The sequence below is a fragment of the Metopolophium dirhodum genome, chromosome 4, assembly GCF_019925205.1.
Source record: "Metopolophium dirhodum isolate CAU chromosome 4, ASM1992520v1, whole genome shotgun sequence".
NCBI lineage: Eukaryota > Metazoa > Arthropoda > Insecta > Hemiptera > Aphididae > Metopolophium > Metopolophium dirhodum.
Window position 1 is genome coordinate 17578015 of NC_083563.1, and position 288358 is coordinate 17866372.

A 288358-nucleotide genomic window follows, 5' to 3' on the forward strand; every position below is an offset into this window, starting at 1 on the left:
TGTTATATTATTAATATTTAAATATTATAATAGTATTTAATTATACCATACATTAATATATTATAATATATATTTATACCGTTATATGCTTTTGACGTTTGAGTCAATGTCGACTAACCGTTGAACGGTGTGAATATAGGTTGATAGTATCATTGATTATAAAATATACTATACTACCTAACTATATTTTATAATCACTGCCCACTGGCCGGTAGTATTAAAAATAAATAGGTATATACCTAGCTTAAATTGATATAAATATTTTAAAAATGTCATTGTGTATATAAAATATAATAATTTATAATAATTATACGTAAAAATTTTAATTCTCCACAAAAAATATTTTTTAATTACAACAAATAAATAACTAAAATCGTTTTTCTTCGTTTAAATATTTAATTTCGTCCAAATATGAAAATTAAATGTCCATAAAAAAAAAGTCGTGCATATGTATCGTAAATATTTTAAATAACTATAATAACAACTTATTATTATGATATTTATAGAAAAGATGATTACACAAAATACAAATGTGGGTAAATGGGTACCACCTCTCTGTTGTACATTTAATGGTTTCGTGCGACTATAATGGATATTGTGTTAAATTACCTAAATTTTAATTCAATGATATAAAATCCTGGTATACAAAAAAGTTGATTCTAAGCGACGACGGTCTGCCAGCCTATTATATTACTAAATATCATTAAAGTTAATTTATTTTACTATTGAAAATGTTATGCATTGATAAAACTAGATCATATTTGTGATTTTGATTTAACTTGATTTCAATTTTAAACGCTGATACAAAATAGTTGCAGGTACTCATGTACTTTCAATTTTTTTAATTACAGAATGAACAACTTAAATGATTGTACTACATTTTTAAGCTTTTTCATAAAAAAACTCGATAATTTAAACCTCTATAAATACTACAAAAAGATACATAATATTTTGAAAATTGTATCATGTATTCATTTAATTTTTACATTTTTTTAAATATTTGGGGAAATTTAGTTATCTATATAATATGGTTATTCATTCTGGAATTACAACAAATGATTTATTGTTGAAATTATTAATTTTCTCAGTGGAGAACTTAGATATTTTCAATGGCAGAGTTTATATTAAAAAGGGTGGACAAGTGGGTACTTAGCACTTTTTTTATGATTTTGTAACTAAAAAATAATTTTAAAATATTCTAGATTTTAATGCATTTTGTCAAAACTTTAAAATCCATATAAAAAAAAATCGTGCGTATGTATCTTTAGTATTTTTGAACTTCCGTTAAACTTATGTGGAATCTTGCATTAAAAATTTAAGGTTTTTTACTTTTTTTTTACTTTAATATATTTAAGAAACAGCATACTACATAGGTAATCACTCATAATAAATTCCTATCATAACTATTTGAATTCCATAGTTGAATAACTACAAATATAACTTATACATTCTGTTTAGAACAAAACATGCGTAGTATTAAAAAATGTTATAATTATTATTTTTTCTTACCAGTTTTCATTTAAATTTCAAGTTAATTACTTTATTGTATAATAATATACAATTTTGTTGCTAATAAACTAAAAATTCATTATTTACAGTAATTTATTTAACGTAGCGCCTTTAATCGATACTATAATTATTAAGTATTTAGCCATTTAGGTAGGTACACTCTATTATAGATACACTAATAAGTAAAAAGTTACAAATAACTATCATACTATTGTCTGTCCGTTTTGCGAGAAAAGACATAAATACGTATAGATTAGGTATACGGCTGTAGATAGTATTATCCACAGTCGTGATTATAGAACATTAGATCTAATTGATCTGACTTGAAAGAGTAGACCGCGGTATCGTAGCATCGTATATAACTATATAAGACTGTGGAGTAGACTATTATAAATTGTTATAAACGAAAGTATTATGATTTCATATGAATAAATGATGTTATGTGCTGCCATCTCTTGGAAAGTTCTAGAACTAAATGTTTGAAAAAAGCACAGTATTGTATAATAGCATTGATTATAAATACTATAAAAAAAAAAAATAGTATTTATAATTAATGATAATAGTTAAACTTCTTTAATTTACGTTTGAGATGATTTTATGATAATTATTTATAGTGAAAAAGTAGCAGTATTTAGAATACTTTATCTACTTTTAATATTGGATATTATAATTTATTAGTCATTTATAATGATTTTATATAAAATATAAAAAACATGTAATATTCAGTTAGATATTATAAATTATAATAGGTACCTAAATGTTTAAAGTTCAATAAAAAAATAAGTGTGAGCAATAAGCATAATTAGTAAATTACCCTGTACCACCATGTGCGGTATATTATACGCAAAAATATTCAATCTGTCAGTTCATTCACGATGTTTTTTTATACAAATTTAACACAAGGTCATACGTTTTTCAATAGCAATTTAAAAATTAGGTAATAACAATAATATAATATGATAGAAATCTACACTATTCTAATAGTTGAATATTACCTAATTAATATCATAAATTCAATTTTTTTGGCAATACCTACTGCAATAATAATAATAAAATAAGATAAGTTACTAGTAATATCAAAAAACAAATCATGATATTATAAACCGTCTCCGATCAGAATCGATTTTTGTATACAACGACCAACAACACAATCTAACACTGCCATTAAAGTGACCCACTTGACACCTACTGTACAGCAGCTGCAGTGGTACCCACTATTACTTACCTTTTTCATATCTACACCAGGTAAATGAACTTGACCAGTCTACTTATAATTTCCTATACAGCTTTATACTCTATAGCAGTATAGCAGTGGCATCATTTCAGTTTTTGAGGGGGGGGGGGGGGCAATATTTTTCACCAGCCCATAATAAAACTGAAAAAAAAAATCGCTCACTAACAATTAACTTAAATTACATTACAATTGCATTTTTATCTCGAATAGCCTTCTTACATAATTATATACTTACTAGTTACTATCATAGGCATAAATAACCCATGTTTTTGAGAGATAACAATGACTAAATAATAAATATATATTTATAGATTATAGACCTCCTACCTAAATATTTTACCTATTAGCCACTCTATGAAGGCCGAAAACTAGCACATAACCGACCCTGTATGATACAGTATGATATAGGTAGAGTGTAGACATATATTTATAATTCACTTATCTTAATAAAAAAAAGATTACATAACAAAAATTATATTTTAGAATAAAAAAGACGGTGCTTCGTTAGCCAATTATTTCAACATTCGGGTGATAGGACGATTCAACATATAATTGGAGGAACAAAAAGGGATAGAGATCGGATAATATACTGAGCGGTAATTAAAGACAGGGACATGAAAATTAACAGTCTGCAGAAAGTAAGGTGTACCAAGGCTTCCACTAATGAGTTTACACAGAAAAAGCAAGTGTGCTTGATCCCTTAGAGAGGTTTAATCTACGAAGCACCTGAGGATAATCATGAGGCGGGCAATCATTGTGTGGAGACAATCAATAGAGATGAAAACACTTTTAATCCAAGGTGGGTGAGGTGCAGGCTTTAAGATTTTTTGGGTGTTGGACGTTGCTGGCGATTTCCATTTTTTGAGTTGGAAGTAACTGGTATAATCTTTGGAATTCCATTGTGATATCGGATCGAGATATTGAAGTCTCTTCTTTCTCGCCTGGTATTAAGTTCTTGATAGACCTCACGAATTGATTGACGTTCAGATTGCGTACGATCACGGGTGATGGAGACTGGACGGAAATTATCAGGTGAATTGACTTGAAGTTTAGGGAAAGTCGTGGCTTATTATCGACAGTTTTACTGATTCTGTAGGCTTTGAGTATGGATTCAACCGGAACCGGAGGATTAAGTTTATCCAAAATATCCGAAACAAATTTTTTATTCTGGGAGATTCTTTCAGATATAGATGTATTGAGAGATTCTGGTACACCCCGAATGATTAGGTTCACAGCAAGCAGTGACCTTAGTTGTAATTCTCTAGCAATGTAATTAAGGAATGGTGTAATTTCGGTAGTGGGTGGGGACGCAGCGATATTCGATAAAGTCTTTTCAATGGCTAACATTCGGGTTTCAAGTCCACCAATGAGTTGGCCATGAGATTTAACATCATTCTCAACTGTGTTGAGTTGCTTGATGAGTGAATTGACCGAATGGAAAATCAAAGACCGATCATTAGAAGAAGGGTCAACGCTTTGAGGTAGGTGAACACAGATGGAGTGAAAAAGATTTTTGCAACTATAACACGAAATCGATAGTTGTTCACGTTGAACTGGTTCCGAACACAGTCCACAGTTTGGGCGAACCATAATAAATTATAACACTTGCCCCTTAATATGGGAGTCACGCAACCAAATCAACAGTAATGGAATTTGGAGGTAGTTGGTGGATCTGTATTGATGAACGAATAAATTACGATCGTTAAACTCTCCAGGATGTAGTACGATAGTATCTCGGCAGATAACAGCTGTTTTTAATAGGTGATTGTATACTGGAGAAGCGTTTCGACCACGCGGCTGAACAAAACTAAAACACAGTAACTACAGTTTGTGAAATTGTTCAGGAGAGCCAATATTCTAAACATTAACAGGCTTATCATATAATAAACTCTTGTAGTTACTTGGCTGTAAATTGATAAATAATCATCCGAATCCAAAGAAAATAATATCGTTTAATTCAGCGTAACAAGATGACAATGAGGATACAAAAAAGTCGATTTTGATAAGAACGTTAGTTACTGTGTTTTAGTTTTGTTCAGCCGCACGGACTAAGATATAATAATAATTATTATTATTATTATTATTGACTATTATATCTTAGTCCGTGGTTTCGACTATCACTAAATGATAAGAGAGTACTACTCACATGAAAAGCAGTATCAACGATGACAATTTGAAGGTCCCAAAAAAGTGGAAAGATTTTGAACAGGCACTCTGAAACGATTCGTGACTTATTCACGGAATGTTATATTAAAGAAAAACCACACACGACTTTATAATAGAGAGGCAGAGACATTTATTAGTATAATAACAAATCAGAGCGTATTGGATGTTAACTGTTGTCTGTTATCACTATCATAATGGGACAAGGACATATCTAGATGATTTCGTATTAAAGTTGAGAGGCAATAGGTAATAATTATCTTTATATGGTCAAATGGTCTCCACAACTTCACATACAAGTGAAGTCTACTTCTCAAGCTCAACCAACAGACTAATAAATTATAACCATGTTGCATGAAACTATAAATACAAAGAAGTAACAAGAGATTATGTACCTAATAAAAACCAATTAATTTAGTCGTTAATGATTAAGAAGTATTTAAAAGTTCAAAATAGTATTTAACGGAGGGTGTCTGGACCTGAAACCCCCTCTCTAGACTATGTCTATACTCTATAGGGTCTTTAATGTGTAAAAGCATATCATAATATTAAATATTAAAACAATTGAAAAAAAGCTTTTTACTTTTCTTAGAAGTAAATGGTCAATATTTAAAGTAGGAATTATAACAATAATTTATGTTTGGAACAGTTCAAAAATTAATAACCATACCATTTGTATAATTGTACCATTAATGCCTGACCACTTGTAATATTTATTTTCTTTGATAATATTTCGATATTAGTATGTATAGTAAATATACTATACATAATTAAAGGGTATGAATAGCATTGAAAAATTCTATGAAAATGTACTTTTGTATTTCCAATAATATGGTTTATTGAGCGGTTTGAAAATAAATACATCTATTATCAATATTGTAGAAGAGAAGTTAATTTATGCTTGTACAAAAGTCAATTTTAAATATTTTAATTACTAAACTCAATAATTCAAATTGAAAAAGTAAAATATCACAAGTTTTTAGAGTTAAATATTGGACTTTGAAAATAAAATATCGAAAATCGACTACTATACAAGCCTAAATAAACTTCTTCTCTTCAATTTGTATAATAAGTGTTCATACTGTAATGTCACTCAGTAAGCTATATTATTGGAAATACGAAACTAAGTTTCAGTGTTTCACTAATATTCACATTTGTAATATAGCATGTAAAATACTGTGTTACTGACATGTGCGTGCACGTGCGGATGAAATTCGCTATTTATTTACACACAGTCACTCACACTAATGATCACTTACTACGCACACATTTACACGACCTGCATGCAAACAAATAGAAAATTGCCTATATTGAACTCCTTAGAAACGGTCAGTATGCATACCTCTTAAAAGCAATTTATTAGATTATTAAACTTATAAATATTTTTTTAAGTAAATATTTCTACTTATTTTGATTTTACATAAATGTTTGAAATATTTAAACCCACTTCAATTTAAGTATTTGTTCGAAGAAAAAATTCATCTCTAAGTACTTACATTTAAGAAAAACAACTAATTCTATTGTCTCATAATAAAGCTTACAATTATGTTCTATGTAACGTTGGTTGGTCAACTTATTATTTAAATATATTTTTAATTGATACAGCATAATGAACATTACTCATTTGCTAAACATTTTCAATTGGTGTTTTATTTTAACCGGTAATGGCTGTGTAAAATTGATTCAAAGAACATGGATGTTGTTAATGAGTTATGTTTGGCGAATTGCCTTAACCTCTATATTTCTAATCAATGTATATAATGGAAATAAATGGGTATATAATTGAAAAATACTACGCGGTTATAATGCAATTAGTGTATTATTAATAATTATTAAAAACAACTATATTGAATCTCGTATTAAGTTTTAAATGTTTAATATTTACTGGAATTTAAAAATTAGATTCAATATAAATTGAGGTGTAACATAGAAAAAAAATTATATTTTATTATTATTTCCAGGCAGTAAATAATGTGTTGGATATTTTGGAGCCTATATCAATTGTATTGATTGCAAGTGTAGAATTGAAGTTATTGGCACCACTCATCTCCATTACATGGCGAATTTATTTCGATAATGAATTATCAAATATTTTGGAGAAATTACTAAATACACTTGATATATTAAAACAGTTTAACAGTAAAGTTATTCTTAAAACGAATTTTTTTTGGATATGCATTGCTGGTATTCTAGCGCATTTTATGCTGTACATCTTATCAGTAATAGGTTTTTTACACATCACCGACTATCCTGTTTTTAATTGGGTGAGTAATTTTTTTTTAGATTGTAATGAATAAAATGTAAGCCATTAGTAGTTATATACGTCACATTATATTTTAAAACCATAAACTGATAATCACACTATTATTTTAGGTTTTATGGTCGTGGACTTTTATATACGACCGCTGCATGTTTTACGAGTACATGTTTTTAATCATGTTTGTCCAAATAATCGTGTACAAATTAAATGATGAATTATCGAAGGGCATCATTCGCATTAGCGATTTGACTAGTATGTATACTAGTACTATGGAGAGCCTGGATGTCATAAACAGATCCATCTTCGGACCACCAGTGCTCATTAATATTGTATTGAGAAACCTGTCTTCTATCATCTATACGTTATATCACTATATTCTATTCAAAGGCATGTTTGTCAAAGTCGATGTGCACCGTTTTTTCCCGATCCTTGATGTGTTGATGAGATTGTTGGACATCGCCACATTGTATTATCTTTGTCAGACCACTGAAAATGAGGTTTATTGTGATTATTGTTATTATTATTTCTTTACGAGCATACGTCATATTTAAATGTATATTGGGAAACCTTAACAGGTTATGTCTAATTCCATTTTGATAATATTTAGTTTGTTTTTGCCATTGTTCATAGATAAGACTGACAACTTTTATTTTAAACAAAAAATCCATAACTTCGGACCACACACTTCGCCGAAAGGTAAGTTGCTATATAATTTATTAATGGACCGATAACCTACCGACAATTGTCGTTCTATACATTTTTCAGATTGCTTTTTTTTCATTGCGAAGATTGCATGCAGACTTCCATTTTGAGCTGTGTGGATTTTGTAAAATTAACTTAAGGCAACTGTTAACATTATTATTTAAGACAACAATATTTCTAGCTATTCAAATTCAGTTTAACATAAATACTATTTCTCAAGCATTTAAAGATTAAAATCAATTTATAAATATAATAGAATAATAAATCTTTTTGATGGTAATATATTTACAAATATGGTTAGGTTAGATTTATATTTAACTTACAATATTAATATTTGTATTTTACAATTATTCATACACAATATTATAACTTTTGTTATTATTATTCACATCGTTTGTTTGTGTATACGAATCTATAATTTGTCACTTTAAAATGTATACAATAAATATCTAAAAATACAACAAATAATTGTGCATAGTGTAGAGACTACATAAGCACCAGTTTCTCATTAATTTCTATAGATACGACTCTAAAAAATAGTCAAAGTTCATTATTTTATATTTAGCGTGACTTGAACAATTTAAAAAAATATATTATTATATTAATTATATTACGTTTAAAAATAATGTATTCATATTTTAAGCATCATCTTTTACTTGCTAGAAGACTGCGATTAACTTTGTTTGTAAGAACCTATAAAGTTATCAATTTCATATATTTTATTATATAATATATTATATTGCATTTTGCAGATGGTCCGGAAGTGCTATTATTTTGATCGATAACGGCTGCGCACGGAGTTAGTCAGTGACAAGGCACATTTATTGTTAACATTGTAGGTATACTCGATTTAAAATAATATGATGTTATATTATAATAAACTATTTTTTAATAGAATATTTTAATAGTAAATCATGAATATATTAGGTAATATTATACTTTGGAATAATTAACTAGCTGAATATTACACGTCGTTGCAGGGTTTAAGTATAAAAATAAAAAATGTATGTATTGTTATTATATTGTTTAATCTATTTAAATGTAATTATTATCATAACTAATAGTTTTATTATCTACAAATCTTCTTTGTAGACAATATTTTTCACTTATCTATTAGTAGGGGCCAAAATCACCAATTACTCGTGAGCAAGCTATGTAGAATTGGCCATGTGAAAAACAGTTTTCTCTTAAGTCTATTCCCGCAAATTTGATAGCCAAGCCAAGGTAAATTATTTGTTTTAAATTATCTACCACTTCATCAAAAACAAACAATTATAAACAATTTCTGTACTAATAAATTTAAGAAATTACTTAGCCCCTTTTCGATATCACAACTTAACTACCTAACTTGAGTTTTTTTTTCTTAGCTAGGTTTTTTACACGTAGTGTTTTTGTTGAGATAACTTATTTAAACCCATTTATTGTTTTCACAAATTGTTGTACCAGCTAATATGAGTCGTTGACTACATATACAAATAGGTACCTATGCTTATATACGAATTTAATCACACTACTGTATTAACTAATTATTTAGGTTTACACGAGACATAAATCACGAGTGAATCACGAGAGTGAACCACGCTTACGGCCCCACGACCCAAACGTGATAGAATCAAACAATGTTTGATTTTCAGTCGTGAGATACGAACGAAGGTGGCGTGGCGTGATCCACTCTCAAATTCACGCCCCATGTAAACGCAGCTTTACACTAGTATCAATAATTTATATATGTACGACAATCATTTTCTATTATTTATTTGCTAAACATTTTCAACTTATGTTTTATTTTAACCGGTAGTGGCAGTGTAAAATTGATTCAAAGAACATGGATGCTAATGAGTCATGCTTGGTGAATTGCCTTTAACCTCTATATTTCTAATCAAAGTGTATAATGGAAATAAATGGTTATATAATTGAAAAATACCACGCGATTATAATGCAATTGGTGCATAACAATAAATAAAAAAACTATATTAAATCTCATATTCAGTTTTCAATTTTTAATATCTACTGGAATTTAAAATTAGATTTAATAATAATGGTGGTAACATAAAAATTAATAATTCGATGATAACTCTTCCATTATTTACATATTTTTGACAAGATGGGTATTGGCTTTTGACATGGTTTCACTCTTTCTTTATCTATAGATATAGCAGTTGATTAATATTAAATTTCATCGAAAAAGTTTAATTTTTTATCTTGTGTTCCTCAAGGTGGGCATCTGTCTCTGGTACTATTTAATACTTTTATACTTATACATATTATCAACAATATCTGTATATTACTTTTGGCTGATGACACTTAACTTTTCCCACATGTATTATAGTTTGTATTAAATTTGCATTCAATAGCCTTGTTGACTGGTGCTACGCAGTAAGCTTTAATGTCAACATTGATAAGTGTTATAATTTCTTAGTTTCCTAGATCACGGGTTCTCGTTGATTGAAATTATTTCTTAAGTACCTAAATCATCTTTTAATCGAGCTTTCGAGGTAAAGGATTAAGGAATTATATATTCTATATTACTATCCTTCGGATCTCATATAGATTACCTATACCTATAATTTATTTTATTTGGCCATACGTTTAGTCGGATTCATACGACGGCACATTAGTAACTTCAATTCTGTACCATGTTTAAAAATCCTTCACTCAGCTTATGTCTGATATATTTTTGATTATGGGACGTTAATTTGGGAGCATTATCTCCAGGTTGAAATGAAGTTAATTTAACAGGCTCAAAAATGGTTTCTAATTAGTGCACGTTTTTCCTAAAAATGCATCACTCTCCGAATTTATTTGAACCTGCCATGGAAGCTCTAAATCCCAGTTCTTCCGATAACAAGGAGGCTTGGGTACTTAAAAAATCAGAATTTGAATAACTTTATTATTTAAGAAAAGGGTGAGCATGCTTAGTGGATCACTCTGTATAATAAATATACAATACATGTATATCTTATCTTATCTTAACATATTATAAAACAAAGTCCCTTTTTCTGTCTGTATGCTTAGACTTTTAAAACTATGCAACGGATTTAGATGCGGGTTTTTTAACTAATAGAGTGATTCAAGAAGAAGATTTATATGTATATAACATGTATAATAAAGTAGAGAAACACTGCCCCTTTTTTTGTGTGTACGAGCATATCTCGAAAAGAACTCTACTTATTTTAATACGGTTTTCACTTATAAATCGGTCGAGTCACGGGGAAGGTTTTAATGTATAATAATTTTCCTTGGTGAAATTAATTAGGTGGCCGAAAATAATAACAATCTATGTCTATATATATATAAAAAAAAAAATTTTAAAAACACACTTTTCCATAAAAACATTTAAAAAAAAATTTTAAAAATTGCACTAAAAAGACAAAAATAATTCTCTGTACTTAAAAATAATGAAAAATTTATTGATGAAAAATTTAAAAGTGTGTGGTGCTCATACACTTGACATATATTCCCAGTCACTATCTTATAAACATGATTGAACAAAGAAGTGTATGTGAGACTTTCCTTGGCTTTTAAATTTTTCATCAGTAAATTTTTCATTATTTTGCTCTTATACTTGACATATACTGCCAGTCACTATCTTATAAACAGGATTGAACAAAGAAGTGTATGTGAGACTTAGCTCGGCTTTTAATGTTTTGTATGATGCACCACACACTTTTAAATTTTTCATCAATAAATTTTTCATTATTTTTAAGTACAGAGAATTATTTTTGTCTTTTTAGTGCAATTTTTAAAATTTTTTTTTAAATGTTTTTATGGAAAAGTGTGTTTTTAAAATTTTTTTTTTTATTTTTTATTTTCTACTTTTTAGTTGAAAGTAAATATTTTTATTAAACGTTTAAGAAATATGTTATCCGGTGTTTTCGGTACCTATATCAGAATACCGGTATAATGTTATTTGGTAATAATTACCGTTGTTACCATAGATATTATAATAATGGATAGGACACGCCTATACTTGCTTCGTAAGAGGTTGCGGTTTTTTTTTGGGGAAGAGAGAAAGTTCAATATCTGCGAGAGATATTACGGCGACGTCGTGGGGACAATCCTTTTTTTTTTTTTTGGTCCATGTCCCAAAATGACAACGGATTATTGTATTGTCATCCAAGACCAAGGTCTATACCAATTTTCAGAATTTTTCATCTTCAAAAAGTGCCTCAAATCGAGCGCGCAAGATTTGATCACAGACAGACGTGAAACCAAACTTAAGAAAAGTGTTAAAAATACATGTTTGTCTGTATGTCATTGAATTCCTCCTAAACCACTGGCATTTTTTGTATGTTTTTGAGCGAGTCCCTGAATGGTTTAGATTCACAATTAGACCTAGTTGGTTCAACCCGGAGAGGTGCTCAAACAAGTATTTTGAGATTTACGATAGAAATTGTTGCTTATAAATGGTTGCTATTGGTTATAGGCGAGATGGGGTAAAAACATCCATCAAATCGTCGTACGCTTATGGTTTCGAATAAAGAAATTATATCTTAAAACAAATATAAAAGTTTAATATATATTTGTAGCTATTATATAGGTTCTCAAAAATTACTTGACCGATTTTGTGAAAATTTCTAATTGTTCTTGGAGATATCAGGAATGTTTAAAGAGTAGTTTGAACCACGTTCGGTTTATACCAAGTGTTGAACCCAATCCATCACAAATAAATTTTTCACCTTGGTCGATTTAGTTCGCAAAGCTACCCAAATTTATCTATGAAGTGACGTAGTTGACGTACCTAGGTATAAGTACACTAAACCCAAGATACACTAAAGTCTTATATAATCGCGGGACAGCTAGTATTATATATTTTATAGGTGTATATATTTATAGGCCATTAGATTATTAAATAGGTAAACATTTTTTAAGTAAATATGCCTTGGTTTTACATAAATAATTAAATTGTTTGTTGACCTACTTCACATCAAGTATTCATTTGCAGAAAATATTTTTTTCAATTCCAGTTAATAAGAAAATACAAAGCTATTGTTTCATACCAAAATTTACAAACGTTATAATAATATATAACATCAGTTGGTCAACATATTATTTAATATTTTTAATTTATATAACACAATGAACATTATTTATTTGCCAAAAGTTTTCAATCGGAGTTTTATTTTTACAGGTAACGGTAGTATAGAGTTTATCGAAAATAAATCGAAGTGGCTGAGTTATGCTTGGCGATTTGCATTAACCACTATATTTATAATCAATGTATACAATGGAAATAAATGGGTAGGTATAAAATAGAACTAATTATATTTGAATTAACAGTACGCTTATTAGTTATTAAGTGTTTTTAAGATATATAACAAAAAACAGTTAGACATTGTTCAAGTTTTATTTCTCTTTCTATAATAGTTGTTATATATTTATTCATAATTAAAATGATATATTTTTTTCGTAATCTATAACGTTTTGTTAATAACCGTACATTATAATATATTAATATGTAAAGTACGGATTATAATATAATTATAGGTAAAAGACTAAAAACGATTCATGAATCATGAGTGAGTCTGAAATTCAGAAATAAATACATTACCATTTATGAAATATTTTTTTACCTTTGAGAGTATTACAAAGCAAAATATTTTATTTATATAAAGTGGGTAGGTACTGGACAAAAAGCAAAAGATTAGGATAACATTATACCGCGAAATTATATTGAAATTAATGTACTATTAATGATACATAATTTAATAATAGTATTGCAAACAATATTGCATCTCATACTATTTGGTTTTTAATATTAACTGAAATTCACAATTAGATTTACTAATTATACTAAAATATTGAAATAATAATAATTATTATTGTAATCATTGTAATATTTTTCATAATTAATACTATAACTAATTTTACTGTCTCATAACAAAGCTTACAATTAATGTTCTATGTAACATCGGTTGACGGTTGGTCAACTTATTATTTAAATATATTTTTAATTGAAACAACAATACAACGTAATAAACACTATTTATTTGTTGAACATTTTCAACTTATGTTTTATTTTAACCGGTAGTGGCAGTGTAAAATTGATTCAAAGAACGTGGATGCTATAATGAGTCATGCTTGGTGAATTGCCTCTGTATTTCTAACCAATGTGTATAATGAAAATAAATGGGTATATAATTGAAAAATACCACGCGATTATAATGCAATTAGTGTATAACAATAAATAAAAAAACTATATTAAATCTCATATTCGGTTTTCAATTTTTAATATTTACTGGAATTTAAAATTAGATTTAATAATAATGGTGGTAACATAAAAATTAATAATTCGATTTTTATGATTATTGCCAGGCAGTAAATAATGTGTTGGATATTTTGGAGCCTATATCAATTGTATTGATTGCAAGTGTTGAATTGAGGTTATTGGGACCACTCATCTCTATTACATGGAGACTTTACTTCGATAATGAATTATCTAATATGTTGAAGACATTTATGGGGACACTCGATGAATTGAAAAACTTAAGCAATTATTATGTTACACTTAAAACGAAATTATTTTGGATATGCGTTATTGGTTTCGTAATGCATTTTTTGCTGTACATCATATCAGTAATAGGTTTTATGACCATCACTCCCGACTATCCTATTTTTAATTGGGTGAGTAATTTTTTTTTAGATTGTAATGAATAAAATGTAAGCCATTAGTAGTTATACGTCACATTATATTTTAAAACCATAAACTGATAATCACACTATTATTTTAGGTTTTATGGTCGTGGACTTTTATATACGACCGCTGCATGTTTTACGAGTACATGTTTTTAATCATGTTTGTCCAAATAATCGTGTACAAATTAAATGATGAATTATCGAAGGGCATCATTCGCATTAGCGATTTGACTAGTATGTATACTAGTACTATGGAGAGCCTGGATGTCATAAACAGATCCATCTTCGGACCACCAGTGCTCATTAATATTGTATTGAGAAACCTGTCTTCTATCATCTATACGTTATATCACTATATTCTATTCAAAGGCATGTTTGTCAAAGTCGATGTGCACCGTTTTTTTCCAATCCTTGATGTGTTGATGAGATTGTTGGACATTATCATATTGTATTATCTTTGCCAGACCACTGAAAATGAGGTTTATAATTATTATTATTTTTGATTTTAAATATAAATATTTAACTGTCAATGGAGAATTATATTATATTATATTAGTTGACAAACATTAAAAATACATAGGCACATTTTATATTTTATAAACTCATCCTACCGTATTAATGTATTATTAATAACAATATAAATATAATATAAAATATCCTATAGGATGACAAAGTGGAAATTAGCTAAACTAGACCGGTTTAAAGTTATCCATCATTTACCCGTATTGGTATAATGAACCATGTAAATGATATGGTCTAAACATCCCGCCGCGTTATTTTTCACACTGGTTTCGCCTAGCGAGTTTCTAGAAACCGTCTCCGCTCAGAACTGTTTTTCGTATACAATGATATTATATCATTGAATTCAAATCTAACCCCATCCATTACAGTCACCCACTTGCAACCTTCTGTACAGCAGAACGACTTGCACTTAACCGATTTTTTATCATTGTATATAGATAAGACGGACAACTTTGATTTTAAACAGACGATCTATGACAGCAGACCTCACACTTCGGCGAAAGGTAAAATGTAAACTGATATAATGTTGATTAATGATTCGATAACTAACACCGAACAGTTATCATTGTTCTATGCATTTTCAGATTGCTTTTTTTTCATTACGAAGATTGCATGCTGACTTTCATTTTGAGCTGTGTGGATTTTGTAAAATTAACTTAAGGCAACTGTTAACATTATTATTTAAGACAACAATATTTCTAACTATTCAAATTCAGTTTAACATAAACACTATTTATCAATCATTTGAATAAATTTAATCTGATTTTGAAAACAGTCTTCAAGTTAATGCTATCATTACTTAAATGTTTAGATAATTTAGACTCCGATGATCACTCCTCCATTATTTACATATTTTTGACAAGATGGGTATTGGATTTTGACATGGTTTCACTCTTTCTTTATCTATAGATATAGCAGTTGATTGATATTAAATTTCATCGAAAAAGTTTAATTTTTTATCTTGTGTTCCTCAAGGTGGGCATCTGTCTCTGGTACTATTTAATACTTTTATACTTATACATATTATTAAATATATTATATATATAATTTATTTAATATATTACTAACAATATCTGTATATTACTTTTGGCTGATGACACTTAACTTTTCCCATATGAATTATAGTTTGTATTCAATTTGCATTCAATAGCCTTGTTGACTGGTGCTACGCAGTAAGCTTTAATGTCAACATTGATAAGTTATATCCTTTCTTAGTTTCCTAGATCACGGGTTCTCGTTGATTGAAATTATTTCTTAAGTACCTAACTCATCTTTAAATCGAGTTTTCGAGGTAAAGGATTAAAGAATTATATATTCTATATTACTATCCTTCGGATCTCATATAGATTACCTATACCTATAATTTATTTTATTTTGCCATACGTTTAGTCGGATTCATACGACGGCACATTAGTAATTTCAATTCTGTACCATGTTTAAAAATCCTTCACTCAGCTTATGTCTGATATATTTTTGATTATGGGACGTTAATTTGGGAGCCTTATCTTCAGGTTGAAATTAAGTTAATTTAACAGGTTCAAAAACGGTTTCAATCTTTTTTCAGAACATTGCATTCTTCAAAAGATATTAATGTAGTATATTATATTATATTACACTTAACTTTTTAAACTTGTTAATTACTGTTATTTCACGTCTTATTTTATTAATATTAATTATAAACTATCTTTAATCTTAATATTATTATTATCTACTTTCTTTATTTGTATAACTTTTTTAGTATATATCAACGTGTGAAGAGGAATTATTGGTATCTTATTAGATTTAAACATAAAATGTAACGATGTATACGGTATACACATTACCCTTTAAGTATTTTGATATTATATCATAAATTCATAACTATGATACTACTTATAACCTACTTGGCTACTTATTGTATATTTTTCTAGGATATAAACTGTACCTAGTAAAAATAAACCAATAACTTGAATGTTTTACTTGTAACTTATAAGAAAAGTAATACCTAAGTCGTAGATTTCGTTGCGTATACGTTACTTGGTTACTATTATATAGGTTATTAGTTATTAGTTAATACTTTAAAAGATTGTAATATACTAATAAATTACTATTAATAAAGAAATATGGTCTCGTGGTGATAAAGACGTCTATATTATAATTTCTGAGAGGCAAAATTAATATAAATGTATTGCGGTAAAAAATTGGCTATAGTCAAAAAACTTCGTCAAACTCCATGTAAAAAATGACAAAATAAAAAAAAAAATCAGTCATTTATAAGATGTTTAAGAACTATAAATATTTGATGTCAAGAATAAATGCTAAGTTAATTGAATTAAAGTACACTTATTTTGACAAGTGTAGAAATATCCATTATAATATTATAATGAATAGTTCTAATGCCTTTTATTTATTTTGTTCACGTTATTTTGTGTAATATAAAGTATATTGTTTCTCGCCAAGTAAATAAATTATTGAAACAAATTAAGTATACTTTATTTAATTAAATTGACTTAGCATTTATTCATGATATCATATATATATAGTGATTGAAATATATCTTGTACATTTCTTAGCCATTTTTACACGGAGTTCGACTAAGTGTTTTCGTTGTGATATGCATAATAAAATAAATGTACCTATTGAGTATTAGTTACTTTATGTTCACGTTGGTAAAAAGTAAATATCTATGTTATTAAAATATACCATATTATCTAGACAAAAGTTAGATTATCTTTATCTAACCTAGATAAATGTAAAATGTATTTATTTTTATCTGTATTTAGATAAATTTATATAAAATTATCTGCATCTTATCTAGATGAAATTTTCGCTATCTATTCTCAACACTAGTCCCAACTGGCTTGCACATAACGTTATAGAATACTAGCTGAATAACCCGGCGTTGCCCGGAAAAAAATTTGTGATTAATTAACTCCTTTTGGGTGTAATTTGCTCTGAAAAGGTATGAAAGCAAAATCATATTATATTTTAATATTTAGCCATCCCGCGTGGCATTGCCCGTGAGTTTCGCTTATGGTTATGCGAACAGTATATTATCAAGTAGGCAATCTACTTCGGTAAATTGCTGACACAGTGAGGAGGGAGATAAAATATAGCCTATATTAGTACAGCTTTGTAGTTGAAAAAAATTTGTATACAGTGTACCTAAAATAGTATTGTCATAGTTGATCATCCCGGATTTTTAGGAGTACCTATTTAATATTTATATATATGTTTATATATTTTGGGGGGTTATTTTATTTATTTTTATGGACAAACCGGCGTAATTGTGCCTAGCTTTGTGAAATAATTCGCATATTATATAACTTGCAACCAAAGGCAACCATTAATAAACAAAAAAAAGGTTCGATTTCCACCGTGAATCTTAAGATCCCTGTTTTACCACCTCTTTAAAAAGCGAATATCCTTTCTTATTGCGTATCTAGATCATTAGAGGAAACCACTAAGTTATTACAAATAAAGTAACTATGTTACTTTTTTTATGCTCCATGAGAGTTCATAATATGGAGGTTTCACTGTATATCTACGATTTTTTATCTTGAAAAGTATTTTGTGACCCAGGATAGAGAAATATTTTTTTACTGTATTTTGTTATATATAATATATATCTTGTCACGAATAAAATAATTTTATTGTCATATTTTGTTGGTGCCTTGTAAATTGTAAGGCTGTGTGATTTACTTTCAATTTTAGAACTCTCGATGGTACCCCATTTTATAAATCTAACATATCAAATAGTAATTATTCTTGTAACGTTCAAAATATATTATTATTATATCTGAATATATTACTATATTTCAGATGTCACATTCTTTATTAATATATATCAATAGTAAGCATTCAAAGTTATATTGGAGTTTTGAGGAATATTATAACGCCCTTATAATAATATATTATTTTTTATCGTTGTGTAAAGCCATTAATTCTAAATCTTAATCATTGTTAAAAATACTATTTTTGAAAATGTAGAATACAATTATTATATTACTTATTTACTTTATAGTTTATATTATAGTAAAATTTTATATTATTAACATTTGAAAACGGAATTTAAATACCTAATGTTGTAAAGCAGAAAAAAGATGCTAGACTTATAGTTCTGAAAAATGTGATATAGTTTATTAGTTATATTATGCTGTTACAAGTCTTCATAAATACAAAAAGTACGTCAATGTTATAACTTATAACTTCACTTAAAAAATACTTTATTTTCATAGGGTCTAAAATAAAATGTTTTAGTTCTTAGATACATATATTATAGAATTTTTATTTTCAAAGTGTTTTCTGAAAAATGATTCCACATCAAATTAAAAGTTAATATGTTGCGGTTTTGATCCAATTGCAAGGTAATTGCTAGAAGAAAATATATACAGTGTTCAAAAAGTTTGGAAACAGTCATTAGACTAATTTGATTTATAAACGATAATATGATATAATTAATGAAGTTTTTTTAAAATAATTAATTCATTAGAAAATATTTTACCTAGGTAATAAATTTACAGCAGTGTTATAATATGTTATTGCTATATATTAATATATATATTGGTATAAAAATATGCAAACAGCAATTACAAAGTTTCAAATTTGTTGAACCCTTTGCACAGGTATAATTATTATACTGATGTATTCAAGAATACCAATTGTTAAATTCACACAGTTAGATAAACTATTTTAATATGGTACATTATGATTATATTGGAATATTAAACCGTTTTAAGTATAGCGATAGAAGGATGATATTTTTGCGACAATCGAGTAGGTAGATCATTGTTTTTCTGTTAAGGACGCAAGTGTGTGATTAAATAAAAAGATAGAAAAATACGGTGTGTATAATAAAAATCGTTTTGATAAAATAGTATCACAATTAAAGTTAAAGTAAAATAAAAACAAAATATTGTTAACCATAAGAAATAGCCATAACCCTTAAAGACATTATCGTTGTATATACACGTGTTTTTTTTATAATATAATATAACTATAATGATATTTGTACAATAATAAATAAAATAAAACAACGGAATATCTATATGAATTGTTCAACATAAACATAAATCCTATAAGACTTTAAATAATAATATAAGCTAATAAGTGACGTTAAAAAATGTAAGACTCGTTTAATACAATGTATAATATTATTATGAACAATAACGCTAAAAGTATTAATATACGTACGAAAAGAAAGTGATAACATAATTTATCTCGAATATAATTCATTCCTCGACGAGGCATAATAATAATAATAATAATATTTCACCACTTAAATCTTTAAATGTGTGCGCATTATTCACCGTAAATTCAACGTATACAATCAAATATAATATTATAATGTTTACAATAATAATAATACAAATAGAACACGCCACGTAATACGTGTTACGTGTACTATTTACCGCTAATAATAAAAATAATAATAATAATAATAATATGTAACAATAATACGAATTTACTTATTAAAAACAATATAGGCTAATATCATGCGTATCATATTTTGCGCGTGTGTATAACAATAATAATAATAAACAATAATCGTAATAATAATATAACTGTATTCTCTCGAATCATCATAATCATGTCGGTGAAATATAATAATATATTATAAAAAACAATTTAGGGGAGGTTCGTGACAATCGAGGTTACACGTCTACATCGATTATCGAGGCGATTTTTCTCTTTGAAAATAACAACAAAAAGATTTAGGCCCGGTTGTCGAATCCTATTAATCCTGAGCCTCAGTCCCTGAGCATTGACGACCCCCCGTCAACGCATGTCCGCCTCTTCTTCGTCTGCACCTGACTTCGCCTCGCCGCGGTTGTTCTCTCCCACGTCGATCATCTCTTCGTCCTCGTCGTCTTTTTCACGCCGTTCTGTTTTCACGCTCACCTCGTCCTCGTCCTCCACTTTGATCGGGTTCTCGGACCGTTCGCATCCGTCCAAAGGCCGCGTTTCGTCCGCGTTACCGTTAACCGCGCATCCGCTCATTTCCTGTTTGACGTTTTTAGTTTCCGGTCCCGTTGGCGGTGCGTCCTTCTGTTGTCGATGGTGGTCGTACACGTGACATTGCAAGTCGGTTTGTGTCAAGAAGCTCTGATAGCACTCGGCGCACTTGAACGACAGCTTTTCGCAGATGGACATCAGCTTGTTTTGGTACTTGTAGAAGTTCATCTGAAAGTATAAACGTCGCGACTGTTCAATTTTTTAATAAGTGTACCGTATACATAACATTATTATTATGCACCGCACATCATGCCTAATAATAAATAAAAATATTATTTCAACTCATAAGTATTACAGAGGATAGTTTGCGTTGTATTACAGATCATATCGACATAATATCGAAAAAATCATTTTATAAATTTTGATTGTAAAAATGTTTGTTGTGTATGGAATTTTCTTTTATTAAGTGTTCAAGAAATTTAATAACAGTTATCTTTTAATTTAACACCGCATATGTGTCATTCATTAGTTAATATCAGCAGTACATGCCGTACATGGTTAGTGATACCTAGTTATTATAATTAATATTATAATTTATGCATCTTGATGGAATTGCTAGTCAAATGGGCGAGAATGTTTGTGAATGGACATTTTTCTCTAATGAAAATTCTTTTTTCCTTGAAATATTAAAATTATTTATTTTATCTGCTTTATGTATGAAATTATGACACAAATTAGTTGATTTATATTCATATATTAATTATAAGAGTTAATAAGTTTATGACACTCCTATAATATTAAAATATAGGTAAAGTTAAACAATTTACAATAATTTTGTATATCATATAAATTTATAATATTAATTGTTTGATGTTAATTTAATTCTAAATTTAATCACGATGATTTTATATTTAAACTTATTTCATATTAAATATGAATAAATCAAATTTTGATCTTTACCTTTGCATAAAAATATTATTGAAATATACTGTAGGTTAGAAAATTATAGGCATTCAGAGTATTAAACTCTACATATTTCAATTAATGGATATAATATGTCTATTTCTTATTTTCATAATTTCGGAAAACGGACCGCGTGGAGAACGCAAACTGTGGAAAAATTTGGTATTTCATTTATGGAGGAAAAACGCAGCTAACATCCCTATCTATACGCAATGCAGTCCGCGACCTCATAGGTAACAGCGTGCATTGCTCTGGTATATATGGTATCAACAACTCACGTTGGCCAGCACGTCCTGTCCCTGGTGCTCGAGCGTGTGCCTGTCCAGCTCGGCGGTGAAGAAGAACTTGGCCTGGCAACCGGGCCTGGGACAGTCGTACGGCGGCGTTTCGGCCGAATGGTCGACGGTCATGTGCGCCTGGAGTCCGGTGGGTGCAGTGAATATGGCCGAGCACAGGTAGCACGTGAACGCCTTGCAGCCGGCGAACGTGTGCTCGATCAGGTGGGTCTGGAGGCTGTTGGCCGTGGGCAGCACGCACGGGCACAGGCCGCACTCGATGCCGTCCACGGAACCGTTGAGCGTGGCCAGGTGGGTGCCCAAGTGGATCGTGGCTTCCTGCTGCGATTCGAACCCGATCTGTGCAAAACACATTTTATGATGATGAGTATACGAGTTAGGTATTGCGTTTTATAATAATATATTTAATTATGATTTATATTAATATTATGTGCGGCACACAGGGTGTCACGAGATATTTCAAACAAGTTCAAGACTCGCATCAAAGCCCTTCGAAATCACGATATTTTAATAGCGGATACGCCCTCCAGCTATCACTTATCAGCTATGATATCTACTATAATTACGACTGTCTGCCATAATATTTTGAATGAACATCGTTCAGACATTTTAAAGTCGCTGACGGCTGGGCATTGAAAATTTGTTTTTATGGTTCTCTTCAATTTAGATTATGTGTGGCATTCTCCAGGGTCATTATATATCACGAATAAACTATAGATGTAGAATATACATTTTCCATGAACATCACACACGTGACCAGGTGTGGTTAACGCGTTAATCTGCTTAGTGTGTCAGCTTGTAAATAATACGAGACACGGGTGATATTTAAATAGTGCCTAATTTGGTCTTCACTCTACTCTTGGTGTCATAATTAATATGGTTAATATGATAATATTATGTCCGTTTAGTGACTATTTGATACGTGTATAATACGGTAGTTAAATGTATGCTATTCCATTATAGATCGATACCTGTATTTTCAAATTCAGGAAATTTCCATAAGATCGGTACCTAACGTTTACACGTTTACGTCTCATTATTTCAACTATTATTCAGGAATGATTAGATTTAAAAAATTGCATGTTGTAACCGTGAATCCCGTATTGGAGATTTAACACGTAACACGTCATAACGATAACAATTTATCGTTAAAAATAAATTATGTGCAAAAAATACCAAAAACAATATCCGGCTCATACGACAATTGTGATATTTTATAATTATCCGGGTTTTTTGTTTGAAAGACGAGGTCCATTATACGAAGTGATTCACCAAGCATGCTCACCCTAAATTTATTCAAATTCAATTTTTTTGTATTTTTAAACGTTTACATATTTTTTTAGATTTTTTGTATAACTAAAGCAGTGTCTTAAGTCAATCCAAATTTTCGTTTTTCAAATGAGAACCCCATTTTTCTACTGTCAATTATTTAGCGGATATTTTTCTGAAAATGTTGATGCACCTATATTAAAATCAAAATTTGAACGAGTAGTTTCTTGGTTGTTTAAACGTTTATACTAAGGATAATAATACTTAAAAAAGTTTTACAGAAATATAAAATCGATCTAGTATCTATCATACTTGTACCATTTTTACGAATATTAGTTACCTACTAAGTTATTCAAATCACCATAGTCTCTATAATATGTATCTTCCAAATCCATTATCACGAGGACTTATTATTCTTAGTTCACAAAGTTAAATAATTCAAAGACTACTAGTTCGTATTTATTGATTTTAATACGTCATAGTTTTAGAAATCCACTAAATAATTTACAGTACCTAGAAAAAAAAGTGGTTATCGCTTGAGAAACAGAAATTTGTATATCCACGGGGCACGGACACTCCTCGAATAGTACAAACAAATCACGAGAATTTGAAAACATGGTCTTCGTGTAGGTAGGTATAATATTTAAAAATTCTAAAAATCAGGTTTTGGATAACAGTGATATTGAAGAAAAATGGGGGGGGGGGGGGGGGTGAACACGCCCGGCGAATCACCCTAACTGTTGTACACGCCGTAGGTTAATGTCACGCTTACCTTGCACTTGAAACAGTGAAACGGTTTCCTGTGGACGGTGGTCAGGTGGTGTTGCAGCGCGCCGAAAGCGTCGAACGCCGCACCGCAATCCGGACACCGTTCCGCGGCGCTGTTCCTGGCCGGGTTGCAGCCGGCGCACGGCGACGACGCCGACCGCTTGTACCGGTTGCAGTTGCCGCACACGGCCGCAGGTTCCTTGAGCCGGGACAGGTGATAGTGCACGTGCACCTTCACCTCGATGTCCGACACGAGCGTTTGCCTGCATATGATGCACGACGTGGGAAATGCCACTTGGCCGCCGTTCGCGTTCGCCGGGTTGCAGTGCTTCTGGAGGTGTTGGTGGAACTGATCCTCGTTGTCTATTGTCATCTTGCAGTGACTGCACACGGTACTCGTGGCCACCTGATCGACAGATCGATAGTAGAACAATGAGATAGAGCAAAATAATCGAAATGGTATTACGACGGAGGGGCTGACATTATCTTAATTACATTGGTAAAATATCTTATTATTATGTTTATTATATTAAAATATGATTATAGGAAACATATATGACAGTATGGAAGGTACATTATAGTATTATACACATTACACGAGTTGACCATTCGTCGCGTTTTAAACGAAATTGCCTCTTTTTTTATCATCATGTCCCGGCAAACTTCAAACGGGACGCTTTTTGTCCGGTTTTTAGAACATGCTCCCATTTCAAAAGGGACAATCTACGCATCTATCGTATTAGCTATACGATACAAATAATGTGCCAAATCTAATTCTTTACGCGTATTGATTGATTATGATAAATATGATAAATTATGATAAATATGAAAATATTCTATTATTCACACCGGGATAATCTGATGAAAATTATATCATACGTAATGTCGTATACGTTGATCGCATCCGACGTTAATCACACACAATTAAAATAGAACACTTTATTACTGTTTTGTGGTGTTATAGTGACCGCATCAAGTTATTACCGCTGAAGCACCCACATTTGTCTACTCCTATCAATTTTATATTGTCGCTCAATCTATAGTTTCTGTTTTGCTATATCGAGGCACTAAAACTTACTAACTACGACTTAATACTAAATACTAAATTTTGTTGTGCGTTACATACATTATACAATGTTTACTTAACCTAGTTTTGGTTACTTTTAATGGTTTTAATATTAATATTGTTTATGTTTAATTACTGTGAAACTTTCATATTACAAAGTCTAATGGGCAACAAATGAAATTTGTATTATCTATAGAGAATATTTTCGTTAAGTAGAATTAAATAAATTTGGTTCTAATCTTGTATGGTTCATAAAAAAATTTCGTCAAACAGACTATTTTGTTAAATGGAAGTTCGTTATATTATGGAAGTTTCACTGAATTATGCATAATACAACAATATAAAGAATATATTACTGTTTGTAACTAAAATTCACAATTACACGAAATCGCTGATTACGAAAACATAATGACAGGTGGATAAAGTTCGAGGGCGCAATTAGAATATGTAAATCTAACGGTAAAATATTATATAATATTGGTGATAGAAGAGAGGGGAAAGAGAGAGATATTATCATGTTGTTTTATTACAAAAAAAGATATTCAATAAAATAAAAGCATATAATATATGGGAATTCAATTATATATCATTTGTTTTAAATCAATCCTTTATAATTTTACAACTATATATAAATGTATTAGTTTTTGAACATCCAACTCGTATTTAATAAGTTTATCACATGATCAACAAAATAAAAGTATTATATACTCAACTCGATTGTTTTTTTTTAACTTTATTTATCTTAATATTATTTACCTTTTATTATATTGTTAGCATTCGATTTTACCGGTGATAATTTATAATTCAATGGTGCTAAAACCGTCATACCGGTGACCATCCCTCCCACAAATCATAATTTCGTTAAACATAAACTATTGCGAACTGACACACCTTGTTTTAATATATATTTTAATAATATAATAATAATTAAGATTTTTCGATAATTATTATGTGCCTAAAAGTAGTAACCTAGTAGTACTAACTAATCTTCACAGTCAGTAAAATAATATGGTATAATCGGGTATGCTCACCTTGCAATGAGTGAGTTTGTGTTCGGCCAAGCTGATCGCGGACTGATAGATTTCGTCACAAATGTTGCACTTGTGTTTTCCGACATTCGAACCGTGTTGCGAATGCGTCTTCATGTGGTTCTCCAGCTCTGTTCTTGATTTACAGTTTTCGTTGCAATACGCGCAATGTAAGCTCACCTATTCCGGGCGTTTGAAAATACAAACGTTTAAAATCGGCGAATTTTTTTCATTTTTATTACAAGTAAGTGGAGGATTATTATAAATACTCACTTTTGTCGAAAGATTCGTAGGTTTCACCTGGTGCATCGTCCTCTTGTGGGCCACCAGGTCCAGTTCGTTTCGAAAATCGTTTTTCTCACATATATCACAAGCGTTCGCCCCGTTTTCCGTCGGATGCTTACTACCGTCCGCCGTCCGGGAAATGTACGTGGGCGACGTGCACATGGAATTCGGTGATTCCCTGTGGTTCCGGTTGAGGTGACTCAAAATCTGTAAACATTGACAATATATTATTATATAAATATTAAATTGTCGTGAACCATTAATGGTGGTAGTGGCGAGCCAACGGTGCGACTTACGCTCGAACTGTGATGCGTTTGTATGTGTCTGTCCAACAAAAACTCGATATGGAATGCTTCTGAACAGAATTGACATTGGAACTGTTTGGAATGACTAGCTAAATGTTGTTCCATGTCGGACTGTGTGTTGAACGTGGCGTGGCACACCAAACACCTCAACATCTGAAAATCGCGCAAAGGGACGAGGAACGTTTTAATAAAATCGAAACACAGATTAATATACGGGAAAATACTGGTTGATCCATTCCGGGTGATTCAGTAACATAAGACTAATGAAAACTTTAATATTTCTTATACATAACCTCAATCGTTGTAACGTATATTTGATGTTTTTACTTTTTATAATGAAAATATTCATTTTAATTCCATATTCCGGTGCAGAATATATTTTAGAATACTTTGAATTTTGCTCTTGTAATCTATGAGTTATAAGTATTTAATGTTTTGACAAGTGGGATGGATCCATACAGGGATACCCCGCAAAATGTTGATCCACTACTCCACTCATAAAATCTTTAAATATACCCATTTACAATGTTATAAGTTATAACTAATAATAAGCCACTTGTCCGAATTTTTATTTTTATCGATCAAAATACTCCGAATAATATTTTGCTTCGAGATGAGGAATTAAAAATGTATGTTGTCATTCAAAAGAGTAAAAAAACTTGTAAAATAATATTGATAAAAAGAAAAAGTATAATTTTTTTTCCAAAAATGTTGTTTAGTAACAACTTAAAATTACGTAAAAAAACATAACGTTTGTGCTTTCTGAAATAAAAGGTGTCTTGCATTAAATGAATCACCTCGTCAGCTCATATTTTCATTTTCATAACTCACCAGGTTCGCTTGGACCGGTGGTGGCGATCTCGCTGAGTAATGGGCATTGCGAAGATGATCGATGAACTCGATTTCCGTCTGGAACAGCGGCCGGGACAGTCCCGTGCAGTTGTTGCAACGGAACATGCGGTGTTCGCTGCCGTGATTCATGCTGAAGTGCACTTTCAACGCCGACTTGGTGGGGAACACTTCTTTGCACAGCATGCACCGGTAAAAGTTCTGCGCGTGCGTTTCCATAAGATGTTTCTGGACGTGTTCGGACGTCGTGAACGAAGTGGAACACTCCTGGCACGAGTATTCGGCTGCGGCCATCAGGAAGTGTCCGATGACGTGCTGCTGGTAGTCTTCGAAGTGCACGAACGTCAGATGACAGTGCGGACATGGCAATTGGATCTTGTTGTTGTCGGCGTGAATGATGTTGTTGTTGTTGTTGATGTTATTGTTATTGTTGTGGTTGGAGACGCCTAACTGCGAGGACGGACGAGCCACGACTGGCCGCGGCAGCTGCAGGTGTTTGCCGTCGTACACGTTGTGGCCGGTGACGCTTTCTTGTTTTATGTGACGCTGTTGGTCGGCCGCCGGTGGATCGCGGCCGGGCGACGAACGGGACTTTTTGCTGGTCGCGTGGTTCCGCTGGTCGTCCGCCGACTTGTGCTTGCCCGACGACGTGTGATGGTGTTTGCCGCCACCGTGCTTGGACGACGACAGCGACAAGTCTGTGGGACCCGTCTGAACGGTTTCCTCGGGCAAGTAACCACCACTGCCACCTGACGTCGAGTGGCGGTGGTGGTGTTGATGGTATCCATTCGCACCAGCCATTGCCGGCCAGTTGAACATCGGCACCACACCACCGCCACTTTTGCAGCCGTTGGTGTTGTTGTTGTTGCTGTTGCTGTTGTTGTTATTGTTGTTCTGTATGTTATTGTTGAGGACGGAATTCAGATAGTGGGCGGTCGTAAAGTGCTTTTGTAACGAAGTGACGGACGGGAATTGGCTCATGCACAACCGGCACGAGTACGGAGGCAGGGCAAGGGCCGGCGAGTCGGCAAAGTTGAGCCATGGGAACGCGGCCGCCGGTGGTACGGCCGAGAAGATATCCTCTTGCGGCTTGCCGTTGACGATCGCAGCTGTGAACGGGCAAAATCCAACGATTAGATCGAACTATATTATATTATTATTATGTCATATACAGTGCTTGACTTGGAAAATAAATTGTAGAGGTGTCTACTCTGAAGACACGTACAAATTGTGCGTCCCTACCTAAATTGAATACCGAATACAACCGTGGGAAACTTCACCTCACACGCTCCCCTTATTACACTCCCAACATTTTACCTCAAACCAACAAACATTTCCTAACTTAATATACTCACTTTCAAGGTTTCAACTATAACCTCAATATTATAATATATTTATAACAATATTTTTTATCTAAATTCTCTCTTTTCTGTCAAATCATGATTTGGTTGGTACCTTTTTTCGTCATATGAAAAAAACTTATAAAATATAGTTTTAATAATAACTATTGAATGATTGTAGCAATTAAAAGGGCGGAAAAATTATAAATCAGACAAATAAATAGATTAAATTAAATAGACAAATTTTCGATAAATATCTAGTAGCACACTACTTAAACACACACAAATTATAAAAAAAAATGTATTATTTACATGGGTAGAAGTATACAGTATATTATTAAATATAAGCATTATTTTTTTTTTTGATTATTACCACGAACTAAAATACCATCTTAGTACACATCATTACATAATGTTATTATCGCCATGGATATAATCGGATTAATGTCAATGACTATCACGTCGTACGCTGTATCACAGGTACCAATACTTACATGCGTTTTGTAAGCAGTCAAAAAAAAAAATTACTTTGTAAAATAACCTTACAGAGTACCATCCCGTGTGTCCTGAATATTGTAAAAAAAAGTAGAGTACGTACGCTAGAATATCGGAAAATACATTTATTTGGGGAATCTGACCTCCTGAGACCCCCCCCCCCCCCAAAAAAAAAAAAATACAGACAAGCACTCGTGTGCTTATCGCGTGGGTGGTTTTTGAGTAGACTCGGGGTGCGGGGACACCGATATGATGGACTTACAATGCTTGGTCTGGAAGTGTTGTTGCAGCGCGTCCATGCTGGACACTTCTTTGGTACAGTACATGCAAATGTATTGGTTCGGCGTTTTCGGCGGTGTCGAACGTTTCGAGCTCCGGGAGTTGGACGAAAGTTGCTCGCCGAGATGATGCGTCGCAGTGTGATTCTGTGTATAGAATAATAATTATTATTATTACAGTGGTTGTTGGAAAATAACAATGTCATTAAGCAATTATAGGTATTTCGAGTGTATAACAGTTAAGACAACGGAACAACGGTAGGAATTGTATGTTGACTGAACGTCGGGCTAAAACGTTATTGTTCGTTTCTGCAATTATTGAACATCCATTATACTTTCATCGGGTTTCAACACAATATATTAATTTTTAAGAAAGTACGCTGCATAGAAGTCGTCGGTATTGTGTCATTTTGTAATCCTCGCGTATCATTACCACTTTTTACCATTAAAATATTTTCAAAAATAAACTTTCTCAGTTACGATTTCATTACGATATAGACACGACAGTATATAAAATTAAAATTAATTTACCAATTTAGTTGATAGCTTGTGGGTACTTACCGCAATCACGGTTTGTTTCTTGTCTCTTAATTAAAATATTTGGTACATGAATAATAGTTGTTATCATGCGTATGATATTGATATAATTTATCATCTTAATATACCTACCTATATATTTTAAGAAAAATAACCCTCAAACAATTCTACATTTGGATGGTGTAAAAATATATTTTATATTTCTATAGTACCATCTAGCGGTGATCACATCAAACAAATAAAATATTCAGAAACACTAAACGTAACATTTTAGTGTTTACAACTTTCATTCATTCTGATAAGGTTTTGTTTTTTTATTATAAAATACCGTAGTTAGTCATAATATTATTATAATAAGAAATGAGGTGTGATCGCTGTGATGCTGTTTACTATAATATATTATGTAAGTACTCAAAATTGTCTCCCATGCATTCTTATTTTTATAAAGATTACTTGAATTGTCCTAACTGGATTTTAAAAATATAATTTGTTTGAATTGCCTCCTACTTTAGATAGCGACCATCTTGTACTGGAGTCTGGTATCGTCTTCGATAGATACATTTAATTAAATTCTAGTTGAAATTTCAAACATTAATTTTTTAATTAAATATATATACATAATAATGTATTGTGTAAAGCTGCAGGATTATCAAAGTTAGATAACCTATTGTTGTACCTATAGTGTCCTGCACGTATCGGCAACACCTGAGCATCAATATTTCATTTTTTTTTCTATTTTGGATTTAAGTCAACCGTTAATTTACATTATATTATGCTAATTTTAAAATAATTGTATTCTTAGTAAGACAGTCAGTCATACGTACATATATTGTTCTCATTACGTATTTGCAGTTGCACCAAAAATCGTTATTAGATATAGGTACGTTGTGACTCGTAGGTAGTAGGTACCTATCAGCAATAATTGTGGTCCACGGGGTAATGTACTTTTTTATTCGTAACTAAATTGTATACGGTCCGAAAATAGTCGAAATAAAAAGTCCAATAACCTGGAAAACCTTCGGGATGACGGGTATAATATTCTAACCTAACTATAATATCATTTACGAATTACTGCGAGACTGTTACAATACGAGGGTATAGATATAATGGAAAACCTATTTCGAAAATCGCATACGGGTATAAACGGGTTTACCGACCTCGTGTTGTGTTCCGCGATTTATCTGCAGTAGTCGCGGAGAGGGATATTTGACGTCGGGGTGGATATGGCGTGGGGGTGTGTGGACACGTCATGAGGGTGGAAAACGGGCGGGAAGAGTAAGTACATTTCACGGGTACCGACCTGAAGCTCGTCGGGTTTGCGGAATATCTGCGTGCACTGGAGGCACTTGTAGGAGGGGCCGGATATCTGTGGCGAGTTGGCCCGTTCCGCCGCCCGTTTATGATGGTTCTGCATGTGCGACGTGAGCGCGGCCGCCGTACTGTAACCTCTGTTGCAAACCGTACACTGGAACGGTTTTTGATTGTCGTGCGTTTTCATGTGGATCTTCAAGTGATCGCTATGGATTCACAAAAATAAATCCGGTAAAAAAATTAATAATGATCAATTACAATGTGCATAAAATATAAATTGTTGTATTATAATAAGTCGCGCAGTGATAATGTATTATATTTTGGTCTAGCCGATGTATAGCCGTATAGGTAGTATATTATTTTCTAGATATTTTACGAATTGTTTATCGAATTAGTGTTGGTGTTTATAACTTTATTGGTACTACGGTTTGCTAGGATTTGAAAAAAAAAATTGTATTTCGAGTGTTCGTGCGTGCGTCCGTGTGAGGACACACGTCTTCTTCTTCTTCTTCTTCTTCTTCTTCTTAGTTCAATGTACTTGCGGCCACACGTCCACTCGGCGGTGGCTGCACACAATAGTTTGTTAGCACATACATATACCTATATACACAATATATACGCGAGCGCCGACGATAATATTCTTTAGCATTGTATTCGGGAGCACGTCTGCATGACATTTTTTGGGTGGGCGTGCTTATATGTACCTATTTATATACATATATGTGTGTGCAGGTATGACGTATTATAATACGTGTATACATATATATGTATTATACGCGTGTGCATTTTGTCCGTCTATTTGACAAGTTCACGACCGTATATATACACATGTACTTATACCTATGATGTGTGTGTGTGTGTGTGTGTGTGTGTGTGTGTGTGTGTGTTATACGTGTGTCTCTCCCCGTGGATAATTGTCGGACGCGTGGCCATCGGTAATTACGTGAAAAAAAATAAAAAAATAAAGAAAATAACCTATTGAATTCGGCGCGTATATTATAAGTCAACTAGGTACCAAATATCTTTATACGACGTACGTGACTATGAATTCACAATGGAAAACCGTGCGTCGCAGTCGCCGCGTGTACATATAGTATTGTGTGTTATATATATGTGTGTGTGTGTGTGTGTGTGTGTGTGTGTATGTGTGTGTGTGTGTATGTGTGTTATTATGTGGTCGCAGGCCGATACGGACAAGTCTCCGATAAATATAATAATATGATATATGATATAGTCATTACGTTCGGAACACATATATAATATTATATTATACACCTATAATACGCACGCGCACGTCTCGCAGGTAGTACATATATAGGTACAACTCACCTCCTTGAAAAAGCATGGTCACATTGAGTACACTTGTACTTCTTGTCCCCCGTGTGTAATTTCACGTGCCGGTCTCGGCTGCGCTTGTGTTTGAACAGCCTCCGGCAGAATTGACACTTGAACGGCATTGATTCTCCATGAGTCTGGAATCAAACGACGAAAAATAAAACCATCACTAAACAACTATAATATTATTGTTGGTATCATCATCGTCCTCGCCATAACCATCATCGTTACGATTATGTTATACACGCGGCGACTGTGCGACTGTTGCACCGGACCGGATTCTCGTAACCCGACGACGATCAGCTCCGGCCGGATAAGCGATCGATTTTTATCTGACTAATATTCGGGTATTTATCGATAATTATTATGCTGATATCAAATAAGATATCGAAATTGTAGGTTTCAGTAAATACTTATACCATTAGCCGAAATTCATTTTGATTTACATTTAACATAATATTAGTGGAGGTCATGATTATAGGTATTATATTGTTGCCGACTGTCGAGGCACCCAATCCAAGTTATTGGACTGTTTTACAGGCTATTATAATTATAGTCGATGAATGAACAAACTTTGTGATTGACTACTTTTGATATAAATTAAAAAAATCATATAATGTTTTGCTCAAACTATTTTCTTATTGCTCTATAAATACAATGTGTATAATAGAAGGCCATATTATAAAGTGACCAAAACTCCCTGGAAATGGACACGGGATAATAAAATATTTTTCCGATTTTTTTTCACAGTGTTATTCCGAAAATGTCTTGAACGTTACCATTTTGCATCGCTTTTATTACTATTTTGCAGCCTAATTCTGGGCTTTTATTGACACATGATGTGTTAAAATAATTGAAGTGGTTTCCAAACAACAGAATTAGCAACCGGTTCACAGAAACGTGATGACTGATGAGATATAAAATAATAGCGTAACAGGTCATAAGTCATAATTTAAATAAATAATAACTAATATAAGTACTAGTGTAATCTAGGGTGAGAAAACCTGGCATCTGAATAAAATAAAACTATTAATGAGATTTATAGTGACATTTTAAAATGATATAAAGACATAAATGTTTACAAATTTTGTAAATATAACGTTCATTGAATAAAATAGTAAATATTAAAAATAAGTAGGTTAATATTATATAATAAAATAATAATTATATCACTATAATGAAGCCGGGTTAATCAGCTATAGTAATATATAAATTAACGAAATTGTATAATTAGGTGCCATCATTTTTTCTATAACATAGAATTACTAATAATTAGTCAAGAGCGACGAGGATGAGCCGATAGAAATGTTGGGTATCAACACCTTGCTAAACGGTCAGCCGATGCCATAATATTTATCGTTGTAATGATTCGTGTACTTCTATCTGTAGCAGTGGCACTATTCCCTCCCCCCTCCCATCGGCTATACTTATATATATATTTCACCTCAATTACTATAATTATTTAATCCATACGCTGCTTATAAATATGGATAGGTACCAGTTACTACCTACCATGTTACTAACAAAAACATATACATTGTTAAATAAAATGTGTACATTTTTATACGGTGATTACGACTATATCTACTTGTTTTGTTTGTTTTCAAGCCCCCTTCCCATCGTTTGTTTCTAAATACGTCCCTGGTCTGTAGGTACAATAATATCCTATCGTCTGGACGTCTTATTATTGTACGCGGTGATAAGTGACAACATTAGGACGACGATGCACGTACCATGTCCAGTCACCACTATATGCAGATAATAATATATAATAATAATACATAACGCGTGTAATTGGTGAGTATAGCGTAGTTCATAGTGTTATTGTCATGCATTTACGGAGAAGTTTTTAAAATTCATACTGCGATTTCATAACGAAGTTTACGCGCAAAAGTTGTTCATTCTTCGTCGACGTCCCGCACCGGTGACCTTACAACGTCCGCGCCGCGTGCGAATTTGGCTGATATTATGGATGCAGATTTAAGATTTGGATCGCGGACGCCGCCACGTCAGTGATGATAACTCAAACATTATTATGCGCACTATATGACTGACGCATTTGACGGCGGGTTGGGAACGAAAATCGAGCGTAATGGGTATATACCACAAAAACGTTTTTTCTCTTGCGAATTTTTCCATAATATGTACACTGGGCATTGTACACAATACGTTTGGGTGAGATATTATAGTGCATATTTTATAATTTTGCGAATATTATTATCGGCATACTTGAAGTACATATCTATTTTTCAACATGTGGGGGGAATATAAAAGGCACTGTTCTTACAATAATATGATCGTTTTAATACCATTCCCAAACTGTACGGTTATGAATTAAAAATTAAAAATACATGAGGTATTTTATAATTTTTAATCGTTGGGAATTTTAAAAGAAATTTAAGAAAATATAAGTTTTATTAAATTCTATACAATGTAGAATGCTTATTTTCGTTTCTCTTAATATTTTAAAACACGCATGTGGATTATTGCCTTTTAAAACGGGTTCACTAAAAATAAGGTTCGAGAATTATTTAATTGTATTTTAAATCATATTCGTTTTTAATTATTTTATATTCAATTAACTTAGGATTATTGCTTGTTTTATTAGTATTGTAAGGCTATAATATAATCTGGTGGCTGAACAGTATATACGCTCGAAGGAAGTTTCAACGGAATCCTAAAAATGAAATCTTCAGAATACTATTGACAATAATCCATCTATGGATGGTACAACACAAAACTTGAGCACTCTTCCCACCAGATATGGAAAAATTTGAGTATAATGTCACGAAAAGCAATATACACTGCTCGCTTAGCAGAGGATCGAAAAAAGAACAAAACAGGTGAAACAGTGATGACTGATGACGACGTGACGATTGGGTTTTTATTTTAAGATTAATCGATAATATTATTATTATTCTACGCGCGCGCCGGATTTGGGTCGCCGCGGTGAAAAGCGCGATGACGAGAGCACCTGTTGTTGTCGACGCCGCAGCTGCAGGTGCGACGCGGTCCACGACGTCGCACGTCGGCAGCTAGCGCGTATAGTATACCTAAACATAAATAATAATACGATATATTATATACTTAACTATTATTATTATTTTGTTAGACCACGACGACGGTGACCGCCTGCACCGCCGCGGATTCTGGGCACGCGCCCATCCGGTGAACCACGTCCGGCGAGGATGGGGGGGGGGAACGACTTTAAACTCGATTACACACACACGCACACAAAATCACACGCGCGCACTTTGTACAAGACATCGCAACCGCGTTTCGAGGTCCACCACCACCACCTGTCGGCAGATGGGTTATCTACAGTTGTTATTAGTGGAGCTGAAGGTGTCTTTGACGGCGTCGGCGTCGTGTTTTATTTCGGTTCCGTATAGCAGATATGACCCTTGTATACATTTTATACGATTATGTTATTATAATATAACGCGTCGTAGATGACGGCTGTAATATATAATATCGTGTACATTATTATGTATCTAATATCAAATATGTCGTCGTGGCTATATACGTGCAGCGTAGGCGCTTGTTTTCCCGACCGTGTGACCCAAACTGTTTTTACGTGTCTTACACCGTACACGTAGGTATATTATTATATATTACGAATTTTATTATTTTATTTCTTCATCTCTAGCCGGCTTGTGATCGCACAGGGAATATAATAGTCCGCGCGCGCGAGTCATGTAAAAAAAAAAACGTGACGGCTTTCGGAAACCAACGACGGCGATCCGCGGTCTACACCGAGGCAGGACGACGGACCTTAGGCCTTAGCACGTCTACGATTAAAAAAAACCATCTCTCGCCGATCGCATTTACGGGCCCGTTTCATTCGGTTCCTACTCGGCCCCCACCCTTTGAGAAGACGTTTGTTGGAAAAAAAACCGAGTGACAAAGACGTCTTACAGGCATAGTATTTACGTTATCATTGCGAGATAGTCGAAACCACAGTGCCCACACCGCACTCTGCACGTGCAACAGCAGTGTTATGCGTATGAATAATGTGTTGTATGATACGTCCACGATTAAAAAGCTAAAAGTATAGTCGTGATTTATTTTTTTTTCGACATATTATTATATTATAGGTACTACATGAAGGCAGATAAACGTATTTACCTTTATTATGGGGTATTCGGCCAATTGCCACCCGACAAATATAGACAATTTGCCACCAGGTAGTAGGACATATAAACAAATTTAGACATTCACCTATCAAAATTTCACTTTAAAAAGAGATAAATAAATGGAAAAGTTGTTCGTTTTGAAGCAAATCTGTTTTGAATACCAAAATATTTTATTTTAATAGGTACCTAAGGCTTGAAACTTTAATATAATATGATTCCTCATAAGTTGATCTTCTGGAATTAAAAAAAAAAATTTGCGACATGCTCATCATAATAAATTATGGGTGGGAATTGTTCGAATTCACAGGTAGCAAATGTCTCCTATCCTATAATACGAACGATTCAAAAATAGTACATTAACCTATATTTCCTTGAGAGTCTGAATCACATCATCTGTAATATTGGTTTTATATCTTGTTAATATTGGCGCGAATATTAGTGCCGGAGCTTCTAAGCGTCTAAGCGGTCAACAATCATTGCTAAACTAATATTTTTAGTTAAACACTTTCAAAGCAACCTTCCGTCCAAAATCATTTTTCATTATTGCGAATATAATATGTGTAACAGTTTTTTTCAATTTATTCCTCGAAATTGCTTTCCCGCTAAGTATAACGTATAATATCATAATGCTTGTATAGTGCGTAATATAAGCACCGACATAACCGCGAGAAACTAAAATTATTACCGAGATTTAACAGTTGACTAACAAGTCTTACCATCCAAGTTATGACTCGCTGACTATACAGTATTAAAGCTCGCTGCTCGGGGAGAACTTTAATGAATAATTATACAGTAGGTACATATTATATGGTTTAAGCGCGAAGTCTTGTAAACGACGACGGACTGCAGCGAATTTATCATTGAATTCTCTCGTCGGTCTGATACAGTTTTTACGGTTTTGTCGACGACTAAAATATCTATGTGATTTATCGCGAACTGAAAACCATAATAATACAAACACGGTAACTCTTTTCGTGTACAGTGTGTTTTATAAGCGTAGAAACTGTATTGCCGTATAAATTATATTTTACAATCACGTTTGGCTTTCACAGTTTTTCGTCGGCCCGCTTTCCACGAAAAAGAGGAAAAATTGGAGCATGATAATATTATTCGAGCGACGTCTTTTGCGTGCCGTTGGTGCAATGATATTAATATTACGATTTGACAATCGTTTTCCGGATGGCTCGCGATAATATTATGCAAACGGCGTGACAGTGTTAAACACACGACAATTAGGTAGGTATACGTCAAAGAGATTCACAGTGACTCGTTTTTTATTCACCGACGAACTGACATTATATCGTAATAATATACTTATATCATATTCTATTAATATATTATTATCTTATTATAAGCGCCAACATGTTTACATAACTACCTACCTATTTACTTATTAATTTTTTTTTTTTTTTTTTATTGATCTTAAAAAAACAACTCGGCAGCATAGGCCATTAGTTCACGAGTCTTAATTACTATTTAAAATATATACATTAAGATCTTATATTAACAATATTACTTATTAATTATTATACATTATAATAAGGTCGAAGAAATATCAGTATGCAATTATCATGGTTATAGTCTTAAGAGTGTTGTGTGCTCCTCAGAATTTTGTTCTGATAATGTTTATCCGTATTTCATAAATCATACATATAATCAGAAATATTTTTCGTCTCGTATATTGTAGAAATGCGTAATGACTAATGATCAATTGAATGTGTAGTGTGTTATCAATCAAGTGAATAGATATTAAAAACTGAACTAAAAAAGGCTATGTTATTCAGAATATTTTCAAGTGGTAGTGCCTTGCATAGCATTATTTGCGAGTTCTAAACAAGTTCGTATTTAGCTGATTACTTTTTCTATTTGAAATATTTACTATTTCTAAATATCTCATAATCTTATTTAAGTAAAATCTGAATACGCCATTGTTATTCACTAATACACGGTGCGTACAGTGATGTACTATAATACCTATATGGCGCCTATATAATGTATAATAATTATGTAAATGCGTGTTTGATAAGACACAAATATTATCCAAGTTCGGAGTGCATAAACACTATAATATAATGTATTACTCATTTGATATGTTATGTTTATGGTTTGTTTTATTAGCACGATTTCGATTTAATTTATATATAATGCATTAGAACAGTTCGATGCTGGATTTCACCGAGGTCGCGAGTAAAAAAATGAATACGGACCACGTCACTGTTTTTTTATGGTGTACAATATGTGATTGAACCAAGTAATTTTTATATGGTGGTTGTGGTTATTTCTCATCGTTTTAATTTAATTTTCAACTTGATATATTAAATAATATACCTTACCTATATAATATATATTATGTATGGGTGTTATAATAAATAGCATATAATGTATAAAGATGATCTCTTGTGCGCATCATCTATTGTCTTCGTATACACATCGTATCATAACATTATGTATATATATAGGTACGTAATACCGTAGGTATAAAATGTTATATGCTGGTGGAACCGTAGTATCTCGTCGCTTGTCCTCGCGATCGCATAATAAAATAATAGTGCCTACCTATCTGCTATAATCGTAATGTGTACGTTTAGTGTGTGTGTGGCGGCAAAACGGACGCAAGAACAGAAATTCGTGTGAACCACTCGGCTCTGCAAGTGGGGGCGGCGAGGAGAACGCGGACGTGATGGCATCGGGTCCGGCAATAATATGTCACCGCGGCGATCGTGTCGACGGGTCGCTTTTTTTTTCCCCCTTCGTCCCCTTCTGTGTGCGAGTGTGTACCACGATGATAGTAATAATAATATATGTAAGCACGCGTATAAAAATAAAAGTAGGCCCCGGGCGATAAATAAAAATGTGTACCTATATAATATACACGTGAAACCAGTTTTCGAGCCCATTTACAAACAAACAAGGACACCGCGCTCGCTCGAGAGCACCAACCACCCAGGGGCGACGGCAGTGGCGGCGGCGGCGGCGGCGACGATGACGAGTGACGGACGTGCTCCTTCGTCTCGGCGGCGGCGGCGAGAGAAAGAGAGTGCGCGCGAGTGACGAGGAGACAATAATATAATATATTATTGTGTTATTTGTTGCCGTTTCCGTCCGCAGATGCTGCACATTGCTGCAACTTTGGGACCTGTCGTTCTCCTCGTGCGCATTAGAAACGCATTACAGGTCTATATAGGTATATTATACCTGCAGTACATGTGCAGCGTATGACGTCGTTATGTGCACCGCCGTCGCGCTACAGACTGTTCTTGTGCGATTTTTTTTTTGTTTTTTGTTTTTGACATTCAATCGGTTCGAGATATAGGTATACTGCAATTTCTATTGTCTGTCATAATATTATTATATAGATCAATCGTGTCTGCGCCAATATTATATATTATATATATGTACGGAGTCATAAAATGCAAACACGTTTCGTAAATAAAATCACCCATGCCCTCGTATATTATATTGGGTACAATATATATAATAATATACAATATGAGTAAATAATATATTATGTAATACCGATAATCGAATAATAAAATATACTTCCTTGAGTTCCGATCGAAGACAAATAATACGTTTAAGAGTGATTCGTGCTATATGGTACATTTTGTTTGTTTCAAACGAAAATAAAAAAATACACTCGCGGAATAGAAGTGTTTGAGCAATGACAAAATAGTCTATGTGTTTCGCATCTCTCGAACACAATATTTTTATGTAGTGTTGTGATAAACGGTGACAATACGAATGTATATTATTATTCTCTTTAAACGAAAATATTATTATTATATTTTTGACGACTGTCGTACCAACCCGTGACCCACTCGAGTTACCTTCCGTAGCACCCGCATTTGACTCCCATTCTTGTATCAAAAAAGGTACACACAATATATATTATACACTGGTTGCCTTCCATCTTTCTCGGGTAGTAATAACATTAAAAATAATTCAGTGGTTCTAAACGATTGAGAACAGATGCTGACACATTGATTTTAAAATGTGTTGTTTTGAAGCCACGTGTATTAGTTTATTATTTTAGTGACCATAATATTAATTTTTTTTCAAACAGAGACCTACCCCATTATAAATTATAATTAGTTACAATACGAATTATGGTATAATTGTTTATAGTTCACATTGTACATCAATTTTTTATTATTATATTAATATATTTTTATTTTCATAACATGGTTTTTTAAGTGTATGAAAAACATAATTTATTTAAATATTTATGAAACCATTATCATTACTCTAAAATGGTACAATAAACGAATTTTCACTTAATAACGTGGGTATAATGACTAGTAAGTTTAGTAAATATCACACAACAACGATTTTTGAGTGTCGATAACTTTAGTAGGTACACCTCAACAGGGGCGGAGTGGGAACCAAATCCAGGCCGGGAGTTTAAAATTTATCCAGGCCACCCACCAAAAATTTTTTTCTCGCTACGCTCGAATTTTGTTTTTCTATTCACCTATTTCATAACTATTATATAAGTAGATTTAATTCTAGTGCAATTTATAACTTGAAAAAAAAATTAATTTTTTTCAATGAGTTAAGTTAATTTTTTTTTTTGTTAACTTTTAAATTTAACTGAAGCCTGAAAGCAATTTAATTGAATTAACTTAACTAGCCAGACTTAATTATTTTCATTAAATTGCACACCTTTTATTAATATACTACTAATACCTGAATGTCTGAAAAATAAAATTTGTAGGCATAGTTTAATAGTTGAAACCAACGAAATATTAATAATTAATAATTATATATTGTGTTTTCATGGTTTAGGTATAGTAGGTATAAGGTAATAAGTAATAAATAAATACATAAATTATAAACAATATAATAAAAATTAAAAATGGTTTATACATTTATAATAATAATTTAAATAATAGTTTAGATTTCTCACCAACTGCATTTATGATAATATTATTATCAATTTCCATGAGAATTTTATTTTCAATGGCCATTAGCATAAAAGACTCAAGATGTTCATTGGTCATTGAATTTCTCAGCCGGTTTTTTAAATATTTCAATGTTGAGAATGACCTTTCACAAGAAACTTGCGTAACAGGGAGGGTTAAAATATATTGATATGCTATAGTTAATGTCGGGTAAGCATTTGCAAATAAATTATATTTAATTAAAACATTATAACATCATATTACACAGTTCTTAGGTATGTGTACCTTTTAGAAAAAATGAATCTAATTGATTACATTTTTCAGCACATTTTGCAAGTAATTTTTTGTTTTTTTCGCGATCTCTTCCTGCCACCCCTTTCCTTTTTTTTATTCATAATTACAATATAATATCGTACGATCAATAATATAAAACTTAAATTTTCATTAGAGAGCAAACAAATTAACATGTTAACAGCTGGATTAATAAAAGGAAAAACGTGGATAAACGACACTGTCGACACACTCAACAACAAGTGAACAGTGTACAAATATCAAACACTAATGAGTAATGACTAATTTGTTTGGGCTTATTATAGATATTATTTATAAAAATAACGATGACCAAAGTAAAGGGACCAATAATACAAAATTAATATGTATTATCATTAATATTGATTATATTATTATAAATACTAATATTTTAGACATTATTAGTATTATTAGTTATTATTAGCCATTAGGCATTGGCGCATTGCTATATTCGTCGCCACTCTGCAGTCCTACTACAGTCTACAGATAAAGGGTACAGATAAACAACTTGTCGGTTCAACAGGTGGAAATACGTCGAATCTGGGTGTCATGTTATACAAATAACCAGCCTATATCAATATAATATTGCTTTAATTTTATTTAATGTCTATATTTATGTACCAAATATTTTGTAATTTTATTTCCAAAGCTTTCTCATACGAGTATACGATTGTACGAGGCTATTACAATGTTCTATTATTACATTAATAATATTTGTAATACAATAGTTTAATAGACACACATTTTTGACACATTTAGCATTTAGCATTAACTAATATTTTGTAAATTAAATTAAATTAAAAAAAAAAAATCTAACAAAATGGCCAGGCCACCAGGCCATAGTATGGTCCAGGCCATCTGGAAAATTCCCATTTCCAGACCGGCCACTCCGCCCCTGCACCTCAAATATATTGTATGTTTGGCACTTATAGGATTAGTTGCAAAAATTGATTTCTTAATGTTGTTTCGATTATAGAAAGTAAACAAATAATAGGTATGTCACAGGCACTCGAAGCAATATTTTAAAGGTGAGCGGGCAACTCCTGAATGGAATGGTAGTTCATTAAATAAATTACGTCAAAAGAATTTAATGTTTTTCTTTTCTTTTAAACGGGTTTAAGTGACTTCCCAAAGCCAGAACCTAATCTTACTTATCAACAAAACGGTGTCAGTTTTAGTCGTTACGTGTAGTGGAAGACGAGTTGTGTATTAATATTAAATACTCGACGACGAGTTTATCGATGTCGAAATACCTATCTGCATTTTTATCCCGATATCTGACAACCATTATGCAGCCTTCGAAAATTTTTTTTTTTCTCTCAATCGATTAATAATATTATAATTACCCTATAGTATTTTAACCATTAGTTGCTATAATATTACTATCAAAATGTCATTAACATTTTAAATTTAATAAAATCATAAATTATAATAGGTACTACATTGGGTACATGTTACTGGTTAACTTGCCGACTTGCGAATATTAGCTTTGGTTTGCTAGAAATTCCAAACGAAGCTTTCTTTAGATTTAAAGAAGTTCTTATAATACAATATAAAATACCTACATTTGCTGTCTTAGTAACAATAATTCGATATTTTTGAACACTACGCGCTCGACGTGTAGTGAGTATAATTTTTTTAATATTGTATATCGTATGTATATATAAATTCCTCTACAACGCAATAAGGGTTTTAAACGTAAATCACATAATTCACAGTATCATCAACTCCTTTTTTTTTATCTCGCGTGGTCCCCGCGTGGTCTTGAGAAATCTTTAAACTGCGATGTAAGATACGTAACTATATACACTATATATACACACACACACACATATTATATAAAACGAAACACAATTTTTTTTTTTAATACATAATATATGTGTTCATAAATCGGTCGAGCATTTTTTTATTTTTATTTTTTTTGTGGGCACACGTATACCGCAGTTGTAGTATAGTAATTTATATACGTATATAATATTAATACGAATGATAACGTGTGAACCGAAAGAGTCGGGGAAAAAAACAGAAATCTACTCCTAACCGCTATACGCCACTAGGGGATCCCATTGGTGATCGCGTAGCAGATGCTGCACAGACGGTGGTAAACATAATAATAACATAGGCGATTTTTCGAAGCACATGCGACCGCACCGTCGTACGGAGGTCGGGCGTACGACGTATACGACACACACGCACTGCACTTGGTGTTTTAGGTCACACGCAAAGCCGCGTGTTAAACGCGAATAATAATAATAATAATAATAAATACACACACGTTGAAAACAATAATATTAATATAATACGACGACTTTGCGTGTGTATAGAGTATGCTTATACATGATACTCTATATAATGTTACACGTACCTTAATATAATACAATATAATATTATATAGGTACCGCGGACATCTTCGGGAGAGTTGAGCGCCTTCACACCTTATCGGACGAGGCCGGGGCCGATCTCGGGCCTCGGTCTGCTATATATATCGCCCGTTTGCCTTCTTCTTCTTCTTATCGTATTCAATACAGTAATGAACGGTTTAATAATATGTACCTACATATGTACATAACTTGTAATCGCCACGCCATTTTGTGCTCGCCTCGCGAATAGTTTATGTTAGTTAACTTTATTAAGTTATATATATTATAACTTATTACCTATCTATACTTAGTATTTGTGTTATACCTATAGCGATGTCGTTGACATTGTTACATATGTTGAATAATTATGTTATTGCACTTCGCTATTTTACAAGGACTACCTATATAATATATTTTTTATTGTTGTTATGATATAATATAACCATGTACGTAATATATCAGCCACGGCTCAGGGTGCCCGGTTATCTTCCCCTCCCTTTCCTAGTCCAACAGACGATGCAATTCTTCATATTAATATAATATTATGTACACAATACGTTTAAGAAATCATACTTAAATTATAACAATACCATCTGGTGATAATACAAAGTATAATAGTATATTGAATAATAATTTAACTCGCCAGATCATATTAATTTATATTTGACAACGACAAAAAATATTCGCAATGCGATGACGATGAATTCTGTCAAATTATATAAAATAAGTGCCACCTTTAAATGCGTGGGTTTACTGTTATTAGTTCATCTGTTTAACAGAGATATGATTTAAAACCCATTGAAATTTTGGATTGTTCATATTATTTTGTGTTTTTGACTTGAGATTTTCCCGCAGAAAGCACGTTTATTAGTAAAATGTTGGGACACTCACAGTCCACGTACCTTCTGTAATAGGTATATATTATAGAGCAAGAATTGTTTGAGTCAAAAATGTCTAATTTTCTATATATTAAAATATGAGTAATGTGGTATAGATTTAAATAATAATAATAATAAAATTATGTGAACACACAAGTGTAAAAGCAAAATAAAAACAAAACTCTTCTGTTCCCAAAAAAAGGTCGTTTATATTGTTGTGATTGTACTCGCATACATGGAGTATTAAAAGAATTATATAAAACCAAACAAAAAACAAAACAAAAATCTCATCGTGGGTAAACCTACTTTCATACATAGGTAAACAATATTATTTGAATAACACCCCAGCTGCACACTAAATTACACGCACCGAGTGCATTGTAATGCAATAATAATATTATATCGTCATTACATAATGTATATTATAATATAATAATATACGTGTTTACACGTTGCACCGATCCCTCGAGGAGTGGTTTTCCCGCACCACGTCTGAATAAAACGATAAATTTCGTCAAGCTGGCCGACAGCACCCTACCAGTATAATAATATAATATGTAAAATTATACGATAATAATCTAAGTATATCAGGTGTACCTGTGTGAATCAGGTATAAGGATAAATATCCGTGGAGTAACAATCCTTATGTTTAGAAAAAAATGTCAGAGGTAAACATTTTCTAAAACTCCATACGTGTTGCGTATTGTTGTCCCATGCATACAATTTTCATATCGCATGTCCCATTTTTTATATATGGTTTGATTTTTTAATTTTTGTATCTCTGATTGGGAAGAAGGAGCTATCCGATCGCCTTATGGTTACCTGGTTTCCGATTGGAAATTCGTAAGAAAAAAACAGCATTAGACACGACAGTTATTCATAAATCGATCGTATCTTTTTTGTTGTACCTTATTTAAATTAATCAATGCTATTGAGACTGAATCAATCTCGGATATTCCTCTTAATATATAGAAACATAATGAAATAGGATTGTATTTTCGGTTCCATGCGTAATTTCAAAATTGTTGAAATATTGAAATGTTTTCTCGTCGACTTTTCATCCACGGAGTTCACTCAGAATCTTAATTTATTATTATTTAAAAAAAATTGTGACTTATTTTATTCGTAATAGGTAGGTAATATTATATATATCATATATTTTTAAAATGTTCAATTTATTTACTATACAGAACTAATAAATCGATAGTTTTTCAAAATTGTATTTTGTCTTAATCTGAAATTCTGACGCCCATACTCTATAATATTTTACTGTTATTGTTATGCTTAGAGCTATACCTGGTAGGCTCAGGAAAAGGCAAAAAGCTAAATAATAGCGAAAACGAAACCCACCTGTTCGTGTTTTTTCAGGTAGCTTCCCCGGGGAAACGTCTTGTCGCAGTATTGGCATGCGTACGGGTTGGCGTCAGTGGCGTTCGCTGCGGCTGTAACAGCGGCGACGGCAGCAGCGGCAGCGGCGCCGGCCGTGGCGTACGACGGCGGACGGCTGTGGCGATCGCGTCGGTGGTCGACCGTGGAACCGGGCCGGCTGTTGCTCGTGGCGCAGCTGTCCGGCGACGTGTGGTCCTCCGACACGGCCGAGCTCCACGACGAAGCTGCCTCTTCGGTGCTCGCCTCGCCCGCGCCACTCAGTGCCTCTGTGGAAAATCGTGACGACAGTAGCATATAGTATGATATTAAATTAACCGTTATGGATTTGGTTTGGTGAGTATTTAATATTAGGTATAGCACTGTATGGATGGGTATATCGGTTCACCTACGAAAACGACGAAACGATCTCGCGTGACACATGTACACGAATACACGATCGTGTATCGCGTCTCTACCTGTGTATAAAGTGCCTCTCACTGCATTTGTTTACGCCACGTTTTCACAAAATAAGAAAATTACGATTAGTGTCCTCGTGTTTCTTTTAACCGGGACGGTCAATTTATGTATGTATTCTAAAAGTTTAATCACTTATTCCCATTAAGTATTAAAATAAACAAGTAAGTTTGTGAAAGTTTAGGCAGAAATCTAAGGACGAACATGACTAGACATCCTGCATATTATTAAGAAAGTATGTGTGCAGGTTATCGAGTGCACAAAATATACCATATTGAGTACTAAACAAGACGTAGAGACGACACTAACGATATGGCGACGTTATAATAATATGATTATACTAACGCAATATAGTCTCGACTCCCAAGTGGCCAGTTTATGCAGCCTCTATATGTGTATATACAACGTGCATTTCGTTCGAGGATCATGATATTATTATATTATTGTTATTATAGCTACATCGTCTCATCGATGATAAGCCGTATCGTCTCGTTGTGTGGGAATATGAGTTATATGTATTCAATATATTATATAGAATATGAAAAATAACGAAAAAATATTGGTACGTGATCTATTACATAATAATATCGAAGTTATTATCGCGATAGACTGACTGGTTAATTAGTTATCATTTCATCACTTATCCATAATATTATGCTACCTATTCAAAGATTACGACTATTATGGGTACAAGTAATATATCCATGAACCATCAAATTCCGTCTAAGTGACAAATAGTAAGTCATAGTCCATAGGTATTATTATTGCAATTATTGTAATGCGAAATTCACGAGTACCTATCCACCGCAATATAATTTCAACAGAACGCGTCATATTATTATTATTGTTATTTCAACTGCAATACTATTCACCAACGCAATGTACCAACTACCAATTAAGTTTTTAAGTTATATCCAAAGAACTTGATATTTCGATTTAAGTATTTTCATATAAACAAGAAACATTTTTTTCTACATGGTACACAACTAACATGCCTACAATTATAACATTTTTATTTTCATTGTTCAGAATTTATTAAAGATTTAGGTACTTAACATATTATTAATAATACTAAATATAAATAAAGTAGAACATTACCTTCCAGGCAAAGGATAAGCGTTTTAGATTCGTCAAAAAGAATATAGCGAGGAATATTATGAGTTATGATGGCTATTACCCATGACATTTATTTTTATTTATACGAAAGATCATTCTGACTAGACGGAATATTACAACTGAGCATTTAATGCATTTGGCTAATGTTTTATTGTTAACTTTCTCTACAGTCAAATTATTCGAAATGGTAAACCTACCACCTACGTCTTCCTTGTTTCAGTATCACTGGCTACTGAAGTACAATATTATTTCAGACGTTGATATTAAAAACTGAATTTTATGAGAACTATAAATTTAATATAGAAATAAAGAATGCACGATGAATTATATATTATTCAGGCGTATCGGTTTTAATATTCTATGCTACATATTTACAGTTACCAGTTCATCACTTAACTAATGACCAATAGTAAAATCTTAGTGAGTTATTAAAACAAAAGACAATATAGGTACCTGTTATCTGCAGATCACATACCAGACGAAAAATGATAACAATTGAAACGAAAATATAATATGACGGTCAGTTGTTAGTAACCATATTATTTTACGAAAAAAAAAATGTATCAAAATTGTTCTCGGCACTGATAATTGTTTTTAAACGTCGGTTTGGCGATCTGTTTTAATCGTTGAAAACACGTGCTTAAAACAAAACGTCTGCAACCCTTAACGCAAACGCTTAGCGACGCCTTAGAAAGTTAGAACACAGCTGCAGCAGTAATAGGCATCGATTGGATTCTAAAAAATAAAAAACGTTTTCACCACGTCTTGGGAATCGTTGTGGCGCGCTGTAATGTAAATGAGTATGACACCACACAAGTACGACGGAGACGACTGCGCACGACTATAACAATATAATAATATAATATATTATTATAATTCCGCCTCGGCGCCGCGTCGTAACAATATCTCACATGTCTGCGCGTAAATATTAACCGTGTTGATACCTACGACTTTATGCGATAATCTCGAACGTTAGATTATTAAAATATAATATCAGCTATTATAGACGATTTATATATAACTGCGTAACGGCGCGGCGAAAGGGGAGCGTGCGATATTGTTACAGTTACTGTCTGGCCGGCGACAAACGTACCGACGGCGGCAGCAACGCCACCACTGCATCTCTGCGTGGTGCAGTAGGCGTCAATTATTATTATATTATTATTATTATTATTATTATTTTGATCGTTATACGTGAGACGGGTCGCCGCATCCGCACAACGCGGCGGCGGCCGTGTGTGGTAGATGGTCGTTGCCTACGCGTGCCTCACGCACGCCTACTCGGTCCGGTCGTCGTCGTCATCGTCGTTTTCCGCGTTCGTCGTGCGTGCGTTTTGTAGGAATATCGTAGGTACGTCATAATATAATATTATATATCGTTAAATTACATGTAATGAATATAATATATTATTTATCATAAATATATACCCATGTATAGGTATATGGTACATTAGAATGTTATGATGTGTATACCTCTACCTACTGCAGTTATACGAGTAGTATTCGTAGTATTCGTTATTATTACTTATTGTTATAATCTAGCAGCCGTCGCACGGCGTTTTAGTCTCTTTAATATAATCACCGTAGTTCCGTAGATTATTAATCGCGTTTAATGACCGGACGCTATTTGTAAAACAGATATAATATTCCGTTTCAAAACGAATAATATCCCTCCGACCGTTTTTCACCCTTCCCTCGCCGCCCGTTCTGAATATGTATAAACACACGACGTCTCCTCAATCATCTTTCATTGCACAATTGCATACATGTCCAACGTCCACCGGTTCATTATTATTTAATATATTAAAATATAAGAACGCATTTTATTCTGTCTATAAAATGTATAACAGTGGCCTGTCGTGGCGCGGTGGTTTGCCTCAGTCACTAATGTGTTCAGTCTGAGGTCGAGCATCAGCCGGTGTCGCTATAGTTCCCGGATGACTGACCAGGGTTTTAGTGACAAATCCTCTGCACATATAAATTATACACGTGTTCCGAACCAACCAACCCTCCACAGTAAAAACAGGCTAACAACGGTGCAGTTGACACATTAAAAAAAAATTTTAAACATTGTAACTTGTATAGATTACCATACGCGTCAGCGCGTCGCAATGCACGAATCGGAGGAAAAGTAGAAATATGACAAAAAAATGTTTGCGTTTCTGAAGATTTAAACGTTATTAAATGATTATGAAGACCACTGTTGCAGTTGTTGTTTATTGTCAGTTTTTAGTGTTGTACGCACCAATAAATTATCAGAACAAGCCGCTACCAGCGAGTCAATATATTATAATGACGGAAATTATTGTACATTAACACCTGAGTACTTAACCCATAATGATTGCATCGCGCGTAGTTAAGGTTCGACGCAACTCGATTATTAATAATTATTGACATTGTACTCACGACACCCGAACTCGCTCGAATAAAAGTCTGTTTAAATTGAATTATGCTCGTTGTATATGACGTTGGCGATTTAATTTTATTACAGAATCGACCGGGACGCGGGATGATGGTACGTGGAGGGTTGGTGGAGATCGTTGTTATTGGCCCTAAGGTGTTTCTCGCCGTGTGCCGCAATAAGGGGACAGTGGACCATTATAGGAACGAAATTGGTTGACTAGATTATCGCGCTACGATAGGTGGGTGTAGAAGGGTGAGGATATGTTTTAGAGTAAAGTTCGTGTAAGCATTAGCTTTTGAGACCTTGGGGATAGAAAAGTCATTTAGTATAACGCGTCCCGTTGGGCAACCTATGCCAGACACAGTTTTATTTATTTTAGAGTACATAAAAATACGACTTTTTTTTACCCGATAGCTGATAGGTAACTCCAGAATCTAGATACCTAAGCAGAGTTGGATACTTGGATACGCACAATAGTAAGATCATATCGTTTACCATTGGCAAAAGTTTACTAAGAAATAACAGCAATAACTTAAGATTGTACTTATATTTATAGAACCTACAACAACTGCCCTGATTATCTTACCAAACACGAGAACAAAACGCTTTATACTAAATTTCATACCTATAGGTAGTAAGTCTTACTGTTCGTATCTTGGACAGTATTTTTTTATAATAAATTGTACTTCGATTATATATCATAGCACCCGTAAATAAAATATAGACTTTAGGGTGTAAGTCGTATTATTATTAATTAACCTAGTTAACTACTTAGTCGTGGTATTTTTTATTTATACAATTTTTTTTTTTTTTTTTTATTGAACTTAAGCCCGGCGACTGGCCATTAGCTGTTGTAGGGGTTATGAACTATGGTAGGGATAAGGTTGATACGGTAGGTTGATTTTACGGTTGTTACGGTAGGAAGCAAACACGTGTATGTGTGGCAAGGTTTTTAACTACTATGAATCCGGGTGGTCACCCATCCGGGAGCTAGTAGCTGTGGCCGTTACTTACTCCCAGTCGCATTCCGCGACTGGTTGCAGCCAACGCGCCACGCCAAGCTACCAATTTAGTTTTATAACTTGTTACGAATATTAAATTGTTATTTTGGTAATTGATGACACCGATCATTGGATTATATGAAAATTTGAACTAGAATTTGTAATGAATAAAATTTCAAAATATTTAATATACCAGTAAACTATATTAGGGAACTAATAGGGACCCCAATTAGTTACCCAATTATACCCCATACAGTTACTGATTAGAAAAAATATAAAACATTTTATGACATCAATAAATCATAAAAATGTACTTATTCGTCGAACTTAGAATTTAAATATTAAATTTATTGATGTATTGTAAAGAAAATATAACTTTACAAGCGTCGTTTTATTTTAAAAAAACCTTTTTTTAATTAAATATGTTACTACGTATACTTAACAGAAACTGCACGATAACAATATTAACATATTTTACAACTTGATAAAAATATAAATGCATGGAAAAAAGGTAACCGAATAATAAGTATCAAATAATTAGACCCTAATTGCATAATATTATATACCTGTTGGCTGTTTATTCTGTATACAAAACACTGTAATATTGTATAGTTAATAGTTTAACTAAAGTCCGGTTGCTATTAACTTTGATTCATATTGTTAATATTGCAATAATATATTGTTTATTTATTTAACTAATGTTAAATTGTTAGTCTCAACTCTTTAATATGGTTAGTATATAATATAATATATAATATATCATACTATTATCAGTATTATGCATAACAAGTAAAGTAGTATTAGCATAATTTATTTTGTATAGGTAATTAATATTATAATATAGTAGGTATTCAATTATTATTACAGGTTAGTTTTGCAAGATGAAACAAATAATATTTTAACCCTGTTATCAAACTACAAATATTATCGACGAAAAAGATTTTGCCTGTGTCAATATAATAAATAATTTATGTAATCAATATAATAAAGATAAATATTAAAATTCGATATTAGTTAACACTAAATAACAGCCTTTGGTCTTTGCTTAAGGAGACAATATAATAATATTAATAAAGACAAATAGCTTCTTAATATTAAATAATATAGGTAACATGAATAATAATTATCATATAGTTCATATAATTAACATATATTTTAATGGTTATTTTTAATTATATTCTAATTGTAGTATATTATGTAAATTACGTATAAAACATTATAGAATACAGAATATTTAGAATATGTTTTCAATTTATATTATATTATTAAAATGCATTAAATTTCATTCTGATTTGTCAAAAATAACACAATATTTGTCTAAGTCTTTCCAAAACTACATTTAAAGATACTATAGTTAGGTATTCTAAATATTGTCTATTATTGTATTCTGGATAATTATAATTACTATTGATAATTTAATGGCATATCATTACATTGAGTATGTACAACAACATAATAATAATATAATATTAAATATATTAAATTAAATCCGTTATTTTTTTATTTTCTATATTTTATCAATATTCTTATTCTATTACCCTATTATCGTCAATACTTTATTATACTACTAGTGTAATATTAACACATTTGCATAATATATTAATATTGGTACATGCTTTTAAATATTGATAATATTTATGTTTTATGGTTTTATACATGCATTTTGCATTGATTTATTACTTATAATAATTGTCCTTAATAGAAATTATGTTATAATATTTTGCTAAGAAAGTCGTAATATTAAAAAGTACCTGAATGTGTATAAAATGATTTAAACATTAATGACAGAAACAAAACTAAATATTAACGACTTTAGTAAATTCCAAAAGTTTAATACATATTTAAGACATTATTTTTGGCATAGCATCGTATAAAACACCCAGCGTGTTATTTTTTTACATCTCTATTAAATTTCTGTCATAATATATTAATTTATATATTGAGTATTGTTTTAATGTATTTTAAATTGTCATAAAAAATCATTAGAATTGGAATAATAGATATATAAAGTATAAAAAAGAAGTGCTTCTAATATAATTCAAAATTTAAGCAACTATTTTATTATTATTTGTTCTTTTTTTATTAAATATTTAAATGACATAATTTTATTCTTAGTATACCTTGTTTATGAAATAAACAACACTAAAGCCTCAGCAAAAGATGTATTTAAAAAATAAAAAGGTGGACAAGTTGATACCGCTCTGTTGTACATTAATTGTAGTTGTAGAGTAGGTATGTCATTGTAATGGATGTGTTAAACTTGAACTCAATGGTAAACTATTGCATACGAAAAACAATTCTGAGCGGGGACGTAGTTAGGGCGTAATTTGGGGGGAGGGGCGTCCCCCCTTCTCATTAGCAGGCTGTTGTCGGGCCGGGTATGGGCTAGTTTTGGGCCTTCATATAGTAGCTAAAAGGTAATATGTTTAAGTATCCCTCTCAGGGCCGACTCAAATGAGAATAGTGAAATAGGCAAAATCAAATTTTGCCACCCCTAATATTATTATATTATCAGTGTTTTTAAAATCCCGCCCTCTTATTAAAGTGCTGCGTAAGTGCCGCCCTAAGCATGGGCCTATGTTGCCTACCCCTTGAGCCAGGCCTAAATTCCCTCTACATATGTATTAATTATTTATTTATTGTTATCTCTCAAAAATATGGGTTACTTATGCTTATAATAGTAACCTTTGATACTACCTAGTAAGTATAAAATTATGTAAGAAGGATATTTCTATTGAGATAAAAATGCAATTGTAGTATAATGTAATGTAATTAATTGTTAGCGAGCGGTTTTTTTTCAGTTTTATTTTGAGCCGGTCAAAAATGTTGTCCCCCCCTTTCAAAAAATGAAATGATGCCACTGGACGTTGTGCATTGGTACTTGTATAAATAATCAATTTTAAAAGTTAAAAAAAAATAATAAAAATCGAAAATATCTCATGGCTATCATAGCGTAACTTTCCGGTAAAAATAATCGTGCCTCTGTATTTTTAATATTTTTGAATTTTCATTAAAGAAACTTATGAGGAACATTGCATTAAATGTTCAAGCTTTTATCGAGAGTATTTTATAAAAAAATTTGATAAATTTCTCAAGGCTATAAATAGCTCAAAAAGATTAAACGTTTTTTTTTATTTATTTAAAATAGAAAATTTACAATCTGTAACATATATAGTATATAGAAATCGGATAATTACAGAAAATATTTACATGTATTAGTCAAAATATTTTGAAAATGTATGGAAATTATATTATAAATATTTAGTAAAAACTTCAAGTGTCTACGGTTATTAGATTTTGAGTCGCACCAAAAAATAAAATCGATTTTTTCAAAACATATAAGGTCAAAATAAAATAATCATACATTTTATAATGATAGTTTAAATTATAATGATATATATTATGGTTTTGACTACGTACACCTAAAAGCTGAAAGCTATACAGCTTATACCTATTTAATGCTTGTAGTCTATAATTTTTATTTTTGCAGATATCTTCATTTTTAAAATTGAGACATAATAATATAACATCCGTCAAAATTGATATTTCCTTTGTCTGGATAATTGATCATTATTATAATGTAACAAAACTATAAAAATAAATTAGGTACCTATAACCTATCTAGCTACCTGTTAAATATTTTAATTTTATTTAATATAGGTACTGAGTCGCCAATATTACATACCTACCCACCCATCGATATTTATATTATATTATATATTCTTCATCATTCAAATATTACTAGTTAAATTTAATTTTATACAAGAGTTGAAGAGTATACTTAATACTGTACAATAAACTATAAAAGTTCATACAATATTATTACAAGAAAAAAACTATTAAATATAAATAGATAGGATCTCATGAGAAATATAATCATGCATCATCCCAAAGGAATTAATTTCGATTTAAAAAATGATAGGTTAGATTTTATTAATAATATTACTGTGATTATAGGGTTAGAAAATTGTATAAAATCGGAAATATTATTGCTCTTACAAGGCTTTAAATCTAATAGATAGTTCTTTTTTAATAAAGTCCTGTGTTTATACTTGTTCAACAAATATTTGGACACGCTAAAGAATGCAAGAGTTAACCCGCACTATCCATTCTTAATTTATTTTTAATAGTTATTAAATTGGTTTGAAAAATATTTCTAATTGTGAAGCGACACGCATATAGCAGTATAAGTTTCTGCACCTGATTTATAAATTTAAGCTCGGTAAATGTATTATTTACCGGTCAATTTATTTTGTTTCTAACAAAAAATAATAAAGAGACTCTCTAAAATATTTAACATCATTATATGAGGCTAATATTTTTAACATTACAAAGAATGGTTAAGATAAAACCTAAAGTTTTTAATAAATTAATGATATAAATGTCTATTATCAGGTATGTATATAGATAGATCCTAGACCATCTAATCATAACAGTAAAATATGGTCTTTTTTAATTTTCATACCAAATTTACTTATATATAACTCTTAATTATTAAGGTATCAATAGGTAAAATCAATATCAATTATTAACTCTTTCACTGGCAAACTGATTTTCACGCTGCAACTGAGTACATGTCTCTGCCGTACATGGTCTATAATTGCATTATTATAACTTACGAGCTAGATATAATATCTGGGCATCTAGCAAGAAATAATAAACCAACACATAATGTTAAAAACATTCGAACTTCATGATTGAACTAGATATTAAAGTTTTATTTTTAATGCATGTCATACTTTTCCAAAATATGGTATTTATATACCGTAAACCGTAGTTATACATTTATTTCAGGGGGAGGGGGAGTGGTGTTTCTGTGGTTTTTGAGTGTCTTTATGGCTATACGTTACCGAAAATATCAATATTTTCGTAAATTGTACGTCTTTACAGTCGGATTAAGTATTCGTGCTTAGAGCTGCGAATATCTGCAGTATATCTGCGCTCCAATAATCTGTGCACGTGTCGAATTTCCCGCGCTAAAATCCCCATTGAATCAATTCCCAAAAATGTATCAATAAAGATACATTTAGACATTTAGTATTGCAAATTTAAATTACGTCGGAATTTACTATACACGATAGCCGTCAGTCACCAACATCATCGTATAATATTGTCATTGATCAATGATCATCGATGTCTGTATTTTTCAACAATATAACAGGGTAAAAGGAAGTTTACTATGTTCCGAGTAAAAACTACCCCGAACCATTAATGCATATCATTAAGAAAAAAATACTGATTTTTACGTTTCAATAATATTTACAAACAAAAACCCACCCAAGCATATGATTTGGCGCCACAGGTGTTGATATTGAAACAAATCGTGTACAGGGTGCACGCCGCACATTAGATACTCGGAAAATGCTTCATGCGTGTATGCGTGGTAGATTGGTAGGTTACATGTTACATGTTATATGTTTGAACAATATAAACATTAATATTATTATTTTAAATTTACTAATTACGAGACCCTTCGTTTGATTGTCAATAAATCGTTACCCGTGCATAATACACCTATACACACACGTAACAATAACAATAAAAGAAAAGCATATAAATCGCCTAAGACCTATAACCCTGAAACCTCGACGGTTTTATTATCCGCGAGAGAACGGGCCTTGTGATATAGCGGTTACAACAATATAGTATATATAATAATATAATACTGTATATACCTTCTATGTCTTGTTCGTCGTTGTTGTCCTTGTTGTTGGACTGTATCTTTTCAATGAGCAACTGTAGGCGACTACTGTTACCTTTGAACAGCATCACACTGGTGAACGCGCAAAATTCGAATCGAAACGTATATATAATAATATATAGTAATGTACTATTATAATAACTGTTATTATTACAATCGCAACGTGCAGTGATCACAGACGGACGGTCGCGGTGAAAAAAAAAATCGGTCGACGTTATAAAACGCGCGTCGGGGTGGGCGCGCACGAGGAGAGACGCATGTAGGTACACCACGCAGACTCGCTGTCGGCGGCGGTGTGTGAGCGAACGACGTCTCCGCGAGAAACGCGCGTACGACGCGGCGGCGGCACCCTCGTCGGCGGCGGCGACGGCCGAGATAGAGGGAGAGACGGACGGACGGACGTACGCGCGACGGTAAATGCCGTGCGATGTTTTAACATCGGTCGTCGCGGTCGTCGTCCGCTGTGGATCTCGTGGTGTGCGCACACCGGTCGAGGTGGACCGGAGGATTGGATGCTGGTCGGGCCCCGGGTCCAGCCGATTGGACGGTCACCCAGCGGCCCGGGCGGGGCGTGCTGCCCCCACCGCCGCCGCGTACACGTCTCGCACGGCGGACCGGTTCGGTTGTACGCGCACGCCGCCTCGCCCGCCTGCACAGGTACCCGGTATATGATATTATTCTATGTTATTCTATATAATAATATATCGTGTCATGTGCGCGTACCGACTGATACACCCGCCGCTTGGACAGAATATTGTCCGCAATATTATTTTATTATATTCCTCTTCTATATTATTATTATTATTATAGGGCTATTGCAGCAGCATCCGGGTAGAGGCGTAGAGAGCAGCGTATCATAGGTATACGTCTTGTATAATATGTTGTCCTCATAGTCGTGGTCTATTGTATACCTCCTCCCCGTTCGCCACCTCCTTCCGCCCCGCTCTTCCAGTCCCGCTATATAAGTATATTATAATGATGATAATAATAATAACATATAACAATATTATTATACCAATTATCGTTGCTATAGATTACACGCGAGTCATATTTGTCCGTCGCTATACGACTGTATACGGCACGTGCACGTATATTATATATAATTGTATCCAATTCCAATATATAATACACCTCCTATGTAGTCAGGTTCACGGTCGTAGCGGAACTTTTCGCCTGCACGCATATATAGTGCGTATTATAAACACACGTGTATGCACAGCAAGTACATGTACGAAGGTATATAAGGCTTACCGGATAGTGTCAGGTATATGTCCTTATATACGCCTGATCGCAGAACACCTGGCGGTATGATATAAAAGTGCTAGTGTCACTATATATAATAATATAATATATAAATATCCATATAATATATATATACATATACCACTTATATAGTTATATATATACCTACGTGCTTTGTCGAGGCGCGCGCGGAATGCGCCGCGAAAATCTATTATTCGCGCGAATATAATATATATATAATAGTAAACGAACATATAATAAATAAGTAATAATAATAATATTACGCTTGCAAGTCGTCGTTTATGTTCTTCCGCAACCCAAAGACGAATATGCTATATTCGTTTACCTTATACATGCGTACATGACACGTCGCGCGTCAAGGCCTTTGAGAAAAATCGCGTTTACCTATATACTGCAGTGAAATACCGCACATATCGTCGTTTTCTCTCTATATATACATAAAATAATGCTGTACCGCAAAATACTCGTCATGCCATAAAAACTGTCCTTTTTGCCTTTTTGTCGTCTCGCGTACATCATAGGTGTGTGTGTGTGTACGTCTTAGGGTACGACGAGGGTCGATGAGGTATATGGTCGTATTATACATATGTCTATAACGACACGTGACACTGCACGGACTATATATGTTGGTATACATAATATACAACAATAAATATATAACACGTCTACATTATATACGTTGTATTATCATTATGCCGTGTTGTGTGCGCGGTTCTTTTCGGGAAAATATCGGTCTGAGTGTCTGTTCTCGTTGACAAGATGGGTCCCGGCGAACGGCTCCATAAATTATTACAATATATAGGACCGCGACGGGGTGAACATCGCGACCGTCCGTCCGTCAGCGCATATAAAGGCAAATCGTAGGTAGCTATTATTGCCAAAATAAAAAGTAAATATAAAATACGTACATTATATACGTGTGTGTATACTTAGGGGAATACTGCGCGCCCATTGTCCACTGCTATTGTCACAATATTTCACCTCCCACAAAGTACCTACTACCTAAACCATATAATAATATGTATTATAGTATAATATGTCTCCTCATCCGATCACTGTGCGTCGGGTCCGAATCCGATTGAAAAAACAAGTCGAATTGTAGATATAGAATATAAAGATAATCAACATTTCGATTTATCGTGTGCAGGTACCTACGTGCGGTTGTAATAAATTATATTGTCGAAAATATGTGTGTAAAGTAGAAGTTTCTGTACAGTACAATTATAATATATGATTTTAATCCATTGAAAAAAATCGATCCATTTTAGATGATTAATTCGAGATAGTTTCTAAAGAGATGCTACCGAAAAAAGGACCAAAGGTTAAGGACAATAGACAATGTGACTATAAACGAATACACACATAAATATTATTTAAGTTTGTTTCTATTTGTAAACTGTAAAATAGGTATTAAATAACACGGACACGTCTTAGCTACTTATAGTTAAAGGTATATATTTATATAACAGATTACTAACGCATAAGTACACCAGGATCGCGTTTAAGACAATTTTATTTCGATTTATATTATATGGATCTCGACGCTTGTTGCCAAGGCTGAAATAATACGCGGAATCAAATTATATATATATATTACTATTATTATCTTCGATAATCGCCTTCAGGGTCGAAGGGTAATTTTTTTCTACAATTTTATTACGACCTGGTAAGTACAATACGAACCAGTATAATATACTCGCTACATAGACGTGACGCGCGTATTAAATCAATATACTCGTCTGACGACGTTAATTCACAATATTGTTTTTCCATTGACGTAGAGTAAAAAAACGCGTTCTACATCGTAAAAATTATTTAATAAAAAAAAATAGTACCTAATAATAATAAAAACTACGACGACAACTAAAGGCTATAGACGACAAAATGTGTTTTAATAATGATAGGTCTATATAATGTGATATCTACGGACGGAAAACGTTGACTGTAACGGATTTTATTATTGGAAACTGCAGTATACATTATGTACTATATCTATATATTATAATATTATACACAATGCACCTAATAGCTATTCAGAACAATATTATTATTGTACAGCTTTTTCGGTGGTTTTTTCGTACACAGTTTCGGTGAACATTGTTGTTTTTTTTTCTCTCGTGAAGTTATGACTATTCACAGGTTCACGGCGATCCCAATCAGCTCATCATCTGCACACCACCGCAGCAAACAAATAAAAAAAAAAAATATATACATTCCGTTATACGCGCAGACACATCCATAAATAATATTATGCGATGTATTATGTATGTATAGCCAGTGTATAATAACACGGTGTATCGTCAATATAAACAATAATAATGCGATGATGATGACGACGTTCGCATCATCGTGGACCGACACCGAATCGCGCATTACTGTTTCGTGTGGTAAATTAATTTGTTGCGTTCCGATAATTATGCAATGTATATATATGTATAATATTATATACGCGCACAGAGCCAATTCTTTATATACTTTCAGGATAACCATAATATAGCGGTATATATTACAATTTATAATATATGTATATAATATATTATACTGAGATGATCAAACCAAGGCGTCGGTGGTCTGCAGAATAATAATAACATATTATCTACTTCCAATTTCCAAACGTGTCCTATACGCACGATGCGGCGCAGCGTGGCGTAGTTCATCGTCAAACAACCGTTGGCCGTCGCGCACCGAATATAATGCGCAATTTTTTTCTACTTATAAATAGGTATATATATATATATATATATATATATTATATTATATTGTTTTCGCGCCACTCTGTACATTTCCATTTTCCACAGTCGTTCGTGCGTGCGGTGTTTTTCGCACCGGAAAACACAGTCTCTTCGTGGAAAACGGTGGCAGACTCGCGCAGTATGGCGGCGATGAGAAAAAAAACCGAACCGTATCGCACTATTCTCTTAGGTGGTATATATTCTATAGCTCCGTAGTAAATTAAAAATATACTTACGTACACTTCTTCCCCTCGCGATTTAAGAACAAACACGCACACACGATCATTCTTCAAATCACTTCGTAATGGCGTCCGTTCGCGGCGGCGGCGGTGTGTTCGAGCGATCTCATCTCCGGCTATTTACACGACCGTTCGCCACTCGTCTTTTCGTTGTTATTATTTTTATTTTAGTTATTTCTTCGATTACCGTGTCGTGGCCGTCGACTTAGATCAATCGCTATACACATTACTGAGTACTGACTTACTGTTATGTCTATATTTATTAAAATACATTTCAACATGAACGGTTTAAGACGTTTGTAGATCCTGCACATTATAACACGTATTATACCTGCAGAGTGCAGATATATATTATGTTATTGAGTGAGACAGTTTATACTTCATTATTATATTATTGTTGTTGTATGTATAAATTCGTTGGTCACGGACGGGTGACCGCGACTGCCGCCGAGACATATATGGCTGCCGATAACATATTCGTTATAATAACATTATGTAGGTGTATAATAAATTCTCGTTTACAGAAATCGTTCAAATCACTTGACATGCATTTTACATTTCGTATTTAGAGTGATTTTTCGTTATATTAGTCCCGTAATTATGTAACCTCCATTAGATGCGGACGTTGATTAAGAAAAAGAAAATATGCACCCAAGTACACACAGGGCCAGCTTAAAGGTTCGAGTTGTGTAGTGGCACAGAGTCCCGCGCATTAAAAGGCCTTGTGGCATTTGAAAAATTAAGATATCGGGTTCATAAGTCATATATTCATCTAACGAATTAGATTTATCGATAAGCTTACAATCTTGTCTGCACCCACTTAATAGGCCCCGCAAAAACATTTCGCACATAGGCCTGATATATTCACAATCCCGATATTCCCTAGGTATAAAAATTGTTAACTCCGCAGTCCGCAACGTTTGTTGTAGAATATAATATGACGTAAAATAATATTATAAAGTAAATGTAATTTATGTATCTATAAACGTAAAAATATATTCTAGGTACTACGAGCCCGCCTACAATATGAAATCAACAGCCTATTTAAACTGCAGCATTTAAACTAGTACTCTTTTCAAATTGCTACTCGTTTTAATTCTGACGTTCGAAACAATTAAAATGATACCTACCTGCAAGTGCAATATTGGCTAATGCTCAAACAACCTTTTTTATATTGTGACGATGATTTCGTGGAGGTAGGAAGTGTCTGGCCCAAGCCTTTATTATATTCTGTATATGTTAGTCGTTTGTATACTGTCTATACACGCAAGAACTAGCACAGACAAAATATTCATTTGTTGACCTGTATTGTAAAGGATAGTTTGTTATAAGTAACAATATATACAATAAACCCAGTATACAAATTACTTATGGGTACCAATGTACCACCCTCTAATATATACAAACACACTTTTTAATCTCATTAAAAACACAAGTCTCTTGAGTGTTGAAATTACAATAAAAATATTATTTTTATCACTTTGACGAGGTTTTGGAAAATGGTGAAAAATATGGTTAGGTATACCTCTGAAGAATTAAAATTAATACGGTTTGTTAGTGTTTTGTTTTTAATAGATGCGATTTATATAAATAATGTTATTTCATTAATGTTATAATAACTAATTTTTTTTGGTGATGGAAAATAAAAATTGAAAATTAAATAAAAATGGTTCACAAAAATTTGTCATTTCTGTCAATTGCTTGTACTTCTATAATATTATATTATAATTATATAGGTGCAATATTACAATATATAGGAATATTGTTCTCATAGGATGTATGTTTACTGCGGACTTATCAGAAACATTTGGGTTTTTTTTTCCAACACGCAAATTACCTTGAAACGTACGTTATATCTCGTGACTCCTGAAAAATTTTACTTCCCCAGTAAACGGGTTGAGTAAGAATTACAAAAACGAATTTACAAGAATTGAGTATACTAAATATTTACCCAAAAAACAAATCGCAAATTGAAGAGGACCGGGGTAGCATGCGCGTAAATTGCAGTGTAGGTTATTTTGAAAATATTAGCACGAATAATGGCAAAATCTATTTATTTTTACAGCGATATTTTATGTATATCTATAAATCTATAAATAGTATCGTATTTGAATAGGTGCATTCGTATACGGAAAATGGACATTTAACACACGATTTTAGGTGTTAGGTTTATGTACTGAGTCACAGCAATATTTAACACATTTAACACTCTGTCTAGTGAGAAAACGGCCTGACAAAAATCGGTTCTTCTGCATACCCCCACGTGACATCCACGTTGACTATTAATGTTCAAATTGTATATTCATTTCAATATAAATTGGTACTTTATTTCATGATACTTTATTAATTTACTATTATTTAGTACTATAGGTAGTTAATTACAGCTACTAAATACTCATTCCTATAACTAGTAACGATATTATAACAAAGATTTAGAAATTATATTGTTTACACGGAACATGTAGAAAATGATATCGATGGATATGGATAATAATTTGTCCTTGCTATACGAATCTATATAATATATCCATATAGGTACCTACTATACGATAATAATAATTGTAGGTTGCGCCAAAAAGGGAATCGGAGAATAATTATGTCCCATTATTATAGTTCATAACTTCTTTGCTACTCTAACTAATTTAATTCGTTTCTACTACTCATGTTACTCGTGTATAGGTAAGCATACCCGTTTAAAAATTCCGCAATAAGTCTGAATTTGAATAAGTTTATTAATAAATTGAAAAATGGTGGTGAGAATGCTCAGTGAATCAGCTTGTGTATTCTGGTTTAACGCAGATTACAATCTTTACACACGCTTACCTATATGCATTATATACGTAGGTATATCTACTATTAGGGTGAACGGGAGATAATGAATAATTTTTCAAATTCATAAGTTATAGACGTGCCTACCTATACTTATAATTTTAGCTAGACAATTATCGTTGAGCTGAATAAAAATTAAATAAAAACACCTCAACAGTCGTATAATAAACAATATTATATTTGTATAATTGAATATACAAATTATATTATTATTGTAATACCTACCCACCTGCTATACATTCTGTGGGATGGGCTAGCTCATAGCTGCGTTATGGTAACAGCGAAACACGACGGTCGCGGTTCGTCTGTCCGCCGATGACCGCCGCCACCGCCGTCGGGTACATCGTACATAGGTATTATATATAAAACGTTATGAGGTATACTGCGCAGATAAATAAAATATACCGTATTACCGTATAGGTATCTGCGTGGTAACGGGATTTTCGCGGACGCGTTCCTGTGCACCGGCGTGATGACTCCAAATTACGCTTGTCACAATATATAATATTATAACGTCGTCGTCGTCGCAGTTGTCGTGGCAGTAGTCGTTTTTATGTAATAATTTTGATCGCACATCTCACGCGTGTGCCGTTACAAACGAATAAATCGGTTCAACCGCTCGGCAAGAACGAAACGAAAAATCATTCTGTTATTATAATAATTATTTTTTATTAATATTTTTATCGCACATAATATTTTATACACCTCGTCGTGATTTATGCGTCAGTGGGCATAAATCCACCGCTCTCTTCGTATATTTTACGTAATATTATAATATATATGTACCTACCTACCTAGGTACCTACAGCGTCGGCGCAATCAATCCGCGTCGTTGTCCGCGACCGAATAATAATATCATTATAACAATATATAAGTTACAACTAGTATTCTGTTCGGACGACAAAACACGAACGCATTTTGAATCGTTTTATATAATATATTATTGTCGTTGACGTATTGTTGTTCTGCAACAGTCACAGATACCGCTGCGGTTTCATTACTATTTTATTATTATTATTATTATTATTATATAGACTAGTCGAACGTCGTTTTACGGTAAAAATCGGTACGTACACGACTGGACAAATTCGAATTTATATACGGTACTGTGATGTTATATATTATATTATGTATTATATAAAAACTTCGGTATAGTATATATAATATTGTGATATTTATGAAGAAGCACGTTAAGAGATAATAGCGTTTTTAATACGGTTCGCGAAGAAGTCACCGATTTGTTTTCCGTAATCATTATTTACGATACGTTGAACATGTCAACGACTAGTTTGTGTACGACAATGACGAACGCGACGACGGATCTACGGCTGTTTTGTACGCAGCTAAACATTTGTTTTGCACACTGCTACTATTACATATGGTTAGATAAAGTAAACGATGGGTTAAAATGCAATCGTATGATGTATATACAATATTATTATAGTGACTGATGTCCGACATAGTATATAAAATCATCTAAGCGATTTTAGAGAGTAGAAATACCTGCAGGTACGATGTTTAGGCTCCTGTATATGCAAGGTGAGTCGGCAGCCTAAACGTCAAACATTTCACGATGCTTTAAGAGAAAACAATTCGAATGACTTTAAAACGAAGCAAGTACTTTATAAACAATTTCGGCCTAGATGATATTGCGTGTTACTACCCTCCCACAGTTGCAGGCACCCTATTTGTTTCTGCCGAAAGCCAAATTCACGGATCTTCTTCGGTATAAACTATAAATACAGCGTGAAAAATAATATTATATGATTTAGTTTATAATGTATTAATTGTCACTTGCCCTCCGATGAATTGTTTTGAGTACCCGCAGAGACGGATTTAGGCTTAAACATTCAATAGAATGTCTACATTAATATACCATACTTTTTTGTCATAGTTCCATACAATCATATATTTTTCAAATAAAAACACCAGTTTAATATGCCCTGTTACTATGTTGTTGTATACACAAATAATTTGACGCAATATAATGATAACTTATAATTAAAAAACGATTAAATTAAACTTGAATATTTGTACTTATGGCTATTTTAAATATTAATAACCTACATTATTTTTCTTCATTAATGTAATTTTGTTTATTTTTATTAATCATCCCTCAGTTTTGATATGAAATAATAATAATATAATCATGAAGTACTTAAATTATTTTGGGCCTTAGGCAATTACCTATTTTTTATAAGCGACTGTTACACGGGCTTAATGTTTGATTTTAACCAAATTTTAAATATTTAATGTTTCCGACCAAAAACTGTGTTAAGATTTTATTTTAATCGTTTGACGTTCTCACAATTTAGATGGAATAGTGACGGAATATACGTCCTTCGGTCGAGAAAGTTTTAAACTGAAATGCACTGTGGTAAATGAAATCTCAAGTCATTCTGCTTTAAAAGGGACGAGTATCAACCAATAACCATCGTATCTCAGTGTTAGTCCAATTGATTTTGGAGAGAGTCATGGGCACAGGGCGTACAAAGGTTAGACGGCTGTAGGTTTAGCGTATGTCACTCGAAAAAATGTGTTTTAAAGAAATAAAAAAATCAGAATTTGATTAAATAGATTATTAAAAAATACAAGAAGAATAAGCGTACTTGGTGAATCACCCTGTTTATTATATATATAATGTATATTGTACGTAATAGAACTTTGAGTAAGTTCGTACGTTATAGTTATATGCAAAAGCATATAATAATAATAAATCATCATTCTTTCTACTTACTTAGTGTAAGCAAACAATATTAAATATTTTAAAGCAAAAAAATGGACGTTATAAATAAATACAAATACAAATATTAGTAATAAAAAACTAAAACACAATATCAAACTATGCTAACTATCTATTTATTATAATAGGTACGTCAAAAATAGACAATTATTAAAATATTTACAAAATCTTAATACATAATTTTATAATAAAAATGTTGTATACTTAACACATTCACGGACAGTGAGAATTATTAAAATTATAAAAATCATGCCTAAATATTAGTCTATGTTTATTATTATAACTGTTATTTTATACTTGTAATCTAAACGTTGATTTCATAGTTGCATACGTTCTAATATAGATTTAAAAATGTTGGTACGATATATAGGTGTTAAGATATTACAGCTTATAACCATAAATATAAATAATGACATAATATTATCTATAACATTTGAAAATAAAAACATTTACTTATAGTAAAATAATTGTACGTAAATTAAATTAGATATCTGTTTTTATTTTGACAGTGCAGTGTGGGGACAGAAAGGTATGGTATTTAATTTAGTACCTACCATTGAAAATACCTCTGCTATAGAAAGAGTTCAATATGTCCATTTTCGGTCGAATTGGTCGGTCTTTCGATTACTGCTATAGCAGTATTATTCAAAAGTGTCCCGTGGCGTCACCAACCAACAATACTGCTATGGCAATTGGCAGTACCTACTTAAAATACTTATTCGTGAATGTCCGTGAATGTGATAATATGAAGTTTTAGTTCTGGTTTACATATATTATATTATAAACCAATGATATGTGCATAATATAACCAAAGGTACCTTATCGTACCTTATCTTTTATTAGTATACATTACGTATATAAATACGTATATAGATACCATATTTTACAAAATATATATTTATATATAACAACAGGTTATATATTATAATATAGGTGCCAGGTGGTACTTATATTGTTTATTACAATCGTTTATATTACACTTAATCGCAACACAGTGATACGCTACAGAACACACATATAAATGTATTACAATAATCGTGTTAGTTATGTAAACATTGTGAAAAGTTCCTTTAATTGGCTCGAATTTTGACGTTGAAATATTTTTGATTGGTGGTTTTTTGTACTTATTTGATGCTTAGATGACGGTTAAAACGTTTTTGGTAGTGTAGATACAAAATAAAATTCGAACTTTGTGTGCACACTGCAATACTGCATACTGATAAAACCGATAATAATTATAATTACTCATAAGTGTATAATCATACTCGCAACTAAAATTAAAGCAAATGTCGCTATATATATAATAAATAGATAGCACTTTTAGATTCTGAGCAGAGCGATTAATGTATTGATTTTACAATGATGTGTATTGTTTTTTTTTGTGTGTGTATACACGATAAGTAGTCAAAATAAAGCTTTGATTTTCAACTTCAGTATCTTGTTCGATGGGAAAGTGAATCTAATTGGTGCAGTGGAGAGGTCATCATTTAAAATTCCCAGTAGTTTTCATAAGCGCCGGGCAAAAAAACAAAAAATTTAAGGAAAAACGGGAATTTTTACGTAAATTCGGTTTTCTATATAATCTATTTACATACACTACAGAACTTTCAAAATATTTCGACTTGTTTTGAGCTGTTTACAAACATATTCAGCTTCCAATTTGCTTATTATTTTTTTCTATAAATGACAATAACATTTTGTTTGGTGGTCAAAAAGCTTGAAAATTTAATACAAGGCTTATAATATATTATTACAATGACCGTTGAAAAATATTAAAAATACATACTCACAATTTATAAGCATTTAAAGTTCAAATTTTGACAATAGGCGTAAAAATCACGAAAATGTGCAAATTATTTTAAGTCAGAAATTCATAAAAATTATTCTTTTTAAAACTAATGTTTACTACGTTTTTGTTTATATATTTGCATCGAAATTTTAAGCTGCCATTTCTGAGTTATTAGACATTCTACTATGTACTATTTCTTTTATACTAAGGATGGAAGTCCTTTGTAGTGGATTTAGTAACATCAAATATAAAATATATGTAATATATTTCGTATTATACAAACTCTTAAATGGTATCAAATTTCTATTAATTACTATAATTTTTTAATCATCATCCGTTCACCTATTTTCCAAACCTGTTACCATGGACATCATATCCTTATAAAAGTTCAATAACTCGAAAACCAGATATTCAAATTTTGTCTAAAATATATCAAACATTTAAAAAATACAATATGTTTAACTATTCACAGTAAAGATTCTAATTTGAAAAAGATACTTTCATTTCCCCTTAGATGACAAAAAACGAGATTCGATTAAATGCATAAAATGTATGCATTATGCAATAATGGGGCGGCAGCCTTAAAAAGGTTGAAAACCACTGGCATGAATAAAAAGAAAATGGGGGCTGAGCATTCTTGGGGAATCACCCTGTATGGCTGAATATAATATATAATATAGGAAAATGAGTTATTTTAAATTGACTCTAATGTAATTTATCCATGATGTAATTTAATAAGAGTATTTCAACAATCGATTTGATTATTCCTGTGAAATGTCAGTTATACGGAGTGGAAGATATTATCGTTACAAATATACTGAGTTATAAAAGGAAAACATATTATACAAAGGTACAAATAATTTTCTTTCATCCACATTATTTGTTATAGTCGAAAGAATAATGATCTAGTTTGCTAGCTTTTGAGTTAATGTAATTTAGATATCAATCTAATATAGACAATTCAGTGAGTAGGTACATCTTGTTATACATGCTTTATTTGACAGTAATAATTAATAATATATAGTTATTATAATTTATACATGTACATTTTAATATTGATTAATGGTCTTTTAGTACTAAAGTATATTAAAAGTACACTTGTATCTACAGTACCTAGGTATACCTACCTATACTACAGTATGTATAATTAAGTAGTGTGTTGTATGTGTGATTGTGATATTATTTTTCTAATATGCAAAAAATAAATCCTTATCTACGCTATATTAAATGTTTTGAAAATTAATTTTTCCAAGTATATACCCAGTGGCTAGTGAATATTGGTAATTATAACGTTATATCTAATATTCTAATATGATAGATAAAAATATAAAACCGGTTATATTTTCGTACAATATATTGAAGTATACTTCAATGGTATACCAGCTATTTGTTACGTATTGGTACCTATGTATGAAAGTATGGATTTTGAAAATAATATTTACGAAAATGGTAAGAATAACTATACCAGAATGCGTAAAAACTAACCATACAATGACAAATATAATAATATAAATAGGTACATAAAACAAAATTATAACTTTGATATCGTAATTGAACAAAAACATTTAAATTGGAGAAAAACAAATTGTTTGGTTAAACATTTTAGAACACATTATATTACATATAAGATATACCTATATTTTTTATTTTTATTTTCTGAATAAATAATAAAGTAATTGTATTTAGACAAAAATATAATATGACCTATGGCTATGTGTGACACTGATAAAATACAAGTTAAACGGAGACGTATTTTATGAGTACTATAGTTAACACTTTCATTATTTTTTCTGCATGAGAAATGTATCTACGTATACATTATTACTTGTTCTTTGTTCTTTTCCTATGTATATAAAAAAAAAATACTGCATTGCCAATATAATTGATACAGGTCTACTGACTAGTTTTATTAAAAAATTCTCATTTCAGGTTTTATTTAACAAACAATATCATACTACTTACACCTAAAACGTAAAAAAATTAGATTATTATCTGTAAAAGACAAATGCAATAATGAGTAATAACTATTACGATATTACGAATATAAGTTTATTTTTAAATGACAGTTAAATTTTCAATAAATCTTGTTTGATATAATATGAAAAAAAAATATGAAGACATTCCAAAGTGTATTGTGTAACTTTAATAGTACAACAACAATGAACAACTATAATATAGAACTTGATCCTGGACTTTAAAATTGTTATCGCATCAAAGTATAGTAGCTAGTATTCGTATAAAATATATATTGATAGTAGGTACCAACGTGCTATCACAATATATTCACTCGAAAGTTCTAAAAAGCATGCGAACTTTACGAAACACACAACAAAATAAAGAAGAAGAGTTATAATACATTCACTTTGATGAAGTTTCGAAAAGTTCAAAATGATACGGTTTTATAACTTATGAAGTTGATTAAATGCAATAAGTTTTAAGACCATCATGATGTTCTATACATAACATATCTACCTAAATTTATGTGTTTATATTAAGAGTTCAAAATCAAATAATTTTTACATTTTTTGTCATGAATCATAATTTATAAATCTTAATTAATAAGTTATCAGATTTAAGAAAAAATGTTTAATACTCACAATATTAAAAATATTTGTACATGTCAATTCACCGTTCTATTTCAATAACTCTCTATTTTTTTTTTAATGATAAAATTAACTTTGTTGATTTATAATATTATTATGTAAATTATAAATAAATTTCAATTCAAACATGGTTGTTCGTCACCTCCTTGTCTTCATTGTTTTGTACATAACGTATTTAATAAGCTCGTTTGATACATTAAAATGTTCTGTTCAAAAATCGAATGTCAGAGATTTCTATAAATATTTAATCATTTTGATTGTGCGGAAGTGAAACAATAATTAAATTTAACTTTGTGATCACAAGTAACTTTGAATCACCCAAAAGAGTTTAAAACCAGTTAACCATGAATATATGAACTCAATACATTTCCAGTTTATAAATATAATGAAATTTCATAAATGTAGATGGATAAATAATTAAAAATATGGCGTTACACAAACTTGACTTCATATCGACATATTTGTGTATCGTATTAATTTTCATATAAATTAAATACTATATCTATACTCTAAAGTCTTATATTACTAGGGCTAGAACCATGCCGAATCAACCTTTTTCTATTTTTTATATCTAGTGGTTTTGATAATTTTTAAATTACTAAATCATGGTAAATTATTAAAATTCAAGAATAAAACATTTTGTTTTCTTCGTCTGTATCTTCTCGTGATTAAAGTGTTAAATTAAAATTTACACAATTTTAATCTAAATAATACTGATAACGAAGTACAGACATGGCAGACATTGTATCTGTAATTAAATTGTGTTTGTATAAAAACAACACATTTCAATTTTGAATAGGCACTTACATAAAAATATAAATTATTTGTTTTTTTTTCAGACTTAGTTTGAAAGTTTGAAATGTTTAAATGTGATGGAAAATCATTGCTTAAGTAATTAACAATCGCAAATGGTTAAATTATAATATAATTATATAATAATAATATGTCGAATACACGTGTAAAAGCCGTTCGCAAAAAATGTAATAAATTAACTAATTCTGTACCCTACACGACAATAGCTAGAATCTATATTATGTACATAATAATATTATAATACTATCTAACTATGTAATATAATTAATAATTCGATAACTTTAAGAAGGTCGAATAATATAATTAATAAGCAGTGGATATAATAACGGTATACCTATAGCAGTAATCAGATATCTTTCAGACACAGCTTTATCTAAAAGTTTCCGTCGTTTCGGGTAATCATTTGCATTATTAATTAGTTGATAAATAACCGATGTCACGATTACCAGAACGTCTGACCACGTAAATATCTTTACCGGAACACGTTTAATTAATCAGCGTCGTGGAGAGTCAAATTTTTGTTTGGGAAAAAGTTTTACGGGCTTACCATTATAATAATATATAGAACGTATATGAAGAATGTAAAATTCTGTATAGGATCAGTATGACTTGGGGCAGACAACCTGCAGTGGGCTATACAGGACAATAACCTAGAAACGGGCTATGTCCAAAAATATTTCACAAAATATAATATTATCTTCGTGTTTTTCTGGACTTAATGTTGACTGATGGCTGGGTACTCCCCTCGTACTTGTCGCACTGGACTCTATCTCGTAAAAATTTTAATGTTTTTTGTAGTGGGGGAACTTGTCCTCCTGGCATTTTAGGGTGGGGGAGGAAATTATATCCTTGCCCCCCGGATAAATCTTTAAATCTTCTTAAATAAATAAAAAAATAAAGAATAGGTAACACAATAGGTACATTTAACATCCAATTATAAAATAAAAATATTATTTTTCTCAAACGATTGCAAATGAAAACATTATTTTTGAACGTTTCTATGTCAATATGTTGACGTATTATCAACGTTATCGCATTATCCAGATCACGAAAATAACTCAATAATATTATTGCGTGAATTATGATCACAGGATTATCGTCACATTATTTTTTTCAAACATGTCCTCGCACTTTTCTATAATTTCTTATTTGGGTACCTTATATTATTTAACGATATAGGTACCTACGATTTATTTCAAAGCCATAAAATGGGTTTAAAGACTCGTGTAAAAACAAACAATGAGACAATTTGTTTCGATTTTGGTGAATAAATTATTTTGCCCCCCCTAGTTTTTTACCCAGTTACGCCGCTGGGCATATGTACTTTGTAGATTTTCGGGCAGGTCGTGGTGGCACGGCGACAGTGGCGTATCGCCGCCGTCGCTCAGTGCAGGCGACGCGCGTTACACGGACGTGCACTTTTTACAGCTATTTTCCCGGTACAAACGAGGGCAACTCGGCGGTGGCTATACCGTATTTATACCGAGAACCAGCCGCCGCCCGGTGCGTGAACATATATATATATATATACGGATAATACGCGTGTCGCATTCCTCTGCGAGCGCGCGCGTGGTATAGTGTATAGTCTATCGCGCGCGTCCTTTATACCATCGGCGGCGGCGGCGGAGTAGGGTCATTAGCAGCAGCAGCAGCAACAGTGGAATCGAATAGGTACCGGACCGGACCGGACGACAATCACTCACCCGGTCGTCAAAAGGAATCGCACGCAAGACCCAAGTGCGGATTTTTTTTTCCCTCCTTTCGGTCCGATGGTTTTTTTTTCTCCATACCCAACTCTCCACCGCGCGTCTGTGCGTGTACGACCTCTATTATAGACCGCCTGCAGACCGGTATTGGACCCGAAGCAGTTTGTCTGATTGCATACATACGAGTGCACACACTAGCTCTCTCACACACAACACACTCTCACACACACACACACGTATACATCATATGATATACACGGGAAGACTTGCAGCCCGCACTGTGTCTTCCCCTCCGTCATCGCCGTCTCCTTCGACGGCGGCGGCGACGCGTATAAACGTTACTGGTGCGCGCGGCTTGGCGATAATCGTCGCCGACGACGACGACGACGACTGTAATACTGCTGCGTTCGTGTACCGGATACTCAATGAGAGGCGGCGGCGGCGGCGGCAGTTCCTAGAAAATCGATCTGCGCTCGTAACTGACCTGCACTAACTACGTACGGAATGACCTGATGGCGTACGCACACAATAATATAATATATACGCGTAGTGAGCGCTCTTGTGTATTTATGTGTGTGTGTGTGTGTGTGTGTGTGTGTGTGTGTGTGTGTGCGTGTTTGTGAGTGCACCAGACGAAATATTCTGGTATTGAAACGTCACCGCCACCGCGCTACCTCCACCGGTCGTCTCTCCCCGTCTGGTTCGATAATCGTCGTCGTCGGTTACATATAGTGTATATATAATAACAACAATACGCGTATTTCACAGATCGTCTTTGTGTTACATTATTTGGTACACATTACTATGTAATTATACATTGTATATTATCGTGTAATCCATATCGCCCCGTTGTGTTTGCCAAAGTAAAATTCACGAGTATATTACGCGTATTAGACACACTCCTACCGCATTAATATTGTTTATTATACTAAAACACCTAAATCCACCCCTCCCGAATGTGTGTTGGTTCAACGCCCACAGATTTGACTCGGCGTCTCTACATAAAATTACGCATCTGCTTAAGGCTTCGTCCCGAGCCCCCCTGTTGACAGTAATATCGATTATCATCATAGTAGGTAGGTACCTATATTTATTATAAATTTCTAGAAAATGTTACCATTGTTCGCTTTTATTATGACAGTTACACCGATCGTATCAAAATAAATTTGCATTTAGAACACAAAGAATAATGTATAGAATGTGTATATGTTCGTTTTTTGAGTTTTTCTACCAAAAATATCCAAATGTATTTAATTTTATTTTTGTGGATTCCAGACTTCTAGGCCTACCCTCCAAGCAAATCCCACTTCATCGATCTCATTTATATACAACGATTCCTTCGATTTTATGTATCTTATTATTTTCTCCAATACCAAGTAATATTAGTTGAAGCGTGTTGGGGAGAGTGCATCATCTCCTTGTCTTAAACCGGTAATTACTTTAACTGGATCTAACACCATACACGCTATCTTAATCTTAATCTCTGTATGTTTGAGTCTGTCTTAAATGAATTGTACCAACAAATTTGTTTAGAAAACACTAGTTCTCTAGTATGTTATTTTATTAGTGTTAGTACCTATATTATGAATGGTGTAAGGTTTTATTAAAAAAGCAAAGCGTATTAAATTTTTTTTTATCAAATTGCAACAAATTATAGATAATTTGTCAAACACTGAACATTTTGTTCTGTAGTACTGTATAGTAGGTTTATTCAGTCAGAGTCCCTTTCTGATCTAAACATCTGTATAATTATTGTAAGCTTTTATCACAGAATCCCGCACAATAAACACACCACGCCACCAGGCTGTATACCTACCAATAAAAAAGAAGAGATAATAATAAATAATATTTATTAATTATTATACGACTTGAAATTCATTATTAAGTGGTGAACTCAATATTGTAAATTTACGGTTAGACAATAGTAATATTATTGATATATACTATATAGGTACAACAGGCGTTCAATAAAAATCTCTTACAAACGGGCATTCGCCACTTGTTGATTGTATTCGGAAATTCTCACAATCCGTGTACGAGTGAATATATAATTATTATTATTTATTATTATTATTATTATTGTCTACCAATTAAGGGTTTGATATTTAAGACTGAATTACGTACAAATTATATAAATAAAAGAAAATATAATCATTATGACATAAATTATAGGTGTCTAGAACGAATTTAATTCACGGACATTTTTGCAACACGTTTTGCGTTAGTTTTAACGTTTAACCGTCTCTGTATTGATGTATATGCATTATACAATCCTTAATGTGATTTGGTATACATATGATTTTAATATTATGGCAAATCGAAATCCGGATTAATGTTGTCCGTAAATTACTCAAGATACTTAAGTTGATTAAAACTTTGTAAGCTGCTTACGCTAAATTCATACGGTTTGGTGGATTATTGTTAAGTCAAAATTCGGTTGTAATGGTTAAGTAATCGCTCTACCTATGAATTCGTTATATCGTAAGTTATATCAATCGGTCAACTATGCAATGTTGATTTCGATTGTTCACCTATAGCTGTCATTCTATAAGTAACGATTATTAGGACCAAACTCTTCCCAATAATCCCAGCCAATCTGTGAACAAAAAATTCCATCCGTATAGTAATATATTTATTCTATGTATTTTTGCTGAATCCATTTAGTGTTCGAGTACCTATACATAATAATAAATTAACGCTATACTGACGAATATTATACTGATTCGTGTTCTTATATTTAAGTATTAAACACCACGATATTATCATATGATTACAAACGGGGCTGTCGGATTAAAATACAAGATACGACCAGCTACTGGAAATATTACGTACCTATCTAATATTATATAATAACTTAGTGTTCACATGTTTACTGAGTTGTATAATATGAATAGATTTAAAACACATATACAAACGCGAGTGACTAAAATAATGAATTCAGAATGACTCTGATGAAATATCATAAAGAGAAAAAATCACGAATTTAGAGAATGAATATAATATGTAATATTTTAAATAGCAACACATCATATTATTTAATATTTAATATTAAAGCTGTAAAATTTAATATTTATTATTTATATTTAATGTACATACTTACTGTTTAAAAATTCAATAATGAATTATTCTATACCTAGTAATATTATTATTATTATTATTATTATTAATATTATAATAGATAGTAACAACAAGTGACGATTATTAATTTTATTGCGCTCTATTATAGGTAATCAATCATAATTAAACATTATAATTGTACTTAATATTAAAACTATTTCATATTTTAATTGAAAACAACGTACTTAGTTGAAAACGTTACAAATAATAAATAATAATATATAATGAATTACGTCTTAAAATTATATTTAAATAAATCCCGATTCCTGTAAAATAATATTTTTATGAAATGGTATTTATAAGATACTTGACACATAACATATTATGAAACTGAGTTTTAATTAAGTCAACTTTTAAAAATCAGTCGAGAGTTTTGTATTAAACTTTCAAACCATAAATTGTTTTCCCTTAGGACAAAACAAAGTCTCTCGTCTAACGCAAGCATGATAAAAAAATCATTAAAAATGTAATCTTCCTCTAATCAATGCTCACTATTTATAATTGTATAATGCTATAATATGGACATTGGGATTTAAACTCTAATCATCGTCACTTTAATTAGGTAGCTCAGTGCTTAGTAAATAAATAATTACTCATTTTGCTATTGTTTAGAGTTTTAGATATTATGTACACTAAGATATTTATAGTTAGTACTACAGAAGGCAACTTGTAATAAGAATCTTATTTCAAGATTAGTTAAAAATATGTAAAAACAATTTGACATTTACTTCTAATAATAATATGTTACAAAGATTTAAAAAAGAGTTAGTAAAACGCCTATATTATGATTATATTATATGAAAACAAAAAGGCACCTATAAATTATGTAATGTATGTATCTATCCTTATTGTAGGGTGATTATCTATCATTGCTGACCCTTCTACCCTTTAATTGTGTATAATATAATCAATTTCTTATTTTCGGTAGGCCAAAGACTCTAAAGTCCAAGTATAATTAAAAATTCCAAAAATCAGAATATGAATAAATGTTTTATGCATGGATAAAAGGGTAAATGGGGAACATTGATAATCAGTCTTCAGTGATCACGAAATGATTTCTATACAATTTCAGTGAGTGAAACATGTTTCACAAAATATTTAACATTATTTAAAGGTGAGTTATCATTCAATTAAATTCTAAATTTTAGTTTATTTATTGGGTACCTATTTCCAAAGAAATTACCTATAGACATTATCTTGGATAAATGTCTAATATTTTAAGATATTCTACTTTGTAAACTTTTAATAAGTGAATAGATAACGAATTACATATTAGATTATTTAACACCAAATTTTAACTTTAAAGTTCCATCATATGCTACATTACCCTTTAATAATGGTGAAATGTTCGCAATTATCATTAATTTGGTCGATGCGTTTCGAGTTAAAAAAAAAAACCATTAGAGGTACAGCTAACTCTATTAATTCCCAAAAAAAATCACATCTTACCTTAACATTGAAGCATACACTTAATTTGTCGTTAATAATAATAGTATAAAGTTAGGACCAACCATTGATTTAAACCATTGATTTAAAAACTACGTGATTTATAACTACGGAAATATTGAATTTTTTTATCCTCGTTTCAAAGTTATATAGATGATACAGTTACGTAATTTGTTTCATGGGTTGATTTTATAAAATTCTGATAATATTATGTCAGTTATGATTTATTTGAACACTTTCTGGATTATATCTGTATTTATAATAATATTAATGTAAGTAATAACACAATATTCTGTATTAAGTGTTCAGTAACATATACTTTATTATATTTATCCTAAAAGTATAGTATAATGATATATGGTTGTTCAACTTTATTATACTAAAGATTAAAATTTAAAGTTAGTAGTTTTCATCTTAGACAAATATTGACGATCAAGTAATAAATATATAAACAAATATAGTGCTTGCAACCGAAAATATAGCTATGACCTTTGCAACTATATTTTACAGCTGGAATACAAATTATTATAAAATAGTTAAACTAACTAGTTTTTTTTTACGAGTGACTGTATTTTTTATGCGCACAACTTACTATTCGTCACGAATTTTGAACAATTAACCGTGAGGGATCTTTGACTTTGCTCATCGCCCGAAGTCCAACGAAATTATATTATTACTATGTATATTATAGTATATAGGTAGTATAGGTCCTATCCACTACATTCCGCCGCGAGTGCGATATAAATTACCGAGGTTAATTGTACCCAGTGGATGAAGATAAACACAGACCGGGCTAATGCGCGCGGTAGGACACCCATCCGATATAAATTGTTTAGGTCAACTGTACACGGTCCCCCGAGATATAGACATTATACCTACACCTAGGCTACATCGAAACGTTTGCGGTATAAATCGTCCGGGCAATTTGTACCTAGGTTCAAACATTTGATACAGTACAACGATATAATAACCATGTAAGCCATTCGACCGCGTGCAACACGCTGCGCGTTCAGTAGCTACCTATGTGTACAAATGTATACGATATTTATATTATGTATATTATTTATAGTGTTATGTATTTATACTCACACATGCCTACGCATAGTTACAGAGACGTATACCGTTACTGATATGGTCGGGATCTGCGTCGATGGTCCAAACGTTTTTCAATTATTAACCGACCGTTATTTTCCTGACGGCTATTCGTCATCTGCTCTGGACGTTTTTCTCGGCAAAAAAATACATCAATAAATGCGCCTACTATTGTTATGGACCTCCCCCCCCCTTTTGTGGAAAATTTTAAAAACTGTATAATATTCTATAATACTATCTCATCTGCACGCTTCCACGCGTCGGCGGCGGTGGCGTGCAGGCGTAGCTGATTACAAAATATAAAAGGACAAGACTCTATGCTTTTACACGTCTATCCGTGTGGATTAAAGAACGAAATATATAGTTTTTTAAAAGACGATGCAAACACACCGTGCGTTTTAGAGACGATCAAAAGTGTTGTTAGTGTGTGTTACATTGTATATAGTTAGGTAAAACTACGTGGATTATGGATGCACGGATTGTACATACTTGAGGGAGAAAACCTTACCATAAAAAACGAATCACGATTAAGATTCGCCGATTAATTTACACCATCAAATATAGTAGGTACGTGGTTAAGGCGACCCGATGTACGCCGTCCCATGTAGTTAGAGTAGGTACCTTTATTACAATATATTATTATAATAGTATTGATATGTTGATAATAGTATATAGTTTGATGTTTACAAAGAATATTACAGATTAAAATACTATATAGAAAATACAATTACACGCACACCATAATATTATAATCGATGTAGTTATACGTCACGCAGACAATATCGTATATAATATTACACCTATTATTATTTATTATTGTGAAAATTATTATTAATATTATGTGGTAATACATATTGTGTACTATATTATACGTATTATTATAAGCCTGCTGTTGCCGATCGTTACACTTTCAAGCAACAAACATTTTCGTACAACTATTATAATATTCAAAATTAAAATACGCTTATGGATAGGTGCATTGATCATTGCAGTACTGTGTACACACTTATTATTATACCGTGAATATACATAAAAACTATATTATTATCTATAGGCACCTCGAAACGTGCCAACTATGCATCCGATTTAATCGCGGGTGAAAATTCAACGTGCGCACGTCTTGATGCGTGTCTGTATAGGAAGTGGATTTCGTCACTTGACTTTGTCCTTTTAAAATAAAACGATATAAATAAAATTAAGGTCGTTTTTTTTTTACCAGACCAACCACGCGTACCTACGTAATGTTATAATATTTAATACTACCTCGAAACTATTACTATATTGTTATACCTATTATATATTATTATCGACTACCGTAGAAAGTCGGCGAACGGCACAAATTTTATTTACGAAAACAATCGTTACCTTTTACTTTCAATAAAATCAATTTGCGCTAGGTGTAAGAGAACACATATAATTTTTATTTCACTCGGTGATCGGACGTTTAAAATTCGCTTTGGTTTTTTTTTCTATTTTTTGCGACTCGTCAATGGCTCTTTGAAAACCACATTCAATCGTTTACGTGTCGGATTCTTCGTCTGGGTGTCTGTCGTCTGTTGTCCTCTCTATAGCGCGTCAACCCTCCATAATATTAATACCATTAATAACTGGTTTGAACCGTTCCCATCCTTGTCAGATTTGTGTACGAAAAAAATGCTATACACTCGTATAATTTATTAATTTCAGTTTCAATTTCAACCAAAAGCATAAAAAAAAAAATAAATACGGTCGGCATTGAATGATTAATTGGCTCAATGGAATATAATATAATATATTATGTCGTCGATAGCATTAAAAAAAAATATGCATTTATGTAAACGTGTAGGTATATATTATTATAATTTATTCTTTTTCGTCAAACGATAATAATATTATACAGGTAGCTTATAGGTATATTTCGATTATTTCGTACTCGCATCGTAGGTACTTCCGCCAGCCGTTCAAAAATTCAATAATTGATCGCGTACATTTTGATTAATTTTCACATATTGTGCTCAATAAGTCTCAATAAAAATGTATGGCTTTTGATTCCCGATAGTAGTATAGGTATAGTAGTATATAGTAGTGTAGTACCTATACCTACGATCCACGTATTACCCATATTACACACGGTGTAAGACGGTATAGTCACTCTGTTCACTGCAGAACGCGATGAATTATTAAGTTGCCAGGAAAAACTGCAACAATAATTATGTTAGACAGGCGAACGTATACAAAGTAATTTCTTGCGTCCGTTTACGGGGTTAAAACTCAATAACAATCGAACGTAATGTACGGTCGGTATAGGGCCAAAAATCAATGCATTTCCGATCTGACCGTACAGCTATTATTATCCCCTTTCACTGCTTTAATGTATATACAATCATATATTGTATAAGCGCTGCAAGTACAATATATATATACATATATGCGTATTTATTTTGCACTTAAATTTTTCACTAGTGGTTGCATGATACGCATTCAAATAATATTGTGGTAGATTCTGTCGTACGAATTTTCTCATGCCCCCCGCGAGTTTATTTTCTTTTGTCGAAAACGTATTTTGTCACGTTCGATATCCCAAGGTGTTTAAAAATAAACTTAAAGGCGATCTTTCATCCGTTCGTTGCTGCGTTGTATATACGCGCATGTATTAAATTGACAATTCATGTACTCACTGCATGTTGCTATAATATATATCACGTCATATACTCTCATACATATCTTTAGGCGATTCGGAATTATTCGCAATAACTATTATGGGAGAATTATTATTATATATATAATACGTATACGCTTCAAGTATAAAACTAGCCAGAGGTCATTGCTAATACGCGTATTTTTTTTTCAACATCATACCATAGTTAGTAGGACGGGTTAGGTACGCGACGACTGTTATAAGAAAAAAAAAAATGTTTTTTCAAGATCGCCGCCGTTATACCGCAGTCGTACGGATGGGACACACGCAGGGAGCTTGTGAGATGTGCTGCATCGGTCGGCTATATAGCTATACAGTATCTGGTGTTATTATATTATATAAACTTTGAACGTCGTCGCACCGCGCTCGGTCGTTATTATGTTATTTGTTCTCAGACAGACGTTGTCGTGTCTGCACCAGTCCTATATGACGACGACGACGACGAAGACGATGATGATGGGCAACCACAGAAGCAGTATAACGTCGTTTCCGAGAGTCTGGGTGTACTGTCCGTAGAAAAATCCAATGCCTGTATACGGGAATTCTGTACGCGAAACCTGTTCTATTTACACGTATATATATATATATATAAATATATAAATGTATGAATTTTTTTTTTTTGCTCCGATGTGTGTACACGACGACGTGTATGGGCTATTTTTCTGCGTGCCCGTCTCTCTCGGTCGACTCCTATATACATTATTATTACTATTATTATTATTATCTTCTATGCGCGCGTTCTTTCGAGTTTTTTTCCCTACACACGTATATATATATATATATATACTCTGCAAATATTATGACGGTTTACCACACGCTCACGTCTGGCGGCGGTGGCATAGACGTCGTCGTCGGTCCCATCAACCCCGTTTCCGATTAACGACCCATAATGTATTCGTCAATCGTATATATATATATATCCAACCTGTAGATGTGTGTGCGCGCGTGTATAATAATAACGTGTCTGGTAGGTATATACCTACACTAGACCGGAATAATATTTTATATAATATTATTATATATTGTGTACGGGAGCCGGTCGTCGACCATGGTACATTGTAACAACACCGCCGCCGCCGACCGGACGACTAAAGTGATGCGACGCACTGCACGCATAATATAATATATTATTATGTATATGTCGGAGAAACAGTAGTGAGATTTAATTTTTTTTGGGTGTTTTTTTTTTTTTTTTGACGAGGGTCCGACACAAAACCGACGCCACCGTCGCCGTCGTCGCCACCGCCGACGCCGTGCCGGACGGGTTGGGTGGCCTTGTTGTCACGGGCGCACGTTATTCGGGGGCGGTGGAGGCAGTCGCGTCGGTGCGCGAGGTGTCAGCGCCGCCAAAATAATATCTTCCGACCGAGACTCGCCTCTACCTACCCCCCCCAAAAGCGTGTTTTTCTCGTAAGCGGGTGCGCGCGTGCGCCACAATGACGACGACAATTTATTCGTGTGTGTGTCTTTTCGGGTCGTCCATCTCCCACAACACGCGTCACCTGTTATGCGTATATTTTGATAATAAATAATAACACATCAATTAGCATACTATAGACATGCTGCCCATAGTGCGTTGTGCCTGTACGATTTTAATATTATTTTTCGAAATATATTAAAATATTATACACAGATACACGTAAAAATAATATTGGCCCGGGAGTCGCCGTCGCCGGGAAAACCGACTAGGAGGAGCCCGGGAACACGATGACTTGCTGGAAACCCGTGACATTCCGTGGCCGAACAATGACTTGGTCCGTCACACCACTATACACTATACCGTGTTGGTCGTACGCGACGACGACTATGCGTATAATATACACGCGGTCGCCCACGCAACAACGCAAACAAAAAGGAGAAGAAAAAAATACACAAAAAAAAAAAACAAGGAGGAAAAAAAGACAGTTGTATAAAAAACCACACACATACACACAATGGGAGCTCTCCTCGGACGTCGGTTTGATATCTTTATTAAAATGTAAACAACACGGACCGATGATAAGGCGAAATTTCCACCAGCAAATCGATTAGCCACCGTTTGAGGCGGTGGCCGCCAATCCGCCGTGTAAATCGACGACAGTCGCGTCGTTTTGTGTGTAAACATCCATCCTGCACCGGTGCTACGCTATATACCATTATATACCTAAGCAGTATTATTATAGGCCCCGTGAGAATACTAATTTCGATCGAGAGTACAATATACCTATCTCTTATTGTCTTTTTTTTATTATTATTATTATTATTATTATTCAATCATTACGTTTTTTCTTTTTCTTTTATTATAGAGCTCGCACCAATTTATAGCGCGCGCGTTTTCGACAACTCTGACGACTATATTATTATTATTTCCATGATATACACACAATATCAATCCGCCCGAGTCGAACGAAAACAACTTTTTTTTCATCATTTTTTACAGACCCCTCGTAAATTGCACGTGTATAATACACGCGTATTATAAAATATGTATTTAATTATATATACAAGATATCAGGATGTACCTAAAATAAAAACCTGACAAATGAAAAATGAAAAATGAAAAATCGATATAAGTTAAACGTATGAAAAATTATGAAAATTATATGGGTAATAAATGATTTAAGATTTAATTATATCGAAAATTCATAAGAATAATATTAAGAAAAAAGTTATTAAAATTCAAATTAAGTTAGGTAGGTACTCAAAAAACTATTAATATTAAACACATTTTTAAAACACAAACAACTTGACTTAAATAAATGTTTTTAACACTGCTGTTACTTTTTTTTTAATTAGATTTAGAAATTGGAATTTTTATTTTTTCCAAAAAAATTTACTTAACATTTTTTTGTTTTCAGTTTTAAAAAATAAAAATAAATTCATTTATACTGTCCTTCTAGTGAAAGGGTCTATTAAATATAAACAAAAAAATTTAAATATTTATTTATTTATATATAAACTGAGAGCATATTGATTTGAGGAAAGTTATTTCATGTGTCAGGTCTTGCTGTTACACCCTGTATATAGTATTTATATTACAACGTTATTCAATTTTGTTTTAGGTGTATATATTAGATTATAAGGCATAATATTGAACCTGTTGAATGTCATTCACGACGATATTCGATTGTGAACTAATAATGGTGTTGAAATGTATAAGAATTCAAACTACGAAACGGAATTTCTGATCAGCAAGTGTGTATAATAGTTGGCAGTTATAATTGTCGGAAGGTCGTAATAAATCTACGCCTGGAACGTAAAAATTCAAAAAACATTTGCTCAGGACTGCAGTACTATTATCTTGTATTATAAAATCATAATCACTCGGAATTGCCTTTTTCAAGGCATTATGCTTTACTGGTTTAATAACACGTTGAATATTATATATCATTATATTATATTAATCTTCTATTTTATACCCACGAATTGAGGACCATTGTGTACTTGTTGGTTTTTTATGAATGAATACAAAATAATCACATTTATGAAAGAAAGGTTATTACATCATATTATTATGGCAACATAATAATACAAAATTAAATAAGTTTTAAAAATAAAACAATTTATATTTGTTTAATATTCAAAGACACTGAATAGTTATATTTTATAAAACAATGACTTATGTTGTTAACAAATTGCCAAATATTAATTCGTATTACTTTCTAAAACCATAATTTATGTTTCAACTACTTAAATATAACAACTTAACATTATATTGTTTATAATTTATACACTGTGACGAAGTTGGTTTGAATTTCCACAATAACTCGTTGAAATAATTGTGAATATACGTTCTTTTTTTTTGAACAACCACACGAGGATGAGGGGGGACGGCGTAAGCATCCCTTATAGTTTATTCAATATATAAATAAATACACCAACGTTTTGTCCTCAGCAAAGACCTGGATCTGCACACAATTATAACAAATGGCATAGCCACAAACGGAGTAGTGGTGACTTATCCAAGTTACCCCCTCAAACTACATAGGTATATTTCTTATTGTGAATATGCCTACAATATTTTACTTATTTGATCATTTATATTTTATACCAACGTGTGATAACTAAATACTAATAAGTAATAATTATTGTTGTCATATAGTTTTTAAAAGTTATAATCTATTAACACCTGTGCTTTTGCATGCATGCTAAATAATAAATACTATCAGATTCTCATTTTACATTTAAAAATAGAAAATATGTACAAAATATAAATAATATCTATTAATGAACAAATTACACTTTTAGATAGTGTTATAAAAGAAAACATTCAAGAAAAAAATCAATTTGTATATAACGATGTTAATTAGGTAAATTTTCAAATAGGTATGTTCGTTAATTATATTAAATACATGCTACAGGTTTTTTTTTTACTGCTAAGCTTTTAACTTTTATCATTTGGTCATTTGGACGAATAAATAAATTTATTGAATTCATTGAAAATAATTAACTAGGTATCATAATATCAAATGAAAAAGGACGTATAATATTATTTTTACTAAACCCATAAAATTAATAATAATAACATAAAATTTATATGCGCTGACGCTGATACATTTACGTTATTTATTATAGTGATCCTAATGGCTTCGTACTCCAATTTTTTTTACGAATAAATTTAAAAAAAATTACCAGTAAATTTAAAATAACACAATTGTATAAAAGAACATTTTAAATAAAATTATTTTTTATTATTTGTTTAGAACACTTGTTATTATATTAGTTTACTAATTATATGAGACATCAGTATATTACAAAACAATGTAATGCTCATATTTATATAAAACTTAAATGATTTTACATTTTGTGGTTTCTCAGAAAAATCCTGAGGAATATTCGAATTATTAAAACGATAAAATACTAATATTTATTCTTGGTCTTTTATTTATGGTATTTAAATTTTAAATTGTGTACACAATTATTTAAATGCTTTTAATGTTATTTTTCTGAATATTTTATTCACGCATAGGTATTGCGTGAAGTCTGTTGAATATTATTGTAAAAACTAAAAAGACCTAACCATCCTAACATATTATGCAGTGTAGCATTTCTCATTTAAAATCCTGTGCGAGATAATTTTTTTTTTTAACATATTTTCAATAAAATCTTTCCTAAATTACATTTTACTTAATAAACTATTCGTCTAGATTGCCATACAGCATTATAAAACAAACAATTTTACATATCTATAGGGAATTGATGCTCATTTAAAATGCGACCGTATACAAACTGATACGGACCTTGTAAAAGGGTACTTTTAAATCGTTTTTCTTTTCTTCTTTTCTCTCTCTTAGAATAGAAATTATATACGACAAGGAAAAAAATTCGAACCATGCATTTACTTATACATGCTTTGGAAATGGTTGAAAGTTAGCTCATTATATTTATTTATATAATAATATAAAAATTCACGTATATACATAATATACATAAGCATAAAAATGTATATAATACACCTTATGTCGTAGGTTAAATATTAAATTTATTATAAGTATCATTCAAACTAAATTCCTTTGATATTTATTCAACCACTACATACTATAATACCTAATTGTCTGAACATTTTTTTAAATTCATAATATATTTATTGTATTCTTCGTTTAACTTAATATATAGCGATGCCAATAGTACCAGGTATATACTATTATGTCCCCACCGGTATACATTTAATATTTAAAAAAAAACTATACGTAATTACTGGTTATGTGAAACAGTCAAACACACTCGCTCAATAAAAAATAACTATTGTCAATGATTACAATACAAGTTTACTTGAATACGAAACTAGAACAACAATACTATTAATGACAATTAAAACGGTCGAATCTCAAATTGTAAATGTTTGAGACGCTGATGTGGACGAGTTTAATAAACTCAAATCCATTGTATAGTATAATAATAATAATAATGTAAATATGTGTCCGAAGGGACAGATGAAAAATCGGAACCCCAAATAAAACGTTCGCAAAGAAACTACTCTAATCATTACTCGTCTCACGCCCCCTCGTCCAGATCACGCTCACCCTATTTACAATTATTGTTGTTAATATTTGTTTTTCTCCTTTAACAGTTATTGCGTAATTTTCCAGTTAAAGTTTATAACACACAGCGTGGTACGTATAGTATTGTATATGGCTTATATAGCGAGTGGAAATCTCGAATTGGCATTTTCGCAAAGAATCTCGCGCGCATTGTCCGGGGAGAATGTTTTATGATGTATATAATAATATTATAATGTATATAATAATGATTTTGATATTTAGCACGGTGATTAATGCGAAATCCGACCCCATGGCACCTTCAGTTTATATATGTAATAATAATAATAGTAATAATAATAATAATGTATATATACGTACTACCGCGCCGCAGACCATCGCCGACGGGCCGCAATCATGGTCGTCCACGGTGTGGGTGAGCTGCAGGAGTGGATGGGGGACCGAGCTGGTTACCCGAGAGGATGGGAATAAAGAAACGGGGCATTACATAAAAACTAGATAAGACATACACCCGGGGTGAAAGATTCGCGGGGGGGGGGGAGGCCCGGGGATTTTTATAATTTGTTTCATCACTATATAGCGGTGGCAATGTATTATATATATATATATGTGCACCGTACCGCCAGGCCCCGGCGTCGTAACGTTTCCGCAGCAACCAGTCCCCAGAGACAGACGCCTCAGAAGTAATCTTTGTTCGGTCTCCAAGACTCAATTAAACTTTAAGACGATATGCAAGCACCTCCGACCCACAGCCGGCGGCGGTGGACGTATTCCCTCAACGACCAACCTAACCTCAATATTCGTCTCCAAGCCGTGTGTGTGTGAGCGAGCACGCGCGCGCGCGGGTGTGTATTATATTACATAGCAAATACAACTAAAAAAAAAAAAAGAAAAGTAATATTAAACATAAAAATATGAAAAAAATAAGAAACTGTCGTCGCCGTCTTCGCGTGTATTTATATATACGTGCATAGGAGCTGGTGTCTGTATATCGGGTATATAATAATATACACTTCTCTAACGCGGTCTCCGACGTGAAATGCGTTCTCACGACGATGAGTTTTGTGTACGCAATTACAATAAAAAAAAAAAAAAAAATTATGGTACTAAAAAATACACCTAGCGCCGCGTCAAGAAAATATAAATATATATATAGCGTTTGTACATCAGTGTGCGCACGAGGGTGAAACGGCGAGACGGGACGAGGATTATATATATGTACTATATAAGTCCGATTTGTTACAATATCGCGCCGACCACTGCCGCGTACAACGGTAGGTACTTAGACAACTTATATATAATATATATATATATATCATATATAGAGAATAGTACTCCGCTCTAACCAAACTATATATATATATATATCGTGTTCTATCCTACGTCGCATGTTTAGTGTTTCATACTATATATATATATATATAGGACGACGTGCTCTATATTATACACGTAAACACTGTCCGCCGAGACCAAGCCACGCGATAATGGGGTGCCTGCAGCAGGAGTAATGCGCGCCGAGCCTGTCACGGGCCATCCGCCTCGGACAGTTCCCACGGTGAACGCGCATTATACGACGTAATATATTTTAATATAACGATAATATTAGATATATATAGGATACGTCTCGTTGGACTAGACGAGATATCTGTCCGGAGATAGACCTCGGCACGGCAGCGGTGGTATTTAGTGGTAGCGATGACCATATAACCTATATATAATATTATAATATGTAATACCTACCATAGGGCATATAGGTATTAATGTTGTATATTATATTGGATGATTCTATTATCCGCGCGAGTTTATTGTTGTAATAATATTATTATGATACGAAATCCTTTAAATGTTCGATATTATACTCTGCAGTCGGACGTAGGTATAAACACGCAGGTATATGCGGTTATTGGTCGGTTGCGAGTTTCGCTGCACAGCAGCGGTACACCGTACACATTACGATTTACGAGATGGCAAAATAATATGTATGTACCTATCTTCGACACGCAGGTACATGGTACAGCGCGGTACATAATATAGCCAAATAGGTACAAAATATTACACGCATTACACGGTATATGGTTGCGTAGAGGTGGTCACTGGTCACTATATTATAGTGACGAAGTGTATAGTGTTCGTCACGGTGTCTCCGAAGATTTTCAATAAGCCTGAAGTAACCGCTCACTTGTCAACGAGCACAACGAAATAATAAATAAAAACGCCACCGCCATCATCGTATATACAATATATTATACTGTTCAAAGAATGTACAGTTTTTTTTACGTTTCATTTTACTACGACTACGACTATCTCGAGGTACGCATTTTTGGATGTGAGCAAAATGATTAAAATTAATAAAACCATATTATTGTTATATTTTTATTAACGTCTATTTAACTTATTTATACCTAATTAATATTTTAGTTACTATGTAGTTTTAAAAATATGAATTAGTTAAACTCAATGAAGAACATTGCCGGCGGAATATATTTTTTGAATCACCGTATATAGTTAACACAATAGCTGTAATAATAATAATTATAATTACTTTCGAACTTTTCTCCAATACTCTGATGGAGTTTGAAATTAATTTTTTTTTATTCTTGATCCATTAACACCAATTAAGGTTGTTACCTTAAAATCAATTATTATAATAGTTAACTTAATTTTATTAAATTGTATAGAATTAATTATAAAAAATTGAATTTTAAAACCACACTTTGAATAATTGTCTTGAATTAAAAAAAATATTATATTTAATTTAGGTACATTGTGAAATTAGGTAATTATAGTTTTACGAATCGCTGTAATATTGTATTTCAAGCTTATGAATTTCTTTTGAAAATCTTAAATCGTGTTTTTATTTTTTAAGATGCAATGTAAAATGTTTATTTTCCTGAAAATATTTTATGAAAACACTCTAGTGAATTGTGGGCCTGAGTATCGATACCATGTCGAATATATAAAACAATACAAATTATAATAAATTACAAGAACTAAAAATTATTATTCTATATATATTTGTATTAATATGAATCATCCACTTTCAATGTGGTACCTAGGCATTATAATAATGTTGTATATTGTATTTTTTTCTTAAGAAACCCAACACTCGATTTCTGTTTTTGTAAACACAATATAATAACTACAGGTAGATAATTTTTAATCCTACCCGAACGACCAGGTTAATGGGCTTCCAGTCAATCATCCGATTCGATCCATTAGGCACTGGGTGGCATATATAGTGGAGTAGTGGACATAGGCTATTTATCTTAAAACCAAAATAAACATACATCAAATGTCAGACAAATTCTTTTATTAATTTCGTAGTTCATGCGTGAAGATTGGGTGCATTTTTCAAAACCTATATAATCCCCTCGCCATTGTCCTTCCGGTTCAACTCTGTTGTTCAGCTAAAGGAGATTAAAGGGCCAAAGAAACAAGTGTCAAAGAGGAGCGACGGAGTATATTATAAACACATATATATATATATACAACGAGATGCAATTAAAGTAATGGTGTTTGACGGTGAAAAGAGAACAAAACCGTTTTAATGCTTAAACGACTTTCGGGTAGTGTATTGTTTTAGCTTTTTTTTCTTTTTTTCAGTAACAAACAAAAAATAAAAGAAAAGAAAGGGTCTCAGGGGACAATAATGTTAGAGGGGATCCTGCAGGGACAGGCTTCAAAATAAGACCTGGGAATTGTTTCATTTTCTCGGACAATCAACGAGCGTTCCTTTTATTCCACTCATTCAGCCCTATCCTGTTCGCACCGGTCAATGTCAAACTCCCGGATGGATGATTATCCCAAGGTCCCAAATCGCCCTTCTTTTTATCGCCTTTTCAAGACTGCAATTCGATTTAACGTCTATACTCGTTTCCACGTCAATTTGAGACAATTTTCATTTGATAGAAAATAGTGTGTGTGTATATATATATATATAATATATAGTCGGTCAATATAGTAAGGAAAAAAACACATACACGAGTATAAAGAAGAAGACACGTATGTATAGCCGGGCAAGAGGAAGCGAAAATAATAATAAAGAAAAAAATGGATACATGTTTCGATCAAAGGATGTGTGTATTTTAAAAATGACAATCGACTTTAACGGATCAATGAGCGACGCACCCTTTCTGATCCCATATGCGTGTGTGTCCGTATGACTGTGTGTCAGTATGCGTGTACATTCGTACAAACAAATATGTGCTAAAGGCAAAAAAAACAGCAAAGGCACCTTATTTTGAAAAGGGATCGACAAGTGTATGATTAACGCGCGTTCCCGGAACTGCAGCGCGTATATTGTACGATATTTTCTCCCACTAGAGAAATACAAAATAATACAAAAGCTACCCCCCACAGTGTTGATTCCGAAAATGTTCGAACCCAGTCGCAGCCGAAGATACTTTAAAAACGAATGCCAATATTATTCGCAAAATTGTATACAAAACTCATGTCAGACATAATATATTATTGATAGGTACCTACACACTACGACGTACTTAGATTCGCATTTTGTATTATATTCGACTAAATTAAATCGTTTCTATGTCCCCAAACCGTGTATTGAAATGTACACGTTATTATAATAATATGCTACTAAGGTATAAACCACAAAAATAATTGTATTATATTATACACAATAAATAATTATACCTACTAACATATTTTATTATATGTAGGTACGCATATAATAATAATTATATTGTATACAAACGTAAAACGTAAACAAAGATTATGCATAGGTATTGTTTAAGTGGTCTGCCTGACTAAACAGTAAACATCGAAAGCCAAATGTTCCATAGATGCCTATTAAGTACCAATTATTTAACACTGGTGGAAAAAATGTATGTGAAATAACTAACTGTTAACCTAAAGTAACTGCGATGGTGGCTTGATTTTTGACACACATTAACCACCTGTTGATTTGCAGGCGAAATATTTAACTAATAATTATTGTTATTATAATATATCCTACTCTCTTATTCTATTATAGATCACAATAAAAAAATCATTCTTTTTACTTACTTATAAGTTGGACTAAACAAAAATATTTAATGTGCACTGATAATATGATGAGTTACCTAATATAGTAATATTATACATTTATACCAATGATAAGCAGTAAGCACTACATACCAAATTACCAAGTTTTAAATATATTACAACTTACAATATAACACCTTGATGAAAAATTATACTTAAAGTATTCTCAATAGATTTTATAAGTTGTTATAAATCGATCTTATACGGATTATTGAGAAATGTATTCACAATTTTAGTATAGAACGTAAATGTAAATGTATAATACTATAATTTGTTTAATATAATATTGTTATTTTATTCAAAACGGAATTTAGATGCATAGTGTTATGGAATTATTGGATTTAAACCATCCATATATTTTTTGAAGATTTAATCAAATAATGTGTATCGTGAACTGTTATTTAATAAAGATAATAATAATTATATAAATTCACAACATATTGGGCCATAAGACATAATTGTCAACTTCCTAAAATTATGTATTAACTTTAACATTGATACCTTGTAAATTAATTATAATAAAATACAAATTAACTATAGAAGAAAAAAAATGTAATTTTATAGTTGATGACGATTTATTTATAGATTTATTACCTAACCTTACGCCTTCCACCGGACTTATCGGAAGACTCCGGAAACTCACACAACGACAAATAAATTACGTGCACATAACCTATTTATTTTTGTTCTTTTTTTGTTATATTTATAAACTCTATATTTATTTTCACTACTTCTAAAATCAATACTGTTAACTAACATCACACGTAACAAATAGATACAATAAGATTTCGTTCTGTTTAAAGTTTTACACTTTAGATTTATATATATATTTTGATTACAATTATTTACAGTAGGCACACATACATTTTTAATAATTTATACTATGTCATTTATTATTATTATTAGGTGCGAATGAAGCTTTGAAACACATGTGTGATTATATTATTTTAACTTTTTAAATCATGATATAATATTATATCAGTATATCATTATGCGGGTTGTCTTATGAGGACTGATGAGCTACAGGTGATTTTGAATGCATACAATATTTTACAGTGCATACAATACACTTCATGTATTTTTTAATATTATAAATGGCATATATTATATAATATATTGGCCATTGGGTATAATAATGAACTCCTATAGTACCTTCTCACTTTGGTATATACATATAAAACTGAAATTTCAATAAACATTTTACAATCAAATAAAAAAAAAACCGTTATTATTCGTGCGTAGGAAAATTTATTCGCATAATATAGACATGATCAGAACAACAATAAACTGATATTCTCGCAGGGTTGGTGGAAAGTACCGTGCAGCTACGGCCAAGTATTAAATATATATAGTGTAAGTATTAAATGAGTAATAAATTGAATTTTAACGTTAATAATTTAATTGACCCCCTGGCCCTCTGGAGGTATTTAAGGCCCGGTGACCCGGCGAATGCGGGGAGGGGGTTGGCGAGGAAAAATCAATATCGACACAAAAACCTATATAACTGGCCCTCGGATTTTATCGCGCTCGTCCGGGCGAAAAACGGGCAGAGGTGAAAATAAATACGACGCCGCGGTCTCGTGCAGATACCGCTCGGCTCGGCGATACTGCAGGTAATTACCGAGTCCGGTGATCGTATATATAGAGGTGCCGGCGTGTATAGACTCTGCATATACCTATATATATATTATATGTGTGTATACCGACGAGCTCGCAACGGCAGTTCGGGTAACAAAGGTGTCCCTAGTTAATTGCCCGGAGATGACCATTAAGCGCTCGGGCCCCGTCGGGTTATGGGCGCTCGGAGACCCGTTCGGAGGTAACGTTTATGAGTCCCCACAGGCGGCCCCGCCGGTTCGACTCTTATATTCCGCCGCCAGCAGAATAAAGCTGCCGCGAATAAGAACTGCGCGAGAAGAATATAGAACCTACAAGAAATCCCCACATCGTTCTCTCCATCACGCGAATCGCGCGCGCCAGCACACAGACACACACACACACACCCACCCACCAGCTATCCGTGCAGCTCTCCCTCTCCCCCCTGTCGTCTTTCATCCCCGTTACGAATATCGACAAACTGCCGTTATACGGCACTTGATATCACACACACACAAGCTCATGTAGACTATACGTTGCAGACAGGGACGTGCAGCGGTGACGTTCGCGGGGGCGACAAGTCGAGAGAGGACCCGCGGCTCGCCCGTTAAAACTATTTCCATCGTATTGCCGCTCGGATGTATTATGCTGCAAATATATTATATTCTCGCCACGACCGTGCGTATATACTTTCATCCGGCGTGGTCGGTGAAAATAACCCATTGACCACAGTCGTGGTTATACGAGCGTGCCGGGCGACGACGATTTATCGCATTCCGAACGCATTATTACCGTAAACGAACGGACCGCGGAAGATATCGCGCCGCCCCGACATCTCTCGCTGCCGCCCGACCAGACCCCGAAATCAAATAGCCGACGGTTGCTTTCGCGTGGGTAGGGTTATAACAACAAAATAAAAACAATGTTCCCCGCCAGTGGCGTGAGAAGGCCGTTTTTTTAGGCCCGTTCCTCGACCAAATTCGGCGGGTGGGTCTGCGGGTCGGGTCGGATGCGTAAGACTGCTTATGGATCGGCGCGAGTTTGTGGACTGAGGTAATAAACTATATAATGACTAATAAAAAATATGTATTACATTTGACTTACCGTACAATCTATAAAATTCTAGTGGTTATAGTGTATTACTAGGTAGTAGGTACTTCTAGCCATATGGTATAACTAACAGTGAGTTATAGCAGTGCTTCTAAGTTCTAACTCATATATATATATAGGTAACTGCCTGTATTTAGTATCTACTATTACATAATATGACCTATTTAGTGTGCCACATTCGGCACATTCTATAATATTATTATGCCTTCACATTTTTGGAAGCATTATGATGTTGACATTTTTATTATGTTTACGTTTTATGTAATTTCTGTAGTCTGGATGAGAGCGAATTATGAGTGTAATGCCCCAACGGAGTATTAAAACAAGTAGATAACGAAAATGAGTTATTGTTTTATTATTCTACTATCTACAATTAAATGGATATATTCAAACTATTCAAAAAGTATTCAGTTACTTGTAAATAAGTAGTTTTAAATTCCAAGTAGGTAACCATTACAACTTATGATAATTTCAGTTTGAATAAGAGAAATAAAATAAGTACTGATTTCATCAAAAGGGAATGGTGGGTACAGACAATTACTCAGCCTCATCAAAAAAAAAAAAAACTTTCTACATGCCACCACGACGTCAGCTGTTTCATTTTCCCTATTGAAACATCTGAATAATGAAAACGTAACAAATTTATCACAGCGCAAACCCGATTATTATACCTCTTCGTCAGTTAATATACTTTTACGGAGAACCTTGCAGCGATGGTGCCCAAACGACGATACGGTTTTGCGAAACTATATAATTGACTTACGTTTAATGAAAGTTAAAAATATTTAATATGTATAGTCAAAGTTCAGAAAATGTCCACCAGAAATCATTTTGAAATAGATCTCTCTATAACTCTTGTAGAAAACGCAAGGTTAGGTTATGCAACAATGTATAGTCAGATATTAATGATATTATTTAGCAGGTCACAACGCATGATTCCTTAAGTATGGTTTGCATGTTCGATTTCTGTAAATTAAATATTGTGTAATAATGTATATTAGGCTTTCACGGAAAACTTCAAATCTCACTTAGTATTGTACCCATCATGGCTTCGCCAATTACCAGAAACTACTTGTAAAGTATATATTATGAATACGTTTCTACATAAGTTTAGGTTTAATTGTGTACGTCATTGTCATAGAACAAAACCAATATACCTACATAATATTATTATCATAAAAGAATGAAAACATCGATGTCAGAAAGATTAAATAATATATTAATATTATTTGCTACCTATTCATTTCGTTGGAGGTTAACACCAGCTATAATTTCTTATTGCCTATCTGGTATCTATACCTGCACATGTTCATTGAGAATTTCTGGTGATGGTTCTCATTATAATATCAGCTACTGCCTACGAATGTATCGACGGTGTAAACAATTAGTTTTAAACGTGTTTTTTTTATGTATTTCTACGATATCTCATTTAAATTAGGTACATTTCAAATATTTTAAGATAAATTTTCAATAATTCATTACAATAGAAACAGAGCTTTTAATATTTAAATAAATATATCTTAATATTACACTGTGAAGAAAAGTCATTTAATCATAAAGCAAGGTACATATATTTACTAAATCTTAAAAAAAAAAAATATTCTAAGAAAATCGTTAATTGTAATTTATTCATCAAAATTAATTATTTTTAACTCAACGACTATAATTTTTAAATTAAAAATAACACACCATACCGTGGCTTACCAGAAACAGTAGCCGATTCCATATATATGCGATATTCAAGTTTTACCGTATATTTAATATTTATTTTATATGAATTGAAGATTCTACACGCGTAGGTATATAATATAATAAGCTCACGTATTTTTTTATGACTTTAAAATAAATAACCAACAATTTTTATTCTTTCGTGTGATTATAATTATCCGCAAGTTAAATTTATACGAGTAAGTAAATGTGTAATTGATTTATACTTTTTTTAACGATAAAAAATAATAAAACTACTATTTAGTATTTCCGTTTCAAGAAAGATCTTAGTATAAAATCAAACAATTGTATAACAACTTTTAGAACACTCGATATAACTCATATATTATAATTGAGTGTTACCAATGGAATATATTATTATTTTATATCTTTAAATATTCTTAGAGTCATTGGACCTTTAATATTATTTTGCTATCATTACCAACTAACTTTTTTCTTCTTTAAGTTACTTATCAATGGTTGTTGCATAGTGTATCTATTGTGGAAAGTATCGCAGTAAACTCGAAAGAATTTTATAGAAGTTGGGTGTGACCCCAAAGTATACTTTTACTGTCCCTGCAATACTTTTTGCCTCGAGGGAGTACCGAAATAAGTTTGAATCGTCAATAACTACATTACCGATTTTTTCTTCAGTCTTTTAGTCAATAAATTATCAAAAGTAACATCCTTAACGTTGAACTGATGAGATATATTCTGTACATTTAAACTATTACAAAAATAAGGATATTTTCCAAACTTATTTTAACCTCATTACACATTTCATGTTGTTTTCATTATTTAATTTATTCTAAATCAGTATGTATTCAACACTTTTAGTTCTTTTACATAATATTTAATTTAAAACCATAGGTATATTTTATTTGCTTATTATAATATTAATAGGTACTTATGATATATAGTAGACAGTAGTAACAATTTTAATTCAATTAATAACAATTATTTTTTAATTCAGCTTGTAAGAAACATTTTAGTACCCAAGTAATATAAGCATATATCTAGAGTTGTCACTAAAAAAATTTACACATGCAAAAAAAGGTTTTTTATAAATATATTTCCAACCATAATAATTTATGAATATAACTATTTGTTGTAAAAATATTCTATTGGCGGGATACGATAATATTAAAACTGTATTAAATTATTGTATGCATAACCACAAATTGGATAAACTAAATTAAAAATATTTATTAAATATTTGGATTTAAAATTATTCTATTGATTGACATTATTTACTATATAATTTTTCAAATAATATTTATTTATACATGTTTTATTTTATTTTGTGTTAAAAATTAATATTCCTACTGTATTTTACATGCAGTATCATTCATCATTTTATGCATAAAACCTACGTTAGTGTCTATACCACTGGAATGAAGTTGTGTTCAGTGTAAAATGTATAACATTTTAATCAGTTAAATCACCGCTTCCATTGAACGAGTACTTATAGTAGTTGTTCTTTGGGAAAATTAAGTACGAAGTAGGTCAACCGTCAACACGTTGCGACCGCACATTTGAGCAGGAGCAAATTTTGGCACCGAATCGGCACCACATTTATACAAATGATATTATTTACCATTTGGTATCCAAGTCACAAGTGTATACATTTCAGTAAATTTCCAAAATCAGTTAAAACTAGAATTTATGCTAGTAAAAATGAATAATACCTAAGAGTATTGAGGTATTAATTACTACTGTGATAATGTTTAAAAAAAATTTTATTTACACATAGTTTTCACACATAACCTTACAGTAAATAATGGTTTTATTCTTATTTTAGATAGTTATGCAGCGATAACAAATGTGACTAAAACTCGCAATATTTACAATTTTATTAAGTAATAATAAAGATATTATATTATATTATAGACCTCAAAAGTAAATAATATTTTCAATATAGATAATTCAGGGGGGCTTTGCGAATGACCATATGACGAGCTTATTGTACATTTTACATTATTTATCATTTTTTGATTTATTCATAATAGTATTTCTATACTTAATATGCATTTATCAAATATTATAATAGTATAATTGTAATAATTTAAAATGGAAAGAAAAATGTTTAAATAAAGTTATTAATATGATGGATTCTAGTTTTTCTATTTTAATTATAGAAAATTATAACTACCTACTCAAAGAAATTAAAAGTGCAAAAAATGCAATATTTAAAGCTTCAACACAATGTATAAATGTATTATTGAAATTTGTGGCGTAGAAAAAATAAAATACGACCAAAAAACGACAAAGGACGCTATTACTTGTCAATCAATAAAATATACGATGTCTTTGAAACTGCTCATACTGCTATTGTCCACGGTGGATGTGGCAGACTTTGCAAATAAACAAGTAATAACTAAAAGTGTATTAGCTTGAACTTAATTTAGAAAATGGAAAACCTCGTCGTAGTCAAAACCAAGGATCCGTTGTACGTTGCAATAAGGACGTATGGTAAATTTGTTGGCTGGCTTTGTTGCATAAACATAATAAAAAATCGAAATGATCAGAAGATTTTCCATTTATACGGCATTTAACTTATATAGTATAGTAACATAAATAAGTATTATAATAACAATATGTATACCCATCTACCTTTTATAAATGATAATATATTATAACCTAGGTACTAAATCATTGTTTTATAAATGTATCACAATCAAAATATTAAATTTTCCAAAGCTGGTGTATCCATGCTCTAATACTTAATAGTAAATGTCGTTATATCTTCGCGGTGGATCGCCGTGCGCACAGCGTAAGATATTCTTCGTTTTCTGGAAAACTTTTGGAAATTCGACCCGTTTTGGGTAATATGATAACAGTATACTGCACATGACAAAAATCGTCTCCACTGGGACCTTTCGGCAGAGGTGTGACGACGGTTGTCGTACACGAGCGGTGTGGGAGCGAATAGAATCAATTTCAGCAATAATACGGGTACGGTATATAGGCACCTACACAATATATCATTTTCACCGCTGGTACAGGTAAAGTCACCCAGCAGGAGACACGCAACTACACACAAATATAGTCGCACACACGACACACGAGTACACGTCTGTACACACACGTGTAACACCTCGCCAGACACCTGGGGCGTGCGATTGTGCGAATATAAGGGTCCTTGGCCAACGGCCCCACCTCCACCGCTTGCAATGGTCGCGACGCGTCGAGAAAATCAATTAGCCAAACGACACTGCGACTGCTCCTCATCGGCGTGTACTCGTATTTTACTGTATAATAATTGTTGTTGTTGTTGTTGTTGTTGGTCGTTGTTATTTAATAATAATTTATTGCTGCAGTGGTCGCGCGGCCCTTTCGCCGGCCGAGTGGTCGTCGTCGTCGTAAAATCACAGTGGGTATAATATAGGTAATAATCGTATGGGTACTGTACACACAAGTCATTACATGCGGGTAGGTATATAGGAAAATATAGTACGTGATCGATGTAATTTTATAATAATATTATATAGTGTGGTGTGGCCGGCGTCGTATCAGAGTGACGTCTTGGCCGCAAAAATCGAAGGATAAGATATTATTATCATTATCATTAAAACGACGAGCGTAATAAAAAATAATTGCCTGTTGAAACCGCACACGTGTGTAAAAAGAAAGATATTAAATTGCTGTTGTTGTGTGTGTGTGTGTGTGTGTGTGTTACTATTTTTGAAAGCCACAAACTAAACGGTTATTTATTATCATGTGGAAGGTTGGACTAGGTTAGGTTAGTAAACGTGTCAATGTGTATGTAATATTCGTGTATACGTCGTGATTATTAATATTCAAAAAAAAATTCTAAATTTCGTGTTGCACACGGACAATACTCGAAATAATATTGTCATAACATAAATAAATGCAATAATATGTATTGGCGCGATTATCATAAAAGTTATTGCTACTATTTTATGTTGAGCCTATGTAGATAGGTGAAAACGAAGGTGATAATAATTTCCAACGATGTGTCCTCAACTCTGTTTTGTCTTTTGTATAAGTTGTGTTTAGGTAATTCTAGACCGCCGTATAGTCCTATAGGACTTTTCTTTCACAAATAACGAAAAGCGATTGGATATACAATATTGTATTGTTTTAATGAGTTTTTATGAGAACAAAAGTACTTATAATATTATATGTCAACAGAAATAATAATTGATACATATTTTATTTTCGTCTCACAAATTAATTATATTAATTTAGAATTTGAAAATGTATTTTTATCCATAGAGTTTAATTTTCATTTGAACCAAATAGCTTAAAGATGAAAGTTTTATGTAAAAACTTTTTGTTATATAGAAACCAATCTCCGACATAAGATGAAAGAAAATAAAACCAAGTATAATAGTTAAGTGTATATTCATGCCATTGATCTAAAAATGTCTTCTTAACTATAACCTTGTATCAGTTGTATCTTTATGTTTAGAACAAAAACTTTAACATTAAACAAACCGAAAATCATCACCTTTATGTCTATACATTTTGATATTATGTGGTCTTTGTGTCCAATACAATTTCAGATATATCTAATTAAAGAAAACGCGTAGGTATTAAACAAACCATAAACTAAATGCCATAATAAACAAAATACATATTTTCAATAGGTGATTGTTGGTAAATTATATAGTTCTCAGAACCCTTTATTTCGTCGATTTGTCCAAATGTTGATAAATTGTTGATATTGCAACATGTTCGAAACATTCAAATATTTAAAATTAGGATTATTCTATGTTATGACGTAATACATTTATGTTGACATTTAATGGTGGATGTAGAATTTAAGATAAGGAAATGCATCTATCCATCAATTTAAATTGTTTTATTTAGGTACATATAAAAATACTTTAATTAATTCAAACATTTATGATAGTATTAAATATTTTTTTATACGTATGAATACGTTATCTACCTAAATATCTTAAATCATTGTCATAACACCATTCGTCATAATTATTATTTTATTAGTTATTATATTTATTATAACGTAAATATATTAGGTTTATTTCTCTGCTCGGCAATACTATAGGTATAATTTATCACAAGGATCACTTGTTACTTTAATTGTGTGTACAAAAAAAGTAACTATATTATGTTAAATTATTATAAATATTAAGTTTTAAACTATGTATTATCTATATATTATTCATCTATATGGTTATAAGAACATTTCAAAATACTTAAACCAAAATTTAAATTAAAGAGCGTATAGAAAATACAAGTATTATGCCCGTATCCATAGTCAATTTATGTGTCACATAAGACATGTTAAACTATGTCATATGTGACACATAAATTGACTATGTATACGGACATGAGTTTTTAACTAGGTATTTATCTATTTCTGATACATCTTTTATGGCATATATATAATATAATATATTATTCTTAGTTTATCGTATACTGTAGCATATTGGTTGTATATTATACTGTAGACTTATAAACAATGTTTGATAACATTTGGTTGAAAATGTATTTTGTCAAAGAATACGTTAAAGTTTTTGATGGACTTGGAGTAAAAATACATTATTTTCTGCAAGTACATATAATATGTATTATTATTATTATTATATATAATCGTACAAAAGTTGAGATACCAACTTTAACGAGATGGTGTTCAATATAGGTATAATATTATACATTATGTAGGTAAAGACGACGAGAGATCATGGCGGTGACTGTGGTATGTATATATCCACCTGATCGTTAAGCATCCTTTATGCACAAAAGGCGGTAATAAAAAACTCGAGAAGAATTTTTTTTCTCCCGGGTCGGAACAATAATAATAATTAGGCTGAGAAAAAAAATGCCCGACAACGGCATATAATATTATATAGTGTGTCTCTATTGTTTTAAGAGCAAACAACGATTCCGTATCGTTTTCGTACATCTCATCTATTCATAATACAATACCGCGTGCACAATAATATATATATATATATTCATTCGCCTGTAATACACGCGAGTAATCCGAAATTTGGGTCCCCTTTGCACTTGGCGTGTCTATTGCGTGTGTGTGTGTGTGTGTGAGAGAGAGAGAGTATGTACAATCCGGTAATGTGGTATACATATAACCCTTGTCCGAATATGCGGCAAAAATGGATTTTGTCTTATTATTATTATTATATCACCGCCGCCGCCGCCGTAATATCTCGGCGTGGGGGTCTCAGCACCTGGGTTTCTCGGTTCCCATAATTCCACCGCCCATTACTCACACAATAAATGACAAAACTATTGTGGTATAGCAACAGCGGCGGCGGCGGCAGAGTGTGGATGGCATTTGGGGCCCGTCACCCTCCCGCTGTGCGACGACGACATAATTAATGACAGCTTGTGGGAGTCTGACATCGCTTCTGTTTTATTATTATTATTATTTTTTTTTTTAAATACTTCTCCTTCTTGGTTTTTTTTTTTTAATCTTTCCCTCGAATATCTCTAGTTGAGTAATTACAATATTATTACTTCAACCATTGGTGTGTGTGTGATGCAGTCCTGCACGAGTGTATATAGTTACGGCCAAGTTTTACGATTAAGCTTCAACCGAGACAGCGAATAATTGCAGTTATGGTCTTACGGATTACGCACCCGACACTTTATAATATTATAGTTCCGAGTAATCGAAACTCTCTCAAAAACGATATGTGAGGGGGAGAAGGATTAAGATAGAGACCTCGCAGTCGCTCGTGATATTCATTCGGCAAGTGAATAACAACAATAAGTAATTCTAATATACAAAATGTAGTCTAAAGAAACTGCTATCGTCATATACATATTATGAGTGATATAAACTTATAATTTACTTATACTTAGACAGTTAGACACAGGGTGCATTTAAAAATGCCAATGATCATACATTTTATTTCGATGATGAAAAATAAGTGTTAGATAATTAAACGAAACTTATATTACGCAACATAGTCTATCTTCTAAGCATAAGCATGCAAATTGTTGAATTAATGTAAAAACTAAAATATAATAGATAATTTAAAGTTAAATAGAACAAATTATTGTTTTTGGTATAGACATATGAAATAAAAATAAGCTATTATTAAGGCATTAATGTACACGTTAATAAGGAGCTGTATGAATTAGTTAAAATTACTATTCCTATAGGGTCTACCCACCTGCGGGAAAGTTTCATGCGAGACAAATTGTATCTCCTCATATACTCATCATATAGGAGTGGTGAAGTATAAAATAATTATAATTAGCTAGTCAGTCGAAATTCGTTCGTGCCATTTGTTTTATCGCATTATTTATAATAATAGAAATATTATTATACAGTCATATATTGGTCATCCTAAAATAATTCATAGTTAAAAATTAACAATTTTTTTTAAAACAACATTTTAGATATTTCATTTTAAAATAAATTAAGTATTGTGAACGTGACGTAACGGTCGTCTCGTTTTAATTGTATTATTTTGTTGGTTTTTTATATAGGTACAGTATAATATACAAATTACATAATAATATGATCACCCTATAAATCGAAACATAAAATATGATACATTTAAAACAGGCTATCTCTATAATTGTTTATTAGTATTAGTACCTATCCGAGAAAATTATGATTTATATAATATAACGATTAATAAAATATACGTATTAAAGATTAAATGCATGAATGTGGTTTTTCGTCTTGTAACTTATTGTTTTACCTATTTTGAATAAATTAATAATTACATATACAATTTATTACAGCCCTGGCATTTGCACTGATACGTTTAAAACGAATTGAGAACTTAATGAATCTTGATGTCCTGTTTTAATTTATAGATTGAATTATAGAAAACTTAAATTATGCGTAAAAATCAACATGTTTATAACCGTGAATCGTGATGTCGTGATAACTAATGTATAACAAAGATCTACAGCAATATTACTGTCAACACAATACAACCATTAGAAATTCTTCACCTTTTTTTAAATTCAACCTTCTTTTTTTATTTACATATACGATGCAAATCTCTATATAGTCTTATTTGAATTTTTGTGTTATTTTTACGTATACTGTATAGATCAATATGCGTACTTAGTTGACTACAGTTAGGCACATTGTATGGTATTGTTTTGTTTAAGTCACGTTGACAATTCACCCGATCGCCCATGCGCTGTATATGGTTGAATATTCTGACATTTCAACGGAAACTGGTCGTTGAAACAAAGGTCAAACCGAGTATAATATTATTATTACATGGTTACTATAGTCGATGGTCACAAGGTTCGCAGCAGGTGTCACCTGGACGGTTACAGTACGACCGCGACCAGTAAGTCAGAGTAAATGAGATGGAAGGAGTCGTGAGCCAGCGAGCGGGAAGAAGAGCGGGCGCGGAGAGCACCTGCATTACCACAAGCACGTGCCATACCCACCTGTAAATCGATTATATACGTTCAACGTTCATAATATTTTTATACATTTTATAAAACCAATGGCATTGTTCGAAATCGACTGATTCTGTTAAGTTGGTGTCGCCGAAAAAAATATGAGCTGTAGTAGGTAATAACGACGTATAATACACTGTAGTCTATACCTAATCATTAACAAAAAAATTAAAATAAATTACCCACAGAAGAATTATTACGCATTCAAATCGCTGTACATTTACAAGTATAATGTACAACCGCTAAATAGTTTAAGTGAATATTGTCTGATCTGTTTAAGAGTCATAACATACAAACAATCGGATACATTAATAAATTAACAGTGCTGTTGTTTAATTGGAACATAGGTAGTGTACATATTGTATTATACTGTAATGTAATCTAATGTTTAACAATAGGTATTCAAGTCTAGCGTATGTCCATTAAAATTAACGGATAGCCGACTTCTGAAATATTAACTCCAATCAGAAAATTACGTAAAATAATAATACAAGAAATTAGTGATTGAAAAAAAAAGTGTTTCAAATGTCTAAGTCGTTTTCCCCAGCGTTTTTTTATTTATTATTTTAAAAAGTTAGTTTTAATCCTATTGCGAAAATACAGAAAACTAATTTAATAAATAATTGTTCAATGACCATCATTACATAAAAAAATGTATTAAGTATTACATGGCATGCCAATCGTTCGTTATTTAAGTAATCTAATATATAAAATTCTCGTGTCAAAATGTTAGTTACCATACTCATCCGAAACGGTTTGACCGATTTCTATGAAATTAGGTTAAACATATTCAGTAGGTCTGAGAATCGGCTAATATCTATTTTTCATACCCCTAAGTGATAAGGGTTGTCTGGAAAAAAATGAAAAAAAAATAATAATAGTGTATTATATATTGGTTGCTATTGGTTAATCGGGTATATTTTTTGATTTGTATTATTATTTTTTGTCAATATATAAATATAAATGAATGTTTGTGTAAGAAAATAGGCTAATTTAAAAAGGGTTAAATTCGGTTTTTTTTATTCATCGTATTTTAGTTCAGTTAGGTTAGAATTTTGTATTAATTGATTATATTAATCCACTGTAGATGGAATTAAGTGAAAACGACAAACTTGGTATAACTTTGATACTTAAGAGTTAAACATACACTTACGTACTAACAGTACGAGGTTATTTTTATTCCGGGCACTAGAAAGGTTAATATAAATCTAGATTCTAGAACATCATACACCGAATATTAAATAACGCATTGAACAAAATTTGAGTCATACAGTTTGTACATTTAACGGGTAACGAAGTGCACGGGATCAGCTAGTAATTTGTATTAGTATTTAGTAATAAATAATAATAGTATAGGTATTGTATTATACACATAATACACATATATAATTCGCCAGCCGCAGCGAAGAAGGTCGTATCTCTGTTTTCACAAAATTTTTTTTTAAGTTGTCATATCTGTTTTTGTGAAGTTGCCGTGAAACTGATAGTAGCATAAAACAATCAAAGACGTTCTATACAATAAAATGCAGGTACTGCCGTCTTCGCGGGAACCACACAAAAAAAGTTATGACAACTTGAAAAAAAAAAATTTTGTAAAAACAGAGATACGACCTTTGCTGCGGTGGGCAGATTATTATGTATGACTATATTGTATGACTATATATGAGTATATTATACTAAAAGATTGTATTTAGTTCTATAATACTATATAATTTTTTTTAATTTTTTATTTTTTTGTGTCTGTCATCACCTTTTAGGACAGTAAAAGTGCTTAGATTTTCTTCAACAGTATCTTTTCTGATAGAAAAGTGAATCTAGTTGGTACTTTGGTAACTGTTTAGAAACATTTTCTGTTTTCAATTTTATTAGTCTTTTTTCTATGAATGTCAATAAAACTTTATTTGTTGAGTAAAAAAGCTTGAAAATTTAATACAAGGCTCCATACTATATTGTTACATTAACATTTGAAAAATGTTAAAAATCCTTAGTCACAGTTCTTTTTTTTATAAGCATTTAAAGTTCAAATCTTGACAAAATACGGAAAAATCAAGAAAATTAGCAAATTATTTTGAGTTGATAATTCATAAACATTTTTCTTTTGAAATCTAAAATTTGAAAATGTATAAGAAGTGGGGTGTGAAAATAAACGAATCTAAATCTATACAATGTACCTTCACTCTTAGGAAGGGAATATGCCCATCTATTACTTTAAATGAGCAAATCTTGCCAACCGCGCAGAGCACTCGCTATCTAGGCATAATTATTGACCAACGCCTCACATGGTCTCCTCATTTTCACAGCAAACTACTATCCTTAAACAATCGATTTCGTCTTCTCCGCTCTCTCCTAACCTCCAACCACATAAAACTACCAACCAAGCTTCTAATATATAAACTTTATGTTTATCTTAAACCAATGTGGACGTACGGAATTCAATTATGGGGCTTTGCAAAAATTTCAAACACTAACCGTATCCAACGCTTCCAATCCAAAACGCTCCGAGCCATAACTAAAGCACCTTTCTACGTGTCCAACCAGGCCCTACATAACGATCTCGCCATCTCACCCGTCTGTGATGTAGCTAGAACTTTTTATAGACGATTTAACTTATCTGTTAAAAATCATGATAATCTCCTAATCAAAGGACTTGCGTCGGCAAACATACCCGACAATCCTAGGAAAAGACTAAAAAGGCGGTGGTGTCGGGACCTATTAATTTAGTTATTTAGTTAACTACCTAATCTTTATTTCTATTCATAACTTTATTGTTAACTTATTGAAATGTACATAAACAGCTGACAAAGTGTCTTCACTGGAAGGCTTCTTAAATCCGTCCTTTCCTCAATCCACTTATTCTATTATCTATTTTACTTATTGTTCATTGTATTGTAACAGATTGTAAATAAAAATTATAAAAATAAAAAAAAAAAAAAAATTTGAAAATGTAATACAAGATTATTCATAAGTTTGTCTATTTTTATCAAAAAAAAAAATGTCTACAAACAAATCAAATTAATTTTTTTTGACTACTCGATTTCTCATATAGAGGTTTTGTTACTTTATTGTTGTTCAAAAATGAATAACTGTAGATACAAGAAAGAATAGTTTTCTTATACAATGATATCATATCATTGAATTCAAATTTAACACCATCCATTACAGTGACCCATTTGTAAACTTCTGTACAGCAGAGCGACACCCAGTTGTCCACCTTTTTTGATTTTTTATTCAGTTTTTCTGAATTAGACAAAAACAAATTTACGAAATTATTGTTTGAAGTCAAATTATTTATAATGGTTATCAATTTGTTGTACCTAATTAAAGAACAAATTAATTTTTAGACTTAAGCGTTCATTGATTATTTTATTGAATATTATTTGAATTACATTTGTAGCAATATACGTTTTATTTATAAATAAATGCTTGAAATGTTTATGGGATAACATATATTACATAATATTATTTTAATATTTACACACACTTCAAAATACTCTTACTTACAAGTTATTTAATTCATTTAATAATACTTTTACCTTTTTTTTTTATCTTTTTGTATGCTAAAAGTGTATGAGTTTCATTTTAATAAAGTACCTAGAACAATAATTTTAAGTTACACATTTACAGTCTTACTATTTCAAATTCAAATTATATTTTTAAAGTGTATTCCTAAATATTTTATGTATAATCAAGTAAATATCAAAAATAAATCAAGGCTCTTGAGGGATATTTTAAAATATGTTTAATAACAAATTGACCTAGCCATGATTTTTTCTTTCTTTTAGGTACATAATTCATCGCTTCGCTTAAAATATAAAATAGATAACAGTTATATGCAGTTATTATAATATAATTCCTAATTTTGAATTCATAACGATACACATGCAATTGCATTCGATATGCAAAAGCATTAAATTCACACCCCTAATTATTACCTATGTCGATCTGTGATCAGTGTCATACTAGTCATACGATTCAGAGATTACTAATATTACCTACTCGTATATGAAAATATGAAGCCACTCATCACAAAAATCAATAAAAACACCACTATATACAATATATAATACAAATAATAATTATGAACATAAAAATGTATATTTAACAATATTTTATTATTATATGTTACTTACCTATGTTATCAGTGACGTAATTTGAAAAAAAAATTGGGTTGTGTTTTTAAATAAGTTGGTATTTGTGATCAAACTATTCCACTCTTTGGTAATTAGGTATTAATTAAATATGATATTATTGAACTGTTTAAAAAAAAGTATATAGTAAAATACATGCATGTATTATTGAGTGTACCTTTTAGAATTTTAGATACAGTTTAAACTTTTACATGTATATAAGGAATTAAGTATGAATTATTTAATTTTATATTTTTTTTAATTTTATTTATAATACCAACGTTTCAAAATATAAAAAAATACCTAAATAAATTGTATATTAATATAAAATTTTTCATTTTAATATATAAAAATAATGCATATTAATATTTACTATAACGATTTATAAAAAAAATCAATACTACTCGCCAAGGCTTGTACCGTACTGCTATATATTTGAAAACAATCACACCATACTATTCAAATGTAATTAATTCATCAACTTTATTAAGTACCTTTAAAATTAATTCAAATTTGTATTGCGTTGTATAGACTCTGTTCAAAATTGACCTAGGTACCTAATTATATGTGAGGAGAGTAGGAGACCAATATACTTAAATATGTTAAATATATGCGCTATGCTTGGCCACGCCCTCCCCCCGGTTACTACCATAAATATATCCATCAAAATTCACCGAAGGTCCCTAACCTATTTTAGAAATTGATTGTGGGTTATGCTTCACCTACCTATTTATCACTAAGCTTGTGCAGTGGCGCCTGGCATAGTATAAATTAGGTATCAGCCACAAGAACCTTTTTTTAGTGTAAACTCCGCCAGGAAAATAAAACAAGTACAATTGCATGTAAACTCCGCCAGTGACAAAAATCAGGTAAAATTGAGTTCGTGTAAACTCCGCCGGAAAAAAAATCAAGTAACAGTATACACTATACAATTAATATAATATACAGATTATTAATAAGCAGAAAATGATAGTTTTATAATAATAAATCCTTATTTAATAAGTATGGGTGCAATACGATTGCGCGCGGTCCTTATCAGCGGTCCCTTTTTAGGCGTACGATTGCGCGCGCTAAATTATTTTAACTTCTAAGCAACGTTGCCAAATATACAGGTGCACGGTAAATATCGAAGGAAGAACTTAAGAAAATAGAATTTTTGTGTAAGCAATACGAAGGGTATAAAAAATAAAACGACAGAAAATGTACTTAAGTTTTTAGCCATAGTTGGAAATCGGTATCGGGGCTTTAAAATTTAACTTAAAATATTAAATGTAATTTGTCAACTTTTTTTAATTATTTACTTTTTAATTTATTTATCTATTCGAATATTTAACCATTGATTATGAATATTTTTTTTTATAACGATAATTATATTCTTTTATGACGTAGACTGCATGTGTAAGTAAAGTGTTTGTTTTATTTTGTGTTATTTACGTATCTTTAACGATATTTTTTTTTATAACAATAAATATTTAAGTAAATGTATTTGAAAACTTCCTAAATGGATGAATTTGTATCTGTATTTAAATATTTAAAAATTAATTATGAAATAACTGAAATTTGTAACAAACAATTTGGCAACGTCGCATCAAATTTCACGGGCAATCGTTCAATTTTGAATATTCAAAATCATGTTCTTTGTTATTCCGGCACTGCGCGCAATCGTATATAAAAGGTACAACGCGCGCAATCGTATTCCACCGATAAGTATATGCCAAAAAATATAAAAACTTAAACATAAAAATAATAATTGTTCGAATAAATCATACAAATTGAAATGGCCAATATTTTGTTAAAAAATAATGATAGATAATAATTGTAATAACTAATAATCAAAAAATATGTAGGTATATTATATTATTATGACGTCATTATATGTTATAACACTTATAATATTTTGAACTGTGAACTAAAATTATGAGATACAATTTTTAGATATTCAAACCATTAAGTCTAATATAAATCCATTATTATAACTATTTAGTATTTATAGCTTTCTCTAACAAGATAATTTTTTTTTTATTTTGTATTTTTAAGTTTACTTTGTAGAGAAATATCATTTAGTTTTACTCAAGGAAGGCCTTAATAGTGCTGGAGTTTCCTATAATCATTATAGGTAAGAAAATAAAACTGTCGGAGTTTACGTTAGACCTTTCCATTACCTTTTTATCTAACCGGTATTCTGGAGGAGTTTACAATCGCCCATAAATTATTATAAAATTTTAGTAAATTTATTAAAAGATATATTTATTTTTGAAAGACGATTGAACCGCATTATTTATTCACAACATATCGATTTTTTTTTTTTAAATATAATATAGTTTTAACAAATTTTGAACTGCGTTTTATTATATATGTTATGAATATAATATAAATTAGGCACCGCCTCTGCCTATAATGTCGTATGTATATTATACATGTTTTTAAATCCGCGGTCCCCATGGACTTTTTTGATATATAGGTACCTACTCGCGATATCATAGGTTTAGGTCACACGAGTATTAGGTGCTGTTTCATCATCCCCGTACCTATATAGGACCTATAGGTACCTACCAACAATGTAGGTACAACATATTATAATAATATGTCGTTCAGGCGCCGCAGTACAAAGAAACGAGAGAAAAGTATATAATATACATACATAAAGATACTCGCATGTATGCACAATGCATGGTACAACGGAGGAGCCATAGTGAGTGCTCGCGGGAACGCATATTATTATTATTATTTAAATTCGTATATAATATAATATTATTTCGGCGCGGGACTCTGTTCGTATGTTTAATATATTATATATATAACGAATCCGAAATATATGCACACATACACGTCTTATATATATACAACTCACACATACACCGTGTAATTTATACATATATTTTATATAGAGAGATTTACCAACCACTATCACTCCTTTTTTTCCCCTTTAACTAGGTAGGTATGTAATTATAAATATTTAGAATTCTGATTTTTGGAATCTTTAAGTAAACGTATTATAAAAACCATATATTTTTATAAATTTTAAGAGTGCCCTGTACCTATACACACATCTGTTTTTCAAATTTTGTTTTTTACTGTAAATTGTTCACCGGAACAATTGTTTAGAAAACGTTGATGATCTACATCTATATAAATCGAAATTCAGACTGATAATATTCCCGAGCTATTAAACTTTATGCACTAAAATCAGAATTTTAAAAATTGCATTGTTATTAATTGATAAAATGAGTATGCGATCTCGCTATTGATAAATACCCTGTAGGTAACATGTATTTATACCTAGGTATATAAAATATATATTGTTCGCGTACGTCGGGAACATGTCATAACGATAATATATATTATACCTTCGTGTGTATGTAATATATATAAAATTACGAGACGGCCGCCCCCGCGCTATCATACCTGCACCACACGATACCTTTATATATATATATGTATATATATATGTACGTGTGAATGCATATATATATTATGTATATGTATATGTATATGTATATGTATAAGTATATGTATAAGTATATGTATGTTTGCAGATACCTAATTGAATTGCACTCTTGCACTAGAAATATCATTACGGGGCGTAGTGCATTTCTGTGTAATGTACGTGCACTACAGATCGAACTACGGTGCGATGGAGAGTCGGACTTATTACAGGACAGGTACCTACGCTGCTATGTGCTGTCGGGACAGTCGTCCTCCTCCGCTGGAGCCACCGCCATCACCGTCGCTGCTAATTGACACGCGGCGCGCGTTAATTTTGTACGTCCTGCGGGCGGCGACGGCGGCCCGACAAAAACCGCATATGATATCGATTTTCCGACGACGGTGGCAGAGGTCCGAGTGCTCGCGGCACCGGCAACATCAGCGGCGACGCGTACATAATATATATTATTATTATTATTATTATATAAAGTATAGACGGACGGTTAGGTTTTTATTTTATTTATTTTTTGCTTCTTGCGGAGAGAGAAATAGATAGAATGCTCTCGTTTTTTTCCCTCCGCACATTTGCACAACCACCGCCGACTGCCGCCGAGGCAATAACAATCAAACAAAACGAACGTATATAATATAATAATATACATATATACATGGCAACATATACCACCCGCACGCGATCTCCGCCGCGGGTTTATTATACGGTTCCCGCGGGATAGGACCGCGCCGCTCTTCTGCATGCCGCCGCCGCCGCCGCCGATGGAACTATATAGTGTGGTGAGCGGTGCGCGGGCGACGGCGCCGGCAACTTTTAGCAAGGGTACAATTATTATTATATTCTCGGAAAACTCTCGCACAACCCATTCGCCGCGACGTTCGTCTCCCGTCAAGGCGCAAGAAAAAGTGCGTATAAAACGCGATGACGACGCGAGCAACCAGCTGCTCGAGTGCACCATCATGTCTAAATATAATAATATGTGGATGATATAATAATATTATTATTATTATTATTATTTGATCGGGCGGTTCGACAGACGTGTCAGGCGCTCATATCATAATAATATTATTACCGGTGCATGCTATACTTTTATGTGAATCGTGGACCACAGACTTCACTAAAATATACCACGTAGATAGATGAATTATTTATGTAAACATAATAATATCATAACGCGGTGATAAAATTGTTATAACCAATCCCGACGTTTTACCTGTCGCTGGACGGAATTATTTAGTCTAATTATTATTTTAGTAAATTATCCAGAAGTGAATCACTCCTGCCACTGTGCTTACTGTTACTATCGATACGTTTACCGTATTGTTAATACTGCACCGTAAATCTGTATTTGGTATACAGTATATTATAATATGGTAGTAGGCATACGTAAACTACACTTTTCATTGATGACCCCTTAATTTTGAATTATATATGGCCGTATAGAATTGTTTTTCGATCTTGTTTTTTAAATAAGAAAAACAAACATCCGTGTATCCGTGATAATTTTGTACTGAACAGTAAGAGTCTTGAATTTTGGTAGATCTTATAAACAACGCGTAGGGGCTTTGACTCGGTTATGTCATCAATAAAGTATGATAGTTGTGTGTGATGTTGTAGCCATGGGCTTCCAACGTGGGGAGACGCCGACCACACGTCCCAGCTCCTAGTCACATTATTATTATTAATTTTATTTACTCTTCACTCGTGTAATAATATTTGATTTGCTCGGCCGTGTATGCGTATACCGACTGGAAAAGGCGATTAAAGTCGGTTTTCATGCGGACCGTGGCGGCTGCAATTATTTCCGGTACACACACCGCCGCCGGACTAACAATGCTCTACTCGGCGTCCCATTGACGACGATGACGACGACAACGATGCGACCGTTCCGCTTCCGATGACGACACGGCTCGTCGGTGGGTGGTACGCGTGAGGGGACGGTGTAAGGGTTGAGTGTGTAACGGGGTCGGAGAGGGGGGGGAGGAGTCGTCGCCACGAAGACTTGTTTTCGTCAATAGTATATTATAAATGTATTACAGTGAAATGCTCTGAGGCCGTGTCACGCGACTTTCCATTCGGAATAATATCGTTACACAACGACACAACGTCATATCATAGGTACCTACCTACCATAATAATTATGATAATGAACAATGATTATATTATATTAATCGGATTCTATAAATTTCCCTCGTGCAAAACAAACACGGGAAACACGGAGTATTGTAAACGTCGCACGTGTCAATGCGTACACTAAGATACGTAAATATTATTATAATATAACGTAAAGTAATAAAATCGGTATTCGGACATTATTTCCCCCATGTCCAACCAACCGTACGTTCAACACCGGTTCGAATTTTTTTCGTTCTCCCTTTAGAATTTCTAATCAATGTTAATATGTAAAATATCGTTTTGGGTGCGAGGCAAGTAGGTATTAGTAATTGGTATTTATAGCGCATGGGGAGGAAAATTTCCTGAATTCGATAAAATCACTTAGCATACCTATTATTATCAGGGCCGTATTTAAAGGGGGAGCAACGGGGACATTGGCCCCGGGCGGCCAATTTTTTACATAGTTAGGGGGCGGCCAGGTGCCGGAGTATAGTATATAAATAACATTTTTTTTGGTAAGAATTTGTTTGAGTACTATACTTGGACTTTTTGCATTGCATGACTATGATATGGCCATCTGGCGTCATTTACTCATTTTGTCAATCAATGATAACTACTTTTTGTAATATTTTTTATAGTGTACCTACAGTTTTATATTGTCATACATTTTTACAGTAATTAAAATAATGCATCATCGTGATCTGTTTTTAACAAAATTTTCATAAATAAATACTATAACCAAACAATTAAAAAACAGATTAATTTTTTTTTTTGTACGGGGCGTACAAATATTTTTGACCCAGGGTACAAAAAATGTAAATACGGCCCTGATTATTATAGTGCAATATATTATTATATTTACCCGAAAGCAGACTGTGGTTTGACCCCTCAGTAGAACTGACCGACTGCAAGTCATCGTCGTCGTCGTCGTCATCGTCATCATCAACAGTGCACTCTTCCTCTTCGTCCTCGTCACCTTCGTCTTCATCGCTTTTCGTACTTCCAGACCCTGTAGACGAGAAATAATAAATTAAACAATATGCATTGTATACATTAAGCAGTTTAAACAGTTTAAATAATTTAACATAACCAGACACAACCAAAGACCAAAAAAGAGAGAGAGAGAGAGAGAGAGAGAGAGACAGATTTATAAGTAAGACGTTAATACGTTAAAACGTTATAGCACTTATAACACGCCATATACCTAACTATATCGTAGTCTATATGCAATAAAATGACAAAGCTCACACAAAAAAAAATTGATTTAATATAGTTATAACTGAAATTGGTAAGTTCCCACTAAAAAAACCGATCATTTTGTGCATTTGTAAAGCATAGGTCCTACCTTCCTAGGATAAAAATATTATGTTTTTGTTCTCTGCGAGTTAGGAGTAAAACTGTTCAAATTAATTGTTTGAAAAGATAGAAAATAATATCTAGAAACAGAAATAAATAAATGATGGTTGGCACTGCTTACCCAGTACCCTCGTTGACTATAATAAATAAATAAAATACAATTTAGTAACTGATACAATAATTATAGTACCTGCTTTTAACACTTTTAACCAGATTTGGTAGTGTTCACAAGAAGACCCAGTATATTTTACAACTTAAACATTTATCAACATAATTACTGTATTTACTTTCCATTTCGTAACGGCTACATAATAGCATGTGTTTTTAAAAATTATGAATCTGATTATAATATAAAAATAAAAATAATCACGATCAAAAAAATTAATTCTTCTGCTGTTACTATTTTCATTTGATATGTTATACCAATTTGTTTGTTCTAACATCTAAACTATGGTTGACATTCGAGAGTACCAATTACCAATTTATTATCATAACGGTTTTGTTATAACTCACTGAGTTATTTTTTCCATGACGTATAGTAAAATGATAGACATAGGCCGGTAATATTCGGAGTAAATAAGACATTTACGAAATACATTTTTGTATTCATAAAACAAACTCGAACGTAATGTTGTTAAAATTGCTCTATTATTAAACGCTCGTTTAAACGTTATTCTTAATTTTTTGTTAGTTATTAGATTTTCTTTATCAAAAAGTTATAATTTTATAATATATTTAGATAATATTTCATTTAAATAATAATTATTAAATATCTTGGTATAGTAGACTTAACAATTTGTTTAAAAAAAATTAAACTTATATTATTGTAATTCTCTTCTAATCCTATACTATTTTGGTCTAAAATCTAAATTGAATAACTGGTTCAAGCAGATAGTTATAAAATATATAGCAGAAACTTATAAAAAAATATAGTTGGCCAAACTCTCACAGTGGACGACAATTTTATCAGTGAATTTTAACTGAATATTTCAAATATCCATCAACCTCGTCAACGACATTTTACATGTGCCTAGTATGTTCAATTAATTACTGGGTTCTGTAATTAATTTTCAAATCTTTAATTTTGCGGTGAAATGAATGATGCTAAATACGTGTCGTCATCCGTTTTGGTAATTCGTCGTATAATTAATATTTACAATTTATATGTATATTTATGTGGTCATATGGATTATGGATAGAGTATTTATAAATAACACATGTATTATTTTTTTAAATGTTCTTGTGATAATTGGTTCATAATATTATACCTACGTCCTACATACAGTCGATGACTGTAATTCCTAGTATGGTAAGTTAAGTCCTAAATATCCAGAAACACTGATTAGCATAAATGCATATTGTAATATGGTTTATAAATAACAATAAAATACTGTGGAAAATATTCAAATACTAAATTACAAACCACCTGTTGATGAAATACGAGAGTTCAGTTTTAAATTATTATTATATAATATACTATGTACATTGTTCAGTCTACATCGCAATCAAAACTCAATATTTCACTTACCTAACTCATGTAATTTATAATTTTAACATAATATCCTTTTGCCTAACCGACGACGTCAACAGACATATGAGATTTTTTAATATTAGTTATGAAAAAAAAAAAAACATTAAATATTCCGAGCGATAAATCGATTTTTGTTTACTATTACAAACTCGTAATTATATAATATACATTTTTGATGAAACGCACTCGTTTACACATAATATTATTTTTATAGTTACGAAAAAAAATCGTCAGCGTCATAAACTGTATAATATAATTTTCGGTGGTGGGCGATGGCAGAGTGAAAAGTCTTGGGAAAACAACACTGTTTTCCTGTACGTACATATTATTATATACAAACAATATACAATACGCACACGTTATAAATTATCGCTTGTTTCCCGCCGGACTTATCAATTAAACGGCGGCGGTCGCTCGTACCCGCAGGTTATTAGATCTGACCCCCTCGCGCATCTCTCGCACACCGTTCATCCTCGCCGATTTACCGCCGTCCAGGTCATCGGTCTATCGGTCCCCCGACAATATCGGCGGAGGCTGCTGCGTCGATATCCCGGAGAGGGTTTAACCCTCCCCTCCACCCACCTTCTCCTCGACGAACCCTCCGGAAGTCCTCGCACATATAATATGAGTGCACGTATAGTCCAGACTCTCGCCACACTGTTTTTCCTCGTGCATATGCACACGCCGGTCTTCAACGTGTATATAATATTATATAGAGGCACTTCACTGCTCGCCTCTCGCTATACTTGTGTGGCCGCTCGCATACATAATGTGAATTCATTATATTAATAATCTTTGTGTTTAAAATATTTACATAAATTATTATAGGTCTACGAATCGGTTAACTCGGCCGGTTTGGACAAACAGTGGACGCAAAAACAATATTACTATGTATAGAATTTCAATTTTTTTTTATCGAAATCAAGAAAATCAAAAAATATAATGTAGCGACGGTTATAATAGCTGCTCATAACAGAACATCGTTCTTCCATGTGCAGATAGTGATTAATACCTATATGAATATTATTATTTACGACGGCAAAACAAAAGTCAACGCGCGGAGAAACACTCGAGCGCGCGACGCGATACAACGATCATAGGCGTCCTGTTTATTATAGATCAACAGCATAATATAATGCCGATATTTGCACTACGTCGTTGTCGCTGGAATAAAAAATAATACGGCTTAGTGATATAATATAATATTATAATCGTTTATATTATGTTACATAGGTATTTGCCAGGAATAACGGCATTTCCGATAGATGAATTTCATACACCCCGCTGCGGCTGCTGTGCGATAGTGGACGGGTTAAGGTCGATCGGTCGGTCGCGCGTTCTTCGTACGATTGCTCTTATCTAAACAATATAATAATAATAATAATAATAATAATAATAATAATATGTGCACCGCAAACGGTGTTGTACGTCCATACGGAAAATTGCAGTCGCAGACGTCCCGCGATACACAAAGAATCCGCCGGTAATTGCATACCGAAACGCAGCGCGGCTATAGTGCACGCGGTGTAGGTTTTATTATTTTTTTTCCTATGATATTGCATTATTATACCTAAGGCGGGATGGTGATGATAATGATAATGACGATAATAATAACAGTGAACAGTATCATTTGCGCCAGAATGTCACTGCTATAATTATATCGTCCGTTTACTCGAATTGTGATACCTGGTTTATAATATATATGTATATAATAATAGTATAATATATCGGTTAATATTATTGAGTTACGCGATGCTGTCATTAAACCACCGCCATCTGTCGTACATGCACTTTGCCGCAGAATATCACTTCTTTTATAATATTATATTGTACATTGCTGTCACTGTACCACCGTCATCTGTCATACTTGCACTTTGCACATAATGCACATGCACTTTGCCGCAGTGGAGGTAGACGAAAAACGAAAACGATGAGGAGCCGGGAAAAAAACACCACGTTGATAATAATTTGTTGTTAACGTGGACCCTGATAACATCTGATAGGCGATAAAATTCTATACATACACTCGTACGTAAAGCAAGTATTCGACTTTAGCGACGGCACCGACTGTCACGGATCACGTGACTTTTTTGTCCCATTCCAATCGAACGGTATTGCGAAATGTTTTGTGTTTATTGTTTTACACGTAAAACGGGTTACATCATGTATATATTATGTACAAGCATTATAGTATTTAATTTATTTTATAAAGCTAAAGAGCTTTTATCAACAGCAACGAAAAAGCAAAAATCATTTTACTCGCAGCTCAACAACAATGACATACGTGTAGTAACATTTAGATAAATAGTAAATACATTAGAATTTATTGATTGTGTGGATTCAATTGTAAAATAATATAACCTTTTATTGGTGTACGGCAATGTCTATATCGTACGTATATTATATTATATTCTATGTTTTTCTGTGTTGAATTTATAATATTCATGATTATAATATGATCTATAAATTCGTTTGGACTCATTTTAATTTTCAATGTTGCCATAAAAAAGCTAAATTTTTCGTTGTAAAAGTAATTTGAGTTTACATAATATATTAGGTGATTCGTTGTTATATGTTACGTCATTGTTATGACAGTTAATTATATTTCACTTAAACAATATAATATATGTGAGTAAAATAATTATTTTTGTCTGCAAGGTTTACTGTTTCGAACATAATAATATGTACATATCAATAGAGCTGTACATAAAATTATAAAAAACAATGAGCAAGTATAAAAACATGCATACTCACTTACGTTTAAAACAATTAACAACATACAGTGAATTAACAAAGTACATCCTATTGAAACATACTTTTGAATGATAAGGGTTATGTAATATGATAAGGGTACTGATAAACTTTTTCGTAAAGTAGTAAATTAATAAAACTTTGATAAGCTTTTTTCCGATATTATAACTATTATTATTCAAAACACAGTTTAACTTATTAAAAATTAAAAATTAATCAAATAATTGGTTAACTTTATAATGATTTCCTCAAAAACTAGTAGGGAACTCGAATAATGATTAGATACGTATCAATATAAAATCAATAGATCGGCTTGTTTCAGACTCTCCGCTAAAAATCTAAAATCTAACATTGTGTTTCTATCTCATGAAGACGCCACCCCACATGTGTTGTCTCCGTCTCACAAATATAGCGACGTACGTTCACAATAATCCATTTACTCCTGTTATTTTTAAAATTAGAGATAGCTAGGTACTATAAAATTTAATGGTGAGTTTATTATGGTAGAACATTTCGGGGAAATTTATTGATATTTTAATTTCAGCAAATTATTCGTTTTTTTAAAATCGTACATTTTTTTGTACATTTTAAAATATCAGTAAAACCCAGGGTGTCATAGATAATAATCTTACCCTTAAAATGTATAGTACGTTAGGTTAGAGTAAAATGGTTTATTTTGAACGTACAATTTGCTATGCTGTATGTTTGAAAGACGGAAACGACACATGGACTTGGATTCCTCTTAAGTCAAACTTGTCGTAACTGCTGTTTATTGCAAACGCAATAAAGGCCGACTGCATCGTGGCAGCATCATATTACTAGATAATATGAATTATGAGAAACGTATGTTGCACTGCGACAGCTAATGATTTAAGTGATACAATTATTATTTACCTCAAATTATATTATATTATCAGAGTGTTCACGTCATGCATTCATCATATTAGCGATTTATCAGAATTCGTGTGATATTTACCAAAATATGTTCCGATGTATTATCTTAAGAAGAAATACCAATATTAACATACATAACTCAAAGACCAAAGTCTACCACAATATTTTCCAGCTGTCATGTCACCGCAGGTCATGTGATATATTATTATTATTTACGAACAACACGCAAATATGTTTAGAATGCATAGTCTTGTCTCGTTTAAGCAACCTTAACTTCTCTGTCGTCATAAAAAAAAAATGTATTTATTCATATCCACCAGATAGTATTTAGTTATGTAATTAGTTTTTATGGACATACTTTAATAATATGCTATACGTAATACATTATGTATCTAACTTATATTATACACATCAGCTATACTGTATTCTATAAATTTAATGGTCGATTAAAAATTGGTAAAAAAAAAATTAGTAACATTATTTTCAAAATAATTAAAATGTGATGATTATTGAAACTGTTTTAGATTCTGAGTGAAACGATGAATGTATTGATTTTACAATGATGTGTGTTTTTTTTTTTTATTTTTTTTTTTATTTTTTTATTTTTGTGTCTGTGTACACGATAAGTAGTCGAAATAATGCTTCGATTTTCGACTTCAGTATCTTGTTCGATGGGAAAGTGAATATCGTTGGTGCATTGGGGAGGTCAAAATTTTAATTTCCCAGTAGTTTTCAAAAGCGATGTGAAAAACAAAAGAAAAATTAAGGAAAAACGGGAATTTTTACGCAAAATCGATTTTTAACAAAATCGATTTTGGTTATTGGTGTAACTCTAAAACAAATGACCGTAGATGCATGAAATTTTCACTGGTTGTTTATATTTGCATTTTCTATACACAATACAATTTTGAAAATAATTTGACTTTTTTTGAACTGTTTACGGACATTGTCAGTTTTCAGTTTTTTTAAATTTTTTTTCTATAAATATCAATAAAATTTTATTTGTTGGGTAAAAAAGCTTGAAAATTTAATAGAAGGCTCCTAGGTTATTGTTTCAAAGGCAGATGAAAAAAATTAAAAATCCTTAGTCACAGTTTTTTTTTATACACGTTTAAAGTTCAAATCTTGAAAAAATACGGAAAAATCACGAAAATTTGCAAATTATTTTGAGTTAGAAATTCATAAAAAATTTTCTTTTTAAATCTAAGATTTTAAAATCTAATACAAGATTCCTCATAAGTTTGTCTAACTTTATCAAAAAAAAAATTTCTACAAGAAAGTCAAATTAAATTTTTATGAGCGTTTTAAATTCATATTTTTACAACATTAGATATTCACTCGATTTCTCATGTACCGATTTCCTTATTTTCTTGTAATTCAAAAACGAATAACTGTAGATACATGAAAATTTCACTGAATGTTTATATTAGCATTTCCTATACACCATACAATTTTGAAAATATTTTGACACTTTTTGAGCTGTTTACGGGCATTTTCAGTTTTCAATTTTTTTAGTTTTTTTTTCTATAAATATCAATAAAGTTTTATCTGTTGGGCCAAAAAGTGTAAAAATTTAATACAAGACTCCTGATATATTTTTACAATAGCAGTTGAAAAATATTGAAAATACATAGGCACAGTTTTTTTTTATAAGCATTTAAAGATCAAATTTGGACAGAATTTATCAAAATCTCGAAAATTATCAACCATTGTAATTAATAAATTATAAAATGTTCAGTTTTTATAGCTAAGGATTGAAAATTTAAAACAAGATTCCATGTAAATAGATAATTCGGTTACCAAAAAATCTAAAAAATACACAAGCACAGTTTATTTGTATAGTCATTTTAAGTTCAAATTTGGACGAAATTACATAAAAACCTAGAATAACTATTTTAGTTATTTTGTTGTGATTGTATAATATTATTCGTGGGCACTTGAAACTTCTAATTTGTAATATTTTCATCGATATATTATGATGATAGTATCACGGTTTGTTGTTGATGTATAACGCGTTATATGTACCTAATGGATATTGTGATATGATTAATTTGGAATTTATTATAGGTCAATTTTTTTTTTAATACCATAGATAAGTGTATAATATGTCTTATACCTAGACTGACATATCGTCTCCACTCAGAATCGTTTTTCTTATACAATGATATATCATTGAATTCAAATTTAATACCATCCATTATACAGTGACCCACTTGTAACCTACAGTACAGCAGAGCGACATCCACTTGCCCACCTTTTTTTAAAATTTTATATATTATATATTGTGATTGTGTGTACCTATACCTATATTACTATTCTAATTTGTTTACACTCGCAGATGATTGTGTTTTTAGTCCATTCTTGGAAAAAAAAATAAAATATAACGATTCACCGTGATCAATTTTGCTTGTTAGCGTGCTATATGGATGTTTATACAAATACCACAATATAATATGTATAACATCATACATATCGTGTATGAACGTGCACGAGAGACACGAGTGATCCAAGTATTTTCATTTGCATTGACACGAAATTGAGAAACGCAACTTTCCTATTTTATTCCGAATAGAATTCACCAATATTATAATAACACAACGCGTTCTTTATTCATTATTGAAATATTTTTTTTCAAACGCGAGTTGCTAGTTTCATACACCTATAATATATTACGTAAAGCAGACGTCGAATTCCTGTGATGGTGCGTAGGGGAATGGCAGTCACTGCAACACGCGTCTGTATACTCGCAGCACACTCGCACTTCGGGGTGATAAAACACGTAATGATCGATGTGAAAAATATATAATATATCAATCAAATCTTGCCGGGTCGGACCCTTTGGGCTACGATGTCGGTGCCCGCATAAAGGTATATACGACGCGTACAAACTGTCGGCGGCCATGACGTATACGCGCGCCCTAAGTACGCAGCCCACCTGTCACCCACCGACGACGATGTACTCGTGAAGAAACGTTCGTAATTCGCTGTAAACCGTAATAATAGGAAGCACAATATTATAATTTATAACCGCAGTAATATCGGCGCGTGCATGATCCACTCATTCCGGTGTGGTAGGCCTAGCGCTAACTGTTATTTGTAAAGTAAAATATCATTTAATACGTATATTTTACTATATTATACACATATGTCTAAGTTATTTCGTTTCCAGTCGTATAGGCGTAACGCAAGTACATCCGTGATGTAAACAACGGTCGTGAAAATGACCAAATCATTAATCAATTCCCCGTCGTATTTCCCCTGACCAAACACGTTAGTAAGGTAATGTTTATAGTCTTGAGCTACAGTGAATAAATGCTAGTATGTGTGTGGTGTCACCGTTTATAATTTTTATTTTTTTTAATGCAGTTTGCTCAGAATTATTACTATGTTCGAGGGACGCGTTCACTACAGTATATTTTTCATGTAGTATTTATTTTTGCATTAATATCTGAGATGGGCGGTTATCTTATAGAATTAACTTATTTAAATATTTTATAAGTTGAATAACTAATTTTTATTAGGTATTCAAATAGTTGTGCATGTTTTGAAGTTAAGACACGAAGCTGGTCAACGAGTATAATATAGGTCGAAGTTGGTCGGAAGGTGCTTATTGAAGGACGATCACGCAGTATATGATATTGATATAAATATAATATAATATCGTCGGTCAGCCATCAGCGCCTCTTGCGTCATAATATACTCAAATACTCATTAATTATATTGTCGTATAAAGTACGTTTAGCTCACTGCTGCACATAATTAGTTTCGAATCTCTATGAAATCGACGGTCGCTAACCACTAACCAGCTTGGGTAAATGTACGATAACAAAATGTGATTTCAGACGTTTCAGTCTTCACCGTGACATTTGATCCTAGTCCATGGGTCACCGCCAGGTCATCTTTCAAAGGTATCTTTAAGAACTATTTTAAATCGTTATGTACTCGCCACCCCCTCCGCCGTTCCAACCTAAAAAACACAGCTGTTCGTGTCGTCGATTTTTGCTAACACGACGAAAGTCGAAACCGTGCCGTCGCCGACGACGATTTTACGACCGCGTCTGTATAGGTATATGTATAAATAAAGTACATTTATCGTATAAATATACGCGTGCGCGCGCACACACACATACACATACACACAACACACACACTGGCCCGCACAAGACGCGTATATAACAACTCGTATAGCACCGCGCGGCGGGAAAGAAGTGCTCCCGGGAGTAGTTTTAAAATGCAAACTTGCCGGTACGTCCCAGGAGACGTTCGACGCCTTCGGGCGTTCAGCCGGTAAACAAAAGCCATGTGCACGCGAGATAACAACAATAACGTGCTATATATATCTATATACATACATGTATAGATGAACGTATATATTATATACCTATATATATATATATATATATATATATATATATTTACCTATATATATATATATATATATTTATATATATATATATATATATATATATATTTATATATATATATATATTTATATGCTGTGCGCGAGCGGGAGAAAGACTATAAGGAAGACGGCGGGGTGGTGAGAAGGGTATAGAGAGGTAAGCGCAGGTACCTCTGGGAGGCGACAGTATGATGTGCGCTCTCCTCCCCACCCCCCGTCAAGGGGTTGCACACGCGTATCCCCCGTAGACTAATATGTCAGCGAGCTACCGTTTTCCGAAGGTTACCTCTATACGCGAACGGCACCCCGGAGGCCGTTCGACGACCACCCTGCACCCTGCCTCCCAACGCTGCCACCGCAATCCGACTTTACCGCCCGACGCACTGCGGTCTCATACATGTATATAATATTATGGCGCACACCCGTTCGAAATATACGTAGGTATACATTATTATTATATTATGCATACCGATAAACGTGCGTTAATGTTATATGGATATATTCTAAAGAATATACGCGGAGCACCATTACGGTTTCGGGAAGACCACAAGATACGTACCTATTATGTATAGTTATCCTACATATAGGTCTGCGAACCGTCTGCGAACCGAAGAAGAATACGTTACTCGCCAAATCTTCCAGACCGATTATATCGTAATTCATAACAGCATTGTATCCTATAAGTTACCTGCAGGTCAGTGCACCAACTGCAAATAAATAGGCAGGCACATATTATGTTTATGAGGTACCTATATTATATTCGTACCTAGCGCAAGAGACGTCTCAGGCGCGCCGTACATGCATGGAGCACGCGTCTGACCCTTGCCGACAAAAGCACCGGTAGATGCAGGGTGAAACCCGGTTTACAGACGGTACAGTGTGCGTGCGTGCGTATAGGACTCATCAATTCTCCTAGTGGTTTCAGGGGTTGCGGGCCGTGGGGGGAGAGAGAGTGACAAGCAGCGGGTTTTACGTAGGTGCTCGCGCGCGTGCGTGTGTGTACGAGTGAATGCGTATGTATGTATGTGTGTGCGTATGTATTTATGTATGTGTGTGTGTGTGTGTGTGAGTGTGTGCGTGTGTGAGTTGGGTGAGCGGGGTTTAGTGACGGCAGTGGTGGTAGTGGCGGTGGAGATGATGAAGAGGGGAGTGAAAGCGCGAGCGTTACTCTGGGGAAATTGCTGCGCCTCGCTAAGCCACTCTGATGGAGTTGCCGGCAATCCCAGGTGGCCGGCGGCCTCTCGGCTTATCTACCCACCCCCTACCCTTTTCCCGCCGCGACCGACATCCACCGCCGCCGCCGGAACTCTGAATTCGCACCGGTCGAACTCGAGCCCAGCCCGCCCCCGCCCGAACACTCGTCCCCCGACGCCGCCGCACATCCGCACCCTCACCCCACCACACACCGCGACTGGTCTGACTCGCCTCTCCACCGTCGTCACCACCGTCTACGTCACTCGAGAGGATATCTGCCGCCAGCGGAAGCTCGGTGCTTTTATTTTTTTCCAGACGCCACCACCGCCCGACGAGGGGTTTATCATAACAACGTCGAGTGCATGCGAAACGAGTTGATTCCCCGACATCGACTAATTGAAAACCGAGCATACCATAATATATATATATATTGTTATACCTTCACTACGGTATACGTATATATACTATACGTTTCGAGAGCGTGTATGTGTGTGTGTGTATCTGAGATTTTCGTTTCCTTTTTTATGACTTTGAAATAAAATATGTATATTTAATATATCGTCCATGGTAAAGTATATACTACATAATATACACAAAATATATATCTATATTGTCGTCACGTCATCGTCATAACATGAATAGTTTTGTGTATTCTTACGTATGCATTACAGTTAATTATATTATACATTTATACTTATAGCACTCTACAGAAACTCAATAAGGGTACCTAGCTGACAATATTATAATTGTATAATTTCCGACGAACGTAATGAACGTCTGGTGGAATTCGTAGTGCTGATTTGTTATCGCGTTTATTCACGAAGAAAAATTATTGAATTATGTCGAACTATTTAGGGATTGCGACAATTCTATAACAAAACGTTATCATCACAACACCATATAATATAGATGATAGGAGTTTCATAAATTCATCATGCATATATTATCTGTATTTAAGCTACTAGCCAATCTGAAAATAGAAATTATACTGATGAACAACTTTAAAATCGTCTAAAATTTGTATTCAATTAATTATACTCAATTAAATATTTTTTTATTCTATTATGCTTCCCATCTATATAGGTGATTTATGATAATAAATCGTATTTTGGCATATTTACGTCAATATTAAGCTATGCTTACAAAACAAATTGACAAGTATGAAGTAGGTATCTATAAAGTATAACACTTAGTTATAGTTGAAATTAAATTTATATATTCAGATTTTATTCTAAATATATTAAGTATTATATTTTCTCATCATCTTCAGATTTGAATCATACTGTCACACCACCATAATATATGATATCATCCATCGGTAACTTTCATATTTACTGTTCTTTTAGAACCAACATTAACTTTACCTCCTCCTTTGACTATATAACACTCAGACACTCTATTAAATAGTTTCATATGTATTTGCTTCGAAACTTTCTTATGACATAATTTATCCTGTACCATCAGTCATTTATGCGTGACCTATATTAACGTCCATTTCTTATACTGTATAGTATTGATCTTATATAGTTTTTATATAGTCCTTCACCAGCTTCTCGCAATATTTAATTAATTAATTATTAATATAGTTACTAGAAGCCCGACCAAAAGTGATGCGAAGCTGGTATAATTCTGGTATAGCTATAACATGAATACTATTTAATGATAATGTGTATTACAGTAAATGGTCAGGTACTTCCATTCGTTCTAATAAAGTCGTTTTATTAAAAAGTATTTAATAATATTATATTGAAATTTTTCCGTTATAAATAAAAACCTTATTAAAGTACAAACTATATATTTCATAGGTTACCTAAAATTGCATTAAGTTGTTATAAACTACATTATGATATATAGTACGCATAAACTAATTTCACCTTACTAACCCTTATTCACTTACTTAGATGTACTACAAACCATTTTTATGAAATACCGGGATATTAAACTCATGAGAGTATTAGTGTACCTAAATTGCCTAATCAAAGCGCCGCGTTACTATTATTGAATTATTATTAAAATATGTCAACGTAATATTCTGTAAAAGTGATAATAGTAGCATTTAGCTTATTACTGTTAAGCTGTATAATTTGTTAAACTAGTAAAATAAATACAATTAACAGTTATTAGAAAACTGGTCAAAATTATATTTTAATCATTCACTATTCACCTTCAGAAACGTGTACTCATATCAGCCCGGCCAATCATATATAATAATATACTAAACTTTCGATAAACATACAATAAATATGAATTTTATTTAAATTTAATAAAATGTATTGTGAAATAATACTATCAAATTCAATAAAAATATTAAAATTGTACATAATTTCATCAAACATTCGTAATTTAAAATGATTTACTAACATCAATGTTTACTCAATAATATGTAATGCATTTTTATTTATTTATTTATTAAGGTAATTTTCAAATATAAAAACAATTAAAAATTATATATTAATGTAAATCAAGTTGTTTAATTACTATTTATAACCAAACTCAAAATACCAACATAATATTTTAAAATTGTTACATTATTTAAAAATTATGTCTTCACATTCATTTGATTTATTTAAATAATATGACGCACACTATTCGAAAAGTGAAAAAATTGTATTTATATGTTATTGTTTGGTACAATTACACAAAAAAAATAGCTACTTTTAATAGTTCGTAATAAATAATAATGAGATAAATATTACCATAATCCATCATTATGCAAATACAATAACCTATGGTGTACTTGTAGGTTGGTGAAAATGTTTTATTAAACTGAGTTATAAAACATTATAAATTATAACTTTATAAGAAAATGTTGAAACAAGAGTATTATTTTTGTCACACCATTTTTTTACAAATATAGATTTTATTTGTAGTATAAAATAATATAATATAATAGTTTATTGGAAAAAACACGGATGCATAGTTTAAAAAAAATTATTATAATTTAGACATGCCAATATTATTGATATTTGATTAACTATTGGCGAATGGTTGTTGAGTTACTATGCAGACCTCAAATAATACTTATAACATTTTGATTTATGAAAATAAGCAAGATTAATTTATGAATAAATATGATAAAACAAAAATCGTTTATCAGAAAACAGCTGACGCGACATCGGTGACAGCTATAGGCTTCAACGCGTTCAGGCATGAAAAACTGCTGTTGAGGAATAAGCGGAGCCACCTCGCTCAACTCCCCACTCCCCAACCCACACTTTGATTTAAATTACGTGTGGATCATCTTTCCTTGTATGGCCAAAAAGGAATTTAAGTTCACCACAATGTTTTACTACTAAAGATGTACAATCTGCTTCTACTGCGCACGTTTAAAATTATTTTAACTTTAGTTGTTTTTAAAAATACAAAAGTTTCATGTACCACGTCATTCACGTCTAGACGATATTATTATTAATTATACATACGTATAAAAAATATTTCGTAATTTACTTTTAGCAGAATATTTAATCATTGTATTATAAAACAAATATAGCATAATAATGTATGTACATTTTAAAATTCATAGGTAGGTACTTACTACATTATAGTAGTTAAGTTATTATGTTTTTAAAATACTAAAACACGTACATTATTTATTTTTCTGAACACTGACTTTTTTAATAGAATGCTGTATATACACCACTGTAGCACTGTCTACTATTGTATTGTCTACCATATAATATTTATATTTATGACTTTTTGAAAATATTATAAATCTTAGGTTATGGGAAGGCAAAGGTTTTATGTTTTATTGGGATAATAATCATAAAAAATTTAAATCTGATAAATATGTCAACGTATTTAATTGTTTTGCTTTTATAATTTTTAGATTGAAAATCTAAATAAACCAGGGAAGTCAAACATATTAAACACTATTCATCGTCGAAAGACTAAGAAAAACGTTTATAACAACCACACAAATATATTTAAAACCGTAATAGATTTCATGATGAAAGGGGTGAAGAGGGCATAAAACTTGTTTTTTGAGTCTGCGGGATGCAATTAATCAGGCGCCGAAAGCGGGGCACGATGCCCCCGGGGGATACCACAAGGCGCATACCTAATATTGACTTGCCCGCCGCCAAGTCGTTTTACGCTGGTGCTGCATGTGCCGTAAGGGTACCCGGGAAAAAGAGAAAACGCGCACAAGAAAAACTCTGATTAGTCGGCAAACCCCTCGAGAACCATAACCCCCTCGCATAAAAGGTAAGTTTCTCTACCCCGCGACGCCGTCCCGATGGTTTTTTTCCCTCTTTTTCTTCTTATCTCTTCGCGCTGTAATTGAAATGGCATCTCTCTCTCTGGCTGTCTCTCTCTCTCCCTCTCTCTCTCTCCGTCTATCTCTCCCTCTCCATCTCCTTCTATCACTTTCACTGATACTCACTTTATCACTCTTTCTCTTTCTCTCTCTCTCTCTCTTTTTTTCTCTCTCTCTCTGTCTCTCTCTCTAGTTGCCACTCTATCTCGGTCACTCATTATATATATAAACTTGTATATATTATACATATACATCATTCAGAGATAATATTACACCAGGTCTTGGTATAAATACACATATTTTTCCCTTCCGTAATAAACGGTAGAAAAAAAACAGAAATCGTTTAAATGGAATTCTAATGTATATAATGTTTTTTTTTTTTTTAATGTACTTTTAGTCAACCTTTATAGCATATACCAGTAAAACGAAAAATATTCGTAAAAATTGATGGAGAGAGTGATAGAGTACGTGAAGAATAAATAAGATATAAAGAACTAGTGAAAGAGTGTGAGCATGAGAGTGTGAGGGCCAGACGGACAGGCTGCAAAATATAATAAGAGAGGAGAGGCGCTGGAGAAAGAGCTAGTCTGGGAGTTCGTGCATGGTGAGTAGGTTGGGTGGTTAGGCATTGATGGGAGGAATGTGGAAGGACGGAGAAAACAAACCGTTCCCATTGGCATAATGAAACACGTATATGAACCGTGGAAATACCGCGTGAAAAGCGGCCAATTTAGTTGAAACGCAACCTCGCGTCGTCGTGCCGGGCTCATGGCAGACGTGGTCTGCAGTAGTGGAAATTGCAAAAGGGGTTTTCCTGCACCTCGTTTCTTCGTTACGGCTGGCCCCCAGGGACACCAAAAATCCCCCTAGCACCTGCGGGAGCGACTCGAAAATCCTGGGATTTTATTCACATATATGTGCTGCTGGGACGAAAACCTATGTATACATACAATATACGTGCATATACCTATAACCTACCAACGAAAATAGAAGAGAAAACGACGTGTGTGTGCGTGTGTGTGTGTGTGTGTGTGTGTGTGTGTAGTGTATGCGTGCGTGTGCATATATTTATATTATACACAAACAGCAAAAGGAGGGTACAAAAATCGATTTTTTATGATTTCTGTTAAATTTCTTATTTTATTTTTGTTTCATTTTCACTCACCTGTAGGAGATAACGGTGGCATGAGGTCTTCGTCGTCGAATACGTCTTCCGCGTCAAGATTTCCATCTACAAAACATAATATATACAAATGAAATATGAAATATATGAAAATATATATATTACGTCTGTTATTAGTACGAACATATTATTTCACCATCCTACAGACTTGTCGATCATTTCAACGCGACAAGGCTATAAGATATGCCAATATGTTATGTGAAAGAAAAATATCAGAAAATAGTCATACCTAATACAAGACTGTATTACGTGTCCGCCAAACATACATTTAAATAAACTCACGCCTAATCAATTCCCAAAACCTTATTAAAATCTTTGAAATCTTTAGTTTTATTCATAGTTTCATTGAGGTGAATAATACTGTAAACTGTTCACAAAAAAATTGAACAACAGTGGGTATCGTAATTTATAGTTTATTAATCAGATATTTATGCTAATTGAGCTAGATACTTATATTTTAGTAAAAAAAACTAAAATAAAGTCATTAAAATTATTTTCATTAAATATTTGTTTCAGAATGATGATTAATTATTTTAAATTAAATATGAATGAACTAATAATTTTAACCATAACTGATACAGTTGATAAGCTATTTTTACGATAGATTATTGTATCAGGCATATTCTTACTTTTTATTACTGTAATTAAAATATTATATAACAAGTATTCGTATTCTTTTATTAATATAAATTACCGTACATATAACATAGCTACGTGTTGATTGTAAATCTTTTTTTTTATTATTATCATCCATATTTTTAAATATCCATATGGATTATTAAGTATTATATTGCTTCATAATTTATACAAATAGTCACAAATACACTTATAATATTATAAGTTATATTACTGATTGTTAAGTATAGATATACCATAATTTCATTGATATTTATAGTTATGGAATTTGATATTTTTTTAAACTATAAATTTTTAAAATTTAATATTAAAACAGTGAATTTTTCAGGATACATATCGTACACGTCTTAATCAATTTAATATATATATATTTATTTTTGATAAACCATAACTATTATAAATATATTCATTCGTGAGTATTATAAATAGAAGCTAAAATGTCAAGCATAGTATGTATTAAGTTTTAATTTGCGAATGTTAAATACTACACATTTTTGATTTCCGGCAGTTTCTACATGTTTTATGCCCCTAATTATTAGTAATTAAAACTAAAATATTCTTTAAGTATTCTTATTCAAACTTTGCACTTAAAATCAAAAAATAATATATAGGTATAGTACATAATACGATTCAATGAAATGTCAACTTAACATTTTCTAAATAGTGGTATCTTTACGATGTCTTCAAAATGCTATGATAGAAGTGATTTTATGACCGCTTAAAGGTCATCAAAATATACATTATTTACGGTGTTTTTCGTTCGAATATATTCGAAAAATGACGCACTATTGAACGGTCACTAAAACACGAATGAAGTATGAAATTTTAATTTATTTACTGCGTTGGTCACATAATAATAATGTTACATATTACTTATTTAATTGATATTATTTAATATTTTTGAAAATTCTCGTTAAGTATGGCATATTAGCTACACTATAAATGTATTGTCACAATAACCTCATTTTTATACAATATATTTATTATGTATTAATTAGGTCACTGTAACAGTGAGTGAGTGAGTATCGCCCATATCTATACAAAAGTCAAATCGATTTTTACCAACAAACATTTACTGCCTTGTATATTTATGGATTAAACATATGATGATATATAGCCATATAGGTACCTACTTGCATAACGTCATATTATTATTCATTATGATGAGAAAAATATAATGATGGTAGCGGTTATGCATATTATATCTAATGGTTATGATGATATAATTTAAAGTATTGAAGAGTGGATTTTAAAAATCAAATAAATAGCAAAGTGAATCTGTATGAGTGTATACTGGTCGACCAAATAGTTGACGGGGTACCAACGACCTACCACCAACAGGATTGAATATATCTCCACTATACCTCAGAGCTCAGTAATTGATTTAACGAATATAAAATGTTATCAAATTACTATGAAATATAATACTCATTTATTTACTTATAATTTCTTATAATACAAGTTCAAACCCTTAACATTATAATACACCGATATAGGCTGCAACCTAACCTATTATGTGAAGACGAACATTTCAATTTTTCAAATCAATCAATATTATAAGTAGGCAGTATGGCGACAATGCGTTGTTTTGTCGGAGGTGAATTTTATATTACCTAACAATAATAATAATACGATGGCTCGTGTACCGCGGGGGGTAAAATGGTATTATTTTAATCCAAAGGGGAATAACTGCGATGGGATTTCGATCGCGACTATTGCGCGTGTGCATAAGTGCAATGCGATGTATCCCATCAAAACGATAATTTACTTGTCGAATATTTTATCCTAATGGCTGCAGGTGCCATAATAATATAACACAACACATAATGCTAGCGCCAGCAGCGAATTCGTTGTGTGCGAAAAACTTGTCATCCGTATTATTGTCGTGCGCCAGCTATATACACAATATAATGCTAATATATCCTACAACACCACCCTGGGTATATACGAGTGCATTAAGCCGGTGGATAATTTGAATTCCACGTATCATCCCATAATTGTCATCATCGTCACAATTGAATAAAATATTTTTCGGTCTGTCATGAGATTTATGTCCGCGCGAAATGCATTAAAACGTACCCATACTTATATAACGCACAAATGCGTTTCCAAGAGTAATTATACCAAACGCCACAATATCATATTATTATTGTATATATTATTATATACGAGTACTGCGTACAGTTGGCACATTCCACGTGTAGGTCACCTGTGTACGTACCGTAATAATATGTAAGTACTAAATTTATTGATGGTAAACCGATTCGAAAACCGGTGACGCGTCCATTGCTATAATATTACGTAATATGCGTTTATAGTATAAGCATATTTTGTATACTATACTCAATTATGGTGGACGCAATATAATTATATAGATTTTCGGGCGTGGAGTCGTGGTGCATTGGTGCATTTGTATCGGTTAGATATTTTACGTATGCGATACATTATTATCTTAAAAACGGAGCGATGACTGCAGCTGACAACTTCTGACATACTCATAGACCATAGGTACACAAAGTATACATAATATTATATTATGAATACCGAAGTAAATATTGATATAGATTGTAGGTACAATTTACTAAATCTAACTCACAAATCGCACAATATGATAATTCATATAATATATGGTATTGGAAAACTTACTTACCAAAATTGAAACCATCACCTAAAGTCCTAAACATTTGTTCAAAACTCATTTTATGACTGAGAAACAACCCGTAGGTCTACCTATAGGCACCATTAAATAATATTAGGTAGGTACATAAGAGTTCGTTTCAAAAAAAGGTGCAATAAATTATAGCCTATTTGAAAAAAATAATGTGATGATATAATCCTGTAATCATAATTTATGAAATAATACTATCGTGTTTTTTTGTAACCCAGATAACGTTGACAATACGTCTATATACTATGATAATTATACAACAGGATAGACATGAAATAATTGTAAATACTTTATGCAATAATTTGAGGGGTAAAATATTTTTTATCTCATAAATGTACATTTATTTATTTTAAAAGTTTTGATGATTTATACTGTTAGCATATCCAAGGAAAGGGTGATGCCTTTTCCCCCTCCCCATTACGTCATTATCAACATATATGTGTATTGTTAAATATTATAGGGTCAAAGGTTATTGGTCGGATGAAGTTTAATAAGTAATAACTAATTACGATTTTCAAACACGTGCGTTGTTTAATATAAACTAAAAAAATATAGATTTTTTAATATTGCCTAGGAAACGGATAGCGAGAAAAACGAATTTTTCGTATGCGACGGAACTTAATAATATAATATTATTATCTAGTATACCGCGTTTTATTATTACGGTTCGAGATCAAATGGTTTTTGAAACGCGCGTGCACCCCGCTATAACCCTCGCATAAATTCGAAGTCACGGTACGACCGAAACGCATTTAAGCCAAATAACGGATATTCTTAGAAAGTCACAGCGGCCGCCTCCGTGGCCCGTAATATCCGATCCGGCAGTCGGTGATATACGTGAGTAGGGTACGTGCGACTGGCTATCGCGACAACCCGTATACCCACCCTCCTTACCACCCTCCCACGCCTAACCCTCCCCGCAGCGAGCACTTCATAAACTTGTACATTACCATAATTATTACTCACGCAACCGTAATTGAAAATATTATTTTGTATTAGACCGTAGACACGCGTGGGCCGTAATAAAATACCGTGTCGAGCCGTCCTCCGCGATTCGTCGAAATTTCGGTGTCCAATATTATGGCGAAATATATATGAGACGGGTGTTTTATGTAAGAATCGACAATGGCCAACAAATAGAACGCGCGGGTATTGCCGATGTATTTATAAGTTATATATTTTTTGAAATTTGATAAACCAACGTGATACGACGCTTGGGATTTTAGACTTGACATTGGGTAACAAGAGATGTCACTAATCCACTTGAGACGTTTGAAAATAAATCAAGTGTGTCCCCCCGTCCTACATTCTTTGAAATTTCCCATTTTTAAAATACCCATTTATTTTTTAATCTATTGTTAAATACATTGTCTTAAAATAAATTACTAAAATTATTGATATTTTAGTTACCTATAAGTGATTCAAAAGGCAAATACCACGGCGTTCACTGATACACTAATATAGACGACAAGCATTAATAATAACCAATACTAAAAAAAAGTAATGTTTTACTTGATCTATTAGTATGGTGCTGATTTATTACTAGAGTTTCCATGTGTGTAATAAATGTAATAATAGAAAAGAGCCATATTTAAAATGTATATTTTATCTGCATGGATTCTATAGACTATAGTGGCTATATAGTATTTCGTAACGTCTGTGGTAGGCAATATGTGTAATCGTTTTCCGAGAGATCACCGGGTCACATACCCTTTTATTGAAAACTAAACACAAATCGTTGTTTGCATACAAATCTCTGTAAAGACGTGTGAGCACTAGCTGTTTCCAAAATCTTTGTATAACAATATATTATTGCAATCCGGATTACATCTGAAACATGTCTTGTGAAACATAATAATGGCTGCAAAACAGCATTACGGTCATCCTGATTTACCAGCAGTGACCAGACCAAAATATATGCCGAAGTTTAAACGGAAGGAGCAAAATCGTTCGAGGGCCAGAGCGTTATACAAATTGGAGTGAACGGTGACGAGAGGCGCGGCGCCGGACGTAAAGCCCATAATGTCCTAGTCTGGCGTATATCAATACGGCCAGAGAGAAAGAATCATGGCGCCCGAAAAGTACGAAGACGATGATTACTATACGAATGGAGCAAACGAAATTGGAGTGCTATCGATAGAAAATGATAGTCATATTCGACACAGATTCGGTGAAACGTGTTGCCGATACGACGAAGTCACAACCACAGCAGAAAGCATCGCTCTTCCTGAAGCGCCTCCGAATGGGTTTTGTCAGGGCCGTGAGTTACCGAGTGGTGTAGGGTAGGCAGTAGGCCGTTCAAAAAGTGGATAGACGAGCGGCCGTGTAGTGGACCAAAGTTTTGCGAGATTTCACTCTACTCGACTCATTTAAACTTTAAATACTTGTGAGTTGTTACTATAATTAAGAGGTAGTTTGGATTTGGATTTATATGCACCAAAGTACTAGATTGAGCGGACACGAATATAGCTCCACTCAGAATTTAGGTGCCATGCCACTAAGGTGCATAAATCGAGACTATAGCGCTCGCACATCGCTGATTTCGATGTGCAATAATAGTGTATAATAATACGATGAGTATTAACGGCCAACTAATAGTGTACCATATATAGACATAAATTTAGATTCCTATAGTGGTACCTATACCTATTGAATGTACAAAATATGGTTGCATTATTCCAAAGTAACTTCCTCCGACAAATCACACGATTACCGTACAACAGGACTGATGAATATAATATAATATGAGTGACTGAGTGAGTGACTACGTAGTTTTCACCAGACACTATTTACGCTATACAGGGTGTATCTGTGACTGTCCAGATGCATCCCATATATATAAATATATATAAATGCACGCAACCACTGCTTTATAATATAAACCTAGTATAATATAGTGCGTTATGTGCTGCACACGTGTCACTTCATACTGCGACTGTGACTATAATATAATACGTCGTATAACATATAATAACGAATAATATCGCGTAATGCATGGGGATAATATAGCCGCGCAGTGTAGGGGTGGCGATGATCGCGTGTCACTGTGCAATATAGCCCGCAGAACCCGCCGGCGTCTCGTAGTTTATCACTATATGCGCGGACAAATCGCATTTTATTATCCGCGGGTGGCGGAAAACCGTACGATTATTTCCTCCGGGCCGGGGTGTAAGGCGGGTGGGCGTGCGGGTGTCGATGGGGTTGACGAGAGGAGCAGTGGGTGAGTTAACGTGTCGCGGCCCGCGTCAAACTACAGTATCGTGCTCGTCCGATCGGCCGCGCCCGAACCAGTGGGTATCTCCGACAGTAACGCCAATTAATCCGACGACACGAGTTCGTGCAGCAAACCGGACAGGGGCGGCCATATAATTCCTAAGTAGTGTTGTATAGTAATGGTACATAATATAACAAACATGATGACGTTATGTATAATATTATTATTTTACAGTATGTATTTGTCGCGCGCGATGACAGTGGCGTCAGTTGAAGTTGTACACTACTGAACACTACTGAACACTATGCTGCTGCACATTAGTAGGTACGTTGTAACCCGCATACACGGCGTCAACTCGCGACACGAGCGTTGACAAATCCATCCCAGGGGAGGGGGTGCAGGTGGTGTGCCCGTCGTTATTATATTATCATTTATTCATTATTGTTATTACCATCGTAAAACGTAATTGCGCTTGCAACAGCACTATAATATATTTTAGCAGTGGCATGACGTTCGGTTACAGGTTAGGCTCTAGAACAACGGCGAAATGTCGTCGGATTTTCGACAGTTTTAAGACTGCTGCAGGAAGGACTGTTTGTGACGATTCCGAAAAATCAATAGCCTGCAAGACATAATATTTGATTTATGTATCACCGTGTAATATTATATTTCGTGTATTAATAATATAATATATACCTAATAGATATAATGTATAAACCAATTCATAAAACTTTCCACACATTTAGGACATAGGTATTTAAAATAAAAATAAAACATATTATAATACCGTTTTGTTAAAATAGATTGACATCTGTGATATTTGTACAAATTCGTGAAGTTCTCCGCCTGAATTCCGTTTGAATGCGAAATGCGAATACTGAATAACATTATGTTATTTTAATTAAAATGCAATATTTGAAATCGTCAATTGGCATTGAAAAATATGTTTGAATTTGCGCTCGCCCCTTTGAAACTATTCACGCGCTACTATGTGGATAGTATTTCTGTTTTCCGCGTGACTTATCCTCGCCAACCTTTCAGATATTCCTTATTAATGTATATATATTAACTTGAAGCACAGGACTTTATATCAAAAAGAATTACGATTCTAAAAATGACGTTTCTTGGAATCACTTTTGATTATTTATATGCAGTTAAAATTCAAATTATTTGTTCGCACCTATTCATCACATTATCGATTTTGTGAAATTAAAAAACTGAATGCAATTTATTTGAACCAACAAATCACATTTTTTTGTTTCTTCTTTTATTTTATGTTTTATGCATTCCACATAAACATAACTAATAAAACGTGGAAACCATAACAATTAACGAAAATGGGAAATAGTGGTTTTTCGTAGACCCAAAACGATAAAAATTAAAACAATTCAGAAATTTTAGAAACACTTGGTACAAAATGTATAATCTTAATTACATATTTAATGTAGTATATTATTTGGTTGGACCAAACTGCCTCCTTGTGGGTAATAATACTTTAACGACGGCTGTTGTCGTTTAACCGAAATAGGTAGGTTAAGTATAGGAGGTACTATGATATTAATATTTTACTATTACTATTTTAATAACGATTTTACTGTTTTAGAAAAATAATTTTGGAGGATTAATTTTTCTTTTATATGGTAATATTTTTAATCATTTTTTTTATCTATAAAGGCTCATTTTATCTATATTTTGAGCCTATAGATTAAAAAAAATAAATTGTTGATACCCCACTTCTAAAATAACGTTTCTAATGGAAAATGTCTGCAAGTAAATATTTAATAAATATATTATTCATTTCCATTGAATATCTATTAAAATATAGTTATGAGAATTGTAATCTTTAGCAGGGCGTAGATAGATATAATAGTGTACCATATATAGACATACATTTAGATTCCTATAGTGGTACCTATACCTATTGAATGTACAAAATATGGTTGCATTATTCCAAAGTAACTTCCTCCGACAAATCACACGATTACCGTACGACAGGACTGATGAATATAATATATGAGTGACTGAGTGAGTGACTACGTAGTTTTCACCAGACACTATTTACGCTATACAGGGTGTATCTGTGACTGTCCAGATACATCCCATATATATAAATATATATAAATGCACGCAACCACAGATTTATAATATAAACCTAGTATAATATAGTGCGTTATTTTATTATAAGCATATAATAAAATACGCAAACGGTTAGAGAGTTCAAACAATCAAACACAACTGCACTAAATAAAAACTACTATAGATACACATTTTAAATTTTAGATATATTACGTAATATACTATATGCATGTGAATATAGTACATATTAATGTACTATGCATAATCATGTTTTTTAGGGATTTTTAATTATACAGTTTAAATTCCTATTTTAATACATTTTTCGAAATACTGCTTCTTGTGAATTTAAAATAAAACATTCCAGTTTTTAGGATTTTATACAGCATCATTAATTGTTTTTTATATTATGGATACACTTTATTGTATATTGTATAATAGGTTATGGGTATACACTTTAAACTAACTATTAAATCATGTTCGTGTAACGGTATATTAATATATAATTATAGTGTAGCAGATAACTGATATTTATAAATGGATTTAACAGCAAAATACATTTTAAATTACGTCATTACTACGGTTAATTTTAATGGACGTGAACTTTATCCACAGGTAATCTATTGGGAATTGCCCACAAACGAATATGCATTACGGACTGAGCAAAAGTCGCGTTTTTATTTTTGGTGTCCGTGTTTGAAATGGATCATTGTTAAAATCTCGTCAATGTAGTCAGAACTGGGCAAAAATCAAAATTTCTAGATATCATAACAATATGAAACACTTTATGATTTACCTATATGACGTTTATTATGATATACACGTAAATGTATGTTTCACCGTTGTCGTGGGGGGTAGGATTGATCGTCATAACATAGCCGGGAGGTAATTTCCGTAACACAAAGAACTGATCTCCTCGCGATATCATAACATGATACAATTTTTTGGTTACGGACGCCGAACGAGCGGGCGTGTTGTTCGCCCCCGGTCTCGTCTCGTCACGACTCCTGCGCCACCGCCGGTCGTCGGAGCGCGACATCTGCAGCACCCACCGCCGTCCTCCCGTGAAAAGTTGCACCAGACGTAATAGATATTATCACCTTGCGTAAGGTTACGTGGTCACATTGTCAAAACATAATAATTAATATCGGTAGTATAATTTGTATCGGCATGCGCACTGCAACCCGCGGTCATCGGGTTTGAGCTCAACGCCGCAGCGGTGCCGGTCAAGTCGTTCGCCTTCTGTTTTCCGTTTATCATTCCGCAAGAATATTATATACTACTATGAAAGTACCAGTGCGAATGACGTGAACACCTATATGACATGTATTATAATATAGTAATATACATATTATTATATATAGCCTCCACTGAACGTGATATAGGTTCGCGGTCGAAAAGGTTACGGCGCCCGATGAGACGCGAACGCGACCGCACCTGACCGGGTTTCCAGACCACCCACCCCTCCATTAAACCTCATCTCTCCTAACCCGTCCAAAAGACCCGCAGCGGACGAGCCCGCACTCACACTCGCGGATATATACATAATATAATTTATACGTGTTCACACACATACACACACACAGGCGCGCTATCATCATCATATATATATATAAAATATATATATTATTATACGCATGCACGTACATTATATATATACGACGTACATCCCCCGGGGGACGACCGCCGCCGAGACGCTCGAGAGACAGCAGCTGGTCCCCCCGCTGCAGTTGTGCCGCTGAGAGCAGCCGCCGCCCACTCCTACCCACACCCGACCGATATAACTCCGTCTTCCTCCGTTCTTGCAACATACACACACACATACATATATACATACATATATATATATATATATATATATATACGCGCCTCCAACGGTCGCGCACGCACAAACCGGCATCGTCGTCGTCGTCGTCGATGCCGCGCCCGTCCATCGGTATATAGTGTACCCCCGAGAGACCGGCTACGACGACGACGACAACCACGGTTCGTATACTATACTATGCGCCACTACTACTGCGACTGCTATACGACTGTTACTGTATATTATTATTATTATATATAGGTATATATACGTACCTATAGCCGTATAATACTTGTACTAACTATACTACTACTACTACTACTACTACTACTACTACTACTACTACTATACAAATGGTACTATACACGCGAATCGGAACGGAAAAGTTTGTTACCTCCACTGCCACGCGTCCTGTTGGCCGTCTCTAGTCGAGGTACGTGCCGGCAATGGGGAGGGGGAGGGCGGTGGCGCCTCGTCATGGAAAAACGACGACTACCGTCCCTACCGTGCGGGCGTGTAAAGGGTGCGGGCGGCGGTGGAGCTGAAGGCATACTCGCGAGAAGCGTATACCGGCGGGAAAACCGAGCCGGCAACGCTGCGTCCCCAGAGACCTGACCGTGCCCGTTGAATTTCCCATTGCGTTACAATGGGAATTCATTTTGACCGATGTTCCTACAGCCGCCGCCGCCACCCGCGCACAACTCGCTGACGGACATCCCAAAGTAATTATGATCTCGAATCGATTTTTTTTTTTTATATATAAAACATTTGTGTGTGTATATGAATACATATATATATAAGTGTATGCATGGTATATGTTTCGTGCACGAGAAAAACACTGTTCACACATGGATTATATTATTATGGTATATATTAACATACCTACTATATAGAGCAGAGGCGACCAAATGGTCGATCGCACGCGATTTCAAGATTAGCCTTTGATAGAATTTACCATCATAAACTTATAGTAACCACCCATAAAATCCTAGTGACCACTGCAGCTATACCTGCAATAGTTGTTCATATTTGTATGGCTCAAAGGAAAAATATATTCTCAGTAGATTTTTAACAAAATAATGTTTGGCCACCTCTGTTATAGAGTATGAGGCACGTATATTGTTGGTCAATATCAAAAAAAAAGTTAAGACAGTATAACAGCCACTTTTATACCGCGTCAGACGCACTGATTGCTAACAGGGATCCTGCAGGAGCAAAGGGGAATTCATCCACCCTATCCCACTACACCCCACCACAACGCATAACTGTAATTTCCCGATGTTTTAGCCTAGATATCTGTAGTATTGATGTAGTAAATTGTTTTGTACATTTCCCTCAACCCCCTCGAAATTAAGCACTGAATCTGCCACTGATGGCTAAGTAATTGCGAAATTATTTAGTATGAATTTACGCTAAACAACACCATTCGATAAGTATTTAGAATAATGAACTAAATATTAGTTAGGTATAAACACGCAACGAAGGAAGACTGTGCTGAAAGAATGTCAAACGATATAATATTATATCACATTATGATATAATGGATATACTATTGCGTCCATAATATGTTGTTGGAGTTTGAAATGGTTATCGTGATATAATATTTCACATCTCAAAGTTTTCCGAGTGCTCCTTAATATTCGTAAATGCACACACCGGTGGTGACGAATCCAGCTTTCACGTTATGCTGTTGAAAAGATAGCTGTAAAAAGATAGCTGTAAAAAGATTCGACAATCTTCAGTAGTGTAACAATGTGACTATAGGGGGGGGGGGCAGCTATATACAGGGGTGGACTGGGAATACAAATTGGCCCAGGGTAAACAAAAAATTCAGCCCAATTTTGGGCTAATGATAAAATATTTATAAGTTATCAGCCCAAATTTTTGGCAGGCCCAGGCGGGGATCGCTCACCCAGTCCAGCCCTGGAGGTGGACGATGATGCCAGTTCCGAATTAAATATAACTTCAAATATTTACGGCGGTCGGTGAAAGCTTGGAACGCACGACGGTAATGTTTTTCGCCGCTCGATAGATAAAATATATTATAATTATAATTTGACAAAATCCAAAAACTATTTTCTTCAATAAACAGTGGCATATTATGATATTCATATTAACTTTTTTCCCCGTTAGTTCGTAAAAAAAATAGTTTTCCGATTTCGTTTTCGGAGCCTTTATAACGATTAAGGCCCCTAGCTAGGTATCATGGGTATATTCCACTGGGTGGTGCATAGGGCCGTTAATTGGTTAATTTTATAAAAATACATTTTTCTTATAGTTAAGTATTATACCTCCCAATATTATTATTTGTTGCATTGACCCTCCCACCATTACAAAGTTCTGGCTATGACTAGTGATGATAATAATGCGTGTTAACTGCATTTTTTTATTTACGTTACATTTTACTTTATTATATTATGCAAATATGAAAAATTTGCTAATCACAATTTACCACATACTCTCATGATTTGCAGTTTGGTCCCTTCCATTTTAGGTACGAGTTTCTATACAAAAGTCTAAATTCAAACACGTCAACAAATTTGTGTTACTGTAATAATGCAATGGAAATTTGTCTATTTTCACATGACAGTCTGTCTGGATGTGAACGCATGCATTATATTATTATTTCATTCAACTATAAAATATTGTAGTTGACACATGACTTTTAATCTAAAACCTCGTTCGAAATATTTGGATAATATTAATATAGTTAGGAGGTAGAAGTTAGGATTGTATTATGTAAAACATAATATTTTTGGTGACTACAATATCATAGCGTGTGTCTGCATTATTGCCTAATAAATATTAAGTAATCTCAAATAGGTACCTAACATATTTAATTATATTTATTTATGAAAAACGGACATGCCCAAAAACATTATATAATTAAGTATAATATAGAGTTTAGATTATACAGTTACAGTATACAGAATATAATATATGAATGTACATTGTACAGTTATAAGCTTAGTAGAATAAATTAGTATAACCGACAATACAATAATTCATATAAAAAATCAGGTTAAAAGTTACAACACATCATTCGAACTCAATATAAAATATAATTTTATGATAATTCAACATGATAATAACTAGGTAGTTACACCAAAACTATGTTAATATACATGATTACGGAAGTAATGTGTTAAAGCTTGATTGGATTTGTCTTCTTCAAAAAGTCAAGTTTGCCTCTGCCTCAGCCCTTGGATCAGCCAGAGAACGTAAAATTTCTGATTACCCTTGACAATTACATGGCTAGGGAGACCTGAGAATGGTCAATCGATGTGTAAAACATTTAATCATATTTCTCGAATGTCATGTTATTGTAACACAACCCAATAACCTATATTAGCCTATGTCGTTATTTTTTTAGTTGTTCACTATTCAGTAAATTCACATTTTTAGATTTCTACTCAGTTGTTAGGTACTAAATGAATTACACTTATGAATTATTATCGATTGTTCTGTTGTGGGTAGTACCACAAAACCACACATAGAAACGTCGATATGAAATGCACAATCATTTGTATTGTCAATAGATGATATTGAATTTACTCCCTCACGTGTTTGTGGTCCATCAATTTTATTGCTCATGAAAATAAAAATTAACATTTTACTTAGGTTTACAGTTTACTGTTTACACGTCATCGTGTCAACATTCAACCGGTTATTCTTATAGAAATAATAGACGGAAAGGCGGCAACAGTTGCCTTGTGTACGTGTAATATTTTATCTATCTATATATACTTAATAGCTGGCGACACGTCCTCCCATAACGGTAGCGAGTTTCCGTAAAGGTATTTAATGCAATAAAAATCTACTACCTGCTGTAACAAAAACGCGGATATTGGTGCACGCACGTGTATAGTTATACATAGGTAGAACATATTGTTATATAGTCAGTGCTAATCAGTGCAATGTCGCGGTCGGTGAACACGCAGTGGCATTGTGGCATACCTACTATAATAATATATAATAATATTATATTATGTTTCCGATTATCATATTTTACGCACGTACATACCACGCACGCGCTTTTTTAAATATTATTATAATTTAAAATGTATACCTATTAAAAATATTGATAATAATTGTTAATAAAAAATATACAGTACAAATTCGAACAAATAATAAAACCGTAGGCAGGTACCCTGCTGGGATGACATTTGTGATGAAGCATGCTGTTGTACACATCTCTCCACCGTGCATTGTTATAATATACATAGTGTCTAGAAAGTTTGGAAGTTTTTCACAAGTGTGCCGACGGTATAATAAACGTGTTTTGCAGAGTTTCCCTGTATAAATATATATACACGTGTGTGTGAAGTATAAATATAAGAACCGCTGCCGCTCGTTGAGGAAAAAATGTCATACCCTCCAGTGCTTTTGAAAAACAGAAGTGGATTTTTATCCCGCGCACTCCACTGCATCTTATGCACTATATGCATTGCACGTATATACACAGGTATTTCGGAAGCGATGTTACCGTATATACATACATCTATCGCATGCTCCAAACTCGTAACCATAAAAACCAGTGCAGTGCATGTTCTAATAACGCTACGATTTCACACCACACGGTAATTGAACACAACGTATTTTATGGGTATATGGAGGTAGCTGGTGTATAATATCGGTGTACTTACGTCTGAGCGAACGAGGTGTAGCCTGTTTCCTCCTAGACATGATGCGTGCGATACCGCACGATTCGCGGGCGGCCGCGTGGAGTTCGCGCCTTTTTATCTATCTCTCAATCTCTCTCTCTCTCTCTCTCTCACACACACACTTTTTCTCTCTCTCACTCTTTATATCTATCGTCTTTCCGCTCCTTTATTATTTATAGTTATTTGTTTTTCGTTTCGCACACAAGTCCCTCGCCGCGCCCGCCGATGTAAACGCGATCACGCGATCCTCCCGACCGACCGACGGTAGCGGCGAGACCACTACGAGTGGGCTAATATACGAGTGCGAGTCCGACGATCGGAGGAGCTGCAGCGCCAGACGTTTCCGCCGCCGCCGCACGTGCGTTTACGGAAACGGTCACCGCTCTCGTGGGGTGAAAATAGCGCCCGACACGTGTGTATAATATTATATTAATCTCTTAGACACTTACGCACTGGGTGAATAATTTTGTAATATATACGACGTACAGATCATAGGTATTATGATATATTATTAAATTATTAATATTCCCGCACTTTCTCGGCCGCGGTCAAAAATATATAGTGAGTTAAATTTTTTTCGTACGCGACGACTACACCTCGTGCGATTTCCGATTCCCAGTACGAATTTCCGCGGTGTGTACGCGATTATGCCACTTACGAATATGCATATATATGCATAATGTACGTGTGTATTGTATTTACGCGCCGCAGTCGTGCGTGCGTGTTGAGCGCGTGTGGCGTATTAGAGAACACTTCCGGTCCGGACAACGTCGGGCCAGTGACTTCCGCCGCCGGCGAAACGTTCGTCGCCGACGCCGCCGACGCTCGGCTATGAGCAGACGGGCCGGCGCGCGCAACCCTTATATTATATACCTACGCATCGTGTGCGCGCCTGCTGTGCTGTGTATACATATACCTTACATTATATATATATACGCATCGTACACGTGACCGCGATATTTTATACCTATATGGACAGCAAAATAATTAATACAATATTTTAATAAATTTATGTGTACATATTATTATAATAATATTATTATTATTAGTGTTGTTATATTTACTATCGTCACGCCACTGCGTTTTACTATCGATGTTTTATTATGATTGTTATTGTTTTAAACCTTTAAGTCAAGCGCCTACTATATATACACGGTGATAAATTAGAGCGCGTCGACAATGTTCTTATTATAAGTCAAACCGCTAACGTGCAGCTCTCCGAAATTACAAGCGTTTACCTTGTTTATATTATACACCTATATAGTATTATATTGTCATTGTTTACACTCTCCTATCAAAGTCAAAGTGCTTTCAGTAAAGACTTTTGCTATTTACTTCAAGAATACTTGAGATCAAATACCTGTGTGCTGCACTACTATGCCATGATATTGTACCTATATACTTATTTTATTATTTTCAAGGGGATAATATTTAAACTTTATACATGATAACAAAAATATCAACAAAAAAAATGTCTTTATATAATGTACAAATTACAGATAAATTAATATTATATCCTGATGAATGCGTTGCTCATTACGAAATCGGTAATTCCAGTTGTTTTTTTTTAATCAACAATTTGCACATAAAGAACATGGATTTACATGGAATTTAATTTACCACTAAATCAAATATTCTAAGTTAGATTGCCGCATTGACTGAACACTATTTTTCAACGTTGATTAGATTTAAAACATAATTTTTTTTATTTACCTATAAAGATATTTACAATCTGTTAACCATAGATAAATTGTTTTATAAAATAATAAAACAATTTAGTTACATGGTAAATAACAAAATTTCACTAACGGCGCCTTAGAAAAACATAATATAAAAAAATATAATTTTAAAGAACCATACTAAAATTTGAGACTAATTTATTTTGAATCAAAATATTTTTGCTGTATTAATTTTCTAAATGTAAATAAAATTGAGTGGGAATATGGAATGATTTCTAATATTTAAGATCAAGTCTCAAATGGTTTTGCTCAATATTCCAGACCTATTGTTCCTACTTACAACTCCCCGAAAAATAAATGTATACATCCTTTGTAAATAACTATAGGTAAAAAATAAAAAAAAAACAGACAATTTTATAACTGATAGACGTAATACATATTAATATATTACCTATATTACCTAATATATAATAGGCATACCTACAAGTATTGAAGTATATATAGGTACATATTACTATATTAGTATATTACCCACCTAAGGGCTACCTTGGATTATAATATAATAGATTAATACCTACTTAATATACCGGTATAGGCCTATATAAAGGTTCTACATACATATCTAATAATTATATATAGGTATGTATGTTTTTGCTGTTTTTGGATAACAATAACATTTTAAAACCAAAAAAAAACGTAAATCACGTGATTACTACCGGTATTAATGTTTAATATTAATGTATTCATCGCATAAATATTTAACTGCTTTGCGCGTAGAATGCAATATACCTATTATATTATTTATTATATAGCGATTAACGGAACGCATAACATTTTACGTGATACAAGTCAGAACATTATTACATATTTATACAGGTAGATACACATAAATAATAAGGCTAAACGTTATGTACATATTGTGATTTGTGACAAATGTCTTAAAGCATTATTACCTACATACATTTACACCTGCTCATTCATCCACAATCATATAACCACACACACCAGTCGCCAACACTAATCGGATACTACATAATTATTATTATCAAACTTCAGCATAGATAAACGTTAAACGTAATTATAATATGACTATACCACATTTATGGTAAATATATAGGTAAATACCTAAGCGATTATTGCAATATTATTATCATTCATAATCGTTTTAATGACTTCTATCTCTATTAGAGGTTTTAAATTAATATATATTATCATACAGGTTGTTGACAATGAGTAGTGTACCCATCATTTATTTTATTTTCAACGCACCCTTGTCGTGTAAGTGTTTAAATTTTAAGCAGTTAACCATTGGTAAAAATATTAAAATACATAAACCAAAAAGTGCTCAGCAGCCCTATAGTGCCTGATAGGAATTCCAAATTTTTACTTTTATATATTATCTTAAAGACTAAAATAGATCGCCAACATTACCGACTAATCTATATTGACGCAGACATCTAAAAACAAATTTTAATATGTTGAAAAATTACCTTTTACCACAGAACAAAACTCTTGCAATATAATATATTTATATCATTATTATATTCTGTGATCAAATGTACATTTAACTCTCATAAAGTTATATTTGAGTAACTAATGGTTACCATTTATATACAAAAAAAATACTAATTAGTAAATTCTACTAATATTTTTTTCTATAACCAATAGCACCCATTTATAAACAAAAATACCCATCGTAAATCTCAAAATTTCTGTTTAAGCACCTCTTCGGGTTGGATCTTCCGGATCCAATTGTAAATCTGAACCATTCATGGAAACACTCAAACACGCACAAAAAATTTCATCAAAATCGGTCCAGCTGTTTAGGAGGAGTGTTAAGTGATACACACGAACAAAAATGATTTACCTAATATAATATATAAAGATAGATTTCATATAATACTACTATCTGTTTTAAATAAGGTTCATCTATATTATACCTACATAAAAAATATTTACATATTGTATATTTTTTTTTTATATATATATTGTATATTTATATCGAAAGAATTATAGATATACCTAACCTATTTCATTTAAAATTATATATATTATATCAAGAACTAGGTATTCACTAAATTCAACTATTATACATTTATACGATTTATTGTTGCCTATTCACGCGTGTATATATTTTTAATGCCTATTATATTTTATGGTAATGCAATATTTAGTGATATGAGGCCAAAACTACTTAATGTTCGGTAAAATACTAGCCCCCTCTAAAAAAATTCTATCAAATCTCCACACATACTTTACACTTTCACAGTACACAACTACACAAGCATTACGTATGAAAATTTGAATGTATTCAACATGTATGTAACCATTGACTATAAATACTATATTATTGTATTTATAATCAATCATGAAACGTTAAAGGTACCGCGGCTATACGTATTGAAATTATTGAATACAACACGGAAATTATAGAACTCGATACGACACGGTCATTGTAATGTGAATCAGGCTTTAAAGTAGTGTAGTCGTGATGGAATCGGGGTGTCATATTCCCCCGCCATTTTTTTCTACATTTTTGAACAAAAAAATACGTTTCTGCTATATTATTCCGTTTGCGTTCTACCAGGTCAGGTACGATCTACGTATGAAGTTAAAATATAGACAAAATTCATCAAAATCATGAAAATAGGCCAATTACTTAGAGTTAGATATTTATAAAAATTATTCTATTTATGTTTAAGCTTTGAAAATTGAACACAGCATTCATTTAAGGGTTTTCTACATTTAAAAAAAAGTTTAGCTAAAAGTCAAATACATTTTTTACGAAAGTTTGAAGTTGGGCATTTGATAATATATTCGTCCGTAAATTAATAAATTATTATACAACTAATTTAGATTCTGAGACGAATGTATTGATTTTACAATGATGTATATTTTTTTATTTTTTTTAGGACAGTAAAAATGCTTGAATTTCTTTCAACTCTAAAACAAATAACTGTAGGTACATGAAATTTTCACTCGTTGATCATATTAGCATTTTCTATACACAATAACATTTTCAAATTTTGACTAATTTTGAGCTGTTTACGGACATTTTCCGTTTCCAATTGTTTTCGTTTTTGTTTCTATAAATATCAATGAAATTGTATTTGTTGGGTAAATAAGCTTGAATACGAGGCTCCTAATATATTATTACGATGACATTTAAAAAATATTAAAAACCCATTGTCTCAATTTTTATACCTAAGTACAACATTTAAAATTCAAATTTTGACAAAATACGTAAAAGTCACGATAATTTTCAAATTATTTTGTGTTAGAAATTCACCATAATTTTTCTTTTTAAATTTTAGATTTGAAAATGTTATAAAAGAGTCCTCAGAAGTTTGTCTAACTTAAACAAAAAAAAATGTCTACCAGTAGGTCAAATTAAATTTTTAAGAGTGTTTGGCGTTCAAATTTTTACAACATTCGATATTCACTTAATTTCTCATGTAGCCATTATTTAATAATTTTATTGTAATTCAAAAACGAATAACAGTAAATACATTCATTTCACTGAATGTTTATATTTTAATTTTCTAAACAGCATAACATTTTGAAAATATTTTGAATTAAAAATTATTGCACATATTAAAAGATTTTGAAAGAATTTGAAAATTTGAAAGAATCATTTGACATCACATTTGAAAGAATCTAGTACCGTTGAGTATTTATGGTTTATACTCATTACTCATATTATAAAAATAAATTATAAACTGAAAAAAATGTAATATTTATTTTAATTGCATTTTTCTGATCTTAATTCTATTAATAAACAAGACAATTACGTAAAAGTAAAATAAACATTATTATTATGTTGTGTTTTACTTATTTATAACAAAGCTAGCTGCGGGCTGCTATCATGCCATTATCCAAGGAATTATTATTGTTAGTATAAAAAGATATTTGAGAGAATATCATCCTAAAATAAACTTTGGAGAAATCTCCACCAAATTACAATACATAAAGAAAAAACATTTTACATAATTTTAAAGTTATAAGGCTATGTTGGCTTAATAATAAAAAAAAGTTCGTGAAAATTTACCGCTCCCCAAGTTTCACCAGCAGGGGCAATGGCCCACCCTGGCCATCCCCTTAATACGGGCCTGATAGCCCACCTTTTCTTATTTTATTGTTATTCAAAAACTAATAACCGTAAGCAGGGGTGGATTGTCGAATTTTTTCGGCCCGGGAAATATGGATCAAACCGGCTTTACACCGCAAATGTAACCTTCCCCCCCCCTCAAAATGGTCATAATTTTACTCAAATTTCAAAATTTGTTTAGTTTTACCCCTAAATTAGTAAAATATATAATAGGTACCTATAATTAAAGCTAGGTTAAACAGTTTTGAGTTAGTCAGATAAGGTGGTTGTTCAGATTGTCTTAACTTAAACTTGAAGTTTAATCTGATTACATTTTAGATTCTGAGCGGAGCGATGAACGTATTGATTTTACAATGATGTGTGTTTTATTTTTTTAATTTTTAATTCTTTTTTTAAATTTTTATTTAAATTTTTTTTTGTGTCTGTCATCACCTTTTAGGTCAGTAAAAATACTTAGATTTTCTTCAATAGGATCTTTTCTGATAGGAAAGTGAATCTAGTTGGTACTTTGGGGGGGGGTCAAAAGTAAAAATTTCCCAGAAGTTTTCAAAAGCGACGTGAAAAACAAAAGAAAAATTAAGGAAAAACGGGAACTTTTACGCAAAATCTGTTTTCGAGAAAATCGATTTTGGTTTTTGGTGAAACTCTAGAAAAATGACTGTAGTTACATGAAATTTTCACTGAATGTTTATATTAGCATTTTCTATACACCATAACATTTTCCAAATATTTTGAGCTGTTTACAACCACTTTAAGTTTCCATGTTTTTTAGTTTTTTTTTTTTCTATAAATATCAATAAAATTTTATTTGTTTGTTAAAAAAGCTTGAAGGTTCCTAGTATATTGCTTCAAAGGCAGATGAAAAAAATTAAAAATAAATAGACACAATTTTTTTTATAAGCATTTAAAGTTCAAATCTTGACAAAATAAGTAAAAATGACGAAAAATTGCAAATTATTTTGAGTTAGCAATTTATAAAAAGTGTTCTTTTTAAATCTAAGATTTGAAAATGTAAAACGAGATCCCTCATAAGTTTTCCTACTTTTATCAAAAAAAATTGTCTACGAGAAAGTCAAATTAAAATTTTACTAGCGTTTGAAATTCATATTTGTACAACATTTAATATTCAATCGATTATTCGATATATATATAATTACGATTTTCTTATTTTGTTGTAATTAAAAAACGAATGACTCTAGATACTAGAAAATTTCACTGAATGTTTAGACACCATACAATTTTGAAAATAATTTGACTCTTTATGCTTAATTTATAAATATAATTTTTTTTTTGTAACTCTATTATAATAATTACCTATAGCAGCCCGGCCGGCCCTCACAAGAACCCGAAGATTCCAGATTTCCCGATAGGCCAATCCACCCCTGACCGTAAGTACCTACCTACTTGAAATTTTCATCAAATGTTTATTTTATTATTTTCTATACATAAATATTCAAAATATATGGACTTGTTTTGAGTAATTTATAGACATTTTCAATTTTTTTAGTTTTTTATTCTATAAATGTCAATAACATTGTATTCGTTGGATAAAAAAGCTTGACAATTTAATACGAATTTCCTTATAAGTATTTATAATAGTAATTGAGAAATATTAACGATCCATAGGCACGATTTTTTTCATGAGTATTTATAAAGTTCAAATATTGACAACAATTATTCAAATCTCAAAACTGTTCAAATTATTTTGTAGTCAAAAATCATAAGATGTTCAAGTTTTATAGTTAAAGATTGAAAATTTGAAAACAAGGATTCTCATAAATAGTTTATATTGCTATACCATTGAATCTAAAAAATATTCAAACACAATTATTTTGACCTATAAACCATCAATTGTTCTTATAGTTCTTCTTTTTGTAACAGATTGAATGAATTGAAAAAACATAGGAACCAAAAAAAAAAATAAAAAAATATTATCGTAATGACGTAATAATTTGTTACTGTATTTTGTGCGTATTGGTATTTTTGTTTTTTATGTTTATAAGAGAATTTAATTTAATTTTTTAAATGAAATATAGGTAAACGGTAAAATATTGTTCAAAAATGGTTTAAACGACTCAAATAATTTCCAGATTTTAGGCAGTGATACTAGTGGGCCGAATTCGTCCAATCCAAAAAATAATATTGTTATACCACAATATTATAACTGTATTTATACCTAAAGGCATGTAGATAATCGTTTATGAATATAAAGCAAGAGCCTAATACGAATTAAAATATGATATATATATATTAATAATTATATAAACCGAAACTTAATGAAATTAGCATTTTTTGCATATACGTAAGAGTGGTAATTATGTATTAACGACTAATGTATATTACAGCGTAGCTGTTCAGATTTATTGAATACAAACTGTTTACATTTTACAAGCTGAATATCAAAGTTGAAAGAGGACGTCACACCCGTCCGCATGTATTTTATTCGACGTACAAACGTATAACATAGAAAATGTGTATTCAGCAGAACCGATTTTGTGTTGTTAGCATTCCATTGACCTACTTAAGAACAAGGTACCCTCGAATCTCAAAACCTACCTACCATACAGTCAAGTACTAAAGTGACTTCCCCGATTTTTACAATATTATTATTTATTAATTATTAGTAATATCAAATAATAATCAAATATTAACTTATACACGCTAATACGCTAATCCAGGGGTCGGCAACCTTCTTACCTACACGGGCCATAATTTGTTTCAGTTTTTAATGGAGGGCCGCATACAAAATTAAAATATTAAAAAATATAATTTTAACAAATAATACTATTATATTTACAGATAGCAACAAACATATTATGAATTTAACATTGCAGTTGTGCTTATTAACTAATTTTTAATTAAATACATTAGTAGAGACAATTTAAAAGTTTTAAAATAATTATAAATTAATTCTTGAATGCAATTTAGTATACAAATATTAAGTTACTAGTGTGATTTTTGAGGTTGAATTTTTCCCGCTAATTCATTTATATCCGCTTTTAAATTGGATGTTGATATCCTTAAAACAGCGTTCAAGTGTTCATCGCTTAACCGTGAACAATATTTATTTTTTCGGAATTTAAGTATTGAGAATGTCTGCTCACAAATATATGTGCTACCAAAAGCAGTAATCATTTTTTTAGCAAAACTTTTAATGCCTTTAAAATCTATTTCAGAAAGACTTGAATAAAATATTTTTAGGTCATTACTTTCTTTAAAAGCATTTTTAAGAATATCGTTGTTTTGCAATTCTATGACTTCCATCTGTAAATTAGATTCAACATCGTCAATGTCGACAGAAAAAGGGTTTTGAAACAATTTGATTTTATTCTCTTGTACGTAAAAATCAGAAAATCGTATTGAAAATAGATTTAGATTACGTAGATTACGTTTTCGATCATAGCTTATCTCGCATTGATTAAATATTATTTATATATTTATAACAATTTAAGCTACAAAATTAAAATTTTAAACACCATGAATTATATTTGGAGGGCCTCAGCAAAAAGTTCCGAGGGCCGCATGCGGCCCGCGGGCCGCGGGTTGCCGGTGCCTGCGCTAATCATTAATCATTATTGACATATTTTTATACAACATACTTTATATTCTACCTACTGTGATATTTTAATAGGTAATGTACTTTTTTTACCACTCTATATATAATAATTAATAATACATCCAAATTCTTATATAATAAAAATAAAAAGCTGTTCGTTGGTAAGAGCATCACTCGAGAACGGATGGACCGATTTGGTTCATTATTTTTCATAAATGTATTACTATGTTAGTAATAACTAATAAGTATTTCAAATGAGGTTTTTACGAGAAAAAATTGGAGAAGTTACTCGGAAAATTGGAAAATTAGAAAAAAACTGAAAAGCCTTAAATTTTTCAAAAAATTGTTTTTTGTTTATAGTTGGTTGCCAGGTTACATATTAAAAATTTAGTAGAAATATTTTTTTTTCTATCCCAAACCTTAGGTAGGTAACTAGCTAAAAGGGAGCTCAATATACTTAATTTTTTTGTTTATTTATAGGTTTGCCATTATTAGGTAGGTACATAAGTACGTTTTATATTACTATTATAACTAGTAGATATATGGTACCTATATACATTTTTTTAAATTTGTTTATAAAAAACAACAAATCTTTGGCACAACCAATGCTGAGCGGGACAAATATAATATAGTAATAACAGAAATTAATATTTTTTTTTCTACTGGTTTACAATGTTTACATATAATATAATTGTTATTACAATTGGATAATTTTATATAATTTTAATATTTGACATTTGGACATTTGTCCACTGTATTTTTTAATCCTATGGTAATCTATACCTATATAATATAATCTACAACAGTATAAAGTGTCCTGACTGACTCACTGACTGATCAACGTAGAACCTAAACAACGATAGCAAGAGACAATAGAAATTGTCATATTATCTCTGGACCACCATGTAAGACATGTAAGTGTGCACTACTTCACTAAGAAAGGATTTTCACATTTTAAAGAGATGCTCGCACAAGAATTTTACAAAACAATAAATACAATAATATGTATAATAAAAATGGCTATGGAGTATGGGTTATGCAATTAAAAAATTCTGAAAGGTTTTGACGATTTAATGAAGGTTTGGATAATAGATTAAACCATTTATTTTAGGTTGCCATAACAGCTATTCAAATTGTCATTGCATATTTGCTTATTTCTACTAGCAATTGGTTGCATGTATGAAAAAAGTTACTTTTTAGTAATTACATTCTTAAATTTAAAATTAAATCTTTTTTATTTATTTTTAAGTTTTGAACACCATTCTGCACGGAATATTAACAAAATGCATGGGGTCATCTAGTATTATAAAAACATTAATTTAATTATTGATTTGAGTTGTAAAAATTTTCAAAAAAAAATAAGTCACTTGCTTAGTAAATGTCTTGATGTATCAACACATCTCTAAAATATTTTATAACTCTCATAGAAATGAATAAGAAAATTAAAAACATTTCTTATTGAAGGTACAAATTTGAAATTTATATTTAATTTCTAATTGCTAAAAAGGGATAGTTACTTTAGTATGTCTCTTTTTAAACAAAACAATTGCACAGAAATATAATAGACTATACTTAATATCTATAAAATGTACATATATTTTTAATCTATATTATAAGAATAATTAATAAAATAAAAAATAATGTAACATTTGTAAAAAATAATGATATGTATTTAATATTTTATTTTTTTACAATTTTAAGATTACTAAAATGTATTTTTTGTATCTATGTTCCTACTTAGTTCATAATAATTCATCTAGTGTCTTTATAATTCTAAACTTTGAACTTTTCTCAGGATCCAGAGGCGCGTTGCCAGGTCTTACCAAAAGAAATGAATTACAACCGGCCTTTACAGCTGCTTCTGCTTCAATTACTACATCAGTTAAGAATAAAATATCACTACAGCTTACATTTATCTCATTAGCAATATTTGTATAACTAGTTTCTGAACCTTTTGGACCCATTTTAGTGTCAAAATATTTTAGAAATATACCAGACACATCTCCGTACATGGAATATTGAAATAAGTACTCTTGAGCTTTTGTACTCCCAGAAGAGTAAGTGTATATCTTTTTACCAAAGTCAGTTAGTTTATTTAAAACTGGTAATACATCTTCATATAAATGACCTCTTAGAAGACCACTTTCATATCCATCTTTCCATATGTGACCTTGTAATTGCTTCAAAGCAGTAGTTTTCTTATCGTTGGTCATCTGCCATAATACATTATTGATGACCGATTTCTTTGCATTGTCGCCTGTAGATATTGGTACAAAGCCTTCAACATTAGAATCAATAACTGCTTGTGCGCGTAATAATTCTAAATCTTGTTGAAAACTCTCATCGTCCCAGTATTTTTCTATGTAATCCTCTAAGACTTTAGTGACATACGGAAATAATGTATCTTTAACAAAGCTAATTGATGTAATTGTTCCTTCAATGTCAAGAAGAATTACATTCTCGTTCACCGGCATTTTATATCACAGAATAACTATTATAAAAACCTGCAAAAATAGAAATACAAGTATTCAGTATTTTATAAATACATGTATATAAATTGTATGCTGTTAGATTTAATTACACGACAAATAAGCAAATTAAGCAATTGTAAAACTAATAAAACCGTTTTTGTTTAATAGAGAAAAATAAATATCTAATTTATAATGTTAAATTCAAATGGTTTTTTTAACAAATGACTTAAAATTATAAATAAAATGTATTATATCTTAAATAAACTTCTATGGAGTACAATTTTAAATCATATGTATATGTCATTGTTATGATATAGTGTTAATCAAATACCAAATGAAAATGTATACAAGTTTGATCTTTTAAATTTGCAATAAAGAAAAAATTACTTTATTTCTTTCTTTCATTATGTACTTGTGGCATAAAGCTAATCATTTTTGATGATGATAATATGATAATTCGATTTTTTATCTTATAAAGACTTAAGTTTTTATAACATTTTTATGGAAAATGTCAACCAAATACTTTAAATAACAAATATATAATATACCTACATTATTTCATGTATTTATGTTAAACATATTTTTTTTAATGATGATTACCAATTATTTTTAATTTTGAATAGGTACAATTGTCAATTGTCAATTTTATAGTACATACCTACTTAAAAGATATAATATATCATAGGCTGAACACAACTTATATTAATCGATACCCTTTTTTGAGACGCAACTTTAACATTCAAAAATATAATATGTGAAGAAAGTAATATTCCCCCTAAAAATGTCAGGTACACTAAAAGGGTAAATTATGCAATGCTGCCGTAGATTAGTTGTTTCTATTCTTACATTCTACACATACCTACCTAATTACCTAAATGTTTATGGCTTAGGTACCTATAATACGGCATTATTATTATTTGCTATAATTTTATGTGAAGCACATTTTTATGTAGTACTTATGTAGTAGGTACAAATATGAAGTATTAATTACACAAATCAGTTTGCCTACCTGTCTTATGAAAAATAAACAAAATAATGTATTCATATTTTACCTTTATTTTATAGTCTATAGATGTTCCTTGAAGATGTCTGAAACAGTTTTATAAAATAAGTTATTACTTATTACTTATTCCTTACTAGAGATAACATTCGAATACGGACTAATGAGTAATTAATAATTATTATAATATTAAAACATTCAAAAATTCTCATTTTGCATAGTGCATGTAGCCGGTCTTATCGTTATCTTGTAACGCATTTACATACTTATCAGAAGATAAGACATAATAGGTACCTTGTTAAAAAAAAATGACCTTGCCACTTTCTTACACCTTTCATAGAGAAGTCAGAAGTATATACTTATAGTCTATAAACATATAACCGTGGCTTAAGCCTAAAATGGTAAATGCCTAGATATAATTTATAGTATATTACTATATTAGTATTAAACTATAAAATAGTAAATACTAATATAATTGTATAAATATAATAATTAATGTTTGTTATTTACCCACGCTTATAACGCTGTGTCTATAGTGTCTATGTCTATTGTCTATAGTCTATTGTCTATACCTAACTATTTAACTATAAAGCCGCGTACACACTTGTAACATTTTCTGTTACGCCGTAACGCCGTTCCACCAGTTTTCGGTAAATTTGGCCGCATCAAAGGATGTTACGCGCAAATGTTACAAGTGTGTACGCGTCTATAATATAGGCTATAGCCATATAAGTAGTGCAATGACATAGTGTAGGTACTAGGTACTCATGTACGACTATGTAATATAACCAAGGGCGACGGGCGTATCTATGAATTTCATCAGGGGATGGCGACCAAGTGTATTTTTACCGCAATTTAAAGTTTTGTTAAACATTAATATATTTATTAGCAATGGACGGGCCATTGCCCACCTTGGCTACGCACTCGTGTATTGTGTAACACACTACATTTATCAATGACTAAAATTCGTAGCAGGACGCCAGCATGTGTTGTATCCGCCTAATGTGTCTATTGACTATTGAGTATAGGCTTAAGCCTTACTTTGAATTTTGATAACATTGAATACGCTTAAAATCAAATGTAGGACATTTTTGGGGAGGGCTTAACCACTAACCCCCCCCCCACCAATTTGCGTTTACGGTACAGATACAACACATGCGGCTTAAATGTATGTATAAACTATAAGTTATATATTTTACAATTATAGTTATAATTATAACTTATAACCACTTGTTCGATAAAACAGTACACTTTTCATCAAAGGGCGCATCCAAGGGGGGGGGGGGGTCTAACGGGTTTAGTCCCCCCTCCAAAATGGTTGGCCCTAACATTTTGTTAATTTTATTAGGTGTCGACTTCAAAATAAATAATTATTATATTATTATACCGAGTTAAAATAAATAAAATTATGATATAAAAAAAATATCAAATATCGAAATAGAAACAAAATTAGTGAGTAAAAGATCGTGCACTAGCTTTTGAATTTCTTAAAAATAAAAACTAATAATATTTAAAAATAATTTTATTTAGAATATCTCATGGCTTTAAAAATAGCGTTGAATTCCTATAACTTATTTTTTTTATAGGTAGAAAAAGTTATAAGGTATATTCTGTTAAATTTTCAAATGTTAGCTATAAAAATAAAATTTTTTATGAATTTCTAACACAAAAACAATTTGCACATTTTCAGGATGTTGATGAATCTTGTCAAAATTTGAACTTTATTACATAAAAAAAATTGTGCCTATGTATCTTTAATAATTTTGAACTGCTATCAAAAAACTTATGAGAAACTAAATTATTCATATTATAATTGTTGCTGATTTGGAAATATTGTAATTGATATTATTACGTGTCATTAAAATTATATAAAAATATACTATATTAAATTATAAACCAAGAAAGTGATCACCAGTCGGAATTAGAAATATTTATGGTTTTTATTACTCTAACACAGATCGACAACATTACAGACTAATCTATTGACACAGACATCAGAAAATGAATTGTTGAAAAAAAATCTACCAAACAATACTTATACCTTGCATCATCATTATTTTCTGTAACTACCTATATGTTTTAAATTAAAACTCATATAACATCAATGATTTTTCCTTGTTTTCAGACATAGATCACTAAAATAGTTGTAATATACTAGTAATATCTAATATTGTGCTATTTTATTATTAGTCTATGATTTGATCATAGCACAAAGAGTCAACGCATACACTTGAATAGCACACTCTTGAAATACATATTACATTGCTTAAAATATTTAAGCTCCTCATAAAATTGTTGTTATCCTGTTTTTAAAAAAAACAGTAAAGAGTATAATATGATAATAGTATATTTTAGAAATTTCTTAAAAACAGATAACACAGTTATAATATATTATTTAATATAATATGAACAATTAATAATCTAATATGTTAGTTTAATTTACAAATAATAATAATAATCAAAACAATAATTAATATTAAATGGTTATTCAATAAATTTAAAATATTATACTTTTATACAGATATTAAAAATAGATTTCAGGTACCTTAAATTTGAAGTTTAGTCGCATTTAAGTTAACTACATTTTTAATAAATTTACATGGTATGTTCCATCTTATTCCTAAATCAAACAATATAGCTAATAATAGCTTAACCATTTATGTTCAATCGAGCTCCTATGAAAATAATTGTATTAATAATTATAAACTATAGTAATTATGTTCGACACTCTTTATCTCAAAACTTCTTTTCCACCATTTAAGTAGATCTGTTATCATGATGTACGTAAAATATGCGTACAAATATATCAAAATAAATATATTATGTATAGACGAGAAAATAGAAAATAGAAAATTAAATAATTACTAATTGTTGTATAATATTAAAAAGAATTATAAATATAAAATCAGAAATGAAAAATTAAAGACTTATGAATCAGAACTGCTGAAATTCATAGCTCTTCTTTTTTTCACTTGTGGTACATAAAAGTGACTACTACTTTCTACTACTTTTTCTGTAAGAAATAATTTTTTGCTAACATCGATTTCTATTTTTTTAGCACCATTAAAACTAGACATTGGTTTTGAATAATGATCTTTTATAGTTATTAACTGAACGTGTCTTCCATTCTTTGTTTCTTGTTTATCATCAGAAGTTGATCGCATTATTACTTTTCTTGCATTAGAATGTCTAAAAATGGACCCTTGTTCAACTTCAATATTGATAGACGGTATCACAGTTTTATTAGTGGGACTTGTTTCAATGGATGTATTTTTGGAGAATTTTTTACAAGAATTATTTAACTGTTCAGATTTTGTTATACTATTTGCACACTTAACGGTATCTAAATTGCATGTCGATTGATTGATCTTTTGTTGAGATGGACTCAATGGTTCTCTATCATTATTCATAGACAACAATTTAACATTCTCAGTTGACTTGTGAAATTCATTATCGATTGAAGAAGTCTTATATGGAACACATGAACGTTTTCTCACATTGCTTAGAGCAATACTATTATTATCTTTTTCTATTACTGTTTTTCTTCTTCTAATAGGGAATTGTTCAACTTCAATGTTTATAGATGGCACTTTATTTTGATTTATTTTTTCACAAGTGGATAATTTTTGGTTACAAAGTATGTCTGTTGATAGTTGTTTATCATTCTTTTTTGAGCTATACTTATTTTTATGATCTTTAACACATGATTCCTGAGTAACTTTCTTAAATCTGTTTAAAGTATTATTATCATTTTCTAATACTTTTGTTTTTCTTATAAATGGAACTTGTTCAACTTCAATATTGACAGACGATGTTTGTTTTTTGTTGTCATAAGTACATAATTTTTGGTTATGAAGTGTATCCATAGAAAGTTTTTTACTGTCCATTTTTGAGTCATACTTATTTTTATTATCTTTAATACATGATGAGTGGGCAACTTTATTAGATTTGTTTAAATTATTATTATCCCTTTGTATTGCATTAGTTGTTCTGGTAATAGGAACTTGTTTAACTTCAATATTGTTGATAGATGATAAAACAGTTTTATTAGTGGGACTTGTTTCAATAGATATATTTTTGGAGGGACTTCTACAAGAATTATTTAAGTATATAGATTCTGTTATATTATCTGTACACTTAAGCGTATCTAAATTGCATTTTGATTGATTATTTTTTTGTTGAGATGGACTTGAATATTTTCTTTCATTATTCACAGACAAACATTTATCATTCTCTATTGACTTGTTAAATTCATTGTCGATTGAAGAACTCAAACAAGTTATAGTTTTCTGTGAACTTTTTTTCATATTAATTAATTCCAGAGTATTATTATCCTTTTCTATAACTTTTTTTTTTCTTCTAATAGGGAATTGTTCAAATTTAATATTTATAGATTGTATTTGACTATTACTTTCAGGAGTGAATAATTGTTGGTTATGAAGTATGTCTGTTGTAAAAGGTTTATCCTCTGTTTTTATATCAAACTCTGGAAAATTATTTCTACTATATGTTGTCAGAGTGTCTTTATTTAAAGATTTTATTATTTGTTTTTCTGGTGAATTAGTAATCTCACATTGTGTTGTTGAATCTAAACTGTTTATTTTTTTAGCACCTTTGAAATTTTCGTTAAGTGTATTTTGAACACCAATAGTAGCTGGACTTATGATTAATTTTTTTTTAAATTTAGCTGGTTGTTTTAGTTTTGAAAAAAATGATTCTATGGAAACATTTTCTTTATCTTTCTCCTGATTGTCACTATGAATAACTGGGGTAGTATCAAGTTCACAGTCACTTGGTGTTATATCTGATTCACAAATTACTAGCGTAGAATTAATAATATCTTTAGATTCATTATGAATAAGGGAAGTTGACATTTCTTTTAATGCATTTTCATCTTTATTAAGTTCTTCATTTTTATCTTGTGTTATCTTATCATCAGTATTTGTATTTTCTATCTGTTGTGACATCTGTTTTTTGGAATCAATGGTATCATTTTGTTGAACTAATTTTTGACACATTCTTTTATAATAAATTGTTTTAGGAATATTATGATTTGGCTTGATGACAATGGTCGTAATATTATCATTATTATTTGGGTTTAGTACTTTGGGTTTTTCTATAGTATTCTCAATTTGCTCTATATTTTTCTTGCTATCAGACAATGTATTGACTTTTGTTTTTTCTATTTGAAAATTATTAGTAGAAGAAAACATTTTTGATGTGGATGGTACAACTTGACTAAATGTTAGTAAAAAGATTATAATTAATAAACCATAAAATGACTTCTAAGTAAAAATACAAAATTTTATTATTACGTACCTTTTTCGGAGGTCATCGATCATTTTATCTTTCCTTTGGATTTCAATGCTAGCAGTTTTATATAGTGATGTAATATTTTTAGACAATACATTATTAACAGTTTGGAAATTAGTATTTTCATTTTCCAATTTTTTAATACGTTGTTTCAGTTCTTGAACCAATGATCTCAGTTTTATAACTGAATTCTTCAACTAAAAATAATAATATAACAATAATATAATATAATATACTATATGAGAAAATATACATGTAGGTACGTTGTAATATTATTATCTATGTAACTATGTTATGGGCTGCATCCGAGTTGGGTCCTGAATTATTTAAGGTATTTCACTATAGTTGGGTGCCTAATAGTTTTTAGTGAGTACTATATTATACTAACATTATTCTTCCTATTTTAATAGACTTAGGACTGTCTATCACATATTTAGAGTGTAGACCAAAGGTATGGTTAAAAATAATTTTAAACCATTTTTTTTTTTTTTTTTGTTTGTTGGTTATTAAAAATATAAACCATAAGAATTTTACAACTTATAATATGATAAAAATGTAGGTACAATACCAAAAAAAATATTAAACATTTTAAAAATCAAAGTATATAAAAAATATATACATATTAGGTAGGTTACCCCTATTTACCCCTATTATATTATACAAATAAAAACAAAATATTATGTTGTTTAAAAAAATCACTTTTGTGTTGGTAAAATTCAAGGTAAAAATATATATGACATTAATTTTTGGCATTGTACCCATATTTGTATTATATAATCATAATTTGTAAAATTCAAATAATTTAGATTTTTAATAGCAAAGAAACTAAAAAAGGAAACGTTAAAAAATAACCCCTATAAATTCTGAGCGGAGCGATAAATGCATTCATTTTTCATTGATGTGTGTAAATTTTTTGTCTGTGTAAATGATAAGTAGTTGAAAAAAATGTTTTGAAATTCCACTTCAATAGCTTATCTGATTGAAAATTGAATCTAGTTGATGCATTTGAGAGGTCAAAATTGAAAATTCCCAATAGTTTTCAAATGTCAGAAAAAACAAAAAAAAATTAAGAAAACCCCTCTAGAAAAATATAAAATTATGCCACTATGGTAGGTAGGTACCTACTATAATTATTTAGCTTCTCCGTGTCTATAAAATTAGACTCTTTTTACCTTAGACACGTATAAAGTTATGTAAGATGGGAATGGTATCGTGGGATAAAAATGTGCAGGAAATTAGCTTGCGAGCGAAACTTAATAATTTATCTAAAAATATTACCTACTGAGATAGTGAGTTATGTTATTGGTTTATATTACGGTGGTTAATATTATTTAAAATATATAAAATACATACATTATCAATTGTGAGGTCGTACTCAAAATGAGGAAGATCATCATACAAAGATACTAAAGCCATTTTTCCATCAATATTGACTTCACAAATGCAATTGAGTATTTTTTTTTCTGCCTTGTTATTTTTATATGGCATATTAGAACATAAATATCATACTATTAACTAATAAACATATTTAAGTAAAATAAAAATATATTATCACAAAAATCAAATACAAATTAGGTACGCTGAAGTATGTACGAGTCAATATTTTTAAAAACGAATTTTATTTGTGCACTGAAAAATATGCAATCATTAAAATTATTAAAATGTATGTAACTAATATAATGTATAATAATTTACAAAATTACAAATTTACTAATTCATTAATATATTATTTTAAATGTTCATTAACTTACAAGTTGTACAACATATTTACACTATAACGATTAACGATAACTGACAACAACAACAATAACAATATTAAACGAGATAATAATGATAATATAGAATACGCTAAATATAGTATTGATAGAGAATCGTACTAATGACGTCATAGTATAATATGCTGAAGTAAGAAACGGAATAATAAATTATCATCGTTTTGGTTTTTGAGATTCTCAAATACGTTAATAATTATAATTCTAAGTAATAGGTATCTAACTTTTCTAACTTACTTTCAAGTTTCAATTTTAATAAACTGTGATTTTAATATGAGAAATAGAAATAATATTATGATCTATATATAGGTATAAATTGTATAATAGATTATACTAAACTTATCTATGGATAATGTATTGATATCGCGACAACCGAAAACATGCGGATTTTACTTTTTTGAATTTTTCGTCTTTTCTTTAATTTTTCACCGAGTGTATGACTAGTGAAAATAATTCATTATTAACTTGCATTATTATTTGTGTAAATACAATTTATTTCTTCGAAATTAGCTATACTTTTTAAAATTTTTAATCATTTATAATCCGTGAATTATATTATACAAATATTATTTATTGATAAAGTGCCTAAAAATTGTAAAAGGAATTTTAATCATGAGGTATGTACATACTTAAAAATTCATTGTTGTATTGTTATACATTCATATAATTTATTAAATAGGACTCCACCAGAATTCCAATCAAAAAAATCATTCAATAAAGATTTAGTGAAAGACGCCATTCAGTTAACGATTACTGTTAATCGAATGAAGCAACATTTTATTTGGGGTACTGTAAATGTCCTAGTATTGTCTATGCTGACTTATGATTTGTAAGTTATTATTTTATACATTATAATAACTAAATTGCTCATTATTTTTGTGTTTTTAAAACGTAATATGTTTTTCAGTCCAAAAGAGTAACAACGTAAATACTAATATTAATTTATTTTTCTTAAAGATAACAATATATAATTGAAAAACTTTTTTTCTAGATTGGCCTTGCCATATTCTTGGTATACTCCGTGGTGGAGATTTGTTGAATCAGTATCATCAATAGTTGTATTGTTAAGTCTTTTATATCATGTATTGTCCCTTACAAAATTATGGATAACCACTAGTACCTTACACTTAGCACCGGAACACTTCCAGACACTTGGCTTATCCAACTGTATGTATATAATTGAAATTACATGATACACTATTTAAAACATATGCTCTTGTTTATTTTAGCTTATATAAAAGTAAAATCACCAGATACTTCATCAAGTGTATTAACGCCTCCTGCAACCACAAGTACACCAATTAACTGGATATCGAACAAATGGAACAACCAACAGTTCCACGTTTCACCTGGTAAGTTATTATTTAAAGAACAAACAAATAATATAATTTTAATGATTTGTTAATGATCCATATTAATATCTTTAATTTTATAGAAACGAATATTGTTAAAAAGTACATTTTAATATTATGTTGAATAAATTTAAAATGAAAAATAATAACTATTTCTGATATTTTAAAATGCATATTGTCTTGTAAATATTGTAGTATAATTAAAATATACTTTTTACATTTGTGGCTCATTACTATATTTCACTAAGAACCCTCACATCAACCCTCCCCCCTCCCAACCAAAGCAATTTCACAATATTGTTCTTTATAACAATTTATAGTCTTGCATCTAATATTAAATATTTTTTTGAATATTTATTGGAACAATATAAATTTTAAATTACTAATTATCAAATTACTTTAATTTTTTAATATTTATAGACAACTTTGGACCAGAGAAACAAAATAGAAGTGCAACTAAGTATATGACTAGTACGAATGATGAAACTATAGAAGATATATCTGCCTTAGAACAATACCTTAAAGACTATGACAATAAAAATAGCTTTTCTTTCACTGGTAATATTTTATTATAAAGCGTGACTTAATGAGAATCAGTCAATATTGTAACTTTTGTTTTTAATTTATATACTGTCATATGTTGGGTGCTTACATTTATATTATTTAATTACACTCATGACACTATGACGTCTTCAATCTTAAGCAATATAAATTGTTATGCGCCCATATGAAACAAGCCTAAAAATTTCCAACAATAATACATTTTTTTAAAAATATAGAATTAAATTACAAATATTTCAAGATTATTATTCGATATTTCCTGAAAATAATATATAAATATATATTAATTAAATTGTACCTCTAGAACGCGATTCTGAACAACGAAGCATGTCTTTGTGGGAACGTTCCGGTTGCTCGAACACATCTATTTCCTCAATGCTTCAAAATTCTATATACCAAGTAGCATCATCACGTAAGTTGGAAAATACAGTTTCTTTTGAGGTTTAATCATCAATTTTTTTTTTATAATAGCTGAACAATCAAAATCTGAACTTAATGATAGTACTTCTACTGTAGCTATGGCTTCAGAAGTATGGCGTAAATTTAAAGTCGACAATAATAAAGTTGAAAGATGGTCAGTTAGTTTGAGAACCGTAAGTTGAATTTTTACTTCACATTAATTGTTATAAGTTTTTATGAAATATTTGATTTTCTTAGTGGATTTCACAAACAATTATTTCTCGATTGGTGAAAGAAATTGAAAATGTTGATCAAGCTTTATACAACCAAGGATTTGTAGATGTATCAATAGGAAATGTTGGTTTAGAAAGACTAAAAAAAACTGCACATACAATACAGGTCGCTCAAACTATACCTAGTTTACTGTATATTATTCCATATTTCGAAGTATCTCAAAATCAAGAATATGTAGTTCAACGTATAAGAGGTAAACGAATAAATAATAATGGTAATATTTGTGTTATTGTGTTTCCTCAAAAAAAATTCCATTTTATCGTTTGTTAAACTTTTATTTGATCTTCTGAGATTAAATTTGTTATGTTACATGCAGACGACAAATGCCTGTGTAATGTCCTTTTAAGAAGAGGTTAGCACACTATTTGTTTTCTCTCTCTTACCCATGCACAACATAGAAAATTATAAGTTCACAATAATGATTATAAGCATGTTAATTTCTAAAATTAGAGTGAAAAAATTATATCTTATGAAATTTAAATATAAGATTATGATCTAGGGCACCTCATGGGCATATTTTTATATTTTAATTTTAAAGCGAATTATTTTAAAATTGTAAATTGTTTGTACATCTTAAGATACTCTTAACTCGCTTTAAAATTAAAATATAATAAAACTCCTATGAGATGGCCTAGATAATAATCTTATCTTTAAACTTTATAAGAGGTAATTTCACTTTAATTTTAGAAATTATATTATGATTATAATCATTATTGTGAATGTAAAAGTTGTTATGTTGTGTGTGAGTCAAAGAGAGAAAACAAATACTGCGCTGACGGGGGGCAAAAAAATATTAGTCCTGAATACCATTTTTAACAATTTACCAAATTTATAAAATGTATCTATTAGTAAAAACAGAACATCTCATGACTTATTGGGGGGTTGATCACCCCAATCGCCCTTCCTCCTTAGGGACGCTGCCTGCCTCTTAAGGTATATTATATAGTTATTCTTCATTATGTGAATAAATTAAACAATTGGATATTTCCAAATGATTTTTAGGGGGGTTGAACCTTCCCATAAGTACTCAAATAATTTAATAATAAATTGTAATCAAGAGTATAATCTTTATTATTTAATTGTTGTTTTAGAACTGGCTAAAGGTTCTTGTTTAACCGAGTATCGATGGAATTCTGGTGGAACATTTAAAGGAAAAGAATGGAATAGTGAATTACCATCTGACGCAGTTGTAAGGACTATTTATTTTATACAAATATGTGATTAAAATTGGTTAAGGTACTTTAGTACTATAAAACTATTTTATTTGTTTTTAGTTAGTAATGCATTTACTAGCTACATACTTAGATTCTCAGTTATCTCCATTAACACGTCTTAAGGGAAAAAACCCATTTTCTGTTCAACATCTGATAAAATATCCAGAAAAATTGAAATCTGATAACAAGCAAGTAGTCATTTTTCAACAATCAAATATTCCTCCTCATTACAGTTTAAAAATTGGTAAAGAAACACACAACTTTCCAAAGGTAAAGCATTTTATTAGCATAATATATTATGAATATTCATTAGTTTGAGCTTAATAATTGATTTGGTTACACAAGTTTTCAACAATGTTTAATATAAAAAGTAAAAAAATGGAAATTCTATACATTTTTCATTGTTTCAGGGTCGTAATAATTTTTTTTATACAGTTTTATTGTTCCTGCATCACATCAAAACGACTGAAAATGGTTTGTTGGAGAGTGTCAACCTTGGAAAGACTGGAGTAAATATGCTCTGGATTATAGAATAAATTAAACTGTATTATTAATTTATTTTTTTAAATGCTTGTAAGTTGTAATGTACTTTTTTTAAATATTTCTCATCAAAATGTTACTGTTCTTTTTATATCCCTTAGCCACGATAATCCTTTGTCCGTATCACCTTTAGGGTTATATTCTAAACCAATCCATTCACTGTAGTTAAGTTCTTCTAATAGTTGAAAAATATAATTATAATCTATTTCACCTGATGTACTCGGTTCGTTACGTGCAGGAACTTGAGCTAATTGAATATGTCCTACATGAGGTAACAAACTCTTAATGTTATTTGTTAGGTCTCCTTTGATCTGTTGTAAATGGAATATATCTAACTGTAGCTTCAAATTAGGGCTATTTATTTTGTTCAGAACATCAATTGCTCGTTCATATGTATTTAAATAATACCCTGGAGCAGAATATTTATTAATTGGCTCAATTAAACCCATAATGCCTTTAGTTTCAAAGATTTGTGCAGCATAAGTTAAATTATTTTCATAAGCCTCATGATTGACTTTTGTTGGTTGAACAACTATGCCTGCCATAACATGAATCTTGGAACAGTTCAGCGCATTTGCATAAGATACAGCCAAGTCAATAGATGAACGAAAACTATCCTCCATACTTGGAATCGCTGCAAAACCTAGTTCATGGGCTTCGCCTCTAGGTGCGTTTATCAAAATTTGTTGTACATTGGCATTTTTTTTTGCTTGCACTACTTTTTCCAAAGTATCCGAGTATGGAAATGCGCATTCAACAGATGTAAATCCCGATTTAGCCGCCAAACTGTATCTCTCCAAAAGACAATTTGTTTCTTGGTACATGAATGATAGATTGGCACAGAATTTCAAATTCATATTGAATATTGTGTAGAATAAAACTCGTGTCGCGATGAATATTTTGTGGATATCCAAACTCCAACTAAACTGATATCACCTTTGAGGTTGACTCCTTCAAAAACTGAGTATTCAGCAGAAGTGTTAAATCGCTTATTGCTAACTATATTGTGAGTATAAAGTATATTGGCTTTCAGTATACTGAAACTATTCTAATACTTTAAAAATCGAAAATCAAACTGTGGCAAATAATAACCGATAATCAAGTATAATTTATTATCCTATAGTATTCGACTTTTCAAGGTAGCCGTGACGTCCGCCCCGGGCGTTTCTGTCATATTCTGGTATCATCGTGAAAAAATGTTGAAACATCTTATCACAGGATCAAAATAACTTTCAAAGAGAATCGTATTTATCGCACGTACAACCTCTTTGCGTTTCATCACCCCTTTTTTTTCTCCGCCCACAAAATATCACATAAAACAGTCCAAACTCCGAATACACAAACGGCAAACCGCAAACATAATAATACAACACATTAATCACAGAATACAGATTACAATAGGTAGGTGCTATATATACGTATATAGCAGGCATCAGTGAATACTGGAACTGGATAGGTTTATTTAATCTTTATTGTATGTTTATGCATCGCGTTCGTCACTTCAGCAGTCAGTGTGCCCAAATGATCGTCACGGTTCTGTCTTGTATTCCATTGTAGCTCGTAATTGCCATTATTATTAGTGTTTTTTTAATGAGACATGAATGTTTTTTGTTGTTCTTATAATATGTCTAAATAACTAATAACCATCATTAGTTATCTAGCTCGAACGAATTAATTATCAAAATACACAATTAGTGTTAACCTTTGCACTCGCCGTCTTCATTATGAACGCTGTGAAAAGGATTGTGTCAGTCGCGTATCTAATAATATTGGTCACATTAGTTCAGAGTAAGTAGTTTTCGAACTTATGATCTTCGGCTTCAGCACGTCATGTATTATTATGAATCAAATAAAAATCTTTACAACTGTTTTTAGGTGAAAACTGTACAGTAAAGAAAACGTATAATGGAACTATTACAAGAGAACGTCTAATGACTTGCCCTTCATCTGAATCGGATAAAGATGCAAAATTTTGTTGCTACGATAAGTTTGATAGCGTCGATTGCTGCAATGGTGCCGACCATTTACGTCATTTGTAAATAATTATTCTATAAAATATTTGTATTAAGGTATAGTTTCCAAGCTGTGACTGCTCTGCTATAGAATACCTAGCTTTCGACTACTGGTCTGCAATCAGTATGTTGAGACCAGTCGCTGCTTGAGAATTATACCATGTCAGACATTCAACAAAAACTAAAATTTTATAAACAAATGTAACTATTCATTTTTTATTTTTTAGAATTCTAAAATTCATGCCAGACCTGCTAATAGTTCTGTTGATAATTGTTGGTCTGATATTGGCATGTTGTGTTGTTTGTATCTGTATTCCATGTTATTGCATCATGAGCCGTCGTCGCCCGATTTATAGTATGTATATCCATAAAATATTCTAGTTTAAGTAAGGTGTAAGTGATGTAAGTACAAGCCTACATCGTTATTAACAACACATTTTATATGGATGACATTTTTCAACAAATAACCAACTGACACAACAAGACAATCGAGAACACATATACGATATACCTATTATGTTTCATGTAAATTATATTTATTTTATCCTCAAAAATATCAATTACATTTATAAATATTGAAACAACAAGATATAGTTGATAAACTATTTACTGAATAGCATTTATTTAGGAATTACTGTATAGGTTGAAATTCCATTTCATATTATTGTTTTGGTTGTATATTATTGTATGATTCACTTGTGACTCATCTGCTGTAATTCGCAACCATTAATATTAAACATATGGATATGGCATTCCTATCTTCACTAAACGTATACTTTTATGCCAAATTAATGGAGAGAGAAACAATCGTTCTCACTTGCACAGTAACTTCTGACTTCTGAGAGATAAAGAAACATTTAAACCAAAAAGAAAAAAGGTGTTACCGTTTTGTATCAATTGTATTGGCTAAAGTATTTATATACAATGCTGCATCCCTAAGTTTAATATAAATATTTGCAAGATAAAGGCACATTTGAAAATACTGATTTTAACTATAAAAGCTTAATCAAGTTACTAAACGCCATAATAAAGCTATACAAACTGGATCTTGAAATATTAAATTAAATTTTTTTATACATTTTAGTAATGTAATATCTAATTATCCGTTTGACCCTGTATACTGTGGCATGTCTGATGTTGCTGGAATATATTTCTCTAAGATTATTTAAGACTTATATCGCAGAAAATAGAATTAATGTATAAGTTTAAATATGTTTTATTACCTCATTATTTGTTGATATCTATTACTTAACTGTTAATAATTTAATATCATAAAATCCTTATGATACCCTTAAAGATATAATAATTCTTAAATAATCTAATAATAATTAAGAAGACACTACACCCGCATGTGTTGTCTCCGTCTTAAAAATGTACAACTTAGCAAAAACTGTTTTCAGCTGGATAAAACCACTCAGGCTGTAGTGATACTCAAGACTCCAATTTGATATAAAATATAGTTTAGAACATTATCTCTGAAATATAATTTTTATTTTTTGTTTTTCAAACTTGAATGACTTTTTGTAGTTCTGATATAGAAAAAATAAAATGAAGTTTCACAGCCAAAGTTCTCCTTTTTATGTGGTGAAAATTTTGTTAATTAGTTATGACTAGCCTTCTCGGTTGTTTTTGCTATATTTTACATTTATAAGACAGAAACAACACATGCAGACATATGCAGGTGTAGGCGTCCCCTTAAATGATTAATTAACTTAAAGAATATAATCAATGATATTACAAATTGAATTTCTTTCATGCTCTTTATGAGTATGAGCTTAAAATTAGTTATGTAGTGTGTCCACTTTCACCAAGAAGTATTATACCCATATACTCTGTCCTGTGAAAGAACGCAACGTGACCCGACAAAAATTGGTTAGTTTTGCGCAACACCCAGCATTGTTAGCACTGTCAATAGTTGCCGATTTTAGGATAGTTTGGTTCATTAGAAGGGAAAATGGGGTTTCAGCCGTCAGTAATGTATTGAATGCAGAGTCTGCGCATTCCCTCACCATACTGAATATAGTATATATGATTTAGTACCTAATATGATTTATATATGCTATGCAACACAAGTGTATACATTCTATATTATGTTTATACAACATGGTTATCTGTTTTAACTATGATAGTTTATTCAACGTTAAATTACAATGTTATGAATCAATGATATATATTATACTATTACATGTATATTTACATAATATAGTCATAGAATTATTTTTATATTGTACTAATATAATATAAATTGGTAAATGTGAATATATATATGTGTGTATATATGTATATTACATTATTTATTTATTTCATACTAAACATAATATAAGTATATATTTGTAAAGGATATCACTGATAAATTATTTTCTAGAAAAATATTTTAATCTACCTGTGTAAATATTTAATTAAATTTTATATTATTTTTATCCACTAAATGATAAAGAAATCAGTACCAATACTAGGATTATAATAAATTTACCAGCATATTGATTAGAACAATAGTTTGTCTTTGTCACTTGAAAAAAACTAAAAGATAAAATATTCATATTTATATTGTTTGCTTAATGGCATAAAATATCTTTCATACTTTAATAATTAATAGTAAAATATGTTTATCAGTATCACTATTTCTAAATGTTTGCTATTTTATTTATTTTAAAATTATTTTACAAAAACCAAAATCAATTTTTTTTTTTTTTGAACCCTAAAGTACCAACTAGATTCACTTTTCTATCAAAAAAGATGCCGTTGAAAAAAATCTAAGCATTTTTACTAATTATCCTAAAAGGTGATGATTCATCACTGATAACAGACACAAATAAAAAAACACTACACATCATTGTAAAACCAATACACTCATCACTCCGCTCAGTACCTAAAATTGAACACTAAAATATTAAATTCAAATAGTTCTGTTTCTCAAATCTTCAAAATTTAAAGCATTATCAATTTGTTTTCTTAATATTGCTTGCAAGATAATCCACAACAATTTATTTAACTTCCAAGTTCAAAAGTTATATAAATTTAGGGTTTTTAATTTTGACGATCATTTCTATTTATACAATTATACCCACATATTTCTGTGAAGTTTATTATATCATAATAAATTATTATTATTAATAATAACTGATTCATAAATCAATTGTACATCTTTAATTATTAAAGCATAGTGGTAAATTGAACTCAATTTATTTTTGAACCTGTACTGAACTTATGCTGATAATATAAGCTAATAAATAAAAAATATTTTTATAGAATTTCCTTTAATTTACATTTTTTTTACATTAAACTTATCTTTATCTTATTACATTTAATATTTATTAATTAAAATAAAGGTATAATACTAAGTAAACAATCTGTGTAATAATTAATTAAGAAGTTTGCAGAACTTAAACATTTCCATCTTCACTACATGATATTATAATATAATACACTTACCAATTTGAAATTCATAATCAAAGATGTTTAATTTGTATATTAATACTCCATTTTATTGATATATGACTAATAAATGTATTGTAAAGTTAAAACTTGTTTAAAAATAATACATTTTACACTATTGATTTCATTAATCTATAGATTAGTATACAATTAAGCTATTGTATTTTAAACTTTTGACTTTGTTTTAAATAGAAGATTCAAATGATAATGCAAATATGGTTGCTGCCGTTTCTTTGCCCAATGAATCCGAAGAACAAAATATACCAAAAAAAGAAGTTACTCATCATTTGCCTCCAGGAGCTTATCCTGTTTATCCACAATTCATGGGTTTGTACATTATATATTTGTTGAGTTTAAACATCATAAATACGGGGTCAAAAATTTTATCTGTGTTCTATTATATGTATCTCATTCATATAAAAACTTTGAATTACCTATGTTATAATATATTTTTTAAAGTTATATTTACTTTGCTTTAATATTATCATTGAACCCAGCATTGGGTTTTTAAATTCTTTCTAACAATTCATCAAGTCACTATAAATAACTAGAAGAAAAAAATACTATTTTTGCAGGAAACCCATATTTCTTCAATATTTGTTGGTAACTCTATGTTAATAAAATTAGATAAAACTGTTACCAATAAAATAATAATTAAGTTGTTATAGGTAAATTCTAATATTAATTATGAGTATTTTAATAAATAATTTGTTGGGGATTTATATAAACGATATAGACAATAGATATTGACCAAACCATACAATCATACTATGAGGTTTTATTCTAGTAGTTCAAGAAAAAAACATTTGCTTTCACTGTCCAGGCAAACTATAACGTCCAGGACATGTAACCGTACAATTTTAAGAAACCCTGGGTCGCATTATTTTAAACTTATATAAGAGATTTTAAAATTAAAATATATCTATGTCGGAAATATTTTATATTACGTAGCATGCACAGGTTGCAGAGCATAATTAATAGTGTAGCAGTGAAAATGTTAACCTTTTGTGACTATAATTGTTGGTATTTTGTTTATATTTCTATTAATTTGAATTTATTTAATTATTTCAGGAATGCAACCATTAAAATCGACTGAAGTAAATTGTTAATTCACACATCACAATAACAATAGCTGTTCTTATAAAAAGCCAAAGCATGTTATTATTAATATTATATTTATTTGTGCCATCAACTGAGTAACGAAGGTTTGTGAATGACTAAATTTTTTTCTTTTATTCTTATCTTTAAATTTTCGACTTTTATAGTCTGGCTATCAAAAGAATATTATTATCTTAAATATTAAGTTACCTAGTTTTGAACTGATTATGGTTAGAATTACTTTTCATATATAAGCATAAAAATAAGACTTCATGTGTTTGCCTTAAAAGAATATATCAGCACAATATTTTGTATAAATGTTTATGATTTTAATCATAAAATATATGAGTCAATTATAAAATAAATATTTTGAAAAAAAAATAGGATTATTTTTGTATATTTCAATAAACTATTTTTTTCTCAGGTTAATTTTTGATTCATTAAAATTATAATTTTTTTTTTTCAAATTTCAAATGTATACCATAATTTAAATATTCTTAATTGTTTTATTTAATATGTAATAATTAGTTTTAGTTTTTTTTCGTTGTTCCTGAGTTTTGACGATTTATATGAAAGAAATAAAAATCGCAAGGCTATAAATTTGTTTTGATATTATTTGTTTTCTGCCTTATTTGGTTTATTTTGTTGGTTCCTTTTCTAAACATTATTTGTCAAATACTGAAATACCAAATACGTATTAACTGAATTGTGATGTTTTACATGTGATTAACTGTCAAAATTAATTTTGGTTTTAAATGAACACTATTTTTGTGTATATTTACATAAAGACTAAGATTAATGTTTATACTAATAGTAATAGTAATTCAGTATCGAATTAAAATGTATTTTGTTTTGTATTCAACACAAAAGTTGTATGATCTTAAAATGTATATCTTAATGTCTAAATAACTTGTAATTTAATTATTATAATATGACACGTGTTCTGCTATAATTTTATTTTTAATATTTTCCTTTTGAATATTATATGAACTAAGTTGAAATTACTGTATAATCTGATACTACCGTATCGTTGAATAATCTCACTAAGGTTGTGTATAAGAAATTCTTATTAATTCAATGTTCTTATTTGAGTTCAATAGTTGTTTTTTTTTTAAACTTAACAAACTTTTATATTTAATCAATAACTGATATAATGATTTTCAATCAGAATGTGTATTTAAATCTAGAATGTTTTTTTTATATAGTATAAAGCTAAATATTGTCTTATATCATGTAACTTTTAACAATCTACAATGATTAAAATAATTTATAATTCACAATTTTACAAACATTTTTTTAAAAGACTGGATTTATATTACATTCATATTTTGAAATAATATAAAAATAATGTGAAAGTTGGATTGAATTTGATCATATTTTTATAGAAGTACTTTTTATTACTTAATAACGACTATAGTTTTCTTAATTATTCCACAATTTATTTGTAGTTGAACTATATTTTATTATAACGCTTATATTTTGATGTAAAAAGTTTTTACAAATTGTTTGTACAGTCAAGCCAATCGTACACAAACATAAAAGTAATACCAATAGGTACATTGTATGTTTAGTTTTTATTACTACCAAAAATATAATTAATCAAGAATTTTAAATCGACACGAATTATTATTATGCTTTTATAATAATACCTAACTTGATATAACCTACTTATTATGTATACAACTATATAAATATCACATTTACATCATAATTTTAAAATTGTGCCTACATAAATTAATATTATATCTATCTATAAATAATTCTACTTGTGTAGAAAAAAAAATATTTGTATACAACATTAGTAATTAGTTGTAATAAAACATTTATAACCAATATCAATTGATTTGTTATTTTGTGTCACCTCAATCTCAATGCTGTTATTAGAATGTTTAACTTAACTTTTACAAAATGTGAATAGTATGCAAAGACTGTTTGTATACATTCAACATTGTCAATCTTTATTTAAGTGCGTAACTGCTAGTAGACTAAGGAGGCTCAGACATTTAAAAGGTATTTCTAGCACCCTATGGATGTCTCTTTCTACCTTACAAAATTTTCTAATGTTCATCAAAATGTGCTGTTTCTCAATGAGCTAAGTTGTATACAGGACTCCGCACTTGTTAAGTAAATATATATTTATTAATTTCACTATTACTAAATATTTTAAATCCCAGTTAATGACAGTAAGTTATGCCCATGGGTTTATATGTGTGTGTGGTTTTATTGTTATAATTAAGTCATTATGACATCATAACTATTTGTTTTACTTTTTATCTGAGTATATTATATATTTTGGAGGACCAAGCCTTGTTAACAAATGAATAAATTACGCATAAGTGTTATTATATAATATAGCCTATATTTACATTTCAATTAACAATTATGTACAATGTACCCAATTACAACATTGGCATTCTTAATTTCATAATCTGAATCAGAATAATAAAATAATATGGTTTTATAAAATAGTTAGCGAAATTTTTTTGTGTTGGTGGGGGGGGGGGGGTGTTTAACAGCACATCACCCATTGTACTGGCTGTTGGCAAAAAAACATAACTATTATAATAATTTTGACGTTTTGTTTAAGTATTAAATTCTATAGGCATTGGCCATTGAGAAATTATTGTTATAATAATAATTAATTGGTAGTTTTTTAGTTGGAATAAATTATAAAATATATAGTATATACACTTGCGTAGGTATATATAATAAGTTATTATTAATAGCTAATAAGTAGGTAGTATGTATTTATTGTATGGAACTGTGAACTATGAAGAATTAAGCCGATTAAGGAACATATTATTATATTTATATCTATAAGGTAGGCATGTACTTTTAAGTGCAAGCTATTATTGTATAATATTCTTCTGTGGAACGGAAAGATGTGGATATGATTATATTATTACTATTATGGTTATACAATATTATGATATTTTATGACCTACCTACAATAACAACAATATGATAATCACTAAATCACCTATAAATTATAATTTTATTTCATTCCGACGCCAGTTCAACCAACTAACACAGAAAAAGTTCTAAAAACAAAACAACCATTCTTAAATACCTATATCCGTGATTTTTGATAAACCCGCTCTGATCAGTGATTATAGACTAAGGCTGAGTTCATAGTTTATAGGTCTATGGCTCTGATCGTACAGGGTGGATCATTTAAACTGCCGATTTTCCAAGTTTAACTTTAAAATAAAAAGAATAATGCAAATGAATTATTAATATTATTAAATTCTTAGATCATATACTAGCTATAGTATATGATTTAAGATCAAAACAAAGTAAAGTACATAACATGCCATTTATTTTTTAAAAATTAATACGTCACGATGTTCATCAGATTTTCTTAAGCAGTATTGCCAATTTCTTCTCGGATTTAGTTTTTTAGTTCTTACATAACATATCATCAAATGCATTGTTCACCACTTCACTGCTCCACGTTTACTAAATGGCGTGTTATCCTAAATTACTATTGAGAAAATCTATTTCTAAAATTGGCTGTTTAAGTGCCCCCCCACTCAATATTTAATATTTTTCACTTTTTTAGTTATATTATTTTAGCAGTTGCCTAGTACCTACCTACGTTTAATATTGAAGTTAAATTAGTTCGACGACTCTAGAAAAATCTAAAATGATACCATTGAGGGGAGGGTATAGTACCTGGGTAATAGTACCTGTACCAACTATATTTATTTAGCTAATTAGCTCCCCACGTATTTGTAGTAATTATAAACTATGTAAGATGAAAATTGGATTCCGAATGGTTTTTCTACAGTTAATATGGCCTAGTAAAAACTTTTGCCCCCCATCCCCTCTACTACATATTGAAAACTGAAATTAATATTTACGACACATCTACCTACATGTAGAATATAAACTATGTTTCTATATAATCGCCGATCTTCTTCATAAATTTTTGCTAACAACTAACTTTTACTACATTAATTTAAATTTTTCCTGAGATGAAAATTGTTACAATTGTACTGGTACCGACTGGTTCTGCAAAAATTACACTTAATTTACCGAAACTCTTGAGGATTCAAACTGAAAACTATTTCGGCCCTATGTGCGTTTTCCCTGCAGCGTCTAACCGTCACTATCGGTCTGGACATAGGTCTGTTCCACTGCATAACTCGTTGACGGAAAACGGCGGGGTGGCTTGAAGGGCTTAGGGGCTTAGGCCCCCAAAGTCTGTAAAGACCACTCCTTTTTTAGTTTTGTAGGATAAAAGCCCCCCGCTCACGTTAATGTTAATAATGTAAGAAATCTAAATTCTGCATATTTGACGCTGCCGGGAAACCGTACCTTTGCGTTACCAAAAATGTAATGAAAAGAATGGTGATTATGTAATAAAATAATTTGAGTTCATCCTGCGTAGATTTTTTTATTTTTCGTGGCATAGAGAAATTTATTTGTCGGATACCTCTTCTAATTTCTATATCTAATGTTGTTGACAGCACAGTCCGTGACTTACGTACTTTTTGAACCTCGTCCATAGCGAACCTTTCTCCTTCTGGCCATCTCCTGCAGCCTGCACCCTGGTCCCCCACGTCCCGTTTTCCAGAGATCGAGCCTGCGCTGAGTCAGCGGGCGCACGTTCTTCCCAGCCACCAAAGTCAACGGATCTCTGGCGGTAGTAGTCGTCTCCTGTCAAGTCCACCGCGTCAAAGTCGTCACTAGCATTCGGCGTGATGACCGCGAAGAAGTCGTTAGCATAGTAATTAGCAACGTGAGGGTCATAGGTTGCGCAAAAGTTGTACTTTTGCAGCTGATCGGTAATCTGAAACTCGTTAGGACGCAAGTCAGGAGCTTGCGGATCGGTCGTCTGCGAGTCGTGTGCTTGCTGATCGGTCGCCTGCAAGTCGGGACCATCGGTAGCGCTGCAGGAGTCTCGGTCGGCCGACGGAACTACCTCACTGCGACTGTTCTGCTCCTGCGGGGCTGGGGGGGCTTGCCCGCAGTGATGGTCCGCCGGCGAGCGATGCAACGCTTCCGCGCTGGCCGCAAATCGTTTCCGAGCCGCGGAATTGGCGACCACGTCCGTTTCTCCGACCGCGGTCATCATCGATCTGTACGCACGACTTTGCCTCTTCGACGACAGTTCGCCGCCGTCCGTCGGCGGTGATTGTCGGACACCGATTTCGAACCGCGGAGTCGCCAAATCGAGCACGTAAACGATCGATCGATCGCAACTGCAGTAGCTGTCGCCCGCTGTCATGCTGCAACTGCAGTAGCTGCAATCTTCCGCCATCTCGATGTCCAACGTAGGTGGTATTGGTATATGTTGGTAATTGGCATAGGTACATCATATTTTGTCATGCATGGTGTTGTTCCGTTCAAATGCGTACCTATATCGGTGTTATCACGTGTAATGTTTAAATTTCCGTTTCTTTGATATTATATGTATACAACCCATCATACTAAATGCTATAACCTATAATTAATAGCTAGGGTGAGAATGTGAGATGATTAGTGATTCCTTCACCCTTCATTCAAAAAACTCAACCCCTCATACTGAAACTACATTCTCTATAATAGGTCAATAGGTATAGGTACCTATGGTTAATGGAAATTCCGTTGTGAAAAACGTATAATATATACGTATATGGAAATGCTTTTAAATCGCTTTGTTTTATGGCCATTATTCATTAAGCACCATATAATTGTTATTAAATCATTTTAGAAAATATATAATACTAACAGTCAATATTGAATAATATACACATATATCTATATTCTATTTATTAAGTTATTACTTATTGGCTTATTGCTAAGACTGAAGAAATATATTATGTCGTACAATATTTATATAAGTAAAAAAGAACTGTTGTCCAATCAAATCCAATGTAACTTGCAAGTATTTACAAGTTTAAAACGATTATACTATTGCAATAGCGTTATGTCAAGTATTAAGTAGGTAGGTATTTGAAAAAGTAAATAGGTGGCAACAGTTTAAATCTGGCCTTGTCTATATGCCTTATTTAAATTCTATAGAATATTACAATGATAGGTACTTCTATATAAATAGTAAGTAGTGTACTGTGTTGTAACTGTGTAAGTACCAATAGTACCTACTAAATACTATATTAATATTATTATTAAATGTTATAAATTATAATATACCTACTTCACAAATAAATACCTATATATTTATACCGGATTGTTGCGACTTGTAATATTATGTACTATGTACCTATGAATAAAAACAAAAACAAAAATATGAATAATTTGCAAAAACAACATAGTTATAACTATAGATAACTACTAATAAGTAAGTTTACGAATTATCGTATTACAGTATACTATACTACTATAATAGTATAATATATAGCAATATTTCCATTATATAGTATACTTGTATACATATTATAAAATATGTGTTTAGTCTACACACACATAATAAATTATATAAATAGACCTACCTGTCTACCTATAATATAATCACAGATTTTCATATAATCCGTGATATAATCAATAATCATTTTAACAATTTTCTTCGGCTGATACACACGACACGTGTATCCGCGCGCTCTCGTTGTTTCTATAATTAATAGTGCACACTGCACACTGCACTCGTTGGCATTTGGCGATAACGAGTTAAATAATTATTAGCGAAAGTGCTTTTAGTTTAGAGTTACATTATTCACAATCTGTAGTCTACTGTTATTATCAGCTTATTTGCTATGTTTAACTGAATAAACACAATTACTTAATAAATAAGAAATCAATACGTTTTGATGACCATGTCGGGGAATCTTAAAAAAAATAAAAATAAATACTATGACATTAGCCAGGGAGGAGGATCCACCCCTTCTGGTTGCGCCACTGTTACTATAAGTACGTGTACAATTATTTATATTAAGATTACAGACTACAGTCATCACGTCGTAATCACAGTGTAGGTAATTAGTAATTACGTATCTAAATGGATAAAATGTGTTTCATCCTCATCTGGTTAAAAATAAAAGAATTCTATCTACCTCCTCATAAACGTAAACTTCAAGCTATCCGATTCACACGAAATTGCAATAAAGTAATAAAAAAAAACAAATCGATCAAATCAACTTAATTAATCTGAAAATGATGAGCCTCCAGAATTGGACCATGGTCTAATCTCGTCAACGAACCAAAATAAAGTACAAAATAAAGATAGCTCCGACGATGTTTTCAAACCTCAGCTCCCTTTTATCTCCGTGAGGGGCGTGCTCACTACTAAACTATACAAAGATGTACGTGCATTGTGCATCACTAATAAAACTAATCGGTGTCGATGATTATTTCTGTATAAAGCTTCCACCGATAGTCTTAAAATTCAAACTCAAATTCAAAATCTTACAGATGAGCTCTCATTCATTATCTAAAAGAAGATAAACCTATATCTGTGTTGTCGTATGAAACCTTCCAGCTGGAAATTATATATTTAGTTACATATTTTCGTGTGCAGTTTTTTTGTGACAAATCTTATATTATTGTCTATATACGCTATATAGATACATGTATCTCGGTTTGAGTGTACCTACCCATGACCCATCTCAGTTTTAGTGTACCCCAATCACAGACAAATTGACGTCAGTGTACCTATAGCTTTGTGAAATAATTTGACCTAGATGTGTAACCATCATATAACTATATAAGTCAAGGATTGAATTAAATATTAGGTAATTTTTTAACGTGGTTTAAACAGTTTACTCTCTAAACATTTCCGCGGACATCTCTAAAATTTTCGTCAAATTTAACTGAGTAGAATACCTATATAATATAAACTATACACACATACATTTGGTTTTAAGATACAGTTATTTTAGAGGCCATAAGCGCGACAACCTGTACTTGATCTGCCCAATAGTAACCAATGGCAACCATTTATTTACAATAAAAAAAATTAATAAATAATAACTTTACTAATTACCTACTATTACTATTACTATTATAATCTTCAATAAATAGCAATCATTATTAAAAAAAAAGTGTTAATTTCAGAAAATTCTTTCTTGTCTTGATCATTAGAGAAACCACTATTCCAAATTTCAAGTTCGTACGGTTTGTAGTTTTTGAGATATAACGACGAACGAGGAGTGGTATTTGAAATGTATGTACCCACATAAATAATTATAATTTATATCGAAGTTCTACATAACACTTTCCAGGCATTATATTAAAGTCTATTGATATATATATTTAATAAAATCGTTAAAGAGAGAAAAACTTAGTTAATTTTATAAGAAAGAAAAACTGGTCCCAAGCTCATTTACTAATTAGTAATGAACTTAAAGAAATAACAAGTTTATTTAAAGAATATGAATATAGAATAATTTATATTTTAAATGAACTATTTTCAATACTTGACTATAAATATATTTAAAAACTTTTTTAAAATAATTAATTATACCTAAATATAATTCATTAAACTTACTCCGTGTCCCAAATTGAAAAATAATAGTGATGATCAGTATTAATTTTTTAAACATAATCTTTGAACTTTAAAAGTTTGAAATTTGAATACGATATTTAAAATAAAAACTTATTTTTTAAAGTACCTATATTATAAATTATAATACCGTATTTTTATAATTACTACAGTTGTTAATAGTTACGATTTTTTAATTCTAAGTTATAATAAAACATGTTGAAGTACATAAATATAAATTAATATGACTTGAAATCGTATAGAATATATTCCTAAGTATGTTTCACGAATTGATATTGTACTAGATACTGGTATGGTAATATCTGGTGTTCTTTTTATCATACAGAAGTTAGAAACAAATATTACATTTTAACCATTAAAATATATACCTATACATTTATTTGCAATATCTGCATATGTTGTTAACAAGTGTTCTTATATTGTAGTTGAAAAAAAAATGATTTATTCAAATGGGTTAACAATTATTATGGGTACGTCATTACGCCTATTATGTTGCCATATTGGTATAATATATATTACGTTAAGTACCTACCAGCAACTATCAAATATCTATCTATTTTACCTAGATTTATATTTAAGACATGCCAAAACCAAACTATACACAAATAGTCAAATCGACCAACATATCTCGGTATTGGAGTTTCAAGTTAAATTTTTCTCAACGAAGGCAGGTACATATTATTTTGAATATTTTGTTATTTATATATTATTTGTTGTTGTGTAGGTAGGTACCTTTTTTATTTTAGAAATCTTTAATATCATTGATTATATATAATATTTATGTATTTATATGATCAATGGTAAAAATACTATATGTAAATTATTATTATAGTATTTTAAACAATCATGTTTTTTTTTCTAGGTTGACTATAATAGTAACACTTTCATGAATTTAAGATAAAGTATTTTTAAAATACTTATAATAAATAAATAATTATTGTTACATAACTATTTAAATTTGTTTATTTTTTTAAATTTTAAATTTAATTTTCGGTTAGATTATATATAATTATATTGAGTTGAGCAGTTGAGCTATCGATAAAATAATAACGCTTTGTCAATGTCACTATGTCACTATACATCACTTAACACAGATTGAGTTGTTTTTTGTTAATTCTAAAATGTTGGATATTTTTTCATAAATATTTACTGAATGATGCAAGATTTTTTGTCTGTATGACGATTGACGACAGCATGAACAATGACAAAGATATTTATTGGTTTTCCTATATGAGTAAGTGAGTAACATTCATATGGCATATACAGGATAATCAATACTTTTTAATTTTTGTTTTTTATATCATTTACAGATGCTTGCGTTACACTGACGCATATCCAATGAATAACATTTAAATTCTGATCGGAGCGATGAATGTTTGGATTTTACGATGATGATTTTTTTTTGTGTCTGTGTACACGATAAGTAATCGAAATAATACTTCGATTTTCAAATTCGGTATTTTTTCCAGCGGGAAAGTGAATCTAGTTGGTGCATTCGGAAGTTCAAAATTTTAAATTCCCGGTGATTTTCAAAAGCACCGAGAAAAAAATTATTTTTGGTTTTTGGTACCTTACTCTAAAAAATTACCATAGACATACATGGACATTTCACTGAATATTTATGATTTTATTTCCTATACACCGTCAAATTTTCAAAATATTTTGACTCATGTTGAGCTATTTATAGGGGGACACGTCAAAATATCCCCGAAAAAATATACCGAAACCAAAATATCCCCCGCAAAAATATTCCATGACAAAATATCCCGCGTAAATAATAATTAAAAATGTTAACCTTTTTTATAAAAGTTGCATAAATGTTTATACAATACATTTATTATTTACATTTATAGAACACAAAAAAAAAACAATTGAAAAAAGTTTAAATAAATATTTGAAATATTTATCTTTCTTCACTCTTTCGGTGTAGGCTCACTGAATGGATAGCCTTCGACTATTAGTATAATTTATTGCTTTTTTTTGCTTTGGATAAATTTTAAGATTTTTTTATTTCAAAATTATAAAACAGTTAAATAATTAATAATATAATTTAAGACTATTATAGCTAATAACTCACGACACGCATTGTAGCCTGTAGGTAATGATATAAAACGTCAAACGACACACTATACCATTAACAAAATAACGAATAACAGACAATGAATTTAGATAGGTAAAGTGCTATTATTAGGTACTTCTAATCTAATCGCAACTTTTATAATGAAGGTTAAATAATAAATTTTGAATAAATATTTACGCGGGATATTCTGTCATTGAATATTTTGGTTTTGGGATATTTTGTTGTGGAACCATTTACAGGTATATGAAATGTTCGATTATTATTCATTTATTTTAACCTCGTAAGTTCTTGTTACTTTGTTAGTGGTATTTATAAGTAAACAAAAAAAAGTTTTTTATGATTCTGAAGTTTGAATTTTGACATAATTTGTAAAAATCACGAAACTGCCAATTATTTTGAGTTAGAAATTCATAAAAATTATTATTTTTATATCTAAGATATGACATTTTAATACAAGGTCCCTCATAAGTTTCTCTACATTTATCAATAAAAAAATGTCTACTGGAAAGTCAAATTAAATTTGTATGAGCGTTTGAAGTACAAATTTTTACAATATTGGATATTCACTCGATTTCTTATGCGATTTTCTTATTTTGTTGTAATTTAAAAACAAATAATGGTAGATACTTAAAATTTACAACATACCTATTATATTTATTTTATCATTTTCTATACTTAATGAAATTGTATTCGTTGGGTCAAAAAGCTTCTTACGTTAATACAAGGCTTCTCACTATATTATTGTTACAATAACAGCTTAAAAATATTAAAAATTTATATGCAAGATTTTTTTTTTTTTTAGATTCTGAGCAAAACGATGAATGTATTGATTTTAAATGATGTGTGTTTTTTTTATTATATTTTTATTTTTGTGTTTCATCGCCGTTTCGGGCAGTAATAACACGGCTTCGATTTTCTTGCACAGTATCTTGTTCGATGGAAAAGTGAATATAGTTGGTGCTTTTGGGAGGTCAACATTTTAAATTTCCAATAGCTTTCAAAAATGCAGGGAAAAGCAATTCAAAAATCGATTTTGGTTTTTTGTGTAACTAAAACAAAAGACTGTTGATATATGAAATTTTCACTGAATATTTATATTAGCATTTTCTATACACGATACAATTTTCAAAATACTTTGACTTCTTTTGAGCGGTTTACGGACATTTTCAGTTTCCAATTCTTTTTATAAGCATTTAAAATTCAAATTTTGACAACATTTTTAAAATTTAAAAATTATTTTGTTGTTAAAAATGTATTAAATGTTCTAGCTTTATAGCTAAATATTGAAAATTTAAAACAAAAATCTGCTGTACAGTAGGTTACAAGGGGGTCACTGTAATCGATGGTGTTACATTTGAATTCAATGATAGAATAATACCGCATTGTATACGAAAAACGATTCTGAGCGAAGACGGTCAACCTATATGATATAATATTACTAAGTATATTTGATGATATTATCGTAAATAAAGTAATTTATTTACCTATTCACGTAAAACCTATAGTCTTAAATTTTCAATCATTAGCTATAAAAGTTGAACAATTTATACATTTTGAACTACAAAATCATTTTTAAATTTTAAATTTGATAAATGTTGTCAAAATTCAATCTTTAAATGTTCATAAAAAAAATGTGTGCCTATGTATTTTTAATATTTTTCAACTGCTATTGTAACAATATATCAGGCACTTTGTATTACATTTTCTCGCTTTTTTACCCAACAAATAAATTGATAATTATAAAAAAAAAAACTAGAAATAAGTCAAAATATTTTTTATTTTCAGTATTAAAAAATAAAAATGTTATATTGAACGTTTAGCGCATTCAATAAATGATAATGTGGTCGTTTTAAATTGCATAACCAATCAAAGACTAATAGATGAGGCTCCTAAATTATAAGTCAACTAATTGTCTTTGCTGTTGAGTTGTTATTATGATAAAAAAAAATTTGACTTTAAGACTTAGGTAGTTGCCAGTTGGCTGTTAGGTATCTATTGGCTAGTGGCTACTATGAATAAACATAATATATTCAAACATTTAATAATTAGAAAATTTTCATCGTCGTCGTCAGTGGCGCAGAACCATTTTTCATGAGGGGGGGGGGGGCAAAACATCTATTATTATAACAACTATTATATATTTATTTGTTATTTATAACAGAAAACCTTTCTTAATATTTTATTCATTTAATGTTGATATAGGTAGTATATTATAATATAAGAATTATATAAATGTATTTATACATTTATATATATTGAAACAAAACATAAAACATATTTACTTTAGTTTTTAAGTTATATTATAAAGTAACAATATATAAATAAAAAATCGATAATTATTATTATAGTAATAATATTATTACGCACATTCTCATACATTCATGAAAATGAGACCAATTTTGAATACAAAAACGTATAAATTAAACGTAATATACAATTGCATATCCTTTAATTTTAATGTAGCAGGGGGGCTAAGTATACTTTTGCCCCCCTTGGATTACATCTGAGGGGTCAATTTCCCCCCTTCTCCGACGCCACTGGTCGTCGTGTACTAAAATAACTATATAATATATATTATATCTATATCGACTATATCTATATATACTATATAAATTTGTTTAAGCAGCCGTATGAAATCAAAATAAATATATACAGTATACGAATAATTTATATCGTGATTATTATTTATTACTAGACAATAGGTTTAGCGTTGTTCGTAGCCCGCAGGAAGTGATGCGTCGCTATTATCGTACATTTTGACCAAGGGCGACCACTGCGGCGGCGGGATGTGCGCCATGCCACTCAATTATTATAATTGTATAACTTTTATATTAATAATATGCTACATTGCTGCGTGTACAAAAACTTTTTTATACCTATAGTGAATATTATAGTTTTTGAACTGTCACCATTTTTGTTAGTGTGATCGATGCATTAAAAATTCATGTTTTCGGAGGTAAATATATCGTGTCAATAAGAGTCAACTGATTTTAAAAACCATACGACCACCGACCGCGAACCACGGTTGACTACATAACCGGTCTAGATAACCATGCACGTAACCTATTTACCTATTTCTTTTTTTTACTGTCTGGTAACCTATTGAATTTTAATGAGGTGACCGGTAGCCCACAAGATCCACGAATAGATCTTTGCAGGAAATAGGAATAAAGATTTTTGATCCATGTTCTTATCATTTACTTTGCTATACCTGCCGTATTCAATTAAACCTTAGCAGATGATTTATGTGCGAATTCTAATACCTATATTATTTTAAATTATGCACATGAATACATTCTAATGAAAATTGCACTGCTTATTTTAAAATTTTTTTTAATTCTTTAGGTCTTTTGATATACTTAAAAGTAATCTATTTAATTAAATCATTTAAATCTATTAGACAAATACAATACGCCAATTTAGAATAGCAATTGACAAAGGTGTCACTTTCCAAACTACGAAGGTTACACATAATAATTATTATTTACAATTGTAAACTGCAGTAAATGCAAAATATTAATTTTAAATTTTAATCATTAACTATTTTAAATCATACCTACTGTTTAAATTATCATCATCAATCATAGACAAATATTATAATAGTTATTGTTTCAATCAAAATATTATTGAAGTTTAAAAGAAGAATCATTACATTTTGTAGTAGACCATTTTATTATAAACGATAGGTATTATATCTAAATATATTATTATTAAAGGTTTCAGCTTTGATAAAAAGCAAATACGTATTTTTCTTACCTAAAAATATGTAATCTTAGTGCATACTCTTGCTTTCTGCCTATTATGTAGGCACATGCCTTCTGCCTACATTGAATGAATACTCTTATGTTTGGTACTTGAAAGTTGAAATATAAGTATTATAATCTATCAAGGATAAAATATTAATTTTACATAAAGTAACCCCACCTATATTATATTAATATTATAGTATAATATATTGTTTTTTTTTTAAATAATAGTTTATACACATATAATTTATTACTAATCGTCAATTATACCCTATAATTATTTGTTGTATACCTATAGCTATAAGTTTTATAAAAAGTGATAACTAATAAAGCATTAAAAAATCTGGTGTAAATGAGAACATGCACGGATCACGATTATTTTCCTGCGAAGATCCATTGACACATAAATATAATATATATGTTTGTGACTTTATATGCTAAATATATAGATCAAGGTGGAATGATGGATCACGCATTGTGGTAGATAATTATTTATCTAAAATACGATAAATGTAGTGCGATAGCTGTTAAATGATAATGTGTTTCTAATTGTTGATTTAAAATTGACAATTTTATGTACCTGTTATGTACAATTGTTTGTAAATAAAAATACCCATACACAAAAATACACGGAACGCAATTTACATATACTCAAAAAATACTCGGGACGAAATTTACATTAAAAAGGTACATATTGGGACGCAACTTTGGACAGTCACCCATTAATATAGTTATCTTGTACTACTTTAATTAGGTACTGTATTATTAAAATTTACTATATAGGTACCATATCAGGCACGGATCCAGCTTACATTATTAACGGGGATGGGGATTATAAATATGTATTCATATTTACTATTTATCTACTGGTAAATACGAGTATATATATATATATATTTAGTATATTTACATATGTATTTATATATATACATATAATAATTCCTTATATTAATTATAATGAATATTTTTTTTTTTCATAAACTGCATTGAATGCATTCAATTATGTCTTTATGAATTATTTACAATTAAAAATTACCCTTTTCTTATCAAATAATTTTTTATAATTTCACAATAAAATATTATTTACAAATTTAAATGATAAGACATGTAGTATTGTAGTAGTTACCTATAAATCTTATAACAAAGTCCAATCTTCAATATAATAATATTGTTATCAACAACTTATAAATTTATGTTATAAAAATAACAGACGAAGTTTTGTGATTGTGACTAAATAATATAACAATGGGATAACACAAAATATTAAATTTAAATTAATTAAATAGGTAATACATTTTGATACGGCCGACGGGGGTTGGAGAATCTACGCCTGTACCATATATCTTAACGATAAGTTAAAATTTTCACAAAATTACGTAAATTTGTAAATTATTTGTAGTGAAAAATCTAAATAATTTTCAATTAGGTACTTAGGTACCTAGTTCATATTTGAATATTTAATACTAGGTTCCTCAAAAGTTGTTCATACAGTAACCTAAAAATTGCATAATATATATAATAGCACATAATATAAAATTAAATTTTTGATAAAATTATAGATATTCAAACGAAAAATAATGGTTGAAGTTATTTCGTTGAAATTTGAAAATATTATTCGTGCCTAGGGACTAGAAATTTTTCACTGTGACGCAGGTACCTATATATAATTATTTAGTATTTATTATAGGTATACACAATGAAATTGTCATCATATTTAGATTAATTTTGAGCTATATGGGCAATGGGCCTAATTAAGTATATCAAGAACCTATGTTTACACTGTTCTGAGGTATCTACGTTAGTATATTGACTTATATATTACCAAAAGTATTGGTTAGGTAGGTAACTGGTAAGGTACTTGTACTGAATCTGATAGTCATATTAAGGGTCGAAAGGAAATATATTTTTTTTAACTTAATTTTTAGGTTTCTACCATTGTCACCTATCTGCGTAAAAAAGGCGAACACCTACGAATATTTTGAGCAATACGTCACTGGTTAAACCCCAATGGCCCAATGTATAACATTATAATGTATAATTTATAATATAGGGTCAAGAGTATTTCAAACGTTTCAAAACTAGAGGTATGTATAGGTACTATGATAGGTAGGTGGGTACTCTAATTATATTAATAATCATTAGAACCACCCGCAATTAATTGAATACAATGAGTACATTGTACATAGTACATACTACATACGACTAGGTACTAATGTGCTATCGTTTAGCCGTGTAGGTACTATACTACTATCGTTTGTTATCACCCCACTACAAGGCGACCGTCCGTCGAACTCGGACATTTCTTTATATAATATTACTGACATACTGTAGTAATAACTATGGTAATGAGTAATGACTAAACAAAACTTTCGAATGCAATTAAATAATAAATATTTGTTTACAATTAATAGTTTTTAATTAATAGTTACACTAAATAAACACAACAAATAAGACGATTTCGTAAAGATCATTAGGTTTTTGATCGTCATTTAGAATAATATTATACTCATTAGTCATTCCTGTAGTCATATAAATAAAAACTTATTAGTATTTTATATAAACCGTAGGTAGGTATATAATAATTAAATAATATAATGACTAAATTGAATATTTTAATACTTAAATCAAAATTAAAAACAATCAATTTTCCTAACGAATTTGGTTAGTCAAAAAATAATTAAACTGTTAATTAATGTTCAAGATTTTAGAAAATATGAGCAGACAAACTGATAACTTGAACAGCCTATGGGTTATACAGGACGTCAAAATAAATTCTAGGACAATTTCAAAAAATCTATCATGACGCCTTTCATATACTAAAAATATAGATTTTTAAAAGCATCGAATTGTATTAAATTATAAAAAATAAGGCGTCAAGACTGGGAGCTAACGAGTACTAAATACTATTAATGGCATCAAGGTAAACAAAAAATGTTAACATGTTTTAAAAAAAAAAAAGAATGGTTTTCATAATATTATGACAAAAATAGTACAATCTACAATTTTTTTATGGCATATTTTGGTACCTACCTACTTTAGGATATCTGCATCTGTTACTGCATGTATGTTTTAATATAGGTGTTTATTATATAGGAACCTAATTAAGTTAGTCTAAATAGGTATATAATAATAATATAATGGTATTATTCAAAATGTATTCATTTTTTTTACTTTCCTGCCACGTAAATAACAATGATATATAGGTATAAATGTATGATACATCATTTTTAAATTCCCCTCTACAGATTGACAATTCAATAATTTAAAAAAAAAACTGTTATTACGTTATATTATATTTAAACATACAAAAAACGTATACAAATTTACCGCCCTCCAAATTTCATCTGAGGAATTTCCCACCAAAATATGTCCACCCCATAAATACGGGCCTGTTATTGCTAACAATTAAAAAAAAAATTCCAAATTATCCATAGAAATAAATGGAGAATGAGTCACAGTCTTCGCTAAGGACAGTTTAGGTATTAAGCAATGCCGCAATAATGGTTTATCTAAATTTGAAACATTCATTACAGTGACTTACTCAGACTCAATGACGAGAGGTACACTCGTCAAAACCTACAACACAGCAGAACGATTTCTGCGGTTTTTAATTTTACTGTTTACCCCCCCCCCCTTCTCTACCACAAGAAGGTCGAATTGGTAAAATCCTATAAATACGCATGTTTGGACAGCAGTGCAGCAGGTTCTTTCAATGTCAACACAAAGATTATGATCGGTTGTAAAACGTGTAAAATTATAATATTTTAATAATATTATTGTCCATTATGTCCGGCAACCATTCTGCACAACTATACGCTATTATAGTATTATACTTACTATAGGTATACAGGTAGTCGAGGGTATAGTACGTACCATAGCAGTGACACGGAATAGATTAACTGTAGTGATGGCTGAATTCATAAGTCTAAAATCAAAATGTATTGTGTTATTGTTTGTTAGTGGATTTTGATTTTTGATCGTTATTATCGTTTTGACATTTGAAGTGTTCAGCTGATATTGTAAGGCAGGTACCTACGACCTACCTATTCTAATTTTTGCTCTAAAATTAAATCAAATAAAACATTTAACTGCACTGATAATAATTATTATTATTGCATTTACATTACCGGCGGTAATTTACTTCGTTAGAATGATACAATACTTTTTTATTTGTATAGATAATTATGGTTAGTTAGGTAGGTGTACGTGTACCTATTATACTTCAAACGACTTCTACGACAATATTAAATTGTTGCTATAGTTTATTTATAAGTGTGTGTTCAGTGTTGACTGTGTGCAATGCCTATTGCTAATCGCTGTGTCGTTAAGTGTAAACTCGTAACCGGATTTGGCCTTTACTCTTAATAATTAGGTACGGTCATTGATATTTGATTATAAAGTATTAATAATCAACGGTACAATCGAAGCAAAATCACGTACGCATTATTTTACATTTGCACGATATTGTCTCAAGCCAGTGTTGTACTCACTAGTCACTACTCACTTAATATAATATTACTTATGTCTTATAAGTACTTATCTAGAATATACACTTTGGAACTTGGAGTTTATTGTATTGAGTATATATTTGGAATCGTTTTTCTGCTGATCATAGCACAATCGTTATTGTAATTCGTGAAGCCTACCTATAAATTATTATGAATATATGAATATTATTGTTCTAGTCTTCATGGAGTAATTATTATTGTTGTGCGTTGGTTGATAAGATACTATGATATTATTATTATTTTGAATTGATAGCACGGTTGTAGTTGCGACGATAACGCATTGTTATTTGTTTAATATTACGGAATCCTTTACATAACTAATGCATAAGTCACAAAGCAAATGCTAATAGGCAATTTTCGAATTTCAATCATTTATCAGATATAATCAGCAGACGTCGTCAGCTGTCAGTATAGAAATCTCTAAGACTGACTTACGTGCGGTGAAACGATTCCTATAAAAAAAATAATTTATTTAACTATTACTCGGGTAAGCGTCGATTAATAATATATTATATACATTAATACTTAATATAATTAAGATCTTTAAATATTGAATTTTACGTTTCACTGATTAATTACAATTTTTCATCTTCATTGTTTCATTCTTGATTATATTCATTGTATATTTTTTACTCTTTGTATTTGTCGAACAAAGCACTTTATTAAAATAAGTATTTATTAGGTATTTATCTTGTTTTATTTGTACTAAAGCTATAAAAAAAAATTGTAATTCATCATTATATTATTATGGGACTGTTTTTAAAATAAATTATTTCTTTGGTTTATTGTTGGTTATTTTAATGAAGTATTTTATATTAATGCATTGAAATCTCATGAGTATAAAAAGTTTTTTATAAACAAGCAATGTTGATTCCTTAAAATGTTTAGGGACTTTAAGACTTAATCAAGCATGCAAATAAATTCTATTTAAGTAATACATTATTAACTTATAATATTATAACATTGTTGAATTCTGTTTTATATTTAATTTATATCAGGATGGTTACCAAGGAACACTTCCTCTCAATATTCAAAAACATTTAGCTCATCAAATCTGTATAAGCAATCCTTGCATTCTGGGATTTATTGAATTAATGGAGCCAAAGATTACTGAGTAACAAAGGATTTTCTAATCATGATTCGTGCCAATGTAATGAAGCGTTTTTTCATTGTTAAAATTGGAGTATAATATATAACGTTAATAATTTATTGGATTTTTTGTTTAGAATGAACCATTTTCTAATTTTAATTCAAAATTACGTTTCCGAACAAAATCGTCAAAACAGTATGATATTTTACCAAAACATGTGAAAGATACAGCATTCAAATATGAGAACAACTCTAAAGGAATACGATCACCTGCAGGACCACATCATTTTTTATTATGTATTGTTATATCGGTTGTTGTTTATACAGTTTTAGCTATACTAGAAAAAAGTTTACCTGAACCTGTGACAATATCTAATGAACACAATCATCCAGACCGATTTGTTGCTGAAAGGGCCAAAAATCATTTAGTTAAATTAACATCAATGGGACCTAGGCCCGTAGGAAGCAAAGAAAATGAAATTTTAGCAGTGCAGTTATTATTAGATGAAATTAAGACAATTATTAAACAAGCTGATTCTGCACACAAAGTTGAATGGGATCTACAAAGGGTTAGTGGAGCATTTTCATTGCAATTTCTCGATGGCATGACTAATGTATATAGAAATGTACAAAACATTGTTGTTAAAATTGGTCCCATTCAAACTTCTCGTCACAGTTTACTGATTAATTGCCATTTTGACTCAGTCGTGGACAGCCCTGGTAATATAAAATACATTTTTTAATTTTTTAATTTTTATAAATAATTTTATTTTATAGGGGCAAGCGATGATGGTGCTAGTTGTGCCATTATGTTAGAATTATTACGTGTAATATCACGTCTTAAAATTCCTTTAAAAAATAACATAATATTTCTTTTCAATGGGGCCGAAGAAAATATGATGCAGGCATCGCACGGATTCATTACTCAACATCAATGGGCTTCTAGTATACGTGCATTCATCAATATGGAAGCTTGTGGTGCCGGTGGTAAAGAAATACTGTTTCAAGTTGGCCCTAATCATCCATGGCTTTTAGAAGTATAACTTGAAATTCAAGATCGGTTAAATTTATTGAATTAAGTACGGTTTTTTAATTTTAGGCCTATTCGGATGCTGTGCCCTATCCTTTGGCCTCTTCTATGGCTCAAGAAATATTTCAAAGCGGCATCATACCAGGCGATACTGATTATAGAATATTTCGTGACTTTGGTCGTGTTTCTGGTATGATGGCTTAATTATTGAACAATAATATTTTTACTTTTAGTTTTTTTTTTTTTTTTAAGGTCTCGATTTTGCTTGGTCAGCTAATGGATATGTTTACCATACTAAGTCAGACACAGTAGATAAAATTCCTCTTGGTACATTTCAAAGGACTGGAGATAATATGTTACCTTTAATTTTGAAACTAGTGAACTCTGTACAAATATCAGATGTTGAAAAGTACAGCACAGGAAATTTAGTAAACAATTTATTATTTATTGATTTTTATAAATATTTATATTAATTTCTTAATTATTTTTAGGTTTTTTTTGATTTTTTGGGTATATTTATTGTTCATTGGAGTGAAGTGCTATCTGATATAATCAATATTAGTGTTATTATTATTTCTCTATTAGTAATTTTGTACAATGCTAGTCATACTCATGTTACAGGTAAAAACTTTAAATACCTTTAATATTTAAAATATGTTGGATGTAGTCACATATATTTTGTTTAATATGAATCTTTTTTTTGTTTAGGTTTTAATGTTAAAGATTATTTTAAATCGTGTTTTAAGTGCTCAAGCTTAATTGTGTTAATATGGTTAGCTACTCTAGTCACGATAGCCGTATTGTCACTGACTGTTGTGATGCTTGACCGCTGTTTGAGTTGGTTCGCTCAACCAGCATGGCTGTTATTTTTATATATTACTCCAACTATTTTAGTTCCAATGGTTCTGTTGGTTTTATTTGGTAGAAAATTCCTATGGGTAAGAATATTGAAAAAAATATTTGATTAAATACTTTAAGTCACTGATTGGTTATGTTCACAGGGTAAAAAAGGAACCCATTACCCGCAGTCCTTAATGTACTGCATTTCTCGTGACGGCAATCAATTGCTGTACATTATGATTCTTATGTTATGTGTGTTACTGCGTATTAGATCAGGATTTGCAGTTGCCCTCTTTGTTACTTGCAACACAATCAGTATTGTATTACACAACACCATACTGAAAAATAATTACGGTAACGTGGTTTTTAATTGCAAATATTTTTCAGAAATTAAAAATGATTTTTTTAATAATTAGGCTATAAAGTATTGTGGTTACATTGGGGCTGTATGCTTGTACCATTCATGTTATCTGCTTACATGATACAAGCGGCTCTTCTCCTGGTTGTCCCCATCATGGGTCGATCAGGATCTGGAAATCATGCTGAATCAGTCATGTCACTCATAACATCAGCTATGTTCACTCTTGTATTCAGTTTTTATGTAAGTTATGTTATGGAAAGCTCAAAGCACAAGTGATAACTCTAGATACATATTTATCTTTTTGTTCAGAATCCGTTGGTGTTACTACTTCAAAAAGCATACACTGTGTTTAGTTCGTTAGCAGTTGTGTTATTAGTTTCATTTCTAGTTTTAGTATTTACACCACTCGGATTTCCGTATTCTGGCGATCCTGATAATTTGGCACCTCAACGATTTATGATAGCAGTAATTTTTTTAATTTATTTAATTGGTTACTAATTACTATGGTAAATGCAATTTGATATATTATTATTTTCAGCATGTCGAACGCAGTTTTTACAACTACAACGGTTCATTGAGGGATCATCAAAATGGATTGTGGATTGTAAATCTGGATGTGAATAGTCCACACTCAGTTGTCAGGCATGCACCTGAATTGATGAATGCCCGTCAAATAACCCAGGATGAATGTAACAAAGAATTGTACTGTGGACTACCATACTTTATACCAGTTATAACATTTATATGGTTTGTTAACTGTTTGTAAATTTTGCATGTATAAATAATTTAAACTGTTGAATGCTTTAGGAAAACTCATTGGATTGATACAAAACCATTAGATGTTGAAATACCATTGAGTCTTAATTTAACATATAGGGATTACAGACTAAATAATGTCCAGAGGCTCTCGTTCTCTGCCATTGGTATGTATTAATTAATTTTAATTTTATAGAATATTTAATATAATATTAAATAAAAATAATGTTTTCCTGATGTACAGGTCCTGATCATATAACTTTTACGTTATCTTTATACGATGGTATCAAGCTGAAAGATTGGAGTTTCAGTAGTGGTGAACCTCTCAAAGGACCACTATGGAATGGCCGTCCTACTTATTTTGTGTATTATTCATGTGCTAACGATATTATTCCATGGGACTTTTGGATCGATATTGAGGTAATTTATTATAAAAAAAATAAATTATAATTGCTTCGGTGAGATCGATTGCACAACTAATATTGATTTTTATGTAGGTTCCAAAAACTCATGTGGGGCCTCAAATTGAAGTTGGATTATCTGGGCATCGAATGCATGGAGCACATCAATATACACCTGAATTGAAAAAACTATTTAGTCAGCTCCCTCAATGGACTACTACGACTGGTTGGGCTTCGGCTTATAAATCTTACACTTTATAAACACAAACACTTTTATTTTAATCGACTTTGTTATTATAATTTATTTACGATGTTTTAATACACAATTATTTAACTCGACTGGTATCATGTAATTTAATTCCTATTATGGTACTATTTATATGATCTTTTTTTTTCTATGTTAAATTTAATTATTAGATTGTATTTCTATACAATATAAATATATATAAATAGTAAATTTAATTTATACACAAAGATTATAAAAGACTATTCTTATGTGCAACTTTTAAATAAAATATATGTAATTTAATTCTTAGTTGAACATATTTTCTTTTGTGGATGCCACAGTAGCGTCAACGAGAAGGTTGTAATCAATGTCAGCCAACATAGCTAAAAACAAAATATAAATACATAAAGTATAAACATTATACAATTAAAATTAAATAATATTAGTTAAATGTTATTAATAATAATTTATTATATGCATACAATGGGATCACAATTAAAATAATATTAATTTGTTAATGTCGGTTGAATAGAAAATAATAGACAAACTGTAAATATAGGCAATACATAAGGAAGTAATATCAACAAAATACATGACATGAAAAAAAAATGTAGGGATTCTATCATATTGTTAAGGACCAGTTGTACCGTCTACGGTTTCACTTCGATTACGCTTAATCAGCTGATAACAGATTATATAACCAGCCAAATTCGGCCAATTAAACTTCGGTTTACTTTAATCAGAGATGATATAACTGGCCCTAAGAGTGTAAGTAGTAAATATTTTCTACTATCTATAGTTATTTTTTTCACTAAACTTAAAAAAAAAGAAATAATAATAAAATACTACTATAACTCGGAAAATCTTTAAAAGCTATACTTGCCTTTAGCTGTGAGGAGTTCTAGAAATGTTTCTAGTGGTGACATACGATGTTGCGACGGAAATGCTGAAGTTACACCTAGGTACAAAAAATTAAAACAATATTAATGTGTTATGACTGCCGATAATATGGAGCTTGAGTGCTTGACCATAAGGCTAAACTGACCAGAATTTGATCGGTATTTAACATTGCGACGGTAATTGGATGTCCTGATAGACATACCACCTAAAATCTCGGCGGCATGTTCTCTTGCTCTCAACATGACAGACATAGGATGAGACCATTGATTCATTAATCGTTTAGCTCTTGAGTGTGGTAAACTCTGTAAGAGATCTAATTTTTTCAACACTCCCTCTTTATTGTCTACTATATCTGTTAAAAATATATAATAGGTAAATTAGTAATATAATCAACTTGAAATTAACCAGTATCAACTGTTCATCAGATATAATAATAATTTTTAATATAATTTATTTTTAAATAATTATTATCTTTGTTTAAAAGTATTTATTTTTGCTATTATTGTATTTTTAAGCGTTTTTATTGCAACTTTTGCAGCTTAAAAATTAAATAATATGCATAATTTATGTGTTAAATAATTATCATAATCAAATGTTTACTCACCAGCTAGTATTTTTTTCATAACGTCCACATTCAGCAAAAATGTGTTGCATCGAACATATTGACCAAACATTGTGGCTGACATGACTTTATACCCAAGGTATGTGATGAATGATGGGAAACCTTGAGGCAATGGGAAAGCCAATGTGTCTGCAGCATGTATGAGTCTCTGTAACACCATCAACAGAGATCGGCGTTGTTCATCTTCAATGTTGTCACTGAAAAGCCAAAAAAATATATATATAATACAATAATTATTTTGTATATAATGTAAAAATAGTATTTTGTTTATATTTACAAAATATGAAACGGATTTATACAGGGCAATTTCATGCTCAACCCCCATCTTTCTCCTTAACATTTAATCAAATTTTGATTTTTAGCATTTTTAAGTACATAAAACCATATTTTCAAATTTCTGATATTATATGAGTAGTTTGAAGTTTCTGAGTTTTTAAAATGTTTATACTAAGGATAATAATCCTTAAAATTGGTTTTACAAAAATATAAAATATATGTAATATTATATTATGTAGTTCTTATTATACTTGGACTATTTTTACAAATTATTTTTATTTATAGATCAATATTAATAACTAATTATTAACATTTTCAAATCATCTAAGTCTCCCATAGCTACTTAATCCATTACCATAAACATATAAATTATAATCCTTAGTACACAAACTACTCGCTCAAATTAGATACATCAATATTCTGAAAAAATATCTGCTAAATCATTAAAAGTGAAAGGGGGGGGGGGGGGGAAGGCGATTGAAAAACAGAAGTTTTTATTGTCACATGATCATTCTTTAGTATAAAAAAAATTTAAATAACTCCTCGCCAGAGTAATAATTATGTATCTATTATTTACTACTAGTATTAGCCATGGTTGAAATAAACTTTAAAAAATATATACATATTTCAACCAGGGTATTAGCGTACATGAGTTGGAAACCGATTTGCTTATGTAATCTTGCATCTACACCAGCGGCCAAAGTTAGATGAGCACACAGTGACCTTGAGATCTCTAACTGAGATGATGCATATTTGGTGGCCACAGCATGCACATGCATGGCATTAGGTTCAGACATGGACCGGCTACGAAGTTTGTTAGAACGCATGGAACTTTGTTTCAGTAGATGCATGCTCAGTTCCCGGAGGTTCTGTAAGAACACAAAATCAAGTTATATTATACTAAAAATAAATTATTATTTGCTATAGTTTAGTTTAGCTCACAACAGAGATGACATGTTCTTGTTTACTGGCTGCTGAAGTGTCGGTTTCCACAAACGGTAATTGCACCGATGATGATTGAAACGAGTGTGATAGATCTGATATTGCAATGTTGGCAATGCTGTTAGCAAGCATTGATCCTCCAGGTGACAGAGGTGTGCTACATCGAGAAAGAACTTCGGGCTGAAAAATATACATAATAAAAGTTAATGATCGTTTTTTTAATTACTTTAGTACATTTAACCACATTTTATATTACCTGATAACACACTAATGATATATTAAGTTTGACTGCAACAGTTGTGTTTGAAAAACGAGGAATCTCTAGTCTCGAAGTAGCATTATCTTCTACAATAGATCCACCAGGTAAGAGCTCCCATAATCTTGTCCACAAGTCATCGCGAAATGGTATCAATCTCTGTCGAGGAGACAACAACATGACCCTAGGGTTTTCTAACATTTCTTGAGAAAGAGCAAGTGTGTATCCATTCACCTATATTATAAATACATATTAATAATATTCTTTTGAATTCTAGAGAAAAGAAAAGTAACAGATAAATAGATAAAAATAAACTTAATGAATACAATAAATGCATAAAATATTGCAAACACACAATCACATTGAATCACTCTTGAAGAAAAAGTATCATTTAGAAAATAACTATCAATGTAAACAATTGTATTTAAAGATGTAATTACCTTAATTTCTAGTGGTATATTGTGTTTAGATATTGTAATAGGTAAATATCTAGCTAGGCTTACAGCGTCAGACAGTAAATTTCGCTTGACTTGGGCAAAAGCACTTCCCACTAATATTTCTTGCAGCAACTTTGAACAGTTAATATTTAAACCATTGTCCACAACCGAATTTAAAAGCTACGTAAATTTTAAATAGTTGATAATTATTATGACTTCAGTTTTAGAGTTAAACATAAATAACATTACTTGGTTAACAACATCCATGTCTCGCCTATGTACAATAAAATAGTGCAATATGGCTTGTTGATTGGCAAGTACAGCATCTGGTTGTTTAAACGCTTCAATTAAGTGGCGTTTAGTGATTTTTGTTTCAAATACAGCCATTGTAGATAAATCTACCACTGTACCCGCAGACCCAATTGTTGTGGCAATTGTACTCTTCCAACTTCTGTTTTCGTCTGCACACGGTATGACAATATGGCAATTTGGTTCATGATCAGGGCCAACATCCAGAAGTAATGTACACATGTTAGGAAAGTGAACCAATAAATGTTGATCTATAATAAAAGAAAAAACTATTTATTTATTTAACAACATAATACAAATTTATAGTTTAATTATATTTATTATAAAATCGGTTTAACCCCAAAATAAGTTAAAACGATAAAAACAAATTAATTTGATAATATGCACAGTAAATATTTAATCTACTGTAACTTTTTTAATAGCTTAATATGGTATCTACAAATTAAAAACTATTTTACCTTTTTTTGTACTATCGTCTTTAACTTTTTAACAGTATTTAAAAAAAAAAATAAAATTTCATAGACACTTTATTACATAGAGACATAGAGTCATAGAGATAGTGCTTCAAAAGAATCAAGTAACCCAGTCATCTTTTGATCGTATATCAAGTTTAGGTAGAACTTAAAGGTCTGTTTTCAATTTTTATTTATTGAAGAAATACCAAATATTTCAGTTTTTAATAGCATAAAATCATCATTAAAAATATTAAATAATATTTTATTATAATAATATTTAATATTTAATAAATAATATTTAATAATAAATATTTAAAAATATTATTTAAACAATCAAACTCAACTAAACCAAACAAAACAAATTGTATATATGGAAAATAATATTTTTATCATCACTAATAAATTATACTTATCACACCATGCAAAATATTTAGGATGCAGAATTAGGGCTGTTTGATTGTTTTGATTAATCAACTGTAGCATCGATTAATCAAAATAAGACTGTACATTGTAAAATGTATTAATTAATCGAAAAACTATAGTATAGAAAGTTATCTCTAATATGTACTAAAAAGAAAAGAAGTTTCTTTTTCTATACTGTCTCTTGTTTGTTGAATTGTATAATCTATAAACATAACATATTATAATATAAGACAATTTGTTGAAAATGTAATTAATTAGTATTAGCATTGATTATAAAATAACTTTCCAACTATATGTCTATAACTAACTATTATCTTATATATATAAAAATCTCGTGTCACAATGTTTGTCCAGGATGAACTCCGAAACTACTGGACCGATCTTGATGAAATTTTAAATAGTTAGATATATATATATATATCACACGAGATTTTTATATATATAAATTAATGTTTGTGGGTATATTAGACCTCTGGGAAGAAGATAGGTTAATTTACAAAGGGTTAAATTTGTTTTTTTTATTCATCGGATTTTAGTACGGTTAGGTTAGGATAGGATCTTGTATAAATTGATTATATTAATCTACCGTAGGTGAAATTAAGTAAAAACGACAAACTTGGTATAACTTTGATACTTTAGAGTTAAATCAAACACTTACATACAAACAGCACGGGATTCGAGATCTACCGCAGGTAGATTGCCTACCTGATAATGTATTGCTGCAAATCAGAATTTTTATTCCGGGCAACGGAAAAGTTAAGATAAATTTTGAACACCAAACACCGAATATTAAATAACGAATTGAACAAAGTTTGAGTCATATGGAGTTGATACATTGAACGGGCAACGGAGTGCACGGGATCAGCTAGTGATATATAATAAATAGATAAGTATTTATTTTTATTTTAACACAAGTGCTGTGAGTTTTAGTCTTTAAATGCATTTCTTATAACAGGGGCATAAGTGCATAACTACAAAATTAGGGCGCTTCCACAAAAATTGTTAACCTATCTACACTATATTACAATTTCAGTTTTTGGCACCACTTTAGATCTTACAATTTGTGTCACTAAGGATACTTAGTTATGACATAAGACAGTAGCCGCTTTGATAGGACCTTAACTATTTTCAAGCACTCTAACACTTCTTGATAAAAATCTTCGATTAATCAAAATTTTCGATTATTTAATACTTTTGACAATAGAGTATGTATTATGAAAATCAAACAGCCCTAGCAGATTTAAATATTTTCATGCAATTGCTGAAAACTTTATTTACAATATTTTGTGTAACTAATTGACTCTCAATAAATTAGCACAATAACAAGATATAACTTTGAATACACTCTGAAGTTAAAAATTTTAAACTACCTCCTTGCATAGTGAATATTGGACGAGACTCGTATGCACGAACCATAGGTACACCAGCTATATTGCAATGAACTACACTGCCATGGTGCAGAAGAGTAACAGAAAAAGCCAAATACACTGTTCTCAAATGATCATTGGCCAACGGAGCACTAACTCCCTAAAATTAAGAATATTAATTTTCAACCTAAGTGGTTTACATATCATAATTTATTGTGTAAATTGGTATAGGTTCCCTACTATGAAAAATTTTATAAAAGAAGTAATAGTAAAACTACAGACTATTTTCCTTCTTCTTATAAAAATAATGAGATTAAAATAAGTTTATGATTTTGAAAATGTTTCTTGCAAATAACTTAATTTGGTTTTTACAATTAATCACTTAAAAGCTAGAAATATTATATAAAAAATATAGAAATCGCATTTAATATTCGTCTACACATCTTATGAATATTGGATATTGGTAAGAAATAAAAATAAAATCTTATATAACAATATAGTTTTTAAAAAATGTAATACTATACTCCGCGCCACGAGAAAATGCAACTGCTTTGCACATCCCAATGATTTACTCGAGCAGTTGCTTTTTCCTCCTCCCAGCGGTCACCAGTCACCATATAATATGTCACGGCTAACTCTGGTGATCGCCGGTGGCGCACTTTAGACCGGTTTTTGGCAGACTGAACACAATATGGTCGGTGAGCTGTTGCATTCTCTCGTGGTGCGTAGTATATAGGTACATACTTGATATAAATAATAATGACAAACTGCAACAAATCCTCGTGCATCTGACAACACACGGACATCTAACATACTGTCATGAACACACAATGGTACAGGAATATCAAAATAACCATTTGAAAGATTTTCTGCTGTTCTCTTTCTGTTTGGTAGGTTTAATGGGACATTTAACTAGAATATTATTTAATATTAGAATTATTATTAAAAACAACAATACTGCACCAAATATACTAAATAAATACCACAGTTTCATGTTGAGGTTCATCATGAAATTGTAAAGCAGAGAGACTAGCTTCATCTGAATTACTGTTAGCCATATTAGAATAATGAATGTAAAATAAACATTGATGCTGTGGCTCCCACTGAGCCCATGAAAATTGATTCACAACCTTTTCTTGCTTTTTTATATTTAAATGGTTCTAAAAATTATTATAAAACTCAATTAAATAATTATAAGGTAAATAAGAGACAAACTATAAAATAATGCTGAGCATGCTATTATGAAAACTGTTCACCTTTACGTTATCAGTTTCCTCCACTTGATAAAGTGTTATAGCTAAATATAAGCAATATTAATTTTTTTTCAATTGTTAGATTTAGATTTTTTTTGATTGAATGTTTTCTCATGTAAAATTATAAGTATTAAATAATTAAAAATCAAAAACTTACATGTTTCATGAATAAAAACTAAAAAGCGATCATTGTCTGGCTGTTTACGTTTCCTGTATAAAAATTGAATCATGGTTTGGCGACGGTTGTTAACATTCAAATCAACTGGCTCAAAATTAGGATAATCAAGGTGGATAATAAAAACACGATAATATTCCACACAGTCTTCAAATGGTTCTTTGGTAACATAGCCTGAAAGTAAATTTTTAAAATATAATTTATTAATATCTATCAATAAAATAATATTACCAAGAACTGAGTTTTTATAATTGATTGAAGCTTGAACAATATTTATCAAATGTTTGAACTTAATTAAAACCTGAAAATTAAAAAGTTCAAAATACATTATTTGTTTTATAATTAAGATTTTTTTTTAACACTTTTATCATGTAGATAAGTATTCAATTTTCCAGGGATTTCATTACTTGATTTATTACAATAGAACTATTTTATGTATTATTTACTACTCAATAAAATATCTTATTAATTATACTGAGATGAATGCACGTCAAAGTATTTAAAAATTTGATTTGGGTATTCAGTAGTATACTGAGATCTACTGGGTATCCTAGATATTTTTTGTTGGAGAGAGGAATTTAGGATGATCTTAACTGATCAAAAATTAGGGATTATTGGTTATTAATACTACCTGTACAATTTTCCAGTTAACTCAATTCTGTTACTGCTACTACCACGAGATAACACCACTGGATCACATTATATTATTTTACGACAATTTTGTAATCTGCTGGACAAAATAATATAAATAGGTCTACTAAACAAAATTTGATGCCTAAAGCATATGTGAACAAACAAATTCCTTGACATACATACAGATACATACACATAGATATATAGAAAGATTAGGTATTACTTATTAACTTATTTTCTTTCAAAATTTTATATTACACTTCCAAAATACCTGTTTTTCAAGTTTAATTTTAATTTGTGACGTCTTTTTGATACAGTGTAATGGTCAACACTCTATGCAAAAGTTATGGCAAATTTTTGTTTCATGGTGAATCTCAAAATGTTAAATTGCGTGTTACAGGGAATTGGTTGGTTGACAGTCATATATCGGTTTTAAATGCTTTATACATAAAGTTTTTTGGGCAGACCTACCTACTTGTATTATTATATCTTGCATATTATAAAATTGTCTTAAAATTATAAAACAATGTTAACCTGTGGTAGGAAGATGTAATAAATGATAATTGATAAATATCAAAAAAGGCATTTCAGAAAAATTGCTTGGTCAAAAAAATGTTACACCAGTACTTGGTACACCACTACAGTTATATAATCTAATAAATATTCACTTGTATTTTTTTGATGGTGTAAAAAAACAATCCTACTGCAGTACAAGATCCTCCTTGACCTCTCAAGTTCCAACAGAGGATAAATTCTCCATTTTGTTCCTGTCCCAAAATTTTGCAATTGGTAATATCTATTTCAAACATAAATAGGTTAGTAAAAGGTTAAGTACACTAGTACAAGTGCATATTATGGAAAAAATGTCTATTAGTTACTCGCAAAACCTACCTTTATTATCAACCTCTAATAAATGAGAAAGTACACTGGGAATATCCAACACTTTTTGTAATATTGAAGTCATTGTCCTTGTTTGTAGTAAACTAATTAATTAAATAAATATATTAATTTAATGCCCAATGAATGATATTTATATTTCTTGTCTGTACAACTTTATACTTTTGTAACAAGTCCACAAGACATCTAAGTATTTAAATAATATTAAATACAAGTACCTCAAAGTAAGTTAAAACTATAAACAGTATAATTAAGTAATAACTTCCTAAATAGCAAATACTAAATAAATATAATATGACAGTAAAATATTTAACATTTTAAATACTATATAGTATAAGACTCTATAGTAAAAATAAAATATACAGTTTAGCCTTTAGCAATTAAGCATTTACAAATTATTAATTATTTAATTTATGATAATTATTATATCATGGATAAGTAATAAATAGATAATAAATAATATTATAGGCAAGCACAGATATATATAATAATTATATATATATATATGTGTAAACAAGATACCAATTATTTTTATCAATAATTTTGATATCAGTATCACAAATTGATAAGAAATTGGTTGATAATATTAAATGTTCATGGTTGATACCATTTATATTAAGTTGCATTTACTATAATTATTAGGGGCAATTTATCAATTAAAGCATCTATATTCAGGAATTTATAATTTATTATGTGTCAGTGTCATTAAACTAAATGATGAACATTTAAATATTTTATGAAAATAAACTTCTGTTGAAAATCAAATGTGAATATCACTGCTCTATTTTATTTTACAATAATTTCTAATACATTATACTTGACATATGTTGTGTCTGATTAGTGATTATCAACTACAGGATGTGCTGAAATAACATTCATAGAAGTGATAGAAGCAAAACAAATATTATACATAAACTAATTAATTTGTTAAATCGTATTTTTACTCATTTTTACCCTAAAATCAATAACACTCCAAGACAGAATTTGAAAATGATTGTGTTCTCACTACTTCTCAGAATGTTCCAGAAACATTTTAAGAACGTTCTAATAACTATTATATATTTATCTTTATAACTCCTCACTATTTTGAATAAAATATCGAAACTTATGTAATTCTTCAATTTAAGGACTTACTTTTGAAGTATATTAAAATTTTTTTTTTTTTTGAAACCTAGGTAAATCAACGTTTTAAAAATGATGATTCAAAAATAATTCTGACACCCACCCATGGTGGTTTTACATAACAAGTCGAGGAATGTTTTCGGTTTTAATTGTCCAAGTGAGCGCAAGGTTTATATGAAAATATCAAAAATTTAAATTACCTAGATATAACTTTAAAATAAGTCCGAGTTGTCTGAGTGTCTGACCACTAAATTCAGACTTCCTCATCATTTTCAGCATGCTTTACTAAATAAAGTGGGTCGTAGCCTGTAGGTACGTTAAAACAAATACAATTGAAAAGAAAGGTTGTTCAGTAAAACAGAAAAGTTCCAAACTAATGATTTCCGGCAACATTGTTCTTAACTCGTTGTAATACATAAGGTTTCCGAAAAAAAATTGACGTGGGTGCTAAACTAGATTTATTCTCAATAAATTATTATATTTATATGTAAGTAGTAAATACATATATTATATTTGTAAAGTGTCCATGGATTGGGGAGGTTACCCCCTAACACCCTGAAGCACGTGCATGCCTTATCTACCCAAGTAACCAATGGCAACCATTCATAAACAAAAAAAGTTTAAATTTCCCCCGTGAATCTCAAAATACTTGTTGAGACTTGAGGACCTCTCTAATAGTATGTGAATTTTGGAACCTTTCTTAGTGGGTCTCTCATTATAAAACAAAACTATAGTTTTATACTTTTTTTGTATAAGGTAACTACTGAATACTGACCAAATTCTATACTCATAGAAGTCAGTGGTTCCGGCTAGGCGATGACGAATCAGACAGTTGGTCAGAATTAAGTTGTTTGAGTTCTTTCATATTTTTATGTGTGTATAGTCGTATAGATTTAAAATAAGATATAAGATTATTAATTTTGAATAATATACATCTATTGCAAGTTACAAATCCCTTATAAGTAATACACAGGCAACTAAATATGCAGTATTGGTATTGTACCATTAATTTTTATCAGAAAGTGCAAAATGTACGTGAGCAGTGAGCTATCTCCGATAGGTGATTATATATTTATCCTAAGTGGTAAAAAATAGTGGTAAAAAAATCTGCAACAGGAAATCGGAATAACGCCATATTACTCTAACGGTTTAGTGATTTAAAAATGAATTACACGTCGATTTATTATGTTACATTTCATTTAAAACACTAATCGGAAATATTTTTGTTAATTTATACGCTAAGTAACTGACGATAATACATTTTTTTTTGTATAAATATTGAATATAATACAGCTGGCAGGTATGTTGCATTTTTTTGTCATAATACCATTTTTATATCGTTATATCATATAGATTGTTTATAATTTTTAAATAATTTTTATAGGCAAGTATGTACAGAAATATTAAACCACATTACTTCTCAATCGACGCCATAATGGCTGCTCAAGAAAAAATTCAATGTTCATTTATTAAAAAAGTTGAATGTGTTGGTAAGATTTTATTTGTATTATTGTAATGTATGGTATTCTCTTGTACCTAATACCGTTGGGTAGTTATGCTATATTGTCAAAATTTTAATATTAATAAATAATAATGACCTTATCACATTTGTTGACAGTATACTAATATTTAACTGTCATACAAATTGTGATGCTGCATTGAGAAGCTATTTTCTCCTACCAGCCCAAATTGTTGGCGGACATTTGATATTTTCTCAAATGCTCGACTGACCTATCCTTCCCTGTATACCAGTAAACTACATATGTTTCTAGACCAGCTCCTTAATTTTTAATTAGTACCAGATAATTGTATAGATATATAATTCAGTTTGGTTCCCCAAGGCTTTTTTCCATTGGTCTTTTTCTTTGGATTCATTCAAACTAGTGTCTACCTACTATTTTTTTTTTCATATTCAAATAAAATTAAAAGTATATTCTTTTATTATATTTTTATGCTATAATGTGTTTTAGTTCAAATTAAAAACATTATTTAAGATAAGTATTATATAATATAGTTTGGAAAATGCGGCGAGTAGTAAAATAAAATGTTTTCATATATTTTTTTAGATTTTTTAGATTCGATTAACCCTGAAAAAGACGACGAAGAATCAGATCCAAAAATTGAACTTCCCTTGTGGATGATTCAAGTGTTTTTAGCAGGAAAATCAATTCAATTTGATATGCCCAAGGCATATAACGAAATTTACAGGTATAATAATATATGGTATTATTACATTTTTATTTTTTGGTTTAAGCTATATTCAAATATTTATTTTTACTTTTAGGGATGTTTTAACGGCCGATTCGAACGTAGTTGATTTATTTAAATTGTGTAAGCATTTCTATTTATTTGGAAAATTTATATCTCAGTTAGAACATCGAGAAGCATATGAAGTCCGAAGAACACTAATTCAAGTAATAATGAATACAAATTTATAATTTATTATAACACCTCCAGTATTAAAATATATAGGTATATTATTTGTTTTTTATTCTTGCTTTTATGTAGACATTCATCGACAGATTTAAACAGACAATGGATTGGGCACAAAATATAGATGATAATCTGCCATGCTTTAATAGACTTGACTGTCTTGAGAGGTTGATATTTAATGATGCTCGAGTAGCGCAGCAACATTTAAATACTTATTTAACCGAAGGATCAGGTCAAATGGAAATTGCTGCCATGATATTGAATTACAGAAAACGAAAAATGCATGAGAGTCGTGTACTAGAATAAAAATAAAATCATCTTATGGCAAATATTAATGGATTTGGGTTAAGTGACCAGAGTAAATTGTGATTCAAATTAACCATCATAGTGAAATTTTTATATATTAAGGTATTTGTAATAAAATGTATAAATTTTCATGTAAAATTAGTAACTTGAATTTTGTTTACATTATCAAAAGAGTAAGGGCTAATATCTTTAGAGGTTCTGCAAATACTTATGCAGTTGGCAAAATTAGAAGTATTTATCCAAATTTATTTTTTCTGTAACTTAAGTCTGTGTTTATACGCCAAGGTTATTTTTAATGAGTGATGCCACCTAGCCACCTACTTGAAGTACTTACATCTATTTCTACTTCAATCTATTTTACTTTTACTTTATTAGTGCCTAAATTTATTTTAATTATTTATATCCTTAAACCAAATAATGGTGTGCAAAATACATACTATATCACAACACTAATGCAAAATCAGTACATGAAATCATCTAATGTTTACATCTTGCAATCTGTGCATATACTGCATAAACTATATTACTTAAATACCTGATTAATAAGTAACTGTACAGGGAAACAGTGGACAATTTAAAATACATATATGAAGTGTGTTAAATTTTTAGAATGGGGTTCAGCTGGTCTGTTATGTTCCACTCAATGGCTTCTGGTGTTTTTTAGTGACATTTTCAGCTTGGGGAACAATACAAATATTACAATCAGATAATCGCAGGAATGCTATAATTAGCCTTTCAGTTTTTTGTTTAATGAAAAGTCTGTAATAAGCGTATAAAGCTCATTTAATTTACTATAGTTAATCGTGTTAATCATTTATATCTTAATGAGTGATGAGAAGAAATGATTATAACAAATTTCACTCGAAATATGAAAGTATCTGAGGAAGTCACACCAGCAAGTATGGTCTTTGTCTTACAAATGAACGACACATCAATCTTAAACTTATAATAACGCTATCAAATTTTCTTTCCACAGAAACAAGTTTGTTTTGCTATCTTTAATATTGTTGTAAATACTACATTTAAATATTATCAAACTTAAAGGTAGCAAATCTGTGATTGTATGTCAGTTTTTAGGTGAGTTACACACTTACACGTAATATGTAAAATATTTTAATTTAAAAATGCTTTTAACTCTCAAACATTAAAATTAATAATATAAAATTGGTTCTGATGTATGGTGTATGCCAATTTGATATGTTGCATATATAACTTTGTATTATAATATATTAGTTATTAGTTTATTACTAATAATAATCAACCAAAAATGTCATTAAGTAACATACAATAATAAGCAATAATAATATTATATTTTATTTTTATAAATCTGACGAACATTTAATATAATATAATATATTACATTACTACAGTAAAATATATTTTCAATATAACTTATATTATTGATTATAAAGATACATCATCATTATATTATTATAATAGTGCGTATTTCACAAAATATATTACTATTATTATGTAGGTGCATATTAATCTTTTTGTTTTTGAATAGCACATTATAGTTTAAATTAGATTATAAAATATACAATAATAATGCAATATACAGATCAATTATAATAATAATAATAATAATAAAAATAATCATTAACTTACAAATTCTAATAAAAAAGGATTTCTTTAAAAAGGTACAATTATTATGATCTTATTGCCTATGTCTTACTAATATATAAATTATTATAATATACAAAATATAAGTATAAATTACAATTTGCTTGTTTATTTTAAATAAAAATTGTTAATTCTATAAAACGATTAAATTATTATACATAATTTAGTATTTACCTACCTATGCAATGTACAAATTAGTTATACTAGTTTGGAAAGTATTTGAAATTTGAATAGGTATTTATATTGTATATTATTGACAATGAAATAGTAGTAAATAAACACGATAAATCAAACATAAATAGAAAAAATATAATTTGTCAAACAAAGGTACACATGTTTGTAATTTCGATATAGTAGGCAGTTTGAATATTTAATCAAGGTTATTGAATAATTCTGTTTTTTTTTTTTTGGTATAGTAGGTTATAAGAGATCCTAATCTGACCGTTGTATTACTCGATTTATTGAGAGAGAGGGGGATACATTATAGGAGAGTCTTACAATTATAATAATAAAATAAAAATAAAACAATAACAAAAATAGTATGTTAACCAGTTTAGGTATTTAAATTAATAGCATCACAATGTTAAAATTACTATTCAAACAAGTCGGGGCAATATATTATGACGATTATCAACATTTAACATTATATTATGTAAAGTGATAATAGAAGTTATCAACCTATATACCTAGCTATATTATAAAGAATTTGATGCTATGTTCAACCGCAATGGATGTTCTGGAATTTCAATGCATTATTTAATTTATGACACATTGATGACATTGATGTTTTTGTTGTCTTGATGGGCATTTGCATCAGGATCGATTGAAGCTCCTGTTCAGTAAGAAAAAAAAATATTAATATAATTTCATTTTAAGGGTTTCCTATGACATCTTGTTGATTAAAAAAAAACTGTCAAACCACACCGAAACTTTTAATGTCTCTAAATGTAATTCAAAATGCTTGAAAGTTAAAATGTCTCTTAACTAACCCTCACAAATGTTTGTATCATGACAGAAACAAAATAATGTCTAAATAAATTCAATCATTAAGTGACATAGGTTATAGATACCTATACAGTACCTAATAGACAGCTAACTTGTCTTTTTTAATGATTCGAAAATTAAGTATTCAGCTGTTGGTAATTACAAATTACTCGCTTATAAAGGTCAAAGAGTAGCTAGGTAATAACTAATAAGCTTGAGTATGCGTTCCTTGTCTATAGTTGTTTGTTGATTATCTACTTACTAAATTATAACCAAAATATTGGTAATAAAAAAACATGTTGCTAATTGTATTAACTCGTTATATATAAGTACTGTTGTATTAAGCGTCAACATTTTAATAAAAGTGTTTATTGTAATTAAAAGGTTCGTTTATTTGTGTATATCTGTGATCGGCGTATACGACAGTACTCAAAAGTAAAAATATTTCTAATTAATAATTATAAAAACTTGACATAGGTACCTAGTAAACATACTGTCATACTTATACATAAGACATAACCCAACCCATATGTGCATAATATAGGACATAGACATTGTAATCCATCAATTGTAAACATATATAATATATTAATATGGCTATAAAGTATAAAGGCATCATCATAACTCATAAGTTTACAATCTTCAATATTTCTGCACTAAAAAACTAAAACTTTTCTAGGATCATCAATAGCAATAAAGCCACGGATCGTCTCTCTTTCCATACTTAATCATTGATTTTTCTTACACTTTCAAAATACCCTCTTCAGGCCTTTCTATTCATAATCCATCGCAATCTCATTTGGAAAGCTAGACAACCTCAATGGTTCTCACTAACCTAATAGCACAGATGCATCCTTCTCTTCCGTGGTTCACTGACCTTATTTAGGTCACTAATTGTTTCTTACTCGTCTGTATTCCCCCAAACATTCCTGTCTTCTCTCGCTGAATTATTCCCCTAGAGGAATCTATTTGTGATTTTGAACACATTCTCTTTCATCGCCCATTATTTTCATCTCATACAACCACTCTACTTATATTGTAAGGCTATCTATAATTATACAACTAATGTAGGTATGTCATTTGACTTATCAGAATTCATTAATAGGTACAATAATTGATATTATTATTATTAGTATATAAGTAAGCGCGTTTATACCTCCGAGTAACATCTCCTGTAAAAGTGGTTCGATGTGTGCCATTCCGAATAACTTTGCGAATTGAATCTGTTCGATCATTTGCCACGTAATTGACTGCAACGCTGGCAATGTGAGCAACAGTTCGGCAAACCGGCCGCACGTCTCGTATTGCCTGTCACTGATGTAGTCTTCTAGGTTTCTGTGTATTTGCTTGCGCATGCGTCTAATACGGTCCGATTCGTTTAGGCCTTTGGCGTCTGTATACATAAAAAAAAAATAATTAAAAAAAATCCTATTGTAAAAATCAAGTTGCACGCTATGGTGTAAGTGTGTAACAACAAATAGTAGTTAGAACACAAAATACTATACTGCATCCGGCATCATGGCATCATGTCATAATAACGGCGAAACGGAAAAGTGATATAGGTACCTATATATTTACTGTTAAATTAAAAATTTGTTTACTTGGATCGAAGAATACGATGGCCTTTAGACACGCGAATTCGGTGTCGTCAATCTGCACGTCGTTCAACGGTTTGACAAGCTCGTCCAATACGCGTGAACCAACTCTGCTTATGTCCAAGTCCGACGGGATCCCGTTGTCTGATGGTCAAATACAATAATTGGATGTTAGACGCATATATTATATTATTATAATATTAAATTATCGTCAAAACCACGTTTGACCACCCCAGTGGTGTTTTTTTTTTTTGGCAGAGCCGGTCTTAAGGTGGTGCGAGGTCTGGGGTAGTTGGTTTTAGGCGAGTCCTCAGAATATATAAACATTTTTGTAACGCGAGGCCCAAAAAGCTATACGAATACACGAGGCCAGGGGCATATTAAAAATTAATACTCAACATTGACGCCGCCGCTACACAGTCAATAGATTGGGGGACGACTAGAGACTAGAATACCAACACAAATTGTTGACTATTCGCACCACACAATGTAATATTTTATTTTTCAACTGGTGCAGTATTACTTACTATTATTTAGATTATTATTTATTGGTTGCAATAATTAGTTTTCACTTACCGGGTACGTGACGGGTTATAACGCGATTGTTTCCCAGCAGCAGCACGTCCTTGAGCATCAACGACCTCTTGGCCAAACCCAAGAGCAAGTGTTCACCCGCGTGAGCCCGCAACAGCGAAACCTATATCATAGAACAGTGCGACACGTTACGTAACGATGTATATAGGTACTCATCAGCCCCCTCGCGAAAAAACGGAAACGGATATTGTATCGTACCTGGTCGTTCAGCTGGAGTTCTGTAAACGCGGGTATGCGCTTGGCCCAGTCGACCAGGAAGAGCAATTGGGTTTTCATGGACTCGCACACGTCCCCGATGTTCGCCACGTGCTTGTTCGCTAGATTAGTGTCCTCAGCCGTCTGTAGACATCATAAATCGTAATAAATATCGGTCGTCGTTAAGAATAGCAATACGAGAAATTTATTATTTTTAGACATAGGTAGTATAATATGGTGACAATAATATTAATAATAAATGCAACGATTCTAATGAAACCGGTAAAAAGATGCTTTGATCGGTCAAAAGTATTATTTCTGCCCGACACCTGATAGTTATTATATTGAGGACCATTAAGCAATGGATGGGGGTTATCACGAGAATGTCACTCTTGAGGACACCAAAACTTTATTATATATTATAAATCTGGATTTTTAGTACTTAGTTTTTTTTTTGTACATATCTAAAAATATCACGTATGCTGTTCCTACCTAATAATAATATAAATATATATTATATTATAATATATTAATATACTGTATATCTTGTATAGGACTCCGACTCTGATATTATGATGGATAAACAAAAAATATTGACCTAAATAAGGTACCTATTAAATTATTAATTTTTTTTCTCGAAGTTTTTGCATAGGAAAACTTTTATTTTTTAAGAAATTTATACGAAAATTAGTTTTATTCTCATATTCGATTATCGAATTTTAAATGTTAATTTAACGGATATGAATATTTGACCTGTTGGTTTTTGAATATCTTACTCGAAACTATTTCATTTCTTACTTGTATATAGGTACTATAACTATACATATTATATAATTTACTACAATGTTACGACGCTTTAAATTAAAATGTTAATAATTCTATGGATAGAACTATGTGGTTTATAAATAATTATTGTAATACTATTCGTCATAACGACCGTGAAACTATTCTAAATTATTCTGAATGGAAAACATGTTGCAGCGAAAACGAAATTTTTTATTTTTGAATGAAACCACGCACTTCCGGTGCTTTTAAAGCGATACACACTGTACATTTGTAACTATATTGTTATTAAAACGTTATCAATTATATTAGCACTTGCATCGGATTCGCTGCGAGACAAGATTTCGGCGTTCAACAGCGACGTGACGGACAAACCGCTGGCGCACGGTTGCTCCTCGTAACTGGGTCGTCTGCAGTTGATTCGGTCGCGTTCGTTCTGCACGGCTAAACAGTTCATGAAAACGATGTAATTATTTAACACTATGATAGAGATACGTTGTAATATTATTAACTATTAAGTCAAATAATCGATTGTGCTGTCGAATAATCCGTGACTTGTCTGTCGCGACTTACCTTCTTTTCGCATCCCGGCTTTGAAGCATTTCCGCAAACGACAGTATCGACACTGATTGCGCTTGTCCTTGTTGACGATGCAGTTTCTTGAAAATCTGCCGGGACAGAGACGCGAAAAAACGGTGTTAGTTTATACCGTGGTAATATTAATGTTATATATAGGTAGGTAAATGGTACACAACAAAATCGGCAGTAAGTTGTCGTGGTGGAAAACTAAAAGACAATTTAAAAAATATAATAATCCGCAATGACGCGACTCACCTGCACGAATAGAAATGACTCTTGCGGACGGACCGCCGGAAGAATCCCTTGCAGCCGTCACAGGACGCCGCTCCGTAGTGTTTTCCAGTCGCCCGGTCGCCGCAGATGGAGCACGCCTGGTTCTGATTGGTCATGGGCGGCGAGTGTACCTGCGGCGCGTCGATGGCCTGCAAATAGGTCTGCTCGCGGTGGACCGGCATGCCGTTGAGGTCCGATTCTGCTATAAATCAGTTTCCCTTAATTTACTTGAAACGATATTTTTCTAATACTATCATACACAATTATAGTGGGTGTTATAAATTAGGACCCCCCTAGGCCCTAAGATAACTACATCTCAAAAATAAATTACAGTCAAATATTTTTTTATTTAAAATCTTTAACGCCCAAAGACTTTTAGTTATAATGACGATTATTTGCGTATAGATAACAAGATAATTGATGGAGAAAATAAAAAAAAAACTCAAAGAAAATATGTGTAAATGTGGGGTACTAATGACGTAGTACCTACTAAGTACTAATGATAAGCATTGCTGTCTCGCATCATTCTCTCTAAAGATGCATTTATTGTTGAGTTGGTTTGGCCCGGAGATAAAAAAGTCACGTTACTTGGTTCGATTTCGTACCCGAAGATGCTGAGTCTTTCTAAAAGACGTGGGACAGGCAGATGCCAAGATATGGATAAATATTTATAAATAATACATTAACATTATACTATATAAGTACTATATTTGCAATATTATGGTCTATGGGTATTTCTACAAAGTACAAACAATACAAATTAGATACATAGTTTGATCATTGGCCATTATAGCCAAACCTCGCGTACAACCAAGTTTAACATACGATCATGCAGAAGAGTTTTAGTTATAGATTATAGTGGGTACCACTGTACCAGTGTTGAATCACCTATAAAATTACAATTCTCAGTATATAATTTTATGTATTATAGCTATAATAGCGTTTTCAGTAATTTAGCAGAGGTTGCCATAATATGTGAAATATCTCCCAATTTTTAGCTATACAGCCATCTTTCATTACGGCTGCGAAAAATTTATAATCGATATACATTACGTAATATCTAATATGATTTATACATGGCGTAGGTACCTATATACCATAATATAATCTCTTTTCTATGCTATATACGATGTTCGCAATATGTTGCTGTTAAAAATTAAAAGCAATAAATCAAAACGCCAATAAATCGTATTGTACATACGTGATTTGACCGACGTTAAAAAATAAAATGCACCAAATAACGTTTGGTTCACTAATATAATAATATATTTATATAAAAAATATAGCGCAATAAATATGTTTGTGGCCTGTGACTATGATAGAAAACATAGTTAAAGGGGAAGTGATTATTGTATAGGTATCATGATGCTTCAGTCCTAGCGTAGTTTTGTAGGTCAGAAAATACAATTTTTTTTTCGAGGCATAGATAAACAATTATTTCAATAAGTACCATTATTTTGTTACTATACAATTTAAATACTATTTAATGAAATATGAATATGTCTATATACATATTTAAAAATAACTCAATTATTTATTACCATTATGGTAATGGTTATTTGTTCGGACTTATCAATGTATACACTGTTTGTGTACCTATGATAATTGATAATCTATGGTACCTAATAGGTATATTATACTTACAAACACTGTGGGCACTAATATACAGCGCAGAAATATTTCGTTTCGTTTCAATTTACCTATTTCTGAAGGGGGAGAAGCAATATTGAACGTTACACCCGGATAAAACAATCGCAACGGTCTCGACGGCGAAAACTAATATTTACTTACTACATTTGCCACACTGTTTGATTTTTAGAACAAAGAAAAATGTCGAAATGTTGAGGCGTTTGCAATCGGTACCTACTCTGCAGCGAATGAAATAATAGAAATAACATCCACAATGACATTTCCCAAAAACTATTTACGACTGGACGACCGTTACCTTATATAGGTTCATATATTTATTTTGAATTTTGAATCCAACTACCATTTATTTTTACGTATTCCCCCAAAATTAGTTATTATAAGGGCGTTCTAAATGCAACAATTACACATGGATATTGTATTAAAAACTGCATCGTGTTTGCGAGTTAAGGTATAAGAAACTATTCACTTGTTGACCATCGCTTATAGTGCTGGTGCGGCAAGTATGATAATTGAAAGGTAATAATAATAATAATTATTATGCATTTGAATAGTGAATACTGTTTAGAGTTTTTAGAGCCGTGTATAATATACCTATATGTATATATGTTACAATATTATACCAGTGGAACCACAGTCTGGTATACCTAACTGTGGTGAATGTATATAATAATATTACCTATGTAGGTACTATTATAAGCTGATGAACACCACCAAAAACAAATCACGTACCGAAAACCAACGCAATTCAATAATAATAACGTATTTATGAATAAATAACTTACACATTTCCGCTTAGGTGGTTGTACTACTATAGTGCACAGGACACTGTTGAACTTTGTCCTATACCTACGATTTTATTATAATATATTATGAACGGGACAGTCGAAATATGTTTACACAAGAGAACGCGACGTTCGGTGGCGACGGACGGACGGACGCGGAAAATATTTTTACAATGATATTACAATAATGATGATCAAAAAGAAAACGTAAATAATTCTAGAACAATAGTAACGGTCGGGCATGATGGAGGCCTACAGCATACGCGGACAACATAATATATAATATTATTAAAATATACCGCGCAGCCGTCTGCGATAATATACACACCGGACAGCGTTTCTCGATTTACTGCCGCGCGCACCTACCTATGACCAGGTGCCTATACCGTCGTTTTTGACATTATCGTATTTGTGTTTACAAATTAATATTCAAATTACCTTATTTACTAGGTTTTATCACTAAAGTGTGCGTGTGTGCGCGTATATATATATATATATATATATTATATGTGCACTGCTCGCGGTTTGGATATCATGAAAACCAACAGATAATACAATTTCATCTCTGGCCGCGGACTTTGTCCGGTGTATATAATTTACCTACACGCCGACAATAATAAGACGTATGTATTGTATAGGTATACCGCACAGCGCACAATAATATATACACAACAAAAAACTATAATATAGGTACTGATATCATAATACAATTATTGTGGTGTTATTGAGCACTCTGTGCACCACGCTTTTATCATTCCTATACAATATAATATATCATATTATTATTATTATACGATTGATTTATAGTATTATATTATATTTGAATTTTTATCGTTATTCGTGCTTATGATAATAATAATATTATGTGTATTTAACGGCAATAGGCAACCCTGTCGCACGAGACACGGCGCACGCGGCGGTTTTACCGCATACCACATCAGCGCCGTGTTAAACTCGGGTATACCGCACATTGCACAGTGTTACATGATATCATCGCGATGACGATGATTTAATAATATTTTATTTTATTTATTATGATACAGTTCGATAGTTTGTCCCACGTGCGTTTGCCGGCAAAACAGCACTATGAGGTAGTGCTGCATCGCTGGTACCTACACGCACACACGAAAATGTCACGCCGTTGCCGTCCCACCGGTTTATTTCGTGGGGGGCAGGACTCATCATATACAAAGTTCAAAAAATGTCTTACAACAAGTACATGATACGTCTTGATATTTCAACAATATATAAGAAAACTGGTGTATAGTTCAGACATAGTACCTATGAGCCTATGCATTTTCTGTTTTTTTTTTTTTTTTTATTTCCGATACTAACATATTATAGTTATTAAAACCATAATGCAAATCTATAATATTATTCAATTTTGTTAGGTATATTACAAATGAAAATACTAGGATTACATCAATAGGAAAAATAAGTAAAGAACAAATAAGGATTTTAAATTTATTATTGGACTGTTAGCGTTTAGTACTATTTATAATAATAATAATCTTTATAATAAGAAGACGAATATTCTAAGAAACATCTTAGCATTCTCATTTGTTGGTCAAAAATCAAATTTATTATTTTTTTTATGTTTGGATGTGTGGTTTTAAAGGCCGTAAAAAAAATAAGGTATAAGGATTAAGGGCCATATTTTTTTAAATATTAATCTTTTATTTTGTACGGTGATGCAGCACAACATGCAATGTACCTATATTGTTTGATTTTCACTCGGTCGAAAACTTTAAAATTTGAATGACTTTTTTAAGCATTCAAAGTTCAAATGTTGACAAAATTCATCAATATCACAACAATTTGCAAATTATTTAGTAGTTAAAAATGTATGAATCGTTCAATTTTAAGAGCTAAGGATTGAAAACTTAAAAAAAGGTTTCTCATAAGTAGTTAATATTGTAACCAAAAAATATAAAATATATAGGTATTAACAGTTTTTTTTTTAGACTTAAAAATTCAAATTTGGACGATATTAGATATTTATTAAACGGAGAATAACGATGTTAGTTATTTTGGTGTAATTTGAAAACATTTTTTCTGTAGACTTATACAAATATAAATTTTACTATATACAATGACATTATCAAAATATTTAGATTAATTAAAAGCTATAGCCTTTAATCTATTTATAACATTCACACTGTCCTACTGTAAAACGGTATAGATTCAACAGTTTATAACAATAATACAATAGAATATAATTATAGATTATAGGCTATAATATTATAATCATTAAAAATTAACTAATATAATAAATGCAATGTTTTCAGCAAAAAATAAATCAACCTTCCGTAATACTAATAGTGAATTAAGTTATTTTAACAGCAATATCAAAAAACATAATATCATAAAAATATGAAATATACTTGACATAGGCTGACAGACTATCTCTGCACGACCGCACAGAATCGTTTATGTATAGACTAATATATCAAACTTAACACATCCATTACAGTGACCTACTCGACACCTATTGACACCAGAGCGGTACCTACCTTTTTTAATTGTGTTAATATGTGTCCTAATGATAATACAATAATATTATAAAAAAAAAATCGATGTGTTACATAATTTACATAAAGGTTTTTCTATTGTTGATTCATGTTCATACTTCATATAATAAACACCTTCCATAGCAAACAAACAACAAAATATATTACATTACCTATGTATCTCGGTATTTGTATATAACCTAGGAACAATTTTTAATGTACCTATATTACTGTATTATAAATATTTCATATTCTACATCTTATTATTGTTTAAAGACTGTTATGTATATTAATTACATAAAAATTACATTACAATAAATTGCAATATGTTTCATACCTATTGTAGTTACTTTTTTATATTTTATGGATATATAAATAAGCAATAGAAAACATTTTAATGTTCGAAAATCAAGAATATTTTCGAGCATATTTTATTTAAATTAGTTTTAATCTAAAATTAATAAATCAATATTTTACACTTCTTTAATATATTAATGGTATAACGGTGTACATAATAAACTTATAAATTATCATATAATGAACAAACATTAGTTTTTCATTACACCATTAGTAATATCATGGATAAATAATATTAAATATGAATATAAGTTGTTGTTATATAATAAAGAGATTTCTAAAAACTTAAAATAAAAATATGATAGTGTAAGACTCGAGCACGAATAATCAGATGTATGTGTATTAATTATTATAATACAACATCAGCTACCTACACATCAATATCTCATATTATTATACATTTGGTTTTAAGATGCATTTTTATTTTATAAGCATTTAAGAGGCCAATTGAGGAAAGATCAAAGATTATCAACATTTTACCTGTAGGTGCATTGATTATTTTATTGTTAGGTACATTATAGGATTAAAATCAATAATAGGGTCGGGACTCGAGAGTATAGCGTATACTCATCTATTTGTATTTTGTAGAGCGATACTGTACATGCAATAATGCAGTATTAGCACTATTATTGTTACACAAATAGCAAATACAATATTTAAAGCAATGTACAAAAAATGCATAGAATACCTACCCTGGTGTCCGACAAACTATAATAGGATTTTTATATTTAAAAAAAAAAAACATACATAGCGTGCAGTTAACTAGAAATTATCGAATTTTTCGTAAACAAAATTACCCTAAATGAAAACACAATGTGATAACTTTGAAGTACCTACCTAATGTTGTAACTAGCTATAGCGTTAGATGTACTATAGCTGTTACTTTCATTGAAAAATATTTTTCAAAAGTAGTTTATTTAGCCTTAACATGTTAAAAACATTTATAGTTAACTTTAAAATTCTGAAATAATTCAAAATATTCATATAGGGACTTATCTATAGACTTTATTTTGAAATGTAGCTAATTAATTGAATAAAAAATGATCATAATATCTTATTGTTTTGTATTATATGTACAAACATGAAACCACGGTTAACAAATGTTGAGCTATTTTTTTAAAAATTATAATTGTAAATAACATAATTTTTCCGATATGGATATGTTACAGAATACCTACCTATTTAATTGATGTGATAAGACGAATGATAAATATTACGTGTTGATCAGCTAACTATAGGTATACCTATACTATTTGAAATATAAAATAAACAAAAGTTGTTCTATACATGCTTTGATGGATGAGTTAATTAAAAATCTCAAACTTATTGACCTAAAAATTAAAAAGATAGGTACCTAATGCAAGTCGGTTTACCTAATAGCATGACAAAATAGATATGGATATCATCACAGTTGTAATAGTTTTTTTCAGTATGCGCATCTCCTTCACCTCCGGCCCATGTCATAGTTCCCACTTCTGATTGATCGATTTTTTTCTATGCTATACATGCATGTATAATGTATATGATTGACAGCCAATAAGAATGGAAGAACTACGATATAGCGGTGAAGTAAAGAGCGGAGGATGCGTATCAAAAAACTGTGATGATGCCTATCTATTTTGTCATGCACCTAATAGTATGCGTGTTTTAATTAATACTCATCGAGAATATTTTGTGCTGGAATTGTAAACATTTTCGCCATTTTTCGCATCTCTCTCTATCCAGCGAGAGAACACGCCGATTCTGCGCATGCCGCGGCACCGGTACCACTGTGGCAGAGGGTCACGTGGGGATGCGCAAAGAACCGATTTTTGTTGGACTGCCGAGTGTTCTCTCGCTGGACAGAGTATAGAATTTGTTTCAACATCATAGTATGACATATTTTCATTATTTGTAAATTTAATGATATTAAATAATAATGTATTAAAATATGTTCTCATTTTATATCGTACAATTTGGAACAGATTTTATTTATTTTTTTTATTTTTTATTGAACAACATTTAGTATAATATTTACAAGTTTATACTATGGGTGAATTTGATGAGAATTTATTGACGGAAAGGGGAAGTCGCCCATCGACTTTTTAATACTAAAAAACTATTACACATATTATACCAATACCAGAACTATACTCGTTAAAATAATATATATTTTTTACACTATAACAATTATTAACAATATATAATAATACATAATTATATTAATATGGTTAGTTTTATAGGTAATAATTACTAAAATGAGTGATAAAATCGCATAAAATAAATAATATCGTATAGTTTTTGAGTTAATATCGTGATAATCCGTAAACACTCGGCGATCGATCCAGACACTGAGTACTGAGATACTAGTTAGTACACAGATGCTTATTGGACATTAACTAGTTATTAGATAATACTAATAGGTACTGGCGTACTGGAAATGGTTAAAATATCGTGGAATATCCTAAATTGAAATTAATTTTAAATTGCTCATGTTATATTTGTAATCATACTGCTGGGTATTGACTATTGGTAATTAATAGTTCCATCATTATATTTTATATCAATGCACCGCAATATGATATATCTATACTATGATTTATAAAATGATAAAAATATAAAATGTATTAATTAAACACGATCAGTATAATATTATGACTGGTAATTAGTACACTAGTGTACTATTATCCATTTCGTATTATTAATTTCATTTAAAACAAAAAAATAAAACTTATAAACATTAAAACAGTTTTCAGCCAAACGTGAAAAATAGGTATATAATAGGTATATAGTATTATATAATATAAATAGATCAATATTACACTATTAATAAGGCATTATATTATTGTCATAATACCTCTCACAGCCCGGACTATCACTCTCAGTCCAGAGTATAATTTACTTTCTACATTCTGCAACCGTGGTTCACTGCAGCTACCACAAAGTTACAGTTCACAGTATCTTTATCCCGTAGTAATGATAACAAAATATATTCGAAAAATAAATCTATTCATTATTCGAAGGAGTAGAGTAGTAGACGTTCGCTAATGTCAAGAACCGTACAATTAGATCAATTTGATATCATCACAAATACATGCAAACAAAAACGTCGATGAAAGATTTTAAATTTAGTCGGGACCTACACGTCCTACATTATATTATAAAGCTATTAAAAACACAACAAACGTAAAAGGTGATACTTAAAATAAAAATAATAATTTAATAATGAATTTGTTGGAATATAATGTTAAAGAACCTGTAGACATATAGTACCTATATTGTTTTTCGGGACATTTAAGACGACAGTAATATTTTAAAATATAACAAGCAAATAGGCTAAAATAGCGTTCAAAACTTGTTTCCCAATGGCAAATGAACAAACAGGAAATATAGTTGCTGATAATGCTTACGAATTATTACTGACACAATAATAATATGATCAATAATAATAATAATCATAATAATATAATTGGAAAATGTAATAAAACCATATATTACACAAACTGCATAATTCAGTATAATTACGTATAATACCTATGCCGTATGTGCACTATTATAATATTACCTATATATTCATACAAGTAATATAATATATATAGTGTATATAGGAGGTATATTATAATTTATGAATATAAATAATATAAGTACAGTTGATATTATCATCGTGTACAGTATTATGGTTTTGATTGGAAAATCGAATATAAATAGAATAATATTAGTTGTGCATAATATCTAATAATACATATTATGCTTCTCTACCTACCCATTACCTATTTACAACGACTTGTCAATCCGTTTTCATTATACCTATAAATCACGAGTCGTGTTGTATAACGATCGTTGTCGCAATTATTACCTGTGATCCAAACGTTCCCATTGTAAATGCCTTCACTAAACGGTTCGGACTTGAGTACGAAATTATTGTTGTTGGACGGCATGGACTCCATGAATGGAAAATCGTTTATGAACATTTTCAAAGCAACAGCCGTGGTCTGAGAAGAAAAATACGACGGTGATGATGAAAAGCACCTCAAAACTCACGATACTGGCATGACGTTATACTTTTTAATATAATAGGAAAAGGTGAAATAAAAAAAAATGTTTAGTGGTGAAATAGGTATACGACAGTAAAAACAACAACAGTAATAATTTAATAATATGAAAACCGGTGCACGCTCGCGTAACCTCAGTATAATAAATAATATTTAATGATATAAGACTCCTCAGTCATCTGCACCGGGACGCGTATTGTACAGAAATAATCGAATTATTCGTTTGAAAAATCGGAACATATTGACTCAAATGCTCGACCATGGCCGCCGCCTATTCACAGAGATAAGACCACGCGGTGGGGCCCATCGGTTTATTATTGGATATATCTCTTATCGCCAAATACGTCATTATCTGCATTAGATTGTCCAAACCACCCCTGACTCATGTCGCGGCCTATACGACGTATAATATTGTAAGCCCGCTTACAAATCAAACTATTTTAATATTATTCTGTATATGCTTTTATAATGTACATAATAGGGCATAGGTATGTACTATATTATAGCTTAAACCGATCGTAGGTCATGTATTCATTATTCTATATAGCAGCCAGCTGGTACTTATATTATATAGTATATATCCGAAATTTATTACCAAGAATATCGTTATACGTGACTAAGGGCGTATATCGGCTATTTTTCAAGAGGAGAGGTACATACAAACAAAAAAATTTATTTAATGTATTAATTGAGAGATTAATAATAAAAATAACATTACTAATATTTAACGTGCCCTCAACATTTTTGCACGTGCTCTAGTGGGTGCTAGTGTGCTACGGGGTTGACGAAAAGAAACCAAGGAAATAAAACAACAACATAAAAACCAAAGGAAAAAATACCACGAAAAAAAACAATAAAAATAAAAAACACATTTTATATTTTATTAGACAAAAGTGTTAATTGTATAATTATATATTTATATATATTGTTGTATATAAAATATTTCGCCTGTGTTATACTCGTAACTAAATTTGTAAATTTTTAATAATTCAAAAAATATATAAAAATTATTTTAACTATGTTATGCTATGTTTTGAGAGTACCTTACAATATTTTTATTTTTTACTTTATTGGACTAATCAACCTTTTAATATAAACCATGTAAAATTCGACAAAAAATATATTTAAAAAAATTAATTTAATTTATTTCCTATTATTTATTAATTGCATGATATAAGTACGAGTGTACTGAATCAGAGGTAGGTGCCTGGTGAGACGGTGAGTTGAAACTTGGATTATTGATCTACATTTTTATTTGGAAAATTAAAACTTATGTCTAATAAAATATAATTGGTAGAAAAATATAAAAATTTAGTTTTTATTTTCACGGTTTTTTTCTTTTGGTTTATTGTTCATTGTTTTTTCCATGATTCGTGCCATGGATCCAATATAAACGTAATAATGGTAATATTATATGATATGACCTAGTCCCTTGCCACCCGATCCAATATAAATAGCCGACCGTGTACCTACAACACGATTTTAGACGGCACGCGGATTTCCCGTTTAGTACAATTTCCTCATACAATACATTTTCTTATAATGACAAGAGGATAACAAAAGAGAACGCCTCACCCGCATATTATGTTGTCTCCGTCTTACAAGTGCGTAACATAGCAAATTGTAAGCTTAGCAAAACACGTGCAGCTCCGTTAGTTTAAAAATTAGAAACTACGTGATTATTATTGCTTTTTATTATATTTTATTTTAAAGCGAGTCATGAGTATTTTAAGTATGGTAATTTACAATTTTAAAATACTCATAACTCGCTTTAAAATAAAAATATAATAAAAAGCCCATGATAAGTAAATGCGTCCAATGCGTCGAAAAACAAAACAGCTTGTATTTTGCCACATCGGACGCAATTGGAACATCATGGTCAGAATAGAAATCGCACGCACTCGCCGGATTTATTTTGGACACGGCGTAATAATAATCATAATAATAATAATCACGTAGGGCCTCTCGGCTCCCATTTCTTCCTGCATCGGTAAGTTTGGAAAAATATACAGTTTACAAGAATCGTATGAATACATTTATTTTCTTTAATAAGTACGCAAGTAAATCGAGATCAGTGCTGACGTACTGCAAATCTTATGTAGGGTGAATTTGAATTTAAAATTGTCACATTGTTTGCAAACTGTACAGAACAGATAATAGCTATTGATGTATACTGTATAGACAAGACCTGTACGGCTGTACACTAATTGACTAATCAAAAGATATTTAATTTGGTATACCTAGGTACATTGTAGGATTGTACTATTTAGATATTTAATCTTGGAGTGTGGCCTATATAGGTATCAAATTATTTTTGTATCTATAAAATCGTATTTAATTAGTGTCTGTATAACAGGTAATGGTAGTGCTGCTAACTTTATACATGAAGGTTAGCGATTTCTCCCGATCGGTAATTTTTTTTTTTTTTTTTTTATTGATCTGAAATATACATCGACAACTAGGCCATTAGTACATGAATTTTAGATTACATTGTTAGTATTTTAGCATTTACATGGTTACATTAAATTAAATTGTACAATTCTGTTTTTTTTAAGAATAAAATTAAGTTTTTAACGTCTTGTGGGTTTGGTCCTAGTGCTTGACAAATTTGTTCTGATATGTGGTATTGATTTCGATACATGTTGTATTTTTGACATTCTGTGATGACGTGGTTGACCGTTAAAAGTACATTGCACGCGTCGCATAGTGGAGGATCGTCTTTGGTCATCAAATAGCTGTGAGTTAGGTGTGTGTGACCAATTCGGAGACGGTTTATTATGGTTTCTTCTTTTCTACTGAGTTCAAGATTTATCCATAGATTTATATTGTTTTTTATTTTATTGAGTTTGGTGTTGAGTTTTCGCCAGTAGGAATGCCATTTATTGTTTGTGTGTAGTTTAATTTCGTTTTTTGCATCTGCAAATGTGATGGACTTTATGGTTGCAGTTAATTTGGAGGTGATTGCATTATGGGCTTCTTGGTCAGCCATTTCATTTCCTGGAATGCCGATGTGGCCCGGAATCCATACAAACTGGATGTATATATTTTTATTTTCTGCAAGAAAAGTTTCTTCTTGTATTAGCTTAGTGATATCTGTTTGGTTTCGAGTATTTGTGATGGCAATTAAATTGCTGAGTGAGTCGCTAAGTATTATACATTTTGTTTGGTGGTTTGAATATTCAGTGTGGAAATATTTTACAGCTTTGTATATTGCCATCGCTTCTGCTGTGAATATTGATGCTTGAGGTGGAAGTTTGTATGCTATTGTTTGATTGTTTATTATCATAGCGAGACCAACACCGTCATTTGTTTTGGATGCATCAGTGTATATGTGTACACTGTTTGGGTGTTCTTGCAATATGTTGTTGAGCATGTTTTTATATATGGATGGCATTGTGTTTTCTTTTTTGAATTGAGTTAAAGTAAGGTTAACATTGAATGTTGTGTTCCAAGGGGGAAAAATGTACGGTTTTCTTTCTAAAATATTGTTTATTTTTATATTTTCTTTTTCGGCTTGCTGTATGTGTGCATTTATTACTTTGATGGCTGGATTGTTGATATTTCTTTTGGTTCTGGCACAATATAATAGCAGTAGTTTTTCTCTTCTAAGGTTAGGTGGGATTTCATTAGCAATGTTTCTAATACTCTCAATTGGGCTGGATTTGAATCCCCCTATTGAAAGTCTTATAGCAGTATTTAGTTTAGTTTGAACCATGTTTAAGTGGTTGGTTTTGGCATTTTTTAACAGTATTGATCCATAATCTGTTTTAGATCGAATTAACGCTTTATAGATCATTAAAAGAGATGCGCTGTCACCACCCCATGATGTGTGGGCAATTATTTTGATTATGTTGAGTTTTTGAGATAACGAGTCACGAATATTTTTTAGATGAGGTATCCAATTAAGTTTGGAATCGAATGTTATTCCTAGAATTTTAATTTTATTATGGTGAGGTATAACTAAGTTGTCTAGTATTATATTGAGATCTTTTATTTTTTTTTGTTTTGTAAATATAATACTTTTGGATTTGAGGTTAGAGAATGAGAAGCCAGTTTTTTTTGACCAATCTGATAAGCTGTTAGCACTTATTTGGAGTAATTCTTGGACGGTTTTTAGGTTTTTGCTTCTGCAAAAAATGTTAAAGTCATCGGCGAATAAATTAGCTTTTACAGGAACTTTGATTGTTTCGACAATATCATTAATGGCCAAGAGAAAGAGTGTGACTGCCAGTGATGATCCTTGTGGGATGCCATTTTCTTGGTAGAACGTCTTTGATAGGGTATGTGATACTTTGACCTGAAATTGTCTTTCTTTTAGGTAGTTTGTAATATACATGAACATATTGCCGTTTGTTAAGATTTTGCTTAGTAGAGCTAGTATTCTATGTCTCCATACAGAATCGTAAGCCTTTGTTATATCCAAACTGATCATTCCGAGTATTTGTTTATGTTCGAATGCATTTTCTATTTCAGTTTTTATTGTAATTAAGTTGTCCATTGTTGATCTAGTGTGGCGAAATCCACTTTGCTCTTTAGAAAGTATTTGGTTTTTTTCTAAGAACCATGTTAATCTTAAGTTTATAATTTTTTCCATAATTTTTGTCATTGTGTTTAGGAGTGTGATAGGTCTGTATCCTTCAGTGGAATGTTTGTTTTTCCCTGGTTTAAGAATAGGAATTATTATTCCCTTTTTCCATTCTTTAGGTATAACTCCTGTGTGCCATATATTGTTATATATATTCAATAGAAATTTTTTTGCTGTTATGCCGAGGTTTATAATAAAACAATAAGGGATACTGTCTGGGCCAGGGCTTTTGCTCTGGCATTTATTTAGTGCAGTTTCCATTTCATTGAGTGTTATACTGGAGTTCAAGACAATTTGGTCGCTATTGTTCGGGTTTATCATTGAGATTATTTGTGAGTTTTCGAATGGTATTTTTATTCCGTTAATAAATTCTTGTGTGTAGATTTTGTTGCTAAAATTATCTTGGAAGTAAGCGCCGATTTTTTCGGCGACATCTTCTGGAGCTGATGTTGTTCCTTGTTCGTCAGTTATATGAATTTCTTGGTTTCGGTTTATACCTTTCAATGAATGGATTTTGTTCCATATCTTGGATGAGTTAGTTTTGGAGTTTATGCTGGTTGTGAATTCTTTCCATGAGTTTTTTTTGCTTTTTTTTATTAAAAATTTGGCTTGGGCACGCAGTTTTTTGAGTTGTATGAAATTTTCTAAGGTTTTATTTTTTTTGTACGTGTTTAAGGCGTTCTTTTTATTGATTATAGCTCTTTTAATCTCATCATTCCACCAAGGAACTTTGGGTTTTTGGTTATGGTTTATACAGCTACCGATTGATATTTCTGCTGCTGAGGTGATTATGTTAGTTAATATTTTGACTGCGTTTTCTATATTGGATTGGTCATTATATTGTATTTTGGTAATTTCTTCCTCTATAATATCACTGAATAATGTCCAGTTGGGTGTTTTTAGATTCCATCTACGGTTTTTATTCGTATTAGTATCCCCTATCCTGTGCATGAAGTTTGTGAGTATAGGTAAATGGTCACTGCTATAGATATCAGGCAGCACTTTCCACTTGAGTCTTTGGGCTAAGGAGGATGTGCACATTGTTAGGTCGATAGATGATAAGGTTCCATTGGCTAGGTTAATGTGGGTGGGGGATGTGTCATTTAGAATTACAATGTTTTCGTTTTCTAGTATTTTTTCAATTATCTTGCCTCTATGGTCTGTTTTTTCTGATCCCCACATGGTACAATGTGCATTAAAGTCGCCTAATATCATAAATGGCTTGGGGAGTTGTTTAATTATGTTTTCGATGTCGGAAAATTCGATTTTAGTTTGGTTGGGTAAATACAAGTTGCATACATTTAAATTTATTTCATTGAGATGTATAGAAATGGCAATAGCTTCGAGATGGGTTTTTACTTTTATTTGCTTGCTAGGAAAGAATGACTTGACATAGATTGCTACACCACCGCTGGCTCTTAAACCATTAGTTCTGTTTTTAGTGTAGCATATATAGTTCCTTAAAGTTTTGTGGGTTTGGTCAGTAAAATTGGTTTCTTGTAAGCATATGAAATCGGGCGAATGCTCGGCTATTAGTATTTTTAATTCATTTATTTTTTTTTGAAAGCCATTAAGGTTCCATTGTATTAGTTTTGTGTTATGTGTGAGGTTGTTTTCTTTTTGATTTACATTCATTAGAATTTGAGAATTTGATTAATTTATTTGTATATGGGCTTTACGAGTATAACTCTTGTGGAGTTGCTTGGAATAGTAGATTTGCTAATTTGGTGAGTTTGGTTTTTGTTGCTCGGTCGTTTATCTTAGGTCTGACTATTTCGATGGTTTTTAACATTGAAGGTATGTCAACTTTTGCTTCTTCACAGAGAGAATGTATGTTAATTGATTTATTGGAGAAATTTTCAATTATGTATTTGAATTGGTAAAAAGAGATATTGATTTCTTCGTTTTCGGAAAATAGGTCTTGTGCAGATTTTAGGTGGTCCTCATCATTTGTAGCAATATTTTCAAGCGAATTGCTTTTTTTTAATTTTTTAATTTGATCTTGAGGTGTTTTCTTGTTTTTTTTTGATTCTAATAACTTATGTTCAAGGTTTTTGGTCTGATTAGGTTTCTCGGTAATTATTTGATATCTAACTGATAAATCTTGTTTATTTAAAAACTGTGATACGATTTTGTATAACTTCATAGAATGTACAATACTATATTATTATGGCTATATGAGTACCTGAGTGACTGCAGTACACGACACGACATAATATAATATCCATTATCTCGTATCTGTATTATAGGTATACTTTTTTGATCATGATCGAAAATGTTTATACCTGGTATTTAAATATTGATTTACAAAAACTAACAGTATTTAATTTATTTTATAATTGTTTAATTCAGAATAATTTGTATTAAAATATTCTTTTGCCCGAGAAATATAAATTTGAAAATATATCAGGTACCAGCTAGATTTACCTTTTAATTTATTTTTTTTTTAAATTTAATTATGTTTTTATCTTTCTCAAATATATACTTACTGTACGATTGTACAAGTGTACACATAAAAGTAACTAAATTCGTTTAAATGTTATATTTGATAATAGATTACCTATTATAGTGTACAACTGCACAAAAACAACAATTAAAAAATTCTCTTTCAAAATGACAAAATGACAAAATATAATTGATTTTTATCATTATACTATTATCTTCATTACGGAAATAACATAATAATAATAATATGTTAAACAAATAAATATTTTATATTTTGATGTTTACAATAATACATATTAATTTAATGTATTTTAAATGAGAATGTTTTACATATTTGCGCAATTGATTCTTAATCGTTCCAATGTGCATTTTTTTCCTACCTATGTACAAATTAAAATAATTATCTTAACAAACATAATATTTTGATTGGTTTATATCAAAATGTTGTATTAAGGTATTCCAAATTGATTTAAATGAATTAAAAGCATAATACTGTACATTAGGTGTCTCTAGAGAGTCACTATGTAATGGATGTTTTTAATTTGAATTCAATAATCATTGTATGCGAAAGACGATTCTGAGCGAAGGTCTGTCAGCCTATAATATTACTCAGTACATTTTATGACAGTATTTTGATTAAAGTAATTTATTATATTATTATTTATTAGGCATTAGTAGGTACTCCACTAGCGTAAATAATTTTTTGCCAAAAAAATTGAATTTGAAAATTTCATTGTGATGTATAACTTTATACAATACAATAATGTACTTTAAATGTCTCAAATACCCACGAATAATACTTTTAAATTACCTATAGCAAAATAACTAAAATTGTTATTATTTTAATACGTAATTTCGTCCAAATTTGACGGAATGCTTCAATTTTTGGAGCTCAGCGAACAAAATTATTTTAAGTTATTAAAATAATTATTTTGATGATTATAATTGTATTGTATTATTATTTTTCTATTTACTACCTACATTTCAATGCAGTAACCAAGTAAACAATAAGTACTCAGGTGCCCTGCTTTGCCCCCCTCCCCACAATACCATAAAGCTCTGTTTTTTTCAGTACACCAGTATAATACTCAGTAAAATAATTTATAATGAATATTTTAAACATATTATTTAACAATACATTTTTTTTAATCTATATAATATATATAGAAGTAAAATACCACTCATTCATCGCTATTTTTCAAAAAACGAAAAACTTGAAATTTGGAATAGTGGTTCCTGTAATGCTTTAGATGTGCAATACAAAAGGGATTTTAAACATTTTGCATTTTAAGGATATTTAAGAAGTGTTTAGTAAAATCCTTGATTTTGATAGCTCATCAATTACTATTTACTGCGTCAAGAGTTACGTTTTTAACATAGCGGTTGGTTCATAATACTATAACATAAAAAAAGAGGGTACCGCTCTGCTGTACAGTAGGTAACTATTATAGAGAGATCACTGTAATGGATGTATTCAATTTGAATTCAATGATATAAAATCATTGTGTTCGAAAAGCTAACTGAAAATACTATCATTAGAGGCGTGCTCAGGAATTTTGGATGTAGATGGTTGGTTTGAATTTTAGTAGGAATGCGTGAAACACCGAAAATCGTGAACTTTGAAATGCTATGAATTAAAAACTAATGATTTCCGGCAAATAATTTTTGCAATATCGTTTTTAACTCGTTGTATACATAGGTTTCCGAAAACATTTTTAAAAATTTGTGTGGGCGCTAAACTAGATTTGTTTTCAATAATTTTAAATTATTATAATTATAATATGTAAGTACATATATTATTTTTGTTAAGTGTCCATGGGGAGGGGGGTTTGAACCCCTCCTCCCATCCACCTTGATCACGCCCATGACTTTTAATTTTTTTTAATTTTTTAATTTTTTTTTTAAATTTTTTATTTTTGTGACTGTCATCACCTTTTAGGACAGTAAAAGTGCTTGGATTTTCTTAAACAGTAACTTTTCTGATAGGAAAGTGAATCTAGTTGGTACTTTGGGGGTCAAAAGTAAAAATTTCCCAGTTGTTTTTAAAAGCGACGTGAAAAACAAAAGAAAAATTAAGGAAAAACAGGAATTTTTACGCAAAATCTGTTTTCGAGAAAATCGATTTTGGTTTTTGGTGTAACTCTAAAACAAATGATCATAGGGACATGAAATTTTGATTGAATGTTTATAATTGCATTTCCTATACACTATAACATTTTCCAAATATTTTGACTTATTTTGTACTGTTTACGGACATTGTCAATTTCCATTTTTTTTAGTTTTTTTTTCTATAAATATCAATAAAATTTTATCTGTTGAGTAAAAAAGCTTGAAAATTTAATAGAAGGCTCCTAGATTATTGTTTCAAAGGCAGATGAAAAAAATTAAAAATCCTTAGTCACAGTTTTTATTTATAAGCATTTAAAGTTCAAATTTTGACAACATTTATCAAATTTATAATTTATTTATTATTTTGTAGTTAAAAATGTATAAAATGTTTAACTTTTATGGCTAAGGATTGAGAATTTAAAACAAGGCTCCACGTAAATAGGTTATATATAAATTACTTTATTCACAATAATATCATCAAATATACTTGGTAATGGCTGACTGACCGTTTTCGCTCAGAATCGTTTTTCTTATACAATGATATTATATCATTGAATTCAAATTTAACACCATCCATTACAGTAACCCACTTATAACCTACTGTACAGCAGAGCGACATCCACTTACCCACCTTTTTTTCCTTGGTTTTTTTTCCGGGTCTCAATATTTATTATACTGAAATTTGGATGAGTCATAAAATAAATCTACGGTTGCACTATCTTATCATCACCACTATTGAATTTGTTTATACGGTTGACAACCACCTGTGGTTACCGAGGGTTTCTTTCTTCCTATAGAAAATGCAATACTATATAGAATAATATTACTATATCTACTTGAATATTGGTATAGCCACCTCCCATACGGGCAACACGGTATAACAATACTTTATTGTTAAATATTATAATTTAGATACCTATAAGTATTTAATTTAGAACTCAGATTAAACAAGCAAATAAACATAATATTAGTATATAACATATTAAACATAATACTATCACAAATTTAAATGGAAATATCTTGAAATAGGTATATTAACAATCAAATATAATATATTGTTATTTTTGCTGATGTTTATTTATTGATATAAATTAAAAACGTAAGGTAAAGATTATTTGAATGCTACCATTATGCTTGATATAGATACCTTACTTTTTCCATACACGTCAAGAGTCACAATAGTTCTTATCTGAAGGTCAGAGGTCTTTTGGACAACCGTTATGAACACAACGTTGTAAAAAGAAATATATTTTTATGTATTACTAATATTACTATACATAACTGCTATAGCTGAAGTTATATAGGTAAACAAAAATATCAATGTGTATATACATTTCTATGTAAATACTTACTAATAATAATTAACAAGTATAATATTTAAAAAAAAAAACCAGGAACGGAAATGGCCAAATTTCTTATGAAAAAAAAAGATCAAAAGTAGGTAACCGCTTTGCAGTTCAGTAGCCAGCAGCTGGGGTTGAGACTTGAGTGTACTTGAGTGTGCCCCGTCATTGAGTAGTTCATTGTTATGTATGTGTTAAATTATATTCAATGATAAATCATCGGATGTACGTAAAACGATTATGAGTGAAGGCTGTCTGTCAGCCTATATTACTAAGTATATATATTATATACCTATTATGATGTATTTGAATTTCGATTATAGTAATTATTTATTTTACTTATAGGATAGTTGCATACAATTTTCAAACTTTTTAGTAAGACATTTTTAGTTATAGAAATTTTTTTATCGACATTTATAGAAAATTTTAAATTTTAAATTTCAAAATATATATAAATAGCTCAAAAAGAGTCAAGATATTTTTTAAATTATTCAAAAAGTGATGACGCCATAAACAAAAACAAACACATAATTATAAAATCAAAACATTCATCGCTCCGCTCAGAATCTAAAAAAAATACTTTGAGGCGTTGTCAGTTTCTGAAGTATTCTATCAATCATAAGACTGATTACTGGTATCAAAATATATTACATAATCTAAATATATAGACCAATTTTTTTTGGTTGGATAGGGTCTCTTACAGGATGGCTAAAAAATGAATGTATACCTAAGTAGCTCTAAGTTGATGTTGTAGAAATTTGTAAAATTTTGAACTTGAGGTGTTCAATTTATTTAGCAAAAGAATATAAATCTTTTACCCACATTTTAGTGGCTCAATCTCATCTTTTGATAACAAAAAAAAAAAATGCTCAAATGCGTTAGGGTACGTATGTGAATACTTAAAACCACTTCCCTTAATGAATTTTATAATTTATATTAAACGACGTGTACCTATATAAGATTTAAAAGCATATTAAGTGCATTAGGTATTAAATATTAATTTCGATAAATTATATATGTATTGTCATTTATGCAGAATATATTATTAGCTTTAATCAAAATTAAAGTAATTTCACTATAGCTGATTTTACTTACATACTATTAGCTATAGTAGATACATATTATAGGTACGTAAAAAAAGGTTTGTTTTTATAATGTAACAATGTAAATTAAATAAATAAAAATACTACTAGGTATTTAATTATACACACTTGTAACATTGGTTTTTATTTTTATTTTTTTGATCACTCCTTAAAATAACTTCTGGTAAAAATGTTAAAAAAGATTTATTTAATTTTTTTTTAGTCACTGAAATAATTTACAGTTTTAATTCTTATTCCTTCTCTGGAATTTAGTACTCTCTAAGAGTTTTCATCGGCTCACCGTCATCACGATCTCTCACCATTTCTCTCGATCCTGAGCTATTTTTCTCCATTCCTGCACTCCCATCCTGTTAAGGTTCTCTTCCACAACATCCATTATCCAGCCAACATTCCCTGGGTCGTTCTCGAGGTCTTTTCCCCACCGGTTTTCGCTCTAGAACTGCTCTGCTTATATCATCCTTTTGTCTTCGTATCACGTGTCTCAACCACTGATGCCACTGTCCTTTTATGAAGATGATGCCATTTCCATTTCTTCCCATTTTTTTCTATAATTTTTTATTAAATTATTTCCTCCACATTCCTTTTTTGTTGTCATAGATCGGGCCACATTATCCTCCATATTTTATTTTCAAAGGTCCTTAGTTTTCGATCGGTGATACTGGTAGAGTAGATATTATTACTGCCGTAAATAACCTTGCTTTGGTTTTTTTGGAGAACAGTTTTAATTAGAGATTCGATTTTAATTAAAAATTCAAACATATTATAAGTAATGCATGTTATTATCACAATCCATATAAATTAGCTTATTGCTAAGTAGATTAATTAAATTATTAAAATAATTTAACTGTTTACATAAGTTATAGGTACCTACCTATTATTATGTATAAACACAAACATACCTAAATTAAAATATTTAATAAATAAATTAAATAAATATTAAATAATAAATATATTTAATTTTAATTTTAACTTTTCGCCAATTTTTATATTTTCGTAATTTACAAACCCTAATCTAACAATTTTCTCACAACAACATATTTTCTATATGCTCACCCGCTGTTCATGTGATATACTTAATCACTACACCTAGGTCAGGGTTCATATTATTATGTTTACCACCCGATTTGCACGAAATGTTTTGTTGTTTATCATTTTTAATGTTTTTTTGTAATGCCTATAAAATATATTATACTGTCATAAACATAAATATAATTAATAATTTACCTTGTGTATAAAATTTTATATATGTACCTAGCTATAAAATCTTTTATTTAGAGCGCTAGGTATTTAATAATTATTGATTTCCATCTTCATTGTGTGAAATTATTAATCTAGTTTATGATAATTATTAATAAGTAATAACTTGACAACAATAATTTATTATTATATATTATTATTTATTATCTCCTACAGGACAGTATCTAATTAATCGAAGTAAGACGGTAAGAAAAGTTACATAATATGTATTATATTATATTTCTTGCACTCTATCAAACATTCAAACGTAAAAGAAAATTCTGTTATAATTGTAGAAGGTAGGTTTCATTTCAGTTAATTTTAGTAACGAAAAAAATATGCACTTAGCACAAAAATATAATATAATATAAAATATGCACACTGCGCAGTACCATTGATTATAAATAAGTACTATAGTATTTATAACCAATGTTAGTACCTATACCGTTATAGGTTATATTATATTCAAGATATAAGCAAATATAATTAATGAATTTGAAATTCAGTTTAACCATGGTGGTATTTGTTTTTATACGACTGCAATAATATTTTTATAATTATTAGTTTCCTTACTGGTCTTAGATTAACATATTTATCATAATATTATTATATTATTATGTTAATCAGTAGGTACCTACCTATAATATTATTCACAGTCAATTATATATGAATATATTATAGAGACTTGAAATTTTCAACAAATATTAAGTATCATCGAGCAATATGATAGAATTTTAAAAATATGTTATATCTCTTTTTGTGTCATGACTAATCAGAATCTACGTTATATTTATTTATTTTTTTATTCATGTTTGATTAAATTATTGTTTGTAATTAAAAAATTTAATACAACGAACTTCATAAGTTTATAGGTAGATATTAAAAGTAACAAAACTGACAAAATTACATACTACATTGTCACTATAATTTTTTTTATAAGCATTTGAAACTTAAATTTTGATGAACATGAGCAAATTATGTTGTAGGTAGTTAAATTTTTATTCCATACATTTTAGATTCCGAGCAGAGCGATGAATAAGTATTGATTTAAGGTGATCTGTGTTTTTTGAATTTTTTGTGTCTGTGTAAACGATAAGTAGTTGGAACAATGCTTCGATTTTCAACTTCAGTATCTTTTTTAGTGGGAAAGTAAATCTTAAAATACCCAATAGTTTCAAAAGCTTAAGGAAAAAGAAAAAAAAAATTAGGGAAAAAGGGAAATTTTTATTCAAAATCTGTTTTTGAGAAAATCAACTTTGGTTTTTCTTGTAAAACTAAAAAAATTACCGTAGATACATTCATTATTCACTGAATGTTTATATGAGCATTTTCTATATAGTATAACATAGTGAGATATTTATAGGCATATTTAATTTTGATCTTTTTAAATAAGTCAATAAAAAATGTTCGACCTGTCAAAAAACTTCAAAATCTAATACAAATTCCTCTTATAAGTTGTTATTGGAAAAAATCTGAGCGTAAATCCATACTAATTTTTTATGAGCGTCTGAAGTTAGAATTTTTACAAAATTCGTTAAAATCATAAAATTTGCATATTATTATTTTGAATTAGAAATTTATGAAAAACTGTCTATTTATATCTAAGATTTGCAAATTTAATACAAGGCTCCTCAAACATTGTTCCAATATCAGTTTAAAAATATTAAAAATACATTGGCAAGATTTGTTTTTATAGGTATTTAAAGTTCAAATGTTGACAAAATGTATCAAATTGAAAATGTACAAATTATTTTGTAGTTAACAATTTATAAAATGTTCATTTTTTATAGCTAAGGATTGGACATTTAAATCAAGATTCTACGTGAGTAGTTCATTCTGTTACCAAAAAATCTAAAAACATATAAATACCGTTTTATTTTATAGATATTTTAGGTTCAAATTTGGATGACATTATTTATTAAAACTGAGAATGTCGATTTTAGTTATTTTGTGGTAATTTAGATAATATTATTCGTTGATACCTCCACACCTCATTGAAACATTTAGAGTAGGTATATTATTATATTTTATACACACATTGACATTTTCAAATGCTAATAATAATATAATTTATTTACGTAAAATTTAAACACATTTATATTATATATGAAACATTTTTCAATTGTTGTACTGCACACAAATATGGGCTAATCAAACTACTATAATTGAAGTAGTTGGTAAAATAATTTCAAACATAAGCTGTGAAATAAACGTCATATATGTATATAATTATTATTTTTAATTTTTAACATACCTAAAGCCAAAATAAATTATTTTATTTTAAAAGAATTCACCCATAAATAATAATTACATTTAATATTACAATTAGTTATTATTTATGATACAAATTATTGTAGTCCAAACATATACTAAAATAGTATAATAATATAAGATAGGTATTATAGTGGATTCAAACATAATATTAATTATATTATAATGTTATAGTAATTGTGTTATATTCTTTGTCCATACGCTTTAAATTCTTTGATGTAGAAATATTATATTTTATAAATAAATACCTAGTCTTGCAAATATTTAATTATTCATATTTACACTTAATAATAATAAATAACGTTATCAACAAATTGACCTTTACATTAGAATTCTCAGTTGGGGATTATTTTTTAAGTTATTTTAAATAGGTACTTAGTTTGTACTGTATTACTGTATTATATTATTAATAATTGTCATTTCGTCATCTTTATTTAACAGTATAATTTTTGTGAAAGAAAAACGAAAAATGATAATATTTACCTAAATTAATTAAAACCAAACTACCTAATTAACCTTTTTTTTTTTAAGATAAATACAATTCGACATCTGTTCCCATTAAGAATACTATGTGGTAAATGAATATTATTTACATTGCAGTCAATTTGCTTGATGGAAAAAGTCACAGCGAGGACACTTCCTAAATTTTGCTTTTTTATTATTATTATACCTAATTATTTATATTAATGACTAAATGACTAAAAATTAAAATTCAAACAAGATCAAATACACCAGATGTTGGACATGATTCGCTTCACTCATTATAAGCTACCTAGTGATGTATATTATTAATGTTAGCTTAAAAGGTTCATTACAAAAAAAAATCTTCTGCTTAGTACAAGTGCCTAGTACCACACTCGCGGCGATATCTTCGAAATATTGTAACGGTTATATTATTTTGTCCTTACACTTAGGAACTACTGAAAAATCCTAGCCAGAACAGTGTCTATGTTACCTACGGGCAAAGTAGGAAATTGGGCATTGTGCACAGTGCCAGGTGAATGTGCACAATGCCCGTTTTTCGAGGGCAAAGTTTGAATAAGTTAACATTGTCCGGGCATTGTATACAGTGCCCATTTAGATTTAGGCACTGTAGGTTAAATATATTAAAAACCAAATAAAACATTTTACTGAATTTTTTAATAATCATAAAAAAAAACTAGAAATAGACGCTTCAAATATTAGTTGTCTTTTAATAGTTTTTAAATATATTATCCAGTATGGTAGGTACCTACCCCCTACTGAAGAATTCATATATTTATCAAAAGTGGTTTGACAATATGAACAAAATGAATATTATTTATTATTAAATTATAGTTATTTAATAGTTTAACCACTGAGTTATTGTACTATTATTACTTCCTCTTGGTATGTCATATATTTGTGTAAATAGTCTGATTTCAGTGTTGAGTTGATCAAAAGATAAACTAAATGTATCGGATATAGTTTGTATATGTTAACTGTATGTTAAATATATATTGACTGAAACGAACTTTGATGACATTTAACATTTTATCAATAACACTGTTATACACTGTTATCTTCATTTCTTATTTTGTAGTTTCAACAAAAATTGTATTAAATGTTTCGTCTAATCTCATCGTTTGAAGAGAATTTTGCAAAGCAGTGATTAGTGTAACTGCTGTATGTAAATCCAAGTTAGGTGATTGTAATGTGGCACTAACTTTGTTTACTAAATTTAGAATAGGTATAAGGCTTAACATACACATAGCAAAAACAAATTTAAAAGTTGATAATCAGTTATTAATAATCAGTATCAGTAATAAGTTAATAATCAATAATCAGTTTTAAATAATTAAACAATTTTTCATCAAAAATTTAAATTAGGTACAAATTTTTACAGGGTGTGCAGTTGCACACCCTGCATACCCCGTGCGCACGCGTATAAATACCATTCGACATAAATGTGTGCAGTAATTATAATTCACTTTGTCCACTTGAATCCGGCCGGGGTACACTTTGCCCGGGCAATCTCGTACAATGCGTGGCCAATGAAAAAATTTAGTATTAAAATAGTCATTTTTACATTGCCCAAAATGTTCGGGCATCGTGCACAGTGCCCGGACATTGCATAACAATGCTCGATTTCCTACTTTGCCCGTAACATCTACATACTTCAACAATATTTTGATAAAAGTATATAACATTTCTAAAATAAAATGAAGTAATACCCATGTTCTTCGAGTTTTTATTTAATTATTTCATCATGAAAACAGACACCTATGTGATTTTGTTTATAAGTTATAAACTTATAAATAATAATGCTAATAATTTTATATCATCATATGTTATTTAACTTCCATGAGTTAAATGACAAAGGTGGCGTTCGGTCAATAATCCGTATATAATTATATTATACAATGTAGGTATACTGTATAAAATACAAAGAAGAGATTCAATCGAAACGTTAAAATAATATACCAATAGTGTTATATAACTGTATGATTACTTATGATTTATAAAACAAAATTAACTCAATAAGTAACTATATCCTATTAACATCGTTTGAAACAAAACCATATGTATATGCGCATGTATACTGTATAGGTTTCCATTCTGTTTAACATTTGATAAGAATATAAGATATTTAATTATTATACAGCCATATTATTATTTTATGTAAAGCTTATTTAATTATCACGAAATGTCTTTTGTTCATTTATCAGCAGTTGATTAATGATTACCTGTTGCACTAGGTTTCGCTGTATAATTATACGAAGACTAGTAGGTATCTATAAAATATTATTTTAATCAAAAGTAATATTTTTTTAATTGCAATAAATCAACATTTTACACTGTTTTGCAGTCGACGTTACTGTAAACAATATAATAACGAACAATTTTCGTCGTCTAAATTGTATAATATACTATATTATGTTGTTATAATACGAATTTAGTGTATACCTACTCGGAAATGGGTAGTTGATAATTTTATTTCATGATGAACACTTCAAATAACCTTATTTGATATCTGTAGATGTATAGGTGTACAATATTATATCAGCTATGAGCATTACTTCGATTAATACATTTCCGTTAGGGATTCAAAGAGTATTATTGTAGTACGTTATATTTTTGGAATGACAATTTACACAAATATTTAAGGTGCTTTTAAGTCTTATTTACTGTTTTTCTTATTGCACGTCAGCCCGATGATTATGAAAAACATATATTTCATATTCACCAATCGAATAGCAATTTATTACATTTTTTCTTTAGATTAAAATATCATTATTCATTATATAATCAATATTGTTATGTGTGTGTAAATGTGTAATTATAGACTATTAGAAATGAAAAATGATTTTTTTTCTAAATACGTTTCGGATGGATTTAAATATTTAATCACAGCAGTATTGTTATTAAAAAATATTAATATTAAAAATTATGTAAATATACAAAATTATGGAACGAAACGAAACGAAATTACAATATTATCATTTGGTATGTCCAATTAAAATGCAACTGCATTATATTATGTTATAAGCGTTGCTGATAAATATGTAACAAAAATGTAAGTGATATAAATACTCTAATTAACTTAGCTTTTGAAATCGTGTTTCTGACTTGATTATACAGGCAGTACGTGTAATAAACAAAAGGAAATTAATAGTCACGTGTGAACCATACGAATCGATATAAATAAGATAATTATAGGTAATAATTAATGATATACAATAGTGAATATAAATCGTTTTGATAAAATAATATTATGTACCCACCTACCTATCTTTATAATTCTTAGTTATATTTCCACAGTATATTGTACATTTGTACACCATCAGTATTGAATCGTGATTAATATTGACATCCGGTTTGCGGTTAAATTCACTTATTAGTATTTACACTTAAAATGTCAATAATTATTATATTATATAAAAAACACATTTATTTCGATACCTACCTACTGAATAAGTCGATTACGACAGAAAATGGATAAAAAATCTATGAAGCTATAAAATAATTTCAATTAAAAACGCTGTAGGTACTTAGTCGAGAAGTGGGTTTATGATAATTGTTAAGGTGATTAGTGATTGTATTTAAGATTTTTTAAGAGAGCTGTTGATTATATTTTATCAGTTATGGAGTAATATTACTGTTGTAACTTGTAAGAATAACTTATGAGGAATCATGTATTAAATTTTCAATTATTTTGACTGAAAAACAAATATTTTATCAACATTTTAATCGAAAAAGTGGGTAATGCGCGCTCTGTTGTACATCAGGTGTTTAGACTCACTCTAGAGTCACTGTAATGGATATTGTGCAAATTTTCAATTCAATTATATGAAATCATTGTATACGAAAAATGACTAAGTATATTTTGTAATATTATTGGGATTAAAATAATTTGCTTTACTATTATTTAGTACTACAGTAGGTTACATACATTTTTGTCGAAAAAATTTCATTTGAAAATGTCATTGTGTGTATAAATCAATATAATAATATATTTTAAAAGTTTCAAGTATCCAGAAATATAAAAAAAATATTACAACAAAACAACATAAATCATTAATCTTCGTTTAAATATATAATTTCGTTCAAATTTGAGATTAAAATGTCCATACTAAAAAACTGTGTTTATATTCGATTTTTTAGATTTTCCTGATACAGTATTTATGAAAATCTTTGTTTTAAATTTATAACTATAGAAATCGAACATTTTGTGAATGGTTTTTTTAAATTTTTAAATGAAAATTTACAATCTGTACAATAAGGCACAGTAAGTAAATATGATACAAGAATGTAAAATATAAGGTATTGAAACATAATAAAAAAAAAGAACAGATTACAATGGATTATACATAGTGATGAAGAGCAGCCACCCATTAGTGATACTTTCTTTTGGTAGTTATACATTTTTAACTACAAAATAATTTACAAATTCTTGAGATTTTCATGAATTTTGACAAAATTTGACTTTAAATACTTATTATATTCAAATCTTAGATATACATAGACATTTTTTTATGAATTTATAACTCGAAATTTAATTTTCCAATTCTGATTCTTTTACGTGATTTCGTTAACTTCAGACGCTTATAAAAATGATTGTAAATTTGACAGTTTTTTTTTTTGATTACACTAATAACAACTTATGAGAAACCTTGTATTAAATTTTCATGATATTTTGTCCTAACAAAAACAGTTTTAACGACAATAATTTAAAAAAAACTTATAAAAATTGAAATTTTCTACGGCCTATAAATAGTTCAAAATGATTCGCAATATTTAGCTAATATAAAAATTCACTGAAAATGTCATGTATCTACGGTTATTTTTTTTAGAGTTACACTAAAACAAAATCAATATTTTCGAAATTTTTTTTTTTGTTTTTCATAATGGTTTTGAAAACTATTGTGAATTTTTTGATCCCTAAATTATCAACTAAATTCACCTTTCTATCAGAAAAGATGCTGAAGTAGAAAATTGATGAATTTTTACTGACCCAAAAGAAGATGACAGATATAAATAAAAAAATAAAAAAATTCACATCACTATAAAATCAAAATCGCTCCACCTAGAATCTAAAAGTTTTAAAAAAAATAAATAAAATGTCTATAAATGGATTAAAAATAGCCAAAATATTTTGAAAATTCATCATGTCCATAAAATGCTAATATTATTAATTGGTTAAAAGTTTTAAGTTTTCGCAATTATTTATTAGGTACATCAATTTTTCTATTTTAAATTTTTTCGTATAACATCGATACAGATATTGAAATATACAATTTATATCAACTCGAAAAAAAAGTATAACAGGAAAAACTCAGGGAATTTATGAAAGAAGCTCTTACTATTATGCATGTTTATTAATCATAACATATTGTTAAGATATATCGACACTATTTAAGCTCCAGTCATATCTACGAGGATAACCTATACTAGTAAGTTTTTATACTAGTTTTTAACCAGTGGATTTGCTTAAGATGATATAATATACGATTATTGATTATTATTATTCTTAAAAAATAAGTTATAAACAAACATAATAACTCTCAATAATTATTTTGGATATATGAATAATTTGGAATTTTAAGGGGTAAATATTAAACCTTAGATTGAATAAGTAATTAGTATTTACAGGCAGTAGATACTAAAATAAGTATAATTATATATTATCTTATAATTATGATTTTATTTTTAAAATAATTCAAATTATATTATATAATAATGAACAAATTTTTTAAAAGTTATATTATTTGTTGAACAACTTTGTTGGTCAAACATTTTAGTAACATAAGATTTGGCATTTTTTTGTTGACCTAGTTTTATAATTTAGCCGATGCCTATATTAAATGGCTGGTGGCTAGGTGATACTGTTACATTGTTATCTAATAACTAATACAATCTTTTAATATGTTTTCAATTTTTAATTGTCTTAAATAATTATTAATATTAAGTTATGTATAAATGAAAACATTTAGCAGAAGTGCCCAAAGGCTATAATAAAATATTAAATAATAGGTACCTACTTAACATAAGAATTTTTACGTATTTTAGGAATGTTGTCCCATCCTAAATGAGAAATGACTAGTTCATACAATTTTATAAATTGAGCTAACTCATATATTTATTTATAAGTTATAACATATTATAGAATAATCACTATACTTTTTTAAAATGTACCTAGTATCCGTATTATAAAAGTCCAAAAAAGGTTTCTAATCATCTAATTATATACATTTTAAAAATAAAATGTTGCCAATTTTTTACTAATAGGTAAAGTAAACAGTATTTTATCCAAACACACAAAGTATAAGTCAAGTAAATTCTTAAATGCTTAAGTTAAACACCAAAACGGATGTATTAAACCTATATAATAACTATAATAGATATCTATAACAATTCTATTATAACAAAATTTAAACTTAACCTGAGCATCGAGATCACTTCACAAATGATTATTATACATACAACGTATACAATAATTATAATATAAAATAGGTAAAAATTATGGTTCATAAACTCTTCTTTATACAAAAGTAAAAATATAATAATTTATTCTTTTCGAGGAAGGAGTCTGCATTATAGATCAATTGATTGATGTAATTTTACTAGCGCCATAAATATTAATAATAATATGTGGTTATACACATAAACAAATCTGTAAACGGTTTTGCATATTTTGCAATCTAGATAAAATTGCAAAAATAGATGTTTAAATATACATTATCTCGATTTAATTTACTTCTACCTTGCACCTTTAATGGAATAATTATTTAATATATTTGTATTCACGACTACAATCATTTAACATATTGTCTTCTGGATTTTTACAAAAAATGAACAAACATCTGTCCACATTTATAAATTGTTTGAAAATTAGTTTATTTTATAGGTAGCACTTGGTATACTATATCAAGAAAAAAGCCATTTATCTAACAAACGTGTTGTCTGAAATTTACTTTAATAGATATATTTTATTGATTAAAATTAATATTTGTTTATAATAATATGTCTGTTATCAATTCACCGTGGCAGGCTATTATTTAAATTACAGAATAACATATTTTCATATTATAATAAAAATACTCGTAATATTTAGACTTCCTAAAATATATAATACGTTTATTAAACGTCTAATAAATAATGAATTTTATTAGAGTGATGCAAATAATGCCAATCATGTTTGTTCATACGAAACATGATAATATAATAATATAGGTCTTTTAGTATACTCCATGTTTCTCGATTGTTATATTCCTTGTCTAGAAGAATGACTAATAGGAAATAATATCTTAATTTACTAATATACTGAAATACTAGTTATTATACTAGTATTGGCGTATTACCCATCAATTATTATTATAAGTAGGTAACCATATTTTTACATATTTATTTCTTCGGAAACCTCCTACCTGTTATAATGGGGTTACTCGAGGTTATCACCGAGCCTATTCTCATCATAGTTATAAAAAAATATGTACGAGTGGTTATCAGTATGTAAGACTCGGGTTTTTATCAGCTCACCATGAAGAAAATGCTAACGTATTGATAAATATTTAATATACATATATATTATTGTATCATTTATATTATTATAATATTATACACACACTCAAATACACGTACGCGCACCACAGATAAAGAAAAATCAACCCTGCACAAGTGGATATTTTACTCGTCGTTTTAATAAACTATTAAAAAAAAAAAAAAAAACAATTACGATTAGCTAATGAATATAATAACTTTGAACGCACGTAACCGAATGAGACTTTTACAATCGACGTTTACGCGCAAACGGATGCGACCGTTTCCATTACAATTTAGTACATACACTGCAGATGTTTGTGCAGCACGAGAAGCCCTTAATACGACTTTTTAGCGGCTTCTTCAATTAATTAAAAACTATATTTATATTCATACATATATTGTTATTGTTATTGCTCATCGGTATACATCGTCTGCGTTTGTCGTGCGTAAATTAGACTGAAGGTTTAAGTGGTGGGTTTTCTTTTTTTTCTTAAATACATATTTTATTCATTTGTTCATCGATTGAAACACCATACATTTTTGCGCTGGTTAACATCCGCGAAGAATTTTTTAAGCATTTCATCGTGTGTAGACTGTAGACTGCAATCTATATAGTTGAAATATTATTGGTTTGATACCCAATATTGTAATATTATATATCTACACTATGCGAATGCATGTTTCACAGCACGTATACCAATAAATAACAGTGTGCAATAACTACAAAATAATATACCTACATAGGTAATACATATTGCACATATACATGTATTTTATAACTACATTATGAAGTTATGGTATTAGTAAATCACATACATAAATTATATTACGTTCATTTTAAACGTGAATATAGATTATATATACAGGGCGATTCTTTTAACATTTAACACTCGATACATCGAAAAGTATTTTCAGTTATCGACTTTTTGAATGACAAAATATATTTTTGAAGTGATAATTCTTTACGGAAGAGATTTATTCTTCGATTTTTTTTATCTAAAATCATTAAAATATTACAGTTTAAACCATTGGTTTTCAACTTTTTTTTAAACTCGGCACACCGACACCGTGCTCTTCATAATATTTTCACGGCACAAGTCTCAGCCATGAACGACGCTTTCTTCATCAGACTATTTTTTTAGGCCATCATTAAATTGTTTACACCAAATTAGTTAATCAAAATTTTACTTTTTTATCCAGCGCCATGAACGTGGCGCGAGCTAAGTAAAAAAAAAATAAATAACTGCACGACGGTGTGTTTATAGTATATCGAAGCAGGAGTTGCCTATTTAAAATGTGTAAAATACAGGTAAATTTGTTATACGACATAACTAATTTTCTAATGCATCAATGAACTCCTAGTAAACTACAAAATATCAGAAATATTGTGGAGAACATGCTTTTGTAAAAATAATCAAAATCGTACGTTTAGAAATTAAGTTACAAATGAAAAAGTGCGAACTTTTTAATGGAAATTTATATTAAATAAATTGTAGTCGTCGTCGTTGCATCAGCGTTGCCAATGTTACCAACTATACTACCAACAATATTACCGTTATTATAGATTATTGTGTAAATACTCAATATTTAATAAAAATTTGTGATATCACAACAAAAACCCTTTGTAAACTACGTGTAAAAATGGACACATACTAGTTGCGGATGAATTATTTAGGTCAGGAATTATAACATAACAATTGCGGACACGAGTTTCGTTGTCATAATACTAATTGCGTACAGAGCTTTTTTTAATAAAAACCACGTTAGTTGTGGACACAAATATTTCCCTTCACCACTTTTTCAGGACTTAGGACAAGCTACCAAAAAAATTGGTAGGTGGGGTTAAAAATATTTGTGTCTTGCAAAAAAGCAATCGTTATTTTTAAAATGTTGTTGAATTATTTATTGTGTTAATTTTGTGGAAAAAATTGTTTATAAAATATTTATAGATTATCGTCATTATTTATCGTCATAGTTTCTATAGATCTTGTGGTAAAAATGTTTTTGAAACAGCCTGTATATCAAACAGTAATTTCCCAACGTCCACGATCGCTATATCAAAAATAATAATAGGAAATTTCTTATCTCCGCAATTCGTATGTTACCTTTTTAGATTTCGTCCGCAACTCACATGGTTTTTTTCACTTAGTCCGCAATTCGGAAACACCGGTAAAAATGGATAAGTAAAACAAATATAAGATCTTTAAGTACTATAAAGATGTGATATCATGAATAAATGCTAAGTATATTGATTTTAAGTAAACTTATTTTGTTTCAATAATTTATTTACTTAGCGAGAAATTATTTAGAATAGTATATAAATATTAATAACAATAATTTTTTTTTTTAAATAATAAAAAGTTATATTTTAGTAGGTAGTCCTTTGCCATTTAATTATTTTGTTCATCACACTTTGTTTCTTTTAAGAAATAATTCCTCGCCAAGTAAATACATTATTGAAACAAAATAAGTTTACTTAAATTCAATATACTTAGTATTTATTCATGATATCACATATTTATGTAGTGCTTAAAGATCTTATATTTTTTTTTTACTTGGCCATTTTTACACGTAGTTTATGAAGGGTTTTTGTTGTGATATATATATATTAAGAGGACGCTACATCCGTGCGTACTCTGAGGGGGTTTATAAATATGAGAAAAGACACTCACAATTGCTGATCTACGTAACTTTAACACAAGTTTCTTAATTAAGATATATTTTGATTACAAATTAGGAATGTGGAACGGTACTAGCTGTATAACGCGAATTCGAAGATAGAGAGGCTGTCGGACAGTAAGCCGTGGCATAGCTCGTAAACGATGCACACACCCACGTGCCCCCTTCCCGATTCAACGAACAGCCGAGTAGATAACATTGCTGGCGATACCCGAGATGGGTATCGACCGAGACAAATGATAAGGACACAACTACTATTATTACTCCATAAATTCACAGGAGGAAAGGTGAACATAATCATATCCGTATTGCCGATATGAACCCGGTAGTGATATGAACCCGGTGGTGATATGGTGATTTGGCGGGAGCGCACAAAAGCTTGTCCATGAGCGTCCATGAGGACGTTGGTCTGGTGCTCGTGGCTTCGTTATATATGCGGTAGTTCCTCGGTGTCGTGACTAGGTAGGATTGGGTGAAGTGACCCGCAGTTTAGTCGTCATTACCCAAGCCCGTTAAGACGAACCACCAGAGTGCCTCTGCGCCCGTTCCACAGTGTTATGATTACTCGGTGGTGATATGATACCCGATGATAAAATGGTGATATGGACTCGGTGGTGATATGGTGATATGATTACCCGGTGGTGATATGTGCCTCGGTGGTGATATGAACCCGGTGGTGTAATGATTAATGTACCTATATTTTGCAAAATTTCAATCATGCATACGTAAGAATATTTTGCTACATTTTAATCATACTGAATTTGAATTCAAGGATAACCTTCAAACATAGTTTTATAACTCGTTATGTTAAAAGTTAACTTTGATAAAAAAGTAACTTAACTTAGTGTAAACTTAAAATTTGCTTATTTGCAAAAATAAAAAATTTCAAACATATAATTTGGTCATCAGAAATATTTGCTTCTAATATATAAGTACACATATCACCAGCAATAACATAACGTTTGTTGCTATCTTCGAAATGTTCTAGATAATCATTTAGACTGGTCAAAAAGTTATCAATATTACTATTAGGGGGGGTCTGTTATCTGAATATACAATACACCTATAATATTAACATGTTTAATCGTGTTATCATGTATAAATAAAGAGAAATTTAAATTGAGTTACAATTAGTAATTATCTTATGTGTGATATTATTTATTTTAAATGCATTTCTAATGAATACTCCATCACTTTTATTTATTTTACCTAGTGAGTTGATTGTTTGATATCCATTTAGCTCAAATCGAAAGTCATATAGAAGCCACGTTTCAGTAAAAACGATATAATTAAATTAAAATTATTCGTTTATATACGTATGTACTGTATCGAAAATAAATAGATTTAAATGTATAATAATTTTTTTTTTATTATTAGAATAATTTACAAAACTAAACGGGCAACTAGGTATGCACAGAACCGCGATTATATTTAATTGCAATACATATTTATATATCTAACTCAAATAAACTATAAACTTGAAGAAAAAACATTGCCAGACGACACGACCTCCGCCGTTATTGGTCATACATGTCGAAATTGACTAACCACACGTTAGGCCTTTGATGAGGAATTTCGACATGACAGACCAATAAAGGCGGCGGTAGTGTCGTCCGGAATTCTTCACACGGTGTCAAAAAAATCAATGACTTGAATTTAAGCTCGAATTATCAAATTATGCAGCTTGCAGTCACAAGGTATCTTCGACGTGCGTGGACAAATTGTATGCGTAGGTTCTACGTCGAATATGGCTTGTGACTGCAAACTGCATAATTAATTGATTCAAGTTTAGATTCAAGTCATTCATTGTTTTGCCACCGTGTACGGAATGCCGGACGATACGACGTTATTGGTCTTTCATGTCAAAATTCCTCATCAGAGGCCTAACGTGTGGTCAGTCAATTTCGACATGTATACGACCAATAACGGCGGAGTTCGTGTCGTCTGGCATTCCGTACACGGTGGAAAAGTTCGGCATGTGGTACAAGGTGGCCGCGTCTTACACGTAGTACAAGGAGGCATCGTAGTCCGGCATGTGGTACATGGTAGCCACGTCTTACACGTGGTACAAGGAGGCAGTGTAGTCCGGCATGTGGTACATGGTGACTGCTTCTGGAATTCCATGCACGGTGGCAGCGTAGTCTGGTAAGTCGTGCATGGTGGTGATGTCCGGCGGGTCGGCCACGGAGGCATAGTGCGTCGGGGCGGACATTGTGTTGGATAGTTTGTCGACGCCGATGGACGGTGGACATCTACAATCGAAATTATCAATCCGCCTGCGCTTAGAGTGTTTTTGTTTAATTGCATTAACTTCACGATTGTAAATCGGTTTAGAATGTTTAGATTTTAAACGCGAGAATAATTCAAATAAACAGAATATACAGTTTTTAAAAAAGGACTTATTCTGGCCTCTGACATCCAAGTTAAAATTAAAAACCATTGTTGCCGGAAATTTGTTTATTTTTTGGTTATATAATGTGCAAGAAAAAGTATTACTTCGCATTTTAAGTACTACATTCATAATATTTTATTTTAGATTCTGAGCGGAGATTTGACGTATACAAATATAATATTTTTAAACGAGTAGCTATACATTTTTATAGATATTTGAAAAAAAAATGTGTGGAGAAGTGGTCCAACATTCAGCAACCATTTCACTAAGCTCATAAAAACTTTGAATATTTTAAGTTATAATATTTACTAGTTATTATTTAGGAACTCTTTCAAAATTCAATTTTTATATACCTATATCGAAATGTTTAGAAAAATATATTGCTTAAGACGTGTGCATAATATAATAAAACTAATTGCACTATCTATAGTAGACCTATACTATACAATATACAGTATATTAAGTTAGCCATTTATTAAATAAAGTATAAACACATGTTGTGAAATATAGATTAAATAAATATGGTTTTGTGTAATAAAACTGCGTAATTAAAAAAAAATTGGAAATAAATTTTTTTAAATAATACATTTATCTAAATTAGAAATAAATAATGTGTACTAAACACGCACGATATAGTGGGTGTATATCGCTTTTATGAGAGTCTCTTGAGGATTTACAATAATACGGCTGTGGCACGATATTATGCAAGTAGGTAGTTTGAAAGTAAATAATAGCAAAACAAATTAATCAATAATATAGTATAATACCTATTACAAGTTTTCCGTATTTTCAAATCGACCTTATGGCCAGTTATAGGAGTGTTATATGGTATAGGTAATATACAAGAAGAACGGTTTTACTTTAGTTTCGATATTTTTGTACAATGTAGGTACTACTTGGCGGTTTAACGTGACAACCATTTTACAACCAAAATAATGGGAAAAATCAAAAACCAATTTATATATATAATATAACGTTTATACAAAAATATTTAATCAAAAATACGAGCTTAAGGAATAATTTTTGGACAGATAATAAATATTCATCGTAAGTATATATATAGTAAAACCCTATGTAAAACCTCCTTATAACGAACTACATGTAAGACGGAAATCTTCTTACAACGGAAAAAAACAACAGTAGATATATAACCTATATCCCGTATATTTTAGTCTCCCTATAATGGATACCTATTCTTTTATAACGAACAAATCAGTTGGCACCGAGTGATTCCGTTATAAGGAGGTTTTACTGTATACAAACAGATTTATTATATATATTTGAAACACTCGGGTCCGCCAATGCTTTGCTATTAGCTTAAATTTCAAAATATATAATTTGTATGTTGTGGGTTAAAAGAACACAATTGTCAATTGATAAATATTATTGTATTTAGTTTAGAATTTAAATTAGATTTACACATTATCAATTTTTTACAAAATTACTGTTACTAGCTGTACCCTGCGCACGCTGCACTGAAATTTAATTTAACGGAAATGCTTGGTTCAGTTTTTGTGTCTGTTTTATATACAGGGTTGTGGTTCAGTACCACGAATAGGTTAGGATGTCACAATGACAAGTATAAAATTTATTAATATGTCTTAATGACAAAGTTGATAATTTATTTTTATATGTCTTAATGACAATTATATTGATATAACATATTAGGTTTAATAATAAACATGATTTTTAAATTACAATAAAATAAAAAATAAAATACGGACTAACGCACTATGCCTGAGTAAAAGGCCGCGACGACGAACGCACTGACGGGGAATCACGGGGGGTCAAGTCGGACTGGTAAACAGTCGGAACAATGCCGGAATAGCTCCAACTATTGCCCCAATGACTGTGGGCGGCCGATCCAATGCCGGAATTTCTCCAACTATTCGATCACTGGCCGCACCACAACCGTCCGACGAGGTTCCGTCAAAGCTGGGGGAGTCCGTTTACCAGCAAAGCGTAAGTCTGCCCGGGTGGGTCTTACTACAATGCTGGTAAGGGAATGGTTGTTCGTTCGTCGTTCGCACAGCCTTTTATATGTGCGTTGTCGGCGATAACACTGCTCCGGTCCCGTGTTCTGTGACAGACTTGAACAGGTAGGTGCCGTGTTCTGTGACAGAATTGAACCGGAATAGTGTAATCGCCGAAAGTTGCGAATAATAATAATGGTTAAATATGGATATACGATAAGATACGATATTAACAATATTAATAACAATCGTAATAATTAAAATAATAATAATAATAGTATCAATTAAAAATAATAATAGTAATAATAATAATATAGATAAGGTGAGTACAATTTGGCGTAAACATCCTGCCCACCTTAAATGCGTTCAGCGTTTAACAGGTTGGAAGTGGACAGAGTTTCACGATTGGTCTCTTGATGATTCCGGTGCTGGTTTGGACGGTAGCAACTCGAACAATCCCATCTTGGCCGGGGTGCACCTGGAGAATCCGACCAAGTTTCCATAGAAGTGGAGGTGTTGGTTCTCGTATTAGGACCAAGGTATTGGTTTTCAAGTTGTCACTATGGTTTGTCCATTTGCTGCGTCTTTGGAGAGTTTGCAAATACTCGTTTTGCCATCGTTTCCAGAAGTGGACTTGGAGGTCCTTAATTAGTCTCCAACGTTGAAAATGAGATAGAGGGATTTTCTCTAAATTAGGTTCGACAGTGGCTGTACTGGACATAAGAGTGAGAAAGTGACTTGGAGTAAGGGCCTCAAATTCGGATGGATCAGAACTTAGGGCACCCAGTGGACGTGAGTTTAAAGTAGCTTCAATGCGACTCAGCAATGTGCTCAATTCTTCGTATGTTAGTCGTTGCAACCCAAGGGTTCTGTATAACAGTGTTTTGACTGATTTGACCCCAGCCTCCCATAATCCTCCAAAATGTGGTGCGGAAGGGGGGTTAAAATGCCAACTGATATTCCGAGCCGTTAGATATGCCTGACACTGATTCTGATACTCCTTGGAATGGGTGAATTGATCGACGGGCTGTAATAGGTTAGCCGCCCCCTTGAAATTTGTTCCGCAGTCACTGTGTATTTGTTCAATCGGTCCGCGTCTGGAGATGAAACGACAAAACGCCATCAGAAAGGTTTCGGATGACAAATCTGAGGCCACTTCCAAATGTAATGCCTTGGTTGTCATACACACAAATAAACAGATGTATGCTTGACTGGGCACCGTTCGACGTGTTGTAGAGGACTTTAAAATGATTGGGCCGGCATAGTCTACGCCTGTTGTCATAAATGGTTTTATCTGTTGCAGACGATATTTGGGCATGTCACCCATAAAAGGCTGTGGATTGCGTGGGCGCGTCTTGTAGCAAGCAATACAGAGTCTTAATCGGGATCTAATGACTTGGCGACCAGATATTATCCAATACTGTTGTGCAATTATTGTTTGCAGAGTAGTGGCACCGGGATGTTTGTGTTCTTTATGAAAATCATCAATGAGTAGGTTCGTTAGTCGGTGGGAACGTGGCAGAAGTATTGGATGCTTCTGTGCATATGGAATCGGTGCATGATTTAGACGACCACCAACACGTATTATTCCGTGATCATCTCGAAACGGACTGAGTTTTCGTAATTTGCTAGTGTTTGCATAGGAGTAATTACCTGTTTTGTCAAACTCATCCGAAAATGATTGCCCTTGTACTGTTCGAATGATCCGTTGCAAGGCATCTACTTGTTCATGAGGAGACAACTTTATGGTTATTGGTTTAGATTTGGTAAAGATTCTTGAACAGTATGCGACAACATGTATGATTGTAGCGAGTGATGAATATTTATTTAATAGATCTTCGATGACAGTCTGATGTAGTGTGACTACTAGAGTAGTTTTACGTTCTTCCGAATTTGTCGTATCAGGATCGTTGTTGATAACTGTTGGTGGCCATGTATTATGGTCTTGATAGAGAAATCTGGGACCAGACCACCAGAGTGGATGATGAAGAACCTCAGATGGATAGAGCCCCCTTGAGGCACAGTCAGCAGGATTGTCATTTGTGGGAACATAACGCCATATAGATGGTGGTGTAAGTTCCTGTAGTTGACTTGTACGATTGGCGACGAATGTTGCCCAACGATGAGGCGATGATTTTATCCAAGACAGAGCGGTGGTTGAGTCAGTCCACGCGTGCATTGTAGTGATGGATATAATTGAAGCGAAAATGTGATGGACTGAATGCAACAATTTTGCAGCAAGTAGCGTTCCGCAAAGTTCCAACCGTGGAATGGTGACGTGTTTAAGTGGAGCTACCTTTGATTTTGCTGTGATGAGGTGACACTGAATCGTGGAACCACTAATACAACGCAGATACACGACTGCAGCATAACCCTTTTCTGAGCTATCGGAAAATGTATGTAACTCATATGTTGGATGCCCATCTATCGTGATTCGACGAGGAATAGTTAATGTTTGTATGCTTTTAAGCTCCTGTTGATATCGCTTCCAAATCGTTAGTATTTGTTCCGGGACGAGATCGTCCCAACCAATTCCAGACGTCCATAGTAATTGCATTACATATTTGGCCAGGAAGGTGACGGGTGCTAAGAAACCCAATGGGTCGAAGATACGTGCCATATCTGATAAGACCGAACGTTTTGTTGTTGTGAGGCTTGGACTATGATAGTGGTACGAAAAGTAGTCCTGTGTAGGGTTCCAATGCATGCCGAGGATCTTGAGTATTGCTTGCCCTTCGTCATCAAATAGTACAGCGGGATCCATAGAGCATTCAGTAGCGGGTACTGCTTGTAAGATGCTGGGTAGATTACTAGCCCACTTCCTTAGTTGGAACTTCCCCTGAGCACACAGAGCTATCACCTGTTGTTGGCAGAACAGGGTATCCTCTTCTGACTGAGCTCCTGTAAGAATGTCGTCAACAAACATGTCATTCTTCAGCACTTTAGCAGCAATTGGAAACCTTGACTCTTCTATTGTCGCCAGATATTGCATCGTGCGTAGTGCTTGGTGTGGAGCACAAGAGGTGCCATATGTAACCGTACATAGGCGATATTCTTGAATTGGTGAGTCTGGTTCAAAACGCCAAAGTATGCGTAAATAGTCTCGATCGGTTGCATGAATTTGGATTTGTCGGTACATTTGTTTGATATCCGCAGTGAATAAAAACTTGTGTACTCGAGCTCGAATCAGAATGTTGGTAATTTCTTGCTGTAACTTCTGTCCAGTGTACACGCTGGAATTTAATGACTGTCCAGAAGTAGTTCGAGATGAGGCGTCAAAAACTACCCGAAGCTTTGTAGTTTGACTTTCCGGACGCAGGATACAATGATGTGGTATATAATAGCAATAAGGAGTGATTTTATTGCTCTCGGGAACTACTTCCATGTGTTTACTTTCCAAGTAGTCTTGCATGAAATCTGAGTATTTTTTGCCCAAGGTTGGATCTTGAGCCATACGCCTTTCGAGAGCATGAAATCTTCTGAGCGCTCCACCTTTGGAGTCACCTAGTATTGGACGTAAATGTTTAAATGGCAAGGCAACACTAAACCGTCCCGAGGGTAGACGTTTGATTGAAGATGTAAAGATGGTCTCCGCCTGAATTTCATCAGGACTTAGATGTTTTACCTTTGGGAGTTCCTCCATCTCCCAAAACTTTGTTAGCGTTTTTTCTAATGTCGTATTCGTGGTTACTAACAATGAGGTCATTTGGTTGCTGGATGTTGGTGATATTGGACCCATCAAGATCCATCCAAATATCGTTCCGAAAGCGGTCGGTTGTAATGGTTGTCCTGCAATGCGAGTACCAGTCAGTATGGTTGGTGCGACATCTGCCCCGAGTAAGATGTCAACTGGGCCGGGAGTGTGAAATGTTGGGTCAGCTAAATCCAAGTTGTTTACGTGTGACCATGAAGTAGATGAATAACTAGACTGCGGTGTTGCATCAGTAATTTTACTGACAATGAAGACGTCGAGTGGGATGCAAGGCTCAGTTTTCCCTACTGGTGCCAGCTTGATCGATGATATGCCAGACACTGCATTAATTGATGCCCCTGAGAAAGTGTTCACTCTGGCAGAACAGCGGCGTTGAACTAATGACAGTCGATCGGCACATTTTTTGGTAATGAAGCTCACTTGGGATCCTGTATCCAACAGTGCTCGAAAAGTGTAGGTTTCCTTATGGATTGACGAGATATTGACGAGTAAGGTTGATAATAGAATGGATTGTGAAATTTCATGTTCTTTAGTTAATGGAATCGTATGTAAGTGAGCCATAGCAATAAGATCGTAATATAGTTGGTCAAATGAATCGCTCAGGGAAGTGCTGCATGTATTGTCAATGACGTCGATAGGCAATGTCTTTGATCCTACTGCTGTCTCCATAACTTGGATATCTTGATCAACATTGGCACGTAGATCATTTACTTCTAAGAGCATGGTTTCGACCTTTGCCCGTTTGCTTGTACTGGTTTGGTCTGCGAGATATTCATTGGTTGCCTGTGTGAACCTCGTAATGCGGCCGAGTGCTCGAACCACTCGAGCTTTGGCGTCGAGGTATTTTATAGACTCTGGCATGACCATCTTGATGTGAGTTTATGGTAGACTTATGATAAGGTCTAGGTTTGTTTTGTTTAATCCGGCTCGAAGGACCAATGTTTTATATACAGGGTTGTGGTTCAGTACCACGAATAGGTTAGGATGTCACAATGACAAGTATAAAATTTATTAATATGTCTTAATGACAAAGTTGATAATTTATTTTTATATGTCTTAATGACAATTATATTGATATAACATATTAGGTTTAATAATAAACATGATTTTTAAATTACAATAAAATAAAAAATAAAATACGGACTAACGCACTATGCCTGAGTAAAAGGCCGCGACGACGAACGCACTGACGGGGAATCACGGGGGGTCAAGTCGGACTGGTAAACAGTCGGAACAATGCCGGAATAGCTCCAACTATTGCCCCAATGACTGTGGGCGGCCGATCCAATGCCGGAATTTCTCCAACTATTCGATCACTGGCCGCACCACAACCGTCCGACGAGGTTCCGTCAAAGCTGGGGGAGTCCGTTTACCAGCAAAGCGTAAGTCTGCCCGGGTGGGTCTTACTACAATGCTGGTAAGGGAATGGTTGTTCGTTCGTCGTTCGCACAGCCTTTTATATGTGCGTTGTCGGCGATAACACTGCTCCGGTCCCGTGTTCTGTGACAGACTTGAACAGGTAGGTGCCGTGTTCTGTGACAGAATTGAACCGGAATTGTGTAATCGCCGAAAGTTGCGAATAATAATAATGGTTAAATATGGATATACGATAAGATACGATATTAACAATATTAATAACAATCGTAATAATTAAAATAATAATAATAATAGTATCAATTAAAAATAATAATAGTAATAATAATAATATAGATAAGGTGAGTACAATTTGGCGTAAACAGTGTCCTTGTGTTCATTTTATTTAAACATTTTTGAAAATGAAACGTATCCTTTTAATTCTGTTTATTGAAGTGCTTTTGGATACATAATATTTTTTTGGTTTTTCTGTCTGGCGTGTACAAGAATCAATCAGATGGTTTTTCGATACGTAAACAGGCCACATATAGCTGACCATGTGAGAGGCTAAATGCATGGATTTTCCAAATTTAGTCCTCACATTTATATTCAAAACCAGGCGAGTCACACCGGAAACTGTAAACATTTGAATTTGAACAGCATATTATTATCTTTCTAAATCATTGGGGTGCGTGTCAACAGTACATGTTTTCCTTAAAACTTTAATTTAAAGCTTTTGGTCAAAGATATTGTTCATTATCTTTTTCACTTAAAATCTGGTACCATCACAAGTATCGTTATAGGTTGATGTTCGTAGAAGTACGTAAATTTCAAATCTTGTTTCTTCGACTCTTCTCAGAGTTCATGCCTGAGACCCATATAATATTACTGGTACAAGTGACTATAGTCTATAAATGATATGTAAAAAAAAATAATTTAAAAATTGATTAGATCAAAAGTTATTTCTTCTGTCAGGTCTTTCTGTTACTTACACTCTGTATACGTATATATTAAATTCAAATATTAAATAAAGCATAAACAACGTGTCGTGAATGAAGATTAAATTAATATGGTTTTGTGTAATGAAACTGTGTAACTAAAAAAATGGGAAATCATTTTTATAATAAATATATTGACCTATATAGATATTGGACATATTATATTGTGTGAATTAAACACGCACGATATAATGTAGATGTATATAGCTTTAATGAGAGTCTCTGGTGAATTTACAACAATAGTGTCATGATATTATATAATTTGAAAGTAAATAATAGTAAACAAAATTAATTGATATAGGTACATAATAATATAGTATAACATATTAGTTATTACAAGTTTTTGATATTTTAAAATTGACTGTATAGGAATGTCTGTATAAAAATGTATAGGTAGTAAACACGAACCACGGTTTGACTTTAAAGTTTCGATGTTTTAGTTTAACGCGTATACTTGGCATTTAAAGCGACAACCACTTTACATCCAAAATAATGGCAAAAATCAAAAGTATACAAAAATATGTAATCAAACATATGAGCTTGAGGAATAATTTTTGGACAGATGATAAATACTCATCGTAAGTATATTATATTATACACATAGATTTTTGTTTTATTTAATGGCTTGGTTAAATATAATGTAGGTATTAGAGTATTATGTAGGTCTTTTAATGGAGTGGCCGAGTGGACTACGGCGTCGGTTTTGACGCGTACCGTCGCCGGTTCGAATCTCGATCAGGAGCGTCTTTTGTCTCTGGGCAGGCAACTATCTGGAGAGAGGCACCGCCATTCTCCAACCGGGCATGGTAGAAATCTACGGGTGCCCAATTTTAAATTCTGCCAAAACCACCAACAGACAAACCAACAGTACCCTTCCTTTCAAACAAACAAACAAACAAACAGCTAATGGCTATAGTTGCCGGGCTTAATGATCATTAAAAAAAAAAAATAATAATATTATATTCATTACAGAGCTGACCTAAAAAAAAATTGATGCTATTTAAATTTTAAACGCATGATAAAAATTGATAAAATTATATGATTAGTAAATAGTTTAAGAAATATACCCATGTTAGCGAATTTCCAAAAATAATATTTTTAAAAAAGTTATTGCGTTCCAAATTAATTTAATCAAAAAAATATTGATATTTTAAAAAATTCTAAAAAAATTTAGACTTTCTTTTTGTTTGTTATAAGATTTTTCTAAGTGCTGGATGTTCATTTAGGAAATGTAGATGGTAACCATACTTTATTGGAAACAAACTTATTGATAGAGCTTAGAAGTGCATCGTTAAAGACGACAGCAGAATCATCAACTGTATAAAGTGAAAAAGTGTTTTCTCAATCAAATAAGATCCTAAATAATGGTTCATGGATTCATAATCAGCAGATTTATAATCACGATATGTCATGAGGAGTTATGGGAGATGGAATAGGGAAACATATAAACAGAGGAGGATGGTAAGGATCAGGAGAGACGATTGGAGTATTTGAAATTTTTACTGGAGGTGCATCAATACTAGAAAAGACAAGATCAAGAGTGCATCCACGGGTATCAGGCACTTGATTAAGCTGATCAAAATTTAAGTATGAAAAGGAATCCACAAGATGGGTAGAGGTGTTCGACATACTGCCAGATGCGGATGGACCTAGGTTGATTTTAGACCATTTATAAGGGGTAGATTAAAGTCACCACAGAGAAGGATCGAAGAAGGGTTAGATGATATTAGGTGTTCAATAGAGGTGGTATAGGCCTCGTAAACTGAGAGTATTTACACAGGTGGTAAGTAAACTGCACCTATGAGGACTTTAAAAAAATTAATAGACACAAGGGTATATACTTGCTCGAGCGTAGGTATTGATATTGGTACTGATAAGAGTTGCTTTTAAAGTAGACTTAATTGCTATGAGAAACTACCTCCCCGCGAGTAGGTACTGTTAAGAGGATTTCTATCAACCCTAAAGATTTGATAGCCATTAAGCCCGAGTTCAGAGTCATGGATATCAGGAGAGAGCCATGTTTCTGTGAGGATGATGACATCATAACAATTCAAAATAAGAATATAACTTCTAAAATTTTTCCTAATTTAGTTTTTAATCCACGAACATTTTGATAGAAGGTTTTTTAATTATATAAATTAGAATTAGGAGGATTATTATTTTTAAAACGATTTACAAAATCAAAAAATCGCTAGATGTATTAATTAATAACTTACAAAGGTAGAACGAAGACAGTGGTATGACATGAAAACATTGAGGATCGATGAGGTATGATGGTGATCCAACGTCGCCACAGGTACTTAGTTTATCATATAAGCTGGTTAGTTTTTTGGAGGAGCGACGTGACGATGGGTAGAATGGTTGAATGGAAAACCCTTGTCTGCCTGGACAATGGAAGGTACGCCGTTGAAATGTCTGACGACTATATTGTGTTTGCCGTTTTTCCAACGCCGCGCTGTTCTAAATCAGCATAAACCTGACGTACTTGTTGCCTCTCCATTAATGTACGATCACGAACAACAGACACCGACAATGGGAGGGGGGGATCCATAGCACCGCGAGAACGCATACGGCATACTATAGTTACAAAGTTCTTCACAAACTGGAGGGGAACAATTTTTGATGGAAATATTACTTTTAATGGGCCAGGGTTCTTACCGATTGTGCGACCCAACCTGATCATCTTCACATCCGAAGGCCTATATGCAGTTTATTTTCGAGAAAATTGTCACCAACTCATAAAATATTGATAACTTGAAAAAATCCTAATTCGCGTATGTGTTAGACAAAAACAGAAAACCACGGTTTCGAATCCCCTTAATTTGTACATTATTAGTAAAATTATTGATATATCATAATAATCATATCAAATCAACATAATATATTTGTATTGAAGTTTAAAATATTACATCGATATCAACTGTAGGTATATAAATAATAATAATAATTTAATTATTTTAAGGGGCACAAACATGTAACGTAATGGTTATTGAGTCATTATCCCAATTAAATAGCAATATGCCTTAAACTATATCAAAATATTACAATTATAGTAAATTACAAATAAATGTACTATTTGAATTCCGGTAATCCTAATTTTGATTTTTGATTAGGAGGCATGTGGGTGAAATTAAATTTAATAATTATAAATTATAACATATTAATAATTTCGTTTTATTATAGGCTCTATTGGATAAGCGTATTAATTGGATCTTTTGCATTATTAGTATTTTTATCGTATGACATAGTTTTGAAATGGTATGATTCTCCAGTGAATAGATTTAATATTAACGAACCACGGCATATGTCTGAAAATCCATTTCCCGCTATCACAATTTGTCACAACGATCCTATTACTTCAAACACAATGAACTTAGCCTCCGTACTGAAATGGGAGCGACAAAACAAAACCGACGAAGAGTAAGTATTTTTACATTTAAATGATGAATTATTATAATATAGTACCTAATTATATTCTTATATATAATTCCTAATACATTTATTTATACGCATAATTGAAACTGCAGATAATCCAGAGACTTAATCTATAAATAAAACATTGCGCAAAAGTAATGAAGAAACCTTTTTTTATATTTTAAAGAAATATTCACAGTCTATAGATATCTATATGGTACAGTAAAAATACTTGAATAATTAGAAAAAAAATAATATACATATATATAGGTAGGTACCTACTTAGGAATAAGGGATACGAGCGAGATGAAACTACCCATTAGTTGAACTTCAGAAAGTATTTAATATTCTTTACAAAAATAAGTAACATTGATCACTATACTGGATTAAGCTCTTGGCTTTCTTGTGGGATTTTCTAAAACAATTAGAGAATTAAAAGAATTTTGATGATTTTAGAGTCAACAGTGAAATCTATTTTAATAATGATAAACTAATTTTTTGGAGTATGGGCACATGTAGATCGTTGTGTAGAAGTTTAGAAACACCAAACGCCTACCAGGGGTATCCAGTAATTACCTACCTCTTAAAGACGTAAACTAATTGACTAATGTTTGTTCAGTTTACAAATATTGGAAGGTTTAGCTTGCCCCAAAATTTGGATCCACTACGACCTGCATAATATGGGGAGCTATAATAGTTTTGTAAATGAGAGTTACATTTTTGAGACAAAGTATGGATTGTAAAATTGGGCGGTGAAGGGGAAGATATAAATTAACCATTAGATAGGTACATATTGTTTCTTTGATGACATTTAACTAAACAAACAAGGATATTACATTATATTAATATTAATAGGTACCCACTAGTATATTTTCAAACCTCACTTTGAAGCTCTAATTTGGCATATTTAATAATAATATACACGATTTATACACTTTTGAATTTAATATATTATTTCGTTACAAACATTAATGGTGGAAAAATAAGATATGAAGTATATAAAATTATAAACTTATATATTTTCATCAGAAATTATTGAAAAAGTTTATTTTAATACCTATTTGAAACAACAACTTTTTATATTTAATTTAAAAACGTGCCAGCTGTTTAAAATTTAAATGTACAATATTGAACAGCGTTATAAAAATGCGCAATTATATGATAAGTAGTGCGTAAATTTACATTTACTGGCATCAAAAGGTTGACATTTATGAAAGCCGATACATTTCAATTGTTGAAGCTATTGAATCATGATTAATGACATATTTAAATATATATTATTATGTGAAAGTTATCTCACATAAATATCACATGTACTTGCATACAGCATTATAATAGTTAAAATCTCAAAACTCAATATAATATAATAGTATTAAATATTAATCGTTACGATTATAAATCAATAAATAATATCAGAAAATATAATTACTGGTTATTTTTGTTTAGATGGCAGACTCTGAACGTGGTATATGATATGTGTTCTTGGAAACATAAAATCTATAAACTAGAAAAAATAAATCCGAAAATTGTTTATAAAGTACTAAAAGTATGTTTAGCAACTATAAATTAACTAAATTAAAGCATCGTTATGTAATTAAATTAACGCATGATGTTTGAAACTTTGATATGTGTGATGTATGGAATAAGTTTTTTTTAATTTATTATCAAAGAAACAATATTATTGTAATAAGTAAGATTAAGGTACCTAATTATTTAAGAGATTTTTTTAAATTTAATACACTATTTACATTAAATTAAAATTATTGGTAGGTATTTCAAATTGTTGAATTAAATTTACTCTTAGGTATATGCACATTGCACATAGGTGCATACAACAATGATTTTATTTTATAATACTTATTTTAAACATTATAGTTTATAGTACTAATAGTAAGACTATCAGTAATACTACTAATATTAAATTTTCAAAAATATATTACACTTGCAGGAATTCTCAACCAAATGCGAAGATACTATAAAACAAATTCGATGGAAAGAAAAAATCATTAATAATCCTTGCGAAATCATGCAACCTATATTTTTATTAAACAATTTATGTTACAGTTTTAATGCACTACCATATCACGATATGTATAGACAAATTCCAAACAAATTGTAAGTTTATAAAAAACTTTAGGGATAAGATAAATATATTTTTTTTAAACATACTGGGTGTTCCAAAATTAATCATCTGGTTTAAAAAATCATATTTTTTGTGAAATTTGAGTACCTTGGTAATACCAAGTTAGAATAAGTTTTACGAGTTAGCAATGTTTACAAAATATGTTCAATGTGAATAATGAAGACTTCGATATTATTAAAATTACTCATAAACAAAATATTGAAAGTTGTTCATAACTAGGGTCCAGAACTTGATGATCAAAAAATCTTTAAAAGATGCACACATAAAATGTTAAAATTACTTATAACATCAAAAAATGACTTTAAAAATGACCACATCATACCAAAAATTACTTTATAATGTTAACATTTTTAAAAAATTACGTTTTAAAAAATTTACGTTTTATACAATTAATGTACCATAAATCGTAGTTAATATAGGCTAGCGCACTTTAAACATTTTTACTCTCAAAGGAGCTTCCAAAAATAATTTGTTGCAATTTGAAATAAGTTTATCGACTTTTGGGAATTTTTTTTTTTGATTGACCGGTCCTTAAATAGTATCGCCCTATTAAATAATCGTAGACTGCGAGAACAAACGATAAAGATAATGAAAGTCGATAATCGTCAAGCTAATGGAAACTGAATGTGTTACAATAAAGTGTAACTTTCAACAAGAAAAATGCAAAAATATGTAATAAAGTACAAAATTGAATAAAATGCACCAAAAATATTAAAAAATGACCGTAAAGCAATAAATTTCATAAAAATGCAAAAAATGCAAAATAAAAATTGTACCATAAAATTCTATATTCCATGAATCAAATTTCTGTAAAGACGATCCTCGAATGTAAGCATTAGAAAAAAAGATGCAAACGCATCAATTCCGGGCCTTATTCATACAGATATGGAAATACCAAACTATTTTAAATTTATATAGAAATATATTCCATGGTTCATATAAGTCATTAATATCATAATATTTCCACATTTTAGTGGTTTTAAATAATTGGAATTATTTAATTTTATTAGACAAGATGTACTTCAGACAGGTAAGAAATGGTCAATTTTAACGAGTAACTGGAATTCAGATGATGGTTACAGCACTAATAATATAATATCTGCAAATATACCATGGAACATGAAATCGACAGCATTTTGGAATACTGTTGAGTTTATATTAGCACAACAGGATGCACTTTATGGGTGTTCGAGTAAACAAGGATTTACAGTTAAGTGTATTAGGTATACTAATTTTCAGCTTATCGTTGGAATTAGGTTTAAATGTTTACACACATGCGACATGCTAGGTATTTGAAATGTGGACACAAATGTAAAGAAAATATTTTAAAAGTTTTTATTTCAATGTTTTATTATTCTGTGGTGAATTTTTTCTTAAATTAGTTTTGTTGTAATTAGGTACAAAAGAATATAAGTTGATATAAATTGATTAAATTTGTTTATTTGTTTATTTGTTTAGAGTTACGGGCTTGAGCCCCCGATTTAAAGAAATATTTATTAGAGAAGTGATTATATTTGAGGAAAAGAGAGTTATATTTTGCCAGTTTCATTATTTGGATTATTTAGGTTCATTTAATAACTAAATGGTTGAGCGATAAGGAATGTGATATTTACTAAGTCGACGAGTTGAACGTAAGGGTATTTTGAAGTTAATAAACGAGAGAAGGGAATAATAAGAATACATTTTGGAGGCAATAAGCTGAATATTAAAAAAGAATAAGTAACGAATTGACGACGATATGCATAAATGTAAATATGTAATATAATGCATGTTATGTGTAATGTAATCTTGATAAATAGTTAATGACCTACTGAATTAAGCAAGGCTGGGCATTAACGAGTTAAAAGTTAAAATTAAGTTAAAAAGTTAAGTTAATTTTAATTAAGTATTGGGATACGTTTGTAAATATAAATTATAAGTACATGGTTTAATTTTACGATCGTTTGCATTATGAATGCTGTTTAAAATTACAATATTGATTGTACATACCTACTATTTATAGTATATTAGTATATAAATCCATACATACACAATGCATTCAATAATTACTCGTGATTAGATGTCATTGTCATATATTAATACGGACTTTAAATAATAAATAAATATGTACTCACACATAATTATTTTAAATTTTTAGATTTTTAAAATGTTGTTATTAATTTCATTAGTCATTATAATTAATGTATTGAACCAGAAGGTATATTGGTTTTTAATATTCTGACGAAAAAAAACTAATAATACCTATGTATTAAACGATGTATCCTGATTATTTCAGGTTTATTTTCATAGTCCATCAGACGTCCCGGACTATTCACATTCATCTTTAAAACTTTCAAAAAGTAGTCATAGCTTTGTTCAAATATCAACTCACTTGTCGTTGACTGACGATGGTTTAAAAAATTGGACACCTGAAGAGCGAGGATGTTATTACTTGAACGAGAAGTGGCTTAAGTACAACACAGTATATTCGTATATAAATTGTTATGTCGAATGTCAGGTGAATTATACTGAGACATTGTGTGGTTGTGCTCCGATTTACAGAATAAGTATGATTAAATATAATTTATTTAATATTATACGAACTACTCGAATTTCCTAATCAAAACAGCTTTTATAAGCTATGAAGCATTTTAATTTCACATTAATTATATTCATATTTGTTTTTTCAAAGGGCTACATGTAAATTAAGATGATTATAGGGGCCCCTGGCACAATCAAATGATTGTTAGTCAAACTAAAATATTTAAACTTTTGTTTTTTCAACAGGTAGTTCTCTTCCCGTGTGTGGACCCAAATCGAACGAATGTCTAGCAAATGCCGCAGGTAAATTTCTGCACGATAAAATATTATCATATTATACAGTAGGTATATATGTATAAAAACATGTTAAATATTGTTATATTGTATTATAACCAAAGTGACCAGAGCGGAAAAAATAAATTTGTGCCAGTAAATTGCACACTGTATATTTTGCATTAGGTATACTGAGTGTAATATATATAACGTGTTTGGTTAAATAGTATTTCTTCTGAAAAAGCTATCAAACTTTAATAAACAATTTGTAACATACTCGCATATTGTGTACATCAATATTATATAACTTAAATAACGATAAAACTTTATTCAAATGAAAGATCTAGCTATTTTACAAAAATATTATATCATAATTTTATCTTATTAGTTCTTATACAGAGAGCATACCGTACATGCAAATGTTTGCCATCTTGTACAGACATTGATTACGAGTTATTTTATTCTACAGTACCTAAAAACTTCAGCCACATAAAAAAATCATTAACATTCTTGAACGACTCAACTGACAGGTGAGAAAATGTATTTGTTATTAATTCATTACCATTAAATAGTTTGGCTTACAACAGTATAGCACATTTTGCTTAATTAACAAAATAATAAATAATACAAAAATATACATAACCCATATACCCACACCTACAGTACTCATAAAATAAGGCAGTGTTTGGAAAGAACGCGTTCGTAAGCGCACATTCAATGCGTTCACGTTCATATTGAGTGAACGACACGTGAACGTCACCCAGCTCTTATAATCAATAGAGTATGAATACGTACAAAATAAGTATTTTTTAGAGAACTTGACATACAAATTAAAAATCAAAATTCGAATGATACTTTTGTCTATTTTATTATGTTGTTTTTCAAAATTTGCTATAGACTACTACATTGATAGTCACTACACTCGGTGTGTATCATTATTATATTATAATCTATAGTATTGATACTTATTCATTTTTAAATAAATAATTAAATTAACGACCCAATGAACACGTTAATTTTTTTCAATGAACTTGAACGTGAACGAGTTTCTTTTATACACATTTCACGTAAATGTGAATGAGTTCAGTTTTAAAACGAACTTTCCAAACGCTGCAATAATAAGATGATCCGTTTAAGATTTTAAGGTATATACTCATTATATCAAACAATTTCAGTTATTTTGAAAATATTTTTTTTAACTTACAGACATTTTTGAAAAGAAATATTATATTTCACAATTTTTTATTGTTATAATTTTAGGTTTATCAATTTTTTGAATGACAATATCAATTTTTAAATACATATTACGAAGCAGGATCATTGTTGTAGTCCTTACATAGATACATATAAATCGAATTTCAAATGAATGGTTAATTCATAATAGGTAATTTACCTACTATTAAAAGTGTATGTATAAGTGGAGTATCGCAACATTTTGCCACTCTATTTTAACTACCTTTCTAATTAATTACTCGTTCGAAATTTGATTTATGAATGCACCGAAATACTCCAAAACAATATTTTGCTTCGGAATATGAAATAAATATTGATATTATTATTCAAAAAAATAATGAACTTTAGAACAATACCGTTAACAAATATTATTAAAAATTTTCTCAAAAAATGTTGCTATATGACACATTATAATATAAAATATTTGGAAATGAAAATTAACACATTGAAATTTTTCAAAATAATGATTGCAGACATTTAAATTGACTATCTTATTGTATAATATAATCTGTTATAAACTACGACAGTAACAAGAAACAATAGGTATATAATGTGTAACTTGAAAGTGTAATCATTAATCATGTAATAGTACCTATTTGTAACACAAATATACGAAAAAAAATAATATTATTGCAATATTGGAATAAGATAAATATCAATGTTATTTCACAACTTGAAAAAACCAAAACTCATATCATTAGATAAATATATATTAGTCAATTAACAAACACTATAATAACAATAATGTAATACATAGGGTCGGACATTTGATATCCAATAAAATCTAAGAAAATGGACTAAACACTAAGAATACATTTATAAAATACACTAAATTTCATAAAACTATTAGGTGTACAGAACCTTTAAAATTTAACATGCATTGTACATATAAATATATACATTTTATAATTCGGTTATATTTAATGATGCTCAAATTTGTTTATTTGTATTCAGTGCTGATCACACAATATTATGTATCAGATTCTTTCAATATACTCAAATAGATACCTATATAATATTACCTGTTCACTCGTATTGGTTTTGTAAGTTGTGTGAAATTTAAAATGCAAGATTAAAAAAATTATATTAAATTTTTGATTGTTTCCACTGCTAGTAAAATAATTTATGTAATTAATTCCATTAGGTAATTTAGAAATAATTTTTTTTTATTTAAATGTACCTATGTATAAAATTCTAAGTAAATCTTGAAAATGAAAAAATGCTATAAAAACCAAAAATTCCAAAAACTGCAAATAGTTGTAATATAAAATTCATTAGGTATAACTATTCCACAATACACGAAACAAATTTTTACCAAAACGAGCATTGTATAGTTACAGTTCTAAAAAAAAGATACAAAGTGCATCGAGATTGCAGCCCTAGTAATAATGTAACCTATCTTTGTACAGCAATAATTTGGCCAGCATTGAAGCCATAATTAATTTGGAACACACGTGGCCTTTGAGACGAAACGCTAAAGATACTAATATAGGCTACATAGGTTTGTCGAAATCCAATTAAATATTTTATCCTGAATAACAATCTTGAATTAATTAACTTAATAATTACATATTTTTTAAAGGTAAAATTGCTGGACTGACGAATTTGTGCCGTGGAGTGAGCCTGATTTCAATATTGGAAACTTTTTATTTCATATTTATCAATCCCTTTTTTCACTGAAAAAATTAATTCTTGAGTTTTTGATTAGATATAATAAAGATATAAGATTTAAGATAAACGTTTCAAATAACTACATGTTATACGTTATACTAATATTATAATAATTGGTTATTTATACTATAATATTTATTTATGTATAAACATAAAAGAATATGGGTGTACACTCAAACATTTTTTGAAGTTATAAATTGTATGAATTATAATAGAATTATGGTTTGAGAAAATTAAAATTTCTATAACAATGAAAAAATTAACTTCTTTTAATAATATTCAATTGTGTTTGTGAAAGTATGAACATCAATGGTGTATAGTATAGAACTGGTTGGCTCTTGGGCAAATCTTTAGTGTAGGTCTCCTTCAAACATAATAAGTATAAACATAAACACAAACATAAATTGAATTATAATAGTAGATATATTATTATAATATACTATATAGTGATAAGCTATAAAAATAATAATAACAATGATACGGTAGTACGGTACCTATGTTCTATTACCATAAAAATAATATTATGAACAATAATAGTGTATGTATCTACTTAAAATGATTTAATTACTTGAGCTTTTATTTGAGTAAACATATCAACGGTTTATATCATTTTTAATGTAATGATAAAAGTCATGTTACTCCCTCCCCAAAATAGGACATACTTTAGAGACCTTGGGGCCTTTGGGCCTATTGGTATAGACTACTGATATACATGCATACATTTTATTCCAGTTTCTAAAAATATATGTTAAATTATGTTAGTTGAAAAAATATATTTATTTGGATACCTAATAATCATTAAAAAATAATATTATATTTTTTATACTGTAATTAGTAGCAATGGTGAACCTGCGACCTGTGATACATGTGACCTACACGGATAATTTATTTAAAATTATTGATAAGACGTTAACTGTTAGATATAACATAATAAAATAGTAAATAATAGATGAATAATAATGTTATTAATTTCTCTATAGGCAATGTATAGACAGAGACAATCAAGATACGTAAAAATTAGTCCTGCGAATTCCTGGTTACTATCTTACAAGGTATTTATCTTATAGTATGAAGTATCTTGGTGCAATGGTGCTATATACTAGTTACATGGTCCTTGTCTAAGGAGGATCTTGGTGCTAAAATAAATTAAAGATACTTGATAATCTACTGAAAAATTATTCAAACTTAATGCAGTTCGATGTTGATTAGGTATTAAAAAAAATGTTCTTATACACAAGTTGTGAATAAAAGCGTTTTATTTAACCCTTTCAGACCAGGATTTAATCGGATGAAGATAGCTAATTTTAGTAAAAAGATTTTTTCCTTAGAAATTTATCAAGATCAATCTTCAAAAAATTATAAAAATTATAAAAATCAAGTCCTTGCAGTATAATTTAGTAATTATGTTGATGATTTACGGCTAAAGACAGTTAACTCATGAGTATAAAATCAGTCATAAATATAGGTAAGCAACAAAAAAAAGTTTTAAGTTTAAATGTTATCACTGCTAAGATTACTTCGTCGTAATAGTGTTTAAATTTATGCCTTATGGATGGTAATTAGTGCTTGGTCACTTAAATGAGTTAAGGGAAATTTAAATCCAAGACAAAACGTCCGATAAGAAGATCCTTCGTATCACGTTGACCTTCAAAATATTGCTATTATCTTTATTATTTGTTATAATTTATAATATTATTATTAAATCCTTGACTAATTGACCTTATTACCTCTCTCGCGGAATGTAATTTATCATAGGTTACATAAATGAGTAGCTTTAATACAATATTATATTATTATTTGTTGTATATATCTACATTCTACATACCGTGAACAATATAGTTAAACATAATTCATATTCCGTACATTGAGTATATTATGTCGTATGCACTTTACATAATATGTTTGTATTTTATCCAATAGTTTAAATACTATTATACAGTATGAAATATGCGTACTACACACATTATATTATAACATTATATTCTATCAGAATATCCCAAACAATATTTTAATGTCTCATGGGAACAATATTGTTGATCATAATCTATTTAAGTAAATTATATTCCAATCATTTGCATTAATTTGTATTGAATTGTGTATTGTCTATAATATTTTTATGTATTTTATATAATTATTGTATATTATATTATTGTATAGTTGTTTTTATATATTGTTAACTACTTATAAAGCGTATTAATGTATATTTAACTAACTGTTACTTTAAACCCATAATTGTCATTATTATTACTGTGTTTGAAATTGGATAATTTATTTATAAACTAATTAAATAAAAAAATAATACTGTTTTAGTAGTATTGCCGTATGCCGTGTGGCCGTGTGGGTGACTGGGCATAATGTTATCCCAGATAAACTTATTGAAAACAATTCAATTACAAAAGTTGATAAACGTTATCCATCTACATATGATGATATCGTGTTTACCGCTAAAATAAAAAAGATGATCGATAGGTAACTGTGATTGTAATTTTAATATATATTTTTTATATACCTATGTAAAAGTCTATTTCAAAGGAGAATATCCGGTTCACCGACTAGTTTTTGTTGGTAACCTATAACCTAACGTTTACCCAACCCGATAAGTTTGAACAGGGTTGTCGGAAAACGTCGATATCAGATTCGATGTAAGTGGCCTAAACCTAAAATAGTTAAGCAGATTTAAACCGTTACCTATGTATTTACCTACTATTTAAATTTGAATAAACATATTATATTATAAGTATCTACCTATAACCTATTATATTCATCCCAGGTGCTGTTACAATGTCTCTGAATGTGACATTTTTCCCAAATCCACTTTTAATTGACTACGACTATCTAGGTCCTAGACACTTGTGAAAGTTAAGGTTCCATAGTCTCATATTGATAAAGGTAAAAGGTACCTGCTATGTTACTTTATTAATTGAAAGTATAATCAAATGTTAAAAGTTTAAATCTTATCAAAAACAAATTATAACATAAACAAAAATAAATTGGAACTAGCTCCGCTGCATAGAAGGCGCTGGTAGTCGATTGTACCTCGTAATTTATTAATTATTTTATTTATTTAAATATGATTTAGTAGGTCATTGTAATGGATGTGTTAAATTTGAATTCGATGATATCAATCATTGTATATAAAAAACGATTATGAGCGGAGACCTATTGGTTTATATTTCTAAGGATATTTTATTGTATATTTAGGTATATTGGTATATTAGTTAGTAATTTTTTTCTGTTACTTATTAGATAGGTTTAATCCAATTTTTCAACAAAAAAATCACATGTATTATATTTAAGTAGGTATATAATATTATTAATCATGGGCGTAACTAGGGTAAAATGTATGGGAGTGTTAACACTTAAAGCACAATAACATGTTATCCCCTCCCATTATTTATGATAAGCAAAATTATTATACACTAATATGTAATATTGTTTTTATTTAATTATTAAATAATCTTTTTTTTTGTGGTATCGAGGACCGGAGAAGGAACCATGTTGCCAGTACTTCTCCTCCGGCCCAATTATTAAATAATCTAACATAAAATATCAATTCAGCATATCATAATAATTAATTTAATCGAGTTCAAAACAAAAATACGACAATGTAGACGATGTATAATTATAGTAGGTATAGTTATGTACAATCGTCAACTATTGTTAGGATTTAATTATTTAAATGTGGCAGGTCCACGTAACCACGATGATGCGCAAGTGTATAAAGCAGCCAAATGTATCAAGTACCAACTAACTATAACAAGTACAAAATACAATACTGTTTACTGTTCTCTAGTTCACTCCTAGCACTAGGATCCGGTCAGACAATCCTTCCGAATCCGTTTACGTCCGCCATCGAACGTCTGACGTTTTTAGTCTCTGTGTTTATGGCTGTGAAGGCTGGTTCGCCGCAAGTATTCAATGTACCGTACCGAAGTCGGATCTCCGCACTTGGCCGAGCACAGTTGCCATCCGCTTCCGGAATAAAAGCGTCAGTTTTAGATCAATTTTGAGCCGTTCTAACATCAAACCTGCAAAGGGGATGTTTGTTGAAGACGAGTCTGAGTGAAAAAAATATACCTGTGAATAACAAGATGGCTTTACTGTCATAATCCTGTATGTATGGATTAATATGAATAAACGTTTTTGTCATATTATTCAATTGGTTTTTATTTTATAGCTATTATAATATAGTATATTATAATATATTAAAATTAATTTACGTGGCTTGTGGCAATTGTGTCTATGTGTACAGGTATACTTTCGGTTTTTTTGTAACCAATGTAAAAACATGTGTACATTTGATCGATTTAGCACCTTTTAGGTCTGGATAACCCTTTAAATAATGGAAAAGTTAAAAAAAGTTCTTATTGTTTAAAAATCCATTATTTTTGTGTTTTTTAAACTTAAATTACTTTTTCTGTAGTTAGTTTCGATATCGAAAAATAAAAACGATATTTCACAGCCAAATTTCTCCTTTTATGTGGTGAAAATTTCGTTTCTTAGTTATGACTTATAACTGTAACCTCTCGGTTCTTTTCCGCCCAAAACAGTTTTTGCTATGTTTTCATTTGTAAGACTGAGACAACACATATACGGGTGTAGCAGTGACATTCTCAGGAATTATGATGATAGTGGAGGGAGGGGGGTTTGTGGATAATTTCTAGGAACATATAAATAGAGGGGCTATATCATTGCACAAAAAAACGGGTGCGTAAAAAGACGGCAAAGGGGGGTTTAATAAACTCATTTGAAGTTTCTATTAACCATTATAAATTAAAATAACTTAGAAAAACAATATAATTTTATAATTTATCAATTTTACCAGTCGAGAAATTATTATTTTTAAAATCAGAAGTTTTACTGTTACTAATATTATAAGAAACCAGTACAGACAATTTGGGAGTGCTTAGCACTCCTAAGCTCTCTCTCTCTCTCTTAGTTGTACCCATGATAATAATAATAATAATTTTCTACAACCAAATAACTAAACTATCGTTTTTATTATTATTATATTAAATAATATATATTCGAAGAGTTTATTATACTCGATTCGCTGAATACAATTGATTTGAATAAATATAATATTCATTTTCAATCATAGGATTTCCACTTCCCAGTGTCTCACTCTAAATCCCTAGTGAATGGTTGGCGGTGATAAATAGACAGAAAACTTCAAAATCAAAAGTTAGAAAATAAAATTTAAAAATTGTACATAACCCGGTATCTAGTGACGAATACGAGCGCAGTCACTGCTAGTTTTTTGTGCACGTTCAGAAAAGTTGAAAATTGCACAAATAGATGTCACTGACGTTACCGTCCGAACCCGTTTATCGAATGTTTTGAATCGTGGTTGTCCATGAACTTCTATCGAACTATAATCGCGGTATTCAGTTGTAGGAAACTCCAGTGTTTACAATTTATTATTCATTTATATTTGTTATGCCTGTTATCAATTTTCAACTTTGTGTGGTTTCTGATTTAAAATTGTATCTAATTGGTACTATTTGGAAGGTATTCTAGGAGGTAAAAAATAGGAAAATTCCAGTGCTTTTATTAATAATTAGGAAAAGTTAGTCCTAATCATTGTTATGAAAATATGAACTTTGAACTTTAAAGATCAGTAGATCACATTTTGACAAAATTGGATAATCATACTAAAAATAATGACTTTTTCTGAATTGATTTTACTATTTTAGTAATTTTGTTGTAATTTAAAAAAATTATTAACTGTAAAGATTTGAAATGTTTACCATTATGTAATTTTACTGTTTTATTAGTCTATAACTGATAAACTTTTGTCATTTGTCACAGCCATAAAAAAATAAAAGTTTAAGTTATCAATAATTAATTACGTTATCGGATAAAAAAAAACCCTTTACAAACTGTAATTTGTTATTAACTTAAACAATGCAAATACTGGTACAAGTTGGTCGTCATACTCATAAATTATGAAATTGAATAGTAATCAGAGCGCAGTGAATTGTTTTCCAGAAATTACGATTTACCATTGATTTTAAATGTTAAATCTATAATAATGATTTATTGTAATATAAGCTATAAAGTACTGAGTTTGGATTATATTCGTAGATGGTATATGATATAAAACGAAAAGAGGTACCTACATAATATATTATTATTGAAAGCTAGAAACTATATAAAAATAATACATAATATGAACGTTTAGTTGTATTTGCCTGTTGCTGAGGCGTCACCCCAAAGTTTTTCTTTGCTTTCGGTGTGTCTACGGATAAGTGGCACTATGGTCAAGATATTCGTGTCCTCCCCATAAATAATTCCAATGCCACACAAACATATTTTTTTATTGAGTGCTCGTAAAATAAAATTTACCGATATTGTGGGTAGGATTATTACCCTTTAATAGCCTAAGCCTGGCTCTGTATGCTATACTGGCCTGTTGTATTTTTTCTTTCCGTGGATTCCATCAGTTCATATAATAAATGCACATACCTATTTTGATAGTCCGTTAAAATTTCATGCGATCGGCTTTTCAGAAAATCATTATTAAATACGATTGTTAGGGTCATTGTAATACAATAACCATATTGAATGAAAACAATATTTTGTTTCTTATGTGGTATGGTGGCGGCATCTAGTGAAGTCTCAGTACATCTAACTTAGTGATGCATACACAAGATGTCGATGAATATTAGGTGGTCATTGACATTGACAATGATAAAAAAATGAAATAATATTATGAGTAGTTTAGAGGCCACGCGCGACTTCTAGATTTTAAGGATCATTTTAATGGCAACTTTATTTGCATTGTCATGTCGCTATAAGTCGTAAATTATCATTAGTGTAAGTATAATTATACGGGTATAGTATAATACGGGAACTAGCACATGTCAACAGACAATAATCTATGTCACCTGTGACCGAGAAAAATTTATGTTTTATTTTTTACTCAAAACGGACGATATTAATTTATTCCAATAGGCGTCGTGATGCTTACTTACTCCTATTTTGATTCTGAAAAAGTACTCAATTTTTCCATATAATATTTACAATTGAATGGCATTGGCCTATTTTTAAAATCATGTTTAGTAGGTAAACTATTTTTGCTTGAAATCTTTAAAACTAATTTGCTACAGTCTAAAGAACGAAAATAAAAACATGTGGCTTGGTGTTTTATTTGTATGTATTAAAGAGCTTAAACATTTTCTAGAAATAATTCAGGAGAAGGTGATATGACATGTTCTGTTTGAATTAGAATGAGTACGTTTTTACTAAAGATACGATAGCCACCAGCCTTCTAATTATATCATAATAATTACTAAGGTTTTAAGTATTCTTAAAAGGCAACTATAGATTACCTATAGTTGTACCTATACTTGTTTGTACACCAAAGGCGGGCAAGTTAATGAAAATAATTAACTGTACCCGGCAAGTAAGTTAATTAAATTAAATTGCCATCAGTTATGTTAAAAATTAACAAAAAAAAAAATTAACTAGATAAGTTTAAAAGTTTAAAGTTAAGATAGAAAATAAAATTAACTTTTTTCAAGTTACAATATTTTAAATCATAAACTGCCCTAACATTTTGTTGTACACAAACATTTACCAATACGTTTAACACTGCGTAAAAATTAGATTATTATAATAATATAATATAATATTATAGTACGAAAATAAATTACCAAAATCGAAAAAGAGTCAACGAATCAGTATTGCCTAGTTGATAACGTATGACATGAAAAGAAAATTAACTTAACTGCACGACAATGATAATTAACTATAAAAAGTTAAGTTCCAACAAACAATATTTAATACTAATAATTTATGTACCCAAAGTTGTGTATTTTGAAACCTAACTTTACATCTAGTGTAATAGAAATGCTAATTTGTAACATTTATATTCATTTTAGTCTTGTATCTGTGTGGTATAAACATAAATATTAAGTGTCCAAACAATAATGCAATTAATAATTAACCTCTTTGTAAAACAAATACAATTATTTGTTATTTAACGATATCAAATATCATTATAAAGTATGACACAAGATGTGTTGGTAATAATTTTTCATACTTTTTTTAGTTTTTAAGCTACTTAACCCAATTAGACCGATGTTGATAAATAATTTATTGTTATAATATGTGAATATTGTAAAATAGAACGTCTGCAGTATTTCACATACGTCAGTGGCGGCTGTATATCCGTAAGTGGCGATAAAAATCCTCTGGTTGGCTTATGTAGGGGGGGGGGGGGAGGAGTAAAAGGGTTCAACCTCTCCACATTATTAGTGATGGAAGTTTATTACTCTAATTAGTCACGGAAAATGTGCACATTTTAATGAATTTTAATTGAAGAAATTGTCTTCAAATTTTCCAACTGAAAATTTGAGTAAATTTCTGAATCCATCACTTAACGGTAAAAATAATATCGTCGTGACGTTGTTAAATGCAAAAGTTTCATTATACCTACAACCTTTCCTATATGCAGGCATTCTATTGAAAACCCTGCAAATAAACATAAAAAGAAAACATACTCGAAAACATTGATCGAAAATGATACAATAATGCTTTGAAATCCTACACTTTTACTGTGTGTATGTTTCGTTAGAAATAACAAAAGTGTACAATACAATATCGGCCGAGGGTTCGAATAAAGAACCCGAAAAATCTAATCAATCCTGTACGGTGTACATACATATTATATACCTATATATTATATTATACACATCGGTTGACGCACATAAGTCGTTTGCAGGGCGTGTCTGTTATTTTTCCCTTTTCCTCGTTCATTAACCGATGAGTTATTATTTATCATACAAACTTCCTACCTAGCATGGGTATTGGGTACCTGTTATAGCTATTTCATTTCGTGTATATTATATTATATACACACGTGCGCTACTTTATATAACTACAGATCTTTAGAGTTCAGACACAAAATGAACAATAATATAATGATAATTTATAAAATT

The 288358-nt window shown here is 30.8% G+C and overlaps 13 protein-coding genes across 26 annotated transcripts; 5 read left to right on the forward strand and 8 right to left on the reverse strand.

Annotated features, from left to right (window-relative positions):
• Nucleotides 1-19234: 19234 nt before the first annotated feature.
• LOC132942719 (zinc finger protein 521-like) lies at nt 19235-149680 on the reverse strand. 2 transcript variants are annotated; one of them, XM_061011344.1, is made up of 14 exons: nt 148896-149680; nt 133837-133902; nt 117151-117297; nt 47020-47324; nt 33080-33222; nt 31740-31956; nt 29887-30049; nt 27772-28898; nt 26932-27093; nt 26624-26842; nt 26354-26530; nt 24261-24662; nt 22202-22558; nt 19235-21188 (listed from the first exon to the last, which is right to left on the reverse strand). In XM_061011344.1, exons 1-14 carry the CDS (start codon nt 148933-148935, stop codon nt 20784-20786), a joined length of 3930 nt encoding a protein of 1309 aa, XP_060867327.1. In that variant the 5' UTR covers nt 148936-149680; the 3' UTR covers nt 19235-20783. The 2 variants fall into 2 exon arrangements, with proteins under 2 accessions (XP_060867327.1, XP_060867328.1); XM_061011345.1 differs by lacking the exons at nt 117151-117297; nt 133837-133902; nt 148896-149680 and adding an exon at nt 57708-58226 and having other exon boundaries at nt 19236-21188.
• Nucleotides 149681-159828: 10148 nt separating this feature from the next.
• Nucleotides 159829-161983, reverse strand: LOC132943124 (enolase-phosphatase E1). The gene is made up of 2 exons (XM_061011947.1): nt 161780-161983; nt 159829-160760 (listed from the first exon to the last, which is right to left on the reverse strand). Exon 2 carries the CDS (start codon nt 160728-160730, stop codon nt 159999-160001), a length of 732 nt encoding a protein of 243 aa, XP_060867930.1. The 5' UTR covers nt 160731-160760; nt 161780-161983; the 3' UTR covers nt 159829-159998.
• Nucleotides 161984-164095: 2112 nt separating this feature from the next.
• On the reverse strand, nt 164096-168805 carry LOC132943123 (uncharacterized protein MAL13P1.304-like). Its single transcript, XM_061011946.1, has 3 exons — nt 168394-168805; nt 167047-167237; nt 164096-166965 (listed from the first exon to the last, which is right to left on the reverse strand). The coding sequence occupies exons 1-3, from the start codon at nt 168526-168528 to the stop codon at nt 164655-164657; spliced, it is 2637 nt and encodes an 878-aa protein (XP_060867929.1). The 5' UTR covers nt 168529-168805; the 3' UTR covers nt 164096-164654.
• Nucleotides 168806-169015: 210 nt separating this feature from the next.
• Nucleotides 169016-173387, forward strand: LOC132943477 (transmembrane protein 209). Its single transcript, XM_061012491.1, has 11 exons — nt 169016-169429; nt 169492-169641; nt 169804-169979; nt 170042-170164; nt 170585-170722; nt 171030-171137; nt 171197-171318; nt 171383-171611; nt 172510-172607; nt 172693-172902; nt 173043-173387. The coding sequence occupies exons 1-11, from the start codon at nt 169425-169427 to the stop codon at nt 173166-173168; spliced, it is 1485 nt and encodes a 494-aa protein (XP_060868474.1). The 5' UTR covers nt 169016-169424; the 3' UTR covers nt 173169-173387.
• Nucleotides 172902-174340, reverse strand: LOC132943478 (putative hydroxypyruvate isomerase). Its single transcript, XM_061012492.1, has one exon. It carries the CDS (start codon nt 174027-174029, stop codon nt 173241-173243), a length of 789 nt encoding a protein of 262 aa, XP_060868475.1. The 5' UTR covers nt 174030-174340; the 3' UTR covers nt 172902-173240.
• A 176-nt stretch (nt 174341-174516) lies between these two features.
• On the forward strand, nt 174517-181544 carry LOC132943320 (uncharacterized). Its single transcript, XM_061012267.1, has 5 exons — nt 174517-174960; nt 175048-175207; nt 175412-175539; nt 178812-178946; nt 179691-181544. The coding sequence occupies exons 1-5, from the start codon at nt 174897-174899 to the stop codon at nt 179726-179728; spliced, it is 525 nt and encodes a 174-aa protein (XP_060868250.1). The 5' UTR covers nt 174517-174896; the 3' UTR covers nt 179729-181544.
• Nucleotides 181545-184096: 2552 nt separating this feature from the next.
• Nucleotides 184097-194120, reverse strand: LOC132943318 (uncharacterized). 6 transcript variants are annotated; one of them, XM_061012266.1, is made up of 3 exons: nt 193997-194120; nt 185875-185925; nt 184097-185080 (listed from the first exon to the last, which is right to left on the reverse strand). In XM_061012266.1, the coding sequence occupies exon 3, from the start codon at nt 184981-184983 to the stop codon at nt 184174-184176; it is 810 nt and encodes a 269-aa protein (XP_060868249.1). In that variant the 5' UTR covers nt 184984-185080; nt 185875-185925; nt 193997-194120; the 3' UTR covers nt 184097-184173. The 6 variants fall into 6 exon arrangements, with proteins under 6 accessions (XP_060868249.1, XP_060868247.1, XP_060868245.1 ...); XM_061012264.1 differs by having other exon boundaries at nt 185860-185925; XM_061012262.1 differs by lacking the exon at nt 193997-194120 and adding an exon at nt 188146-188414.
• A 4135-nt stretch (nt 194121-198255) lies between these two features.
• LOC132942863 (endoplasmic reticulum metallopeptidase 1-like) lies at nt 198256-203506 on the forward strand. 4 transcript variants are annotated; one of them, XM_061011534.1, is made up of 15 exons: nt 198256-198358; nt 199493-199644; nt 199721-200303; nt 200361-200620; nt 200683-200803; nt 200866-201041; nt 201105-201234; nt 201322-201551; nt 201615-201807; nt 201870-202054; nt 202124-202279; nt 202353-202561; nt 202622-202737; nt 202815-202990; nt 203068-203506. In XM_061011534.1, exons 2-15 carry the CDS (start codon nt 199630-199632, stop codon nt 203230-203232), a joined length of 2715 nt encoding a protein of 904 aa, XP_060867517.1. In that variant the 5' UTR covers nt 198256-198358; nt 199493-199629; the 3' UTR covers nt 203233-203506. The 4 variants fall into 4 exon arrangements, with proteins under 4 accessions (XP_060867517.1, XP_060867518.1, XP_060867516.1 ...); XM_061011535.1 differs by lacking the exon at nt 198256-198358 and adding an exon at nt 198400-198422; XM_061011533.1 differs by lacking the exon at nt 198256-198358 and adding an exon at nt 198493-198981.
• On the reverse strand, nt 203442-212584 carry LOC132942864 (protein pigeon). Of its 2 annotated transcripts, XM_061011538.1 has the most exons (18): nt 212361-212584; nt 212137-212228; nt 211914-212041; nt 210844-210913; nt 210595-210786; nt 210441-210481; nt 210168-210344; nt 209929-210096; nt 209188-209344; nt 206880-207190; nt 206634-206810; nt 206194-206427; nt 205938-206117; nt 205644-205864; nt 204702-204916; nt 204243-204449; nt 204081-204155; nt 203442-203580 (listed from the first exon to the last, which is right to left on the reverse strand). In XM_061011538.1, the coding sequence occupies exons 2-18, from the start codon at nt 212207-212209 to the stop codon at nt 203504-203506; spliced, it is 2703 nt and encodes a 900-aa protein (XP_060867521.1). In that variant the 5' UTR covers nt 212210-212228; nt 212361-212584; the 3' UTR covers nt 203442-203503. The 2 variants fall into 2 exon arrangements, with proteins under 2 accessions (XP_060867521.1, XP_060867522.1); XM_061011539.1 differs by lacking the exons at nt 210441-210481; nt 210844-210913; nt 211914-212041; nt 212137-212228; nt 212361-212584 and having other exon boundaries at nt 210595-210733.
• A 1741-nt stretch (nt 212585-214325) lies between these two features.
• LOC132943111 (DNA replication complex GINS protein PSF3) lies at nt 214326-216141 on the forward strand. Its single transcript, XM_061011926.1, has 5 exons — nt 214326-214564; nt 214649-214754; nt 215331-215472; nt 215549-215678; nt 215773-216141. The coding sequence occupies exons 2-5, from the start codon at nt 214655-214657 to the stop codon at nt 216001-216003; spliced, it is 603 nt and encodes a 200-aa protein (XP_060867909.1). The 5' UTR covers nt 214326-214564; nt 214649-214654; the 3' UTR covers nt 216004-216141.
• A 1162-nt stretch (nt 216142-217303) lies between these two features.
• LOC132943110 (transcription factor HNF-4 homolog) lies at nt 217304-232184 on the reverse strand. 4 transcript variants are annotated; one of them, XM_061011922.1, is made up of 9 exons: nt 231764-232184; nt 222612-222831; nt 222351-222445; nt 222097-222221; nt 220998-221138; nt 220782-220902; nt 220212-220349; nt 219767-220003; nt 217304-218458 (listed from the first exon to the last, which is right to left on the reverse strand). In XM_061011922.1, the coding sequence occupies exons 1-9, from the start codon at nt 231876-231878 to the stop codon at nt 218388-218390; spliced, it is 1263 nt and encodes a 420-aa protein (XP_060867905.1). In that variant the 5' UTR covers nt 231879-232184; the 3' UTR covers nt 217304-218387. The 4 variants fall into 4 exon arrangements, with proteins under 4 accessions (XP_060867905.1, XP_060867907.1, XP_060867908.1 ...); XM_061011924.1 differs by lacking the exon at nt 231764-232184 and adding an exon at nt 225062-225414 and having other exon boundaries at nt 217428-218458; XM_061011925.1 differs by lacking the exon at nt 231764-232184 and adding an exon at nt 225062-225413 and having other exon boundaries at nt 217431-218458; nt 222612-222828.
• A 30285-nt stretch (nt 232185-262469) lies between these two features.
• On the reverse strand, nt 262470-266675 carry LOC132943578 (uncharacterized). The gene has a single exon (XM_061012613.1). The coding sequence runs from the start codon at nt 266673-266675 to the stop codon at nt 262470-262472; it is 4206 nt and encodes a 1401-aa protein (XP_060868596.1).
• A 1976-nt stretch (nt 266676-268651) lies between these two features.
• On the forward strand, nt 268652-279565 carry LOC132942267 (pickpocket protein 28-like). The gene is made up of 10 exons (XM_061010539.1): nt 268652-268737; nt 271343-271579; nt 273020-273119; nt 273522-273688; nt 274727-274925; nt 275992-276262; nt 276483-276539; nt 276898-277039; nt 279152-279243; nt 279325-279565. Exons 1-10 carry the CDS (start codon nt 268652-268654, stop codon nt 279420-279422), a joined length of 1449 nt encoding a protein of 482 aa, XP_060866522.1. The 3' UTR covers nt 279423-279565.
• Nucleotides 279566-288358: the final 8793 nt, after the last annotated feature.

Coding starts and splice junctions, on each gene's coding strand:
- LOC132943478 (XM_061012492.1), bottom strand. CDS start 174,029: ATGAATTTGAAATTCTGTGCCAATCTATCATTCATGTACCAAGAAACA.
- LOC132942863 (XM_061011534.1), top strand. Junction 200,804..200,865: donor TGACTTTGGTCGTGTTTCTG/GTATGATGGCTT, acceptor TTTTTTTTTAAG/GTCTCGATTTTGCTTGGTCA. Junction 202,055..202,123: donor CTCTTGTATTCAGTTTTTAT/GTAAGTTATGTT, acceptor CTTTTTGTTCAG/AATCCGTTGGTGTTACTACT.
- LOC132942719 (XM_061011344.1), bottom strand. CDS start 148,935: ATGTCTAGGAGGAAACAGGCTACACCTCGTTCGCTCAGAC. Junction 117,298..133,836: donor GCCACCGTTATCTCCTACAG/GTGAGTGAAAAT, acceptor TCTCGTCTACAG/GGTCTGGAAGTACGAAAAGC. Junction 33,223..47,019: donor ACCTGAAAAAACACGAACAG/GTGGGTTTCGTT, acceptor GTTTGATTCCAG/ACTCATGGAGAATCAATGCC.
- LOC132942267 (XM_061010539.1), top strand. CDS start 268,652: ATGGCAAAAATCAAAAGTATACAAAAATATGTAATCAAACATATGAGC. Junction 268,738..271,342: donor ACAGATGATAAATACTCATC/GTAAGTATATTA, acceptor GTTTTATTATAG/GCTCTATTGGATAAGCGTAT. Junction 274,926..275,991: donor CGAGTAAACAAGGATTTACA/GTTAAGTGTATT, acceptor TGATTATTTCAG/GTTTATTTTCATAGTCCATC.
- LOC132943110 (XM_061011922.1), bottom strand. CDS start 231,878: ATGTTCATAAACGATTTTCCATTCATGGAGTCCATGCCGTCCAACAAC. Junction 222,446..222,611: donor AGTCATTTCTATTCGTGCAG/GTGAGTCGCGTC, acceptor CTGTCCCGGCAG/ATTTTCAAGAAACTGCATCG. Junction 221,139..222,096: donor TGTCTCGCAGCGAATCCGAT/GCAAGTGCTAAT, acceptor TGATGTCTACAG/ACGGCTGAGGACACTAATCT.
- LOC132943124 (XM_061011947.1), bottom strand. CDS start 160,730: ATGCCGGTGAACGAGAATGTAATTCTTCTTGACATTGAAGGAACAATT.
- LOC132943320 (XM_061012267.1), top strand. CDS start 174,897: ATGAACGCTGTGAAAAGGATTGTGTCAGTCGCGTATCTAATAATATTG. Junction 174,961..175,047: donor ATTGGTCACATTAGTTCAGA/GTAAGTAGTTTT, acceptor AACTGTTTTTAG/GTGAAAACTGTACAGTAAAG. Junction 178,947..179,690: donor TGTTTATCCACAATTCATGG/GTTTGTACATTA, acceptor TAATTATTTCAG/GAATGCAACCATTAAAATCG.
- LOC132943477 (XM_061012491.1), top strand. Junction 169,980..170,041: donor GACACTTGGCTTATCCAACT/GTATGTATATAA, acceptor TGTTTATTTTAG/CTTATATAAAAGTAAAATCA. Junction 172,903..173,042: donor AAACACACAACTTTCCAAAG/GTAAAGCATTTT, acceptor TCATTGTTTCAG/GGTCGTAATAATTTTTTTTA.
- LOC132943123 (XM_061011946.1), bottom strand. CDS start 168,528: ATGCCATATAAAAATAACAAGGCAGAAAAAAAAATACTCAATTGCATT. Junction 167,238..168,393: donor ACGACCTCACAATTGATAAT/GTATGTATTTTA, acceptor TATTATTTTTAG/TTGAAGAATTCAGTTATAAA. Junction 166,966..167,046: donor ATCGATGACCTCCGAAAAAG/GTACGTAATAAT, acceptor ACTAACATTTAG/TCAAGTTGTACCATCCACAT.
- LOC132943111 (XM_061011926.1), top strand. CDS start 214,655: ATGTACAGAAATATTAAACCACATTACTTCTCAATCGACGCCATAATG. Junction 214,755..215,330: donor TAAAAAAGTTGAATGTGTTG/GTAAGATTTTAT, acceptor ATATTTTTTTAG/ATTTTTTAGATTCGATTAAC. Junction 215,473..215,548: donor GCATATAACGAAATTTACAG/GTATAATAATAT, acceptor TTTTACTTTTAG/GGATGTTTTAACGGCCGATT.
- LOC132942864 (XM_061011538.1), bottom strand. CDS start 212,209: ATGACTTCAATATTACAAAAAGTGTTGGATATTCCCAGTGTACTTTCT. Junction 212,042..212,136: donor ATTAGAGGTTGATAATAAAG/GTAGGTTTTGCG, acceptor TGTTTGAAATAG/ATATTACCAATTGCAAAATT. Junction 210,914..211,913: donor ACACCATCAAAAAAATACAA/GTGAATATTTAT, acceptor TTTAATTTTCAG/GTTTTAATTAAGTTCAAACA.
- LOC132943578 (XM_061012613.1), bottom strand. CDS start 266,675: ATGGTCATGCCAGAGTCTATAAAATACCTCGACGCCAAAGCTCGAGTG.
- LOC132943318 (XM_061012266.1), bottom strand. CDS start 184,983: ATGGCGGAAGATTGCAGCTACTGCAGTTGCAGCATGACAGCGGGCGAC.